Here is a 288,358-nt window from a genome sequence, read left to right on the forward strand (position 1 = left end):
GAGTGCCCTTTACCCAATCTTGTTGATTAGAAAATTGCTCAATTTTAGGGATAGTGCAGTGTTCATATGCTGCAAGCCTGTATTTGATTCTTCTAAGGCTTATAAAGTGATTGGGGTCATATGGTGCCCAATAAAAGCTTGTTTTTAGCTTGAGTTTCTCCCCTAGAATCTGGTCAGCATCCTTCCATGCTTCTTCCCTCTTATTGAAAATAAAGGGACCCAATTGATTTTTTATTTTTAGTTGTGCCTTTTTGCTTTTGCCAAAGAAATGCACCATATCTACATTACCAAATTGCCGAAAGTATTCTAAGGCAAATAATCTCATGGGGACATATTTGGGCAGTTGATAGGGGGCTAATTCACAGCCATAGACCCTGATTATGGTGTGGTTTTGGTAGAAATACCAGTCACCAATGTTGTACCTTTTGGAAAGTTGTAGAATCTTCTACATCTCATTAGTGAGTCTGGGGGGAGGATCTATTAACAACAAGCAGGTATCTGGATAGATAAACAGGTCAATGAACTCACAATATGTGTATGGGGAGTAATTATTATGATGGAATATTGATGACCAAAACATGACTGATCTCCTCTCCCCTCTTGCATCCAACTTTTTGAGGACAACTGGGAAAATCTCAGATTGATAATATAGCAGCAAATGATAGATGTATGAGGTGTATTTGAATACCCTTTCCCTTTCTAGGCTCATGAATTTCTCATGAATCTTATCAGCAATGTAGGTGGCATAATCATACTGGACAGCAGGGGCCTGTCCTGGAGTGAAGATAGACATCAAGGCAAAGATAGTACTGTCTACAATCTCACTTGTTCTGAATCCCAAGATGTAGGAGATCATATCTATGATCATTTTTCCCTCCTTAGTAAATGCAACATGGAGATAAGGAATTTTAAATTTGGAGTAACAGTTTGGGGGCATAAACAACTTAGCAATTCGGTCAATCTCTGCAGGGGGCAATTTTGATGCTTGATCTATCAGATTCTTCCCGGAAAGGGGGACCAATGGCTGAGTTGGTTTGAATTGCAACATCTCATTGATAGACTGAGGAGTAATGTAGAAGAGGACTTTACCAGCAGGGCTCATCACTGCCCTATGAACAGGACCATAATTAGAGCAGCAGTGATGGATGAGGTCAGGAAAAACATTTACTGAGGGAAAATAGTACATGGGCATGTTGGACTCCCATATTCTTAATGGATCAGTCTTGTTTCTGAGCTTATTCCTTATCTCACAAAAGGCTTGAAGATGAGGCTTCACTCCTTCCATATCGTCGATTTGATAATCTCTATCTGCCAGAGGAAGCCATTCTAGCTGTCTATGGGGTGCATTTAGTGGAGCAATGTAAAGGGCAACTGGGGCCTCAATGTTTCGACAATGATTACAGTTGGATTAGGCCTGTATTTGAGCAGAAAACAGAGTTCTGATAATGGTTTTCTGGGCAAGGAACTCACAGTTTCAAGTTCTGTGCAGAGCTGTCCTTGAGGAGTAAAACTTAATGAAATGAAGACTGTGCAAGGCTCTGCAATTAGTACACCGGAAAGAGAGAAAAATAGAGGGCTTTAGCAAACTATCCTTAGTGATCCTACGGGTGAACTAGAGCTGCGATTTGAGTTGGCGGTGGCAGTTTTATCAGGGGGGGCAAAGATGCCAGGTTTTGGCCGCAACTATAGTTATGTGGGGCAGTGAGAAAAAGGTTGCAGGTGCCAATATGTTTCAATGTATATTTTCAGGTGTATTTGGCTAATTTTGCAGAGAAATCATGAAAAACAGGGTTACTGGTGCTTTTTAGGGTAAATACTTGTTCACTTGGAGAAATGTTGTAGTGAATAGCTGCGGGCGGAGGCCGAACAGGTCGAATTGCAAGTCGAATAGGCCTTGGTGACTATTGGGCACGTTGAATGCGCACTGGTCGTAAGTGGCATGAAAAAGTTTGCAACGTTCATTTGCATAAAAAACAAACGAAAAATGACGTTTTTGCCCTTTTTAACACAAATTTGGGCTTTTGCGACATTTTGGCGCTTTTTTGTTATGACGTCAGCATGACGTCATCGGCGGGTCCCGAGTACGGCAGGGTGACGTGGAAGTTGACTGGGCCGACGACGTGGCACAGGACACGGTGGCGGGGTAGGGACGGAGGCAGATGTGGTGGCAATGACACAGGGCAACAATGGGTTGAAGCAAGAGTGACGTAAGAGGTGACGTGGCGCTGACGTCGGGGGCAGATAGACAAAAGGCAGTTTGTGGTTTTATCGGACCGCCTTCTATACGGGAGTGGTATTTGTCAGAGGGGCTCCGATACAATAAAAGGCGGACACCTGTCTTCTGTACGACGGCAAAACCGCTAGGGTATCGGAAGCTAACCATCGATCGTCGGGGCGGCTCCGAAATTGGTGAGAGCCGTCGGATGGGGAGGGCCCGATCCGACGGTGGACGGAACTGCGAGCTGCGGGTACGATAATCTACAGGGCCCACCGAATATTTAAATCATTTGTTTATATGGCGGGGTTCAAAACTTTGGGTTTGTGGGTTTTGTGGGTTATTTGCGCCAGAAGTGTTTAATGTTTAAATAAACATTTGAACACCCAATATTAACAAAGAGCGCAAAAGGGTAGAATAGTCAGGTTTTTAAGGGTAAAAGGGGAGTGGTTATTAATTTAACCAGAGGTTAAATTAACTCCGAGTTAGGACGCGGAAGGGTTAATAGTAGTCCTGGATGGACTATTATTCCCCTGAACTATATTTATATGGCTATACTGCCATAGGGTGGGATATTTAATACATTTTGGGATTTTATATAGTTTTTTGTAGAAGTAGGGACGGAGAAGTGGTTTCAGGGAGCTATATAATAGAATTAGGGGTTAATATGAGTTTATGGATTGAGAATGAATGGATGAATGCTAAGTCCATAGTATGAAAACTTAGAGATAGGAAGATGAAATGAGTGTAGAATGATTTTTACACAAGAAATGTGGCTTCTTTTCATTAAAGAAAGTCAAAGCTTGACTTAGTATTTTTATAAAAATGAAGTGATAACAGGACTGGTTGGGCAGATCCCAAGGTCCTTCAGGGGTGTTAGTAAGAAACTTTGGGGGGGGGGGGTGAAAGGGAGTCAGACATGCTTCCATCATTCTGCCATCCTACCACTACTTTGGCATTTCTTTCATTGATGAGACAAGCTATAACTAACAATACATCAGGTGATCAAAACCTTGCTTTCTGCAACCTCAAACTACCTACCCAGCCTAATACACCTAACATTTTTTCTTCCTTTTGAATGGGTGCACTTAGACTTGCAGACCCTGATTATCCTCTTTTCTTTTGACTGCCCTCCTATCTAAATCTACCCTTATCTCTTCCAAGGGCCCAGATTAAGCAGTTGGGCTCCTTAATTTCTCTACCTAGCTACTCATCTGCCAAGCTTGAACTGTTTGGACAGATATTCATTCTCTAGTCTAGAACAAGCAATTTAAACCATGGCATGGTCCAGATTGAACTGTTGGGCCATCCATCAAACTAGCGGTCGCATTTGAACTAGCCACTTTCCTGGTCTTTCTCTGGGGTTCATTTTTGTCATTTTTTCTGACCAATTTACTCTTTTTGCCCTTTGATATTTCTTTTAGGGCATACCCTCTTTTACAAAATATGGAACCTTTGCAGCATGAAAAAGATGAACATATTTGGCACTTCCACTGTCAATCATGAAAAATGAAACCCATTGGTATAGGAACCTAACAAGTTGGAGATATTATTAAAAGAAACAGAACAACAAGATAATGTATCAGCAGCTATTCCCATAGCAACGAAATCCATTGCAAGTACTTCAATAGCAGGAACTTCTATTGCAGCAATCATTACAGCAGAAACAAAATCCACTGATACAACAATTGATTTAGCGAAATATATGGGAGATTTATCGTTGAAGGACCAAGAGATTGAAAAGTTAAGAGCTCAACTTAACAATCTTCAGGACCAAAAAATCAAAACTGACAATGCTTACTTGGCAGAAATTCAGAAGAGTCATAGGTTGGCTTAGAGAATAGTGACCCTTGAAAATGAGTTTTCTATTGCTCAAACTATTGCATAAGCTAAAGAAAACATTTGGCTGGATAATAATGAATCCATAACTCAGTTATGGCCTTCAATAGAAATCATTTTCAAACAAGAACAATTATTGGAGAAATCAAAGGAAGTAGTAGCAAAAGTGAAGGAGGACCTGGGTCACAAACTAGGAGATGCAACAACAATAATCAGGATTTTAAATTCAAAAACAAAGGAAGAGCTTGAAGATTATGAGATTGAAGACAAGACTGAAACCATTCTGGAAGTTAGGAGGATACTTACCAAGAGGAATTTAATGTTGCAATTAGAAAACAAGTGTCATAATCTAGAAATTCAAATCAATAAGTTTCATAAAAAAATCAATGTACTACATCAAAAAGGACTTCCAGGTTTGTGAGGGATAGGAGACAAGTTGGTTACTCTTGAAGAATACCAGCGTAGATTGCATTCCATAGTTGTATATAAATCAAAATTTTCTTAAGATCAAAGGAACCATTACAGGAAAATGTTTTATTGAAGGATTGATTTTTGATTTACTAATACAGCATGAGATTAAACTCTTGTTCATAGTCAATCCCACCTTTTATAAATATGCTAAAGTGGATGAGACTTATAGGAAATTGATAAATTTTTCCATTCCTCATGAAGACAAATGGGAAAAAATATGTCAGCTCATTGATTGACAAAACAACAGATTTCCAGCGGCAAGCAACAAAATTTCAGCGACGAGATGCAAGTTTATAGGAGCAAAGGGAAATAATTAGGAAAAACAACAGAATAACATCTTTACAACCTTAGTCATCAGCATAAGCCTCAAATTTTGTGCAAGATGTTCAAGTAGTTCAAAATTTCTATTTTCTAGTTCTATTTTTGTAATTAGTTTCAAAAGATATTTTGTAAATAAATCTTGATTTTTAAATCAAGATATTTTGAAGAAAACTCTATAAATACTTTGTAGCTTGAAGTATGAAGGGTTGAACTCTTACGATAAACTAGTAAGTGGAACTGTAATTCTCTATTCTGATATTAATACAAGGATTTTGGAATCATCTTGAAGCAACTTGTGTTCCTGTGAGTATTTATGTTTTCTATTGTGTATCCATTTTGTTTATCTCTGCATATGTTTGAAATTAATGGGAAAATATAGGTAAGATAAGATTGAATATCAATCTATCTGAAAACCCCTGTGAGTTATGATCAATTACAAAGATTAGTTAATTGGAACTTTCAATTTTAATTAATTCCTCTACATCATTTAATTGTCACTTCCCTTTAGTTTTAAATATATTTTGTTTGGTTGTAAAAGGATTTTATACGCATCATCTGTATATGATTAGTTGAATACTTAGTTTGAAGATTTAATGAATCATATATTTTCTTAAGTTCAACCTTACATATCATTTCAAAGCTAAATTATGTTAAAGGTGAAGAATCAACCCTTTTAGTATATCATAAATAATTAAGAGTCTACATTTGTTTAGCAGTTTAAAGCATTGGTCATCCAAAAATTCAAATTTAAAAAACATTTTAGATTCTTTGGCACAATTCCTTAACCTAGAATTGTCTACAGATGTACAATAGGTATTATTGTTGTGCATATGTTGTATATGTTGTACATGTTGTATCAGTGATGTTATGCAGATGCGGTGTTGTGTATATATAGTGTGTACATGTTGTTTATGCAATGTTATTTACAAGGTGGTACAGATAGTTTTTTGTGAATGTTGCATATGCAGTGTTGGGTATAGATGGTGTTATGTACATGTTGGATATGCGGTGTTATGTACATATTGTACTGTGTGCATGATGGACATGCGGTGTTGTGTGCATATGGTGTTCTGCACATGTTGGATATGTGTTGTTGTGTACATAGGGTGTTATGTACATGTTGTATATGCAGTGTTATGTACATATGGTGTTGTGTGCATGTTGTACATATGGTGCTATGTACATATGGTGTTGTGTGCATGATTGTACAAGTGGTGTTGTGAGCATGTGGTGCCTGTTATCACCCCAATAAACTCTCCTAGGTTGTAGTTCAGAGATGCTCAAGAACATTAAAAACTCAACTTAATGTTGGAAATGGATGAATGGAAGGAATGATGCTTGTTCAAGCCAGATAACCACTTCTACTTTGCTTGACTCCAGACATGCATGAACACCCCCAAACTACAAGGCTTTAGACCACCAATTACTCACAGTTCAGAGATTGGGTGAATATGGAGAATACTGACCACACCAGCAGATGCCCAAGACCTTGTGATGGCCAGTTGCAACCAGCAAAGAGGTCTGCAAATATAGTTCCCTAATGCACAAACAAGATGACAGCTCTCTGTCACTAAGTGAAAAGAAACCTGAATAACATATTCACTGATACATGCAAGATTTTAACACAGAGGTAGGATGACAACTCCTCTAATGCTAAACATCAAGAGTTCAGGAAAACTGCATATCAGGCATAGCCTGGAACATAATAGAAATGGAAAGTGAGCAATTAACAGCAAAAGAAGCTTGTATTAGCTGAAAATGAAGACGAGACGCTACAAGTATCAAAGTAGTTACAGTCTCCAGAAGTTGAACCTTACATCAAAACAACAACCATCAACCCTAATTACATCTTGTTTTTGGGTATATATAGAGTTTGAATACAAAGGCACTCAGCCATTCTAAGTATGAGGAGGTCATAATTGACCACCAACCACTTTAACTACCTGATGGAGTCTCTGGTGCAATTTGCCTGCTTCAGTGAACAAATCTGATCTTCTCAGGTGCTCTATTGTCCTTCTCGGGCAGGTGGAGTTTTATATGGGATGAAGTTCCATAACTGTTGAATGCATTTACCTGCTCAGTTCTTTCCTTTTCCTTCTCGACCATGTTGTCCGTGGAATGTAGTTGTTGAGGAGGAAATGCATCTAGCACCGAAAATTGATTACCTTTTTCCTTTCGGGAGCATAGAATGGTTACAGTACGTGGATTGTACAGTGGGCGGAGTAGTCAGATGGTGGAGCAATATCGGTCATTGGATCGGGCGGATAGACGGCGGAGATGAGCTAACAGGGAGTACTGGGAGATATGGGAATGGAGTGGACGCAAGTCATTGGATCTCGGGCGAAAAGATCCAACTATCATTGGGTGTTGAAGATGTGTAGAGTTTATTGGGCGGGAAGAACGGTTTTGGCGGTGGGTGGTATTGATCGCACCGTCGTGGACCGTCGGGCTGTAAAGGTACAGGGGTGTGTGATTCCATTCAGACGATGACGTGCGGCACCAGGGAAAAATGAAAACCACTTTTTATCGCAAGTTATCGTGTTATCACTTCACAGGTGCGGGGGAAGCGATCGTCGTCCGATCATGGCGGAGATGATCGGACGGCGGGGGTTTGATCGCACGGGTCTTCGTCCGGTGCGACAAGGAACCGTTGGATCGAGGTGAAGAGTCAACGGCTGAGATTACGGGTGAAGGACTTGTGAAGTTGCGCGGTCATGTGAACACGGTTGTATAAGGGTTTAGGCTTTGCGCTCGGGCTTAAGAGCCAAAGGCTTTTATATGGTTTTTAACAACAAGCCCGGGAAATAGAAATGAAAGGAGGATGAGCGAGGTGGAAGGGGAGGGGTGGGATAGAGGAGAAGCATGAAGATGACTGGTGTGAATTCTCCTTTGAGTATGAACCATACAGCCAAGCTTGCATTTGACCCTCAAGATATCAATGTATGTGGCAGAGCTAACACTGGCTCCTTCTAGGGATGAGATCCTCCCTGTGAGGTCCCAAGAACTACAGATCATTGCCTTTCCTGTGAAAACAAGTTAGCAAAATTTCCTAGTGTTCCATTGGCCATGGAGTCTAATTGAGCTTACACTAAAAACCGATCAAATAACATATTTACAACTTTAAGGCCAAAAGACCCTAAATAACATAAGTTTTCAAAAACCACCCATTTACTGGGCCATCAAAAACTGTCTCCCCTCCCATACTTTGCAATATGAAGGTATTGTTCCCCTGGATCTGATAGATGATAAAAGGTCCTGTCCAAAAAGCATCAAACTTCCCATGGTTGCCTTTCTTTTCTTTCAGTGCATCCCACTTCAGAACCAAGTCTCCAACCTGAAAATTATCTATTTTGGTCCTCCTGTCAAAAGCATCCTTGATCTTCTTCTAATGTGTTGCAAACTTTTCAACCAGCTATTCTCTGATTTGGTGTACCTCTGCTAGATCAGTTATCCTTCTTGCCAGGTCTTCTTCCTCATTCTACTCTTCTTGTAGGAACTTTGCCACAAGGATAGTCAATTGTATTGGGAATATAGCTTAAGTGCCATATACCAACTTGAATGGAGAGTTCGCAATGGATTTCTTGGTGGTCACTCTGTCAGCCCACAGTGCATACTTGAGTTTAGAGTCCCAATTCTTTTTGTTGTCTTCCAATAGCTTTTTAATTATCCTTATTAGGCTTTTGTTGGAAGACTCTGCTAGACCATTGCCTTGAGGGTAATATGAGGTGGAATGAACCAATTTAATGCCCATTGAGTCACACATATCCACCAATTCTTTTTCCCTGAAGGCTGCTGCATTGTTTGTGACCAATTTATGTGGACAACCAAATCTAGTTAAGATATCCTCTGTTAAAAACCTCATAACCACATGATGATCAGCCTTTCTGGTAGGGATGGCTTCAATCCATTTAGTGAAGTAATCAGTGGCTACTAAGATCCATCTGTGCTGGCCACTGGAATGTGGATTGATTTCTCTGATGAAATCCAAGCCCCACTGCTGGATAGGGCCACTAGCATGTATAGGTTTCAAGGGCAGAGACTTCAATTGTTGTTTCCCTTCAAATCTTTGGCACCTGTCACATGATTTAACAAATGAAAAGGCATCAACAAACAAGGTGGGCCAATAGTACCCAGCTCTAAGGATTTTGCGGGCTGTAGTTTTCCAATAATGATGTCCTCCACATATGTTGGAATAAAACTGCTGCATCACTTCCATGGATTGTTCTTTGCCCAGACACCTCAAAAGAATTCCAGAGGGGTCCCTCCAGTAGAGCAAATTTTTATGAACGCAATATCTAGCTGCCCTGAACTTAATAGTTCTGGCCTGGCTTGAACTAAGGCCTGGAGGAATTTCTAGCTTCAGCAAACATTGAGCTATTGCATAGTACCAATCACAAGAAGCCAGATTTTCTGCCAATGACTGAATTTTCCCTGGTTCAGCTACTTCTTCTTCTGTCTGACCATTCTCTGAAGTTGTGCTTATGAGATTTCTGTCCAGCGTTCTGCAATTTTCTTCGGCCATCAGTCTGGCAAGCCCCTGTCCTCTGACCAATTTGGTGGGCTTCAGTTCTATGTTAAATTCAATCAGCTTTGCAATCCATTTAGCCCTTCTTCCATCAGCATCAGGCTGTGTTAGCACATCTTTTATTGAAGCAGAGGGTACATATGCAATTATCTTGGAATGCAGAATGTAAATTCTGAAAGCTTTCAAAGACTTGACAAGAGCATAAGCCTGTTTTTCAATGATATCATACTTCAGCTCAGCACCCCTTAATGCTTTGCTGAAAAATGCCACTGGATGCTCTGAACCTTCTTCATCTGCTTGCAATAAAACAGCTACAAGGGTGTCTTCTGAGGCAAATGAAAATATATGGAACTCCTTGCTGTAATCTGGACTGCTTAAAGTGGGAGCTTCCATAATAGCTTTCTTAATGGACTCAACTTACTTTCTTGCTGAATCAGTCCACTTGATCTCTGACCCCTTTCTTAACATGGAGATAATATGTTTTACAAGTTCTGCAAAATTTGGGATAAACCTCCTCACAAAAATTATTTTGCCCAGAAAGGACTGGATATCTTTCTTTGATCTCTGGACAAACAAAGTCTGTATTGCTTTTACTCTTTTTGGGTCAATTCAGACACCTGCAGCAGAAACAACATGTCCTAACAGCTTGCCTTCTTCTAAAGCAAACTGTGACTTTTTAGGATTGACTGAAATTCCAAACCTTCTACACTTCAGGAACACTTTCTTCAAATGCTGCAAATGGTCTTGATGGCTACTGGAGTACACTGTTATATCATCTAGGTAGATAAGGACAAACTTATCCTTCTCTCCCACAAATGCTATATCCATAGCTCTCTGAAAGGTGGCTCCAGCATTCATCAATCCAAAAGGCATCTTGGAATACATAAAAGTGCCCCAAGGAGTGGTGAATGCAGTCTTCTCTTGGTCATCTGGATGTACAGCAACCTAATTATACCCTAAAAATCCATCCAGGAAAGACATCACTTTGGCTCCTGAGACCTTTTGCAGCAAATGCTCCATCTTGGGTAGAGGATAGTTGTCTTTCTTAGAGCATTTATTTAAGTTTCTGAAATCAATGCAGAGCCTGATTTCTCCACTTTTCTTCCTCACCACTACCAAATTGGCTACCCATTTTGAATATCTGAGAGGGACTATGATTTTGGCAGCCAGTAACTTCTTTATTTCTTTTTCAATCAGAGGGAGGAGCAAAGGATTTATTGGTCTCAACTTCTGCTTAAAAGGGATGGTGTCTTTCTCTAAAGGAATTTTATCCTGGATGATCTTTTTGTCATATGTTTTCAAGTCACTATATTCCCAGGCAAAGACATCGGCAAATTGCTTCATTAAATTGCAGTATTCAGCACTCTGGACAACAGACAAATGTGTGGACAGATTTATATATCTTGGATGATCTGGATTCCCTATATTATGCTTACAGACTGCAGATTGATCTTCTTTTTGGGAAGCCTTGTAAGGCACATCATTTTGGTCAAACAGATTTTCTGGGGACCAGACCCTTAGGTATATAATTGCTAGGCAGTTGGACAATGCTATCTTTACCAATTTTGTTTCTAAGCTGGGATTGGGGATTTTCTTCCAAGGCTTCATTTTCTTGGTCAATTTGCATTTCAGAAAATTCATCAATGACTTGCAAAAACCTATTCACTTCATCATCATCTTCAAAAACTTTCCAATACTGGACATTATCAGGCAAGGATGGTCTGTATTTCATCTAGATTTCATAAACTAGTTTGGGAGGCATGGGAGGGATAAACATGCTAGCAGACATAGCAAGGGAATCAGCAAGCTGATTTTTTACTCTGGGGATATATGAGATACAAAAATTATCAAAAGAATCTTTGAGTCTCCATACCTCATCTCTGTATGCTTTCAGCCTTGAGTGCTTTGCTTGGTATGTTTTATTCACTTGTTGAATGATAAGATCAGCATCTCTAAACACCTTTATGTTCCTGATTCCTCTATCTTTAGCTACATTGAGACCCAATAGCAGAGCCTCATACTCTGCTATATTGTTCGTGACTTGAAAGGCTAGCTGAAAAGATAGATGTGTTCTTTCCTTTTTTAGAGATATCAGCACCACCCCCGCTCCTGCAGTCTCCCTAGAACATGCTCCATCAAAGAACATTTCCCAAACCTGACTTCCTTTCTCTCCCTCGGCCTGATTCACTGGCCTCTTGATATGCATTGAGGCCTTCTGGGATTCTTCAATTTGGAGAATACAAGCTCCAAAATCAGTGTCTACAGCATAAATGGGATGATTAGAAGGGTTCTTCTCATCACTAATGATGTAGGCCAGTTGTGCTTCTCTGTACAATCTTCTGCTTTCCCCTCCGAAGACTGGGACAATGGCATATGATAAGTCATTCTGTAATGTCTCACCTAGTCTCTTAATCCACCCTCTGGACAACAGCATGCCAAACTTGGGAGGGACATCTGCTACCACAATATCCATGATCATGCTCTTCATGGGCAACTGAGTGAGGGTAATGGCCAGGTCTTTGATTAATCCTAAGCATTTTACCTTTCTTGAATCAAATGAGAATAAGTCATGATATGGTCTAGTGATATCAAGGCCTAACTCTTCCATGACAGCTTTAGGCATCAAATTGTGGCTGGCCCCTGTGTCTAGCAGGCAATTGTGGAGGATTTTGTCATGAATGGTCAAGGAGACATAAAATGATGGGGAATTATCATCAGCAGGTTCGGTCATTGGGTTAAGTACAGCTACAGGCTTATCATCTTGCAAATTGACGTAGTCAGTGGAGGTTTGTGAGGCTTTCAGCTCAAGGGCATCAAGGATAGGCTTTCTAAAAACTTCACTCTTTACAAGTTCTATCAGAGGTACAAATATTTTTAACATCTAGACTTCTGACTCAAAACTAAATGGGAAGGGGACTTATCAGGACCTCTTACCTCTTGAGTTGGTGCCTTGAGGATGATTGGATCAGCTGCTGGTCTCTTCTGTCTAATATTTCGTTGCTCTGTTTGGACAGCAGCTCTTTGGGCAGGGTTCTTTTTGACATTGTTTGCTTTTGACCTCAGATTATATATTTGTTGTTCGCGAGTCTGCAGAACAGCCTCTCTGTCCCACTCTTGACTGGTTTGGTCTTGTAGTAATGATTCTTCATATGCAGCCAATGTCAAAAAGGTAGCACTACCTTTATCTTCCATGTAATGGATTTCATCCTCTTCTTCAAACTGCTCTTCCTCCATGACTACATTCTGGAAAGGAGCTTTAACCTTTTGTTTTTAATTTGCTTCTTTACCTATTTGAATGATTTGCAACTGTTCATTTGCTCTTCTGAATGGATTTTGATTTTTTGGAGCAAATGTGTTTTGAAACCTTGCTTTCCCAGAACTCTGCTCAACTTTCAGCTTAGATATCTCAACAACCAATGACTCTATCATCTTAGTCATTTTATCTAGTTTAGGTTCTGAAGATGAAGCAGAGGAAGAAGAAGCCTCACCTCTCTGCCTCCTTCTATCAGCATGACTTTTAAGCTTTTCTGCAGCCATAATATTTGATTCCACCTCCAGTGTTGCATCTTGCATATCAGCTAGAGTGGCACATCTTCTTTCTCTCAAAAGCAGGCAGAAATCCGAGTCAAAAGCATTAGCATAAGTGAGTTTGGCAGAGGTGGGGGTAGGCTTTACTTCAGCTGGTATCTTACTATACATACGGTTAAATCTTTTATTAAAATCAGGCAATGATTCCCCATTTTCCCTCTTTAGGTTTCCAAACTCTATATGGTAATAGAGAAGATATTTTCTATCCCCACATTGCTTCAGGAATGCATCATCCAATGCTTTAATGTCTGTTATGGACCTATGGGGCAATTCTCTGGACCAATTTCTAGCCTCTCCATCAAGGCTTTGGACAAACACTCTCATCCACACATCATCTTCACTGATATCTAGGTTATCAACATAACTATAAAAAGACTCAAGGTGTTCTTCAGCTGTTACTCCCTCTGTACCAGTGAACTTGGGCATATATTTCTGATATTCTCCTGCAGGCATGGCATTCAAAGGAACAAGCAAGACCAGGGGTCCATACCTAGCAGCTATGATTCTTTCCATCTTTGTGGGAGCTTGTTGGCCTTCCATGACTGGGATAGGTGGAAGGATACTGGCAGATTGAATGGTAGGAAGTAATGAAATAGATGATTGATGGACTATATGGGAGGATTTCTTTGGACTGAGATCCAAAGGGGAACTGACTGAACAAGGAGCTTTATGAATCTCTGAAGGTGTTTCTTTGCTAACAAAGCTAGGCTCCAAATCTTCAAACTGTATATCCTCAGCTATAACCTTCTCTTTCAGAGATGCACAAGGTTTCTTAGGCTTACCTAATCCTGATGCTCCTTTCTGTGATGTTTTCCCTCACTTAGCAATCTTCTCAGGGTCAGGCACTAGGTCAGCTGGTGATTTCTGAGGATTTCTCTAGGTATGCCTCACAAACTGAGCCATAACTATAATGTAGAGTCGCCACTAGGTTGGTTCTCCAGTAGAGTCACCAGATAGATTATTACAACTAGAAATGTATCCAGACTTTGTCTATCATCAAAGCTGGAACTGTGTCGTTCTCCCAGGGAAGCTGAGCTTCAATCTCCTCTCCCCGGCAATGGCGCCAATTGATGTTATCACCCCAAGAAACTCTCCTAGGTTGTAGTTCGGAGATACTCGGGAACATTACAAACTCAACTTAATGTTGGAAATGGATGAATGGAAGGAATGATGCTTGTTCAAGCCAGATAACCACTTCTACTTTGCTTGACTTTAGACATGCGTGAACACCCCCAGACTACAAGGCTTTAGACCACCAATTACTCATAGTTCAGAGATTGGGTGAATATGGAGAATATTGACCACACCAGCAGATGCCCAAGACCTTGTGATGGCCGAATGCAACCAGTAAAGAGGTCTGCAAATCTAGTTCCCTAATGCACAGATAGGATGACAACTCTCTATCACTAAGTGAAAAGAAACCTGAATAACACTTTCACTGATACATGCAAGATTTTAACACAGAGGTAGGATGACATCTCCTCTAATTCTAAACATCAAGATTTCAGGAAAATTGCATATCAGGCACATCCTGGAACAGAATAGAAATGGAAAGTGAGCAATTAATAGCTAAAGAAGCTTGTATTAGCTGAAAATGAAGACGAGACGCTGCAAGTATCAAAGTAGTTACAATCTCCAGAAGTTGAACCTTACATCAAAACAACAACCATCAACCCTGATTACATCTTGTTTCTGGGTATATATAGAGTTTGAATACAAAGGCACTCGGCCATTCTAAGTATGAGGAGGTCATAATTGACCACCAACCACTTTAACTGCCTGATGGAGTCTCTGGTGCAATTTGCCTGCTTCAGTGAATAAATCTGATCTTCTCAGGTGCTCTGTTGTCCTTCTCGGGCAGGTGGAGTGTTATATGGGATGAAGTCCCATAACTGTTGAATGCATTTACCTACTCGGCTCTGTCCTTTTCCTTCTCGACCATGTTGTCCGTGGAACGTAGTTGTTGAGGAGGAAATGCATCTGGTACCGAAAATTGATTACCTTTGTCCTTTCGGGAGCATAGAATGGTTACAGTACGTGGATTGTATAGTGGGCGAAGTAGTCGGATGGCGGAGCAATATCAGTCATTGGATCAGGCGGATAGACTACGGAGATGAGCCAATAGGGAGTACCGAGAGATATGGGAACGGAGTGGACACAGTCCGTTGGATCTCGGGTAGACAGATCCAACGGTCATCGGGTGTCGAAGATGTGTGGAGTTTATCGGGCGGGAAGAGCAGTTTCGGCGGTGGGCAGTATTGATCGCACCACCGTGGACCGTCAGGCGGTAAAGGTACAGGGGTACGCGATTCCATTCAAATGGTGACGCGTGGCGGTGGGGCAACACGAAAACCACTTTTTATCGCAAGTTATCGTGCTATCACTTCACAGGTGCGGGAGAAGCGATCGTCGTCCAATCACGGCAGAGATGATAAGACAACGAGGGTTTGATCGCACGGGTCTTCATCCGGTGAAACAGGGAACCGTTGGATCGAGGTGAAGAGTCAACGACTGAGATTACGGGTGAAGGACTTGTGAAGGTGCACGGTCGTGTGAACACAGTTGTATGAGGGTTTATGCTTTGCGCTCGGGCTTAAGAGCAAAAGGCTTTTATATGGTTTTTAACAACAAACCCGAGAAATAGAAATGAAAGGAGGATGAGCGAGGTGGAAGAGGAGGGGAGGATGAGCGAGGTGGAAGGGGAGGGGTGGGATAGAGGAGAAGCATGAAGATGACTGGTGCGAATTCTCCTTTGAGTATGAACCATACAGCCAAGCTTGCATTTGACCCTCAAGATATCAATGTATGTGGCAGAGCTAACAGTGCCATGTACATGTTGTACATATGGTGTTGTGTACATGCTATGCATATGGTGTTGTGTACATGTTATGCATATGGTGTTGTGTACATGTGGTGTCATGTACATGTCATACATGTGGTGTTGTGTACATCTGTCATTGTGTACACATTGTACAAGTGGTACAATGTACATGTGGCATTGTGTACACGTTGTGCAAGTGGTCTCGTGTACATGTGATATTGTGTACACATTGCGCAGGTGGTTTTGTGTATAGGTGGTACACTGTACATGTTGTACATGTGGTACTGATGTACATGTGGTATTAGGTGCATGCCATACATGTTGCGTTGTGTACATGCGGTACTATGTATGTGCATTCTGTAGTTGTGGCATTGTGACATGTGTATTCATTTTGTTGTACATTGTGTACGTATATGTATTGTTTTGTACATCGAATGTATTGTGTGGTGGTGTACATCGGATGTAGGCATATGTATTGTGTTGTGTTGTACATTGGGTATAGGTGTATGTGTTTTATGTCAAGTGTAGATGCATGTATTGGGTGGCGTTTTATGTCGTGTGTGCTTATATTTGTGTGATGCACACTATGTGTATGTGCACATAGTTGAGGAGAAGGCACTGGGTGCTTGTTGGGTGTGGAAACCGATCCAGAGTGCGTACAAAATAAAGACAAAGGCAGATGGTAAGGATTGATTAAAGGATAAGTATCAGCATTTTATTTCATTTTTATTATGCATGTGATTTATGGTTCTAGTCTATGCTGATTACATGTGATCTATGATTCTGGTTTGTGATGATTGCATGTGATTCATGATTTTGATCTATGATGGTTGTGTTTTGAGCTAACCTGATGTGATATGTTTATACATTATGATTTGGTCAAATATGCTAGTTTGACTTCTTGTGATAGGAAGCGAATAGAATTGCAAGTGTACCTTGTTGACAGGCCACCAATGGGGTATGATTTGAAGTTATTTCAATTTATTTTGAATCTAATGGAAACTATGTGCTTGGTACAAGAAAGAATGAAATGCCTAGTTGGGTGGTTGAAATCGACTGCAAGAATTAGCAGCAACAGTAAAAGGAATTGGAAAATGTAGCAATATGTTGGTAAAGCAATTAGGAGTGTGGGACATTAGTACCCAATAGTGTCCATTGATTTCCATGAGCATGTTATGACCGGTATGATGATTTTGAGGCAGGGATATGCCTTGGTTTTTGTATCTTCTGATGCAAGAAAGCCTTTCCAAGGGATGGATTGCCTAGGATGGGGGTGCCAATGAAACTTGGAAGGTGAGTGACTTCATGGAAGGGGGTGACCATATTGCTCGAGGGATTATGTAGCAAAGAAGGGAAGTGCAGGGATGAATTTGTTTTGGTCATTAGCATTGCCATATGGAATCAGATGCAGATTACGAGTGCACCTTGGAACAATGAGTTGGTAATTGTTCACTGAGAAGACAAGTGGCACAGGATTGTAGCATTGGACATTGGATGCAAATTTGACTTTGATAGTGGATTATGGACTTCCTGGGAAGGAGGTCAACCCTGGTATTACTTTGAGGGTGGAGGTGTGAACCTCTAGATTCCCTTGTTGCGGATGCAGGCATCGTATCATTTTATTTGTTGGTTGAGCAAATGTGCATATGTGTATATTATTGTAAATATTGTATTGAGTTGGTTTATAAATCTCCATAGACAATATGATTATTTGATGGGTGAAGCAAATGTGTATGTGTGTTTGTGTGGTTATTATTGTAAATATTGTAATGAGTTATGTTATAAAGCTCCAATAAATGGTATGTTTTTCATGTTTCAGTAGTGGTCATTGTAAATACCACAAAGCTCTGTGTTATAAAGCTACATGAGCAGTATTTTTTGTTTTCAGCAATCTTGTTGGTTATAGGTGTCATTGAACACCAAGGACGATGTTTCGCCAAGGGGGAGGGTTCTATAATAGACCTGGTGAAAATTCCATGGAAAAATTTTTGGTTGATGGGACACCTATTCCAAGATGAATGTTGAGCAAAGCATCCTAGTGTGGGTGTTCATTTAGTTATTAATGGCTAAGAAAATTGGCAATGGCAATAGCTAAGGATTGGAAACGAAAAATGGCATTTTGGCACATTTATTTATGAAAATAATGGAAATTAGGAGAAAAGGGAGGTGAAAGGTCATAGGCTACATGTGAGGAGGAAATTGAAGGAAAGGAATGGAAAATGAAGAAAATAGAGGCCTCATTAATAAAAAGGCTTATGAGGATTAGTGGGTAATCTTTTGATAGACTTTGGTCAGTTCAGTTTTGGAGCTCTCTCATTATTCTCTCTCTCTCATAGTCTTGGACACTTAGATTTTTCTTGGAGCACTCTTGGGGGGTGTGGATACTTGGAGTTTTGGAGCAAGAAGGCAAAGGAAGAGCAGGAAAACACAATAGGACATCAGGATCAGCAGCTACAACGTATTTTTCTTACAGATATCAAGTTGCATGTATGTTTTGCTAACTAGTTTTGGCATGCATGGCATATGCATGTGGTTTATTGGTCATGATATATCACTGGCATGGAGGATTGCCTGGATTGATAATGGATTTGCCTAGCCTTACCATTTCCTGGATAGCCATGGTGTTGTGGGTTCATTTGCTTTGTTTTCTAGTTGGTTCTCATGTTTCCTTAGTTAGGGTTGAGTTATTATTTCTTGGAGCCTTAGTTGGACAAACGCTTTAGAGCCCTATAACAACTTGGGTTGAGTTATTAGTCTTGGAGCCTTGGTTAGACAAACACTTTGGAGCCCTTGGTGGGTTGAGTTATTAGTCTTGGAGCTTTGGTTGGACAAACGCTCTAGAGCCCGGCAGCAATTGTGGGTTGAGTTACTAGTCCTTAAGCCTTGGTTAGAAAAAACGCTCTAGAGCCTTGGAAGGCTTGGATAGAGACTAATCTGGTGATGGTTTGGTGATGTCTAACCGTGAGGTGGAATCATTGTTTGATGGGTTGAGGTGGTTGACCTTTGGAAGCCCTTGATGGTTTTGGATTGATGTGTTCTGTGAGATCTCACATTCATGCTTGGAATATGGCACGAGGGTGAACGAATGAAGAGATATTTGGCTCAGCCATTCTACAATCGGGTGGAACGCGGAAGTCCCATGCTAGGTTTGGATTTTGCATTATCAATATGAGGTTATTTCTTCTTTTATTTCTATGAGTATATATTGGTTTATATGTGGATTATATGGATGTGATTTCCTTGGTATTTTTATTGCTATTATGTTGGTTATGTATATGTTTTATGACAGTAGCTATGTATGGCTCTCATTATGTATTTACTTGTAAATGAATGAACAATGTATCTATGACCTAATGGATGAAATGGCAGCCAATGTGTTGAGGCATCAATGCTTCATAGTGATTCCCAAATGAGTATGAGACCCCTATGTTTAGATCTGTTATTTACACCTATAGATTACATATTCGTGATATGTTCAACGAAATTATTGTTATGGCTAGTAGTAGTCCAGTAAAGGTATTATTCAATTAATTTCATTTGTATTGTCATCTCCTGGTTATCTTATTGTTTTGAGAGTTTCATTCAATTTTGGGCAGTGACCTGGGCTCTCGGCCTGAAAAAGTGGCTCAAATCTCAAGGATGCTAGCACAACAATGTGCAATTTAGTCCTTGGACACTGGCATGCCTTGTCATGAGAGCGTCCAGAGCCTCCTAGATGTTATCATTCCCATATCATGGGAGCGTCCGGGGGTCAAGTGATCTAAAATCTCAGTGGAACCTAGGGGCTGGTTGGCAGAAAGGTTGGGATGGTTCTTGAAGGTCCTAATATTGATGTTGCAGGTCTGTATGGTGTTTTTCTTTCAGTTCCACTTCCTTAACGTGACTTGGGAGGCTGAAACATATCATAGTGGCCTCTCGTCACATTTTTACCCCGATTGTCTGATTACTTGGGTAGATGTGGGAAGAGGGTGTTACAATAATGTTGGGTTTGAAAGAAGGATTTCAAATCCAAAAGAATAGGTGATCTAAAATCCCTGGTTTCATAGCCCTTGGGGTAATACCACTAGACAAAAATATCTAAAGCAATAGTTCAAAAAATCAAATTTGGAAACCCTAGATCTAGAGCACTTGAGATAAGGCTACTAGCTAAAAATCATGAGAGCAACAACTTAAAATCAAATCTATAAATAGTTTTGCAATCCTTAAGGCAATGTAATTGGCCAAAAGTTTCTACATCCACTAGTGAAAAAACTAAATTTGGAAACCCCGGATTAAACTAATGTTCAACCAAATGTTTTAATGACAAAATATGAGTTAACCATATCCAAATGTGAGGATTACATCATTCTCAACACTATCAAGAGGTGAGATGTCATGCCAAGTATATGGTTTATGCCACATTTGACCTACCTTAATTACTATTGTAATCTCACTATTATGCATGATGAAACATCCCACGTTGTTTAGTGGAATTGAACCCTAGTGAGAGGCTTACTATAACTACCCCCTCTTGACCAACGAGTGAAGCTATTGACATAAAATAAAATAGGTTGTGAATGAATAATCTTATATTGATGAAATATTAATATATTTATTCAATCATTTTAGAAGATGATGAAATAAATACAACTGCAAAGATAAAATGCAATTCCAAATACCTATGTTTATCAACCATTACTCATAATCACTCTATTATCTTTAATATAAATTGTTTCAATAAGAAGAGATGGGCATATTTCCCACTATTTCAAAATATTGATGTTTTTGTTTGTAAATTCACTTAAACATATTTATAAAGTAACTGCATATGTTATATTGAATATTAAACCATTCTAAACATTATCGCTAGGTGGGAAACTATATCACATTATATGGCTAATGCCACACTAGACCTACCTTAATGACCATCACAATCTCTCTATTTCATAAGATGAAACATACCATATTCTTGAGGGGAATTGAACCATGGTGTGAGGACTATCATTACCTCCACTTCGCTGACGAATGATGTTCTTTGTAGTTAATCAAAGGGGTTATGAATGAATAATATTATATAGATGAAATATAAATAACCTTATTTTCAATCATTGTAGATTATGTTTATCAATTTTGTAGTTACTAAACCGGGTTATGAAGGAATAATATTATATAGCTAAAATATAAATAACCTTGTGTTCAATCATTATAAATTATGTTTATCATGTGGATAAGTTGTAATACGGGTTTTTAGTGGCTAAGACATTTTTTGTTTCAAATAAGATGATGAATTACATAATACTATGGATATACAAATGAAACCATGAAGACCGCTACTTATGAGCAATTGCCTATTGTTACTCAATTGTATTTAATATAAATTATGTTAATCGAAAGAGATTGACATATTCCCCACTATTTCAAAATATGGATATTTTTTATTGTAAACTCGCAAAGATATATTTATGAAATAATTGTCTAAATAATAGGGCCCTATAGGTGAAATAGTGTTGGAAAAATGGTCATAGTACAAATAGGATATAACTATGAATTCATGCATTAAATGTGTACCTCAAGTGACCCGACTTATCTAGGTAAATCTATTTTTTTTGGATTATGTATCATAGTTCTACAATATTGGTTCAGTATAATCTTTAATCAAAAATCAATGTAAAGGAAAGAAAGAATTGTAATTATTTGGAACTCCTTAAATATTTGTAGAGTAGTGCAGGTTTGGGCATGAATCCCAATGACAAGATGAGGAGCACTACACAAGCTAAGTATATGTAGTTGAAAAATGTAACTATGCTCAGTCTTCATAATTATCTATGTATTTATATGATTTTATATTTATTGTAAAAAGTGAAAATGAACAAGAAAACTATTGTTAATCATGGGTTTCATGCTCTTTTATTTGTCTCTTACGTCAAAGCATGCATTTCATGCTTCTAGAGTTTGTCATGAGTCAAAAGAATTTGTCATATGTATTAGACCCTTGGGATATTTGTATCAAGAAAGCAATTTATTTTGAGTCAAGAAAGTTAACTTTTCCTCCAAGATCAAGTCGGCCCTACATGTGACAAGTTGGCCTTGATGTGGCTATTCGATCTCCTAGAAAAGGTATATATTGGAGGAAACTTCGACCTATTTATCCATCCAATGGTCATAAGTTTGATCTGCAATAAAAGAAGGAGAAAGAGTAGATCGAAGGACATGAAGTCAAGGAGAAAACCAAAGAGGAGGGGAAAGACTTGAAATTTGACCTTTTTCACTCACATGTCTGAGTTTTCTAGGGTTACTGAGCATATTCTAGGTCCAAAGTTGCGGGTCAAGATTGCAGACTTGAAGTAAAGGTCGAAACCTTGATTGAGGCAGAATTTTGAAGCATTAACTTTCATTGACTTTAAGAGACCCTGAATTGTTTGAAGGAGAATATTTTGGAAGGTTGACTTGGTTCTTGGAGAGAATCTTTGTCTTGGTCTAGATGTCTTGGATGTCTCATTTTGACTTGGTTCTATAAGAAGAAGAGAATTTTCACTGGGTTTTCCCCTAGGAGAGGAGTTTTTCCCTAGATGAAAGCCTACATATTGTGTTGTATTGTTCTTGTGATCTTCATGTTATTTATGGTTTGATAGTTGCTTGATGAAAAGAAGACATAAGAAGATAATATAATTCAAATATATCACAATTTATTATCAAAGCAAGAAAATATTTATGCCTTACAATTTTCTAACATATGTCAAGTTATATAGTAGTTGTATATTATTCTCATATATTAGGGCATTGTTTTGCTAATACCTTCAAATATGAAATCATGTCATATGTGAATGTGAATGGGTATGTATTATCATAAGTGATTTTCCTAGAATATCCATGTTGGAGGATTCATATATTCAACATTTTAGATCACTCTTCTTGAGCCTTCATTAAGATGTGATTGTGATCAGATCACATTTTTGTATAGCTTATAAATATATATTGAGGTTATGTTAAGGGTGGATCAAATTATTAATGTTATTAATGAAACCTTATGTGATCCCTATATTTAATCTATGGATGATGGGTGACCAGTTATAATTGAACATCCATCCATTATCTCTATTGAGCTTTTTTGGTTATATCTCAATCTCAAATGCTTCTGAAAGATGCATCTTTGTGTAGTGTTCTACTCTAATCATGATGTTCACCTCCTCAATGCATATGTGATGCACCGTGGTTTCAAAATGCTCCAAAGGGGTGAACTTAATCACCCAATTATGTCAAATATCCCACTATGTTTTCTAATTTATGGGCATCCACAAGAATCGTGGATACAATGCACTTCATATTGTTTAGGATTGATATTTTCTTTGAGAGATTTTAGTTCCCTTATAAGTGTTTGGGAGAATAAATTATCTTTATGTTTTTTCCTCTTCAAAATCTTCATGCTATTCTCAGTGACATCTTTTATACAAGTTACAAGGGATTTCTTTTAGGCTTGTGACTTTCCACTGTTAGGCATTGGTTTTATTCATACTATTTGGAATGTTTTTCTCGTTTTCTCATCTTTGTAGTCATCCTTCTCCAAAGCATTGGTTAGACATGTTTTTTCATGATCAATATGGTCCTCATCTACAATTTTAGCTACGCCAAATGTAGAGTATGTTAATCTTTTGCAAAAGATAGCGATGGGAAGTGCCTTGCAAGTATAACTTTGTATGTGTTTTCTTTTGATCTTGTAGCTAGAGAACCATCACCTTTCCTTATGAAACTAACTTCAAGGAATGGTAAACCACCATTTTTCTCCACTTCTTTGCTGAACTTTATATTCAGAGAAAGATTGTTTAATATTATGGAACTCTTAAAGGCTCTCTTGTCCATGTGGTCAAGTTAGATTTGTGTCACCTACAAGCTCTATCCACCACTTTGGTTTATTGCTAACAAATCAATGACTTTTTGCTAAAAAATCATGAATATATTTTTGCAAGAGGAGATATTGGAGAGCCTCTATGCCATTTGTCTACTCATATATATTGTTTTGAACGCTAAAAAAAACTTGATTTTAGGTATAACTCCCACCAATTTTGTGATCCCATCATTATTGATTTGTCTTATTCTCACAGCAATGTCACCTATGGGAATCTTTATGAACAAGTATTCTACATTGAAACTTACTACTATATGGTTTTCTTCTAACTTCCATTTTTTATCATTTCAACAAAATGCACAAAATCGCATATATAGAAGCAAGGTTTTCCCACAAATGTTTCTAGTTTATTCTCTAGATAAGCTACCAGAGCATTTGTATGGGAGTCAATAGTGTCAAAAATTGATCTAGGAAAGGTTCCCTCCTTGTGAATCTCAAGCTTGTATAGATTCTGGGCATAATTGTTTTCTTGGGAATTAACGTTGCTTTAGCTTTCAACACTTCTTACAACTTTGTTCATTGGATTTTTATCAACCTTCCTTTGGCTCTTAATATTGGTGAGATGATCCCCCTTCTTTTCCACATACTCTCCCATATGCATTATGACTATTGCATTGCCTTTGTCCACTTCAACCACAGTGATATCTAAATTATCATTTATTTTTTTTAGAGCGAGATGTTCTTTCTTTGAAATATCGCTCTTAGGAGGTTTTTCATTTCTCAAAGTTCTTAACACAATTATGTCTAATTTCGTTAGCCAATTCGAGAGGAATTTATTTGATTCCAACTTCAATATCGTAGATAATCCCTTCCATTGGTATATGCTCTTTGAAGCTATCACAAATCCAACACCAATTTGAAGAGAGACAAAGTGACAAAAGGAAAGCAAGGAAAGCAAGATAAGTGTAAGGGACTAGGCCTAAGGCACTCTCCCTCTAGCCAACCTATGCAAATTTTAGTAACACTAGCTTAGCCTTCTCATTTCCCTTTCGACCCATTGTTGGAAGACCTACACAAATCCCTCGAGATCATGATGAAACCTTTGAAAGGAAGCATTGAATCAATGAGAGTATACCATGAGAATGTAAACATTTAGAGTTAATATATTCTTCTAAGCATACATGTGCATTAATATCCTTGAGGAGAATCACAAATTTTTAAATCCAAAGAAAAGAAAATGACGGAGGTGTGATCAAGGAATGAAAGGCGAAGGGATTTTTATAACAATCTATATAATATATCCAAATGTTGACATTGGTTCAAAATTTATAGGGGCTTATGGGATGATGGCATGAGATTGCCTCAATTCCTATTACATTGAACAAGTATAGACACATATTAGAAGGAAAAGAAAAACTTTTAAATTCAATGGGGTACTTACAATGCCTACTAGATTAGTCCAAGTTTGAGCCTATTAAAAGGCCATTAGAATCAATATGAGATGGTTGTATTTACCAATGAATTGTGATAGTAATTTAGCAAGGGTAGAGAGACCCATGGTATTGTGGTTTTAGATTTAGAAGTGGAAAATGTTGGCACATGATGGACAAAACTTCACTAAACAAGGGAATACGCCCTAGTAATGAGAAATAATTGGGGAGATTTCACCAATAAAAATGTGCGCTAAAATTTCAATGATAACAAGATACAAACATAGAGACCCATGAGTAAGATATCAAAGTTAGGATAGGATCGGTTAGTCAACGATCAACATTTGTATCAAATAATAGTTGATGGGAAACTAGAGTCAAGTTCTAAAGGAGTGTGTGATGCTTACTGTAAAGTGAAACAAGCAACACTTTTCAAGAACCTACCACTCAAAGATCCAAGCTACAAGAAAGCATCCTTGATCCTTCCTTATACTCTTCTTAATCCTTAATAAAATATGGAATCATTGATCTGGATCCTGGGGGTAGTCCCCCAAGTTCTAAAAAATTGAAATGCCAAACAAAAATGACACAGTAAACAAAATCATCAAGAAACTTTTTATTAAAATAGAGAATAATTATAAAAGCTACATTGTGGTGGACAATCTGTCCTTTTGCAAAATGTGACTAGTTACTTGTAGCCTTTTTCTTTTAGTTACAATACCACAGGTAAATTCCATGGGTAGGTAAATAGCATGGGTGAATGAATATCATGGATGCATGCCACGTACAATACCCTGGGTGGATGAATACCATGGGTGGATGAACACCTAGGGTGTATGCCACTTTCCTTTCAAGTCATTCCTCCTCTCTTCAAAAGCAATGGTCCCCATTGCGTGAAGTTGCTTCTTGAGAAGCCTTTGTTGAATATGAAGAGCCACTGAAGAGAAGGGTTTTGTGTGGTTAACCCTTAACCGTGATGAAAGAAGATCATGTAATGCTTGTGACCACTTGTGACACTGACACTGTGCGGCCTAGCAAATGGACTTCGATGAAGCGTGGGTTTGTGGATGTCTCATAACCATGAAAAACGAAGATTCGGTGATAGAGATAACCTGTAATGTTTGTGATCAATTGTGATACTAACAGTGTGGGGCCTAGCAAATGGACTTAGATGACAAGGGTTTTGTGGGATTGACCCATAACCGTGGGTTTGTGGATGACCCAAATACCATGATGAATTAAGATCCAAGGACAGAGATACCATGTAATGTTGGTGGCCAACTGTGATGTTGACAATGTGTGGCCTAGAAATGGACTTCAGTGATAAGGGTTTTGTGTGGTTGACCCACAACCGTAATGAGATAGTTTTCTTGCCCGTCTTCCTCGTAGAAATCTAGTAGCTTATCTTTGTAGATTCTCACTATAACCTTGCCCACAATAACCCTTTCCAAATGATATGTGCCTGCAGAACAATTGTTGTATTGGAAATTTGATGGCTAAGAAGAATCGACATAATTCTCATTCCATCTAAAAGAAGGTAATATCAATGATGAGGTAGAGGTAGAAGATGGCCATGAATAGGACCTGGCACTTACTTCTCAGCTTGAGATGATGGTCTTTGCCAATCTCTGAAACTTTATAACATCATTGTCCCCTGCATATAATTTGAAGATGACGTCAGAATTGTGTGGCTTGATGAATATATGCTCAGTGGCATGTCAAAACAGTGTTGGAATGAAGGTTTTTGGAGCAATCTATGTAGCATTGCAGTCAATTATATCAAAATCGGTTTTCTTTTGCTTGATTGGTGTACTGGTATTGCTTGTAGCACTGGCAACGTTAGTGACCATCGCAGTTGCCTAAGAAGATATGTCTAACCTTATGAGATTCCTAGTGGCCAGAATTGCTTCAGGGACAAGATCATGTGAGACTCTGGTGAAAAGTGTCGGCACTGCAGATGTATCAACATCCTTGACTTCTTGTGGATTAAGAGGAGCTAGAAGTTAGTGTCTTGAGATACTCAGGATCGACTGTGGAAGTTCCCATGGAAGAGGAATTATCGCACCCTTGAAATTACAATGATCCATCCGTCCATGATACATCGCAGGGTTGCCATTTATGGAGGAAATGTCATCATGGATATCATAGATTGTGGTTCGGTGGGGTTGATGAGCCCATAATTTCTCTCAGATGTGGGGTAGTTCTTCAGGTCTTCATTCAACAAGGCGAACATGTAAGCCTAGAGAATACAGTTGGACTTCGTGGGAGTGCGCTGATTCTTCAAAATGTGTTGCAGAAGGTTTCTGTTGTAGGTCACAAAATTCTGAATGGAGGCCCTTATCTCATCAGGGTCCCCTTTCGAGGGCCCCACTCAAACTCCAAAATTTTGATTTCAAGATTTCCATGCCCTACCGCGTCCACCATGGCATACATCATGTTGTCGTAGTGCAGATGAGTGTTTGAGTTGTCCCTACCAGCGTTAGGAATAAAAAGAGTGTAATCATAAGAGATTTTCCCGATGTAAGCAGAAATTGAGTACGTGTTGACACAAAATAGAGCTCTTGTGATGGCTGACAAGTCCAGGTGCTCCCTGAGGGGCAAGGCTATATGGATGCTCTGTATTACAGGAACAATGTTTTATTTGACTTCAACATCGTCACTGGTACAGGCTTCATTGCCCTACAGACTTCATTGCCCACCCAGAGCCTCGTGACCTTTGTACCACTTAGATAAGATTGGAGGTTTTGCGTGACCCAAGAAATGGCCACCTGCATTTTGATGTGCCATGCCACATACTCGTTGGCTATGCCTGCTACTAACTCAAGATTTGAATTGGAAAACGTCTTCAGGATAGCTTGGTTCCAGTCATAGAGCCTTGATTTTTTCTCAAAGAAAAAATAACTTCTTTCATTGATATATAAAAGGAGTTACATATTCAAAGTTTTGATGTCCACAAGAACATAAATGCCAGGGAGATTCCCAGAGACAACTAACAAAAGCACCTTTTACAACTAGAGACGTATAAGAGATCTTACTCCAAAAAACAATGACAGAGAGAAGACAACCCCGTTAAGCCAATGTCGCTTCCAAAACAGAGGTTGTTCCAACTGAATAAAGGCTCAAAAAGACAGAGGACAGAAAAAGAGACGGAGGGGGAGCTATAAGGCGATCATAGAGCCTTGCTTTACTGATGTGAACGAGGGACATTTCAGTAGACTTGAGAAATACCTCCATGCCTGCAAGAATAACATGGGCAGGAATGAAGGCGTAGGGGGTTGGATGTTCACGGTAATTGACCTTGATAGGCACAAATTGCGCATCGCAAGATTTGCACATATTTTTCATCTGAACCTCGTATTGGATACCACTTGGTATCATGGAATCCTTCGTCATAGTGGCATCAATTTGGTTCACCGTGCACCTGCCTGATCCAATAAGAAGTTTGATACCCGACAAGAAGAAAGTATCTGTTGGGTGGAGTGCATGTACCAGAACGCTGAAATGTATCACTGATGTTAATATTACACGTAAAACACACAACATTATTCTTTAAATATGCGGTGCAGAGGGAGTAAATTTGGGTTGACCAAACTTCATGGGACACTGAGTAATTCAGTTTTTGAATCCTATGATTCAACTGATAGGAAAGCCATGGGAGCCCAGAAAATGAACACCATATCCATTCTGCAACAAATCCCTAATCACATAAATCAACAACACTGAATGTAGCGTAGCTCTGATTTCATAGTGCTTAATGGAACCTCGATTAGACCATGATCTCTCCACAAAATTAATAAACTTGCTACTAAGGGTTCTAGAATCAGAAAGAGAGCTTCGTAGGAGGCCAACAACCCATCTCAATAAACCCTGAAAATTCAAACATATGACCTTCAAAAACCCTTACGCACCTACTATATGAATCTTGGTTGCCATGATTCCTAACCCGCTCTAAAAGCACTGATCCAGATCTTGGGGGCAGTTCCCCAAATCTGTAAAATTGAAATGTCAGACAAAGATAATGACACACAGTAAACAAAATCACCAATTTTTTTTTTAATTAAAATAGAAAATAACTGTAAAAGCTACATTGTGGTGGATAATCTATCATTTTACAAAATACTACTTGTTACTCATAGCCTTTTTTATTAGTTACAATACCATGGTAAATTCCATGGGTGAATGAATATTATGGATGAATACCACTTACAATACAATGGATAAATACCATGGGTGGATGCCACTTTCCATTCAAATCACTCATGTAAAATCTCAATACCAATTTGAAAATAGAGTCGATATCAATAGGAAATAGCCCCCAAAACTTACTATGGGTGACCATGTCATAGCCTTGTAAATTAATACCATAGTTAAACCTAAGTTTTACAAGTGATTCATATTAAACAATCTAAGTTTTTTTTAGCAATTAACCACCTAATGTCAACAATTAGCATTCAAGTGCGAAGAAAGCCAAACATTTGGTTCATAAGAAATGATAGTTCAAAAGACACCAAAGGACATGCATGATGATTCAAGAGGAAAATTTATAGGATGTTAGGATTATAGGAGATTGAGACCCTGGACCAACTAAAAGGTATCAACATAATCAATGTGAGTTATGTTGTGTGGTGTAATGTCTATTTCTCTAAGCTTACCACACTTATGGTCATGAGATCCTAAGTGAATTAAGCTGTTATGAAGAAGAAGAAATTATTTTAACGTCCACGAGGCTAAAGATAGCCTATGGGACAGATTGCTTCTTCATCTACTTGATGTATTCGGCCCTTTTTTTGTGAAGCTTCACAATAAATGCTCCCATCTTCTCGACAAACCCCTCATTAAATAGATTATCCCAAGAGCTAGCTGTCAACGTATCTGCATAACTTTCCCTGTTGTCTTTGAAGGCCTCACATTCTAAAATGAAATGTTTTTTTGTTTCCACTTTTCCGGAAGAACAAAAAATGCATACCCTTTCCTCCCACACTTTCTTTGGCCTTTTCCAGCACCCTATTTCACAACGGAGTTGATGAGAATTAGTCCTTAACTGAGCAATAAGAATTTTGGCTCTCCAAGAAATATTGGCCTCTATGTATGCTTTTGGTTGATGATTATGAGTGGGATTAAACACTTCAATATAGTAATTTTTCTTTCTTCCTAGCTCCTTCTCCCAAGTACGTTTGTGGAACTTTTCCATAACAAAAGTTTTTATCTCTTCGCTGTTTATGGGGACGCGTTCAAGCAAATATCCCATTTACTAAACCATTGTTATTTTGTTGCATCCAAGTTTTTTTGCTCTTGCACAATCTATCATTAAAGACAACCTTAGGCCATCTACCCTCTTCCATTTGCTCAATTTTTTTTAAATACCTTATGACTCACACCATAGCAATTGCTTCAATAGGAACAGTCCCTGTTTCACTTAACAAGATATCATAAGGAACTGCACTTTTAATCTTAAATTTGTTTGTAATCAAACGCTTCTGAATTTTCTCAATTTGTCTCCACTACATGTCGGAAGTACTGCTAGCCCACAGTTCACAACCATATAGAATCACTAGAATCACTAGAAGCCCAAAAAGAGTTTGAGTGGTCTTCCAGTCCCATAACTCTGCCTCTCTACATCTATTTTGAAAAGCATAAAATGCTTTCCAACTCCCCAAAGTTCTTTTCTTTCTACAACCATTCCAGCTTAGATTTTTGTTGAAGTCAATTTCGAGGTATTTGTAATCCGCAACTTCTTCCAGAATGTTGCCTTCAAAGTAGAACTTATGCTGGTTATGTTTTCTTTTCTTAGAGAAGACCACTACTTTCGTTTTGCTGATATTGACTTGCATCCCCACACTTCTACAAAAATGCTCAAGGGATAGTAAGTGCTCTTGCAAACCAAGAGCCGATTTAGCAATCAGAATAAGGTCATCTGCATACAAAAGAAGCCTTATAACAAACTTGCACAAATAGATACCATCACCCCCTTGCGAATTTAACCACTCCTCAAGCTTGTCAATATATAAGCCAAAAAGGGTAGGAGACAGTGGGCAACCTTGCTTGACCCCGATATCGCTTCTAAAACTTTCAGAAATGCCTACTGAAGATCTAATTTTGACTTTCACCTCTTCATACAGCCTATGCACAGCTGCTCTCAAATGCTTAGGAACCCCAAGTTCCTCTATTCTTTGCCAAAGTTTATCCCTAGGAACCGAGTCAAACGCTTTTCTGAAATCAACAAAGCAACAAAAGACTTCTTCCTTCTTCTCCCAAACTTTTTCAATGATGTGCCTTAAAGTTATGCAATGATCAACTGTGGAATGCTTAGGTCTAAAACCTGCTTGCCCTTTAGCACGCTTATTTCTTTCTTCTGCCCACTTGCTAATTTTGTTTTCTAGCATGCTTCCAAATAGCTTTGCAAACAAAGGGTTTATCATGATGGTCCTATAATTGGAGGGATTAATGATGTCGCCGCTCTTGAAAAGAGGTATTGCCAGACTAGTTGTCCAATCTGTGGGGAGCCCTTGTTGTATGATGTTGTTGAAGATTTTTGTAATGTGAGGTGCAAGAATCTTTGAGCCCCACTTTAGATATTATGCTTAGAGTTCAGCTAAGTCTTTTGCTTTTCCAACACCCACCTTCTTGATACCCATCTCTACCTCTTGTACCGTGAAGAGTTTAGTATCAGTGTTGACCAAGGGGGGAGGGTCAACCTTGGGAACCTACTCATAGAGTTGTCTTGCATAGTCAAACCATTTAGAAGCTGTAATATTATTTCCAATTTGTATCTTTTTCGGTTGGAGCTCCTTCCAAAATAATTTGGTATTATTTTTCCCAAGGAAGATTAGTTCTTCCCTCCTTGAAACCATGAAATCAGCCTTTTTCTTGCTTAATAAATGCTTGTAAGATTTGAGCTTTATATTATCCTTGTTTGACTCTTTCTACATGAGTTAAAAATTTAACACTAAATATTATCATGTTTTATAACACCTTAATTTTCAATTAAATAAGAAACGCATACCAATGAATACAATGAAATGACATGATTGATTGTCTTTAATAGTTCAAAAGAAACCCAAAAACTCCCCACAAGTCAAATAAATAAATAGAGATAATTAAATTAAAAGAGTACGCATAAAAAATGAGCAAATTATGGTCCCTTATATACATTGCTCGGGTATGAACGACTCTAACCCAACATCCCACTAAATTGGTACATTCTATTTGTGGTTAACCAACAATCTTTGCGTCTATTGTGTGTATGAGCATGAAGCAAGGTTACGATCCTATGGTCTTAATAGTAGAGAATGCATCAATGATACGTATTTAAAAAAGTATAGATGTCGCTTATTCAATTCTTAAAAAAAAAAAAAAAGGTTGTAGACAAGTTTCATCTCTTGTGAATCTCTCTTGGTCATGGGATCATCTAATAAACCTCCAAATTTATCCAAAAAAATAATAATTTGTCTCAACTTCATCTCTAATAATATCTAAAATGCAAAGTTTTGACACCTCCTTCTATATTTCATAGCAGGGGGGAATGCATCTTCAAACACGCAGACATGTTCTCTATAGAGTACAGAGTGATGTCATTAAGTGCTCTTCCAAACATGAATCTACTATGAATATCATAGAAAAGTATTTTGATTGAAATGTCTAGATGTTGTGCACGCAAAGGTGTATTGTGATTTTTTGTGTATTATGAATGCTAAGCAATCCTCTCGTCTAAATCTTCCTACCTGGCCAATTTCTAAAATATTCTCATATGCACAATCAAATTATATTTCGAAGTAACAATTAACTTATAAGGGTTTGAGGTCCAAGCACACAATCATTGAGAATTTGAAACCTAATCCAAGTTCAAGTTGAATATAAAATAGTGATCAAGTAATATACAAATTCAAAGGCTCGGGATCTTGACCAATTACTAAGACCTAGCATAGACTATTCATAGTTCAAATTGAATATAAAACAATGATCAAGGGATATCAAATCCAATATAATCGACTTCAACGATTTTATGACCCTAGCTGACTAATATCTTAAGAACCCTGTAATAGAGCTATACTACATTATATGGAGATCAATCTAAGAATTCAACATAAGCAAATGATTTAGATGACCTTACATGGACATCAATCTAAGAATACAACATAAGCAAATGACTTAGATGACCTGATACGGAGATCAAACTAAGAATTCAACGTAAGCAAATTATTTAGATGACCAAGAAGCTGTATCTAGTTTTATCCTGATATATCATTTACTTGCACAAATCTAGGTTTGTATACTCAAGTAGAATGTTAAATAATAATAATAATAACTTTAAAATAAAATAAAATCAGCTTCTTTGAAGTATAGATTCCCACATTTTCAGGCTATAAAGATTGCAAAATTCTTGAATTCAGAAAAATTTCCACCAAGTCAATGGTACAACAACACGAGTAAAAGGTTTAATTACATCTTTTAGAGTTTCTGCACCTTTCAAAACTACCTAACAACTTGTTAGAGTTGCATATATTGTCCATTTGCAAACTGGAAGTTACAGCATATCTTATCGTATTTTATATAAATATTTGGTTTACACAATTGTACTCAATGAAATTGAAGGTCTATATGCTACAATTTCGAAATATTTTATCATATTTGAAAACTTTCAATGACTTGCAAACACACATACACACACATGCGCCTGTACATGTATACACACACTAAGCCCAAGGGGTTAACTCAATCTGTCACCAATGTTGCTGGGCTTTTAGCTAGTTTTGTGCCAGCGGCTGCCCAGTTCAAATCCTCTTGCGTGGTTCAAATCCTCTTGGGTGAGTCACAGTACGTAGACAAGTTTACTACGAATACCATACACAAAAATGAGAAATGATCACTTAGGTTTATATGTTTTCAAGAAGCACACAGATACACGTACTGACAACCATAAAACCTGCAATCCCAATCTCATGATATCCTAGCATTCAACTCTAACTCCATGACTAAAACTTGGATTGTCAAGAACTAACATGCTTGACTGCCTCAAGTTGTCAGATATTTCTTCTTGCACTGATGTGGAATGAAGCTCAAATGATACAATTCTCAAGTTGTCAGATATTTCTTCTTTCACTGATGTGGAATGAGGCTCAAATGATACAATTAAAAATTCAGTATTACAAGGTAGGAAACAATCCTAAATCAGTATTCATGAATTCCATTCACTTATTAATAAAAAAATGGTACAAACGTTACTGTCAGAGTATATCAATCTTGAAACCGCTCCCCCATAATGTTCCTGACTCATACATGCATTCACGAGAAAGCAGAACAAAAAAAACAAAACGAAAATCGCGTTTTATGAAACAATTATTATTATGGCTGACGATTACGAAGTGAATATGCACAACTTCGTCCATTTGCGATTGCACCATGTATTACTCTGGATGCCTCGGAAGGCTATTATTTGTACAATACAGGAGTAAAGAATTTAAATAAGAAAGAAGAAACTAATAGCAGTTGTATAAAGGACTCGCAAAAAATAAATTCACACGTCAGCGTGCCCTGTAGGTGCTCATGAGAACTGGAGAATAGAGGAGAATAATAATCAGCTTGCAACGATTTTATTTTGCAATCCCGCTATTGTAATGCCCCTACAGATTGGAACTCGCGCAATAGCCATTACCCCCTTTTGTCTTAAGCTGCATAAGCAAGTTCATGCAAAGAAATCAAGCCAGATGATGGGGCATGGTTCCTTTTTTATGTCATCTTCCTGCGTTTTCATAAAATAATAAACTAGAAAATAAATTTAAACCAATACACCAAATGAGATGTTGATTATACAAACTAGAATAACCTTTCAACAAATTTGAACTACAAAATAATGGTAAATAAACTTACCAAAAAATCATGTAAACTATCACTTCTATGGCAAAATCCCATGAAGTTAAGAAGGAAATTTGGCCAACAATTTATCTACATGAATAATAACATCATCAATATGGGGGCGGATAGCAGCTTGGGGTTGGAGCATCCATGTGACAAACTGACGCAATGAATCCGGGTAGGAAGGATTAGGGCCAGGAGGCCATTTTACTTGACCACTCATTGCTGCTAATTGCAAACTTCCACCAGAATCACCGAGGGCGTATTCAAATGGCGACACCCCATACCTGTAAACAGGCAGAACAATACATTGAATTTGAATGACCCCTAAAAATTAATATTAGCTAACACAAAGGCATAATCATAATTGCTTTAAGTCATCACGAGTATTTAGAACTTACTTTTAAACAATAAACATAGTGGATTGCAGAAATTAATGCAACAAATACAGTTCGTGTGTGACTAGGTAGGAACAAAAGAAAGGATATGTGTGTCAGAATAACAAGAAGAATTTCTTTAAAAACAACCATGAGGAGAATGATTTTATGCCAATAACTCTAATTACACATACTAGTTATATATTCAACACAAAGATACACACAGATAGAGCGCTCGGTAGAGATATAACATCAAAGGAAGAACTGTATTATAGCTGACAACAGCTAAATTCAAAATATGAATGCCTTGAGGGCTACGAAGAATAGACATCCATTTAATATCGTAAATCAAAAGAAGAAATGGAAAAACTTACCGAATCCACGAGGAAATTTTTTTATTCTAAAGGCAAATTTGTTATCCTTCTCATCCCACAAGCGTAACAACTTCCAGAAAATATCCAATCCAGAGGCCAATAGTATACCAGTCATTTTACCTATTGCAGAGTTTGTCCTATGGGGTTGGATGGTGGAAAAGTTCACATATAAGTTAATATTTACTGGCACTTTACAAAATCGTACATGAGATTTACATGTCATATGGTGTGCAGAAGGTAAAATTATACTACAGGAAGCAAAAGCTTGCTTTGAATTGACCTGTTGATGGGCTACAACCTAATTTGGGAGGGCAGCAGCCTAAATTAAATTGGCATTTCAACATCTCCAGTATCAGCATATGTTTTAGACATCTTGATGTTGTGAATACTGCAATCTTCACATGTGGCCATAGCCATCTCATATTGTGTCATTAATGCAGTTGGGTAAGCATTAATTATGGCCAAGACCATCATTTATTGTAATACTAGGTCATGCTTAAGTTAAACGTAGTCATCTTGGTACGTAGGCTCAATAACCCTCTTGGAGAGTGCACCCAACTTATGTGTGCCCATAACCTTATTTGTAAATTATACTTTTGGTCATTGAGGTAAGGCTCTCTAATACAAGCCTTTTAATCCTATAGGCACTACATCCTTGGTGTTCTCTTGTGGTTCGCATACTCTCTTTCATGTGCATTTGTGCATCTCATATATAGCTAACTTACAGTTGAGCATCTCTCTTTCTAGTGCATTTTTGCTTCAGCCCAGCACACTCCTTTAGTGCTGGCTTTTTCCCTTTTCACTATTAGTTTATGGGTTGGTGTTCTGGTTCCATTCAATCCTCTCTTTTTGTTCGTGATCTCAACACTTGATCCTATAGCTATGTTTAGCAAGACTAATATCAGAAAGATTTCATGCTCAACTTTACTGACAAAAGTAAACTGCCATTGTGAAATGTGCTCTGCATATTATCTATGTAAATGTACGATAGATTTAAAATAATTTACATGTATCAATGCTTGCGTATGTTATTACAAGTTTTGCACATGCTAAATTTATCATCTTAAAGCTACTATATAAATATGATAGAATGATGTATCCAATTGAATGGTAATTGGACTCATTGGAGTCTACCCATATTCATTGGTTTGAACCAACTAGTTCTCAAAATTAGACCAAGTCAAATCGAACCTAATTTGACTCAACCAGACTTGCTTTGAGCAAATGAAGCAGAGTTTGACTCCATCTAACATAGAAAACCTCAGTTTTCCCTAGTCAAACCCAACTGTTGATGTTTTGTAGCTCGAGCAAGTGCTTTTGCAAAAGCCTAAGTGTCTATGCATGCAGAAGTCCCCCAAGATCTCCTTAAAAATTTGCTCTTGTGTGAGAAGTTGCTAATGTAACTTAGCCTAAGTTAGACTTAGGAGAAGCACACAATTATTATGTTGGCTAATTGAACTAAAGAAAATATAGAAAAAGTGCTAATTGAGCTAAAGAAAATATGGAAAAAGTAATTTACTTTAGTCATCGTATTTTAATCTCAAGTTTCAACCCTTGATCTCAAGTGAGGCAAGATCTAATCTTGGTCATCAATAACTTTGGAGAATACGGTTAGGGATTTAACTCAACAAAATGTTATAAAAGCAAGGCTAAGGAGAGGGAGAAGACACACCATACAATAGCACAAGATTGAGAGAGGCATCTCAATGAGGAGTGTGATAATCTAAGTGTGCTAGGTCTAAGGAAGGAGCAACGTGGAGATTCAAATCAGCCAAGGAGGGCTTGATCAGTTGGATCAGATCCAGTCTTATAATTTCTCCACTAGGGACATTATCTTAGGACAAGAGCCCAAGTAGGTTCTGAATCAATTTAATGATGAACTGATTTGATTGGGGAGACTCTGTTGTGGCATTCTGATTGAGATTGGTATATTTTGTTTTTGTTGAATTTATTGTGTTAATGAACCTAGTTGTGCAATTAATCAGTAGATCTATAATCTGCTAGAAACTAAGTTTTGAGTGTTAGGTTTGCAAGGAAAACTAACGTGGTATCATAGTGTAAACTCTGAGAAAACTTATCTCAAAATCACAGGAAGCCGAGTTCATACAGGATTGCCAAGACCAAGCGAAGGAGGCAACACAACCAGCGTAGTGTTGAGAAATCCATTAGGTGGCAAATTAATTTGATTTCTCTTATTATGACATTAACTTGTGATGTTTCATTATTAGTTTTTCTTCTTTCAAGTTATCTTGTTCTTGTCATCAAGACTAATGCCAATCAATAAATAGGGGAGGACATGAGATGTAGGCACGCAGCCAAGGCAAAACCCCTTGGTAGGGGAAAACCGCGTCAAGAACTCTTCCATCAGTAGATTCAATACAAAGTTGAGATGACCAAGACACTTATAACTTAGACTAGAGACTCCTTCCATCCATCAAGTCAACCTTGTTCCATTATTCTTCAGTTCTAAGTCATGTATGTAGTATTTTGTTCTTGAGTGTGTACTCAACACATCTTTCTTGCAACAATATGATAACCCTTGACAGATTTTCTTCGGTCCTGTATGTGATAACACAGTCCTGTAATAGGCTTCGGTCCTGTAGAAGTGGCACACATATGGTAATATAGTTTTGCAACAAGGTCATGCTTCGGTCCTGTGTTAATAGCCCTGTCTTCAGTGCTGTAGAGATAGCACACATATGATCACAGTCTTGCAACAAAGTCATATCTTGGTCCTGTAATGATATCCTTGTCTTCAACCCTATAGAAGTTGCAACACGATCCTGTAATACATTTATGCCTCTGTCCTATGATGGTAGCCCAATCTTCGACTCTGTAATGATAGCCCAGCTATGTTGCATGGGTTCCCGAACCCGGGGGTGGGGTTCTTGAACCCGTCCCGGGTTCTGGTCCCCAAGTACCGGATTCGGGTTCGGGTGCTTCTGAGAAGAACCCATAAGAATCGGGTTCTTCTATGAAGAACCGGGTTTTTCATTAAAAAAAAATTGGGTTCTTTTGTCTTGATGGGTATGGAGAACCCTGATGATGGTACTTGAAACCCCAAAAATCAGGTTCTTTTGGGTTCATTTTAGTTTTTACTTTTTAATTTTTAATTAATTTAATGGGCTTCCCCTAATATTCTAGGTAGTTAGTTCTTCATCTTGCGAGAGGAGTTGGAGTACCTATGCCTTTATCCATTTAGTAAAGAGAAATATGTTGGGCTCAAAGAAGGCAGAGAACTTAGTGTATGTTCATAGCACACTTCGTCTAATATCTCAAAAAGACCCTGGATACAAGGAGGGTCCTTTCAAGAGATGGGACCAATACACAAACAATGCTACGTGTGTGGATGAGGAGATACAACCAGATGGCCTTATTGAGCTACCTCCAGCTGTTATGGATGAGCAAGAGACTCAAGATGAGAGTGATCCCTACCTGGAGAGCATGTTAACTGAAGATCTGAGTGATGTTGATGACATGGCTTGAGGAAGCCATTGTTCACTATTAGATATTTTTATTTTAGTATTTTAAAATTTCCCAGTTCTTGTTTGGAGATGCCTTAAGACAAATTTTCAATGTAGTATGACAATGGACATATATCATGATTCTTATTAATATGTAAACTCCAATTTGCACTTAATATCAGACTAGAAATTTTGAAATTTCATTGTGAATGTTGAATGTTCAATGATGTGCATGTTTAAATATTTAAAGTTTAAATCATAAATATTTTAGTTTTCTTGTTTAAAGTTGAAAAATATACAAATTCATATATATTATAATTTATAAAATATAATATTTATATTATATATATATATATACCCCCGACGAACCAATGCACCCTATTTCGAAAAATGACGTACCCGTCCCCGTCCCCGTACCCGTACCCGTCCCCGAACCCACGTTTCCTGGCAACATAGTAGCCCAGTAATGATTTCAGACTTCATATCTGTGTTAGCTTAGTAGTTTCGGCTTGTAGTCATATAATCCTCTCATCTGAATTCCTTACACCGTATTGTACCGAACTTATTCTCTGAAATTCTCCGAACTTGTATCTCTGCAATTTGAGCAAGGCTTACACACCTATATATAGTTGTTTCCCACTAAAAATAAGCCGACATGAGTTTAATTGAGAAGCTAACTTATAGAATATTGATTTGTAGGTTGACTGCAAGGTGACTTGGTGGAGGAGCCTTTTGACAAAATAAATTTGACTTTTGACTCAAGTACAATTATGAAGACCGGATCTAGTTACATTCTTCAACACGTAGCTCGGGCCAAGCAAAGGAGGCGAACACAACCAGGACAAGACCGGCCACAAGCAAAGCACGTGAGGATGGGTCACTACGCGAAGGTATAGACACAGAAAATGCTATCATAATGTCAGTTGAGCTAGTTCGCAGGGATTTAATGACGTTGATGACATTGTAGCCATAGCTGTAGGGGGGTGAAGAGGCACGGAAACTGACAAGGGAACTAAGCAGTGTTGAAGACGCTACTAGTAGCTACAGACTCAGCCAGCCACAAAGGGACAACACGGGCTAAGGAAGAGTATTGGGCCAAAGGTTGTTGTAGGGGAAATGAGGTTGCAGCAGCAGACAACAGTCAAGATGCCAGCCAAAGAATAGGTTTCGTAGCATGGGGAGTACACGGGACCAAGAGACAGGTGAATTGTGAGGTGTGCAGGCTAGCAGAGAGGCCAGACCGAGAGCAGAATAGGAGGTCCAAGTTGGGGATGTGTGGCACGTGCATCAAGCAACATAAGAGTGCATGAGTGCAGAGCCGTTGGGCAGGGGATCTACCATGATAGGCATGGATTGGCAGTTATAGGCAGCAATATGGTACAAAGGAAAGTACCAAGTATACCAGCAAGATTGGTGAAGGGCAACCCTCAGAGGGAGAGGGAGACTACCAATGGGGGGATTGGTAATAGATTAAGATTTTAGTAAATTTCTCAAAGGGCCAAAACAAATCCAGGAGGAAGATCTTTGCAGATCTATAAATCAATAGGTTTTTTGTGGGTGCTAGAATGACTTAGCACAGGGGTCACAAGAAGGAGCATAGCAGTGATAGAGAACAAGGAGCAAGAAGCTCTGAAGGTTGAGCATTTCAAAGGGAGTCAACCTTCAAGTTCAACAGGAAAGTAGTTAATAGATTCCTCCAAATTTGTTAAGAAGGTCTCTTTCTATAAGATGACCCTACAGGATGTTCAGAAATCAGAAGCAGGAAGCTTCTAAGAACCAGGCCAACAAGAGCAAGATTTCCAAGATGTTTCCAAACCAAATGGTAGGGAAGGCTTCCAATTTAGAGGGAGAAGCTCTGGCAGTGGATGCAGTTCCAGGATCAAGTCAATTCTAAGGGGCAGAAGTACCTCCCTTGCTAAGAGGGAGTGTTGATGTATTGTAGCTCAAGCAGGTACTTCTACACAGGCCTAAGTGTCTAGGTGTGCAGAAGTTAACAAGATCTCCTTAGACACTATAGAATTCCCTTCAGGAAAATGTTCAAAAGTTCAATAAATTTCTAAGTTTGTACTAGAGTTTTCAATGATGTCTTTTGTTGAACAATTGGATTACACATTATTTCGTTCGCACTTTTCACAAAAACTAGTTCATATAACACACACTAAGTAACTTTTATGAAACATAGAAGCGCTTCTTGACATCCATATCTGATTTATATTAAACTCAGAAAATTCATTCAAGCTTATACAAGTACGAGCAGTGAGGATAATAAGCATGAACAGCAAGAATATTCATCCAATACCCCAAGGAAATAGATCCTAGGAATTACATAGTACTTGTATTTAATTTGCAGCTGAGTTTACAAAAGAATGGAACAAGGAACCTGATCTTTGAGCTCAGTTTATCAGTGTCACCTTATCTTCAGCACTCAGCCATGATACTTTCAACAATACGGCCCAACAATGGTCTTTATATGGATGCCTATATGCTCATAATGGTAGATGGAGCTCGACCTTCAAGAAATACCCTCAAGCAGGTACCAAACTCGACCCAGAATAACTGTACAGCGTGGGATCTGACCCACTGATGTCTCAAATGATTATTTTGACTCCCAGATGCTCAGAAAATTCAATCAGCAAGAAGCATATGCACCAAATTTTATCTTTTGAGGGAAGCTCGTCCAGCTAGAAGCCACAACTCGGCCCCAAAAGTAGAAATGTGATGATTTAGCACACGAGCTCACAGAGAAGGTCCACGACCCCATTCTGTTAAAGAAAATCAACCCCTCCAAGTTCAGACTTCGTCCACCATAGGGAAATACGCCCATAAATGCATATGACAAATATCTCAGCCTCTTGACAAGAGCAGCTCGATTCCTTTAATACCAGTACTTATACAAATCGAAAGATTGGCAATAAGTTCCCTTTTCACAAGGCAAACTCATGCTTTGAGCTCTAGAACTTGTCCCTACTTCCTCCTTTACTCACAAACTTTATCTTAGAAGATTCAACCAGCAGAAATAAGAGGGAAACTCATTCTTCTCCAGCAGTGTTGATGGCTTCATATTTGGCTTGAGTCTTCTACCTAAAAGATGATAAATGAATTATAATAGATCAGAGATTCAACTAATAAAACCTCTTCTGGTTTAAATCTCCTGCAAATATCTTTCTCTTTCAATCCCAACGGTTAAATCTGTGTGATCTCACTCCTTGAACCAATTAGAGTGTATAGTTTCAACACTGAAACCAACTATAGCTGCTACGGTTCCCAAACCCTAAGCTTCTTCTCCAAAACTCTTTTCAAGAGCTCTTTTTTCAAAATCACATACAAATGGATGAGGAGTCTCCTCACTTTTCTCTTTTATAAATTTATGGCCACCTTTCTGCCATTTTACCATTTTTGCTTTCATAAAGTCACTTTATAATACTTTTCATTTTATAAAGTTAAAGTAACTTTTCACTTGCCTAGGAAATGTCCCCCTTTCACCCTTAGACTTTCATAATGTTTCCGTAAGCAAATTAAGTCCCCTTATTAATTTTTTCCCCGATTTGGCCTACAAGAACCATATTAGGCTAACAGAGTCCATCAAAAGCTCCCTAAGTGGTGAGGGACATTACTGTCCTCACCGCCCAAGATTACTTGCCCTCAAGCAATTTCAACTTAGGATGTTTAAGCACCTACTCACCTTCCCAGGTAGCATCTTCCACATGTAAATCCTTCCATTTTACTAGGTACTCCTTCACTATCCTACACCACAACTTCCTCTCCCTTGTTTCTAGGATTCTCTATGGAACCAAGATCAACTCTCCTTCCTCGTCCAATAGTGGGAGTTAGGTGGAAGTAACAACATGTTTCCCTAGGGCCTTTTTTAAGGCACAACATGAAAGACATCATGAAACTTACATCCTTCAAGAAGCTCATGCTCATAGGCCACTTCTCCTACTTGTCTCAAGATTTTGAATGGCCATAGAGCCAGGGTTTCAACTTTCCTCTCCTTTTGTTTTGATTGATGATTGTCTATGGGGCTGAAGACGAAGGTACACCATATCTCCCACTTCAAAGCTGCGCTCCACTCTGTGCCTATCTGCGTATAGTTTCTCCTGATTTTGAGCCATGTGTAAGTTGTCCTTAAGGACCTTTAAAATATCTTTCCTTTCATGAATCCAATCCTTGGTCAGAGGTGCCTGACTATCCCAAAATATCTAGTATGCAAATGATGGGGCATCATACACATATGATGCTTTGAAGGGAGTCATGCTGATGGACATGTGGAAAGTGGTGTTGTAGAAATGCTCTCCCAGGTGTAACCACTTTACCCATGCCTTTTGCTGATCAGTCACATAATTCCGGTGAAAACCCTCCAGCCATTTATCGACTATCCTTGTCAACCCATTAGTCTATGGGTGGTAGCTAGTGCTCAATGTTAGCTTGGTCCCCACATGTCTGAATAGCTCCTACCAGAAGTTGCCCATGAACCTACTATCTCTAGCATTGACAATGGTCTTCGGCAATCCATGTAATTTGAAGACCTCCCTAAAATATGGCTCGGCTACTTGCGATGCTAAATATTTTGACAGTATGGCAAAGAAATGAGAAAAAATTGTGAGTTGATCTACCACCACATATATACAATCTTTGCCATGTACCAGAGGTAGCCCCATGATAAAGTCCATGGAAACGCTCTCTCACTTCTGCTCCAGGATAGGGAGCGGCTGCAATAAACCTATTGGCTGAGTGTGTTTTGCTTTGTTTCGCTGGCAAGTGTTGCACTACTTCATGAACCTCAACATGTCCATCTTGAGGCCCTTCCAAGTGAACCTCTCAGTAATTTTTTTGTAGATCTTTACGTACCCTAGATGCCCCTCTAAGGGTGAGTTGTGAGCTGCTTGCATAATTCTCTCCTTAAGCTATGATTCTGGTACCAAATAGATTCAGTTTTTATAGTAAATGATATCATTCACAACCTAGTGTTTGTCATCATGAATCAACCCTTCTAGAATCTCACAAGCAAATTTATTCTTTGAATACTCCACAAGCATCAACGACTTCCAATCATCTACCATCTCTATGAGTGAGAAAGTGGGTGGCATCCTCGAGAGAGCATCAGCCATTATATCGTTTTTGCCTTCGACGTACTCTATCACGAAGTTGTATGCCTGCAATTTATTGATCCACTTTTGTTGCCTCTCACTCAGTTGTTTTTGTTCCATAAGGAACCTTAGGCTATTATGGTCTGTCTTTATCTTGAATCTGTTCCCCACCAGATAGTACCTAAATTTGGCCATGCATGCATGATGGCCAACATTTCTTTGTCATAGATCGAATAGTGTCGATCATAATCTTTGAGTTTGCAGCTCTCAAATGCTATGGGGTGATGATTTTGCATAAGGACTGCTCCTATTCTCCTCCCTAGAGCATCGCATTCCAGCACAAATGGTTGGCTGAAATATGGTAGTACAAGCACAGAGCACGTACTCATCACCTCCTTCATCCTCTCAAATGTTTTTTGTGCTTTCTCTAACTAGTTGAAGGCTCCCTTCTTAGTGAGTTCTATAAGAGGAGTTGTTAACTGTGAGAAACCCTTAACAGACTATCTGTAGTAACTACAGAGACCAAGGAAGTTATTCAATTCTGTAATGTTCTTTGGGGTGGGCCACTCAATGATTGCACGAATTTTCTCCTAGTGTACCTAAACCCCATCATGCACAGTCACATGCCCTAGGTAGAGCATCTTCATCATGCCAAAATCACACTTGGACTCCTTCGCATATAACTCCTTTTCCTCCAGAATCACCAATACCTTGTCCAAGTGCCTAAGATGATCTTCCCATGTCTTGTTGTAGATCAATATGTCATCAAAGAAAACCAACAAGTATTTCCGCAACTGTTTATTGAACACATGGTTCATGCATGATTGAAAAGTTGTGGGGGCGTTGATTAGCTCAAATGGCATAACCAAGAACTCATAGTGCCCATAGTGGCACCTAAATGCACTCTTTGGGATGTCCTGCTCCCAAACCCGAATCTGATGATAGCGAGAATGAAGATCAATCTTCGAAAATATTTGGCCCCTTTTAATTCATCCATTAGCTTATCAATCCTAGGGATAAGATATTAGTTCTTGATTGTCCTCTTATTAAGAGCCCAGTAGTCTATTCACATCTACAAGGTGTCGTCCTTCTTCTTAGTCATCACTACCGAAGAAGTGAATGACCTAGAGCTACATTGAATATGGCTCAACTTCAACAACTCCTTATGGCCTTCTCTATCTCATTTTTCTAGACCTCCGGATGTCGGTAAGTATTGGTTATCACTGCCTGCACATCCTCCTCCAATTCTATGACATGCTGAAAACCCTTATCTGGTGGTCTACCTAGAGGAATGCCAGCAAAAAATTTTGGTGTTTACGAAGCAATACCTAAATGTCATCCGAGTATTGTTGTGGTTGCTCTGGCTACTTGTTATCTGTAATAAGGCACTCTACTACCCACTCAACATCGCCTGACCTCAATACTGCTTCCATGTGATTGGATGATAGTAGCCTAGGAGGGTACTAATGCATGGCCCTCAAAACTACCCTTTTGCCATCTACTGGGTCTTTCAATTCCATCTCCATATTCCACTAGTCTGTAGCATACTTCTCGATGTAGTAAATGTTGATTTGTGGTAGCATCGAATGTGCTCTAACCATGAAAATTGGTGGAGAGAAGGCACATAAGATCTCCAAGACCTAGAAATGGTTTGGGGAAATTCCACCAGGTTGGAGAGATATTAAAATTATTAATATTTTTAATGGAGTTCCTAAGTCTAAACTTAGGAAAATTAGAATATTAATGGGTATTAATATAAAACTGGGTGAGAATGTTCTAAATGACATGGATCAAGCCAAATCTAATCTTAGTCGTTGATTAGAGACTTAATCTCGGTCGTTGAAGACTCAACAGGAAAAGCATAAGAGGAGGCTTGAGGATCAGTTAGAGATACACAAAGATTGATCAGTCAGTTCGATTTTCTGGAGCAAGGCTTGCTGAGAAAATTCGAACTAGTGGTCTGTTGCAGCGACGGGTAGTGAGTACATAGTAGAGAGGCAGGGATAGTGCCAGAGGGTCAGCGCAGTGATCGAAGAGGCTGATGCAGAGGCAGCGAGAGCTACTCAGAGGCAGCCAGAGCTACGTAGAGGTAGTTGATGACTACGCAGAGGCTGAGGGGCCTGCGTGGGTGACACAAAGGGCCAAAGAGTTGATGCAGAGAGCTAGGAGGTTGACGCAAAGGCTTTAGGAGCTGAGCTGAAGCTAGCAGGGCTGACACGGAGCCAAGAGGAAGCGTCGAAAGGATTTTCGTGGGGCAGACTAAAGCTGAGAAGCTGAATATCTGTCTTCGAGAAGAGGTATTACTGCTGTGTAACAATCTCTGTTGGGTGAGCCATTTCTGGCACCCTAATTGTACTCAAGAATTTGCATAATCATAAAACCCGCAAAATTGTTGCACCAGTTTTCCCCCATTGGGTTTTTCTGGGGACGATTGTCCAAAAATAATGGTGCCCCTTGTGTGTTTGTCTCAGTATTTCAGTTATTGATCTATATATGAGTTAAGGCTGCATTTGTGTTTATTTCAGTATTTATATTTATAAATAACTTGTTAATAGAATAAACAAGTAGGAGAAATAAACCAGATAATGCAGTAGGGATTTCTAATGTGTCAGACTTAGAAATTTCAACATGGTATTAGAGCGTTGCAAATCACAGGAGGACTGAAGGCATCAGCGATATCAGAAATTTGCAGCAGTAGCAGTTATCCCGAGAGACAAAGTTGTGCCTAAGCAGAAGGAAGTAGAGAAGAAGTGATGCAGAGGGTCTGCGTCATCATTTCAAGCCAAAGAGACGGCCAACGCAGAGGCAGAGAGAGGCAGAAGAGGCTCACGAAGAGCCACGTCATCCTACTTAGCCAAGTAGAATTGACGCAGTTGGCCAGAGGAGCGATTCAACATTTGTTGGGTTTGCACAGAGCTCGAAGGCTTAGTTTTTTCAGTTGTCGGGGCCTAGGGAGTTGTGGGTAGATTGTGGTTGGGAAGCTGGTGGGGTGTTGTTTCTGTCGAAGCAAAACAGTACCTAACAGGACAAAACCAAGATAGAGGGAGTCGCTACCTTGACGGATTTCTAGCCAAGAAATCCATATCTGAGTTACAACTGCAAGGAGGATTGGAGAGGAGCGGTTCGACATTTGGCGAGAAGATTTCCAGCAAGGAAATCAGGACTTAGAGGGAGATTTCTAGGAGGGAAGTCGAAATTCAGAGGAAGTCCAAAAAAGGAGCGGAAATGGCAATGAACGGACTCAGGGATCAAGACAGGTTGGATGAGGCTTCCAACTTTGTCATCTGGAAGGCCAGGATCCTGGATGTCCTCGATCAACATCACATCAAGGGCTTTGCCATGAGAACCATGGCTATCCCAGTCGACCCAGCTGATAATGAGAAGTATGAGGTGCAATGGCGAGGGCAAAGTGCATAATCCTTGACAGGGTCAAGGATCATGTTGTACCACATATTGTTGAAATGAACACAGCAAAGGAGATGTGGGATACTTTGACAACCTTGTATCAGGGCACTTTCGTGTAGTGTAAGCTACTATTGGAGAATCAGTTGTGGTCATATCAGATGCAAAAAGGGGAGCAAATAGATCTAATCCTCCTCAAATTGTAGGAGATTCGTGACCAACTTAATTCCATAGGGTCTACACCGGATCCAGAGTTCATGGTGAGGACCGCCCTAAATGCAGTCTCTGAGGAGTGGGAGACATTTGTCCAAGGCATTTTAGGCCGAGCTATTCTTCCAGGATGGGAAGAGATGTGGGCAGCTCTTCGCCAAGAAGAGATCAGACGATTGACCAAGGCGGGGAGTAGTGGCAAAGGAGGTCAAATCAAGAAAGAGGAGGAGGAGGATGTGGCTCTAGCATCTGCGAGACAGCAAGGGAAGAGGAAAAAGAAGGATATCTCCAAGGTGAAGCGCTTCCATTGTGGGGAGCTGGGACATTATGCATCCCAGTGTCCAAGGAAGAAGAACAAGGGAGAGGCTTCCGACTCCAAGGCAACTTTGATTAAAGCGGAGAAAGAAGTCGAGACTGATGACGACTATGCCATGAGTGCTCATGCACCTCTAGAGAAGAGGTGGGGAGACATAGAGTTGTAGTCAAGAGGACTACATACTAGGGGCAGGATCCTTGAGGTGCCCAAACTCTTGGATCATATCCGGCTACAGGAGCCCTTAACGACAGTAGCAGGATGACAGAGGTCGGGTGGAGCAAAGTGTAGTGGAGCAGCAAGGCAGTGCTTGGGTGCAGGAATCTGAGGCAGCGCAGTGGAGGTTGCAGCAGTGCGAGAGGCACAAAGGTGTATGCAGTAGTGCAGTGGCAGCAGAGGGAGCACAGGATAGCAACAGAGGCAGCTTCAGGCTTCCAGGCTGACCGGGATGTCAGTATTTGGGTAGATCAGTTACTTACTTCTCGGTAACTAAATTGCAGTGCAACTATTAGCAGTGGCTGTGCTAGGGGCAACATGGACAACATATTGAGAGGGAGATTCAGTACAGATGTAGCAGTGGAAGTGGTAGTGTCATGGGCAGCAGTACAGAAAGCAGCAATGCAGATGATGTGAGGCAGCAGGCCAAGCATCAACACAGGTACCGGTGCAAAAGGATCAGTGTGATGTTCAGTGGTGGAGTATTACCAGAGCACATTCCTCACTAAGAGGGAGTGTTGATTTGTGGTAGCATCGGATGTGCTCTAACCATGAAAATTGGTGGAGAGGCTAAGGCACATAAGATCTCCAAGACCCAGAAATGATTTGGGGAAATTCCACCCAGTTGGAGAGATATTAAAATTATTAATATTTTTAGTGGGGTTCCTAAGTCTAAACTCAGGAAAATTAGCATATTAATGGGTATTAATATAAAACTGGGTGAGAATGTTCTAAATGACATGGATCAAGCCAAATCTAATCTTAGTCGTTGATTATAGACTTAATCTCGGCCGTTAAAGACTCAACAGGAAAAGTATAAGAGGAGGCTTGAGGGTCAATTGGAGATACACCAAGATTGATCAGTCAGTTTGATTTTCTGGAGCGGGGCTTGCTGAGAAAATTCGAACTAGTGGTTTGTTGTAGCGAGGGGCAATGAGTACATAGCAGAGAGGCGGGAATAGTGCCAGAGGGTTAGCACAGAGACCGAGGAGGCTAACCCGGAGGCAGCAAAAGCTACATAGAGGCAGTTGAAGACTGCGCAAAGGTTGAGGGGCCTGCGTGGGTGACGCAGAGGACCAAAGAGCTGACGCAGAGAGCCAGGAGGTTGACGTAGAGGCTTTAGGAGCTGAGCTAAAGCTAGCAGGGCTGACGCAGAGCCAAGAGGAAGTGCCGGAAGGATTTTCATGGGGCAGACTAGAGCTGAGAAGCTGAATATCTGTCTCTGAGAAGAGGTATTACTGTCATGTAACAATCTCTATTGGGTGAGCCATTTCTTGGACCCTAGTTGTACTCAAGAATTTGCATAATCATAAAACCCGGAAAACTGCTGCACCGGTTTTCCTACATTAGGTTTTTCCAAGGACGATTGTCCAAAAATAACTGTGTCCCTTGTGAGTTTGTCTCAGTATTTTAGTTGTTGATCTATATATGAGTTAAGGCTACATTTGTGTTTATTTCAGTATTTATATTTATAATAACTTGTTAATGGAATAAACAAGTAGGAGAAATAAACCAGATAATGCAGTAGGGATTTCTAACGTGTCAGACTTCGAAATTTCAATAGTAAATCCACTGACAACCTAATAAGACATTGGTGTCTGATACATCCACCACGAAGAAGTCCTCAATCACTGTATAGTTCCCCATAATTAGGTGCAGCTTAGGGATGTATCTATTACAGTGCATCTGATGTTTTCCACAGTAGGAATCCCTCTCTGATCCACGATGTCCACACCTATTAAATTGTGGGAGGCCCAACTATCAATCAATATTGCCACCTTGTGCCCTACTAGAACCCCTCTGACTCTGAAAGTGTGATACCTAGGGAATCCTGACATGGATGCTATGGTAGGGACTTTTCCCTCTACATGTGAGGACTCGCTTGCAACTGTTTGGTGTATTTGTACCTGTACCTATCCCTTTACTTGTCCCTGCACTGGCTCCTCCTCTCCATCATCATTGTCGCTCTCCAAGTACACCTCAATATAGTGATTCTTGCCCACCCGATCCTTCCCTGCACATTTGTGCCCCTGTGGCAACAGCTCCTAACAGCTATGTTACCGCTCAAACTAGCAAGGGGTCCTAGAGGGGCATTTGTTAGGTCAAGAGCAACAATGAAGCTAAAGCCCATTGTCACCACAGCTAAAGCTTCCTACTCTTTACGGACTTTCACCAATGGGAGAAGACCCGATATATGGAGAATCACTTATGAAGGGTAAATGAACTAAGATGGATGTGAAGTGATCTCGGGGACCCTTTCCTAGGGGAGGCTCAAGAATGGGACTTGCTTGCTTCTTAAGCAAGGTACAAAGCTTTCTAGGAAAAGTGGATGAGGATTTAAGGGCTAGGTATAAGGAGTGTGAATTATAAATGAGCTTCCCAATCCCTAAAATCCTTATGGAACTTGGTTTCCCAAAAGGTTTTTGAAGAATTAATTTTGATGAGGTGTGGGACCACACGGGACCAAGTGAACCCAGGCTAGGTTAAGAAGAGGGAGTTTAGCAACCAATAATGAACTTGACCTAGACAAGGAGGAGAAGGGGATCAAAAAAATGATTCGCTTAAAGGTGCAAAATTATCCCTATAAGGAACTTGCCTAGGTAAAATTACCAGCGCAATAGAGGCCAAGAGATTGAAGTTTTTCAATGGCTGCTTTGTCGAGAAAGTGATGCCCTAGGAGTCCTAATGTGGCTAGACCTAGAATAAAGGAGAGGTGAAGAAAAATGGTTCTTTTAAGTGATCACCTTATGATAGACCAGTTCCTAATCCTTTAGGGAGATTGGAGTCAAGAAGAATATGAAAATGGACTTCGTTTCTAGGTCAAGGAGGCTTCAAGATCAACTTCGCTTGTCATTAGGGCAAAGGAGTGTGACCTTAAAAGCTTTTATACTTCATTTTTACAAGATGAGATGGCTCATCAAGATAAATTCAACCATAGAATTATCCCTAGGAAAATTTGTTCAACATACATGGACCATACATAAAGAGATGCTATATAGAAACATAATTCCACAATTTCGCAGTAAATGCATGCAACAATTAGCCCTAGTATAGAGAAAATTCCATCATCAATGCATGTGAAAAAGAAAAGAATAAATTTTAATTTTGTACTTACATGTAAGAGAATATATCCAACCATCAACAAATTCCTAATCAAGAAGCTCCAAGACAAGAAGAGATAATCCAAACATCAAAATTCATCCATGCTCCAAAATTTCAGAGGGAATAGCGAAAATCAGAAAATCTCTAGAGAGATACAAGTCCAAACCAAGTGATGATGAGAAATGAACTCTCATCATTTGTATTTATACACTCCTAATGAGTTCTATTTATCTACCTGAGCCTACTATTAGCCCCTAAAATAAAAAATAATGTGCAAATAACTAACTTTTGGTGACAAGCCCACCAAACTAGCTCATAAACAAAATAACAAGCCTCTCAAGAGGTCGAATAATCAATAATACATGTCGTTGGGCCCTCTAAGAAGCCTGATGAATTCCGTAAGTGCCATAATGATGAATAGGACTCCCAAAAGTAATGGACAAGGGATTGGCCCCTTGTTCTCCACATAATAAACCTATGGTGCACCCAATGGGTGTGAGGGCACACAAATGACGTCATGGGTCTCCAAGTAAGTCGAAGATGCCTGTAGGCCATCTATAAGGGCTCAAATGAAGGTGTAAGTGATGCCACATCAACATACAAGTCCCGAGTCATCTGCCAAGTGCATGGTACAACTTTGGTGTTGGCTGGGCAAAGATGAACCAAGGTGCATCTTCCCTGTCCAATAGGTGAATCTCGAGCAACCTCTGAACCATAGTTTTAAAAACCGCTCAGAAAAACCGGTAACCGGTCAAACCGGCCGGTTAGCTAGCTGGCCGGTCCGAACCGGCCTAAAAACCCGGTCAGACCCTTCATTTGCCCGATTTTTGGCCCTAACCGGTGAAAACCGGCCGGTTTAGGACAAAACCGGCCGGTTTTGTCCTAAACCGGCCGGTTTTAGGCACAACCACCATAAAGTTAAAAAAACATGTTTTTGACTGTGTTTGAGGGGTTTTGGGGGGGGACTAAGGGTGTTTCAACCCTAACAATGTTGGCAATTAATGGTAATGTTAAATTCTTAAAGTAAAAGTGACATTTCCTTTAATTTTCATTTTCATCCTTTTACTTAAATTTTTAACATTACCATGAAATGACTCAGGATGTTTGAGAGTGGTTTCGACCTCATTGGATTTCATATGGAGAAACTAGAATTTTAGATTTCACTCAAAATTCAGCAGACTTAATGGTTTTCAGGATTTCATGGTTTGGGGGTAAACAATAAATGCAATTAGAGCTCCAAATGATAAGAAAAACTCCTGATCTAGATCCCATTGTGTTGGACGATATTGATCCAACATCAGAATGGGTGGAGGAGACTGAAGAACCTGTGTTTGAGGCTGATTTTGATATCGACATGGCTTTGGCGGGGGATGAAGCAGATTATGTGGTGGCATCAGAACCAGGATCAATAGCGGCATCAAGGAAAGGCAAGGAACCAATGGAAGGCACTAGTCATGCAGGTCGACGAACTCGTGCTTCCATTAGGTCCACTTCTATTGTCATTGGTGGCATTGATACTGAGGTTGCAGATCAGGCTGAGGCATCCTCAGACTCTGAACCAGATGATGTCTATGTAGCTCCTGATGATGATCTTGTGTCTACTACTAGTAGTGGTAATGAACTTGATGATTGATCATGTGTATACTGTAGACTTGTAGTAGGCCAATGGCCTCATAGCTTGCAGCAATGTTTTTGGACTTTATAGGCCATTTAGAGCCTCATTTGTTATGTATTTTGCTATTTTGTTGATGATATGTATTGCACTCGGTGCCATTTTGATGTATTCACCTTTACATGGTATATAAATGAGCAAACTTTGCATATTTTGTCTCTATTGGCTTGGAATCATGGTTTTACATCTTAAAAATAGTTTTGTTTCATTAAAAATTAATTATTTAATGTATTTTTTTAAAATCGGTTCGTTTAGACCAAACCAGTGCCGGTTAGACCGGTTCCGGTTTTAAAAACATTGCTCTGAACATCTTTGGGGAGCCATGGAGTGTTGTCTACTGCTGTGGAGACCCATGGCTCTCAACACACACCCTACATGTGCCAATGTATCCCTCTGGAGGGTTAGGACCCTGTATAAGGAGACCAAAACCAAAATGGAGACCACCTGCAATCATGCATAAGATCCAATGTCTCCCCTAGCCTTCCAGTACAACTAATTATCAAGGAAATCGAGTAAAAGAGCTTACTAAACCACAGACAACAAGTGGACACTTCATAATGGCATGCCCTTCCATAGTGGGCTTTGGCATGTGCTAATGTCTCCAAGCTCCAAATGGGGTTAACCAAGTATCCTATTAGGTGGTTTCTACTTCTAAATGGGATAGTATGTCCAAGGTACATCCTTTAAAGGGTGGTGGCATGTGATAAAGAGATGAATGGAGTAGGGGATGAAAAGGGGCAGCCCTGGGCCACATGCTGGGGTACAAGGGTAGCTAATAAAAGGGAAGCCCACACTTGGGTATATAATGTATAGGAGGGAGCAATCGTGGTACATGAGGTGCCCCGGCCTTGATTTTTCCACCCTTCTTTATATGCCTTTTGTCTTTTATGATTTTTCTTTAATTAACTACTTGGGGCTCAAGGGATAAGAGAATGACGTGTGAAATATAGCAGTGGATACCCCCTTTAAGGTAGGGCAGTTCATTTCCCACCAGGGGTTGGAACTTGGGACAATGATGGGTTCTTGAATGATAAAGGAGGCTCATCTACAGCCTGTAGAAACCAGGGTGATGGCCATGATGATGGGGTAAAGCTCATGTATTCACTTTTGCCCACATGCTAAATGTGTTTGTCCTAGCCATATTTTTCATTTTGTGGTACATTTTCCTATTGAATGTGACAAATTATGCTTTTACTTTTCTTTTCAACTACATCAACCTCCTAGGCATCATTCTAGGCCCGACCCAAGGTGTAGGCAAGGGGAAGGGGAAGGCTAGCCCTATGTGGACCCAGTGGAGGTATGTGGACCCAGGTGGGAGAAATGATGAATGGGGTTATAATGAGTGGAAGGGAAGTGATATATATGGATGAGGGAGCGGGACCAGGCAACCAAAATGAAGGTTTCCCATGTAGTACCATCCCTAGAGCCCAAGGGTCAATAAAAGAGATCCCACGGGACTAGGGTCCAAGGTTAACATCCAAAGGAGGTCTAAGGGACAAAAGCACAGACCTAGCCCACTCTTTCCGCCAAATCCCCCCATTAATTCATGCCCAAAAGTGTCAATGATAAGCAAACTACAATACTCAATTACCAAATGACAAGACATACCTTTGGGTTCGGGAGGCCCAGCTTCAAACATACGATCATGACAGATGGGTGAGGGACCAAATGAATGGCTTAGGTGGTGAAGAAATGGCACAATGAGCTAGTTAGTGGCTGCAAGGGGTTGTTGGTTGCCAGTTGAGGACCATCTTGGAGAAAAAATTTCTCCTAGGGATATCACCCACAAAATGGTGGGTAACATCTGGCTCCAACTGGGACGTGATCCCTTGAAGAAGTGAACGAAGCTACTCAAACGGGAGGTCATGAGAACTCCAACGATCTCTCGGTTACCGTAGACCTGTTACCTGCACATATAATAGATGGAAAAAAAAACAGGCAGCAGCATACTTTCGCAACGACTCGTGATCGCACATGCTTGGATTAGACCTGTTATCTCTTAGAGGAAACCTGGCTGCAGGAAAACCTCTAAGGTAACCTCGAACCTCTTTGAGGTTGAAAATTGGCCTTTCAACCTGGAGAGGGATCTCTCCCTAAAAACTCAACTACTCAAGGTCACTGCAGTAGAAGGTCTGCAATTGAGTCCTATGCCCAATTTTATCGAGGAATGAATGAGTGTGGTTGGGATATGTGAAAAATACTACCATTGGTCATGGAGTCTAACCCAATCAGGTTCATACAAACAAAGTTTCGATGAGAAAAACACAAAAGCAGGGTAGTGATAATTCCTTTGACACTTTAAGGAATTTGGAAAGAAAATGAAGGAGATTAGTGCAATAGTTAAATGAGAACAATATTTACTAAATGCCTGAGAATAAAGAAAAATGAGCATAAACATATGAATCCCAATTTCTAACACTCAGTGTTTCAGACACGAGGAAATATAAAACGAAGAAAAGACAGACAGGGAATCATAACACGAGAATTTATGTAAACTGCTCATGAAGACTGATTTCATTAAAATATGCTCAAAAAACACAGGGATGATATATCTCAAATAAAATCCAACCATTTTTCCTTCTACAGTCTGTGCTTATATATTACAATAACTAAAACATGTTTGTAGTTCAAAAACAATAATTACAGTAATCCAGAAATAGAATAAATATCCTAGGTACATGCATTTGAAAATATCTTTCAAACATATCAAAAAGTCATAACAACTCGCTGAAAATTATGTTGAAAATGGGGCTAAGAAAGTGTATCATGATTGTGTTTCCCTCGCTATAGATCAGCCTTGTCATCCTCCAAAAATGGTTTTCGTTTTGTTGTCTTCTCGGTCATCCCTGCTTCAATATGCTAATACCGTCGTCGCCAGTCCTTTAGCTATCTAAACCAATGGTTTCACTGATAAGCCGACTATTAGCGCCCTTTTCCAAACTATTTCTTTTTAGAATGCGCTGACAATGGAAATGTCAGTGCTTTCTGTGCAAAATACATTGATAATGGAAATGCCAGCTCTCCTCTATGTTGCTTTGTATCTAAACACTAACAAGTGCATGATCAGTGATAGATCACCAAAAACTCACTTTAGCAGTGACTTGATCAAAAACCCAAAAGAATAGTCATCAACTTCCTAGCTGAGGGTGTTGGTCGCCTCCAAAAGAACATCCACCTTGTCCATTCTCTTCCTCTTACTCTGTTTGGTCTCCATAGGGATTTTCTTTTTAGTCTCCTTAGCCTTTGACCTTTTAGAACCTGTAATTTTCCCTTTGTTTATTATCAGGTCTTTTAATGGGACATTGTCCACATCTATCACTTCCTTTGCAAGGTGAAGATTTTGTTTTAATTTATTTTCAGCCTTAACTTATTTAATAATAATTATTTATTATATATAAAAACGTATAAGTGATGAATGTTACAATGAGGACCCGCATTTATATTCCTAAGCAGGTATCCTTTCATGAATGGACATGTCTTTTAGATATGCCTTTTCACTTAACTTAATGACTATTTAACCTAATTAAAATTTGATTATTTAATATTTATATTTATTTTATTTATTTACTTGTTATGAATTATGTTCATAACATAGCCCCTTCCTTCAGAAGCTTTGTCCTCAAAGCTATATTGTTGTCAATTTTCTTCACTTAGTGTCTGTTGTCTCGATGTATACAATCTAGTCATTGTTTCGTCATGTAGCTCATCAGTAATATTCCCTAGATTTTATTTTTTTCATTTTTTTTATAATAATGCTGTTTTTTTCTAAATAATAATATTTTTTTAAAAATAACTCTATTTTTTTTAATAATATTTTTTTAACTCTAAATTTCTTTTTTAGTTATATATATATATATAAAAAGTTATATATATAATATAATTACAATTATATAATTTTTTAATTATTAATTATATAATTAATATGTATAAATTTTAATATATATACAATATATATATATTTTTAATTACATGTGTAATTATATAATTAATTTTTTATAACTTACAGTCATAATGTAATGAATCAAATGACCAAAAGGGACGACGGAATGAAACGTTGCAGCGTTGAATAATTGGGGACCCGCGGACGGACGGAGGAGATTTTTTTATTCATGAAATTATAATTGGCATTGCCATCGACAACATGATTTACATTAGAGTTCAGTACGCTCCAACCTTGATATGGAATTTGCTGCTGCTGTAGATTCCAAACCTGGTTAACCCTGAAGGACGGATTATCAAAACCTTGCGGAGAAACAATCCCAACCTGCATTCCAGTCTCATTCAATGGACGAATATGAGAGCCATTGGCAATCGTCGTGGAATTGACTCTACCAGACTTCGGCGTGTGCTTTTCATTTGCCAATTTGCAAGACAACTGATGCCCATCGTCTATTGTCTTCATCAGCTCCTCCAAAACATGCTTTGCTTCCTCCACCATCTTGAAAATAAAGATAGCGTATCCCCTCGGCAGATCAATTTCTGAAGACTGGTAAACTTGCCAGAACCCAGTGGCTAATACTGTAACAGATAAGTCTATTCCAATTTGATCATTTGAATTGTTATCAAAATATGTTTTCCACTCAGCTTGAGTCTCCAGGGAATGTCTGAAATCATTCAGCATCCCTTCCATCTTTGATGTATATTTCGAAACAAAATAATGCTTCATCTTTGACAATGTGCTTCGCTCAAGAGTCTCATTTGTAGTTTTTGCGAATAACAGTCAGCAGCCTAGTTTTGACCTATAAAATTCACAATATAAATTTTTATCGCTGATATACTCTATAAAATTCACTGCCTTTCCAAGGATAGTCTCACTATCATCATCACTTAATTTTTTGAGGCCACTGATTTTTAAGTAAATTATCTAAAAACATAGCTAGGAATTCTGCACTTGTCCATTCCCCAACACGTTCGCTGAATATTATTCGAAATGCTTCCGTTAAAGCACTACCAAAAATAATATTATTCTGAAATGTATCGACAACATAATCCATGGAATTGTCATGCAATTCAATAATCTTTTCCATAAGCACCTGGTTTTGAGTTGCAACTATATCAATTTTGTCTGGACCATTGTTTAAAACCTCTTCCGCCGATTTCACTAAGGTTCTTCCTTGACTTATTATATGCTCTTTAAAAACATTTCCCACCAATTCCAAGCCGTTGGGTATTGTAGAGAACAGACTACAATGAGGACCTGCTTTATACTTGAGTTGGATGCCTCAGATGAGGCTTTACCAACGGTATGCATTTCATTAGTTGTCATGTGCTCCTCACCAGGTAGCACTGTCATCTCAAACCGGGCAATTGTCTCAATCTTTAACTGCAGTGTCTTATTTTGGCCTTGCAAAGCATTACCAGCATCAACCTCTTCTAATTCATACCAATCCACTTCATCATGTATTATATCTTCTTTTATAGATTCTACATGTTTAAGTGTTGTATTTTCAATGACTTCATCCTCTTTGACATTAATATCAGCTTCATTGGAATCATTATCATCATTCTGGTCAACATCTTCTTCTCTTGCTTCACCTTGTTCTGTTTCCTCACTGTCGCTATCATCTCCCTCTGCATAACTTTTCTTTAGACATGCTGAAACTTCTGCACATGATTTTTCTAATCACTGAAATGCTTCGAGTTTTACTAAATTGTTCAACGCATTCAGGATGTGAACGTAATGGCACAGTGTGGCGAACAACGTTCAAAGACTCACATCATTATATTGTGTGCCATGGCTTTGATACCACTAAAGCATAAAAGCTGATACTGAAGCAATAAAACTAATAGCTTGTAGACTTGAATGTAAAAATACACAAGAGGTATTTAATAATAATAATTTATTATATATAACAATGTATATGTTATGAAACCAGCTGAAGATTCCGCTGAAGATTCCACATGAGAGTGAGAATTTTATACAGAAGCATCCAAACTACTCAGGCGTTGAGGACAACATTTTTTTGAAGGAGGGGGGCATGTTAAGTCCCTATAATACTAGTGATTACCCATTACTATTGTAGTTGTATCCCTTATTAATATTGTTGTGCCCCTATTGTCCCCATATTGTTATTATTGTGCCCCATAGAATCCCTCTATTATTATTTTTGTGGCTTTATATTATTATTGTTAGGTCGGCTGGGTTATATTGTGACTCCTTAGACTCCTATATATAGAAAGGAGGTTTTGTCATTTGAATCATCCAATAATTGTTCATTTGTGTAATGTAAAGGAGGTTGCCCCCTCGAAGAGGCTGAATTCTAAGGCATTCAACTATCTTTTCTATCTTTTTGTGAGTTGGTTTCATAACAGTATAAGTGATGAATGTTACAATGAGGACCCGCATTTACATACCTAAGCAGGTGTCTTTTCGTGAATGGGCATGTCTTTTAGACATCCCTTTTCACTTAACTTAATGACTATTTAACCTAATTAATATTTGATTATTTTATATTTATATTATTTTATTTATTTACTTGTTATGATTATATTCATAACACCTGGTGTGGGGTCTTTTACCCCCTTGAATATTTGAAACAGAGAGGGTTCTTTTTCATCCTGGGGTTCAGTTTCAACTTCTTTTCCCTTGGTCTGCTCTGGTGGATGAGTTTCTGCAAGGGAACTCTCAGTGGGTGGCTCTTCAGTATGAGGGGGATTCACAAAATGAGGTAGATTTTCAGCGGGAGGGTTTTCAGCAATAGGCTAGGTTTTCTTCAATCTGTCACTTCTTCTAGCATAAACCTTAGGGATTGTAGGATCATAGGATGAGGAAATGTCTCTCTCCTTTCATATTTGAGCTTCAGTAGAGGTGCCCTGAGGAGAGGTTTTTGCCTAAGTTTTCGGACCCTGCTTAGTACCCTTTTGTCTCCCTCGTTTGGCCTTAGGGGGTTGGGGTTGAAACCCTCCCCAAAACAGGAAATGGCTCCAAGTCTTGCCAGCTTTGGCCAACTGATTCTCAATTAACAACTTAATTAAGGCCTTGTGGTAAATAAAATGAGGAGATGGGTCTGCCCTAGCTTGGAAGCGAGCAGTAATGTGCTTAAGACTGAAATGGCTCCAAGTCTTGCAAGCTTTGGCCAACTGATTCTCAATTAACAACTTAATTAAGGCCTTGTGGTAAATAAAATGAGGAGATGGGTCTGCCCTAGCTCGGAAACGAGCAGCCATGTGCTTAAGACTCTCCAATAAATAAAAACAAGCATTCATTCTTACTTGCCCTGCTAGATGAGCTAGGAAATGAAAATGGTAAAGATTTACCCGGTTAAAATGCCCTTCACACGTGAAGTATGACTGGGTAATGTGTAGCAGCCCATGCCATTTATCCTCCAGCCATGATCTCTGCACCCCTGCCTTCCAATTTATGTCCTTGAATTCAGCCTTCAGGAAAAATGGGACATCAATCCCAGCTAGAACGTGGCTTCTAAAGACCTTTTCCCCATCCGTAGGCAAGGTTGTAACTTCTGCGATTAATTCCTCTGTGACCAAGAACACAAGTCCTACCTCCATACATTGTCCGTCAAAACCCTGAGCGAATGCTCGAGCTACAGAATCATGGCAGTCGGTGCATAGGTGGAAAAATTCTTGTCACCCAGTCCGCTGGAATTGTTGTTGAATGTCTAGATAAATCTCTAGAAGGTCAGGACCTTTGGGGTCGTTTCCGTTAAGTTTGTCGCTCTTCCCCATCATCCCTACGATTTGGTGATTACACAAACCAAAAACGTGGATCGAACATTGTATCTCTGCCGATAAATTTGAAACAAACAGTGCTCCAACGCTCAAACTAACACAACTTTGCAAATGACAATGGTGAAAATAATATGCGGTAAAAACAATGAGATTTTTCAAGCAGAATCACTGATTGACAGGTAAAATGATTATTTTGACCCTTCGATAATTACAAGATTACACCATAGCTCTTCGGCGGCGGAAATTTCACTTTCAATACGTACCTTTCACCTCCAAGTAATTTGTGGCGTGACTGAGCAATAATTATTATATCGCTGATGTGGTATGTGTCAACGCGTTTTACAAAATTGAAATTGAAATTTTACTTTTGGCGCTGATATTCCCGCTATCAATGAATACCTGATAACGCTGACACTCCCGTTGTCAGCGTATCCCTGTTAACATTTTTTTGAAGCTAATACGCGCTAATAATCCCATTATCAACATTCTCCTGTTTATTACAAATTGTTTTTCGCTAACACTGAAATTGTCAGCGTTTACAGAAAAACTTTTCAAACTCAAACTAAAATGTGATAACAAGACCCATAAAATTGACTCAGAAATAAACTTTCAAATGCAGTTTTTAAATCTAAGTGCAGTGAATCTATCATGAGAAATATCATATGACATTAGTTTTAATGCAAAAATCAGCATGCAATTTATCCTATCCTAACATGCATATAGCGAGGACAATATTAAGTGTAATCATGAGGTCAGTGCAACCAACATATCATGATATCACTATACATATGCTTGCCAGTATGATTACTCATGAAACAAGACTCAAAGTGAATGCAGACATAATCACATGGAGGGTGAAGTGGGTGGGCGGTGGGAAAACATGATCTCCATTTGATGTAAAAGGAAGCTCTAAGAGCAGGGGGATAGGTCAAGCTAGAAATGCAGGGCTTTCCCTCTAAGTACACAATGATGAATGGAAAATCACTCTCAAGAACTCCTTATCAAAATCATTGCTTGTAATATCATGCTTTGAAGATATCACAAGGTTGTAATGAGAGGAGAGCAAGGGGTGAAAGAAAGGAGTGTCACAAATAGGTTGCTCAATGTGATGGTCACATAGGAGAGGCGAGGTCATGGAGTGATCAAAACCCTGAGGGTGTGTCCAAGAAGGTAAAGTATAATTAATGAGGAGCTTTTTTCAACACTATACTTGGAAGGGGGAAAGGGCTCACGATCACTTGAGATCATAGGACAAGGGGTGAGGGAATCGCTTGATGAAGACTCAAGATGATGAACAATAGAAATGGGATGACTCTAACTTGATATCTCTTAGGCCGACATGATGTGGAGGGTACAATTCATATTTGACTTGATACAAAACCTTTTTACATGATTCAAAAGCCCAAGAAGGGTCTCTTTGAATGTACAATGACTCTATAAACTCAATATTAATCCTAGGAGTCCACAATGGGGACTTTGATTAATATAATGATGACCTAAGCATGAAACCCATGCTTTAATAAGTCATTGTTACAATAATAAAAATTATTTTCTTTATTTGTTTGACAAGTACATTATTTAATGACTCAAGTACATTATTGAAGACCGAACATAGTTACATTTTCTAACACTCCCTCTTAACTAGGGAGGTATTCATAATGTACACATACAATAGAAGATCTCAAACTATATGAAAACATAAAGAACTTTTAGGCACTGCAGTGCCATGGACTAGATTCTTGACCAGGGCAATCTATCCAACCAGTCACTCGACAATTTAGGCACCGCAATGTCGTGGAGTAGATTCTTGACCAAGGCAATCTATCCAACCTGACACTCAATAATTTAGGCACCGCAATGCCATGGACTAAATTCCTAACCAAGGCAATCTATCCAAGTGGGACTAAGGTGGACTCAAGCTTTCAACCCCTCTAGGTACCATCAGGCTTACTTGCTAACCACCAACCCAAACATACAGGTGTGTATCCAAAACAGAGCTCAACAACCAACACCACCTTTTCAAATTTGAGATCCAGATTCCAGACATCAACATAGAGTGTCGACCTGATGTCTCCCTAGGCAGGGCTTCACTCGCAAAGCCTCAACAAACCTCTTCCATTTCCTTATCATCAATACAATCACCAATATCTACCAAACCCAGTAGGTTCCTTAGATATTCGAACTTCTTATTAGGAAGAGCCTTTGTCAGTGTATCTGCTACTTGTTCATCTGTCGGGACATGCTCTAACTTCACGATCCCATCTTGCACCAAGTTCCTAATAAAGTGGAACTTATTATTGATATGTTTCGTCCTTGAATACATATGTTACACGGGATCTCCAGACATCTTGATACAACTTCGATTGTCACAATTAATCACAGTAGGACCCATAGACTTCTCGACTAAATTTGTCAGAAGCTTCCTTAACCAAACAGCCTCTTTTCCTACTTCACATGCAGCCACATATGCTACCTTGGCACTACTCAATTGCAACAGGATCTTTCTTCCTGCTCATCCATGAGATCGTAGCAGCTCCGAGATTAAATCATTCTCCAGTAGTGCTCCTTCCATCGGTCTCACTGCCACCCCAACCAGATTCTGTGAAGCCAATTAGCTTGACTTCCTTACTATCATACTTTAGGCAGTAATGTATAGTGCCACGAAGATACCTCAATATATGTTTGGCAGCTATCCAGTGATCATGACGAGGCTCCAATTGCAACTGACTAAGAATGTTTACTGCAAAACATATATTTGGCCTAGTATTCACCAGATACATCAGGGAACCCACCAACTAACGATATGAGGTCGGATCCACGAGGCTAGAGTTAGATCTCCTCAACTTCTTGAGGTTGGTGATCATTGGAGTAGTCATCGGCTTGGAATCCATCATCCCAAATTTCTGCAATAACTTGATGATGTACTTTCCTTGCCCCAAATATATCTCCCCACATCTCTGCCATACCTCTAGACCTAGGTTATAGTGCATCAGTCCTAGATCCTTCATTTCAAATTCCGCTGCCAACATCTTCTTGCATTCTTAAATTCTTCGCTCTGCACTAGTGATGAATAGATCATCCACATATAGTAGAATAATGACAGGCTCATTATTCACGAACTTGATGTATAGATTCAGATTAGCAAAAATCTTCACAAACCGAATTCTAAGTAGATATGCATCCATTCTTGCATACCATGCCCTTGGTGGTTGCTTCAAACCAGTGTTGAAAATATCGGTATCGGCAAAATATCGGCGAGGGTCCAGAAAACATCTTATTGGCAATATCAACGAAATATCAGCAAAATATCGGCAAGCATAAAAAATGCATAATATATTAATTTTTTTTAGATTTTTAACATATAAAGCAATAACAACATGAAATAAACACATTGGCACATAAATATGAAGAAAGTGCTGATGTATATGATGTCAGATAGAAATGATACATCAAAGTCAATACCAAATCCTATTGATCCCTGATAATTGTCCAATCAAGGACTCATGTGAAGAACCAATACAAAATAACATCACATATATAAAAGTATCTCATCATCATGAGTTATATATAGCAAAACAAATAAAAATAGCAGTTATCTATCTGAAATCACTGCCCTCTCCCCCTTTTACGAGAAAACATGATGGATTGTTTACCAAGCCTGCCCCTAGTAGTAGAAGGCCCTGGCCCTGGCCCTAGCCCTGCCTCTGCACCTAATGTCAAATAATGAGTGTTAGGTATGGAGTTGTGCTCTCCTATATCTATACCAGATGGTGTTGATGTTGATGCTCCCACAGTGTCCTCCCTCCTCCTCCGAGTCCTCCTCTTGTTGCCCCTGTTCTAATGGATCATTTGGCTCTAACCATGAAGGTGACTCCTCCAAGATGGGCTCCTCAAACTCCACCCTCCACTGGGACAATACATCAATATTGTCTAAGGAAATGGCATCTAGATCCATTGTTGCTTCTATTTGCTTCACTCAAAGTCGGATATTGTAATGCACATACACTAAATCATTAAGGTGTGCGAACTCCAACCTGTAAGAGTGTCGAAAAAACTAATGAGTCTTGACTCTTGACTCTTGAAACTTGAAGGCCATAAATTAAAAATTAAAAATTACAGTAAGTGTAATTGCTCAACTGAAGGCTGGAGCTCAAAGTTATACCTGTTGTGCTTTTTTGCATGTATTTTTCTCAAATACACTCCAATTGCGCTCACACCCTGAAGAGCTACATGTTTGACTCAAGATTCTTATGGCCAATTTCTGCAAATTTGGTGCCTTGCACCATAGCTTTGCCACCAAATATCTACAACAAAATAAAAAACTAAAAAATTCAAAAACTTAAAACATAATTAAACTTTCAAATAAAAGTTACATAATTAAATTTTAAAAATCTAGAATTATAAGTAAAGAAATTCTAAATTGAAAATTCTAATTTCTAGTGAGTGATGACTTGTCACTTACGTGGCATGAGGAGGGTCCTTTCCCTAATAGCATCATCAAAGCCAAATAGGCCAACACAATCCCGATAAAAATGTATCTCGCGATTGATTTTGCTACAAAGCTCAGGATCATGTACCATCCTATGAATACAGGAATGGAGCACTCACATCACCTCACCATCAAAATCAAAGCCGCATTTGTATGAAAATGTGGGGTTGAGGAAGAGTGTTGTTACATGAATGGGTCGATGAAGCATCCCTGTCCCCGACTATCAATCACATCCCATAACATCATATGCCTACCAAGGTCGGCAAAACCCTTGTCTGCATAATAAGAACGAATGGCCTCCTTGGCCCTATCCATGACCTCATATAAATAAGCCATTGCAAGCTTTTCCCCATCTACCAATCTCAAAACCTTTACTATAGGTTCACTAACTGAGCATACTTCTTCTACTCCCTGCCAAAATGTGTCATAGTACACCATTTTTGCAATGGCTCTCCCGTCATGTCTCCTACTGTATCTACAATTACGCCACTCATCAGAAACAAACATTTGCTTCAACTCGAACTGACATCAAAGTAAGGACTGAAGAGTAATAAAGTTTGTGGCAAAACGTGTGATTGCAAGACGCTGCAACTCCTTGTTTCTAGTGAACCTCCTCATGATGCTAAGAACAAAAGCATGGTTATAAATAAACTTGGGGACGCTCCTAACCATATCAACGACCTCCTTGATGAAGCAGACTTTCCCCATATCCTCAAGCAGCAAATCGATACAATGTGTTGCACACGGAGTCTAGAACAATGTGTGATGCCTCTCCATAAGCATCTTGCCAGCAGACACATAATTAGCTACATTGTCTATTATGACTTGCACCACAATCTGCACACCAATTTCCCGAATGAACCCATCTAACAATTCACATATTGTTGTTGCATCTTTGATATGTGCTGATGCATCCACTGATTTAATAAACATGGTACCTTTAGGACAATGTACCAAGAAATTTAGAAGGGTCCTACCCTTCCTATCTGTCCAACCATCAGACATCACTGTGCATCCAGAAGCTTCGCATGTTTTTTTCAACTCCGCCAATCTAGATTTGATGTCCTGCTTTTCTACGGGAAGAATTGGTCCCCGCAACTCCTCATATGTAGCACTTTTGTACCATGGGCCCACAACAGCAATAGCATCACACATTGGCTGCCAAAATGGATTGGTTTTGGTGATGCTGAGAGGTAAGTCGCTCCAGAAAAGATACCTCCCCATGACTCTATCTACTTCTTGCTTCTCCTTTTTTCTAACAATTGATTTATGCCAGGTTGTGCTCCATGTCCTGTTCGTGGAACAAAAAATGATGACCTCGCACTAGCAGTAGCAGGTGATGCTGTGGAGCCCCTCCCACTACCCTCGGCGTCAAAATCAGAAGAAGATATCCCGAAAGATCTACTTGCATATTCAGCCTTGTTTCTTTCTGTCTCTTCCTTCTTTCTATCTTTTTCATCAATTGCTTCAAGATCTTTTTGTATAAGCTTCGAACTAGAAACTGTACAAATCCCAACATCATGTCCAGTGAGTCAGCCAGATGGTATTTCAATCGCGTAACTCCTCCTGTCATCCTGATCCCACACAATTTGTATGATAGATATGCCTGATTTGTCCCACCATCAGGCTCCCCATACTCCCAAAATGGGTCCAAGGCTTTTGGCATATTTGAATTATGTTGTGAGCTAACTCAAACCTAGGGCACCAGGAAAAAAATGGAATTTATAAGTAATAACCACCTCATTTTACAAAAATGATTTTTTTGCTACATTATTTGCTATGTGAATTCAATGAAAAATCATAAATGACAATAAGAGGGTGCATTTGAAAGTTTAAAAAAAATGGAGTTTGATGTCCAAATATGGAGAAAACCCTTGCATTTGCTCATGGGCATGAAAATCATAGCAAATGGAAAGAAAAAAAAACAAGCAAAATGTTTATAGGCAAATAGGCAAGCAAGAATAACCCTAAATCTATCAAAAAAATCAGATACATAGGGGTTTATTAGAACATACCTGTTCATGGAAGAAATGAAGATTGTCTCATTGTTCTTCAATCTTTGATCAACAAAATATTCGTTGTTGGTGGCGATAATGGCTATTCAACCCTCGAATCCTCCTTGACAGCAAGCACAATGCTCTCCCCTTCCTTCTCCAGCAATCAAAAAACAAAATGAGGAAAAAGAAAACGATTTTGGCCTTTTCTAGCCACGGCAGCGAATTTTTTTCATGCCCAGCGATTTTTTGGGTCGTAGCGCGATATTTTCCTGAAATATCACCGATATTTCAGAAATATCGCGATATTTCGACAATACTGTCTTCACTTCTTCAAACCATATAGGGCCTTCTTAAGTCTGCAAACATGAGAGTCCCTACTATTCACTTCAAATCCCTCAGGTTGTTCGATGTACACTTCATCAATAGTCCCATTTAGAAATGCAGTCTTAACATCCATTTGATAGATATTCCAACCCATTGTAGCAGCCAATGAAACCAACGATCTGATGGTAGTGTACCTTGTTGTAGGTGCAAAGGTTTCTTCATAGTTAATACCTTCTTTTTGAGAGAAACCCCTTGCGACAAACCTTGCTTTATACTTGTCTATACTTCCATCAACAACATGTTTGATCTTAGAGATCCACTTCAATGTGACAACCGATTTGTCACTAAGTCTAGGAACAATCTCCCAAACCCCATTCTTCATGATGGATTGATATTCTTCCTGCATAGCTTTCTTCCAAACCTCTTCATGCTTAGCTTCCTTGAATGTAGATGGTTCGGCTTCAATTAACTTTGTCATATATGCAGCATAGCCAGAATATCTCTTTGGTTTCTTAATTTCCCTGGAGGACCCTTTCGCAACTTCACGTTTTTCAGCATCTTCTAATGTAGCTTTCAACCAATTTGGCATCTTCCTTGTGGTTGGGACAACCACTGATTGAATAGGTTCACTTGGTCCTTCTTCATCATTTGTTGTAGAGTTCTCATGATGAACTTCTTCTTCTTCAAATACAGGAACTTCTTCATCATCAAAATCAATAGGAATATCCTTTGATTTCTTGTTAGCTTGATTTTCATCAAATATGACATCCTTGCTTACTTCAATGTGTCTTGCTTCCTTTATGTAAATTCTACATGCTTTGGAGGAAAGACTATAACCAACGAATATTCCCTTGATACTTGTCGAGTCCAACTTCTTTCTCGTCTTTCGGAATATGGATATCTGCTGGATTTCCAAAGATTCAGAGATGATCCAAACTCGGCTTCTTACCTGTGAATACTTCTTCGAGTGTAGTATTATCAAGACTCTTATGAGGACTTCTATTTTGAATGCACACGGCAGTCATCGCTACTCCACCCCATAAGAACTTCGGTAGATCTTGATCAATAAGCATAATTCGAATGCCTTCTTCAATTGACCTATTCCTCCTTTCAGCCAGTCCATTTTGTTCAGGATAATAGGGAACAATGAGCTCCCTCTTATTACCTACATCCTTACAATATGCAATCAACTCTTTAGAAGTGTATTCCCCACCATTGTCAAACCTCAGAGTCTTTATCTTTCTTTCGGTTAGGGTTTCCACTTCAGCCTTGAACTCCTTGAACTTATCAAACACTTCATCTTTAGTTTTGAGTAGGTAGATCCATGTCTTCCTCGAATGGTCATCAATGAATGTTACATAGTAAAGATGACCTCCAAGTGATTTTTCAAACATGGGCCCACACACATCGGATGGATGAGCTCTAATATTTCTTTAGACCTAGTTTCACTATTATAAAATGGCTTTCTAGTATGTTTCCCCAAAGAGCATCCCTTACACACACCTTCATGATCTAACTTCATATTAGGAATACCATGAACCAGTTGACTAAGAGTAGGGATGACCTTGTAATGAAGATGACCATACCTCCGATGCCATAGCTCAATGGGACTTATTTCCATATGAACCAAAGCTTGAGGAGATGGTGTAATGACTCGATAAAGACTTCCTTCACGAACTCCAATAACCCTAGCTTTATCAATGCTAGTCTTTTCCCCAAACCAATACTTTTCCATCAACAAAATAAATCCTTTCCCCTTTATCTTCTAAACAAGAAATAGAAAGTAAATTCTTTTTCAAACCTGGAACATAGAGAATGTTGTTGAGATGCAGCTTCGATCCATTATCCAGCTTCAATGATGTTGATCCCAGGCCTCTAACAACATAGCTTTTGTTGTCACCCAATTCCACTGCATGAGGGGATAACTCCTTTGATAGTGTATGAAGTTGCTTGCTTTCACCTATCATGTGCCTCGATGCTCCACGATTAATGATCCATGCATTGTCATCAATAAGAGAACCTATAAGGGTGGCCAAAAATCCTTGACTTTTGACCTTGTTGAACAAGTAGAAGATGACCTTCTTGATCTAGCTTCCACTATTTGTTGTAACCCAATATTATGTAGTTCACCATAGAGGGAGAATCCATGCCAACAAAGTGATTTTCGACTTCTCTTGACCTTAGCTTTGAAACCATGTTGGAAAATCAAAGATATTATATTAGGGTCTGATTCTCCTTTCTTGATAATTACTTGTGAGTGTGTTGGCTTCTTTCACTTCTTTATTATCTTATCTTTCATCAAGCGATTGTTGTTAAAATCGCAATAATATTGCGATATTATCGTTTTATCGCGATAATTTCCCACTGCCAATATTATCACGAGTAATATCCGAAATTATCGGCAGTTTTTTTTATACCCGATTTTTTCTATTTTTATCGCGGGCAATCGGGGCAGCGAGGTTTTATAAGGGATGCTAAATGTTCGAAATGCAATTTTTTTTGAAAGAAACAAATAATTTTTTAGTGGGGCAGCTTAATGATCAAGTCTAGGCCCTAATATTGATATGCTATTCATGGTAATGTTAAATTCTTTACTTAAATTTTTAACATTACCATGAAATGACTTAGGATGTTTTAGAGTGGTTCCAGCCTCATTGGATTTCATATGGAGAAAGTAGAATTTTAGATTTCATTCAAAATCTAACAGACTCATCAGTTTTTCAGGATTTTAGGATTGGGAGATTGTAATGTTTCCAGGTGACACCACCTGCCCGGGCTACCCTTGCCACCAGTAGAGGACGTGGTCTACCTCCTATAGCTCCTACTTCTAGTTCTTCAGCTTCTAGAGCATAGCAGACTCCACTGCCAACTCCACCAGCACCAACATCAGCATCTACATCTAGAGGGAAAGGGAAAGCTGTGGCATTTTCTCGCAAGAGGGACAGAGGAAATCAATAGGATTAGACTTTCGTTATTTTCTTCATTTTATTGTATATGACATTATGACATGATGAGATACATTATTATATTTTTTGTTGATATTTTGAGGCTGAGTTGGGACTCAAGAGTCAGGACTTACTATTCAGGACGTGATTCAATGTTATGTGTGATTTTAGCATTAGAAATGATATTAAACATCTTATATATTAGTTCTTCTATCATATTTATGTGTCAATGTATTTATTTTATGTTGTAGATGGTTTAGATATTAAAAAAATTGAAAAAAAATGAATATTTTTGTACCAAACGATTTTTTCCTCGTGCCGATATTATCCCGATAACGATTAATGCAACATTGATTATGTGTGTATAAAGATCACAAAACAAGAGACACAAAATATAGGCACATGTCAGGGTAAAACCCCCTTCGAGGAAAACCCAGTCAAGATAATTCTTCCTTTCAATAGTATTCTTTGAGACTCTTTACTCTAGAACAAGGCCAGACTTTCCCTCCACACCATGTCAGCCTTCCAACAACATGCAGCTTCTAGCAACATGGAAATCTTAGGAGACTTCGATCTCCCAACCCAAACCACGACACAAAGAGAGGGAGGCACCAAAATCTCAATTTTCTTCCTCTCTATAGACTTCCCCAAACTCACACTTATTTCGACCTCCTGACAACGGACTTTGCACTTCTCCAACTCTTCTTGAGATATCGAACTTGCTTGAGAGTGAATACTCTAAATGACTTCGACCTCCTTGTATATATAGGCTTCTTGTGGGTAGAATGAGGGTCCTTAGGCCAACTTGATCTCTCTTAGGCCGACATGATGTGGAGGGTACATACTTCATATTTGACTTGATACAAAACCTTTTTACATGTTTCAAAAGCCCAAGAATGGTCTCTTTGAATGTACAATGACTCGATAAACTCAATATCAGTCCTAGGAGTCCATAATGGGGACTTTTACTAATATAATGATGACCCAAGCATGAAACCCATTCTTTAATAAGTCATTGTTACAATAATAAAAATTCTTTTCTTTATTCTTTTGACAAGTACATTATATAATGACTCAAGTACATTATTGAAGACCGAACATAGTTACATTTTCTAACAATAAAGTACCTTGATAGATGCTTGCTTCACCCTACAAGCATTAACTTTAAAGCTTAATGAAGAACTAGGGCTTCGTTCTTACAAAGGAGTCGCCAATAATGATATGTCAATATGTCGTATAGGGAACACACGTTTTGTGTCCTCGGCAACGGCACCAAGATGTTCCGCTCAAACTAGCAGGGGATCCTAAAGGATCATTTGCTAGGTCAAGAGCAACAATGAAGCTAAAGCCCACTGTCATCACAGCAAAAGCTTCCTACTCTTTATGGATATTCACTAATGGGAGGAGACTTGATATATGAAGAATCACTTATGAAGGATAGATGAAGTAAGATGGATGTGAAGTGATTTCGGGGACCTTTTCCTAGGGGAGGCTCAAGAATGGGACTTTCTTGCTTCTTATGCAAGGTTCAAATCTTTCTAGGAAAATGGGATGAGGACTTGAGGGCTAAGTATAAGGAGCGTGAATTGTAAAGGAGCTTCCCAATCCCTAAAATCCTTATGGAACTTGGTTTCCCAAGTGGTTTTTGAAGAATTAATTTTGATGAGGTATGGGGCCACACGGGAACAAGGGGACCCAGGCTAGGTCAAGAGGAGGGAGTTTAGCAACTAGTGATGAACTTGACCTAGACAAGGAGGAGAAGGGGATCAAAGAAATGATTTTCACTTAAAGGTGCAAAATGATCCCTATGAGGAACTAGCCTAGGGAAACTTATGGAAAAAACCAATCTCGAGGCTAGGGCTTGGGATATCTCACAACCCCACCATCGGAATTTCCTCAAATTTAGAGGAGGCCCGGGAGACACACCAGCGCAGTATAGGCCAAGAGATCATAGTTTTCCTATGGGTGGTTTGTCAAGAAAGTGATGCCCTAGGAGCCCTAATGTGGCTAGACCTAGAATAAAGAAGGAGAGGTGAAGAAAAATGGTTCTTTTATGTGATCACCTTATGGGAGACTACTGCCTAATCCTTTGTGGAGATTGGAGTCAAAAAGAATATGAAAATGGACTTCCTTTCTAGGTCAAGGAGGCTTCAAGATCAACTTCCTTTCTCATTAGGGCAAAGGAGAGTGACCTTAAAAGATTTTATATTTCGTTTTTGCAAGATGAGACCATTTATTAAGATAAATTCAACCATAGAATTATCCCTAGGAAAATTCGTTCAACATACATGACCCATACAGAGAGAGATGCTATATAGAAACATAATTCCACAATTTCGCAGTAAATACATGGAGCAATTAGCCCTAGTATAGCGAAAATCTGATCATCAATGCATGTGACAAAGAAAGAATAGCATAAAATTTTGTACTTACATGTAAGAGAATATATCCAACCATCAACAAATTGTTAATCAAGAAGCTCAGGGACAAGAAGAGATAATCCAAACATAAAAATTCATCCATGCTCCAAAATTTCGTCCACCAAGAAGGAATAGCAAAAATCTCTAGAGAGATAGAAGTACACCTCAATATAGTGATTCTTGCCCACCTTATCCTTCCCTGCACATTCGTGCCCCTGAGCCAATGGCTCCTGACAACTATGTTACCACTCAAACTAGTAGGCGGTCCTAGAGGGGCATTTGCTAGGTCAAGAGCAACAATGAAGCTAAAGCCCATTGTCACCACAGCTAAAGCTTCCTACTCTTTATGGACTTTCACCAATGGGAGGAGACCTAATATATGGAGAATCACTTATGAAGGATAAAGGTCAAGAGCAACAATGAAGCTAAAGCCCATTGTCACCACAGCTAAAGCTTCCTACTCTTTATGGACTTTCACCAATGGGAGGAGACCTAATATATGGAGAATCACTTATGAAGGATAAATGAACTAAGATGGATGTGAAGTTATCTCGGGGATCCTTTCCTAGGGGAGGCTCAAGAATGGGACTTGCTTGCTTCTTAAGCAAGGTACAAAGCTTTCTAGGAAAAGGGGATGAGGATTTGATGGCTAGGTATAAAGAGTGTGAATTGTAAAGGAGCATCCAATCCCTAAAATCCTTATGGAACTTGGTTTCCCAAAAGGTTTTGAATAATTAATTTTGATGAGGTATGGGACCACACGAGACCAAGTGGATCCAGGCTAGGTTAAGAGGAGGGAGTTTAGCAACCAATGATGAACTTGACCTAGACGAGGAGAAAGGGATCAAAGAAATGATTTTCACTTAAAGGTGCAAAATGATCCCTATGAGGAACTTGCCTTGGTAAACTTACCAGCGCAATAGAGGCCAAGAGATCGAAGTTTTTCTATGGGTGGTTTGTCAGGAAAGTGATGCCCTAGGAGCCCTAATGTGGCTAGACCTAGAATAAAGGAGGAGAGGTGAAGAAAAATGGTTCTTTTAAGTGATCACCTTATGATAGATTAGTGCCTAATCCTTTGGGGAGATTGGAGTCAAGAAGAATATGAAAATGGACTTCGTTTCTAGGTCAAGAAGGCTTCAAGATCAACTTCGCTTGTCATTAGGGCAAAGGAGAGTGACCTTAAAAGCTTTTATACTTCGTTTTTGCAAGATGAGATGGCTTATCAAGATAAATTCAACCATAGAATTATCCCTAGGAAAATTTGTTCAACATACATGGCCCATACATAGAGAGATGCTATATAGAAACATAATTCCACAATTTCGCAGTAAATGCATGCAGCAATTAGCCCTAGTATAGTGAAAATCCCATCATCAATGCATGTGAAAAAAGAAAGAATAACATTAAATTTTGTACTTACATGTAAGAGAATATATCCAACCATCAACAAATTGCTAATCAAGAAGCTCCAAGACAAGAAGAGATAATCCAAACATCAAAATTCATCCATGCTCCAAAATTTTGTCCACCAAGAAGGAATAGCGAAAATCTCTAGAGAGATACAAGTCCAAACCAAGTGATGATGAGAAATGAACTCTCATCATTTGTATTTATACACTCCTAATGAGTTCAATTTAGCTACTTGAGCCTACATTAGCCCCTAAAATAAAAATAATGTGCAAATAACTAACTTTTGGTGACAAGCCCACCAAACTAGCTCATAAACAAAATAACAAGCCTCTCAAGAGGTCGAATGATCAATAATACATGTCATTGGGCCCTCTAAGAAGCCCGATGAAGTCCATAAGTGCCATAATGATGGATAGGACTCCGAAAAGTAGTGGACAAAGAGTTTGCCCCTTGTTCTCCACATAATAAACTTGTGGTGCTCCCAATGGGTGTGAGGATACCATTATCGAGAAGTGCATCTACGGCTTCCTGGATCAATTTTGTTTGATAAATAACAAATGACTCAGATCCACTTCTTGCTAATAAATTTGTAAACCTTCTAGAGCCCAAACTTCCATTTCTCCTATTCGTTGCCCCCCTCGTTTGGATTTTCCTCTAAGAGGTTGTTGTGTAACCCGTGCATAAGGTCCACTCGAACGTGCATGTATTTTCTCATCAACTTGATGACTCAATTTCGACATATAAGCTTTTCCTATTGTAACAGGTTGTTCAAAAACATCTCCTGTTCTTCAAGTGATGCCACATCACATACAAGTCTTGGGTCATGTGCCAAGTGCATGGTACAACTGTGGGGTTGGCAACAAAGATGAACTGAGGTGCATCTTCCTCATCCAATAGGTGAATCTTGAGCAACCTTTGAACATCTCTCGGGATCCATGGAGTGTTCTCTACTGCTCTGCAGGCCCGTGATTCTCAACACACACCCTACATGTGCCACTGTAGCCATCTAGAGGGTTAGTATCCCATATATGGAGACCAAACCCAAAATGGAGACCCCTTGCAATACTGCATATGATCTAATGCGTCCCCTAGCCTTCCAGCGCAACAAGTCAAGGAAATCGAGTAAAAGATCTTGCTAAACCAAGGACAACAAGTGGGCACTTCATAATGGCATGCCCTTCCATAGTGGGCTTTGGCATGTGCTAATGTCTCCAAGCTCCAAATGGGATTAACCTGTTAGAATATTCCGACACATAAGAAATAATTAAGTATAACTTGGTCTAGTGTATAGTTAGGTAAAGTGTGTTTCTTTAGTATGTACTTTTTGTAACTTACAATCTGACTGTCACGATATGTTCTAGACATTAAGTGATCTGACGACTCATTCTCTCCTCGTTATTACCGACACTTGATCCGTGGCTTAACATTCGATTGGTCCATGATCTCTATTTAAAGAGCATGGAGGGTCATTTGTTAGGTGACCGTTCATGAGAGAAGCTTATGTGCATTGTCGTTCTTTTACATCAATAAATTGCCTGAAGTGGTCGTGTTGGCTCAGGTCGTGGATTATTTCCCTCTTTGAGGGTTTTAACCACGTCAAGAATATCGGTGTACTAATCTGTGATCTGTTTGTGAGCGGTGTCATTTGGTGTTCTATCTAAGGAACTTACTCTGTAAATTCCTACATGCAATTGTATCGGCTCTAATACCGACACTTGATCTGTGGCTTAACACCCGATTGGTCCATGATCTCTATTTAAAGAGCATGGAGGGTCATTTGTTAGGTGACCATTCATGAGAGAAGCTTATGTAAATTTTCTTTCTTTTACATTAATAAATTGCCTGAAGTGGCTGCGTTGGCTCAGGTCGTGCACTGTTTCCCTCTTTGAGGGTTTTAACCACGTCAAGAATACTGGTGTACTGATCTGTGATCTGTTTGTGAGCGGTGTCCTTTGGTGTTCTATTTAAGGAACTTACCCTGTAAATTCCTACATGGTATCAGAGCTATTCGAGGGTTGCATCCGTTGGTGATCCAAATCCGAAGCCGGTACAACTACATCCAACTATCATTTCCTAGATCTATTGTTTCTGACCACTTTCGGGCCGAGAGGACTGCTCTATTGTGTTAGGAGCATTTGTTCCAGTGAGGAACCCCTTTCGTTTCACACGAAAAGGTTTCTGGGAGCCCTAGATACGTCATTTTTTAGATCTAGAGGTATACAGTCTTTATTTGCAATTATAGTTATTTATCTCTCTGTTTATTTCGGTTTATAGTCCTCTATAAAAAAAATTATTACCAAATCTATACCTTTCATTTCTGCGTATACTATTTGCCCCGCGACTCTTTGAGATCTGGGCAAACTAGAAACAGAAAGAAAAGATTTTTCTCATGTGCATACACTTTTCCGCCACGCCTTAGTGTGATCTTCGGAAAATTAGAAACATTCAGGAATATATCTAGTTTCCGGCCAAATCTAACTTTAAGCCTTAAGGCTTGGATACTCTTGCTTGTTCGTTTGCTTTGTGTGGTTGTTTTTTTTGTTTTGTAGGAAAAAAAGGGTGTTTCAAGTAAGCATGCACCCCAAAGCTTCAATAAGCAAAAAAAAAAAAACCTCTTCCTCCTTTCCAACAATTACTAACATTTTAAACTAGCTCACTTGGTCTAAAGTTACTTTATGAGAATAGAAATCTTGGGTTCAAATCTTTTTTTTTGTTGAGTTATTTTTTCAAAAACAACATGTAACTTATGTTTTAAAGTTACTTTATGTAAAAGTGTTCTCACCCATTATAAAAAGTGAGTCACTTATAATTCTAAAGTTACTTTATCTTTTATTTAAGTTACAATTTAGTAGATAGTTCATAAAGTACCATTGTAAAAGTGACTTTCACTTATTTATAAAAGTGGGTCAGATAAAGTAATTTTTTTTTTAAAGTGACCTAATTAGATTAAGTTTGGAAGAGGGGGGGGCGGGGGGGGATTTTTTTTAAATATAACATTATCATCACTTCCAAACATTCACGTGGTTCGTTGGCATCTTCAACAACTTTTCTTTAAAAAGCCATAACTTCTTCATCTGGAAGTTGTTTTCAGAGCTGTTTTTTTTAATCTGCTTAATTTTTCGAGATTTTTCCATTTGAACACTTAGTTTCAACGTATACAGCTTCAGTTTCTTTTAAAATGGAAAATCCATGCCTAATTATTCTTGACAGCACCAACTACTTCCAATGGCTATCCTACATGGTGGATTTACTTAGAAGTAAAGATCTTTATAGAATAGCATCAGGGCAAGAGTCTAGATTCTAAACCTCAAGATAAAGATAAACAAGCCAAATGGGAAAACAAGCAAGATCAAGCACGTGGATTGATAGGTATGTCTATTTCTCCGGACCTTAGATTCCATATTGCAAAAATTGATACCCCCAATGAAGGAATGAAAAAGCTCAATAATGTTTTTGGAATTAAAAATGAAATTAGAGCCCACCACCTCGAAAATGAGTTGCTTACGTTGGACCCCAATAATTTTTCTTCCATTGAAGATTTTTTGTCCAAGTTCAAGACGCTTAGGCTTCTCTTGGAAGGTGTTAAGGTTAAGAAAGAATATGGTAGTCTTATCGATTCAATTCTTACTAACTTAGGATCAGCCTACTTTGTGTTTGTTTCCACCTTCCATTATACTAGAGAAGCCTTTATTTCTTAAGGACAAGCCTACAAGTCCCCCTCTTTTGATGTCTTTTGTGATTCTTTAATAAGAGAGCAAGAAAAACTCTTACATCTTGGTCTTCTTAATACTGGAAACTCTTCTAAGAAAGCCTTAGCAGCCCAGCAGCAACCAAGTTCAAAGAATCCTAAGAAGCAGCATCCTAAAAAGAATGGTCCTAAACCAAACAAGGGTCCTAAGCAATTTCAGTCTCACAATGAAAAATCAACTCAACAAAATGATAAGGCAACTAAAAACAAAGGGAAGAAGACTGATAGACATTGCAACTTTTGTAATCGTGATGGCCACTTAAAATCCAAATGATTTAAGAAGATGGAAGCTTTGGAAGCAGCAATGAAGAAGCATAACATCCATTTGGAGCACTCTTCAACTTCAACTTCATCTTCCGGAATAGCACTTTCTGCATGTGGTTGTCAAGCATCTCGGTCTGGTTATGCACTAAATGTATCTTCTTCTTCTCATTCTCCTGTGGCTCATTGATTCTGGAGCTTCTTATCACATGGCCAAAAACAAAGCCATATTTTTTTCTTTCAATGATTGTAACACCAAAAATATATATGTTGGTGATGATAGATCTCTTAATGTTGTAGAGACTGGAATTATTCATCTAGACAATGGTCAATTTAATGATGTGTTATGCGTTCCTAACTTATCCTGCAACCTTCTATCTGTATATCAAATAACTCATTCGGTTGAAGGTAAAACCATTGAATTTTCACCTCATTATGTTGTAATTAAGGACCTAAGAGATCCTAGACAGATTTTAGCTACTGGAATTGTTGATGATTCTACAAGGTTGTATAAGTTTAACAACTTTAGGTCATCAACTCTTCCTTCGGTATTTGTTGCTCATAATGATGAAGTGAGCAAACTTTGGCATGAGCGATTTGGTCACTTAAACTATCGCTCCCTTCAAAATCTATGTCAAGAATATTGATCTACTGATCTATGATCTATTTGTGAGCGGTGTCCTTTGGTGTTCTATCTAAGAAACTTACCCTATAAATTCCCACATAACCAAGTATCCTATTAGGTGATTTCTACTTCTAAAGGGGACAGTATGTCTAAGATACATCCTTTAAAGGGTGGTGGCGTTGTGATAAAGAGATGAATGGAGTAGGGGATGAAAAGGGGCAGCGTTAAGCCACATGTTAGGCTACAACGGTAGCTAATAAAAGGGAAGCCCACACTTGGGTATATAATGTATAGGAGGGAGCAATCGTAATGCATGGGGTGCCCTGAGTATGATTTTTCCACCTTCTTTCTATTCCTTTTGTCTTTTATGACTTTTCTTTAATTGATTGATTGGGGCTCAAGGAATAAGAGCATGATGTGTGAGATATAGCAGTGGATACCCCCTTTAAAGTAAGGCAGTTCATTGCCCACCAGGGGTTGGGACAATCACGGGTTCCTGAATGATAAAAGAGGCTCATCTAGGCCATGTAGGAACCAGGGTAATGGGCATGATGATGGGGTAGAGTTCATGTATTCGTTTTTGCCCACGTGCTAAATGTGTTTGTCCTGGCCATCTTTTTCATTTTGTGGTACATTTTCCTGTTGAATGTGGGCAATTATGCTTTTACTTTTCTTTTCAGCAACATCAATCTCTGGGGCATCATTCTAGGCCCAACCCAAGGTGTGGGCAAAAGGGAAGGGGAAGGCTAGCCATATGTAGACCTAGTGGAGGTATGTGGACCCAGGTGGGAGAAATGATGAATGGGGTTATAATGAGTGGAAGGTGAGTGGTATATAGGGATGAGGGAGCAGAACCACACAACCAAAATCAGGGTTTCCCATGTAGTACCATCCCTAAAGCCCAAGGGTCAGTAAAAGAGATCCCACGAAACTAGGGTCTCAAGGTTAACATCCAAAAGAGGTCTAGGGAACAAGAGCACAGACCTAGCCCACTCTTTCTGTTGAATTCCCTCATTAATCCATGCCTAGAAGTGTCCATGATAAGCAAACTACAATACTCAAATACCAAATGACAAGACATACCTTTGGGTCCCACCTTCAAATATACGATCATGACAAATGGGTGAGGGACAACATGGGTGGCTCAGGTGGCAAAGATATGGCACAATGAGCTAGTTGGTGGCTGCAAGGGGCTGCTCGCTACTGGCTGAGGACCAGCTTGGAGAAAAAATTTCTCCTAGGGATATCACCCACAAAATGATTGGGACATTTGAAATAAAATACAAAAGATGGTCGGGACATTTGGTTAGTGTTACCTAAACAGATGTGCCTAGTAGGAAACTAGACTTCATTTCCCAATGGACAGGGCACCAATAAAAAAATTTAAGCTCAGGTGGCATCACGGCAATTTTTCCCCTTTCTCTATATCTTCTCTTTCTTCTTCTACGCAAATTTCGTACCTCCACAGGGTAATTGTAATAAATGACACTAGCATGATGAATTTGTCTAATAGCTTAGATCCTTGGGACCTGGTTACTAAAGAAGTCACTTTACAGTATTTTTCTCACTTGATTAATTATTTTCGCTTTTCAGCAATAAATAAGTTAATAACTAATTGAGTATTTTCACCCATAACCTTCAAAGTTAGAGTGTCTTAATAGTTGGGCCTTGAGTGTGTTTTATAAGTCTAGGGTCAATGTATATTACCATGCTAGGCATTTCAAAGAATCTCCAATAATTGCGTTAGGTATTTTTAGGATTTTTTAATAATTAAAAAAATTTAAGCATGATGGAAATTTTTTAATTAAATTTGTATGTAATAATTAAAAAGTGACAATAGGAAATTGTAATATTTCTAATGGAAAATTTACAATAGGTACCCAAACATGTACTAAACGACAGCGATAATATTTTTAACCAAGCAAATCTTCTAATCAATTTAGAGCACACTAATAACCTTTTCAAGCAAATGTTTCCAAAAATATCAGTGAATTTCTCGGCTCCCCTTTTTCTAACAGTTAGTGTACAAAATCTGGAAAATACACTTCAAGGAAACACAATTTGTCAAACAATTTGGCACAAAAATCTGAAGAGGCAAATTCTGATTTTTATTGAAACAGTTTCCAGAGGATACAATTTGGAGAGAAACACCTGAAAATGCCACTTCAAATCTGAGAAAAAAATATGAGCATTTACATTGAAGAACTCGGCCCTCTCAAATGTTCAGCTGCTATAAGAATAAATTTTCGGCCCTATGGAGCTTCTGAGTCTTACTTGGGAGCAGATGATAAGATTATAGTGCCACTCCACCTGGAACATGCATAACCCAACATTACTTGTCTTGGTGATGCTCTGAAACCAACTTGACCTACCCAGATCAACTGCTATAGGCATAAAAACAATTCAACCTCTGATAAAGAAGTTGCTTCAGGCATATAAAATGCAATCCCAAGAAAACTGCTGCTTTAAACACACATGCAGCCACCCTTAGCCTAAAATTCGATCCCTTCTCTGTTTATGATTGGCACCAGTGTTCTTCAAGCAAACTCCAGTCGGCTCCCTTGGAAAATAATGCTCGGAACTCTGAATATTTAGCTACTCCCTTACAGATAATGAAGGAAGGAAATGAGAGGCTCAAAAAACCCTTGGAACAATAGGTCTGTTACAATAATGTGGCTCAAGAAGGCATTGATTCTGAGGCTAATTTACCAGTCTCACAATAGCATTCAGCCTCTCTATATCATGCAACAATTTTGGCTTGAAACTATTGCTGGAACACACCATAATTCGACCTTTGAGACCACTGCTGGAACATCAAATAATTTTGGCCTTTGATCACTACTGAGATGATTAATTTGGCCCTTCTCTCTGTGTATAATTGGCCCTCCAAACCTTGTGCTTGGCCCACCTAGAAACACAATTGCACTCGGCCTCTTGGTGTAGGAAGAATAGTCCTGCAAACTGAATCACAATGCCAATAATCTCCTACGATATAAATCTCATTAGATCTTCAGTAGATGAATCAAACAACCGAACCAATAAACACCAATGGAAGATCTGAAATAATCTTCCCTAAAGGATAACTAGGGTGGCACTCGAAGTCCATCGAAATTAGCTTGAGTTTTGCTTGAAACTCTTGAACTCGCTTGAGCTCCTTTCATTTTGTCAATGAGATAAATATAAATAGAATGATTTGCAATTGAGTCCATCCTCCATTTATAGTTCTCCATTTGTCAATGAGATAGATAGGCAGTATTGGGGTGCACCCTCAGGAGAATGGATAGCAGATCTCATTGTGTGTTATGGCAAGTGCAGGGCAGTTTTGCATGCACCAGATTTATTCATGCTATATTGAGTCTATATATTGATTGCATACAGGTGTTGAAGAATGTAACTAGGTTCGGTCTTCATAATTGTACTTGAGTCAAAATGAAATATATTTGTCAAAAGAAAGCAGAAGAAATTTTATTATTAATTTAATTGACTTGTTAAAGCATAGGCTTCATGCTTCGGTCAATTGACTTAGGTCAAGCCTCCATTGTAGGCTTTAGGATTATTTATTTAAGTCAAAGTCAATTTTTGTTTGGTCAAAGAATCCTCCATCAAAGTCTCCTTGATGTCAGCCTCAAAAAGCGAATTCGGTACAGATATAAAGGAAAGGTTCACAGCAAGAGCATCTGGCAGGCGGGGTGTTAGTAGTTGGGCCAAGCGAAACAACAACGGATATGAGTGAACCTTCCCCGAGCCCCCTATGGGGAATGCACTACACGAGCTTCTTTCTTATATGATTTGATCATCATCAAGTCGGCTTCCCTCAATGAACTCATGTCGGCCTAACCTTATAAAGACACTTCTCTTCATGAACTCGTGTCAGCTCATTTATGATGGACAAACAACTATATATATAAGCATAAGGACTTCGCTCAAATGACAAGAAGACAAGTTCGGCTTTTAGAGAGAAATTTTCAGTACTATTACAGTGAGACAGTTCAGATCTTTTCTAGAGAACATGTTCATAGAATTTAGGTGAAGGCACAGTATAATGAAGATATAACTTCGCTATAAATTGCAGAGATGATTTCGGTGCTACCACAATGACAAGGTCTTGTTTTGAATCTACTGAAGGAAGAATTCTTGATTGGGTTTTCCCTTAGAGTGGGGTTTTGCCCTGGCTGCGTGCCTACAATTTGTGTCCTCTTCTATTTGTTGATTGGCATTAGTCTTGATGATAACGAAAAAATAAATTGAATGAAAGAATAATAATAATAAACCATCACAAGATAATGTCATAATAAGAGAAATCAATTAACTTGCCACCTCCTTGGATTTCTCAACATGGTATCAAAGGTATGGTGAAAGAAGGTTGAAAATCACCCTATTAGCGAGAAGCTTTTGGAATTGAAGAAAAGTCATTGTTTGAGATCGAATTCATTGTCAAGAGTAGATTGCATCCAAGACAAACAAAGGTCTAAGGCCTCCTTAGTTAAATAATTTGAGGGAACCTTTACTACAGATAGAGGTTCATCATTTAAGGATTGAGCAATAGTTCATCATTATCACCATCATACTACTAGAATAGCAGCATTCCTCCTACACTTGAAGAACAGTTTGAAGTTCAAATGAATTCTATGAAGTGATCCAAGTCTGGTCTAAAATTCTGAGCACTATTATCCAAGATCTAAAAGCATTCGTTTGAAGACTATGAAAGGAACCAGCTTAAAGAAAGCACTCTTTGAGGATCTGAGATACGAGCACAAGGAACCAACTTAAAGAAATCAAGTAAGTATTGTCATTGCAATTAGTCTAACGAACTATATAATCAGAGGTATGTAAACACAAGATACGTATATTCATAAGCTTTTTGATTTTTAATATCTCTAATCTTAAATGATTCATATAATCCTTGTTAATAGCTAGTCTAGGGTAAAAACGGTAATCCTTAAATAACATACGAAAATCTCATTTCGAGGATTTACAAGTATTCTAGGATGTCAAGTAAAAGTCCTAATGTTGATTGAAAGAATGAATAACTTGATCTTCAATATCATAGGATTCCATCATCCATGAAGATCTAACTTGAGAAATTAAATCATGTTCTTGGCATCACATGTTTTGCTTGAAAGTATGTATTACAAGTATAAAAGATCATGGTTTAATACAAGGAGAACACTTCAAGAAATCCTTACAAGTTTTGTTAAGAAACAAGAGGTATGTTTTGAATTACAAGTTTTGCTCTTTCCATATTCATTCTTGATAAACTATTACTAACATCTTTTTGTCTAGCTTCCTTGAATCTTAAAGATTCTTGATTGGGTGATTCATCATTAGATAAATCTACCCTCCTCATATCTCTGATTACTCTCATGGAACCCTAGAAAGGTTCATTGTGAAAACCCTAACTTAAGGGTATGTCAATGATTATGTGTGAAACCCTAATCTGCTTAGGGTTATTGTTGAGAGACAATATCTGATGTATTGATGAAGTCTAAAGTAATCGACTGAAGCTTGAATGATGTCTTGTTTGGGGTTTTGGTATGGTTATGGAAACCCTAACATGTTAGGGTTGAATGATAATGTCTAAAATCCTGAACATTTGAAGTATTGGTAATTTAGGGTTTGCTATATTTTGCATTGAAACCCTAGATCATTAGGGGTTTGGTATAGTGTATAAGCAAGACCCTTATAATGTCTTAGAAATGAAATCCTTGGCATATGTGTGTTTGGCCAATCAAACCCTAGTTTGATCAAGTTTGTTATATGTCTAACTCTTATTGATATTTGTAAAGTGGGTTTGACTAACACATGATATGAAATGCCTATGAAGTCCTAGATGTATGAGTTGACTTGTTTGTCGATGGTCATGAGTCCTAGGGTTTGGAACTAAGCCCTAGTCGAAGTTTGTTTCTCTAGGATGATAATATTTGTGAATTCTAGGGTTTTGAGAGTTAAACCTTAGTAGAAGTGAAAAATATTTGATGTATGATGACAATGTGATAATTTGAGATTTGTGTAAGATTGTTGAAATCTGAGTTTTAGTTATGATTGATGAGAAAATCTAGGGTTTGCAACAAACCCTAGTGGAAGCTAGTCATGTTGTTGATTGAGCTGTGATTGGTTTTGATTGTTAAATATCATGTATGAAATCTAGGGTTTGTATGAAACCCTAGTGGGAAGTCTAACATATGAATTTTGAAAGTTGTTAGATACATTGTAGATTTATATTTGTTTGAGTTGTTTCTAGGTTTTGCTATATGTTGTGGTAGGGTATGTCATACCTTTCGAAGAAACATTGAAACTCTAGATGTAATGAAAGTTGTTATGAAATAAGCTTTGATGAAGTAGTCTAGGGTTTATGACAAAGTCCCTAGCAAGATGTTGAAGAGTATGTGTCTCTTGTTTGTAAGTTTGGGCATCTGATATATAAAGTTGAATGCTTCTATGATTTTGATATGGTTAACTTCATGCTTCTATAGATTTGGTTGTACTTGTTATCTAAGTTGTGCAGATACGTGGTCTTCAAGATAGTGAAGATGTTCGTAAAGAAAAGTTGATGTGATAAACATGATGTGAATGGTGATGGTAATGATAACTCTGATAAGAAGGATGGAAGCCACGGAAGATTCTTCGATGTCGTAAAGAAGAAGTAAAACTCCCTGAGTTAACAGGGAGCCTGGATGAAATATCCCTAGGTTAAGAGGGAGCTTGACTGAAAGAAATCTCCCTAGATTGAGAGGGAGCACGGATGAAAGGAATCTCCCTAGTTGAAAGGGAGGGCATATCATAGTCATGATGAACACCTTGATAGAAGAAATTGGAGAGTATATATTTCGAAGGGCTACTAAGATAAGAAAAGCCAAATCGATTTATGAAATATGTTGTTGCATGAGAAGTAGGAAAGGAAACTGCACGGTTGAGAAATCTTTTGTCAAGATTCATTGGGAAAGCTCTAAGTCCTACTGTAGAAAGTTGAGAAGCAACATCCAGTTGTCTAAAAGACCCTGGAAGTTTGTATTTATGTACATTTGAAAGTCTGTTACTGATTGGGGTTGTGTTTGTACAAGTAAATCTCTTGAAAGTTTGACAGCATGTTTTCACATGCTTAAGTGTTGTTGATCATTTTGGGAGAGATTTGTCATCGATCTGTTCGATCGGGAAGGAATTATTACGATCAAGAAGTTGAGGCTTTGTGAGTAAGACATTGCCTGGGAGGACATCTGGCCGGCACTTTGTGTTGATGTCTAGTTCCCGAAGTAGGGAGGGTGGCATTGGTCATGGAGCTCTGACCTTGGATACACATCTAGATCCCTGGGTTGATGGTTAGTAAGTAAGCATGGTAGTACCTAGAGAGGTTGAAAGCTTTAGTCCATATTAGTCCCACTCGGATAGATTTCCCTGGTCAGGAATCTAGTCCATGGCATTGTGGTGCCTAAACTGTTGAGAGAACTTGGATAGATTTCCCTAGTCAGGAATCTATTCCATGGCATTGCGGTGCCTAAACTTCATAGATTATGTGTTTTGAGATCTTCCATGTACCTCTATGGTTATATGTAAATATGAATACCTCCCTCGTTAAGAGGGAGTGTTGAAGAATGTAACTAGGTTCAGTCTTCATAATTGTACTTGAGTCAAAATGAAATATATTTGTCAAAAGAAAGCAAAAGAAATTTTATTATTAATTTAATTGACTTGTTAAAGCATGGGTTTCATGCTTGGGTCAATTGTCATAGGTCAAGCCTCCATTGTAGGCTTTAGGATTATTTATTTAAGTCAAAGTCAATTCTTGTTTGGTCAAAGACTCCTCCATCAAAGTCTCCCTGTTGTCGACCTCAAAAAGAATCATCATCAAGTCGGCTTCCCTCGATGAACTCCTATTGGCCTAACCTCATAAAGACACTTCTCTTCATGAACTCATGTCGGCTCATTTATGATGGACAAGCATATATATATAAGCATAAGGACTCTGCTCAAATGACAAGAAGAAAAGTCGGATTTCAGAGAGAAATTTTTGATACTATTATAGTGAGACAGATCGGATCTTTTCCAAAAAATGGGTTCATAGAATTTCGGTGAAGGCACAGTATAATGAAGATATAACTTTGCTATAAATTGCAGAGATGATTTCGGTGCTACCACAGTGACAAGGTCTAGGTGCAGTGGCAAGGTTTCGGTGCTACCACAATGACAAGGTCTAGGTGCAGTGACAAGGTTTTGGTGCTACCATAGTGACAAGGTCTCGGTGTAGTGACAACATCTAGGAGCTATCATAGTGAGATGATTTTCGGTGCTACCACAGTGACAAGGTCTCAGTGCAATGACAAAGACTCGTGCTATCACATTGAGATGGTTTCGTTGCTATCATAGTGATAAGAATTTGGTACTATCACAGTGACAAGGACTCGGTGCTCACATCGTGACATGGATGACAAACTGAAGAAGATCAAACAAGGATGACTTGATGGAGGGGGTCTCTAGTCTAGGTTGTGAGGGTCTTGGTTATCTCAACTTGTTTTGAATCTACTTAAGGAAGAATTCTTGATCGGGTTTTCCCCTAGAGAGGGGTTTTTCCCTAGCTCCGTGCCTACATCTTGTGTCCTCTTCTATTTGTTGATTGACATTAGTCTTGATGATAATGAAAAGATAAATTGAATGAAAGAATAATAATAATAAACCATCACAAGATAATGTCATAATAAGAGAAATCAATTAACTTGCCACCTCCTTGGATTTCTCAACAACAAGGACCAGAGATGTGGGATAAGTGGATTGTAGTAGTTGTTAGGACTATGCCGCAGCAGATCTAGTTATGGGATACATGGATTCAGTTGGCTTAATTTGCCTCATTTCTCAATAAAATATTATTTTGTCGCCATTCTCAATAAAATAATAATTTTCCTCCATTCTCCAATAAAATATTATTTAGCCGCTATTCTCCATTAAATTAATTATTTGCCTCCCTTCTCCAATAGAATATTATTTTGTCGCCATTTTCCATTAAAAATAATAATTTATGCCTATTTCCCACAAAATAATATGTTTTCCCTTTTTATTCAATATTACCAAAAATTGTCAAAATCTCCTTAGTGATTGTTGCATTCACAAAATTGGAAACGTTATAGTTCTCCCGGCCAAAAATTGCTTGTCCTCAAGCAATATCCATTTGTTGTTGCTCCACACGCTGGCCTAGTTAATGCTAGGGTCCCAATGTGCCATTTAACCACTCCTCGTTGTTGCGCCACCATCACATGAACAAATCCTATGACACCAAGGTCCCAAACCATCCTGATCCCTGTGAAGCCCCCCATGTCATCAACGAATCACTAAAACCCAATAGAAGATCTGAATGATCTTCCCCTATAGAAACTATCTCACCCATAAGGGTAGTTGAACTGCCAAGTCCTGTGATGCCCGAATCCCATGCTAGTCTCAAAAGTGTGCCACCATGCTAATGTTGCGCCACTCTGACAATGACAGACTACCCATCATGCGCAAATTGTATCCTCCTCCCCTGGAACCTGACGGCGAAATATCTGTGAAGGCCAATGTCTACCCATCCATTCTCAATCTCAATCCTGAGTAGCAATAGGAAAAATATGCCTCGCCATACAATGGAGGCCTCAGGCATCCCCCATGTGTCAAACCCCTAGTGAACTAGATCACCCTCTACCATGATCATGCTCATCACGGAATGGAGTGACCTATCACCAACTAAATCCTTGGATCCCATAACTAGATCTACTATGACATATTCCTGACAACTACTAGACAGGTGGGATAGGTGGGATAGGCCTACCATACCACACAGTGAGATTTGGTATCCCGCCTCGTGATGGCGCACCTTGATACTACCTCGAGTCTAAACATTCGCCTGTAAGCAAGGTCCACCATCCGATGTACCTGCTCCTGTGACACCTCAAAATGTCATGTCCAAAATGTGTCATGCATCTCCCTAAGTGTGAGCTCAAGGGTGGAGCACATGCTACCTTTGTCGCAGATCGGGCCAAACCCCAAGCCTGCATCTACCAACTCACGCCCTAACCCTATGCCACAGCTGGGAAGTCTCTCTCCTGGTGCACTGAGTCCCAGCTAATTGTCTCAGGCGAGCCGCCTGCGTGACCTGCAGCTCAAGCTAAGAGTGTCAAGGGGCAGCAGCCAAATCCTTGTTGGTTGCTTACTTTTTAACATTTCTAAAGGGTGGTTACCACCGGAAGCTTATGACCCTTAACGAACTGCGACCAATAGCAGCAGTTCAAGCAAAGCAAGCAGATTGATGTGCAGAGATACAGATCCATAACTAGTTCAAGTTCAAATTGGAACACGCTACTATGATTGATATACAAAACCCGTTCCCAAGCGAGATGGATAGCCAGCAGGACCACTGCATCAATTGATTGATGTTCACTGATTGATGTGAAACCTGCCCACCAAGCGCTCCAAGCACTCCCACCTGTAAACAACTTGGCTGGGATCAATTGGCTGGGAATAGCTCACCCACTTGCCCTAGCTCACCTACCCTAGAAAACCTAGGACTAGCTCACCTACTTTGCTAGGATCCTGCTCACTTGGCCTATGCTCACCTGGGACTACGGATGTTACCTGGGCGAATGTTACCTGGGATGGTAGGAAGGAAAGTTGTTACCCGGGATGGGAATATGTTACCTGGGACGGGAGCTGGGGTCCTGCCCAAACATTATGACACAAGGCACAACAGGCAGGTGGGTGGTGCTATTTACACGGAGCTGCTTATGACGTGATTAGACCGTGCGACCTCTTGAGAAGATTTCCTTTATAAAAGATTGATCCCGCCTTGCCCGATGCGAACAAGCGACTACGTACCTTAGCGCGGGTGGAAAAAAAGCTATTGTCCGTTACCAACTTACCAACAAGCAAGCCAAGCAATCCAACAAGCCTACGATGCTCACTTGGATAATACTACTTAGCTGGGAATAATACTACTTAGCCGGGAATGACCAAGAGATGTTCATTTGTGCCCTCATTGATCCTGGGTGATCAACGTGTATGCTCTTGTTTAGTTGTTGGAGGGCTTGGTTTTTCATACGGCAAGCACCCACTAGGGATATTTGTACTATTTTCGTATATAATATGAATATGCATAACATTTCCACTTTCTTTAAGACACTTCATCCTCGAAGCCTTGTAATTTTTTCTAACCCTAACCCCTACTCTAGTTCATTTTACTAGGGCATAACAAGAAAAATTTACATACACAAGTAACAACTTCAAATATTCAATATTAGCACTAGTTTACATATAGCATTTTATAATATCATTAAGCAGTTATGCATCCAATCATTAAAACACGAAAATATCAGTAAAACAACCATGAAACCATGAGACAAGAGACACTGAAATTAGGCCCGAGGCCAAGGAAAAACCCACAAGGGGAAAAGTTAAAAACCAGAAAATTCTTCCTTATGAGAGAGAGAGAGAGGAGAGAGTTTCATCAATACACCAGAAATAGCCATAGCAAGATAATATCCAAACCAATAACCAAGAACAAGAGAGATCCCAAACAAGATTGCCAAGCCTTTGCTTCCTTTAGATTTTGGCCTCATTCCACTCCCAACTTCGTTGGATCAAAGCTCAATGAGAGATAGATCGATGTCCCAAATGAAGAGGATACCTCTCCTTTATATAGATTTCCAAAGGGGGTCGAATGGGTGCCACTTGGAGCCCAGCCAACCTAAAAATTAATTATGAGGTCGACTTGTAGATTTAGGAGGGAAAATAAAACTTCAAATTTCAATTTTCATTTTCTTTTCTTCGTTTTATTTTCATTGATGGAAATGTCGACCATGGATACAATTTTCAACACTCCCTCTTAGCCAGGGAGGTATTTTAACTCTCTTTCATCATAAGGAAAGCAGATAGCATCACAATCCAATTTCAATGCTCCCTCTCAGCTAGGGAGATATTCTTTCGGTTGTTTCATTTCGGTTGAACAAGGATGTCTCGATCCACAATGGAAGATAGGGGACATCAATTTACCACAACCAAGTCCATGGCAGTCACATTTGACCTTGGTAAAGATCACACACACCCTACTGGTCTCCAGGTCAAGCTCCACCCTTTCACTTTTTATTCCTTCCATGAAGTCGAAGAAATTAAAGATATACTCATTCCCAAGACATCTCAAGCTTCCATAGCCATTTCACACCTAATTTCAGCAACTATTGTCCACCCTGCCCCTCACCCAGGTCGTGCAGTAAATATTCTTCAACATCCCTTATTTGAAATCAAAAGAAAGTTGAAGTTATAAAAAAAAACCCGCAAACATGTCTCAATATAAGGAAAGATGATAGTTGCATTATCATCTCATCTCATCTCAGAAGAATGATCCACACTGATAATAGGGTCGATCGATTTACTGCAATCAAGTCCATGGCAGTCATAAATGACCTTGGTAAATATCACAGACCCTATTTCCATTGACTGATCCTCAGCGATCAAGTGGTAGATCACTTGCATCCAATACTTAGGGAGAACAATTTAACTTAAACCAAGTCCATGGCAGTCGCTCCGAATTTGGTGGCACCTAAGTCTCCTCATCGACTGGCCAGATGGGTGGCAATCCTAAAAAGCTTAGCCATCTCAATATGGCCCTTGGTTAATAATGACACGAAGGTGACTTGCAGGTAGGATGCATACTAGGGTATTCACTCAACCAAGCCCCATGGATTTAAGGAGTACCCTCACACTTAGGAGCCTCGTTGCCCATTCCCCCTTCACCAAGTCCATGGCTAGTTGAAAGAATGGGGAAGAGCATATGCTCGGTGTTCTCGATCAATAGTGTTCCTTCTCAGGGAGGGATAAATTCTCTTGCACTCCAAGTTGCTCTTTGAAGGATAACAACTTCGCTTTCAGCAAAGGCTTGGTGAGAATGTCTGCAACCTACTCATCTATCAAGATGTATTGGAACCTCACTGCTCCTCCTTGTACCATATCTCTAATATAGTGGTATTTGATCTCGATGTGTTTTGACCTATCATTAAACACTGGATTCTTTGAAAGTCTGATCCCACTTAGATTGTCACAGTATATCACAGTCGTATTTACAAGGAGCTTCCGCAGCCTCACAGCTAACCATACTAGCTGCAATATACTTTGCCTTGGTTCATTATAGCAGAGTTCAAGCTAAAACAGCACCTTGATCAGCCCAATCACATAATCATCAGCAACCAGCTCAACAGCAGAAAAGTAGACATGGCAGACTCCAAACATTCCAGCAAACAAGATACATCTATACATTTAGCTTCAGTTGGGGCTTCGCATGGAAGCAAACAGTCCAATAGATAACAAGTGGCTTCTCACAGAAGAAAACATCAACAACCACGATCGAATCCAACAGACAATAAGTGACTTCTTATAGAAGCATACATCAGCAACCAACTTCACAAGTCAGCTACATTTCCAGCTTCAATTGTGTAGTAGGCAACAGGATTATCCATGTCGTTTAGACCAATATAGCACCTAGAATACATCTAGTTCAAATAGAATCAATAATGCGAATCAGAGGGATACATCAACAGTATAGTTTCGTAGCTTCTTCAAATTTTCATCAACTTTTCATGGACTCACAGTCCATTATGCCAAGATCAAGTTTATGCCAAAAAATCACCTCCCTCTTACACTAGGCATAGAGGTCCTCAACTTTTGTTGGAAGCGTGTCATGAGCACATAGCATGCTCATCTCCAGCAAATTCGGATCAACATTGCTCTTCAAACTTCTAGCCATCTTCATCTTGGAAGTCGTGACAAACTTCATTTCTTCATGAATCAAAAACAATGGCTGATCTTATCTACTCCCTCTGAGTCCAAAAACTCATCCAATCATGGGTCTTCCTGTCTTTGTTCTTCCATCCTTCTTCATCTGCTACCACAACCCTCGCAGTATTCATTATGCACCTGCAATTCTCACTAGGAAGCCATGGAAGAACAAATACAACCAAGCAAGATATACAGAGACAAGAGACTCATAATGAAACAATAAAATAATCAAGGAAGTACTTATCTCTTGAGAGTGTATCAACTCCCTCTTGACCATAGTCTTCATGGGTCTAGTCAATCTCGTTCAACTCATCAAGGATCCCAAGTCCAAATTATAAATCCACATCAAAAATTCACATCATCAAGGACATCAAAGATTCCATATCATTAGTGATGATATATAAGAAAATAAAAGAAATTCAAGATAGCTATCTTTTGAGAACATAACAGCTCTCTCTTAATTTTTAGCCTTCTTGTATTCAACCTGCAAATCATACTCATCATCAAGATGTCAGATCTTCTAGAAGCTAGGGTTTCTTCTTTCAAGCGGAAGCAATCATCCCTTTTGTCTTGATAATTCTTCAAGATTGGTCTAGAGTGTACAAACCCTAGACATTCATATTGTATCCAATAGTCCTAGGGTTTTGTCCTAGGTTTTCCTCATATATGTTCTTAATGTCCACATCGGTCCTAGGGTTTTGTCCTCAAACCCTTGCTAGGGTTTTCAAAACAATCCAAGACTTCCAGTATTATAATGTCACAGACAACAATAGATGGCATCAATGACCTTTATTCTGAGGGAATATGGCACATTCCATGGCAACAAATGATAGTGAAGGCTTCTCATTTTAAGATATACTAGACTTGCAACTTTGATCATTTCTTAAAGTCTTTCAACAAAACTTGACAAAGTTTAGAAACAATAACATTCTATCCTCAAACATTAGCAAGGCATCAAATCTTATAACCCTAGCAATCATCCATTATACTATGGTGAGTACAATCATATGCAATTTCATGACCCACAGGGCTATATGATAGCAATAGGATCAAGATTCTTAGTAATGAACTTCCTCGTGAATGACAAAGGAGTCAAGACCTTCCCACAAGAGAAAAATTGGCCCAATATCTCTTGCCACAAAAACTCTAAAATTCTAACGCATCACTGACTACTTTATGCAAGAAACCTTGCTTACTGCAAGAGATGCAAATGCACTATGGGACAATAACAAAGACCTTACAAAAAAATGTCCAACATCAAGCTTACATCCATTCAAAGATACAACATATTCCCTAGAGTGCTTTCACAAGAAACCACTTCAACCCAAAACTTAAAAGCATATACACAATCTGTGATTCAAAGTGACAGGCTCAACATAACTAAGTGACCATACTACGGCTCGGATCACTGATGAAATTATGCCACGAAACGTTTTAATTTTTGTCCCCATATATAGACCTAAAATCGGCCTTTTGGCAATGTTGGATCATATATAAGATGTAAATGCTATAACATTGATCTCTATCTTTCATAAGTGTTGTGATATACCCTCCATAAAATTATATAAATAAGAGTCGGCATCCTACTTCTGGTTGGCTCCCTTGCAGTGACATTTTACCTATGAATAGGACCTTAAAATGAGTTGAAGAATTTGACTCTCAGGGAATAGCCTTGTATCTATTCTCCTTAACTTAGTTACTGAGAAGGACTTGCATTGATCACTCTTGTATGCAAGGATTGTCTAATTCACATTGCATTCTAATAAGTGCCCTAGGATCGTAAATTTTCATAGGTGACTTCAGATCCACAACAGAGATAAACAGAAATCTCGCATAAATGATGTGATGCAAAAGGAGATCGGATGACAAAAATATGATACGTGTCTTAGAGTTGGTATTCCATAATCAGAAGATAGGCGTTATACAGAAGTTCACATATCATACAGAGACCAGAGCCTCAAAGATGCTCACATGAACTAGGACTAGAATCAAGGGGTTCAATCTTTCATGTTTTGGAAAAACTCTAATGGGCTCAGAGTTGTAGCTTGGATTAAACTTGAACTCGGCCCTTCATTACGAATAGAACTTGAATCATTTCAAAGACCCTCGAATCATGTAGACTTCAATTTTGCCACAGATGGCTCCAACCATAGTACAGGGATCAAAAGGCCATAAAGTTCGGACCCATAAAAGATATATTACCATCGTAACTTGAATGCCACAGAGGATATGTGCTTGCATCACAAAGAGAGATATATGTTACTCTGAAACTTGCGTTCAACAAAGAATATAATTCTCAAATAACTCGCATTATCACAGAGATAATATTCCTCAAATAGCTTGCATTTATTTAACATATCTTCTTCAGAAACCTTCGTATCTTTGCCTTAGAACCTTCATATCTCCACCTCAGATCAGTCATCCAAATTTTCTTCCATAGTGAGAGAAGTTTTCGAGTGAATCATAGGTGATCCATCCTTGTCTTGATTACAAACTTTGTTCTTCAAGGAAATGCTTTAGAGGTAAAATATATGAGGTAGAACCTTAGAGGTGGAACACTGGTTCTCGGCCCTATACTTAGAGATTAACTTCAGGGATATCAGCGCATACACTGCCACAAAACTCACATTTATTGTCACAGAGCTTGCATATAGTCCAAGATATATATATATATATATACATATCACAAACTCTAATGTCATAGAACTCGCATAGGATAACATTGATACAAAATTAACATATTTTCCACAGATAAATAATGTTACATAACTCAGATTTGGCCTTTTTCAAGACTAGGTTTTCTAGATCCATAGAGGTTCGCCCTACCAGCCCATAATTCACCCTTCTTCAAGAAAATCAGTTGCTCTTTGATGATAGTTCTTCAATGCCACCCCAGCTCTGATTCCATGTTGATTTTACTAGGGCATAACAAGAACAATTTACACACACATATAACAACTTCAAAAATTCAATATTAGCATTAGTTTACATATAGCATTTTACAATATCATTAAGAAGTTAGACATTCAACCATTAAAACATGAAAAGATTAGTAAAACATAACCATGAAACCATGAGACAAGAGACACAAAAATTAGGCCTAAGGCCACAACAAAACCCACAAGGGAAAAACCTTCAAAAATCTTCCTTAAGAGAAAAAGAGAGAGAGAGAGTTTCATCAATACATCAGAAATAGCCATAGCAGGATAATAGCCAAACCAGTAACCAAGAACAAGAGAGATCCCAAACAAGATGCCAAGCCTTTCATTCCTTTAGATTTCGGCCTCCTACTTCTATTCCCAACTTCGCTGGATTAGAGCTCAATCAAAGATAGATCAATGTCCCAAATGAGGAGGATACCTCTCCTTTATATAGATTTCTAAAGGGAGTCGAATGGGTGCCTCTTTGGAACGAACAAGGTTCGTTCTTCAAGTTAAATACTCCATAAGACTTGGAATATAAAGATCTCCATTGAGATACAAGAATATATATTAAAATGTATGAATGAGAATATGATACAAATGAGAGTGAGGGCCTGCTTATATACCCTAGGTAGGTACCTCTTCATGGAAGGTCATGTCCCATTTAGAAATGCCTCTTCAATACTAATTACTAATAAACTAATCATTTATACAATTATCATCATTATTTATATTTATATTATTTTTATATATATTTTATTCATAACATTGCCTTCCTCGGCAAAAATCTTTGTCCTCAAAGCTTGTTGATGAAAAGGCTTGATCTCGTTTTCAGTTTTGAATATCTTCTCGTCTCGAAACTGTCATCTTCGTTGATACAAGTTGATATGATCCTTGGAGTGATATATAAAATTGTTGCACGGAGAAAGGATTTGACCATCCTAAATTAATATTCTATGGGATCTTGCGGTGACTGGAAACTTGTGATGAATTGTTATCACATAAGTGGATTGCACTCACATTAGTATTCTTTGGAACATGAGTTTGTTGTTTCTGTTCTAAATACATAGCTTGATTGGCTTGTCTACTCTCGTGATTCGGATGTTGATAAGGAATTCTAGTGATCTGATTTTCCCTTATCTTGTTTGCGTCGTTTTCTTGATTTATTTGAAGTACATGATTTCCTTTAGCTATGGAAGTTGCATGGTTAATTTATGGATCTTCAATTGAATCTTTTGTTGTTGGAACTGCAACTTCTGAGTACATCTTTACTTCAACTAGTTTGTCCTCTTCTTGATTTGTGATATTGACTGAATCGGTATTTGTTCCCTTATCTTCAACCTGTACTATTACGACTGGAGACATCAATACTTCTTGAGTAAGTTGTTCTAACTTGTCTTTTAATGACTTCTCGTCCTTTTTAAGATTCTTGATTTGTGTTAGTAATTTTTCGCTATGTTCTTTAAGCCGAGAAACTTCTTCATTTTTGTCAGTGGTGATCTTATCAACTTCTCTTTCCATATTTTGTAGTACTTTTTTACCTTCTTGAAAAGTTACTTTTGAAATATCTTGTATGCCTTCTGGTGTTACTGAATTTGGCTTTAATGTAACATCTTGTAGTTTTATTTTTCTCTTTTTAAATGAAAATGTCAAAAACTTCTTTTTCGTATTCAGGATGAAGAAACCTAGGGTTGCCATCCAGGGTGAACCTAAAATAATGTCACCTTGATCGCTCCATAGGTTTTGAACTGAGAATTGTGATATGAATTTATAATCTCCAATGTTTAATTGTAAATTGGTTACTTCATATTTTTTGTTGTCATAACAGTCTAAATTTTCGATTATATTTGACTCGGGAATCACTAATTGGTTTGTAATTTTAGGTTTTCTATAAAAAAAATCTTCGAATAGTGAGATAGCGATAGTAACATCTTTTACCGCAATAAACCCTTTAATTCTAAATAGCACTAAGGCATAGTTCTATTTAGTTTCTGGGAATCTTCCAGCCTTCATTTCCATATTAGGCCCCATTTTGCTTCTTTGGGATGAACTTAGTTTTTTAAAAGTAACCCCTTCTTTATAATAAAATATTATTTTCTCTTTAATAAACCTTCAAAACTTTATTCCTTCAAACTAGTATTGAATCCTTTACTAATCCTCCTTTTATGTTTTTTGACTTGGAATTTCCCTTCGCTCTTCTTACTTCAACTTTCTTTTTCCTTCAAAACTTCTTTTATAGACCTTAACCTCTATTTATATGCGAAGTTTATTCCTTTTTTCTTTACTAACCTTTTTTTTTCTCCCTTTACTAAGTCACTTTTATTTTATAATGAAGGGCATTTAATATTAATTTTCCAAATTTTCACAAATACTTTTTACTAAGTCTTATCCTTCTTCAAATTATTTGTTTATAATGCTTCCTCTTCAACCCCTCTTAAAATAACTTTCATTTTATAGCTTCAAACCAAAGCATATAAATTAGTATCTTTCTATCAATTGTAGTGCCCTATTCTCCCTGTCACGTTTCCCACTTAATTGGCAGTGGTTTTGTTATGTACAATTGATAGATGGGTTGAACAGATATACAAACACAGCGGATTGAATTAAAGTGTATGTTTGTTGAATGGAATTACCTACTGTAATTTATAAAACAGCGAATGGGTCTATATAGTGGCAGTGGTATATCTGACCCGACAACCCACACCCAATACAAAACAAGACACACGATGTTGTGACCTTCAACCTGCAACAGTATCCCGCGCTTTACCAGATAGACTTAGCCTTCCTCTTCTTTCTTGGCTCGCTTGGAGAGCGAGCTCACTTCCTGACACTCAGCTCAATCTTCTTCTCCTTCGCTCATTCTACGCCTTGGTTATGTGATGCGAAGTGTGTGTTGTCGATGTCATGCAGCGATTACAAATGGGGGATGGTGGTTGAGGAAGAATAAGGCTAGGGGTGGGAAATTGACCCGTAGTGGTTGCATGCAGCAGAACGTTCAGGCAGAATGGTAGTCGGACGCAGGGCACGATAGGAGAATAGTCCTTGTTTAATTTATTCAAGCCACAATAAATCCATACAACCTGTCCAATGGCACTATATTGCACGATAATTATTTTTTTTGTCGATTTGTTGGTAAAACATAGGCTACAGCGGCATTCAAAAGTTGTGGCGGCAATGCCAACCGTGGTAGTCGATGGGTCAGTCAATTGCTTGTCGCGGTTGGCTACGTGAAGGTAAATGATGGTTGCGGCTGTTGGAGGAGAGGTCGACCGATTTTGATAATCTTTTTATATATTATTTTTTTTAATTTAATTTTTTATATATATTTGTTTTTAATTTATTTATTTTGTCTTTCAGTATGTTTTTCCACCTTTTTTCACTATTTTTTCTTTATAATTTTTTTTCTCCTTTTTTATGATTTTGTTTTTCTATAATTTGTTGTTGTTTTTGTCGACACCTAATCTTTGGGATTAGGTAAATCCATATAAATTGTAGGAATTTACAGGGTAAGTTCCTCAGACAGAACACCAAAGGACACTGCTCACAAACAGATCACAGATCAATACACCAGTATTGTTGACATGGTTAAAACCCTCAAAAAGGAAAACAGTCCACGGCCTGAGCCAACACGGCCACTTCAGGCAATTTATTAATAAAAGAATGAAAATTTACATAAGCTTCTTTCATTAACGATTACCCTACAAATGACCCTCCATGCTCTTAAATAGAGATCATGGACCAATCGGGTGTTAAGCCACGGATCAAGTGTCGGTAATACCGAGGAGAGAATGAACCGTCGGATCACGACATATCGTGACCGTCGGATTATAAGTTAAAAAAGTACATAGTGAAAAAACACACTTTACCTAACTCTACACTAGACCAAGTTATACTTAACTATTTCCTATGTGTCAGAATGTCCTAACATCCCCCCTTAAGAACAACTTGGGATAGGATTGAAGGATGTACAAATATGACACAATAGGAGAAGGAAGGAGGCATTAGAGCCTACCCCCCCTAGTGACAACTTCCTGAACTCCAACCATAAATCGAAGTCTAGTAAACTTCGCCTCTGTGAGAGCCTTTGTAAAGATGTCTGCAACTTGATCATCTGTTGAACAATATTGCACTTCAAGAACATGGTCATGAATGAGCTTTCTGATGAAGCGCATGTGCAGTTCAATGTGTTTGTTGCGCTGATGTTGGATTGGATCTTTGCATAGTTGAATGGCACTTTGATTATCACACAAAAGTGTAGTCGGATGCTGCTGCTGAAAGCCAAACTCTGATAGGATCTGACAAAGCCACAAGGTTTCCTTACTAGCTTCTACAACACCACGATACTATGCTTCTGCTGAAGAAAAGAGAAATGGCACTTTGTTTCTTGCAAGCCCATGTAATAGGTCCTGAACCAAGAGTGAACACATAACCTGCAGTAGACTTCCGATCATCAGGGTCACAATCGCAATTGGAATCAATGAAACCAACCAATAGAGGAGATGCTTTGGCACTGTAATGAATCCCAAACTGAACTGTACCTCGAACATAACGAAGTATTCTTTTCGCTTCTTTCCAATGACTTTCATGTGGGTTTTGCATAAACCGAGCAATAAGGCCAACAGCAAAGGAAAGGTCAGGACGAGTATGGGTCAAATACAAAACTTTTCCTACAGTTGACGGTATAAGGTAGCATCAACTTTAGGTGAAGTACAAGTGACTGAAAGTTTGGTTCCAAACTAAAAGGGAGAAGGGGCTGGCTTACAATCTTCCATGTGAAAATGGCGTAGAAGATCACAGGCATACTTGGACTAGGAAAGGAAAATACCTTCCTTGGATTGCAAGACTTGAAGACCAAGAAAATAATGCAAGTGTCCTAAGTCTGTCATTTCAAACTTCTTTTTAAGGCTGGACTTCACATTGTTTATAAGGTTGGGATCACTACCAGTAAGGATAAGATCATCAACATAAAGAACAAGAATGATAATGGACTTGCCCACTTTCTTGGTGTAGATAGTATTGTCAGAATGACACCTAGAAAAGCCAGTTTCTAAAAGAAAGCTATCCATTTTGGCGTACCAAGCTCGAGGGGCTTGCTTGAGACCATAAAGGGATTTCTTACGCCGATATACAAGGCTGGAGTCTGTTTGTATAAAGCCAATAGGTTGTTCCATATAGATTTCTTCATGCAAGTCTCCATGCAAGAAGGCAGATTTAACATCCATCTGATGGACTTCCCATTTGAAAGAGGCAGCAGGGGAAAGAACAAGGCAGATAGAGTTCATTTTGGCAACAGGGGAGAAGGTTTCAGTATAGTCAACGCCTTCACCTTGTGAAAAACCCTTAGTAACAAGACGAGCTTTATGTTTATCAACTTTTCCATCTGGTCCATACTTGGTTTTGTAAACCCATTTGCATCTAACAAGTTTTCGTCCCTTTGGTAGAGGAACAAGATCCCATGTATCATTTGCCAATAATGAACAATATTCTTCATTCATAGCTGCGTCGCAATCTGGATGGCCTAAAGCTTCTTCAAAGGTGTCAGGATCATAATTCGCTAAAGCTTGAGCCAGTAAAGAAGAGGCTCTATCAAACTGAGAACGTGTACGTCGTTGATCTGTAGGATCACCAGCAAGAGCGCCTGCTGCATCCCGAGTAGCACAGACCCATTTTGAAAGCTGAGGAGCTGAAGAAGGATCTTGAGAAGGTGGGGGAGGATTGTCATCCTCGCTTTCATCATCTGAAGAAGAAATATTTTCAAAAGTAGAAGAGATAGAGAGAGGTGGCACATCTGCCGAACTAGGCTCGTAGGCCGATATATTTTCAGCAAACTTTACATCTCTTCTAATGATAACATTTTTGGACTTAAGTGGAATAAGTCTAAATCCTTTGACATCTTTAGAATATCCAACAAAAATACATTTTTCACTCTTGGGTTCTAAAGCTTTATGTTTCTCATTTGGAATATGGGCCCATGCTTCACTTCCAAAAACACGAAAGTGACTTACATTTGGTTTAATTGAGCTCCATGCTTCTTCTGGAGTGATATTTTTTAAAACCTTTGTTTGCACAGTTAATTGCTTCTGCCCAAAAATTAATACTAAGTCCTTTAGATTGAAGCATACAATTAGCCATTTCCTTTAAGGTGCGATTCTTCCTTTCAGCTACACCATTTTGTTGTGGAGTATATGGAACAGTATGTGGCATTTGAATTCCATTCTCAGTGCAAAAGTTGATGAATTTGTTGTTAACATATTCTCCGCCATTATCAGATCTTAGCTTAAGAATTTGATGTCCAAATTGTTTTTCAACAAAGGCCTTAAAGGCCAAGAACATGTTAAATACTTCACTCTTGAGTTTTAAGAAGTATACCCAAGTGCGTCTGGAGAAATCATCAATGAAAGTTAAGAAATACTTGTAGCCAGAGAATGAAAGAATTCGAAGTGGACCACATAAATCACTATGCACAAGCTGTAAAGGGGCTGAGGCGTGTAAGAGGCACATTTTTCAAAACTATCCCGATGATGTTTTCCGAGTACACATCCAAAACAAACACCATCTCTGCAAGATACCATGGGAAGACCTGTCACCATATTTTCTTTACATAGACTCTGAAGGGAGCGATAGTTTAAGTGACCAAATCGCTCATGCCAAAGTTTGCTCACTTCATCATTATGAGCAACAAATACCGAGGGAAGATTTGATGACCCAAAGTTGTTAAACTTATACAACCTTGTAGAATCATCAGCGATGCCAGTAGCTAAAATCTGTCTAGGATCTCTTAGGTCCTTAATTACAACATCGTGAGGTGAAAATTCAACGATTTTACCTTCACCTGAATGAGTTATCTGATATACAGCTAGAAGGTTGCAGGATAAGGTTGGAACACATAATACATCATTAAATTGACCATTGTCTATATGAACAGTTTTAGTCCCTATAACACTAAGAGATCTATCATCACCAACATATATATTTTTGGTGTTACAATCATTTAAAGAAGAAAACATGGCTTTGTTTTTGGCCATGTGATAAGAAGCTTCGGAATCAATGAGCCACTCATGAGAATTAGAAGAAGAAGATACATTTAGTGCATATCTAGACCGAGATGTTTGACAACCACACGCAGAAAATGCTATTCCTGAAGATGAAGTTGAAGTTGAAGAGTGCTCCAAATGGATGTTATGCTTCTTCATCGCTGCTTCCAAGGCTTCCATATTCTTAAAGCATTTGGATTCTAAGTGGCCATCTCGATTACAAAAGTGGCAATGTCTATCAGTCTTCTTCCCTTTGTTTTTATTTGCCTTATCATTTTGTTGAAATGATTTTTCATTTTGAGCCTGAAATTGCTTAGGACCCTTGTTTGGTTTAGGACCATTCTTTTTAGGATACGACTTCTTAAGATTCTTTGAATTTGGTTGCTGCTGGGCGGCTAAGGCTTTCTTAGAAGAGTTTCCAAGATTAAAAAGACCAAGGTGTAAGAGATTTTATTGTTCTCTTATTAAAGAATCACAAAAGGAATCAAAGGAAGGGGACTTGTAGTCTTGCCCTTGAGAAATGAAGGTTTCTCTTGTAGAATGGAAGGTGGAAACAAACACAAAGTAGGCTGGTCCCAACTTAGTAAGAATGGAATAGATAAGGTTACCATCTTTTTTCTTAACCTTAACACCTTCCAAGATAAGTCTAAGGGTCTTGAACTTGGACAAAAAATCTTCAATGGAAAAAAGATTATTGAGGCCCAAAGTAAGCAACTCATTTTCGAGTTAATGGGCTCTAAGTTCATTTTTAATTCCAAAAACTTTAGTGATCTGTTTCATTGCTTCATTAGGAGTATCAAGTTCTGCGATATGGAATCTAATCGGTTTGGTTTCTTGGCCTGAGGCTATTATGTAAAGACCTTTACTTCTAAGTAAATCCACAATGTAGGACCACCATTGGAAGTAGCTGGTGCTGTCAAGAATAACTTGGCATGGACTTTCCATTTTAACAGAAACTGAAGCTATAGATGCTGAAACTAAATTTTCCAATGGAAAGATCTCGAAAAATTACGCTGATTCAAAAAAAAACGGCTCTGAAAACAGCTTCCTAATGAAGAAGTTATGACTTTTTGAAGAAAAGTTGTTGAAGATGTCGACGAAGTGCGGGAATGTGCGGAAATGAATAATAATGTTATATTTAAAAAAAATCCGCCCCCTTTCCAAACTTAATCTAATTAGCTCAACAAAGAGAAAGACTTGAACTCAAGACCTCTATTCTCATAAAGTAACTTTGGATGAAGTGAGCTAGTTTAAAAGGTTAGTATTTTTTGGAAAAGAGGAAGGGTTTTTTTTTTTTAATCACCAAAGCTTTGGGGTGCGTGCTTACTTGAGAAAGCTCTTTTTTGCCTACAAAACAAAAACCACAAAACCCAAAACAGACATACAAAAAAAAAACAAACAAACCTTATCGCTTAATGTTAGCTTTACCCAAAAACTAATAATTTTCCTCAATGTTTTGATTTTCCGAGATCACACTAAGGCGCGGCAGAAAAGAGCATACGCATGAGAAAAAAAATATTACTTTTTGTTTCTGATTTGCCCAGATCACACAGAGTCGTCGGGGCAAAGAGCATATGCAGAAATGAAAGGTGTAGATCCGGTAATAGAAACAAAGAGATAAATAAACCGAAATAAACAAAGAGAAAAAAACTAGAAACTGCAAATAAACACTGTATACCTCAAGATCTTAAAAATGACATAGCTAGGGCTACTGGAAATCTTTTCACGTGAAATGAAAGGTGTTCCTCACTGGAACAGATGCTCCTACCACAATAGAGCAGTCCCCTCGGCCCGAAAGCAGTCAGAAACAGTAGATCTAGGAAACAGCAGTCGGATGCAGTTCTACCGGCTTCAGATTTGGATCACCAACGGATGCGGCCCTCAAATAGCTCTGTTACCATGTAGGAATTTACAGGGTACATTCCTCAGACAGAACACCAAAGGACACCGCTCACAAACAGATCACAGATCAATACACTAGTATTGTTGACTTGGTTAAAACCCTCAAAGAGGGAAACAGTCCATGCCCTAAGCCAACGCGGCCACTTCATGCAATTTATTAATAAAAGAATGAAAATTTACATAAGCTTATCTCATTAACGGTTACCCTACAAATGGCCCTCCATGCTCTTTAAATAGAGATCATGGACCAATCGGGTGTTAGGCCACGAATCAAGTGTCAGTAATACCAAGGAGAGAATGCACTGTCGAATCACTACATATCGTGACCGTTGGATTGTAAGTTACAAAAGTACATAGTGAAGAAACACACTTTACCTAACTCTACACTAGACCAAGTTATACTTAACTATTTCCTATGTGTCAAAACATCCTAACATAAATATTGTAAATAGAAAATAAGGAGAATTAGAATATAAAGAGACACTGGGAGATGAAACCCAATAGTCTCTCCCTCCATGTATATATCTACGATCAATCTTAATGCAAGGACACAATTCGATTTGAGGAGTTACCTCCTGTTCTAACATGGAGCTAGCCCCTTTTTTTGGCTTCCTTTCTACCCTTGTAATGCCCTCTTGCCTCTATTCTGCATATTTTGTAGAACTGCCTCTATTTTATTGTAGAACTGACACCTCTACCTTCCATACCTCTCCAAAGCGTGTTGAAAATAGCAACAAGAAATGCTAAAAATAGAAGTGCTAGAAATAGCATTTCGGGATACATTCCAATTTTAGTTAGTCCCTAAACTAAAATTGAGAATTAAAATTCGAATTTGATCTTAGCAACTGTTTGTAAAATAATTAATTAATTCATCTTGAGTTAAATAGTTGTAGGAAATCAAACATGAAGTCTATGTGAAGACATGCAATAGTTTCTCCATTGATTGAGGAAGTTATCCCTTGATTAAAGGAGATCAGGATGAGTTGTACTTTGAGTTGTAATTAGTTAGCTCAGTTATCTGAGTTAAGTCCAGTTATATTAGTTCCAACAGTTTGTGGAACTGATTGTGAGTTCCGTTAGTTAATGCATGCATGCATATAATTGTTGCACTTCAAATAACTGAATATTCTCTCATAAATAACTCATGCATGTCAGTTCAGTCAAAGACCCAGTTGAAATCAGATGATGGGACAGTGTACTATCAGTTGCAAGAAAATTCCACGGAGGATATCTCTTGCATGCAGAAGGAATTCATTCCTTGGAGATTGCGCAGTTACTTTTGAGTTTGATGAATGTGTGATGAGGCCAATTCACACAGGTGGCAGCATTGGACCCCAAGAGAAACTACGCAAGGAAATAGGAGGCTTGGAGGGCTGAGGGAAGGCATATGTTGTGTCTATTCAGTCTGTGAGCTATATTGAGGGATTGTATTGAGAGCTGGATAGCTTGTGAGCTAAAACTTTGTGTAATCTGGACATATTTCCACTTGTATGATAATACAGAGATCGGGGTTTTTAGCTGAGGCTTTCCCCAGAGTATTCTTCTGTGTTCATGTGTGATTGATTTCTCATTCTCAGTTATATGTGTTCTATTTGATCTTGCTCAAAATCGATTAAGCTTCCGCAAGTTTGTTGTAGAAGTAGATCTTGTATTTTGCTCATAATCTGTTGATCTACAGTGGGAAATTCTACAAAGCGAGCCCAACGACCAAGCTCGACATACAACATACCAAGTCTACAGAGGAGCCCACGACGACCATTGTATGCACACTACGCTTCCCTCCTCTCACCTCCATTCGCGTTCCTCCTCACACCTCCATTCTGCGTATCCCTACAATAGTCTCGCCTCATATCTCTTGGATTGTGAATTTACAATGACTGACTTGTAAAATGAAGCAGTGAAATTTCATGGTAAGAAGCATTGAAGCAAAGAATTGAAATGACTGTGTGGCTGCGTTGAAGCTTTGTGTTAATGCGTGACATGGTAACTGTGGTATGATTGGTTGAGGAAATGTGGTGCAGTGGTTGGGTGTGTTCGAGCTCAAGAGCGATAGCTGACAATGTTAAAACCTGCGCAGCGTGTCTATGATGCATGGTGCAGCCTTGGAGCAGTGTTGTGTTGAGAGGTGAAATGGTGCGGTGAGCGAAGCCAACTTGTGCATTAACCAATTCTCAAAGACTGGATTAGTGCCTCCATGCAGGACCGAATGGTATGTCGACTCCTTTTTAAAGACTGTGTGTACATGTTTACTGAGTTGTGATATATATTTCACGATACTCCTTTTTTTGAAGACTGGTCGATATATATTGCATGACATAGGCAATGTGAAATTGTTGTATGGTGAATGTATTGGTTGGTCTCTTGCGTGGCTGGGTCAACAAAGAATGGGGTAAGGTTTTGGAAGAAGTGCCCACAGTAAGTTCCGTTGCTATGTGAGCTTGAAATCCTAGCAATGGAGGAAGGGCGCAGCAAGGTTCGAGAAGGCGACAGCTACAGCAGGGAGGACGTATGATCCACAGTTGGCAAGGCACAGAGCGGTGTGTCAGGGTAGGGAGGGCACCTGGGGGGGAGTTGTCACGAGGACAAAAAGCATTGGGAATGGTGCAAAGGAGAAACAGGGATTTAGGGACTTGGGAGGATGGAGGCAGGGTTTAGTCTTTTGGTTTTTGTTCACCGTTGCATTGCCAACAGTAAGAGTCTACACGCGCCCACTGAAAGGAAACTGCATTATGGGATCTGGGGTTATTTACAATCAATGAACAACAGAAGGCAACATGGTCAACCATCAGGATGTTGTTGAGTTGGACCCCGAACCTAGGGATATCCTGTCGGTATGGGGTTTGGAGGTCGCAGATCCGAACATTAAGAAGTATATTCGTCCAACTGGACTTCCAAACGGGAAGAGATGTGGCTCAGGTGAGGGATGGAGACAGGGGAAAACTTTAGGGCTTCTGGAGGAAAGCCTTTGTCTGACTAAACAGGAGAGTTGGGGATCAAAAAAGGAGCTAGAAGGGAGGCAGGGGGAATTACTTCTGGTGACAGACTGTGCAGACGGAAAAGTGGGCGTCTTCCAAGTAAGTAACCAGCTCTCTAGCCCGCTCAAAGATTTTTACTCGGGAGGGTTAGAAGACATTGTTATCAGTTGTGGGTTTAAGGGGCAGGAAGGGTTGAAATATTTCCTTGTGGAAGATTTGGGACTGGCAGAAGTCGTAAGAGGGTTTCGGTTGGATAGCACAGTCGCATGCAGAAGCCCTTTGCATGTACGAAGAGGAGAAACCCTCAGACAAGATGTGAGCTCATACTTGGAGTTTCCAGGGTTAAATGGACAGGGGAAGACTCTGAATGGTGTTCGGAAGACGTTGGAGGTAGGGAGGGGAGAAATCTGTGACCAACAGGGGGTTTCTTTTGACCCTCCCATATCAGCGGACCGGGAAGTTTTTATAGGGACAGAGGGTTGTTTAGAAGCAAGAGAGACACCACATCCGGTGGGAGAGGAAGGTCAGGCAGGTGAAGGAGGTCTAAACAACCTCAGAAACACTTGGTCGGAGGGGCGTTCAAAGCCACTCCAGGAAGTAGCTATCAATGCGGAGGAGATCTCACCGGGGTTTGGGGAAGGGGGTGGCACAGGAAGACAGGGGAGAAGCGGAAGAAAAATAAGTTAATAAGGAAGAAAGAGATAACCGCAAATCTGGTTCTAGGAGTCGATCTCCAGATCGACGAAGCTATGGAGGCAGCTGAGTTAACTTTGGTCGGTAGGGAAAAGGGGAAAAGTATTCAGCAAATTACATTCAAGAATGGATAGTTAAAAGTTGGCAGGAGGCGCCAGACAAAACCTATGAGGTATCAACCCTAGCTAAGGGTTGGTTCATGATCAAATTTGTCAGAAAGGAAGCACTGGAATGGGTGTTGGAAAGAAACTGGAGTTTTGGGAAAAATCCAATCTTTTCAAAAGGTGGAACCCTTTATTTGATGCTCAGAGAGAGAAGGTGGATGAAATCCTGGTATGGGTAAGACTTCCAAGCCTTCCTCCTTTTTTCTGGGTTGATTCAGTGTTCAGGGAAATCGGGAATAACTTGGGACGATTCTTGGAAGTTGATATGTTGTTTGTGCACACTGGTGAAAAAGGACTAGCCAGAATACTGGTAAGTCTAAATCCCAGGGAAGGGTTGGCAGAGGAAATCAATCTCAAATACAAGGATTTCTCTTATACTCAGATGATTGACTACGAACAGCTGCCATTTCGTTGCCATCGGTGTCATAAATATGGACACTTGGCAAGAGAATGCCCTCTGGGGTTTAGAAGAAGAAGAAGGCAAAGAAAGGAGGGGGGAACGGAAGAATACCAAGGGGTGGAGGAACAGAAAAAGGAAATTCAGGTCACAGAGGGGGAAAGGATGGAAGAGGACAAGATGCAAGAGGATGCTAAGGAAACAGTGGAAATGCAGGTTGAGGAGAGACCAGGCCGAGAGCAAGAGCTTCAAGGGGAGACAATTCAGACAGAGACAAAGGAGGGAGAAGGATTGGTTTCAGCTCACCAGCCGAAGGGTACAGCTCTAGAACCTATCCCTTCTTTTAATACATCCTTGTTGTCTTTTCTCAATTCTATGTCAAAGCCTGGTCCTTCCATGCTGTTGAACTCAGAAAATCTTCATGTTAAAAATGTAAATGAAACACTGGATAGTATCATCACTTCCATCCCTGAGATTCTTCTGAACCGTAGTCCTGGGTCAAGTGTCGAGACTTCTAGTATGCCATGTGCCTTTTCAGTGAAGCCCCATTATAACCTCAAACCTCGTGAAAAGAAAATTATCCCTTGGGATGCGGTGGGGGGGCTGGGGTCACAACCTATATCGATTGGACCTCGAAAATCCAGAGGAAGGAAGACAAACATTTCAAAGGCTCAGCTAAGAGCAAAGATCGACATAGCCGATGGGAAACAACTATCCATTTCAGGGGTGCTTAGAGCAGCGCAAAACCCCTCCCTTGTATCTAAATGATCATTTTGTCCTTCAACTGTAGAGGGTTAGCTAGTACCCCTAAAAAACTTGGCCTTGAAGGCTCTTATAAATTCCTATAATCCGGATGTGCTTCTGTTGCAAGAAACCCTGGGATCAGGTGAGGAGATTAGTAGAGCTTTACACAAAATGTTTGCCGGGATGGGCATTTCAGTCACTAGATGCTAAAGGCAGATCTGGGGGTTTGGCTACAGGAGTGAAAGAAGGAAGGTTGAAGGTTTTCTCCACATGGAGAGTTGATCAGGCTCTAGGCATAGAGGTTTACTCTTTGGAGCTTTGCACCAATCTCTTAATTCTAAACATTTATGGGCCCTGTTAGGACAGGGCGATTTATTGGAACAATTTGTTCTCAAAACCATTTATGGAGAACCCAAATTTGGTTATGGGGGGGTTTGAACTTCTCGTTGGGCCTCTCAGAAACCTAGGGACCTTCTGTTGTGGGAGTAGTTCTCATTGGCAAGGAGAATTATCCTAAGTGGTCTCAAAAGATAAAACACACCCTCATTTTCAATGAGTTGTGGAAAGGGGTTTGTGAAGGAGAAGGAGACAATGCACCTACAAAGCCCACTTCAGATAAGGAGCTTGCCATTTGGGAAAACAAGAACAACAAGGCCTATTCCTTGATTGCAGTGTCAGTAAATGAAGAGGTGAGTCATCATATTTCTCCATTTTCAAATGTTTTTGAAGCCTTAAAGAAGTTGAAGGAATTGTATGACTCACACTCTGAACTTGAAGTTGTTCAATTGATGATTAAGTTGTTCAACCTTGAATTGAAAAATGATGACCCTCTTGCCTTAGCATCAGAAGTAAGATCAATTATGCATGATATAAAAAGCCACTGGTGTTGAGATAGAGATTCCTCTTATACCTAATGTCAAGGCACTATATCCCACTTATTCACATTATCTTAAGTCATTGGAAGAAAGTGGAAATCTTAAGGAGATTACCTTTGACTCCCTTGAAAAGAAGTTTGCTGAGAGAGAGAAGGCTTTTGGGAAGAAGACAGCTCCTCAATCTACTGAAGAAGTTATATGCCTTGCACAAAAGGAGAAGAATCATGCACAAGATTCTTCTAGAGGAAGAGATGGCTGCAAAGGAAGAGGAAGAAGGTACTTTAGAGGCAGGGGGGCAGACAGTTCCAAGGACAAAAGTCTAATCTTCATTGCATACATTGCAATAGAGATGGACATGATGCATCCACATGTAAGTTGCCTTGGGACAAAATTGAGCAGGAAAGAAATGAAGTGAAAGGTAAAATCAATGACAAAGGGAAAGGTAAAGCCCCTGAATCCGCTCATTATGTTGTGGCTCATTGCAACATTGGAGTAACTGAAGACTTATTTAATGCTTCACTTGCTTCATGGAAAGATAATTGGTTGTTTGATTCAGGAGCAACTTGCCACATGACTTTCAGGAGAGATTTTTTTGAAAAATTCACTGACAATGTTGACAGAGCAGTATACTTTGCAGACAAGTCAAAACTCAAGCCATCACGGCTTGGCACCATCAGGCTGAAACTGCCTGGTCTTCCAGACTTTCTTCTACATGATGTTCTATACCTCCCAGAGCTTTAGAGAAACTTCTTATCGTTGATCCACATCTGCCAGTAAGGACACTCCATTCATATATTTGATGGAAAGGTCGAGGTCAAAAAAGCATCAGATCACTCACTTGTCATGACGGGGATAGAAGAAGAAAGACTTCTGAAGTTGCAAGGTACCTTTGCTCGTGCACAAAACTTTTCATACAATTCTCACTATGATGAAGGTACATTTCCATCAAGTCTTTTATGGCATGCTAGATTTGGACACTTGAACTATGACAGCCTTCGTTTGTTGAAGAAAAATGGTGTTACTAGTTTGCCTACAATTCCTAGGAAACTTAAGCAATGTGATGCTTGTATTTTAGGAAAGCACAGCAAACAGTCTTTTCATGATTCTCATTCCAGAGCACATAGAAAACTTGAACTCATTCATTCAGATTTATGTGGCCCAATGCTTGTTCCTTCTGCAAATGGTAATAAATATATGATGACAGTTATTGATGACTACACCGGAATGTGTTGGGTTTATTTATTAAAGAAAAAATCTGATGAATTTCAAACATTCAAGTACTTTCATGCATGGATTGAAAATGATGCACAATCTCTTATTGGCTCTATTTGCACTGATAATTGAAAAGAATACACTTCAAATGAATTTGAAAACTATCATTGCCAGCATGGGATCAAACATCAAACAATTGTGCCTTATAATCCCCAACAAAACGGAGTAGCTGAAAGAATGAACAAGACAATCTTAAATATGGTATGTTCCATGATGTTTTTCAAGAATGTTAAACTGATGTTTTGGGTTGATGCAGTTCTATGTGTTGTGTATATAAAGAATAGGTGTCCATCTAATGCTATCAAAAACAAGACTCCCTATGAAATGTGGTATGGCCACATTCCTTCGGTAAGGCATCTCAGGGTTTTTGGTTCCACCTGTTATGCCTTGATACCTAAGGAACAGAGAAACAAACTCAGTGCAAGGAGTCGCAAGTGTATCTTCTTGGGGTATTCAAATACCTCCAAAGCATATTGTCTCTATGATGAAGTGAACAAGAAGTTTATAATATCTAGAGATGTGATATTTCTTGAATCTTCCAAGACTGACAATGTTCTTGAGCGGCAACTTGATCACTTGGATAGATTCGTACATGCAAAATCTTTTCAAGAGTTTGATAATCAGATTCCACATCCTGAAGGGGGGATTCCTATACTGGATCAATCTGTGGGATCTTCTTCTGAAGCATTATCTCCCCCACAAGAAGCTCCAGCCACTAATGACACTTTGAGTGATGTGATTGACAGAACTGGGAGACTAAATCTTGATTCAACCCCAACTCAGTCAACTGAGCAGCCTAGACCATCTCAGAAAAATCCTCCAAAATGGTTGACAAAGACACTTGAAAGTGTTCGTCCTGATGAGGTTGGAAAGACGGGAACAAGAATCTCAACCAGACATAATGGAGGCGATGTAGACAATTCTAATTCACCTATTGATATGGATTTTCTTATGAATGTGAACTGAATTTGTCTATAGATTTTGAACCAATTTCTTCAAAGAAACCGCTTCTCATGATGAATGGAAAGAAGCGATGCAGAAAGAATGTGATGCCTTGATAAAGAATGGCACCTAGACGCTGGTTGATCCTCCATTGGGAACCAAACCAATAGGTTGCAAGTGGGTCTACAAGAACAAGTATAAAGTTGATGGCTCACTTGACAAGCATAAAGCCAGGCTTCTGGCAAAAGGTTTTGCAAAGCAGGAAGGGGTCGATTATGAGAAGACTTTTTCCCCCACAGCAAAATGGGCTACCATCGGGACACTCTTTGCCTTGGCAGCACAGAATGGTTGGAAAGTCCATCGAATGGATGTAAAAACTACTTTCTTGAATGGAGATCTGAAAGAGAATGTTTTTATGTCCCAACCAAAAAGATTTGTTGTGAAGGGTCAGGAATATAAAGTATGCAAGCTTGTAAAATCCTTGTATGGCTTCAAGAAAGGTCCGCGAGCCTAGTACGATAAGTTAACTAAGCGTCTTCTGAAACTCAACTTTAAACATTATGATCTTGATGATGCAACTTTGTTTGTCAAAAAAGTTAGCAAAACAGTTGTATACCTTGTGGTGTATCTTTTGATGACAAGGAACAATGAGAGCTATATTGCATCCATAAAGAAGGAATTGAGGAAAGGTTTTGAAATGGCAAACTTGGGCTATGCTCACTACTATCTTGGTATTGAAGTAACTCAAGATCCGAAGTTTATATTCCTCTCTCGGAAGAAGTACATTGGAGATCTGTTGAACAGGTTTGGCATGACTAAGTGCAATCATTTAACCACTCCAATGGAACAGAATTTAAAGCTCACATCCACTGAAGGAAAAGAATTTGAGGATGCAACAAAGTATAGACAGCTCGTAGGAAGTCTCAACTACCTGACTCGTAGGAAGTCTCAACTACCTGACTCGTAGGAAGTCTCAACTACCTGACTACTTCCAGACCAGACATTTCATTTGTTATTGGAATCCTCTCCAGGTTTATGCAAAAGCCTTGTGAGGGACACTGGTCTGGTACAAAAAGAGTTATAAAGTACTTGAAAGGAACTCAATACTTTGGAATTACGTATACACAAGTGGGCGACTTCAGCTTGATTGGATACTCTGATTCAGACTTCGATGGAGATAAATAAACTGGGGTATCTACTTCAGGTTATGTTATGACTCTTGCATCAGGAGTTGTCTCCTGGAGGTCACACAAACAATCAGTTCCAACGAATACCACAACTGAGGCAAAATATTTGGCAGCAGCTGAAGCAACAAAGGAAATTGTGTGGCTAAGGGAAATTCTAGAAGATTTGCAGGATAAACAAGTACATTCAACTCCTCTCATGATTGACAACACTTCTGCAATAAAGTTGGTCAAGAACACAAAGTTTCATGATCGAACGAAACACATCAATACAAAATACCATCTAATTCGACATCATGTTGAGGCCAAGACAATCCACCTACACCATTGTTCCACAAATGAGCAGATTGCAGACATCTTCACCAAAGTGCTTGGAAGAGAAAAGTTTAAAAGATTCAGAATGATGCTTGGACTCACCAACATCCCTTCAAATTAAGGGGGGGAATGTTGACACCTAATCAGTGAGATTAGGTAAATCCATGTAAATATTGTAAATAGAAAATCATAAGAATTAGAAGATGAAGAGACACTGGGGGATGAAACCCAAGAGTCTCTCCCTCCATGTATATATCTATGATCAATCTTAATGGAAGGACACAATTCGATTTGAGGAGTTACATCCTAGTCTAACAATTTTTATTTTTATTTTTATTTTTAATATTTTTTTCTTTTATACTTATTTAACTCTTTTTGTTTTTTTTTAAATATATCTTCAAATTTTTTTCCTTAATGGCGAAGGGCCTAAATTCAAAAATGGAGAACCTCCAAAAGTTGTAGCAAAACGCTTCAAAGGCAACAAAGTTGACGAATTTCGACACCCAAACACCTAGATTGGAGAACGCGGCTTTGTGCAGCGATTAAGCAGCCAAAGGATCGAATAGCTTTGATACCATTGTAACAAACAAAGTTCCTATACTCATAGGAATGCTCTGATACCAAATGGAACGAACAAAGTTCGTTCTTCAAGTTAAATACTCCAGAAGACTTGGAATATAAAGATATCCATTGAGATACAAGAATATATATTAAAATTTATGAATGAGAATATGATACAAATGAGAGTGAGGGTTGTGAAAACTCGTTGTCTTGAATTTTACTGCAGAGACTGATATTATTTCTTCTATTTTTTAAATTGATTAAACAAATTATTTTCAATTTTTGACGGCAAATATCAAAACATATACACTGCAACCTACACAAATAAAAATTCGCAAAAAATAAATGCAAGGAAAAATACTAGCACATATATAACCACAATGACATAGTTATTTTTGGACAATCGTCCCCAAAAAAACCCAATGTGGGAAAACCGGTGCAGCAGATGAGGGTTTCTTTTATTAATCTTCAACAATAATTTTTGTACAAGATACGGATAGCCAAAATAGAGGAAGAATCACTAAGATAAATTTACTAATGAATTTCTCATACTCCACAACATTTTTCTGACACCAAAGAGGACCTTTTTCCCTTTCGCTGGCCTTACTACATCATCCCCTGCGTAGTGCCTACGTCACTCCTCTGCACCGATGAACTTCGTCCCTCCTCTGTGTTGCCCCTGCCATATTTGTCCTACACTCTCAGACTATTGTTGATTACCTCTCTCTCCCACCTGCAACTCACTATCCGACTCAATTTTCCCTTGCCAAACTTTAGCCACTGAGAAAATCGATCTGCTTGAGCAACTGAGTATCTGCCCTAGCGTGTCTTTCCATTTACCCATCGACTTCTTACAATCTTCTGTTGGAGAACCAACGGCTAAAGATTAAATCATAATCGATGGCCAGATTAATTCCCTATAGAATCTAGATTCGTGTGAGTTTCTAGATGATTCTCACCACATCTTAATTAATATTGATTAATTAACCATATTCCCTAAGTTTAGACTTAGGAAATAATTAAAAAATTGGTTAATAATCTAATTAAGACACTTCTGGGTTGAATTTCCAAAAATGATTTCTAGGTTTTGGAGAATACATGTATTCTAGCCTCTCCACCAAATTTTGTTGCTAGAACACATCCGATGCTACAAAAACTAACACTCCCTCTTATTGAGGAAAGTGTTCTAGCGTTGCAACCCACTGAAGCAACACTCTATCTTTGCACCATCTCCTGTCACACTACTGATGCCTGGATACTGCTGCCCACCAACTACTGCGCAACTCTGATAAGCGTTGCATCTATGCTGTTGCTAGCCCTGTTAAACTGATGCCAACTACTGCTTCTGCAGTGCAACTCCCTATAAACTGTTGCTACTGAGAATCCATCAATTTCTGCTACTGAAACAGGTTCTCCACCATAACCATTTGTTCTCTAAACTTGAGGAACTTAGCTCTCCCTAGAGCTTTTGTGAGTATGTCAGCTACCTGATTTCCTATGGGGACATATTGCAATTGGACTGTCCCACATTGAACACAACCTCTGATGAAATGACATCTGCTATCAATGTGCTTCGAGCTGTTATGAAATACTGGATTCTTAGAGAGTTTTATACAACTCTAATTATCACAGTAAATAATAGTCGCATCCATTTTCTTCTTGAACAAGCTCACTAACAGTTTCCTTAGCCATATGGCTTCGCACATAGCCGTGCTGGCCGCCATATATTCTGTTTTTGTTGAGCTCAGTGCTATGGACTTCTGCTTCCTGGTACACTAAGAGACCATCCCAAATCCAACGTTGAAGCAGTACCCGAAGGTACTTTTCCTGTCCACTGAACTACCTGCCCAATCTACGTCTGTGAATCCGCTCAATCTGACATCATCTCCCCAAGTATATTTCAACCCAAGTTCAAATATTCCACACACATATCTAAGAATGTGCCTAGTTGTTGCCCGATGTACCATTTTCGGTTCCACCATGAACTGACTAAGGGTATTGACAGCGAAACAAATGCCTGCCCTAGTGTTGACCAAATACATGAGTGACCGAATTAGTTGTCTGTACAAGGTGGGGTTGACTTCCTTGTCCCCTGATGTATCTATCTTTTTCCAGTTGGTAATCATGGGTGTTGCCATGGGTCTGCAATCCTGCATTCTAAATCTCTTCAGAAATTTTGTAGCATATCTCCCTTGCCCAAGGAAGATCTCCCCATTCTTTTGCCATACTTCCAACCCTAGAAAATAGTGCATCAACCCCATATCCTTCATGTCGAATTCTACTACAAGGTTCCTTTTGTAGTCCTTTATGAGCCCTGATGATCTTGTCAAAAACAGATCATCTACATATAAAACTAGAATGAGAGGCTCATTCTCCACCATCAGATAGTAGAGATTGGGATCTACATCACTCTTGATGAATTCCAACTGCTACAAGAAATTGCCAATCTGACCGTACCGTGCCCTAGATGCCTGCTTGAGCCCATACAGGGTTTTCTTCAATCTGCATACACGAGTGCGCTTCTCATGAGTTTTGAAGCCTTCAGGCTACTCTATGTACACCTCTTCTTCTATCACCCCGTTCAAGAATGTTGTCTTGACGTCCATCTAGTGAATTTCCCATCCCATCTGCATTGCTAGGGATATGACGAATCTTATAGAGGTATATCTAGCAACTGGGGCAAAGGTCTCCTCACTATCTATTCCTTCTTTCTGTGCATACCCCTTTACCACGAACCTAGCCTTATAATTCTCTACACTGCCATCTGCAGCGCACTTGATCTTGTAGATCCATTTGGAAGTCACAACTGATTTATCTTCTGGTCTAGGCACCACCTTCCAAACATCATTCGTCATCATAGAACTGTACTCTTTTACCATGGCATCCACCCACACCTGATGTTGTGCGGCTTCCTGAAAACTGGAGGGTTCTGCAACCTGAGCCACCAAGGCCTAGTATCTATCAGGCTACCTGCATTGCCTCTTGTCGGTTCTAAGAGCTTCGACAAACTCTTCTACGTCCTTCAAGGTCTGACGCACTTCCCTACTAGTCCTACCACTAGTGGTGGGAGGATTAATTTGTTCCTCCACCTGTTCCTATTGCTCTGTCTACTAAGAACTTCCTGGATCTCCTACTACTGAGGAGATGCTGGTACTAGTCACTATACTCTAATCATGTCACTGTCCCCCCTGCTTGTTCTACCTGTGGTCCCTGTTGTTGCTGGACTAACAAAACATCTGGTGACTAATCTCCTGCAAGCATCTCTCGAGATCTTTTGAAAGCTTTGTCTTCCATGAACTTTACGTCTCGCCTCACTACAATCTTCCTTCTGCCAGGAATGTAGATTCTGTATGCCTTTGAGGTCTCACTATATCGTACGAGATACCCCTTCTCTGTAGTCTGATCCAACTTACTGCACTTCTCATATGGAATGTGACAATAGGCCACATTCCCAAATATCCTCAAATTACTTACCTCAGGTTTCTTCCTGGTGAAGACTCCCTCTGGCGTTTTCTTCCCCAAAGCTCTGTGAGGTGTCCTGTTTTGAATCTACACCGATGTGTTGCATGCCTCTACCCATAGAAATCTAGACAAATACTAATCATACAACATGGCCTTTGCTGCCCCAACTATAATTATGTTCTTCCATTTCGCTTCTCCATTCCGCTGTGGATTGTAGGGAGTTTTCCACTCTCTTTTGATACCTTCCCTTGCGCAAAAATCTGTGAAGTCTTTATCCGTGTATTCTCCACCATTATCTTAACATAGTACCTTGATCTTTTGCCCTGTCATGTTTTCTACGAGAGCCTTGAACTCTCGAAACCAATCAAAGACCTCATCCTTGGTCTTTAAGTAGATCTAGGTTTTTCTAGAATGGTCATCAATAAAGGTGACAAAATACTTGCCACCGCTAAGAGCTTTGGTGGACAGGGCCCTAAATATCTGAGTGTATCAATCCCAACACGCCATTGGCTCTGTTGTCACTTCTGGGAAATGTTGCTTTTGTGTACTTCCCAAGTACACATCCTCGGCATAGATCATCGTGCTCGGTGCTGAGAGCTGGAACTCCTGTTACAGTCTCTCTGAGCATCCTAAGTGCTCCATGGTGCAAGTGTCCCATCCTCCTGTGCCATAGTTCGTTCAACTCCTTCCTATTGTTGTTATCACTGCCTATCAGTGCCATTGGAGAATCGATCTGCAATCTATATAGCCTGTTGCTTCGAGCTCCAATCTGTCTCACCTTCTTCCAGCTGGGATGCTTGACATATACTTTCTTTCCCACAAAGTATACATCGTACCCCTTGTCCTACAACTGGGATACTGAAATTAGGTTCATACCCAATCCTGGCACATGCAATACATTAGTGGCGCTAGTGTTGGTTCCTGCTTCCGTCTGAAAATCTATGGTGCCTCTCCCTATTGGAGTACACTTAGTTATGTTGCCCATAGTGATCTAGAAGTCATGTGAGCTGAAGCTCCACTATCAATATACCAAACACCCGCTGATGCCGATCCTGACAGAGACGCAAACTCATCTTCCAATCTGGAAGATAATTCTGAGGCTTCTTCACTATCCATAATTTCTTGTGTTATTTTTCCTTCCCAACGTTGAATTCTCAACTGCAAAATACATGTCATACTCTGCGTGGAAACTATTGCGCTGCTCCCTCTGCCTCTGACAAATCTGGCTCCAAAAAATTTCATTCCCTGTTGACTCACTTAGAGAATTAATTTTCCACGGAAATTTGCCCACCTAGCCAATGGATTGTGCAGCCTCTCTAGGGTTTCAAACTGTTGCCTGCGCAGTGCTTTCAAAATCCTTCTTCCATCTGCAATCGAGCTCTTTCTGCTTTACCTGAACTCTGATACCATGTGAAAATTCCTTATCTTGAATTTTACTACAGCCACTGATATTATTTCTTCTATTTGTTAAATTGATTAAACAAATTATTTGCAGTTTTCTATGGAAAATATGAAACATATACACTGTGTTGACCTCTACTGGTCAACTACCCATGCAGTACCCCCCCCCTTTCTTAGCAGAAAGGGGCAGCACCTGATCGACATATCCGTGCCATCCAGCAGTCATCAGTAGCTTGATCAATCTAATTGTAAACCTAGTCTGCATGTATTAATTGTAAATAATCTTAGCAGATATGAGTCGTGTATGTGAATTGCCTAGGTGGACCTAACTTTCTAGTGGTAATCTACGTCCCGGAAGGTTTTTCGTCTCACCGATCCATGGATCGGCAGAGTTTTCCTTCAAACCTGACCCCAAAGCCGGGATGGATTTTGTCATTGGAATTTTAGGAGAATCCTAGTGTGTTGGTCTGCTAGATTATAGTTGTGTCGCAGAACTGGGTGATTTGTGAGGGTCTATGTCAAAGGGGTTTTCTCCCTTAAGATGTAAATTGTAAAAGTCATGAAATGTGTCTTGAGGGTCGAAAAATGTTTTGAATCCCCTCATGAGTCCTAAGTCCTAGGTCCTAGGTGATGTTTCCGAAGGCTTAGTTCGATGATCCATTTTAAAATGAATTAAGAAATTAAAAAATGAATAAAAATAATAAAATAATAAAAGAAATAAAAATTAAAAAATGAAATAAATAAAAAAATAATAAAAAAATTAAAAAATAAAGCAAAAACCCTAACTAATAAAATAATAATATTTTAAGTGAATGAATGCAAAATATTATTTTTAATAAAAGAAGACTTTGGGGTCCATATCTTGCTGGTGTTACTCTCTTAAAATGCTGTGAGATTGTTTTAGTTTCTGCATATTTTATTTTCAATCATTGATAATAGTTTTTGTAAGAGTATTGTGAGCACAGGTATCTTGTTCACTTGCTAGGGTTTGGGTGTTGTTAGGGTTTCTGAAGTAATGACAGGTATCTCCATTACTCTCTTAGATCTAGCAGCATTTTTGCCCTCTTTACTGATGGTTGTTTTGAGCTGTGCAGAAAGCATTTTCTGAAGGAATTTTGTGGGCGTTCGGGGAAGTTCTCGGCTGAACCAGCCAGCTCCCGCAAGCATTTTTTGCTGAGCCCAGTTGGATTTGATCCTGGGTCTATCATTCAGTTTTATTTTTCTGATCTGCATGAGAGATTTTCTGAAGTTTTTCACAATGACAATCTGAAATTTCCGTTCTTTGAAATTTTCCTGTGCTCATTGCTGAATCTGGCTATTAAGGGGCCAAAAATCTGTACATTAATCGGTTGTTCTAGGGTTTCGATTTTTGCTTTATGCAGTTGTTATTAGAGTTTAGGGTTTTTAGGTTAGTTTCTGGCATATATTATTAGGCTTTCTTTTCTTTTCTTTTTTGCAGGTACAGGGTTAGCTCTTCGGTAGCAAGGGTTTTGCAGAGGCTGCAAGAAAAGGGTTCTCTCTGTGTATACACAAGGAATCATTTCCATCTGCCGTCAAACAAAACTGCTGAATGCATTAAAGGAAAAGCACGTGAGGGCATTGATCTATACTGATTAAATCCTTTGACGTTTCGAAATCATCTGAACCGTGGGCGTATCCCCTTTATTCTTCTGCCCTCAGAGATCAGCTGCCATATGCGTTTTCAGAAATCGCATATTTTTGTGAACTGAAGCACAGTCGTATTTCTGGGGTCTCATATACGATAGTATATTGCAGGAGATAGCGTGAGTGAAACACGCAGATGGGTCAAGCAATCCACGAGTGGTGAGGCGTGACTGCGTGAACAGTTTCCATCCACTCCGTCAGATTCATTAATGTTATATGATGATTTTTGGATGGACGCTACTTATTTTTGTGTTGTATGGATGCAGATTCTGGGTTCTCACATTCCTGCAAGCAGCAACGTGTCCCCAAGTAGAGCCAGATGTTGACCTCTACTGGTCAACTACCCATGCAGTACCCCCCCCCTTTCTTGGCAGAAAGGGGCAGCACCTGATCGACATATCCGTGCCATCCAGCAGTCATCAGCAGCTTGATCAATCTAATTGTAAACCCAGTCTGCATGTATTAATTGTAAATAATCTTAGCAGATATGAGTCGTGTATGTGAATTGCCTAGGTGGACCTAACTTTCTAGTGGTAATCTACGTCCCGGAAGGTTTTTCGTCTCACCGATCCAAGGATCGGCAGAGTTTTCCTTCAAACCTGACCCCAAAGCCGGGATGGATTTTGTCATTGGAATTTTAGGAGAATCCTAGTGTGTTGGTCTGCTAGATTATAGTTGTGTCGCAGAACTGGGTGATTTGTGAGGGTCTATGTCAAAGGGGTTTTCTCCCTTAAGATGTAAATTGTAAAAGTCATGAAATGTGTCTTGAGGGTCGAAAAATGTTTTGAATCCCCTCATGAGTCCCCTAAGTCCTAGGTCCTAGGTGATGTTTCCGAAGGCTTAGTTCGATGATCCATTTTAAAATGAATTAAAAAATTAAAAAATGAATAAAAATAATAAAATAATAAAAGAAATAAAGATTAAAAAATGAAATAAATAAAAAAATAATAAAAAAATTAAAAAATAAAGCAAAAACCCTAACTAATAAAATAATAATATTTTAAGTGAATGAATGCAAAATATTATTTTTAATAAATCGACGGATGAGATCAAGAGATGTCTTGATCCTCATCAACGGTCGAGATCATTTCGACATGGATCACTCGAACTAGCCGTTGGGATCATTTCCTTTAAATAGGGTGCTAGGGGTCATTTCAGGTTCATCTGATCTGTGAGTCTAAGACTGAAGAAGCTCTCTTGTAAATCTGTTTCTGGTTAATAAAAAAAGACTTTGGGGTCCATATCTTGCTGGTGTTACTCTCTTAAAACGCTGTGAGATTGTTTTAGTTTCTGCATATTTTATTTTCAGTCATTGATAATAGTTTTTTTAAGAGTATTGTGAGCACAGGTATCTTGTTCACTTGCTAGGGTTTGGGTGCTGTTAGGGTTTCTGAAGTAATGACAGGTATCTCCATTACTCTCTGAGATCTAGCAGCATTTTTGCCCTCTTTACTGATGGTTGTTTTGAGCTGTGCAGAAAGCATTTTCTGAAGGAATTTTGTGGGCGTTCGGGGAAGTTCTCGGCTGAACCAGCCAGCTCCCGCAAGCATTTTTTGCTGAGCCCAGTTGGATTTGATCCTGGGTCTATCATTCAGTTTTATTTTTCTGATCTGCATGAGAGATTTTCTGAAGTTTTTCACAATGACAATCTGAAATTTTCGTTCATTGAAATTTTCCTGTGCTCCTGAATCTGGTTGTTAAGGGGCCAAAAATCTGTACATTAATCGGTTGTTCTAGGGTTTCGATTTTTGCTTTATGCAGTTGTTATTAGAGTTTAGGGTTTTTAGGTTAGTTTCTGGCATATATTATTAGGCTTTCTTTTCTTTTCTTTTTTTGCAGGTACAGGGTTAGCTCTTCGGTAGCAAGGGTTTTGCAGAGGCTGCAAGAAAAGGGTTCTCTCTGCGTATACACAAGGAATCATTTCCATTTGCCGTCAAACAAAACTGCTGAATGCATTAAAGGAAAAGCACGTGAGGGCATTGATCTATACTGATTAAATCCTTTGACGTTTCGAAATCATGTGAACCGTGGGCATATCCCCTTTATTCTTCTGCCCTCAGAGATCAGCTGCCATATGCGTTTTCAGAAATCGCATATTTTTGTGAACTGAAGCACAGTCGTATTTCTGGGGTCTCATGCATGATCCTGCCTCAGCGTGATCCTGTGTTGAATGTCTTGGCAAAATTTCATATACGATAGTATATTGCAGGAGATAGCGTGAGTGAAACACGCGGATGGGTCAAGCAATCCACGAGTGGTGAGGCGTGACTGCGTGAACAGTTTCCATCCACCGCCGTCAGATTCATTGAGTCTGCGTTACCAGTCATCGAGGTTTGCAGTGTTTTCCAACTGCGGCTCAGGCTTTTATCGCAGAAACCTTCGACATCGGATCCATCCACGTATTGTTTACCAGATTGCCGCCATCACCTGTAAATTACTCCGCCGCAGGAATCGCAGTAAGAGTTCATTTTTGCTGGGCGCATTCACGAGTTTTGGCGTAAGATTATCCGCCATAGTTACCGTCAGCTCAGTGCGTCTAAACTCCAATAACCAGTGCTCAGTTGAAAATCGAAAGCCCAGCTTAAATCGACTTTTATTTTTCCTCCTGCCGCCATCAAAAGAGAAGCGCGTGCATCAGTTAGGCGAGATAACCCTGCAAAATCGATTTTAAATTCTTCGTGGCCGCCGACAGGTAAAACCGATTCATTTTTCTTCTGCCCTCCTCCGTCTAGCTGTGCTCTCGATTTCTTATTCTGCGTTTCATTCTCTGACGGGGTCGGGATCTTCATTCTAACGCAGAGGGTAAGCATTAAATCAAAGTCTTCAGGGCGGTATTCTCATTATAGTTTCGTTTTTGTTAAATCGTATTTCCTTTTTTTAGTCTTTGATGTATATATATATAGAAAAGGGTTAGCGTAGAATGTAATATAGATTTTAATTTAATTTTTAGTTTAGTTTAGGTTTTATCTTATTTGGGTTTTAATTTAGTTTTTGTTTATATGAAAAATAAATGGACTTAGGCTCTGTTAAGTTAATTTTATTTTTTAGATTTTAATGTTTTAGATTAAACTTAATTAGATTTTAATTTTTGTTTTATTTTGGGTTTCAAAATATAAAAAATAGTAAAAAGATTTTATTTAATTAATTTAGGTTTAATTTTATTTTTAATATAGTTTAGTTTTCATTTTTAGATTTTATTTAAAAAAAAAAAAAAAAAAAATTGGAAAATTTTCTTCGTCAGATCCATTCATTTTCGGAAATTGTCATATCTTTCATGCTGAGATCTAAAATTTTCAAGTCGAGATGCGAATATGATATCTGGTTAATAATTCATGATTCTCGTGGTGGTTTAAGGCTTTCATCTTTTCAAAATTTTCAGTTGCTGGATATCGTTTTGGTCATTTTAAGAGCATTGTGATTTAGCTGATGACAAATGATTGCTGTTCACGGTTTATGTTTCTATATCATCTAACAAGTAATCGTTTTAATAACAATCTCTTAAGGCACTGGTCTGCTAAATTAATCAAATTCATCTAGTGCTTATCTTATCGTGTCTCGTGTCTCCCAACCAACTGGTCGGCAGTTGGTCTCATCATCTCACAGGGTCTACCCCCCTTAGCCGCGGGAGACAGGCTTAAACGGAGGGATCGGGGATCAAAGTGATAGCCCCCGGTCTGAGCGTTGTCGTGTCAATCCGCGCGACAACACACTGCAGCCTACAAAATAAAATTCTGCGGAAAATAAATGCAAGGAAAAATACTAGCACATATATAGCCACAATGACAGTTATTTTTGGACAATCGTCCCCGGAAAAACCCAATGTAGGAAAACCGGTGCAGCAGATGAGGATTTCTTTCATTAATCTTCAGCAATAATTTTTGTACAAGATACAGATAGCCAAAATAGAGAAAGAATCACTGAGATAAATTTACTGATGAATTTCTCACACTCCACGGCGTTTTTCTAACTCCGAAGAGGACTTTCTACCCTTTCGTTGGCCTTACTGCGTCACCCCCTACGCAATGACTGCATAGTGCCTGTGTCACTCCTCTGCACTGATGAACTACGTCCCTCCTCTATGCTGCCCCTTCCAGATTTTTCTTGCACTCTCAGACTATTGTTGATGCCCTCTCTCTCCCACCTGCAACTCACTCTCTGACTCGATTTTCTCTTTTCAAACTTCAGCCATTGAGAAAATCGATTTGCTTGAGCGGCTGAGTATCTGCCCTAGTGTGTCTTTCCATCTACCCATCGACTTCTTCTTATAATCTTCTGTTGGAGTACCAACGGCCAAGATTAAATCATAATCGATGGCACAGATTAATTCCCTATCGATCCATGCGAGTTTTTAGATGATTCTCACATCTTAATTAATATTGATTAATTAGCCATATTCCCTAAGTTTAGACTTGGGAAATAATTAAAAAATTGGTTAATAATTTAATTAAGACACTTTTGGGTGGAATTGCCAGAAACGATTTTTGGGTTCTGGAGAATACATTTATTCTAGCCTTTCCACGAAATTTCGTGGCTAGAACACATCTGATGCTAGAAAAACTAACAAAGGCCTACTTATATACCTTAGGCAGGTACCTCTTCATGGAAGGTCTACGTCCCATTTAGACATGCCTCTTTGGTACTAATTACTAATAAAATAATCATTATTACAATTATCGTCATTATTTTTATTTATATTATTTTTCTATATATTTTATTCATAACACCCTTGGGGCCCAACCGACCTAAAAATTAATTGTGAGGCCGACTTGTAGATTTAGGAGGGCAAATATAAATTCAAATTTCAATTTTCATTTTCTTTTCTTCTTTTTATTTTCATTGATGGAAATGTCGACCATGGCTACAATGTTCAAGCTTCAACAGCTCTTTCCTTAATATCTCTCATAAATAATCTTCAAAACCTTAGGGCCATAATGGATTGCCCTAATTTTCATTAATTTTTTCATGGCACTCCAACACAAAGAGAATGCATGTGTGCATCAACAACTACACACACATTTCTCAGCAAATCCGTACCTCAGGCTGATGTCATAATTAGGGTTAGGGTTATTCGCATTATAGTTGTCATTGACTCATGCGATCTCAATGAAGGAAATGGCTGCCTTTGTGTTGGCGACAAAGAAGGATGCCACCATAAAAAGGATCCCAAGTGGATCTGCCACAAAAAAGTGCTGATATTTTGTAGTGCTTCAACTACTTTGTATGTGTCATCTTGTTTGGTCAAGCAATAGAGCTCTAAGAGAATCTCCAAGTAGTTGTTGAATATGAAAATGCCTTGAAAAATGGTAAGGATGAGTGAAGAGAGCAAGCACATGTGCACACTGCACCTCAGCAATGAATTCATCGCTCTCCTTCATACTAACAATTAAACTCCTTGCGTTGACAGCTCCACATGCCTCCCAGCTCCGCATGACCTTGCCTCTGCACAGTCCACATCTCCACGAGGCTCATAGCTTTGCACATAGACTTCCACATAACTTTTTTACTTAGACACATCAAGTCTCTCACCCATTCTTTATGCAGACTGTGGAGCAACAAGCTCATCTTTTTTGTCCGTACCTTAGCATGACTAATAACTCTGCATACATACACTTGTCCTTAGCCATTTTTGAAGACTTCAATGGACTTTCTCAATGCATTACAGCTTCTAAAAACTGGTTTTTAAACATGGAAATTTAAAAGCATTCTTGAGCACAAAATCAACCAGAGAAATTAATACAAAGCCATTTTGATTCTTCAAGGATCCATTCAGGTCACTAGAGATTTTAAAATTCCCATTTCTGAAATTTGTACCCACTTTTGGAATCTTATGTTGTACCTGTATTTTGTGCAACATAGGTTTTCTTACTAGTTGGACCCTGAAAGTGTCCGGTCTGTTGTAGTGAAAGTTTTTTTATTTGCTTCTTCCGTCTTAGTTTTGGTGAAAGCAATTTCTACTTTTCAGTGTTACCCATTCTTATTAGAACTAATATGAAGACATCTACACATTGACAACATAGTAAATGAACCATTAACAGAATCTCATTTCAAGATTTCATTTGTCTGAAACAATTATAAAATATAAGGAGTTTCCATCCAAAGCACAACTTACTTTCAGTAAAAGTAGAATCATTTTACATGTAATAGCATTTGAAATATAAATGAGGCTAACATGATAATGACTTTCCAATAGAAGGGCCAAAACAAATCAACAAAGAGCTTAGAAGTTAGAACCACTTTTATTAAGGGAGGTACAGCATACATGATTGCATAGAGTGTGCATCCAAGTGACCAAATATCTGTCCTTTCATCAATATCTGAATTGCTTGGACAGTCCCATAGTTCAGGAGCTCGATAAGGAGCTGAGCAATGTTCAGCTGCCCATTCCTGCATACCATACGTTATAAACACATGTGAACAAGTGATAACAGAAAGGCCAGTCAGTTAGGCTTGAGAACTAAGCCAAGTATCATGCATGTTGATAATTCTATGAGCAAAATACAGAACACGTCAGAAATTTTTGAAACCGTAGAAAAGGAAAATAAGACTTATTTGTGTTGAGAAAGGATTTCACCCATGTTCACAGGTTTAAATAATGTGTATGCCCCATTACTTAAATAAATAGGAGAGAAGAAATAACCACAACAAGAACTGCAGAAGAATGTCATGAAGCTCTTATTAAACAAATAGCATATATATATATATATATATACAGCTGGATGTGCGTAGGCATAAACTCCAACCAAATTCCACGTCAAATTGTTGTTTAAACTGATCCATATATACGCTGATTTTTTTTCTGTTTCGTGGAGATTTGGCATGTGCGTTGAACCTTTGACTGTTAGCTTTGTGTGTCCTTTAATTTAGGATGTCGTATAAGCTTCTGAATTTGCCTTATGCGTAGACAAGGAAAGAGAAGTGGGGTCCATTTCCCACTCATTTAGTTTACCTTTGCACCTATATTCCATCATATGTCATTAAATCAAAATTTGAAACTTTTGGCCATACGTATATCTCATGAGCTCATCGTGGGCCCATTTGACTTGGTTATTTGGCACTTTGACTTTGACTTAACTCTTGTTTGGAGGGCCCCACATACTTGCCACATCACCTTTAGCTTCATTGGAATTGCTGTCACTTGGACTTTCTTTGACTTTGGAAAATTTTATAATTTTTTCTAATTATTGACTTTTTTGAATTTTTTCTTATTTTTTGCCCCTAACTTTTGAAAAAGTGGTTTTCGAGGGACTATATGTCGTTTTTTGACCCTCAAAGTAGGTCCTAGAATAGTGCAGGGCCTCTGAGGATGAATTCCGAGTAGTTACATGCCCGAGACATTTCTAAAGATGATCTAGCATGGTAATATACATTGACCCTAGACACTAAGATGGACTTAAGACATGATCTTCAAGCCATCACCCCGGCTTTGGAGTAATGCAATGAGTGAAAAAACCTTGAAAATTATTTGCCACTGAAAAGTAAGAATATTTAACCAAGTAAAAAAACACTCCAAGGTGTACTCGCTTGTTGATCGAGTCTCAACATCCTAGGTTTGTAACATAGCTTTATTCATCATGCTAGAGACATTTATACAATATCCCCGTAGGGATGCGGAATCTAAGTACAATATAGAAAAAGATGAGGAGAAGAAGATAGAGTTAAAAAACTCTGATGATATATGAACTCTGATGGCACATGAAGCCCCAGAAATATCCTCAGGCATGGAGTTGTCAAAAAAAATTCAAGTGGAACTTCAGAGGTCAACAACTATCTTCTCCCAAAGCTCGCACGTTCAATGAACCTTTTCCATTGAATGAGCCACCTTCCCTCACTTCAAACCTTCCTTAGATACATATCTATCACAACTAAGCCATACTAGAACTCTTCCCATTGGTGAAAATCCGAGAAGAGAAGGGTACTTAGGCTATGATGACAGCGGGCCTCTGTCCCAAGTGTTGTTGTACCTTCTAGCTTTTTCCTATTCACTAGGCCCGCTAGTTGTGCAACAACATTTTTGGCGTCATTGCCGGGGACAAAGTGAGTCTATCTTGATGAAATATTTACTTCTTCCCTAATGACAAAATAGATCATTATTTGGAGACTCCATTGGAAGAACGAATTACTATTTTTTCATTGGACTTCAAAGTCAATGCTTGTAGGGTGAAGTCGGCATCTCTCAAGGCACCCTGGCATCTCCTATATAATTGACATGTGCAACCTAATAGGATGTCTTTCTTTGATGAAATCCCTGCCTTCGATGTCATTGGCATCCCTGGACACCCTAATCATGTCACCTAGACTATCATACGTGGGGGGCCAAATTTGATGGTGATCCGCTTTCTGCAATTAATCATGTGGCAAGATTTGTTGCATATGCCTCAAAGGTTGAGGTGGTTCATCATGATGTCCTTATAATGTTGTTCATGAGATCCCTCTATGGTCATCATTCATGGTTATATAATTGCAAGCCTAGGAGCATCTCGTCAATTGAAGCCTTCTTTGATAACTTTCTCGAGCATTTCCAAGCATTAGATATTCAAGAAGAAGCCTTCATTGAGCATAAGGAGGACCTTGGGAAAGATGACCCCACTACCCCCTTGGACATTGACATTAGTGATTACTTGCATATTGAGGAAGGGAAGTGGGAGATTGATGACCATCACTTTGATAAAGACCCTATTTATGATACTGATGATGATACTAATACGACCTTTGTCTTGCTTTATTCCTCATATCAAAATGAGGTAACCGTTTCCCAGCCATACGTTGGAATGGTGGGCCCATGATGGTTTTCCCTTTTCAATATAGTCCTCATGATGAGTATCATAATTGATCTTCCTTTCCAGGTGTCCCCTTTTCCTTCCCATCATAATCTTATGGTAACCATGAAGCATGACATCTCTAAGAAGGATGATGAGGAGGATGATATGCTTGAGGTGGCCCTTCATCAGAGGTTCATGGGCTTGATTGTAGATATCTCTATCTTTTGGCTTTAAGTGAGGATCCAATGGTGCAAGTTGCATTCCTTTTCCCTTTCTTCATCCATGATCTATCATATATGGTCACTTTATTTTACCACCTCTAGCCATTGTGATCCTACATATGACTTTTCCCATCTTTGCTTTGGGATTTATTGCACAAGTAATCATAGGGGCGGGTGTTCTCATACTGATCTACTAATATGTTCGTTGCATTGTCTTTATGATTGCACTTAGCATTTGCACAATGTAGCCATCCATGTTAGAGTAGGATGCATTGCATATTGATTTTGCATAGCATTAGAAATCATATCATGTTCTCATGCTAGGTTAGGTGCATTTAGATTAGACTTTCATTTTAAAGTAGATTTTATTTCCTGTTTGAATTTATGAGCTAACGAAAGCATGGCCAACCAAAGTACACCACAGACACATGCTTCCTTCGCTTGTCTACAGTCCCAAGAGATTGTTGGTGTTCTCATGACCTCCCCGTTTGAGTACATAGGAAGTGCACTCTACTGAGAACTCATATCCCAGTTGAAGCCAAATGTTACCCACAACCTGTGGGTGACCCCTATAGGAGAAATTTTCTCCTAGTTGTGTCTTCAGCCGACAGCGAGCAACCCCTTGCAGCCACCTAATAGCAATGGTGTGCTACTATTCCCTGCCACCTAAGCCAGCCATTGGGTATCCTCGCTCATCTGTTATGATCGTATGTTTGAAGCATTGAAGAATATAACTAGGTTCAGTCTTCATAATTGTATTTAAGTCATAATGTAATTTATTTATCAAAAGAAAGAAAAATGAATTATATTATTATTAAAATTGACTTATTAAAGCAAGGGTTTCATGCTTGGGTCAATTGTTTTTAAGTCAATGCCTCCATTGAAGGATTCTAGGGTTTATGTCAAGTGTCCTTGTCCATGTCATATTGCAAGAAACCCTTCTTGGGAATTATTTGTCAAGAAAGAAATTTATTTTATATTAAAATAAGTCTTCTAGGCCTCCTCCTCTACCAAGTCGGCCTCAAAACTGGACAAGTTAGCCTAAAACTAGGCAGCAAGATCGTTATATAAAGGCATCAACTTGACCTCATTTGTCACTCACTCACAACAAGTTCGATCTGCAGTTTCTGGGCTAAGAAAAAGTGTGAATTTCAAGGAAGAAGGACAAGAAGGATAGCGAAGAAGGAGGTCTCTCTCAAGCATAAAAAATCGAAATTTTCTCTCTTTCCCACACGTGTGAAGTTGTGCAGTTGTTGGAAGGGGGCTGAAATTCTACAGTAACTAGAAGACCGAAATTCTACTACTGGGGGTCGAAATTCTGCAATTGGGAAGTCAAAAACCTGGATTGTTGCTAGGCTGAGGCTGCTGGATAAGAAGAGTCTACTATATCATCTTGGAAGGTTGACTTGGTGAAGGAGGAAGGTCTGTTGGTCTAAGGTCTTGGTCCATCTCAATTTGAATTACTGAAGGAAGAGTTTTTCACTGGGCTTTTCACCTATATATGGGTTTTAGCCCTGGCTGAGTGCCTATATCTAGTGTCCTTGATCTTTGTATGTTGGTTTTGATAAATGGTTGACGAACTAAGATAAGAAGGAACATAAGAAAGATAATAAGATTTCAAAAACATCACAAGTAATTATCAACTAAAGAAAAAAAATTTGCCTTTCTAATTTTCTAACATGGTATCAAAGCTAAGGTGAAGAAGAAGGAAAAAGACAGGTCAAAGATATATTGAGGAAAGAAAAATCAAGGAAAGTTCATAAAAAGGGATCATATTGAGTCACAAACTTACTATCTACAAGAACTATGACAAACTCAATGAAAGGAGAAAACAAACTAGAAGGAACCTCCAACTACAAGGCCTGGAAAAAGAGGATAGACCTCATTTTCGAGCAGAACAAAGTTTTGAATCTAGTGCAAGAAAAATCAAGAAGCCTACAGATGACTCAAGAAGTACAGAAAGCAAAGTTTAGAGAAACAGAAATATTAGCTATGAACCCTATAGTGGATGGAGTTAAGGATAATCTAATTCCATACATATCCAACATAAATTCAGCCCAAGAAATGTATGAGGCTCTCTCCAATTAATTCACAATCAAGAACATTGGTCAAATAGAAAGCCTCAAGAATGAACTTAAAATTGTTAAGATGACAAATGATGATACTGTGTCATCGTATTTCATAAGAATATCTAGAATCAGAGATGAACTTCAAGCAACAGATGAAGTTGTCCCAAAAAAGGAGCTCGTAATTACTGCCCTTCTACGACTACCAAAACCTTGGAGTGCCTTTGCATCAAGACTTAACAGTTGGAAGGATACTCCAACATTTGAACAAATGTGGAATGCATGTAGTCAAGAAGAAGCCAGAATATCATTAGTAAACAACAAAGAGGATGAAGAAGAAAACACCTTGAATGCCTATTCTGCTCATCACAAGAAGGGAACTTTCAAGAAGTTCAAAGGACCAAAGAAGAAAATGGACCTATCCAAAGTCTAATGTTACAATTGTCACAAGATGGGTCACTACAAAAGTCATTGTCCAAAAAGTCCAAGGAATAAGAAGAGAGAAAGAGAATATGTGAATGTTGTTGATGAAGGTCCTCCAAAGAAGAACAAGGCTGAAAAATCCAAGATCAAAGATCTATTAGCTAAGGATTTTTCGGGAATACTATCCCTCACATATCCTTCTATCTTAAAGTTTTCCTTTAGGTTTTGTTTTTATAAGTCTAACATGTCATGTTAGAACATCTTTATTTTAAAATTTTGATAAGTTGTAGGTATCCCTCAAAGATTGGATTAAGAGGGAGCCTTCACCAATTTACCAAAAGATAAGTATTGTATTCATTGTCTCCTATCTTATATTTGGCTTCATTCTCATATCAAAATATGTTTGTATTGTAAGCTAATAGCCTTTTTCTTTATATTTTTCTTGGTTAGGAAAGCCTATTGAATGCTCAAAAGTTATGAAGTCTTCAAAGGACAAACTTGAACCATGGAAGAAGTTTTGCTACAAAGAAAGCCCTTCAAGGATTGATGTCCTACAAGGTTTGTTAAGAAACAACTCAAAGGTATGCCCTAGACTATAAAGTTTGTTATAAAATTCTCTTCATAAAAGGATATATCCATTCTATTTTAAATTTGCTTTAAATTACTGACATCGTTATGTCTAGGGTTTTGAATCACAAAGATTCTTGTTAGGGTGATTAATCATTAGATTGAATCTACCCTCATGATATTATTTGATCACTTTTGTGTAACCCTAAACTTTAGGGTTCACTACAAAACCCTAGCCTCTTGTTGCTAAGGGTATGTCAAATATTGATTATGAAACCCTAGTCTACTTAGGGCTGTTATTCTTTTAATGTTTTGGTATTGTTATGATAGAAACCCTAGTTCTTTAGGGTTTGTTGTTAATGTCTAAGTTATGTATTGAAACCCTAGATCTTTAGAATTTGGTGAAATAGGATTTATGAGCAAAACCATTTCTAATAGTAAGATTCTAGGGATGAAATCTTAGGTGTGTATTCGTTTGTTTGATCAAAACCCTAGTCTTGTCAAAATTTTAGTTATTTCTAGCTCCAAATCTTGGCTCAAGGGGATGAGAGCATGATGTGTAAGAGCTTTGTTGAAGAAGTTCAACAGGGACAAGTTACATGGTCGAAGTTGAACGAAGTGGTTATGGTTTTGACAAGATCACAAGCAAAATTGATGGTGGACCAAGTGGAAGAACCTTAGGTGACAAGTGAATCTAGCAGGGATGTCGAGGTAGTTTTCATGGACAAAGTATTGGACAAGATGGAGGAATTTGCTTTGAAGATGGCTTCATGGGAGGCTGAAAATGATGAATTTAGAGAGAAGTTCACAAGGTTGGAAGAGGAGCATGAGAACCTCAAGTTTCGATACGAGTATACTGAATGGCAGTGTATGCAAACAGAGAAGGAAATCAAGAACATTGGTACTGCAAGAGATCAAGGATTGGAGGAAATCTTGAAGTTGCAGAAAGCTCTTGACGATGCTCGAAATGAGATAGTTGTTTTGAAGAAAGCAGTTGGGCAGGGACCGATTGGAGGAGTTGCTCATGTGAAAGTCAAGGAACCTGATTCTTATGATGGGATGAGGAGTGCCAAAGCACTTGGCAATTTCTTATGGGATATGGAGCAATACTTAGAGCGCTTGGGCATACCTGATGATGAAGCCAAGGTCAAAGTAGTTGCTCAATTCCTCACTAAGGATGCTAAGATGTGGTGGAGATGGAAGTTGGATTAGATTGCCAATGGTGATGTTGATGACATCTCTACTTGGGACGATATGAAGAAGGCTTTGCAAACTCATTTTAGCCCACAAGATGAGACTTGGGATGCAAGGACGAAGATTAAGTACATTAAGCAAACAGGAAGTCTATAGACAGATCAATGGGAATTCTCGAGTGCGATCTTGGAACTACCTGATATGGCGGAAAAGGACAAGGTGTTCAATTTCATCATAGGATTGAAACCTTGGGCACGCAATGAGGTGAAGAGGCAAAAGATCAAGACTCTAGAAGAAGCATTTGCTGTAGTTGATCGTTTGGTAGAACATTATGATGAAGGGACCGAAGAGAGAAAGAAGAAGTCAGATAAACAGAAGAAGTCTACAAAGGAGGAGCATTCGAAATCAAATGACAAGTCGAAGATGAAGAAGCCTCTGAAATGTTGGTTGTGCGGAGAGAACCACACGGTGAAGAATTGTCCTTCAAGACCGATGGTGGCTGCAGCAACACAAGTCGATGTGAAGAAGAAGAAGGAGGAACCAGCAGTTGGGGTGATGAATATTTTAGGAGCTTCGGTTGCTACGAAAGCTATCCCATGACGGGATCCTGAGAGGAACAAGTTGGAGTAATATAAAGATTGGGCAAGGCACTTTACTCACGATGGTGGACAGTGGTGTGACTCATAACTTCATTAGGGAGGAAGCTGCAAGGAGAGTTGGGTTGAAGTTTTCACCAACTCAAGCTCGACTTAAAGCAGTGAATTCTCCACTAGATACGGTCATCGGTATGGCAGAGAATGTGGATGTGAACATTGGTGAGTGGTCTGGAAGATCGACTTCACAATTGTGCGGATGGATGATTATGAAGCAGTATTGGGTATGGAATTTATGAAGCAGTATGAGGCTATGATGGTGCCACATATGAAGAAGTTGTACATTTACGATGGACGGGAGGATGATCCTATAGGGGTACCAACCGTGGCAGCTATGACAGCTGGGTGTAAGTTGACAACGATGAATGTGGAGGACATCAAGCGGGATGAAGAACTCTATAAGAGGTTGTCTTCTACAGAGGCAAAACTTATAGAGCAGTCACAAGTTATTAGAGCATTGTCCGATAGTATCTTGGACTTGACAGGTAGACTAGAGGCAGTGGAAGAGAATGGAGATGTAGACTCGAGATTCAGGAGGAAAGTCAAGAACCATACATGCAAAGATAGGAGGAGGAAGATCCAGACAGGTCGATTGAGCTATGTTGAGGATGAGGGAGAGCCTTTGGCCTCCACCTCCTCCCTCTCTTCTTAGACTGACATGGGGATGAGGCTCATTGTTTGCTACTCATGGCAGTGAGTCCTCTATACTTATGAGCAGACATTTGGGGGCAAGATGGACACGATTGATAGCAAGATGCTAAGATTGGTCATGATGATGTAGGGAGCATGCGTTCTTGTGGAGGCAATGTTACAGTTGGATTAGCTACCCAACTAGTCACCATCACAGGGGAATCCAGCACATGATTTTCTTGCAGAGTTTGGCATATTTATAGCATGGAGCAGGTCAAGGGTGGAGCTATCTGGGTGCCCACACTTATGGATAAGTCTTAGTGATGGAGGTTGCTAAGATGGTGTTGTCGAGGACGACAACATTTTTAGAGTGGTGGAGGATGTCAGGCCCACAAGTTGAGTCGAGCGCATTCATGTGCGATGAGCCGTATTGACCAACTCATTTATGTGCGACGACACGAGGGCGACATTCAGTTAAAGGAGACCAAGTTGTAGCAGGTGCGCCCATGTGCGACGGGCCCCGTACTACACAACTCAAGTTGATGTGCAACGTGGAGAGCGCGCTGGACGAGCGCTCAGTTAAAGGCGACAAGCAGGTGGGTGCCCATAGCGAACAGGCAAGACCAACGAGCACCTAGTGAGACGTGCGGAGGTCGTGCGACAACGGAGGGCCACACGAGCACCGGGTGACCCACGATAGAGGGGTGCGATGTGTTGCCAAAAGTGCGACGAGGAGGCCGAGTTTATACGATCAGCTGGGTGTGCGATGAAGGGTGGCCGAAGTGTTAAAGTTGGGTAGGCCGACTTGATATTTGTGATGCGACCGACCCACACTTGCGCGACCCTTGGGCGAAACATAGCGTGTTGACATGGGTATTAATAGAAGTGCATGTGGAGCACTTGGAGGCATTAAGCATCAACACATTCAACAAGGAACACGCAGAACGTACAAGACAACAGGCAGACAGGTGCAGAGTAGGGTCAAAGCTAGCCGAAAGGAAGCTTGGGGTTTCTTAGGCGAACCGCAGGGCGACGGACGTGTTGCAGGGCGGACGGGCGAAGAACAGACTGACGGACGGGCAAACACAAATCGGCAAGTGGCAGAGTTGCAGGCGGGCAGGCGGACTACGACGTGCAGCAGACTCAACTCGGCAGGGCGACCCGACTTGAGGGTGTCGCAGGGTGTGGAAGTGCAGACCCTACCTGGCGAGTGACCCAACCAGGCAGGCAACCCAACCCGACAGGCAACCCGACCCGACGGGCAACCCGACTCGGTGGGCGACCCAACCCGTAGGCGACCCGAGTTGCAGAACGGATGTGCGCAGGTTCGACCCGTGTTGGGGTGACATGCGAACAGGAACTCAACCCGAAGTTGGAGTTGAAGTGTTGGGCAAAAGGAAAATGAAGAAGGGTGCAAAAACAAAGGTCGGGGTAACTCATGTACCACAGTGGCTCCCTCCTACATTCACACACCCAAGGTGTGGGCCTCCATCATAGCTACCCTTGCACCATGGCATGTGGCTTGGAGTCTTCCCTTTGTCCCCACTCTGTTCCATCATCATTTCACATGAAACCTACTTCTTAAGGGGTGTATGTTGAACATGTCATTCCCTCAGAGGTTGAAACCACCTAATAGGGTCCTTCATTAACCTCTTTTGCCAATGGAGGTAACAACTGTGCATGTATAAAGCCCCAAATTTGGAAAGGAAACCCACTATGAAGTGTCTACTTCTGCCCTTGATTAGCGAGCTTATTTACTCAATTGCACTAATGAATTATTGTATTGGAAGGTGAGGAGACGCATTGGATCTTCTACAGGATAACAGGTGGGTTTTCATCTTGGACATGGCCTCCCTATACGTGATCCAAGCCCACCATAGGATCACAATGGAATTTGTAGGGTGAGCGATGAGAGCCATGGACCTCCATCCATGCAGAGCATTGATTGCCACGCCATGGGCTTCTTCAACATCACTACTTGCTTGCTCGTGCCCCAATTATTCAAAGACGATAATGCACTTGGACCATGTTTCCCAACTAGCTACACATTGCACCCGACACTTGGCAGTTGATCCAAGGCCCTGAGGAGGTTATTGTCTTTCCTAGGGAGGCATGGGAGGCCATGTGTCATCTTCTAGCCCTCATTGATGGAGCATCGACTTGAGCTTGAGCCACTTGGAGACCCATGAGACCCATTTGCAGCCCACATAGGGGTTTGGAGATGTTTTGCAGCACTTGGATGGCATCCCCCTCTTCTTAATCATTTTTGAGGCCCTCACTCTCATCCTTAGCACACAAGGCCTCAATGCTACCCCTCTAGGCATCCACATCATCCTTGTGTGGGCTTAAGAGGACTAATTTGAAGGGTTTTGTATATTATTTGATTTGGTTTTGTGTATTATTTTGTATCATACTTACATGCTCTTTGCACTAATTTTGTCTTAGTTTTGCAGGCCATAGTTGCAGTTTTGACACAAGTGCCTTGAGGAAAGACTATTGAACTCTAACTAATTTTCTTGTAGGACCTCTCAAGCATCCAAGCTTTATTTCAAAGAAGTCGTGGACACTAGAAGGAGCTGCAAATAAGGATAGGTTGTGGGCCTTTGTAGAGATTGTAATTTTCAGATTTTAGCAAGTCTTCATTGGCCCTTGAGGTTGCTATTATTGGAGGGACATTATAGTTATTTCTAGCTCCAAATCTTGTATTATTTCCCTTCATCTTTGGGCAGCCCTCTAAGAGGCTTTAACTCCATTGTAATATCATAATAAAAGATCTTCTCTTGTGGGAGCTTGGGTTTTACCCAAGGCATCCTTCCTCCTCTTTTAGAAGGGGATTTGTGTAGGTGAATTAATTTTGCATTTTTTCCAACTTTCCTTTTTAGATCATTTTGCCTGATTTAAAATTAACACAACCACACCATCACATTTCAATTTCTAAGTTAAAGTTTGCTACAAGTTTCACTTGATACTTTGCATTTCATTATTGCTTTGAAGTACAAGTTGACATTTTGTTTTAGAGCAACTCATTTCTTACATGCAAGTATTTGGAGTTATGTGGCAAGTTTAATTTAGTTGCTTATCAATTTGCTTTCTTTGGGATACAATTGGCTCGCTATAGGATCATTTGTTATTTTGCTCACTTACTTTCCAAGCATACTTTACATGCAAGCATTGTAGTCTTGGCTCCATATCATTTAAATCTTGCTTAAGTTTATTGTTTATTGGCATATCATTCACTTGGAGCAAAGGCACGAAACCACATAATCTACATTTAATAAAAGGTTGTATTTCACGACATTCCGTTAGTTAAAGATGAGATTAAAGAATGGAATGGCGTGAGGGAATGAATGGCGGCCTGAATCAAAATTTTGTTTGTTTTGGTGATTGAGAAACAGAAACTACCATCATCGTTGACGTCAGGAAGGTTATCTTACCCACAACATCTTCGGCAGATTAATAGGTTGTCCAGTAGGTTGTCCAATCTACGTAAGGATGATGTTAAAGAAAATTGTTTCTCTTACAAAATTAAATACATCTATTTCATAATTTTAAATTCAAGTCTCCTTACAAAGTGTAATATTAAAAAAATAAAATTGATTTTAAGATAAAAGAGACTATTTCTATTTATAATAGAATTTACAATTTCATTTTCTTATGAAGCTTATGTTTATGTGTCTTGAACAATTTTGAAGTTATATCATTGTGAGCATCTCCCATTTACTTGAGGCAATTCCTCTTTTGCAAAGCAAACTTGCATCACGTTAATCCAATTTCAAGCTAATTTCCTTTTCCAATTGAAGTTACATTTGCAATTTACTTTGAGCACTATCTCATTTCCATTATATTGAAGCATTGCAAATATCCCTTGAGAAAACTTACTTGCATAGCATTTAGACATATTAGCGTAGTTTGAATTTTAACTCAATTAACTATTGATTTCTGGTAGCATCGAATGTGCTCTAAGTCTCAAATTTTGCATGGAGGCTTAGACACATGCATTCTCCAATACCCAAAAATCGTTTTGGGAAATTCCACCCGAAGACAGTTTTATTAAAATAATTAATTATTTTTAATGGAACCCTAAGTCTAAACTTAGGAAATTATAATAATTAATGGGTATTAATCTAAACTGTGGGTGTAACTTCTAGAAGAAGGTGGAGATCAAATCAATATGATCCTAGCCACTGATTAGAATCTCATCTGGGTCGCTAATTGATCAACAAGAAGATTATAAGAGAAGGCTTGATGGGCACTTGGAGAATACACACAGAGAGGAGATCAGAGGTTCGATTTTCTGAAGCAGAGCAGCTGCTGGAGAGATTTTCGATAGTGATCTTTTGCAGTGAGGGGCAGGGATAGTATCCGAAGGGAAATCTTTCCCAGTCAAAGAATACTCAACAGAGAAGGCAGAGAGAGATCCAGCAGTGTCAGCGCAGAGTTAGAGAGGTTGACGTAGGGCCACACAAAGGCAGCGCAGAAGCTAAGAGAGAATCTGAAAATCAGCTAAAGGAATCGATTGCAGAAGCCAGAAGCTGGGGTGTGAGACCGGGACGTGAGAATTGAATTTCCTAAGCAGCAGATTGATCAATCAGGAAGAGTGACGCAGGTCCTAGACAGTGTGACATTGGGATGACGCAAACACTGCACAGAGGCAGCTCGGGGTTGTTCATTCAAGGGCTAGATCAACCAGGATTTCCAGTGATAGTGTGAGGTAATCTCACAAATCTCTCTGTCAATGATATTCTCTGTAACTGGACTGCCGGGAATGTATCCAAAAGTTGTATTCAGAAATTACTACTGCATAATAATACCCTCAAAGTTGTTGCACCGGTTTTCCCGCATTAGGTTTTTCCAGGGACATTTGTCCAAAAACAACTGTCACTTGTGTGGTATCTTTTTCATGTTCAATTTCTTGTTTCGGCATATTATTTTAAATAGCGAATGTTGCAGTTGTATTTACTTCAATATTTACCGTAGAACACAGTAATAACTTGTATGGATTAACAAGTATGAGAAGTAACATCAGTCGCTGCAGTAGGGATTCCAGGTTTAGGAATTTTCACATTAACCTCCAAGCATAAGCTTGGTTGATAAATATCATAAGGGAAAAGACTTTCTTGGAAAATTCTTCCAATTGGTACGAAGGTAAAGAGTGTGCGACCCTGTAGTTATGAAGGTGGCTTGTCCCGTTGTAGGAACAAAGGCAGATGTTGACTCGTAAGAGTGGGGGGAAGGGTATCGTTAACGTCACCATCGTGTCCTCAACCCTTATTTCTTATAGTCACCCCAATTTTAACCCTTTGGCAAGAGTTCAAAAGGAAGATCTCTCACCTAGAGTAGGCATTTAGCTTAAAATTAACCAAGATAATTGCATCTAACATTAATTAAGTGCATCTCATATTAATTCACTTTACTTTTCAAGTTATTCATGATGAAAATACCTTGAATTGATTATTTTGTAATATCTCATTAGACAAGTACTATATCTTTCATTTTGCAAGTGAAGTTTTAGCTTGTTTCATTTGCAAGTTATTTTATATTGCTTCTTTACATGTTTTAGAATCGTGAATGTTTATACTTTGAAAGCATTTCTTTGAGAGTAATTTTAAATCTTGCAAGTGATATCATCTTTTTCTAACATCTATTTGATTGACAGGATTACTTGTGTTTCACTTTGAAACATTTCATTTCTAGAGCAAGCATTATTTATTTTGAAGCAATATTGAAGGAACTGGTTTTATATGCTCATCTTTTATTTATATGTTGAGAGTTATTGAAGTACATTTCATTTCATATTGCTCATTATATTTGCTCATAATCTCAAGTAATTCAAAGTAACCTTGATGTCTCCTAAAAACCTCACATCACCTTTTAACTTAGCTTTTCATTTAGGGGCCACCTCCCTTAGCTTACTAGGGAGAGAGCTTAAACAGAGAGAGTTGGGAATAGGTGACTGCCCCATCTCTTGATTTTGCCACCACCCACACCTTGTGGGGCTAAGGGCTTTTTTCACTAACTTAGGTGTGTGTGCAAGGCGGCAACAATAGCTCCAACACATCGGGATTGATGAGCAAGTTGTTGACATCCTCACAAAACCCCTAGGGAAGGCCAAGTTCATAACCTTCTAAAAGAGTCTTGGAGTCGTGGAAGGACCCTCCCATGAGGGTCCCGCTTGAGTTGGATACTGAGCTCTAGGAGCTCTTGGGGACCTTGCATACTTCTTGGAGCTATGAGCGACTATAGGGTGAGTGGTTCACCTTCCCCTATAGGTGCGTTATGTACAGGGTGAGCGGTTCACCTTCCCCTGTGATACCCCATGAATATATGTGAGAGCATAGGGTGAGTGGTTCACCTTCCCCTACGATTGATGACACGTGTGTAGGGTGGGTGGTTCACCTTCCCCTACGATTGATGATATATGCATAGGATGAGTGGTTCACCTTCTCCTATGGCATATGAGCAGGTTGAGGTTTCACCTTCTCCTGCGGATGCCCCAACATAAATCCTACCCATGTAGTCCAGGACTCCTGAGAAGTACCTCTCATCTAGTCAATGAGTAGGGAAAAGAGGATAGGGACCATAGCACTACATATGGACGCATCGTGTACTATTGTACTCCCTATATCTAGGATGCATGATGTTCAATAACTTGATCACTCAGGAGCAAGTCAAATTGTGGTTCTACCCATGGTTATGTGGACTGACTTTTGTCAGCGGAGAGTGGCAAGGTCTTGTAACTCATTCTCGATCGATTCTTCTTATAATCGTTATTAGTGTTCAGCAAAGCTGAGACAAGATGCAGAGATTGTTCATGATGATAGGATGGCATGATGATGGATGGATTGGAAAGTGGAATTCTCAGTAGTTGAGAGGGAGTATTAAAGTTTGCAACTAGGGCCAAATTCCACTTTGGCCAGCACATTTGATGGAGATGATTATTGCATTGAATTCTTCTTTTCGAGAAAACCAAAATCGACCTAAAGATCACTAAATTTGGACAAAGAGAAATGTGTTTTTGAAGTGAAGCCCACACGTGGAAATTGTCAAAGTCAACGACACCATCATGTAGGCTCATGAAGCCCAAGAGACATGTCCTTTGACCCACATCAACTCATATAAATAAGAGTGTCCTCCAACCTCATTTGGCACCTCATCAACTCAACATATCTTCTTTCCCCTCATTCCATTGGTTTGTACAGCGCAATAACTGGAGGGGAAAATTCGCAGGGCCGAAATCTGATGTTGTCTGCAACTTTGACAAACGTTGACTTTAACTTTCTAGGCTGAATTTTAGTTCGATATTTTGGGCATCTTTCTATTTGGGCAGGCTGCACTATTTGGCATAGAAACCGAGGATTTTGGGGCTATTTGAAAACTTGAAAGCAAGGCTGACAATAGGTTTGACCGCAGCAAGAAGTGCAGACTTTTCCAAGTTTGACTGAGTGTTTTGGGACTGTTTTGAGCTGACTTTGACCAGCAAGAGAGGTTGAGTTCCTCTCTCCTTTGACCGAGCTGTTTTGGAGAAGTTTGACCAGACTTTGACTGTTGTTGATTTTCTGGTTAGGGATGATTTGACCATTGTTAACTGAGCAGAATTGCAAATTTGACAAGGTTGTTTTGGACAGTGATTTGGCAAGTCAATTTTGACTTTGACTTTGTATTATTGTACTTTCCCTCTCTGTTGAACATTTGATATTTATAGTAAGAAGAATTGATCAAGGGTTTTTCCCATCTTGGGGTTTTCCCCTGGAATTAGCCAAATATTGGGGTTCTCTTGTCTTGGTTTGTCTTCTGTGTTTATTGTTTATGTTCTATCTATAGTTACTGTCAATGTGATTAATGGTTCATGTGATTGCTATTGGAAAATAAGTGGAAATTATCATTGGGCTAATAAAAGGACATTGAAGTAATTGTTGCAAGCATGGAACATACCATTGTTATCTAAAATTAACACCGAGATTTCAGGAGGCCGAATTTGTCTCTGGTTGACCAAGCTTGACCTGGGTATGTTTGTGGTCAGTGTGACTTTGTTTTTTTACTAGAAGATCAAATTGTATCTCTTGTTGAATTGAATGATTTCTCTAAGAAAAGGTTGTGTAATATTCCTAATTAGCCATGGCTAATTGGAATATTCAATTTTGCTCAATTTTTCCTTCTATAGTTATTTATCAATAAAAAGCTGAGGAAAGGGGGGCATAACTCACTTTTTGAATAAAGTCACTCCCTAGTAGCACAACGTTGTAACTTAAAAAGGGAGCCAAGGGGGCCAAAAGGACCACATAGAGAAGGGTGCCCACGTAGACACTTGGAGGGACTACGCAGACGGAGAGGAGCACATGGCAAGAGAAAGGCTATGTTGGAGGAGGTGGACCTTAAGGTTTTGAGAGAGGCCAATGCTATAAAGGAGAGAGGAGCCTCCTCATTTTGGCATTCGATTATGTTGCATTTGAGCTAATCACTTCGACTTAGAGCACGTTGGCTGTTTAGCCTGTCTGCAGCACTGTTTAGTGCATCGAGTGTCTCCGTTCGGAGATCTCACCCTTAGCCCCAAGGGACTTCGAGTGCTTGCTCGGGCAAGGTAGCTTCATCAGTCTTTTGCAGGAGGATCGATCTTTGGAGTTGAGGAGGAACTGGGCATTTTGATGACTGCGCAGTCTTGAGAGAGGAGGACGTCGTCTCTTTTGGTAGGAGCTCCGGTTTGGGTTTACGTGGAGGATTTGAGCTTGGAGATTGAGCAAGGGACCAGTCCCTGCATATTGGAGGATTTGGCAGAGTCTCGGTCAAAGTTTTGGAGGATTCTCTTCAGTGGCAGCGCAAAGCCTTGAGGGATAACGTAGATCCTCAAGGGGGTGATTCTCGAGGGTCAGCTATTTTAGAAAAGCTATCTGGGCTTCCCTGGGTTTATTGAGCAGAGGCTGGTTCCAGAGTTTCAGCATTTTCTGAGGAGGCGCATAGCCCCAAATCCTCACTTGATTCCAGCAGTAGCAGCAGCACATCAATTCTCCGGCAGCTTGGACGCAGTTCAGAGAGAGGCCATTTCCTTACCATTCTGAGTGTATTTCTTCACTTGCCTTGTGCAAGTCGAGGTGCTATCTTTCTGATCACCTCTTGTACTCTTTCCATCACTTAGTATAATAAAATGGCTTATCATTTCTCTTCGCATTCCTTGAGTATCTGCTTATATTCCATGTATACATTATTGTATGTTGCACTAATGTTATTTTTATCTCTTTGAGCTTCCCAGCTACTTTACCACTTGTGTGTTTTTCTCCTCTACTCTTAGACAAAGTCTGGAAGGGGCCAGGTAGCCTCCAGATCTCGTCCTCTTTTCAGAGGCGACATATCTGGTAAACGCTCTCCCAGTCCATCTCTGGTTGGAGTTTACTTGTGTTTGAGGGATATCCCTGAAGAGGGATATTACAGTGGTATCAGAGCATAGATCTAGCTCAGCCTGTGGAGCTAGCAGTCTATGACACCGAGGGAGAAGCCCTACATCTATTACAGAGGTAGGAAATACAGAGATATTGAGCATAGGTTGGAGAACACCTACAGAGAGGGAGACTGTGTTCGGGTGGTGGACACAGAACAGGAGGACTCTGTGGTGGACGCAGAGTAGGAGGATCCGATGGCAGATGAGGACAGGAAGAGGTTTGCGGACATGCTCCTCAAATCAGTGCAGGATCTATCAAGGCAGATCGAGGTGATGGGGCAGAGATTCACGGCAGTGGAGGCTAGACAGCGTGAGAACACACAGGTTTTCCAGGTTGGTGAGGGATCGGGTACATCCCACCATTTGCCAGAGCAGGGTGCCACTCAACGTGATACTACTCAGCAGATGGCCTCAAATGCCCCTACACGCTCTACCATGCCCACGCTATACCATGCCTATGGGCAAGAGTTTAGGGATGCTCTCTCATTCAGAGAATTTGTTCAGCTCCAGCGGGATAGTAGACCCTGCAACCATCATAGAGGATACTGGCATTATCATGATGGGGACACCCCGCAAAGCTAGTAGATTCCACTTGCCTACGTTTGATGGTTCATCAAACAGTTCGGCAAGGTCTTGGGTGGAGAAGCTGGACATCTATTTCCAGCTTAACCAGATGTTGGAGACAGAGGCCATCACATTTGGATGGTGAGGCCCAGGACTGGTGGTTCCATGGGATGGTTACACTCGGACACTCCACAGTGACGACATATGCCGAGTTCACCAGGAGAATGATAGAGAGGTTTGACCAGAGGGACCTGGAACAGCACTTTGTGGAGCTGACGAGGCTCAAACAGACCGGGAGCCCAAAGACCTACACTGCAGATTTCTTGAGGGTTTCAGTGATGGTGCCAGATCTATCCGCGGCATGGAGGATCTACATGTTTGTTGAGGGGTTAGCAGAGCCACTTCGGGGTCTAGTCAGATCCACTAGACCAGCCACACTACAGGGTGCTATTAGCAGGACCCGGGACTTACAGGATGCCTTACCCAGGACCTGGACACCTTACCCCCAAAAACAGGCTTTCCAGCCTAAGGGGAAGGATGTGAGGATTCCGCCTCCAAAGGGGAATCCAGGACGAGCACAGATTGATGATGATACCAGGACGGAGCTGAAGAAGAAGCGGTTGTGCTTTACCTGTCAGGAGTCGTGGGCACCAGGACATAGATGTGCTGCTGGCAAAGCACATTTTATTGAGGTCTTCTCCGAGAGCAGTGGGGAAGAGGATGAGGAGGATGATGTGGAGGAAGGAGATAGTCATGCCGCAGGGGATCCTTTGCCACCTCCACCACCACCAGCAGGTGGTGCAGCTTTTCAACCTATCGGAGGGGCCCTTGCAGCATTGCGAGGAGTTCCCAAGTATTTGACGTTGCGCGTACATGGGACAGTACGTGGCCAACGAGTATCAGTTTTGGTTGACAATGGAGCAACCCACAACTTCATCGATGCACAGATGGTTGAGCGGAGATGTATACGGACAGAGAGCTTCGATGGATTTTCAGTTTTGGTCCCAGGAGATCAGACCATGGTGTGTGCTCATTATGTCCCAGAGTTATCAATGACGATGGGCACCTACACACTAACTGACCACTTTTTTGTGGTCAACATTCCGGACACCAACATGATACTGGGTGTTCAGTGGCTTATCACTCTATGGAAGGTCACGACAGATTGGAAGGCCTTAGAGATGGAGTGGGATGATGAGAAGACAGGGAGGCATGAGAAGATACAGGGACAACACACATATCCGCCTCAGACTGTTTCGGCTCATCGGATGGAGGCAGTCTTCCAGAAGGGAGACGTAGAGTGGGCAGTGGAGCTGCGTGCATCAGAGGCAGGGACTACAGGGCAGACGGTGCACCCAGAGATACAGTCCATCCTTAACCAGTATGCCACAGTGTTTGGGGAGATTCCATCGGGACAGCCACCGGACCGGGGGTTTGAGCACACCATTGAGCTTGAGCAGGGCATACAGGCAGTGATTACTACCCCCTATAGGCATCCCAAGGCCTATCGAGATGAGATTGAGCAAGCCATTCAGGAGTTGTTGGCTCTTGGGCACATTCGGCCGAGCACGAGTCCTTTTGCTTCTTCCGTGGTGTTGGTGAAGAAGAAGGGCAGCACATTGAGGATGTGCATTGACTACAGGGCCCTAAACAAGAAGACACTGAAGAACAGGTACCCCATACCCAGGATCGATGGGTTGATGGATGAGTTGAGAGGAGCACAGTTGTTCTCAAAGATTGATTTGAGATCTGTGTACCATCAGATTCACGTGAGGGAGCAGGACATTCCCAAGACCGCCTTCAGGTGTCACTATGGGCACTTTGAGTTTTTGGTGATGCCCTTCGGGCTAACTAACGCCCTAGCTACATTCCAGTCCTGCATGGATCACATCTTTCGCAGTCACTTAAGGAAGTTTGTGTTAGTGTTCTTTGATGATATCCTCATTTACAGCAGGACTTGGGAGGAGCATCTCCAACACATTGAGACAGTGTTGCGCATCTTGGAGGAGCAGCAGTTCTATGCCAAGCTCTCCAAGTGTGAGTTTGGGTTGACAGAGATGTTGTACTTGGGACACATCATAGGGGTGGACGGAGTGAGAGTCCACGAGGAGAAGATCAAGGCCATCAGAGATTGGTCGGAGCCGAGGAACGTGACAGAACTTCGGGGATTCATTGGCATTTGTACTTACTACCGAAAGTTCGTCAAGAGTTTCTCACAACTTGCTGCACCCCTGACAGATCTGACGAGGAAGGCGGCATTCAATTGGTCAGACACAGCGCAGCGAACCTTTGACAGGCTCAAGGAGGTTATGAGCAGCTACCCAGTGCTTGCATTGCCAGATTTTTCGCAGCCATTTGTTTTGGAGTGTGATGCGTCGGGAGAGGGGATCGGCGCAGTGTTGATGCAAGGAGGTCACCCTATAGCCTTTGAGAGCCGGAAGCTCCTTCCGCACAATTGTTTGTATTCAATATACGACAAGGAGATGCTGGCCATTATGCATGCATTGGCCAAGTTCCGGCAGTATTTAGTGGGTAACAAGTTCAGGGTGAGGACTGATCACAATAGCCTCAGGTTCTTTTTGGAGCAGAAACAACTACAGGAGAGGCAGCAGAAGTGGATCAGTAAGATCCAAGCGTATGACTTTGACATTGAGTATGTCAAGGGTAAGAACAACGTGGTAGCAGATGCCCTTTCACGTAGACCAGCCATGTTGTCTCTTATGAGCTTGGACACAGACTGGAGGGCTCGACTCTTAGTAGAGTACTCCAAGGACAGATTTGCATGTGAGGTTCTGGATGGGCAGGTGGCGGATGACAAGTACAGGGTGGTCAATGAGATCATCTACTACAGGGACCGGATCTTCTTGACTAAGGGATCTCAGCTCAAGAAGAAGATACTTCAGGCATCACATGATTCACCATTGGCCGGCCATCAGGGGTTTACCAAAACCTACAGGGCCATTAGAGAGAGGTTCTCATGGAAGGGCCTCAAGGAGGACGTACTCCAGCATATCCGGGAGTGCGATATTTTCCAGAGGAACAAGGGGGAGATGAGCCATCCCGTAGGATTATTGCAGCGTCTTCCCATTCCGGAGGGAAAATGGGAGTGTATTTCGATGGACTTCATCACAGGGTTGCCCATGGTACAGGGCAAGGATTGTATCTTTGTCGTCATTGATCGACTGAAAAATCCGCACATTTTTTCACCATATCCACACTACACAGTAACGCAGGTGACCGAGCTGTTCTTCAGAGAGGTCTTCAGGCTACATGGTCTTCCTAAGACCATCATCAATGACAAGGACAGCTGTTTCATGGGCGGGGTTTGGCAGGAGCTTTTCCAGTTGGTGGGGACGGAGTTGACACCGAGTAACAGTTATCACCCACAGATGGATGGACAGACAGAGATAGTTAACAAGTGGCTAGAGGGCTACTTGCGTAACTATGTCAGTGGACAGCAGCGAGCATGGCTGAAGTGGCTGCATCTGGGGGAGTACTGCTACAACACTACACATCACATGTCCATTGGTACGTCACCATTTTATGCCTTGTATGGATATCATCCTTTATCATTTGCTGACGTGGTGTTTGGTGCTAGCAAGGCTCCGAGAGCCAAGATTTGGATCCAAGAGAGTCAGGATATTCTCCGAGCTCTCAAGGATAATATGGCTATAGCGCAAAACCAGCAGAAGCTGTATGCTGACAGCGGTCGAGTGGAGAGGCAGTTTGAAGTAGGGGACTTGGTCTACCTACGATTACAGCCATACCGACAGTCGTCACTGAAGCAGAAGGGGGCTGAGAAGCTCAAGCCCCGCTTTTATGGGCCATACAGGGTGATACGCAGGATTGGACAGGTTGCGTATGAGTTGGAGCTGCCCCAAGGCAACAAGATTCATAACGTTTTTCATGTATCATGCCTAAAGAAGGCATTGGGGCAGCAGGTGACAATGACAGATGAGCTACCACCCACGGATGATGAGGGGCATTTGGTGTTGCAGCCAGAGGCTATTATTAGAGGCAGCTGCGGAGCAGGACGGTCTTGGAATTCTTGGTAAGGTGGAAGAATTTACCAGATGAGGATGCCACTTGGGAGAGTGAGAAAATTTTGCAGCATCCATCACTTCAGTTGCTTGAGGACAAGCAACATTTTGCCGGGGAAGACTGTAATATTCCTAATTAGCCATGGCTAATTGGAATATTCGATTTTGCTCAATTTTGCCTTCTCTAGTTATTTATAAATAAAAAAGTGAGGAAAGGGGGACATAACTCACTTTTTGAATAAAGTCACTCCCTAGTAGCACAACGTTGTAACTTAAAAGGAGAGCCAAGGGGGCCAAAAGGACCACGTAGAGAAGGGGGCCCGCATAGACACTTGGAGGGACTGCGCAGATGGAGAGGAGCACGTGGCAAGAGAGAGGCTACGTTGGAGGAGGTGGGCCTTAGGGTTTTGAGAGAGGCCAACACTATAAAGGAGAGAGGAGCCTCCTCATTTTGGCATTCGATTATGTTGCATTTGAGCTAGTCACTTCGACTTAGAGCACGTTGGCTGTTTAGCCTGTCTGTAGCACTATTTAGTGCATCGAGTGTCTCCGTTCAAAGATCTCACCCTTAGCCCCGGGGGACTTCGAGTGCCTACTTGGGCAAGGTAGCTTCATCAGTCTTTTGCAGGAGGATCAATCTTTGGAGTTGAGGAGGAACTGGGCATTTTGATGACTGCGCAGTCTTGAGAGAGGAGGACGCAGTCTCTTTTGGTAGGAGCTCCGGTTTGGGTTTATGTGGAGGATTTGAGCTTGTAGATTGAGCAAGGGATCAGTCCCTGCATATTGGAGGATTTTGGCAGAGTCTCGGGCAGAGTTTTGGAAGATTCTCTTCAGTGGTAGTGCAAAGCCTTGAGGGATAGCATAGATCCTCAAGGGGGTGATTTTTGGGGGTCAGCTATTTTAGAAAAGCTTTCTGGGCTTTTCTGGGTTTAACGAGCAGAGGCTGATTCCAGAGTTTCAGCGTTTTCTGAGGAGGGGAACAACCCCAAATCCTCACTTGATTCCAGCAGTAGCAGCGACACAACAGTTCTCCGGCAGCTTGGACGTAGTTCAGAGAGAGGCCATTTCCTTACCATTCTGAGTGTATTTCTTCACTTGCCTTGTGCAAGTCGAGGTGCTATCTTTCTGATCGCCTCTTGTACTCTTTCCATTACTCAGTGAAATGGCTTATCATTTCTCTCCGCATTCCTTGAGTATCTGCTTATATTCCATGTATACATTATTGTATGTTGCACTATTGTTATTTTTATCTCTTTGAGCTTCCCGGCTACTATACCACTTGTGTGTTTTTCTCCTATACTCTTAGACAGAGTCTGGAAAGGGCCAGGTAGCCTCCAGATCTCGTCCTCTTTTCAGAGGCGACATATCTGGTACACGCCCTCCCAGTCCATCTCTGGTTGGAGTTTGCTTGTGTTTGAGGGATATCCCTGAAGAGTAATATTACAGGTTGCTAGGTTTTACCCCATGTGGATTTTCCTAGGGTAAATATTTGTGTCTCTTGTGTTTGGCTTATCTCTTTATGATCCTACTGTCATGATTTGTTCTACTATTGAGATCTTTTGTGTAATTGCTTAAGGATGAATCTGAATACAAAAGGATTTAACTAAGAAATCATTAGAAGTAATTATCAGATTAGGTCTGGAAAAATCAACATGGTTTCAAAGCAAGGTTTATGGAGCAACCATTAAAAGTGTAACCAAGGATGGTCAAGACAAGTCATGATCAGGATGGTTTTGGTTCTGTATAAAGTTCAAGATGATAAAAGATTGTTTTGGGAAATCCAAGACTTTGATTGTGTCCTAGAAGAGAGACAAAATCTTTTTGCTAGACAAGGAAGATACTCTACTTAGTCTCTGATCAATTTGCAAAGAATTTAAGTTCTGTTTATAGGGCCAAAAAAGTCTGGAAAAACCTCAATACTAATTGCAGAAGACCAAAAGGCCTTAGTATGATAGCAACAAAACTTGTCAAGTTTATCTGTCAAAATATAAAGCACAATAACTACGGTTACATTAACTATCATGCCTGAACACCTGGGTTATTGGATGAGCTTATGAAGCTTAGCAATAGTTTTCTAGAGCCATTGATTCTTCAATCTTCATATTGTTACAGCCAGACCATTTTACATTGATGATTGATGTGTTTGCATTAGTATCATAAGCAGAAAAGAAAATTTCTTCTAAAGTGAGTGGCAAAAATTTTTGAGATCACAAATCTAATGCTGATGAGGTTCCTATGAAAAGGTTTAGACTGCTAGCATTCCTGTGCAGAAAGCATATAATAACATTTGGTTCCTCCACATCAAGTTTTGGAAGGATCCAGTCAGAGTGACCAGGATGAGGATCAAAATTTATCTAAAGACCCTTTGCAAGATTGATCTGTGTATTTTTGCATGCATTGGGAGGATGGCTATAATCCATTTGTGATGAAGGGTTCCTGGAAGAGAAACCTTCATCCCATGAGAAAATTTCTCATAATATTTCAGATTTTTAAAAGGGTTTAGTAAAGAGGGAACCAAGGCTAGCCTTTGTTGGCCACACATTTAGGACCATGTTTGGCAGCAGAGAAATTGTGGTCAAGACCTCTTTCAAGGCTATTGAAGAGCATAAACTGGTTGTAGATGTGTTGTGGCTACAAATTTGATAGACTGATTAAGGCAGAGCTGAAACAATATGGAAACTAATAATGGCACTAACAAGTTCTTGACTGAAGAATTCAGATAGCGAATGCAAGAATCGGTGGAGGCCAAGAGCCTCTTTTCTATGAGCAGAAACAAGCATAATCTTATGAATACCATCCAAGACATTGGTTATATAGACATTGCTTGGGCTATTAAGAGCTATGATATGAGAAGATGTGTTGGTCTGATAGACAAGGTCAAGACTCCACAGAATTGATCGTTGACTCCATTGTTATTCGCATTGCTCGGCAATAGACCATTGTTCTATAATTAATCGTTGATTGAAGTGTAGCTACATGTGCAAGTATACAGAGCAGTTAAATGTGGGTTTGATAAAGGCACAAGAGCTTACAACTTTGTGTTTGATCTGATGATTATGGGTCTGATTTAATAAGGTGCGAGTACATTGCGTGAAAATCATACTGATATGATTCAGTGCATGCGTAGATGAGCAGATATGTCTCAAAGTTTGTTGATCTAAATGTGTAAGACCCAGTGCATGGTTGATCTGGAATAAAGTCTAAATCTGGGAACCTTGAATGTTGTTGACTGATTGTCCTAAATGGTTCCATACTGGAAGGAGTCAAAAAATGTGTAACTAGGTTCGGTCTTCATAAATATGAAATGTACTTTTGATTCTTGTAAATTGTAAAATGAAAGAAAATTATTATTATTACTATTGGAGCATGGATTTCATGCTCAAGGTCTTTTATTTTATAGGTTAAGCACCCACTCAGTGCTTCTAGGGTTTGTCCTAGGTCAAGAAGTCAAAAAAGCCATTTTCATAAGTTGAAGACCCCTTCGAGCACATTGTAATTTGTAAAGAATTTTATTTTTGTCATTAAAAGTGTCAAAATACCCTCCAAGACCAAGTTGGCCTAGCAACTGGCAAGTCGACCTAAAAGGAAGAGCCATGTCCACCTTGAAGAGCCTATATATAGGAGGAAACTTGACCTCCTTGAGACACATTCATCCATCACTCATTCTAGCAAAGGAGGGAGAAGAAGGAAGAGGACGAAGAAGGCTTTTGTTTGGGCTATTTCTCTCTCACATGTGCAAAGGAGGACTAGGATTTCTGCAGCAGATCTAGGGTTTTCATCTACAAGTTTGATCTTGGAGAAAAGAAGGCAAGAAGGTCAAGCGAAGGTCACCAGAGGTCATCCTCAAGCTCCAGCAGTTAGAGAAAGGCAATAGGAGGTCTAAGGAAGCCTTGGAAGGCCAAACGAGGCTCACACATGTGGCAGCAGCAACTACAATAAGGCTGAAAATTTCAGGTCTACAGTGGATGCAAAATTTTGCAACAGAAGGTCAAAGAAGAGCTACTGGAAGAGATTTGACTGGGTTTGACTGGATCAAGGTTAACACATCATCCGAAGAGGTTGGTCTTGGTCTTGGAGGGTATTGGTTTCAATCTTCAGGTCTTAGAATTCATCAATTAAAGAATTTATAAGGAAGAGAAGAGATTTGCATGTTTTCCTCTCAAGTGGAAAGGTCTTGGCAACAACTACAACTGAGAAGCATCCAAAATACTACAACAACTGCAACTGAGAAGCATCCAAAATACTGAAACATTTATGTTCAGTATGAGGCATTTGTCTCCCTAGTCTCTGGCTGCTACTAGCATTTGCACTATGATTAAATAATTTGCATTGTTGTTGACTCTGCTATTGAGCCACCTGCTATGCTGCCAACACTGCACTGCGCTCCTCTACATCTAACTACCACTAGTCTGCCACTATCACTCTGGTTCTGATTGCATCAACTGCCACTGATCTATCCTGCTACTGAAGACTGTGGGCCCTGCCCAAACTCTATAACTCTTTGGAGCTACAACTCCAAGTCACCCCACCTCACTCTTGGAGGTATGGCTACCAACATCGCAAAGTCTTCCTCCAACCTAGAGGACAACTTGTTGATTTCAACTAATGCTTCTTGTTGGTCCTGCTTCTCTGACTTGTCCTTCTTCCTAAGAGGAACTGCGTGTTGTAGTGACTGAGCTCACCACATTTGAAGCACTTGACCTTTGACAAGTCCTTCCTTCTTTGTTCCCCTTGCCCCTAACTGGGACAGTTTGATGTGAGGGCCACATTTTCCTCCTCCTCCTTCACCACCTTTGATCTGTTGTTATTGTTGCCACTGATGGAGCTCTTTAACAGAGCTCGCCTCAACTCCTCCTGCTGCAAGTCTGACCGCAGCCTGTCCCATTCTAGTAGTTTGTCTCTGCCCAATATACTTTGGACAAAAACTCACCACTCCTCAGAGACATTGTTCAGTGCCAATCTCACTAGCTTTGTTGGTTGAGGCGTTGCCCTAACACTGCAAGCTGGTCTCGGACTAAATCCTGGTGAGGAAGGGATCTTAGCCTTCCCCCTTCTGCATCCTGATGCATCTCATCTTTTCTATTAGGAACATCTTCCATTGCTTGGAAGTGCCCTGATATAGTGTGGACAAAGCATCCCACATCTCTTTGGTAGTATCCGTGCCAATTATGTGTGAGACTATATGGTCCCGGACTCCATCCGGAATCAACCGCTTTGCCTTCATCATTTCCTTCCTGTATTCTTTTAGCTGATCTGCATCCTGGGGAACTGCCACAACACTGTCTATGTAGAGCTTCAAGCCATATTCATCCAACAGGAAGGACATCTTGGCCTTCTAGATGACATAGTTGGAGGAACCCTCCAACCTATCCTGATCTCTAAGTCCTGTGGCCATCTCTGATCTGTCGAAAAATCCCTCTTTCCCTTTGCTTGGTTGTTGCTCTGCTACTCACACTCCCTTCTGGAATGCGTATATTTGCTAGCTGCTACTGCTAATTTGCAACTGGAAAATCGAACTTCTAAGACTCGAAGTTCCCGGAGAGAAATTTTCCCTCTGTTGTGTGTGCTTTTCTCTTCCACCTGTCACTGATTCTGCAACTACAAACTGCTGCAAAAACCCTCTACGTCCAACCAAGGAATCTGGTCAGTGAAAATCTGAGTTGTTGCTTCTCCCTCTGACTATTGGAATCACTAACTCAGGCAACTTGATTTTTTTGCAACTCTACAACTGAAAATCGAATTTTTGCCCCAGTAATTTGGTCTGCCTATCAATGAACTGCGTAGCCTCTAGGAATTTCAACCTATTGCTCCCTCTGAGCAGCAAAATTCTTTCCTTCGCTTCTGAGCTTCCCAGTTGATCAATCACGCTCTGATACCATGTGAAAATTCCAAAACTGGAATCCTATTGCAGCAACTAGAATTTATTTTTCTAATTGTTAATTATTTTAACAATTTATCTGCTACGGAAAATATCAAATAAATCACACTGCAACCTTCACAAATAAAATACTACAGAAATAATAGCGCTGGAAACTGAGAAAATACTAGCACATACACATACAAAAAAGGACACAGTTACTTTTGGACAATTGTCCCTGGAAAAACCCAACTTGGTAAAACCGGTGTTGCAGTGAGGGTTTTTATTATTATGCCGCAGTGAAATTCTGAGTAGAATCTATGGATGCCCAACTGCCAACCCAATCAACAAGTATCTGAAAGAAATAATTAGAAAGAAAATTCTCTTACACCACAAGCAATCCCGGCACTGGCTTCTACAGAAAAATTGGTCGTACAAACCCCAACGTAGGCCCTCTGCGCTGCCTCTCACATGTGTGGCTCGAATCTGCCTCTGAGCAAGCCGTTTAACCTACCTCTGCTGCTTCTACGTGGATCACTTATGTCACTTGATGTTACCTCTCCGGATATGGAAACTTCCTCTGGATCATTGTCCATGCCCTCACTGTCTCGGCTTCAATCTCTGGCTCTCCAGCAACTATTGTTGCTCTCTAGAAATCGATCTGCCAAGGAAATCGAACTTCTGGTGTCTTCTCCAAGTACCCTTCGACTTCTTATAATCCTCTATTGGGACTCCAACGGTGAAGATTAAATCTTAATCAAGGGCTAGGATCATCTTGAAATCGATCTGTGTGAGTTTCTAAATGATTCGCACCTTGACTTAATTAATTCTAATTCATTAACCATATTCCTTAAATATTCAAAAAATCGTTAAGACATCTCTAGGTGGAATTTCCAGAAACGATTTCTGCGTTTTGGAGATCTCATATATTCTAGCCTCTCCACCAAATTTCATGGCTATAATACATTCGATGCTACAAAAACTAACAGAAAGCAGTGTTTCACTTATCATGATATCATCAGAATTAGCACGATAATATCACCAAAACCTACCTTGGCAATAATATTGCCAATTTGCCAATATATATCACGATAAATTTGAGTTTTGAAACTATCATGATAATTTGCATATTTATCAAAAGACGATGGAAATTATCACCCAGTTCCTGTATAATCCGGTTTAAGTCACAATTTTCAATTTTAAAACCTCATTTTGTAAAAATTGCTAAGGGGGATTGAGCTCTAAGGCTATTGTGACCCTTTTCCATCAAGCAAACAAGGGGAAATATCTCTTTTGTTGCCAACAACTAAGCATTTGTGGAGCAGGGATCTTATGCCTTCATTTTCTTTGTGTTCAAGATTTAGTATAGAGTTTGCAGTGTCCATTAGATATATCTCTTCTTTCCCTTTACGAATGGAGGATTTAACATTTGAATTTTGTATAGCTATGGTACCTTGATTTTAGTATTCTTCAAGTCTTCTGCATTTGGATTCTAAATTTCCCCCATTTTTTTGTCCCGTAAGTTAACAAATTTAATCAGTGCTCTACACGTTTCAAAATGCCAAAGCCACTCTACCCAATGTGGGAGTATGGTCTCCCTTACGATGGCCATAATAGAATGAGGTTTAATTGCAAGTTATGTAGCATGGAAATGCTTGGCAAGATTAGCTGCATAAAATAATAATTTGCCAAAATCTCAGGGAATGAAGTGGACATTTTCCCAGCATCTACCCCAAAAATTGTCCACATTGCGAATCAATCCATTTTTTATATGAATGGGAATAGAGATCAAAGGGGAAAATGATGCTTGAGCTTGCAAATAGATTTGCAAGCATCTCAGGAGTGGGGCAAGCCAATACTTGGGCTCAAATTCTACAATGCCCAGCCCCTAAGCGTCATCACCTTCCTTTGTGGTGAGACTAGTGCCTAGAAGGCAACCTTCTATTCAGTCAATAGTGAAAACAAAGGAGAAGGAGGAGGGCAACAAATTGTGGTAGGATGTTTTCTAAGGAGTGACATAACATTCAACATTGCCAACAACTCATTCTACCATTCCATGTTTAAAGTTGTTGTTGGTAGTACAAGGTACAAGGGTTTCCCTTCCTATAACGACTTGAGAGCATAAAGAAATTGGGATAGCTTAAGGAATAATAAGAGGTCATCGGATGCACTGTCGTGTCAGACAGTAGGACAGATGAGAAGGTGTTAAAATTGGCAACTAGGGCCAAACTCCATGTGGGTCATCTTATTAATGGCAGCTAATATTTTTCTTGGATCCCTCTCATCGAGAGGTGTAGGATTGATCTAAAGATCATCCGATTCCGATAAGTATTCATGGAGTTATGAATTTATTTGTGTTATAAGACAATTCGTCAAAGTCAGCCAACAACCAAATAAACCCCACTTGTGCTCAACGTTTTAGTATAAAAAGAGGTGACTTGCAAGTCATTTGTAGACACACTTCTTGTGATCTCTTCCTCTCCACTTGTCTTTGGGTTTTGATGAGAGGAGAGATCCTAAGAGACAACGCTGCCCTAATGGAGAAAGCCCTAACGCTACCCTATGGAGAAGCCCTAACATAACCTATGAAGAGGTATACGCAGTCAAGAAGGGCAGCAATGTAAGCCCTCAACGCAGCCTAGAAAAGGGTCTCTACCCTAAATGGATGCCCTAGAACCTTAACGCAGTCTATGGATTGCCCTAACCGCAGCAAGAGAGGGAGGCTCTAAGACAGCATGGAGGAGGCCTGAGTTCCTCAATGGAGGCCGAGTTAATTGCTGGAGCAGTAGCTTGTTTTTGGGACAGCAATGATATAGTGCTGCAATATTCAAGGGGCAGCTGTAAGATGTTGGGACAACAATGATATAGTGCTGCAATATTCAAGGGACAACTGTAAGATGATGGGACAACAATGATATAATGCTGCAATGATCAAAGGGACAGCTGCAAGATGATGGGACAGCAATGATATAGTGCTGCAATATTCAAGGGACAGCTGTAAGATGATGGGACAACAATGATATAATGCTGCAATGATCAAAGGGACAGCTGCAAGATGATGGGACAGCAATGATATAATGCTGCAATGAACAAAGGGACAACTGCAAGATGATGGGACCACAATGATATAGTGCTGCAATATTCAAGGGGCAGCTGTAAGATGATGGGACAGCAATGATATAATGTTGCAATGATCAAAGGTACAACTGCAAGATGATGGGACAGCAATGATATAGTGATGCAATATTCAAGGGACAGCTGCAAGATGATGGGACAGCAATGATATAATGCTGCAATGATCAAAGGAAGAGCTGCAAGATAATGGGACAGCAATGATATAACGCTGCAATGATTAAAGGGACAGTTGTAAGATGTTGGGACAACCATATGATGAGACAAAACAATAATGGGACAGCAGTATGGTACTTGGTGCAACGAGTACATGAAGCAAGCAATAGTACAAGAAGCATGCAAGGTACAGCAAGCAAGCACATAGGACAGTATGGCAACATGGTGCAGCAATGTCACATGATGCAGTACAGTGATGGGTACAGTCATGATTGATGAAGCATGATGAGATGCAACATAGTGATGATGGGTGCAGCTGATGCATCATGGTGAGGTGCAGCATGATGACGAGATGCAGCACAATGATAGGTGAAGGAGTCACCTTGGAGAATCAATTGAAGCAGCATGTCTTCAACTGATCTCATATATCATCTTCTTAAAGATGACCTATGCTCTTATTTAGATAAGTCAAAGTGTTGACTTATGTTGTAAATGTACTATCTATCTCTCTCTCTCTCTGCTGAACTATTGAAGATCATATAAGAAGAATTGACGAAGGGTTCTCCACATTAGGGTTTATCCCTAGCTAGCGCCACATCTTGTGTCCTCTTGTCTTGGCTTGTCTCTGTGATTTATATTTATATTCTATCTGCAGTTTACTTTAATGCTAATGTGATTGATAATCTCGAAAAGATATTGAGATAACTGTGAAAATTGAAATAAATTGCTCTACCATAGAACATACCTAAAAAATAACATGGTATCAAAGCTGAGGTGAAGACAAAGCCCAAGCAAGAGTGAAAGAGCAATCATTGAAGACAGTTGGGAAAGGACAAAAGGATCAATAGATTCCTCATCCCTCTTCTAATTCACCAAGGGTGAAGTCGCAGCAGAGAATATTATCAGAATGGCACATCGGAAGTTTTTGATGGCCTACCTAAAGATCACTTCAAAGGGAAGTCTCGGTCTAAGGAAAGGCAGATGCCTTGGTTGTAATATGTTCGGCCATTATGCGAAGGAGTGTCTGAGGTAGGGACACATCACTTGATGATGATAACAATCATTCCAGGGACATCTTCAATGATCAGAGGAATGAAAGGTAATGCAAGTCATCAAGGAAACGGCGGACTCTTCAGAGAAAGCAAGGAACCCCAGGTATGAAGAATCAAATGTTGTTTCTAATAAGATAAAGAAGCGTTATCTTGTATGGGCCCTCTCCTTCAGATTCTTTGGGAATCTAGCTTATTGATTGTAGTGCTTCAAGGCACCTCATCGGATAGAAAGGTGCTCTCTCGAATCTGGTAGAGATGGAAACAAACGTGGAATTATACTTGGAGTCGATGCCACCTATCCCAGAAAGGGTGTAGGAAATGTCACCCCTCAATTGAATGATGGTAACTCGATTCATTTACAAAATCTCTTTTATGTACTTGATCGCAAGAAGAACATGGTGTCCATTTCGGCAATGGAAGTCAAAGGTTTCAGGGTGGCATTCATCGATGGAAAGGTACGTGTTTGAAAATAGAATTTTCAAAGATGCTTTTACTCATGGGTTCAGGGTTGGCAATTTGTATCAAGTTGCAGGATGGTCCATTGGGGACCATGTCAATTGACATATCTCATCTATAACACCGGAGGTCTACTTATGGGGCCCTACCGGATGTGAGCCAGATGGTGACAGGGATGCCTGAATTCAAGAAGAGCATGAAGATACATGTCTGAGATGTTCCGAAGGAAAATCCTACAAAGGGACCATTCCCCTCATGTAGCAGGTCCACAGGTTTGGAACAACCCGAGGAGTTTGAGATTCATGATCAAGAATCTCATGTATAAAGGTGGAAGAAAGCCCTCTAGGGCTTGAAGCAAATCTCCCCGGGTTTGATATGAGAGGATTGATAGCTATCAGATGAAGCTGAGATTCACTAAGAGTGAAGTCGTTCCAAACCATTGTTTGAAGGTTGTGGATGATAGACCTCTCATACCGGCACCTTCTAAGAACGATTTATTTCTGATAGGTGCAGACCCTCTCCCTTGCAGAAGTAAGAGGGAGTTGGATTCCGGATGTGGAATGGTAAACTGCAAGCCCATAACTACCTCGAGGATCTTAACTTTCAGAAGTTATATGGTGATGATGCCGGACCAGATTTGGGAAATGCCTCTGAGTTTCATAAACTCATTTCCACTGATGTTCTTGGTGAACTTCCGTCCGGATATATGTTTTGCAGTTAGCATGGTGAGCTCATATTTGGTTGAGCCTCACTAGATTGGAGCCAAGAATCTTCTGAGGTATCTTCGGGCACAATCTCTCATGGATTGAGATACACTACCGGAAATATGAAGCTGCATGATTATTCGAATGTTGACTGGGCAGGCAGTGTGGAGGATCACTAGAGCATTTCTCAGTGCTAGTTCTCTTTGGATTCTGCTTCGTTATCATGGATGAGCAGGAAGCAGAAGTCGTTTTCTATAAGCACCATCGAGACCGAAAGTTGGATTCCGAATGTGGAATGGTAAACTGCAAGCCCATAACTACCTCGAGGATCTTAACTTTTAGAAGTTATATGGTGATGATGCCGGACTGGATTTGGGAAATGCCTCTGAGTTTCATAAACTCATTTCCATTGATGTTCTTGGTGAACTTCCGTCCGGATATATGTTTTGCAGTTAGCATGGTGAGCTCATATTTGGTTGAGCCTCACTGGATTAGAGCCAAGAATCTTCTAAGGTATCTTCGGCACAATCTCTCATGGATTGAGATACACTACCGGAAATATGAAGCTGCATGATTATTCGAATGTTGACAGGGCAGGCAGTGTGGAGGGACCACTAGAGCACTTCTCAGTGATGGTTCTCCTTGGATTCTGCTTCGATATCATGAATGAGCAGGAAGCAGAAGTCGGTTGCTATAAGCACCGTCGAGACCGAATACATAGCTAAGCATATGATCTCGTGTGAAGCTACCTGGTTGTGGAAGCTCTTCAGTGAACTGTTTGTACACATGATGAATACCACTGTGATTCTCTGTGACAACCAGGGGGGGATTAGATTGTTGAGGAATACTCTATTCGATGAATGCTCCAGCAGGTAGACATCAAATATTACCTTATCTGGGATATGGTAATTCGACGAGCAAGGAGGCTCCATCGCATTGAGACTGATGTACAGGTCGCAGACATTTTGACGAAGGCCTGGGAAAGGTCAAATTCTTGACATTCCGAGAATGACTTGGTATTGTTCAGAGACCCTCTTATGAGGGTCGAGTATGATGTATACATTGAGCTCTGGGAGCTCCAGGGGGGCGCGGGGTACTTCTTGGAGCAACATGCGACCACAGAGCGACTCACCCTCCCCTGGTGGTGCGCTATGTACAGGGTGAAAGGTTCAACCTTCCCCTGTGACACCCCGTGGCGACTATGGGACAGGATGATTAGTTCTCCTGTGGGCCAGGATGATTAGTTCTCCCATGGCGACTGTGGGACAGGATGATTAGTTCTCCTGTGGACAGGATGATTAGTTCTCCTGTCGAGGCATCCTACCCATGCAGTCTGGGACTCATGGGAAGTACCTCTCATCTGATCAATGAGTAGGGAAATGGGGTTAGGGACCATTAGTAGTACTATCGATGGATGCATCGTTGTATCTACCGTACTTCCTGTGCTAAGATGACCTCCATTGATCTGAGATCAATGAAACTGATCTGGGATCAGTATGAGTGGTTTGAGCCACTCTCTTGTGATATTGATCTGGGATCAATGAAACTGACTTCGAGTCAGTAAGAGTGGTATGACACACTCTCCTCATATGAAACTGACTTCGGATCAGTAGAGAATGGTATGAGACATTCTCGATCAATTCTTCTTCTTCATGGTTCAGTAGAGCAGAGTAGAGCCGAGTAGTGCAAGGCACTGATGGCAGAGATAGTACATTCGGACAGATGGATCAGCGAATGGAGTTCTCCCTAGTTGAGAGGGAGTGTTAAAATTGGCAACTAGGGCCAAACTCCATGTGGGTCATCTTATTAATGGCAGCTGATATTTTTCTTGGATCTCTCTCATCGAGAGGTGTAGGATTGATCTAAAGATCATCTGATTCCGATAAGTATTCATGGAGTTATGAATTTATTTGTGTTATAAAACAATTCGTCAAGGTCGGCCAGCAACCAAATAAACCCACTTGTGCTCAACATTTTAGTATAAAAAGAGGTGGCTTGCAAGTCATTTGTAGACACACTTCTTGTGATCTCTTCCTCTCCACTTGTTTTTGGGTTTTGGTGGGAAGAGAGATCCTAAGAGACAACTCTACCCTAATGGAGAAAGCCCTAACGCTGCCCTATGGAGACGCCCTAATGCTGCCCTATGGAGAGGTATACGCAGTCAAGAAGGGCAGCAATGTAAGCCCTCAACGCGGCCTAGAAAAGGGTCTCTACCCTAAATGGATTCCCTAGAACCTTAACGTAGTCTATGAATTGCCCTAACCTCAGCAAGAGAGGGAGGCTCTAAGATAGCATGGAGGAGGCCTAAGTTCCTCAATGGAAGCCGAGTTAATTGTTGGAGCAGTAGCTTGTTTTTGGGACAGCAATTGTATAGTTCTGCAATATTCAAGGGGCAGCTGTAAGATGTTGGGGCAGCAACAATATAGTGCTGCAATATTCAAGGGACAGCTGTAAGATGATGGGACAGCAATGATCAAAGGGACAGCTGCAAGATGATGGGGCAGCAATGATATAGTGCTGCAATATTCAAGGGACAGTTGTAAGATGATGGGACAACAATGACATAATGTTGCAATGATCAAAGGGACAGCTGCAAGATGATGGGACAGTAATGATATAGTGTTGCAATATTCAAGGGACAGCTGCAAGATGATGGGACAACAATGATATAATGCTGCAATGATCAAAGGGACAGATGCAAGATGATGGGACAGCCATGATATAGTGCTGCAATATTCAAGGGACAGCTGCAAGATGATGGGACAGCGATGATATGATGTTGCAATGATCAAAGGGGCAGTTGCAAGATAATGGGACAAAAATGATATAATGCTGCAATGATCAAAGGGACAGTTGTAAAATGTTGGGACAACCATATGATGAGACAAAACAATAATGGGACAGCAGTATGGTACTTGGTGCAGCAAGTACACGAAGCAAGCAACAGTACAGCAAGCATGCAAGGTACAGCAAGCAAGCACATAGGACAGTATGGCAACATGGTGCAGCAATGGCACATAATGCACTACAGTGATGGGTACAGTCATGATTGATGAAGCATGATGAGATGTAGCATAGTGATGACGGGTGCAGCATGGTGCAACACGGTGAGGTGTAGCATGATGACGAGATGCAGCACAATGATAGGTGGAGTCACCTTGGAGAATCAGTTGAAGCATCATGTCTTCAACTGATCTCATGTATCATCTTCTTAGAGATGATCTATGCTCTTATCTAGATAAGTCAAAGTGTTGATTTCTGTTGTAAATGTACTATCTATCTCTCTCTCTCTGTGCTGAACTATTGAAGATCATATAAGAAGAATTGACGAAGGGTTTCCCCACATTGGGGTTTGTCCTTGGCTAGCACCACATCTTGTGTCCTCTTGTCTTGGCTTGTCTTTTGCGATTTATATTTATGTTCTATCTGCAGTTTACTTTAATGTTGATGTGATTGCTAATCTGGAAAAGATATTGAGCTAACTATGAAAATTGAAATAAATTGCTCTAGCATAGAACATACCTAAAAATAACAGAAGGGCAAGTCCATTCTCAATTTCTCGGTACAATGTTTATCAAATCTATTTATGCATCAACATTTGGTTATGATATAGCAAACCAAGGCAAGATCGTTAGAATGTCAAGTAAGAGACAAGTAAAATTTGTTTCAAACTTTCAAATTTCAATGCCTTTCCTTTTTATCTATTTGTTACTCAATGGAAATATAATTTGTTGTTTTTCCTTTCCATTTATTTGTTGTAGATGTTTGGTGGGAAAACTATGGTAGAACAGTCCCAGAGTTGCAAAAACTTGCCATTCAAGTGTTGAGTCAAGCTTGTAACTCTTTAGTGTGTAAGCACAACTAAAGTGTTATTGAAAAGGTACACTACAAGAACTACAACAGGTTAGAAGTGTTCAAATTTAAATTTTAACTTTTTATAATTTCAGTAATTTAATTTATGCCCATGGGACATCATCCTCTAATTACAAAATGGCCATCATACATGTTATATGTCGATGACATGGCCTATGTATACTACAATCTCAAGTTGTGGGTGAGGTCGACAAACAAAGTACCTGACATGGATGTCATTTCATTGGATGCACTTGACGCGTGAGTTTGTGGAGGGTAGAGACCAAGAATCCTATCGTGGATGAGGCACCCAAGTGGTTGGAGCATATTATTGATGAGTTGGAGGAATAGGTACCAAAGGATGTTCCAATTACAGGAGAGACGGATTTGGAGTAGGAGGACATTGAAAGTGTGCTACAAACAATGCCACCACCTCCACAGCGACATGCAACTAGGGAAAGAGGCATAAGACATCCCACTTCAGCTTCCACCTTATAACCCAGAGTTGCACCTTCCACCTCAGGCTCAGCCTCAACACATCCACCTACTACGTCTAGAGGAAAAATGTTTGTAGTGACCTTTGCTCGTAAAAAGGGTAGATGGAATTGTTGATATCTTAGTGCATCATGATTAGTCGTGCATCCCTGAAACCTTTGCCTTCCATTTCTGAGATGGACACCAGGTTCTTCTTGCGATTAGGTACATAAAAGAGATTCTTGTAAATGAATAGAGTTACACTCATTCAATTGAGGGGTAACATTCCCTAAACTCTTTCTGGGATAGGTGGCATCAACTCCAAGTATAATCCCATGATTGTTTCCATCTCTACCAAATTCGAGAGACCACCCTTCTATTCGATGAGGTGCCTTGAAGCACTATGATCAATAAGCCAGATTCCCAAAGAATCTGAAGGAAAGGGCCAATACAAGATAACGCTTCTTTATCTTATCAGAAACAACATTTGATTCTTCATACTTGGGGTTCCTTGCTTTCTCTAAAGAGTCGGTCGTTTCCTTGATGACCTGCATTACCTGTCATTCCTCTGATCATTGAAGATGTCCCTGGAATGATTGTTATCATCATCAAGTGATGTGTCCCTACCTCAGACACTCCTTCGCATAATGGCTGAACTTATTACAACCAAGGCATATGCCTTTCCTTCCACCCTTAGATCTAGACTTCCCACTGAAGTGATCTTTAGGTAGACCATCAGAAACTTCTGTTGCGCCATTCTGATAATATTCTCTGCTTCGACTTCACCCTTGGTGAATTTGAAGAGGGATGAGGAATCCATTGATCCTTTTTTTTCCCAACTGTCTTCGATGATTGATCTTTCACTCTTGCTTGGGCATTGCCTTCACCTTAGCTCTGATACCATGTTAATTTTAGGTATGTTCTATGCTTAGAGCAATTTATTTCAATTTTCACAGTTAACTCAATATCTTTTCCAGATTAGCAATCACATCAGCGTTAAAGTAAACTGCAGATAGAACATAAACATAAATCGCAGAAGACAAGCCAAGACAAGAGGACACAAGATGTGGCACTAGCCAGGGACAAACCCCAATGTGGGGAAACCCTTGATCAATTCTTCTTATATGTTCTTCAATAGTTCAGCAGAGAGAGAGATAGTACATTTACAACAGAAGTCGACACTTTGACTTATCTAAATAAGAGCATAGATCATCTCTAAGAAGATGATACATGAGATCAGTTGAAGACATGCTGCTTCAACTAATTTTCCAAGGTGACTCATTCACCTATCGTTGTGTTGCATTTCGTCATCATGTTGCACCTCACCGCGGTGCACCCATCATCACTATGTTGCATCTCATCACGCTTCATTAATCATGACTGTACCCATCATTGTATTGCATTATGTGCCATTGCTGCACCATGTTGCCATACTGACCTATGTGTTGGATGCATCTTGCTTGCTTGTTGTCCTTAGCATGCTTGTTGTTGCATGCTAGTTGTCCCTTGCATGCTAGCTGTAACATTGCATGCTTGGTGTATTTGCTGCTAAGTACCATACAACTGTCCTAATGTTAGTTAGTTGTCCCTTGCATGTTGCTCTCCTTTGAAGACAAATGCTCTGGCAGTTCCGGCAGTTCCCGGCAATTCCCGGCAATTCCGGCTATTCCAGCTATTCCTAGCAGTTCCAGCAGTTCTGGGTTTTCTTGGTAGTTCCAACTATTCCCAGCAGTTCCAGCTATTCCCGACAGTTCTGGCAATTCCGACTATTCCCGGTAGTTCTGGCAATTCCTACTTTTCCCAGCTTTTCCTGGCAGTTCCGGTAGTTCCAACTTTTTCCGGCAATTCCTAGCAGTTCCAGTAGTTCCTGCTTTTCCCGGCTTTTCTGGCTATTCCCGACAGTTCCCAACAGTTCCAGCAATTCCGGCTATTCCCGGCAGTTCCAGCTACTACCCTATGGATTAGGGCAGTGTTATCCCTTAGGATCTCTCCTCCTACTAAAACCCAAAAACAAGTAGAGAGGAAGACATCCCAAGTGTGTTGAAATGACTTGAAGGCCACCTCTATTTATACTAAAACATTGAGCACAAGTGTGGTTTATTTGGTTGCTGACCGACCTTGACGAATTGTCCCATAACACAAATAAATTCATATCTCCATGAATACTTATCGGAATCGGATGATCTTTAGATCAATCCTACACCTCTCGATGAGAGGGATCCAAGAAAAATATCAGCTTCCATTAATAAGATGACCCACATGGAGTTTGGCCCTAGTTACCAATTTTAACATGATGTGATTTTCCATTATCCTATTAGGACTTATGACTCAGGGCAAATATCATTTTCAATATCAAGTTTAATGTACCACTTGACATCTTGTGCCTTTTAAATTGCAGTTTCATTTTCATATTTATGTGAAAATCTCTTTGTTTGCTGTCGATGTCTCTTAGAAGTTTAAAAATTTGAAAAAAAAAATGATTACTTTTGTAAGTTTCCTGATAATTGCCGATATTTCCCCCAGTATTGCTGTTAATTTAAATTTCGAACCCCCAGAGATAAATCCCAATAACGTTAAATGTAACATTGCTTGAGAAAAGACCTTGAGATCTGACCTTGATAGATCAGACCTTAAGAGCAGATCTTGGCATAAGGATAGATCCGACCTTGCCCAAGAATGGAGTTTAGGGGTTTGGCCTTTAAGCATTTAGGGTTTGGGCCCTGGGGAGATATTTTCATTAAAAATTTGATATCTGGGGAGATTGGTGAGTCAAAAAAGCACTACAAGTTCTAGGATCTGTTTCATTTTCCACAGTATCTGTTTCATGGGCTGAGGATCTGTTTCCTTTTCCAAGGGATCCAATTCCATGATGGATCCTTGAGAGATCCAGACAGATCCACAGATCCTACACATAGGAGTGGCAGATCAATAACATAGATTCTGAACCATTATTGTTGTCTTTAGCATTGCATTTGGTCTAAACTTTTGTATGTTCTTTGGAAGATTCATTGTAAGTATATTTTGAATGTTTAGAGAGTCCATAAAGTCTTCTTGGGAACTTGCTTGTCTTCACAAGTCAGAGCTGAAGGGTATTTGCTGAGAAAACATGCTTAGGATTACTCTACTACAGCTCAGTCTGACCTTATTGCAGTGTTGGCTACATTCAGGTAAATGATTCCTCCTTTGTATAGGTACTTGTATCTATCTGTATTATATAAGAACCTTTTTAAATAAAAAGAAAACAATGTCTTTAAAGCAGGGGCTGAACCAGAAGCCATCTGCAAATTTTGAATAAACAGAAAAGTAAATATAAATTTTGCCTTTGCCTATTGGAACAAAGAAAGAAATTATTCATACCAAAAAACAAAATTGAATATATATTTCTTGAATATCATCAGGATTGATGCCACAATCAAATCCTTAAGTGATATTTTTAACCATCAAAGTCATCCATGCTTCAACAGACACAATGACACTTTATTCCATTTATTGCACCACCCTGAGGAGAAATTGAAGAGAACAGTAACAAGCTTGCTATAACGGTATTATTTTTAACAGATGATGTTACCTGGACTTTCAGAGCTTCAGAACGAGATCGGACTTCCTTTTTGGCAGGAGCAGCACTGCCAAAGTCCATTAAAACTGCAAGTGGTGGTTGACTCTTTCTCCACTTAATCAGAACATTTCCTGGCTTCACATCATTATGTGCATATGGAGGTTCAAAGCTATGCATATGCTTCAAGCCTGCACACAACTGGTTTTACATAGGAAATTTAATAGTGCTTCTAGGTAGCCATCCAATTCCAACCACAGTTCTGACTGTATTGTATATTAGTTTCTCAGAACAAAAGTAAAAGGTCATTTTCCAGGCATAGCTTACACATCCTCCAAAGCATTTGAATTACAGGTAGAACTTAAAATCAAAAATCAGAAATGAATATGATTCATTGGACAATCATTACTTTCATTCTTTAGCTACATACAAGCACAAAATAATCCTCAAAATGTTCTGGTCAAGGCAAATAGAGTCAGAATGCAAAACTAAACTGTGCAAAGGCACAACTTTTCAGTGCCTAAAATAAACATTTATTCATTTCTTCTTTATCCTGGACTGGTGTGACACATTATTGCAGGGAACCAATACCAGGGGTAGTGATGGATTTCCATGACTGCTGTATCTTGGAGTGCTCGAGCGAAACCAACTTTAGACTGGATAAGAGATAATAACAAAATAAAACAATAAATATAAGAAAGAATTACTCAATTAAATTAGAACAAAATCAGGTGAGAAGACCCTCCTATCCTTTTTCCTTTCTTTCATCTCAAACAAACTTATGTATTTTAAGTTGGCCATCATTTGTTGCAACCACCTGAAATAGATATGATTAGTTAGATTTATGCTAAATGACAGAATAGATGTTTGTGTGCATAAGGTCGTAGGAACTTACGTCTTCCCAATGCCATAACCCAACAAAAAGGTTACTTCAAAATTCATCCCATAATAGACCAAAATAGAGTTCTTTGACCATCCCTTTGGTACCCACTAGTAATTTACTAGTTACTATCTTCTAAAGTTATTGATCTTCCATCTTTGGGTTTCTGTAATATCCCTTTCAGAGGATTTCTCGTTGACTTCCTAAAGACCCCTTGGACTATAGAGTTCAGGCTCATTGTGTATTCCAGCGAGTAACACTAAAGTCCCTAGCAGTAACCCTTCTACCCAAGAGTGGCAACACTTCACTAGGAGATTGATGATGCCTACCAAGTGTGAAAATTCTATCACTGCAACAACCGATTTATTTTACCTACTTATTTCCCGATAAGTTATTTACGAAAATCCTTCAGTAAACATTAAAATAAATTCTGCTGCAGATATCACATCATAATACAGAAATAAACACATGCACAAGAATTAACACATCGACACAAATATTTTGGAGAATCAGTCCCCAGAAAAACCCAATGTGGGAAAACCGGTGCAGCAAGGGAGGATTTTATCATTCAGCAATTCTTCAGTACAACTAGGGTCAAACTGGCTTAACCAACAAAGAGAAAATTCTTCAGCACTTCGACCAGTCTCAGCGTCAGCGTAGCTAACCTCTACGTAGCTCCCAGACCCTCTGTGTCAGCCCCTGCCTCTCTACGTCAACACTGGGCCTCTGCGTCACCCACGCAGGCCCTCCAGTGACTGTGCAGTCTGCAGCCTCTGCATCTGCCTCTCCAACCTCTGCAATGTTCCCGTGGTGCTGTTCCCGACTCTCTGTTGTGTACTTGCTGCCTCCTGCTGCTCTCCAAACCACTAGTTCGAATTTCTCAGCTAACCCCACTACAAAAATCGAACTGACTGGTCTCCCTCGGTATGTTTTCCAACTGACCCTCAAGCCTCCTCTTATACTTTTCCTGTTGGTCCTTCAACGGTCGAGATTAAATCTCTAATCAACGGCTAAGATTAGATTTGTCTTGATCCATGACTTTTGGAACCTTCTAACCCAGTTTTATATTAATACTCATTAATATTTTATTTTTCCTAAGTTTAGACTTAGGAACTTCATTAAAACTATTAATTATTTTAATATCTCCCAAACCGGTTAGAATCTGCCCAAACCATTTCTGGGTCTTGGAGATCTCATGTGCTTTAGCCTCTCCACCAATTTTCATGGCTAGAGCACATCCGATGCTACTCCAAATCAACACTCCCTCTTAGCGAGGACTGTGCTCTAGTAGTACTCCACGCTGAGCATTACTCTGATCATACAGCATTAGTACCTGTGTTGATACTAAGCCTCCCTGCCCAACATCCTCTGCACTGTTGCATCCTGTACTGCTGCCCATGGCTCTATCACTGCCACTGCTACATCTGTACTGCAGCTCCCTCTGCATCCGTGCTGCTGCTGGTCCATCTTCCCAACACTGCATCTGCACTGCAAACTCCTCGTCATGTTGCATCGTGCTACTGCACTACAACATCATACCCATTTCTGCTACTGAAATCGATTCTTTATAATCCCCATCTTCTCCCTGAAATAATCAAACTTGGTTCTTCCAAGGGCCTTGGTAAGGATGTTTGCCACCTGTTCTCATGTAGGAGTGTAGCTCAACTATACAGTGCCTCGTTGGACATAGTCTCTGACAAAGTGACATTGGATATCAATATACTTTGACTGATCGTGAAACACTGGATTCTCAGAGAGCTTGATGCAACTCTGATTATCACACATGATCCTGGTCACCTCCATCTTTCTTCTGAATAGGTTCACAAACAGTTTTCTAAGCCATACGACCTCGCACGAAGCTGTGCTTGCGGCCATATATTTTGCCTCAGTTGAGCTCAAAGCCACGGATTTTTGTTTCCTACTGCACCAGGAGGTCAATCCTGATCCAATGTTGAAACAGTACCCAAAGGTACTTTTCCGATCCACTGAACTTCCTGCCCAATTTGCATCAGTAAACCCACTCAATCTGATATCCTTACCAGTGTTGCAGGAAACGTCCCCCCCACCCGGATCAAAACCCCAATCCACGATCCGTACGGATGTGTGGGGGAAGCGTCGTCCAAAACGCGTTTCGGAGAAACCGAAACGTGTTTAGAGCTAATAAACACGCTTCCTAGAAATTTCAGGAAGCGTGTGCTCGAACACGTTTTGGTTTTTCCTAAACGCATTTCGGACAGCGCTTCAGCCGTATGAAGTGTCAAGCTTCGGAGTATGAAGCGTACGGATCGCGAGCTTCCTCCATGTTTTTTTTTGTATGAATTTTTTGAGTGATTCTAGGATGATGATGATCATGTTGAGATGCCACCCCCAACTGGTCCCTTGGTTCCTAGGTTCCATGGTTCAACACCAACAGCAGGGGGTTCGTCTTCATCGGTTTCAGTGCCACAACTTCCACAGGCACCATCTTCTTCATTGCCACCACATGGAGGGCCGCTGCCACGTTCTCTTTGTGGTGGAAGGAGGAGAGATTAGACAGTTTCTCACTTGCTAGATAAATCATAATATGCTCTATGTTTTATGTTTTATAATATACTTAAAAATTTGATGTATGTTTGTAATTGCTAGAATATAGATGGTTGATGCTCGAATAATTAATCATTGATGTACATACTACATACTAGTAACTACAATGGAATGACGGATGCCATATCTATCTTGATTTATGCAAAAATATGTATGTTTTCATGTCTTCTACAACTAATTTGGTATTTGGAATGTTTGCTTTGAATATAAATGCAAAAAAATATAAAATATATATATATAGCAGACGCTTCGCTTCCTAGATTTTTGGAAAATGATGCTTCCGCGTCCCCGCTTCCAAAAAAGTCCCTGTTTCATTCCCGCTTCGTGCAACATTAATCCTTACCCCTGGTGTACAAGAGTCCATAATCGACTGTTCCCTGTAAATACCTGAGAACATGTTTGGTTGTTGCCCAATGCGCCCTCTTCGGCTCCAACATGAACTGGCTGAGAGTGTTGACAGCGTAGCAAATGTTTGGCCTGCTATTGACCAGATACATCAAGGACCCTATGAGCTACCTGTATAAGGTGGGATCAACATCTTTGTCTTCTGATGCATCAATCTTCTTCCAATTGGTTATCATTGGAGTAGCCATGAGACTACAGTCCTCCATCCTGAATCTCTTCAGGATTTCTGTAGCATATCTCCCTTGCCCAAGGAAGATCTCCCCATTTTGCTGCCAAACTTCCAACCCCATGAAATAATGCATTTGTCCCAAATCCTTCATATCAAACTCCGTGGCTAGATTCTTCTTGCAGTACCCTATGAGCCTGGATGATCCTATTAGAAAGAGATCATCCACATATAATACTAAGATTAGATGCTCATTCTCTAAACCAGATAGTAGAGATTTGGATCTGCGTCACTCTTGACAAATCCCATTTTCTACAAGTAGCCATCGATTCGCCCATACCATACTCTAGGTGCCTGTTTCATCCCATACAAGGCTTTCTTCAATCTGCATACATGAGACTTCTCATGTGTCTCAAAGCCCTCTAGTTGTTCAATGTATACCTCTTCTATCACATCGTTCAGAAATGTCGTTTTGACATCCATCTGGTGAATCTCCCACCCCATCTATGCTGCAAGAGATATCACGGTTCTAATAGATGTACACCTGGCTACTGGGGCGAAGGTCTCTTCGTAGTCAATTCCTTCCTTCTGAGCATACCCTTAGCCACAAACCTGGCTTTATATTTCTCAACACTGTCGTCTACAGTGTATTTAATCTTGTCAGTCCATCTCGAACCTACCATTGATCTGTCTTGAGGCCTTGGCACTACCTCCCAGACATCATTCACCATTATGGAGTTGTACTCCTCTACCAACGCATCCAACGAAACCTGATGTTGTTGCCTCCTGAAAACTGGCAGGCTCCCCATTCTGAGCTACTAATGCCTGATATCTATCTGGTTGTTTTCGCTCCCTATTTGGCGCACCGAAGAAGTCCTCTACATCTCGTAATATATGGCGAAGTTCCCTGCTCGTTCTTCCTCTGCCAGCAGGTGCTTCTATTAGCTCCTCCTCATCCTGTGATTCTTCCCGACCCAAGGAAGAATTCTTTTCTTCCGTTGGTTGAAGAGGTTTGACCAATGGTTCCTCTTTTGACTGTTCCTTGGAAGGCATTTTGATTTCTCAAGATTTTCTGAAAGCCCTATCTTCCATGAACTTCACATCTCGTCGAACTACTACCTCCCTGCTCCCTGGAAGATAGATTCTGTATGCCTTAGCATTCTCATTATATCCCACTAGATATCCTTTCTCTGTAGTTTGTCCAGCTTCTTCCTCTTTCCCTTGAGTATGCGGCAATATGCTAAGCTCCCAAATATCCTGAAATGACTGACTTCAAGCGTCTTCACTGTGAAGACTTTCTCTGGAGTAATCTTGCCCAATGCCCGATGAGGAGTTCTATTCTAAACATAGACTACTGCGTCGCATGCTTCTGCCCACAGGAATTTTGGCATATCCTGATCATATATCATGGCCCTAGCTGCTTCTACAATAGTCTTGTTCTTTCTTTCTTCTACTCCATTCTGCTCCGGATTGTAAGGAGTTGTCCACTCTCTTCTGATGCCCTCCTTAGTGCAAAAGTCAATGAAGTCCTTATCGACATACTCTCCACCATTATCTGAGCGCAAAACTTTTATTTTCTTCCCAGACAGATTCTCCACCAGAGCCTTGAACTCTTTGAATCGACAGAAAACCTCATCCTTGGTTTTCAGAAAATAAATCCAAGTTTTCCTTGAGTGGTCATCAATGAAGGTAAGGAAGTACTCGGCAACACTAAGAGCTTTAGTGTGTTAGGATATTCTGACACATAGGAAATAGTTAAGTATAACTTGGTCTAGTGTAGAGTTAGGTAAAGTGTGTTTCTTTACTATGTTCTTTTGTAACTTGCAATCCGTCGGTCACGATATGTTCTAGACATGAAGTGATCCGACGGTTCATTCTCTCCTCGGTATTACCGACACTTGATTCGTGGCTTAACACCCGATTGGTCCATGATCTCTATTTAAAGAGCATGGAAGGTCATTTGTAGGTTAACTGTTCATGAGAGAAGCTTATGTAGATTTTCATTCTGTTATTAATAAATTGCCTTAAGTGGCCGCGTTGGCTCAGGCCGTGGACTGTTTCCCTCTTTGAGGGTTTTAACCACGTCAACAATACTGGTGTATTGATCTGTGATCTGTTTGTGAGTGGTGTCCTTTGGTGTTCTGTCTGAGGAACTTACCCTGTAAATTCCTACATGGTATCGGAGCTATTTGAGGGCCACATCCGTTGGTGATCCAAATCGAAGCCGGTAGAACTGCATCTGACTATCGTTTCCTAGATCTATTGTTACTGACTGCTTTCAGGCCGAGAAGACTGCTCTATTGTGTTAGGAGCATCTATTCCAATGAGGAACACCTTTCGTTTGACGCGAAAAGGTTTCCGGTAGCCCTAGCTACGCCATTTTTAAAATCTGGAGGTATACATTGTTTATTTGCAGTTTTTAGTTATTTTCTCTCTGTTTATTTTGGTTTCTTTAGCTCCTTTTTTTATTACCGGATCTATACCTTTCATTTCTGCGTATGGTCTTTGCCCCGCGACTCTGTGCGATCTGGGCAAATGAGAAACAGAAATGAAGGATTTTTCTCATGTGTATGCTCTTTTCCGCCGCGCCTTAATGTGATTTCGAAAAATCAGAAACATTGAGGAAAATATTTAGTTTCCGGCTAAAGCTAACTTCAAGCCATAAGGTTTGTTTTTTTTGTATGTCCATGTTGGGTTTTGTGTTTTTTGTTTTGTATGCAAAAAGAGCTTTGTCAAGTAAGCACGCACCCCAAAGTTTCAGTGTACTAACCTTTTAATCTAGCTCACTTGGTCCAAAGCTACTTTATGAGAGTAAAGGTCTTGAGTTCAAGTCTTTCTTTTTGTTGAGCTAATTAGATTAAGTTTGGAAAGGGGGCGGATTTTTTTTAAATATAACATTATCATTCATTTCCGCACATTCCCGCACTTCGTCGGCATCTTCAACAACTTTTCTTCAAAAAGCCATAACTTCTTCATCCGGAAGCCGTTTTCAGAGCCGTTTTTTTTTAATCAGCCTAATTTTTCGAGATCTTTCCATTAAAACACTTAGTTTCAGCATCTATAGCTTCAGTTTCTGTTAAAATGGAAAGTCCATGCCAAGTTATTCTTGATAGCACCAACTACTTCCAATGGTGGTCCTACATTGTGGATTTACTTAGAAGTAAAGGTCTTTACAGAATAGCCTCAGGCCAAAAAACCAAACCGAAAGATGAAGATAAGGCAGCCAAATGGGAAAATAGGCAAGATCAAGCACGTGGGTTGATAGGGATGTCTATTTCTCCAGACCTTAGATTCCATATCGCAGAACTTGATACTCCTAATGAAGCAACAAAACAGATCACTAAAGTTTTTGGAATTAAAAATGAACTTAGCGCCCATCAACTCGAAAATGAGCTGCTTACATTGGATTCCAATAATTTTTCTTCCATTGAAGATTTTTTGTCCAAGTTCAAGACCCTTAGACTTCTCTTGGAAGGTGTTAAGGTTAAGAAAGGAGATGGTAACCTTATCTATTCCATTCTTACTAAGTTGGGACCAACCTACTCTGTGTTTGTTTCCACCTTCCATTCTACAAGAGAAGTCTTCATTTCTCAAGGACAAGACTACAAGTCCCCTTCCTTTGATGCCTTTTGTGATTCTTTAATAAGAGAACAAGAAAAACTCTTACATCTTGGTCTTCTTAATCTTGTAAACTCTTCTAAGAAAGCCTTATCCGCTCAGCAGCAACCAAATTCAAAGAATCCTAAGAAGTTGTATCCTAAAAAGAATGGTCCTAAACCAAACAAGGGTCCTAAGCAATTTCAATCTCAAAATGAAAAATCATTTCAACAAAATGATAAGGCAAATAAAAACAAAGAGAAGAAGACTGATAGACATTGCCACTTTTGTAATCGAGATGGCCACTTAGAATCCAAATGCTTTAAGAAGATGGAAGCCTTGGAAGCAGCAATGAAGAAGCATAACATCCATTTGGAGCACTCTCCAACTTCAACTTCATCTTCAGGAATAACATTTTCTGCATGTGGTTGTCAAGCATCTCGGTCTGGCTATGCACTAAATGTATCTTCTTCTTCTCATTCTCATGAGTGGCTCATTGATTCTGGAGCTTCTTATCACATGGCCAAAAACAAAGCCATGTTTTCTTCTTTAAATGATTGTAACACCAAAAATATATATGTTGCTGATGATAGATCTCTTAGTGTTGTAGGAACTGAAACTGTTCATATAGACAATGGCCAATTTAATGATGTATTATGTGTTCCAACCTTATCCTGCAACCTTCAATCTGTATATCAAATAACTCATGCAGGTGAAGGTAAAATCATTGAATGTTCACCTCACGATGTTGTAATTAAAGACCTAAGAGATCCTAAACAGATTTTAGCTACTGGCATTGCTGATGATTCTACAAGGTTGTATAAGTTTAACAACTTGGGGTCATCAAATCTTCCCTCGGTATTTGTTGCTCATAACGATGAAGTGAGCAAACTTTGGCATGAGTGATTTGGTCACTTAAACTATCGCTCCCTTCAGAATCTATGTAAAGAAAATATGGTGACAGGTCTTCCAATGGTATCTTGTAGAGATGGTGTTTGTTCCGAATGTGTACTCGGAAAACATCATCGGGATAGGTTTGAAAAACGTGCCTCTTGGCACGCCTCAACCCCTTTACAGCTTGTGCATAGTGATTTATGTGGTCCACTTCCAGTTGTTTCATTCTCTAGCTACAAGTATTTCTTAACTTTCATTGATGATTGCTCCAGACGCACTTGGGTATACTTCTTAAAACTCAAGAGTGAAGTATTTAACATGTTCTTGGTCTTTAAGGCCTTTGTTGAAAAACAATCTGGACATCAAATTCTTAAGCTAAGATCTAATAATGGCGGAGAATATGTTAACAACAAATTCATCAACTTTTGCACTGAGAATGGAATTCAAATGCAACATACTGTTCCACATACTCCACAACAAAATGGTGCAACATACTGTTCCATATACTCCACAACAAAATGGTGTAGTTGAAAGGAAGAATCGCACCTTAAAGGAAATGGCTAATTGTATGCTTCAATCTAAAGGACTTAGTCTTAATTTTTGGGTAGAAGCAATTAACTGTGCAAATTACATAATAAATCGCACTCCTACTAAGGTTTTAAAGAATATCACTCCAAAAGAAGCATGGAGCTCAACTAAACCAGATGTAAGTCACTTTCGTGTTTTTGGAAGTGAAGCATGGGCCCATATTCCAGATGAGAAACATAAAGCTTTAGAACCTAAGAGTGAAAAATTTATTTTTGTTGGATATTCTGAAGATGTCAAAGGATACAAACTTATTCCACTTAAGTCCAAAAATGTTATCATTAAAAGAAGTGTAAAGTTTGCTGAAAATATATCGGCCTACGAGCCTAGTTCGGCGGATGTGCCACCTCTCTCTATCCCTTCTACTTCTGAAAATATTTCTTCTTCAGATGATGACAGCGAGGATGACAATCCTCCCCCAACTTCTCATGATCCTCCTTCAGCTCCTCAGCTTCCAAAATGGGTCTGTGCTACTCGGGATGCAGCAGGTGCTCTTGTCGGTGATCCTACAGATTAGCGTCGCACACGTTCTTAGTTCGATAGAGCCTCTTCTTTACTGGCTCAAGCTTCAGGGAATTATGATCCTGACACCTTTGCAGAAGCTTCAGGCCATCCAGATTGGGACGCAGCTATGAATGAAGAATATTGTTCATTATTAGCAAATGATACATGGGATCTTGTTCCTCTTCCAAAGGGACGAAAACTTGTTAGATGCAAATGAGTTTACAGAACCAAGTATGGCCCAGATGGAAAAGTTAATAAACATAAATCTCGTCTTGTTGCTAAGGGTTTTTCACAAGTTGAAGGCATTGACTATACTGAAACCTTCTCCCCTGTTGCCAAAATGAACTTTATCCGCCTTGTTCTTTCCCTTGCTGCCTCTTTCAAATGGGAAGTCCATTAGATGGATGTTAAATCTGCCTTCTTGCATGGAGACTTGCATGAAGAAATCTATATGGAACAACCTATTGGCTTTATACAAACAGACTCCAACCTTGTATATCGGCTTAAGAAATCCCTTTATGGTCTCAAGCAAGCCCCTCGAGCTTGGTACGCCAAAATGGATAGCTTTCTTTTAGAAACTGGCTTTTCTAGGTGTCATTCTAACAATACTGTCTACACCAAGAAAGTGGGCAAGTCCCTTATCATTCTTGTTCTTTATGTTGATGATCTTATCCTTACTGGTAGTGATCCCAACCTTACAAACCATGTGAAGTCCAGCCTTAAAAATAAGTTTGAAATGACAAACTTAGGACACTTGCATTATTTTATTGGTCTTCAAGTCTTACAATCCAAGGAAGGTATTTCCCTCTCCCAGTCCAAGTATGCCTGTGATCTTCTACGCCATTTTCACATGGAAGACTGTAAGCCAGCCCCTTCTCCCTTTCAGTCTGGAGCCAAACTTTCAGTCACTTGTACTTCCCCTGAAGTTGATGCTACCTTATACCGTCAACTTGTAGGGAAACTTTTGTATCTGACCCATACTCGTCCTGACCTTTCCTTTGTTGTTGGCCTTATTGCTCGGTTTATGCAAAACCCACATGAAAGTCATTAGAAAGCAGCTAAAAGAATAATTCGTTATGTTCGAGGTACAATTCAATTTGGGATATATTATAGTGCATAAGCATCTCCTCTATTGGTTGGTTTCACTGATTCCGATTGGGCTGGTGACCCTGATGATCGGAAGTCTATTGCAGGTTATGTGTTCACTCTTGGTTCAGGACCTATTACATGGGCTTGCAAGAAACAAAGTGCCATTTCTCTTTCTTCAGCAGAAGCAGAATATTGTGGTGCCGTAGAAGCTAGTAAGGAGGCTCTGTGGCTTCGTCAAATCCTGTCAGAGTTTGGCTTTCAGCAGCAGCATCCAACTACACTTTGATGTGATAATCAAAGTGCCATTCAACTATGCAGAGATCCAGTCCAACATCAGCGCAGCAAACACATTGAACTGCACATGCACTTCATCAGAAAGCTCATTCATGACCATGTTCTTGAAGTGCAATATTGTTCAACAGATGATCAAGTTGCAGACATCTTTACAAAGGCTTTCACAGAGGCGATGTTTACTAAACTTCAATTTATGGTTGGAGTTCTAGAAGTTGTCACTAAGGGGGGATAGGTTCTAGTGCCTCCTTCCTTCTCCTATTGTGTCATGTTCGTACATCCTTCAATCCTATCCCAAGTTGTTATTAAGGGGGGATGTTAGGATATTCCGACACATAGGAAATAGTTAAGTATAACTTAGTCTAGTGTAGAGTTAGGTGAAGTGTGTTTCTTTACTATGTACTTTTGTAACTTACAATCCGACGGTCACGATATGTTCTAGACATGAAGTGATCCGACGGTTCATTCTTTCCCCGGTATTACCGACACTTGATTCGTGGCTTAACACTCTTGGCCCTGTTTTTACTTCTAGGAAATGTTGCCTTAGCATACTTTCCTAGAGCACATCCTCTGCAAACATCATCTTGTTCCGTACTAAGATCTGAACTCCTGTTACAGTGCTCCTGAGAATTCTCAGAGCCCCATGGTGCAAATGTCCCATTCTTCTGTGCCATAGTTCGTTCAAATCCTTGTCTCCATGACTGCCTATTAGTGCCATTGGTGATTCTAGTTGTAGTCTGTACAACCTGTTACTTTTGATCCCGATCTGCACTTTCTTTTTCCAGCTCGGGTGTTTGACGTATACTTTCTCCTTGATGAAGAAAACGTCATAGCCTTTGCCTTGAAGTTGCGACATGGAAAGTAAGTTCATCCCCAATCCTAGTACATGCAGCACATTGGTAGCACGGAATCGCTCTCCCGTTTCTGTTTGAAAAACTATGGTACCCCTCCCTATTGGAGTACATTTTTCCTTGTTCCCCATGGTGATTTAAAAGTTCATCTTCTCCTCCCGATAATCTGAGAAACATTCCCGGATTCCCGTCATATGCCAAGAGGCCCCACTATCTATATACCATACCTCTGATGATGCAGATCTAGAGAAATCGAAATCACTTTCTCTTGTGCAATTTTTTGAAAATCTGTGCGAGTCTCCTGACATAGATGCCTCTACATCATGGCCTCGACCCATAATTGATTTTCCCTTCCTATTTTTGATTACTTGCTCTGATACCATGTGAAAATTCTATCACTGCAACAACTGATTTATTTTAGCTACTTATTTCCCGATAAGTTATCTATGAAAATCCTTTAGTAAACATTAAAATAAATTATGTTGCAGATATCACATCATAATACAGAAACAAACAAATGCACAATAATTAACACATCGACACAAATATTTTGGACAATCAGTTCCCAGAAAAACCCAATGTGTGAAAACTGGTGCAGTAAGGGAGGATTTTATTATTCAACAATTTTTCAGTACAACTGGGTGCCAAACTGGCTTACCCAACAAAGAGAAAATTCTTCGCACTTCCCCCAGTCTCAACGTCAACGTGGCTGACCTCTGCGTAGTTCCCAGACCCTCTGCGTCAACCCTTGCCTCTCTGCATCAGCATTGGGCCTCTCTATGTCACCCACGCAGGCCCTCCAGTGACTACGCAATCTGCAACCTCTGCATCTGCCTCTCCAACCTTTGTGTTGTTCCCTTAGTGTTGTTCCCGACTCTCTGTTCCATACTTGCTGCCTCCTACTGCTCTCCAGACCACTAGTTCAATTTTCTTAGCTAACCCCGCTCCAGAAATCGAATCACTGGTATCTCTCAGTCTGTTTTCCAACTGACCCTCAAGCCTCCTCTTATACTTTTCTTGTTGGTCCTTCAACAGCCGAGATTAAATCTCTAATCAACGGCTAAGATTAGATTTGGCTTGACCCATGACTTTTGGAACCTTCTAACCTAGTTTTATATTAACACCCATTAATATTTTATTTTTCCTAAGTTTAGACTTAGGAACTCCATTAAAAATATTAATTATTTTAATATCTCCCAAACCATTTCTAGGTCTTGAAGATCTCATGTGCTTTAGCCTCTCCACCAATTTTGCACATCCGATGCTATCCCAAATCAACACCAAGATGAAACAAGACAAAAGGCATAACTTCCAAGCATCGTGATTCATTACCTAATTCAACTCATGATCCCTAACTGCATGTCAAATACATTGGGCATAAACAATAAATATGAAGTAGTGGACATATATAACTCGTGTGTCAGGCACCATAATCATCAAATGAGTGAGCTGAGCATGATGTAAGAGGCATCTGTAGGCAACTGTCTATGGAGAATCTTTGAATGTCATCATTGGGACCACTGTGAATCATTGAAGAAAAATCTCCTCTAACCACCCCTAAAAGTGATGGGGTAACACTGTTCAATTACTTTTGAATTTCAGATGAATGTTATTTCACGTTGTGCAACTGTTGACCGACCTGTGGTATACTATTTAACTTATAATTCTTAGGATTTTGTATGCTGTCTCAAATCAGGAACAAATATCCTTTGTAAACATATGCATATCGATATAATTGCAAATGCATTAAAAATTTATAGCGTTCAGCGAAAATCTGCTAGATATACTTTAGAAATATATTAACAGTGATTCACTTGTTCAAGAGATAAGTTAAATACCATGATAAGCATACTGTATGAGTAGTATGAAGTTCTATGAACTACCTGTTTAAATATATGAAGAACTATGCCAGGGGGGTAGTACTCGTTCTTTGCCTTCATGCTTTGAGCATTGTCCAGCAAAGTCCCATTCAAGTAGGCAGGAAACAGCAAATAAGCTTCTTGGTTCCAAGTTCCTTCCTGTGGTCCCTGAATTATAACATAATGAGTAACTACCAGATACAAGAAACAGAAACTAAAAACTCTTTCATTACGATATGCATGTCCCTAAAGTTGGAATACTGTTGAAAACCATCTAATACTACCTTCAAATGGTCTACCATACAACCATTGCATGAGACTGACTAAAAATGTATTAACAATATTTTGTAAGTCTGTGCACAAAGATTCTAAATTTTGACAAACCAGCAACGCCTTGACAAAAGATGCTACCTAACCAACACTTTACAAACATAGCATGAAATGAAATAATTTCTTTATAGAACCTTGTATTTCATAGACCTTTTAAATCCTGCAAATTTCAAAAAAAAAAGGGTGCTGACATCTTCTCTATATATAGCAAACAAGTTTTCTAACGTCTTTGCACAATTCAAGAGCAATCTATAATTGTTAGAAACAGTGTTTCGCATACTTAAACAAGATATAGTTTTACTACTAACTAAACAACAATGACCTGCCTATGACACCCAGCAAGTTGCATATGAACAAAATCATCCAAGATGTGGCATGGAGTCATGGACTGTTGGTGGAAGAAAGTTTCAGAAATTTACAAGGCAAAAAGCTCCATTGATAGAACTTAATAGCAGGTCATGAATATCCTCTTAGAAAGAAACACAAGAATCAGGGATGTTTTGGCTCTGGCTTAGAACATGCCTGTATTCTTAAAACATCTTAGTTAAATAAGGCAGAAAACAGCAAAATGGACAGACCAGAATCAAGGAATTGCAAATGCTAATGACAACCAAAATTTCACAGTAAAAGCTGTTCCAGAGTCTTTCCGTTATAATTTATTCTCTCATATTTATCTCTTGTTGGGTATAACACTCCAATATAATTAAATTAAATAAATATATTCTAAAAGTCACATTATTACAAGTGACTAATAAATGGCTAGACATAAACTAATTAAATAAGGTAGTTGGGTCATTCGAGTAGTACAACCACCTAGAAAATGATATAAAAGGGGACTATCCTTAACATATCATTTGACTTCATTGTAACAAAAGCATATATTTACATCAACCATTTTTTAATCACGTCTTCAACTTTCTTATGTGCCTAAAAATCAACATGATACCAAAGCAAACGGATTCATGCTAATGTTTCGAGTTCAAGTTGATTCAAGTCTTTGTATCATTGAGATAAAAAACAAACTGAAGGTTTTGAATTCTGTGCAAAAGGAGATATTTGATTTCCAAGTTGTTTGATTTTGAAGTAAAAACGAGAAGTAAATGAAACAACAGAGAGATAATGTGGCATTAACTGTTCTTGCAAATTACGGATGACAGTTGTTGCATATGACTTAAACGTAAGAGTCTCTATATGGTCGGTAAGTGACACCTGGCACATGAGCCTCGTCAAAAGAACAGGGAAGATGTCATTACATGATTGACCAAGAAAATACAGTAGAAAGCAGAGGCCGTTAGCTTGAGCCTGTGACAGCAAGAGGTCTGGTAGCAGCTTGATATATGCAAGCATAAACAGGTTACAGAGCCAACCTAACACGAAAGGGAGAAGATCCATGCAAGGAAGAGATGAACACTCACAGTGAGTACCAGAGATACAGATCACATACTTAAGGTTGTCCGGAAGAAGAGGTAGTCGACATATAAATGTCTAAGGCAATTGCACAACCAGATACCTCGTCACAATACTCATGGACTTATGGAAAATATAGCTTAGATACAAAGATTATGGAAGCCCTAGCAAAAGTTCAGAGGGGCTGTATATGAATCCCTTCATAATTTCATTTGACAGAAGAAGAGACTACATGCATACCTGGAGATTTATGTTTCTGGGTTTTATTATAATCTTTTTGATAGTGCACATAAACAATAAACCTCATCACAAAGAACTGTCATAGAAATAGAGCAACAGACTTCTTCAAAATCTAGACAAGGATTTTTTAGGCACTCTTTGGAGATATACAGAAATTTTTAATTCCCAGAAGAAGATGGGGCAGATATATGGGTTTTACTTTTTCCTCCGTTCCCAAAATCTCACAAATAATTTCGCAAAAAAAAAAAAAAAATCTTTGTTATTTCCAGAAAGTTCATTTTCCATAAGATTTATGGGGAAATAACAGAGATATTACTATAACTTTGTAAAGTAATTTTCAGATGCGATAGATATATACAGCAGTTTACTTGGCAATGTTTTATTTTGGCTTGAAACAGAGTGTTATTGGCAGAAATACTATTAAGATATTTTTTTATTAGTTTATTAGATCTACAATCTCTCTCTGAAGACAGGGACAAAAATGTTTATCTCATTGAAACAAAGGAGAAGACAGTCAAAAACTAAAGGTGATTTTTTTATTCGGAGTGGTCTGATTTCCAAGACAAAGCAGAATCAGAACAGTTTAACTCGGCATGGATTGTTATCCAGGTAATTGAGTAAATTAGGAATTGCACTGATTCAAGGTCTCACAAATTCGTGGAATTTGGGAACTCAGGAATTCAGAGACTTGCACTTGCTCAGGAGTTTGGGAATTCAGTCAGTGAATTTGCGGATTCAGGAACACTACCCTTATGAGGGTGATGAGACAGCTTGATGGAGTACCCGCATGACTTTGAGCTGTGGAGGAGTGAGGTTTCTTAAGAATAATTTTTGATTTTATGTTTTTGTTGTAATATTTTAGTGTTGAAGATGATGCAGGAACAGGGGGGATTATCTATGATCCTGAGGGAAGCAAGGAATCAGATTTTGCATGGGGATTGGAAGTCAACCACCAACAACAAAGCAGAGATGATGGCACCCTATCAATGACTGTGCATGCTTAAAGAAAGAGGAACCATTGTCGTAATGCTCATAGAGGACTCATCAAAGCCTTTGCTACACAAAGGATACCTGGAAATGTTGCAATGGCCAGAATGATTCAATGGTCCTTGGACCTTGCTAATGATCTGGGCACAATTGATTTCTTTCAAGTCCAAAGAAGGCAAAATGAAATTGTCAACCACCAAGCCAACTATGGTGTCCACATGAGAGAGGCTATATTGTAATCAACAAAGGGGAGACATTACCCAAAGTTATTCCATTACAAACATCAAACACACCTCAATGCTCCACCCATCAATCAGGTGTAAAGGCATACAAGCAGGCAAGGCTAGAGTAATAAATCCCAAACCCTACAGCTGCAGATACCCATCGGGCCATCGGCGATTGTAAGTGCTGTGTGGAATGTATGGATATCTGCATGTGGGTTTCTCATAGAGTCGAGGCTCAAAGATTCTGGGGACTTTGTTTTAGGGTCCTGGCTTTGTGGTTTAGACTGTTGTTCAGGTGTGTGGTGGCTCCAAGGTTGTGGTTTGAGCAGCTTGCACTACAAGATCCACTTAGAGCAAGCAGTGTTTAAACTTTAAACTTTAAAGCGGCATATCTCTGTGCAGGAAAAGAGAAGGCCCATTGCCATTTTGCCCTCTAAAATTTAGCTCTGGTATAGCAAGTCATCAAACCTGTGGTAGAGAGATGACAGAGATCCAAAATTTCATGGTGGACACAGAAAGGAAGCAGAGTAGATGGGAAGATGACTAGCAAGTGTTGTGTAATGTTCCTAACTAGGAAATAATAGTGAATATCAAATACATGCACTAAGCTACAACAAAATTAAAACTCTGATAACACAATCACAATCAGTGCACTCAGAAAATACTAAAATAGAGCCAAAGATCTGAGCCATGGCATTAATCTGAAAAATGTAAGTACATCAGTGGTAGACATGGAACCTGGCCTTGCTACTGCAAGCTATGGCAAAACCTAGGTGTCAATACAATGGCTCCAAGTGCCAGAAAAGTCCCCAGGAGGAACTGTGCACTGTCTGGTAACAACTGCTGCTACTGGCTGAAGTCGACCCTGTATTTGAGCCCTCAAAAGTGCTCAGAAAATTCGCCCAAATTATCTGGAGCCTCCTCTCAATAAACCCACAAAAACCCGGAAAAGGTTTGGACTAAATCCAACATGCCAGGGTGACCCCAAGAAATGTGTGTGGCTCAATCTGGCTGGCAAAAAACGCGGTAGGACTAAGTCTGCTGAAGAATGGCTTAAATCTCTGTCGAAAATTCACCTCCAATCCCTGCAATTCCCTGCTCAATTTTCCCTTGTTTCTCCAAGTCCAACTCCTCCACAAAACTGTTGTCTCCTATGACTGCGCAGAGATTACCCAGTGAAGCCTGCGCAGACCCTGAATGAGGAAAATTCGGCCCTCCTAATAGCAACACTCTCAGCACTGTAAAATGCCAAAGGAACTCGCCTTCCTTGTCGAAGGATTTCTAAAAAATATCTTCCCCAAACTCCCTTGTTTGCTGGCTCTTCTCAGCCCCACGAATTTCTCTACTGCGCACTAGGTGAAGCATGCACCAACTGAAGTAAATCCTGAGAAATGGCTGTTCAAATGCCCTACTCACTTCCAAATTCTCTCCTAGGGTGACACTTGAAGTTCACCGAAGAAAAAGGTGGAATTTCCCCTCGGAAATCCCTTGTGCTCAAAAGCACAGGTTAACTTGGCTAAATAGCCCAAGCAACTCAAGTTGCAGGTGTCAAATTATCAAAGATAGCAAAAATGAGGCCCTTCTCCTCCTTTTATAGTTGCCACTCCCTTCTCTCCTTGTGGGCTCCACCAATTCGAACTCCATTCTCTCCCTCCTCCCTAGCTTGATTTTCCTAAGGGGTTCGAATTCCCCCCTTGAGTGGCCCCCACATCCCACTACCAAATTAACTTTTCCTTTTTCTCTAATGTCTGTGGCCTCCTTTTCTCAAAAAATTAAGTGGGGACTCCCTCAACCCACTTTTCCTAAGTTTTACATGCCAAAATTGCACAAAGTGAAGTTTAGTTAGCAAAAATATTTAACGGGGACATTACAGTCCTCCCCACCCAAAGCTTGCTTGTCCTCAAGCAACTGTAATGTTGGATGTTGTATTACCTGCTCTCCCTCCCATGTGGCATCCTCTTCTAGTAGGTCCTTCCACCTGACAAGAAACTCCCTGATGGTCTTGTTCCTGAGCTTCCTCTCTCTCACCTCCAAAATAGCCTTCGGCACCAAAACCAAGTGTCCCTCATCATCCAAAGGTGACAACTTTGTGGCAGTTGTCACCTATTGTCCCAAGGCCTTTTTTAGGCAAGACACATGGAACACATTGTGTACTTTGCTCCCTGGTGGGAGCTCCAGCTCATAAGCTACCTCTCCAACCCGCCTAGTCACTCTGCACAGCCCATAAAAGTTAAAATGTGGTTTGAGCTTCTCATCTCCCTTATGCTTCTATGTAAAGTGTTTGTACAGTTGGAGACACTGAAAGACTAAGTCCCCAACCTCAAAATGTCTCTCAACCTATGTTGCACGAAACTTCTCGTAACTGAAACTTCGAAACTCGGTCGAAACTCAACTGAAACTTGACCATCATGTAATCATCTGTGATAGTTAATATAGACTTGGTTTTCGTTCTAGATTGTCATCTATGGGTCTTATTCCCTTTTTACTTACAAGATAATGTGTTATTCACTTATTTATAACTTTTTTTTAATATATATACATATATGACGTTTCAATCGGCGTTTCGGCTGACGTTTCCATTTTTGGGATGTGAAGTTTCTAAACATACCCGTTTCAGAAACTCTGAAACGTTTCGGCATTTCGTGCAACTTAGTTCTCAACCCAGTGCCTATCTGCATACATCTTCTATTGGTTTTGTGTTGTCTGTAAATTGTCCTTGACAGCCCTCAGGATCTCCTAACTCTCTTGCATCCAATCCTTTGCCCCAGGGGCCCGGTTGTCTCCAAAAACCAAGTCAGCAAAAGATAATGCATCATAACCATAAAGGGCACGGAAAGGTGACATACCAATGGACATGTGGTGAGTGGTGTTGTAGCAATACTCCCCAAGGTGTAGCCACTTCACCCGTGCGCACTGTTACCCGATCACGTAATTCCACAAGTACCCCTCCAGCCATTTATTCATGATCTTCATCTGCCCATCTGTCTAGGGGTGGTAGCTAGTGCTGGGAGTGAGCTCAATGCCCACCAATCTAAACAACTCCTGCTAAAATGCCCCCATAAACCTGCTATCCCGATCACTGATGATGGTCTTGGGAAGACCATGCAGCCTAAATACCTCTCTGAAGAAAAGCTCAGCTACCTGTGAAGTTGAGGACCTGGATGGAATAGCAAAGAAATGAGCAAACTTGGTCAACCTGTTCACCACCACGAAGATGCAATCACGCCCCTGTGCAACTGGAAGACCTATGATAAAATCCATGAAAACACTCTCCCACTTCCTCTCCGGAATTGGAAGAGGCTATAATAGGCCAATCGGATGTGCCTGCTCCCCCTCGTTCCTCTAGCAAACATCACACCCTGTACATGCCTCAGAACATCCTCCTTGAGGCCTCTCCAAGTGAAGCGCTCCCTGGTAGTCCGATATGTTTTGAAAAACCCTTGATGCTCAGCTAAGGGTGAATCATGAGCCGCCTGCAGGATCTTCTTCCGCAACTGTGAGCCCAACACCAAGTAGATCATGTCTTTGTAGTAAATCACCTCATTCATCACTCTATACCTGTCATCCCTAGGAATTCCATCCAAGATCTCACATGCCTATCAATATTTGGAGTACTCTACTAATAAATGCGCCTTCCAATCTTAAGTGATCTCCATTAACGAGAGTGTTGCAGGCCTCCTAGATAATGCATCAGCCCCTACATTCTGCATGCCCTTGACATACTCTATATCAAAATCGTACACTTGCATCTTATTGACCCACTTTTGTTGCCTCTCATTCAGCTTTCTCTACTCCAAGAAGAATCGAAGATTGTTGTGATCAGTCTCCACCCTAAACCTGTTTCCCACCAAATACTGTCGAAATTTGGCCAAAGCATGCATAATGGCCAACATCTCCTTGTCATATATGGAATACAACCTCTCATGACTTTGTAGCTTCTGGCTTTCAAATGCAATCAGGTGGCCTCCCTGCATCAAAACTGCCCCAAGGCCCTCTCCAGATGCATCGAACTCCAAGACAAAGGGTTGCGAAAAATCAGGTAAGGCCAAGACTGGGAAACTACTCATCACCCTCTTGAGGTGCTCAAAAGACCCCTGTGCCACGTCTGTCCACACAAACACCCCTTTCTTCGTCAAGTTTGTGAGGGGTGCTGCCACCTAAGAAATCCTCTTCACAAACCACCTGTAGTAGGTACAAATACCCAGGAAACCCACAACTCCGTCACATTCCTAGGCATAAGCCGATCCAGAATGACCCTAATCTTCTCCTAATGTACACGCACCCTATCCTCACCTATCATATGGCCAAGATACAACATCTATGTTAATCCAAACTCACACTTGGACATATTAGTATTGATTTGTGGTAGCATCGGATGAGCTCTAGCATGAAAACTAGTGGAGAGGCTAAAGCACATGAGATCTCCAAAACCCAGAAATCGTTTGGAGAAATTCTACCCAGATGAGGAGATATTGAAATAATTAATATTTTTAATGGGGTCCTAAGTATAAACTTAGGAAAATTAAAATATTAATGTGTATTAATATAATTTTGGGTTAGAAGGTTCCAAGAGATGAGGATCAAGCCAAATCTAATCTTAGTTGTTGATTAGGGACTTAATCTCGGTTGTTGAAGACTCAACAAGAAAAGTATAAGAGGAGGCTTGAGGGTCAATTGGAGACACACCAAATTGATCAGTCAATTCGATTTTCTGGAGCAAGGTTTGCTAAGAGAATCAAAATAGTGATCTGTTGCAGCGAGGGGCAGTTCAACATGAGGCCGAGAATACATAGCAGAGAGGCAGAGATAGTGCCAGAGAGACAGCGCAGAGCCTGGGAAGGTTGATGCAGAGGCAACTGGGACTGACGCAGAGGCTGAGGAGGCCAGCGTGGGTGACGCAGAGAGCCAAGAGGCTGACACAGAGGCATCAGTAGCTGCGCAGAGGCTAGCAGAGCTGGCGTAGGGCCAAGAGGTAGCGCAGGAGATTTTTTGTGGGGCAGACTGGAGCTGAGAGGGTGACGCAGTCCCTAGTAGAGTGACACAGAGCAATGGAGAAGCTTGGAGCAACTTTCGTTGTCCAGCTAAGGAGTTGTCGTAGTTGCTGTGGGATCAATCATCCGGTGACTGATCAGCCGGAATATCTGTCTCCAAGGAGAGGTACTTCTGCCAAGGGCATTCTTTGTTGGGTGAGCCATTTTTGGCACCCTAGTTGTATTCAGAAACTGCATAATAATAAAACCCTCATATCTGTTGCACCGGTTTTCCCGCATTGGGTTTTTCCGGGGGCGATTCTCCAAAAATAGCGGCGCCCCTTGTGTGATTTTCTCAGTTATTTCAGTTGTTGATCTGTATATGTGTGAAGGCCACATTTGTGTTTATTTCGGTATTTATATTAATAAATAACTTGTTAATGGAATGAACAAGTAGGAGACAATAAACCAAATAATGCAGTAGGGATTTCTAATGTGTCAGACTTAGAAATTTCCACATGGTATTAGAGCGTTGCAGATCACAAGAGGATTGAAGGCACCAGCAGAAATCTAAAATTTGCAGCAGTAGCATTTGTCCCAAGAGACAGCGTTGTTCCAGAGCAGAAAAAGCTAGAGAGGATGTGACACAGAGCCTGCGTCATCATTTCGAGCCAGGAAGAGGGTCAACGCAGAGGCAAATCAGACCTATGCAGTCCCCAGTCATCTTTCTCAGCCAGGAAGGATCGACGTTGTGGCCAGGAGGAGCAGATTCAACCTTTGTCGGGATTGCGCAGAGCCTGAAGGGCTCAATTTCTTTAGTTGTCGGGGCTTGGAGAGTTGTGTGCAGATTGTGATTTAAGGAGCTAGTAGGGTGTTGTTTCTGTCAGTGCAGACTGCAGAACAGTACCTAAGGAGACGGAACCAAGGTAGAGGGAGTCACTACCTTGACGGATTTCTAGCCAAGAAATCCAGATCCGAGTTGCAGTTGCAAGGAGGATTGGAGAGGAGCGGTTCGACAGTTGGCCAAAGGATTTCCAGGAGGGAAATCAAGACTTAGAGGGAGATTTCCAGGAGGGAAGTCGAATCTCAGAGGGAGTCCAGAAGAGGAGCTGAAATGGCAGTGAATGGACTGAGGGATCAGGACAGGTTGGACGGGGCTTCCAACTTTGTCATCTGGAAGGCTAGGATCCTAGCAGTCCTGGATCGACATCGCATCAAGGACTTTGCCTTGAGAACCGTGGCTATCCCAGTCGACCCAGCTGAGAATGAGAAGTATGAGGATGCAATGGCGAGGGCGAAGTGCATGATCCTAGACGGGGTCAAAGATCATGTCATACCACATATTGCTGAAAAGAACACAGCAAAGGAGATGTGGGATACTTTGACGACCTTGTATCAGGGCACTTTCGTGCAGCGAAAGATGCTATTGGAGAATCAGTTGCGGTCGTATCAGATGCAGAAGGGAGAGCAGATAGATCCATTCCTTCTTAGGTTGCAGGAGATTCGCGACCAACTTACTTCCGTGGGGTCTACACCAGATCCAAAATTTATGGTCAGGACTGCCCTGAATGCAATCTCTGAGGAGTGGGAGACATTTGTCCAAAGTATTTTGGGCAAGGCTACTCTTCCCGATTGGGAGGAGATGTGGGCAACTCTTCGCCAGGAAGAGATCAGGAGGATGACTAAGGCGAGGAGTAGTGGCAAGGGAGGTCGAATCAAGAAAGAGGAGGAGGATGCGGCTCTAGCATCTGCGGGACAGCAAGGGAAGAGGAAGAAGAAGGACATCTCCAAGGTGAAGTGCTTCCACTGTGGGGAGCTATGACATTACGCGTCCTAGTGTCCCAAGAAGAAAAACAAGGGAGAGGCTTCTGATTCTAAGGTAGCTCCAGCTAAGGCAGAGAAGAGGTCGAGATTGATGACGATTGTGGCATGAGTGCTCATGTGCCTCTAAAGAAGAGGTGGGGAGACATCGAATTGTAGTCAGGAGGACTACATACTAGGGGCAAGATCCTTGAGAGGCCCAAACTCTTGGATCATATCCGGCTACTGGAGCCCTTAATGACAGTAGCATGATGACAGGGGAGCAAAGTGTAGTGGAGCAACAAAGCAGTGCTTGGGTGCAGAAATTTGAGGCAGTGTAGTGGAAGTTGCAGCAGTGCGAGAGGCACAGAGGTATATGCAACAGCGCAGTGGCAGCAAAGGGAGCATAGGACAGAAGCAAAGGCAGCTTCAGTTTCACGAGGCTTCCAGGCTAACTGGGATGTCAGTATTTGGGAGAAGTCAATTACCTACTTCTCGGTAACACTAAGTTGCAGTGCAACAATTAGCAGTGGCAGTGGTAGGGGCAGCATGGGCAGCATATTGAGATGGAGCTGCAGTACAGATGTAGCAATGGAAGTGGTAGTGTCATGGGCAACAGTACAGGAAGCAGCAATGCAGATGATGTGAGGCAGCAAGCCAAGCATCAGCACAGGTACTGGTGCGGAGGATCAGTGCGATGTTTCCAAGGTGAAGCATTACTAGAGCACATTCCTCGCTAAGAGGGAGTGTTGATTTGTGGTAACTCCGAATGTGCTCTAGCCATGATAATTGGTGGAGAGGCTCAAGCACATGAGGTCTCCAAAACCCAAAAATCATTTGGAGAAATTCTACCCAAATGAGGAGATATTAAAATAATTAATATTTTTAATTGGGTCCTAGGTATAAACTTAGGAAAATTAAAATATTAATGTGTATTAATATAATTTTGGGTTAGAAGGTTCCAAGAGACGAGGATCAAGCCAAATCTAATCTTAACCGTTGATTAGGGACTTAATTTCGACCGTTGAAGACTCAACAAGAAAAGTATAAGAGGCTTGAGGGTCAGTTGGAGACACACCAAATTGATCAGTCAGTTCAATTTTCTGGAGCAGTGTTTGCTGAGAGAATCGAACCAGTGATTTGTTGTAGCAAGGGGCAGTTCAGCACGAGGTCGAGAATACATAGCAGAGAGGCAGAGATCGTGCCAGAGAGACAGTGCAGATCCTGGGAAGGCTTACGCAAAGGCAGTTGCGACTGACGCAGAAGTTGAGGAGGCCAGCATGGGTGACGCAGAGGGCTAGAGAGCTGATGCAAAGAGCCAAGAGGCTAACACAGAGGCATCAGTAGTTGCGCAGAGGCTAGCAGAGCTGACGCAGGGCCAAGAGGTAGCGCTGGAGATTTTTCGTGGGGTAGACTGGCACTGAGAGGGTAACGCAGTCCCTAGCAGAGTGAAGTAGAGCAGTGGAGAAGCTTGGAGCAGCTTTCGTTGTCCAGCTAAGGAGTTGGCATAGTTGCTATGGGATTGATCATCCGGTGACTAATGAGCCAGAATATCTGTCTCTGAGGAGAGGTACTTCTGCCGAGGGAATTCTCTGTTGGGTGAGCCATTTCTGGCACCCTAGTTGTATTCAGAAACTACATAATAATGAAACCCTCATATCTGCTGCACCGGTTTTCCTGCATTGGGTTTTTCCAAGGACGATTGTCCAAAAATAGCGGTGTCCCTTGTGTGATTGTCTCAATTATTTCAGTTGTTGATCTGTATATGTGTGAAGGCCGCATTTGTGTTTATTTTGGTATTTATATTAATAAATAACTTGTTAATGGAATGAACAAGTAGGAGACAATAAACCAGATAATGCAGTAGGGATTTCTAATGTGTCAGACTTAGAAATTTCCACAATTAGTGTATAATTGTTGCTCCTCTAGGATGTGTAGCACCTCCTCCAAGTGTCGCAGGTGTTTCTCCCAAGTCCTTTTGTAAAGTAGAATGTCATCAAAGAACACCATCACAAATCTGCGCAACTGCTTGCGGAACACATGGTTCAAGCAAAAGATTGGAAAGTCGCCAGTGCATTGGTTAGCCCAAAGGGCATCACCAAGAACTCAAAGTGCCCATAGTGGCATTAGAATGCCATCTTCAAGATATCTTGCTCTCTCACTCGAATCTTATGGTAACTTGAACGCAAGTCTATCTTAGAGAAGTATTTAGCCCCTCTAAGCTCATCCATCATCTCATTAATGCATGGAATCGGGTACCAGTTCTTCAGTGTCTTCATGTTTAGGACCCTGTAGTCAATGCACATGCAAAGTGTCAAATCCTTTTTCTTCACCAGCACACTAAAGAAGCAAAGCGACTGGATCTAGGCCTAGTGTGCCCCAACGCCAACAATTCCTGAATATCCCTCTCAATCTCATCCCGGTATGGCTTGGGATGCCTATAGGGAGTGGTAATCACTGCATGCACCCCCTCCGCCAACTCTATGGTGTGCTCAAAGCCTTTATCTGGTGGACGCATGGAAGAATGTTTCTGAACATTGCCTGATGCTTCTCTAATGGTGCCAAAATATCTAGGTCTGGTTGTTGCTCCTGCTTCCCCGACTCTGAAAAACATAACCCTATTACCCCGACTCTGAAAATCAGCCTCCATCCTGTGAGCTGACATGAACTGTGGTGGGTAGGAATGCATGCCTCTCAGTATTACTAGCTTCTCATTTGGCCCCACGAACTCCATCTCCAGTTTCTTCCAATCAGTAGTGACACACCCAAAAAGTATAGCCACTAGACACCCATCACCACATTGGTGTCCAGCACATCAACGACAAAGAAATGATGTGTCACGGAGTAGTTCCCCATGGTCAGGGTCAAACTGGAAACATATCTCGTGTACAACATAATCCTGTCTCCTCGCAACAACACTAAGAACCCGTCAAAAGCCTCTGTGTGTATACCTCTACACTCCACCATCTGCACATCAATGAAATTATGGGTAGCCCCACTGTCCACCAATATCGACACTCGTTTCCCTTGCACTGTGCCCCTGGTCCTCAATGTCAAATACTTCAAAGCTCCCCGAAGCGATAACTCCTCCAGTGGTTAGTGGTGGGCCTCCTCCAAGAGGGGGCGGTGGTCCTCCTCCTCCCATAACCTATGGCCCACAATCTCCTCCATCTAACTCCTGCTTACCCTCATCCTTCGACTCACTGTCTGAGAAAACCTCTATGTAATGGGCCTTTCCCTTGATGCACTTGTGCTCTGGTGCCCATGGTTGCTGGCACACGAAGCATAGCTTCCTCCTCTCAATGTCTCTCCTAGTCTCGTCATCCAACAATCCTCGCCCCATCCACTCCCTTTGAGGGTTGAATTAATTGTAATATCTGATTTAAAAAAATATTTTAGTACATGGTCCCTCAAACACCATGGCTAAAATATTTGAGGGTGGAAAAAATATTAATCCCCTCTAGTGTCAATTAATTAATTTTCCTAGCTAAATTAAATCAAAACCCTAAGCCAAAAAATTAATTAATTTTGAATCAAATAATTATAGAGAAATTAATTTCTCTCCAAGTGGAAAATTCGTGGGTCAAAGAGAAGTCAAACTTTGGAGGTCCCCCAAATGGATATTTTAAGAAAATGTGAGCCCTTGGACCTTTGGTTAAGTCAAAGTCAAATTTTTGAGGAAATTAATCCAAAATATTAACTTTTGGATTAATTAAAAGTGGGTTTTAAGAAAAATTCGATTTTTTCCTCAAAATTAAAAATTCAACGGTGGATATTAAAAGATGATCAAATTATTTTTGACGGTCGAGATTAGTTTGATAGGAATCAAGCCAACTAGCTGTTATTTTCCACTTCGAGGGATTTCACTATAAATAAAAGTCATTTTGCTTCTATTGAATATATTTGGATGATGTAAATTTTTTAAGCTGGTATTGAGCTATTGCTCTGCTGGGAACATTTCTATATCATAACAAAAAGACTTTGGGGTTCAGTTCATGGTGTTCTTCTTCCATTGATCTGTAGTATGTGCTAGTTATGTGTTATCCCATATTGTGCTAAAAAAAATTATGAATTGTTATTTCATTTGTCAATGATAAGAGGATTCTATTGGTAAAATTTGTATCTTAGGTGATCTAATTCACCATATAATCTAATAGTTCTACTTGAGAAAAATTATAAAGATTTGCCGGTACACTGGTCCTTGGGCTCCAAGTTCACAGACTGTGGGAAAGAGCTGACTATGTTTGGGCTCTAGGATTTTTGTATGGTATTTTAATTTTGCGAGAGGGCTTTTGGCCAGTATTCAAAAAAAATCAAAAAATATATTCATCCACTCAGGGTTGCGGGGGAGCACCCCCACCCTCACGATCTCGCTCCCAATTCGCACTCCAAGCAAGAGCGACTTGAGAGCGGGTCGGCAGCGCGCTCTCAGCAAAAAAAACGCTCCCTGGCTTTTCAGGAGTGTTTAGTGTTTTTTGCAAATCTTTTTTGTGCAGTAATATTCCAAATGCAATTTTTTTTCAAAGAAACAAATAAGTTTTGAGTGGGGTAGCCTAATGATCAAGCCTATGGCCCTAGTATTGATATGTGATTCATGGTAATGCTAAATTCTTAAAATAAAAGTGACATTCTCCTTAATCTTCATTTTCATCCTTTTACTTAAATTTTTAACATTACCATGAAATGACTCAGGATGTTTGAGAGTGGTTCCCACCTCATTGGATTTCATATGGAGAAAGTAGAATTTTATATTTCATTCAAAATCCAGCGGACTTGTTATCTCAAAATCAGGCCCTGATAGGCTGCTGGTCAGGTTGACTCTAAGTAACTATTTCAAACCTACTTTAGGCTGAGGCTTAGCCTCCTCAACCTGAGAGGGCTCTCTCTTGATGGATTAATGATTTTGATTAAAGATAAGATGGCTAACTCTTATAGAACAACTGTGAAAAATATGAATGGTGGAAACACATTAAACAACTATCCATTGGGCTTATGGAGTCAACAACACCTCAATATAACAATGAACTCAACCTTACATGGAAGTCAGAGCATTCAGCATTTAAACATTCAGAACATAAACTCATATGGGACCACACAGTTTATAAATGTATACAGGAAGTCAGAGCACATTCAGTGAATTCTGAGTGATTATACATCCATACCACTGTAAGAATTAAGAAAAGGACAACATCATATATTCTGAACATAAAAAATCCTTCATGAATCCTGAGAAGTAAAGTCAAGCATGTATTACTGAAAATGAGTCTTACATAGGCCAAATACAAGCTTTTGCATAAAATTTCCAACCCCTTGTACATCAGCTCTTCTGCTATATATAGAGCTCTTTACACAACTTAGATTCCTCTTCTAGAATGAGGAAAATTCGAATTCTACCTGACCTGACACCTAATGACACTCAAAACTAACTATTAAATGCAAATGACACCTAACTAGCAGTCGTAGAGACCTAATACAACTAGGAGTGTAACTCCTTATCATGACTACAACAACCTTATCTAAGCATTAAACACTCCTTTTGACACATAAAACTCCATGAAGTCGAATTTGATGAAGCCCATAACCTTCCAGTTGGCCCTTGATGACTCATCCTTTTGTTGTTCCTAGAAACTAGGACACTGTCCCTTGCTCTGTTCTGGCTGAAAAATAGGTCTTGGGACAGAGCTCATAACTTCTCATAAACAATGTATTTGGAAAAACTGAAGGAGGCTTTTGTGAACCAATACATGCTTAACAAAAACCTCTCTTGGTTTTTTGAAACACCTTTCCTACCGTCCAGAATATTTCTTTGAAAAACAGGTGTCAAACAGAGAAATATGCCTGTGAAAAACTTGCACCTACAGCAGTTTCGTAGCGCAAGTTTGATCATTCATTTCTCTCAAATCATAATGGATTTGAAGAAAGTGGAAGAGGTTTTTGTATTTCAGTATCTTATGAATGAAAACCTCTTTCACATTTTAGAGATAAGCTTTCAAATGCTCAGAAACGCTTCTAGAAGTTGACTAGTAAAAACAGGGAAACAAAACTCCTCCTTTTTAGAGTTTCATTCTTATGCTCCTCTTCGAATCCTTCTGCTGACCATGCTGTCTCTTTAATCATATGAAATGCATTAAATCAACCATGAAATCTGATCCCACACTTGAATTAAGACAAATAGCTCCTTTAATGCTGCCTGAAGCATCATCTAGCTATGAAACAATTTCCACTTTTATAACATGTAGCTTAGAATTCAATAAAAATGTCCTCCTACTTGTTTTGCCCTTGCTGAATGTTGACACTTTGTAATTGATCTTTTGCAGAGATTCCCCTTTGAAAATATTTCCCTTTGTCTCTCAAAATTGGTCCACTAATTCATAATATGCTCCTACAGCAGTTTCGTAGCACGCTACGAAACTGCTGATCATTAGGCATCACTTACAGCAGTTTCGTAGCACGCTACGAAATTGCTGTGTAATTACAAAAACATAGCTTTGAACCAAAATTTTTCATTTTGAGCCTTTTGCTATCTTCAAATGTCTCTTTTCATGTGCCTTGAAGCTTTTCAAACTGAATATATATATATATATAGACCCCATTCTTCAAGGTATGTATGCAATATGTAACCTTGGCATTTGTGAAAGAATCTTCAAGTAACAAGGAAGAAGAGATGTATGCCAATCATTGGCAATGAAGACAACATCCTCCTCATAAGGTCTACTAAATGTTCACTATTTTGCTCTGATTTAAAGATTGTTCAGCTGTTGCCACATCTACACAAGGCAGAATGCGGTCAAGGGCGGTATTTTCTATTGAAGGTGCTTCAGTGTGAACATTTTTCCCATTCTTTCCATATGCCTCCACAAAATACCAATCAGGAATCTCTGTTGTGCCAATCAGGAACCATCCTTTTCTTTGATATGCTCCCAAGAGTAATTACTTTTAGCTGTCTCTGCAATCTTAGCCAAATGATCATGGGTAAAAGTAATGTCGCATGGGTTGCTTGGATTGATAATAACCATTGCCACTGTGTTGTTGTCTGCAATTGTATGAATCCCTGTGTAATGCATCAAACTAAATTGAGAAATTTTGGCATTAGTATTCTTAAGTGATAACAGGACTTATCAGTTTTTTAGGATTTCAGGATTGGGGGGATTGCAATGTTTCCATTGGATTTTGTCATGTATTAGGGTATGGAACTCGTATTTAATCAAGAGCACCAATCCCTCTATGTACCTTGATGTTAGTGACACTGGTTGTCGAACTCCTCTATCATGACCCTCCTAAAAATGTATGCATCACTCAAACAAAATCTTGACTTGACATGCTATGCTTTTTCTATCTTATGTTAACGCTTAGAGGGTGATATTAATGACAAACATCCCTATACAGATCTAGAGGTAATGACAAAGATACCTCTGGATATTAATGCTTAGAGGGTGATATTAATGACAAAGATCCTGATTTTCCAACAAGACTAAAAATTAGACATTTCTCATGGCGGCAAGAGGCCCAAGCATTAGCAATAAATAACAGATTTACTTGTCTTTTCTAGTTTCTAGTAGTTTTTATAACTATTGACTCTTTCATATTTATTATGACATTTTTTGTAAACAATATATGACAATTTAAGTTTGAAGTTGGCAATTATAACTCATTAGTAATGAATTATGAATATGATGCTTCGTGAAAGTTGAAAGTTGTTTCATTTCATTTCATTTTATAACATTTCATTTCATGTTAGATATTATTTGTTGTAATGGTTACACTTAGCTTACAAGTACAACTTTGGTGATGAATGATGATAAATGTTATATATTGAATTTTGAAATCTTGAAATTTCAAGATTGATGAAGCATGAGACTCAAAATGTTGTATGTTACCATGTTACTAACTTGTGGACGTCGTTGATGAAGATTATAACTTCTAGATGATTGTTGTTATATGGTTCAATCTATTTTTTATGTTTTTTATATCTAATTCATCATTCTACATTCTTTTGTTGACATATATGCATCAAAATATAAAAAATATATATATAGTATATAAAAAACGCTCCTGGAATCGCTCCGAAACTGGGAGCTTCTAAAAATGTCACTCCCGCTCCCAAGTAACCTTGCATCCACTGCTATTACTCAAAAATTATTTCTCCGAAATTTTTAATTTGCAAATTTTGTACATTTGTAAATTATTTCTAGCTCATTTGTTTTGCAACACTTGAGGTTTCATTTTTTGGAGTTCTATATTTTTGTATATATTTGCGGCTTTTGGAATTCTTTGATTTATTTGTGTAGGTGGTCTTCAGATTGATCAAGATGATTTTTGGTAGGGTTTTGAGGCAGATCTAGGCCTAGGAAGGCAAGATCTAACCTCAATTAAATTTCAGGCTCAGCATCCAGCAATTTTGCTGAAATTTTTTGGCAAATTTTTTGTTTTGCAGGGGTTTCGAATTTTTTTAGGCCTTCTAGGAATGGTCGTCTGCCTTTCAAGCCTAGCCATCACCTTTTAGGACCCTTGGCCTCCCTTTAAGGCAGTCGTCCAGCCTCTTGGAGGCCTTGACCCCCTCTTTTACCCCTGTTGCAGCCCTTTTAGGGCTTTTTCCCTTAGCGGCATCCCTTTAGGGTAGGCTGCAGCCCTTGGAGGGATTGCAGTTGGCCTTTAGGGGCCTCCTCCCTTAAGCCACAGGCCTTTTAGGCCATTTTCCAGGTAGCCGTAGGCGTTAGAGGCCTTGCAGCCCTAGGTTGCAGACCTATGAGGGCTTTAGCCCTAGCCGCTAGCCCTATTCAGCATTTTCTCTCCATCATTGGGTTTCTTGTGGGGTTTTACAGTCATCTTAGCCAAGTTGTGGGGTTTTGAAACAGTTTTTTAAGCTAAACTTTTGTGGTTGCAAGCTTGAGGCATCATTGAAAATTATTTGGCATTGGTTTATGGTAATTTGAATCAAAAAATTTGAGTTTATTTGGCTAACACTTGGTTTTGCAGATTAACTAGCCTCTTGAGCTAGCGTTTCAAGAGCCAAAGTAGCCAAACAAGGCCTCAAACAGCCATAAGTTCCCTTGTTGCAAGTCAGAAGAGGGTTGATCCAATTATTTTCAGCTGACAATTTGTGTTGCAGGTCATTGGCCCAAGTCTCAAGTCATTTGAAAGACAACTAGTCACCAAACTAGGCCATTAGGCCTAAGGGTTTGCTCTCTTCCCTCACATTTTCTTTGTTGTTTTGTTCTTCAGTTCTGAATCATTTTGTTACAGCAGTGTATTCAGTGCTAAAACACTCTAAATTAAAGCCTATATTCATTAATCAATCACATAAGACATTGAAAAATAACCTCAAGACACTAAATATCAATTTTGAGGTCATATTGATTGCATGCAAGTGGATTTTGTGAACTGTTTGATAAATTTTCAGATCTGATTCATATGCTACAGCCATCTACATTTAGCCTACAGCGGTAATTAAGTTCCTAACAATGGAATAATAACCCATTGGCAATCATATTCCATCAGTATACTATCACTTGTATTCATTGGGATTGCATTTCTTGGCATAATTCATCATTTTCTAAAGGCTGTGATATTAATTTAAGGTCTGATATTAAAAGTGTTGAAACTCATCCAATTTCATTTGGCTATTGTTCCTTGAATCTTGTGGAGATTGGATAAGTGTTTAATTGTGAGATTTGGACGATTTTCCTACTGCTGCAATCTTATGTTTATTGGTTGATCTATAGTCTTCTTTTGCACCATTAGCATCTATTTGCACTTTTGCACAAGTGCTTTAATTGAATTGATAAGTGTTTGGCTAATTGTGCTAAGCGACATTGTGGATAAATGCTCTGAATTTTCTTATTGCCATTATTGTCATTGGATAAATGGATTTATTGTTCATGGTTAAATTGAATATCTATTGTGATAAGCCATCTAATTCCTTCTCTCATATATCTAATTGGAATATTGGTGATTTTTATAATCTTGAAGAAGCATTGATCACTTAAGCAATTGTCTATTGGTTATATTGGCTACATCTTCTGGCACCGTTGAGTTTAAGCACTCTCTCTTGTGGTTGGGATTATCATTCATATATTTTTTAAGTACTCTATTGTTATAATCGAAGATCATTTGTAATTAAGTACTTAAGTAATTAAGTGATCTCACCTTAAGAGCACGCATCCATCTCTTGAACTTGCATACTAGGATTAGTATTTTGCATTAATTAATTTACATCCAAGATTATGTGTGATCGATACAGAATAGGACCATAGCACCTCTTTAGTGGTTAACACGGTGACCTTGCAGTCGTCAGAGCCACAGTCTCTGTAGCGTTGGAGGCATCAAGTGGTTAGAACCTAAGGGGAGGTATCTTTGATCAAGCCTTTGCTTGTTTCCCCTTGGCTTCTCTCTCACAACCTACTCTAGAGACTAGCTTCAAAACAGTGAAGAGGAGGGATACATTTAGAGTAGGCATCTAACTAAAATAAACCAAGATTCAGCATCTCACCTAGATTTTAGGATTTGCATCTCATTTAGGATAGTGAAGCATCCTTAAGCAGTGACTGTTCATCTAGTCATTTGGTATATAATTGATATAAAGCAAGTAGTGGACTCCATTAAGGCACTAATCTCCCACAAAAATCTAATATAATCCTTAAGACTTGTTAAATCAACCTAGTGGTTAGGTCATTTAGTTATGTCTCCAAGACTTGTTGGTTGCCAACAAGTCTTGTGTCTTCACACTTCACAGGGACTACCCCCTATAGCTTGTTGTAGGGAGACAGCTAGAACAGAGAGGGCGGGGATCAAAGTGACGGCCACTGTCCTGAGCGTTGTTGCATCTTGCCTGTACAATTTGGGCGACAACACCTCCCTTGTTGAGCTAACATCCAACCACAAAACAACGGAAGAACAGCCACTAAGGTGGCAATGGTGGCTGATCTCATTGTTTCCCTAGAGCTAGAGTTCCTAGTGAGCCTTCACACAAGGTTGCTAGATTTGCGGTAACAGTGTGCTTGGTTACATGGAATAAAATAAAGTAAATAAAATATATATATATAACCCTGAGGTTTGTTGGAAAATGACACCCTCAATGCTCCCGATCACGAAAATGCTCCCACACCACTCCGCACTATGGCAACATTGGTATGTTTATTGCAATTGTAAAAAGGAGAGCATGGGGACACCAAGAATAAAAACTATTATCTTATTTTATTTTTTTAAAGGTGGTAGCTCAGACAAGTACTTCTACATTGGCGATGTAACTTGTGTCTAGCATGTAGAAGGGTCTGAAAGACACTCTAGACATTAACTTTATTTTTATAAAGTTCAAGTAACTTTTATTCTATAATGACTAAAAAGTGACTTAAGTTGTGTCAACGAGAGATTAAGGCGTGATCATTGATCTCAAGTGATCAAGATTAGATCTTGACCATTAATCACTTTGGAGATAGGATTTTGGTCATTGTAAAGTTATAAAAGGAGATCTAAGAGGACAAGGCACACAACACTTGACGGGTGAGGGTTTGAGGCTGAGGAGAAGAGAAAATAAATTCCAGGAGAGAGAGAAATCACAGGGCAGAAGGACGGCCGAATTCGTCTTGCTGCGCGGCATCCCTAGGCAGCCATTTGAAGGAGCTGTACAGCTGCACAATTCCCAAGGCAGCTGAGCGCATTTGCTTAGGCCATACAAGTGTGCACAAGTATAGGTTTGGGATCAGATCTGCTGCATGCAGATTGAGGCTGTTCAGGGGCTGCTTATTGAAGTGGAACATTTCCAAGGAGGCCCTACACCTGAGGGAGAAAGCTGGGCTAAATTCTGTGGCACAATTTCCGAGATTTCTGAACTAGTACAGGTTCATTAATTGCTGTAATAAATTTTCAGAATTCTTCTCTGTGGACTGAGATAATAAAATCACCTGTTTGCTAGTTTTTCCCTTCAGGGTTTCCAAGGTAAAATATTCGTGTCAAATTTTGTGAATGGTTCAGCTTTCGCTGTGCATTTTAAAGTTAGTAAGCTCAGTTTATTTCTATTCATAAAAATCAGATCTGGAATTTTTTCTCTTTTCCATGCATGCATCTAGGTATAAATTATTTTTATTGGATTTAGAAATCAGATCTGGGCTTAAGAAAACTAACATATTTCTAGTAGAATCTTAATTTTGCAAAACAATTTCTAAGTTAAAGATATTAGACATTAGTTTTTTGAATTTTGGAATTTGAACAATATGTTACCTTTGCAATTTAACACTGCGCTATATGTTTAATGAGGCCCTTGGATTTTAGCATGATTCAAAATTCATATATGTTTAATGATAGCATTGGATTCTATCATGATTCATAATGTCTAATGAGGGCATGGGATTTGATCTCAGAGTCACTACCTTCTTTTATATTCTGAAAATTTTGAAATATATAAATGAAGAAGCTTGATTGTGAATTTTATTTGAATTTCATCCAAAAATCGCAATTTCATTATTGCCGAATTTGAACATGAACATAAACCATGTGACAGAAGCTACAGTTGGATAGGAAACCTTTGACATATAGAGGGGAAGGCTGAGTCCAGACGATTGGTCCAAAACTTCATTGCACGAATGTCTAGATCTAACATTTATATTACTCTTTCCTTTGTTTTATTTTAATGCAAACGTTGCAATGGATGTAAGCATCTATGTCACATAGCCCAGTAAGCATCGTATACATTTTAATAAAACTCTCTCTCTCTCTCTCTTTGTATGTTTGAAGAGTGGAGAAAAAATACCTAAAATAGTGATAAAAAGCAGACCTTGACAATCACTTTGGAAGTGACAATAAATATAAGGGGAATGTTTTTCTTATGTCTAATAAGTTTTGGTCGCAGTCAACCCTCTTGCTAGGTGCAATTTTTATATGTAGAATCGTCATAGTGAAACATCAACACAATTATCTAAATCACTTTGATTTACATGTCATAATAAAAGAGAGAAAATATCCAATGGCCTTGTAAATATTTACACCAAAACATTTGACATGCCCTACAGAAAGAATTGTGAGCATGATTAAAAGCACTCAACTAAGAGAATTGTAACACCTTAGTATGCCAATAACTTTATTCCCGGCATGATGTTTGATGCTGCTAACAACTTTAAGTATCATTACTCACACAATTTCAAGGAGAATAGTGCAGAAAACATGATCAAATATTCAAAATTCTACTCATACACCAAAGAATTTCACTAAATGCAGTTTAAAACTTTAAAAAACTAAAAAAATTATGCAACTTAATTCAAGTTCACTCATCGAAAGAACTTAAATAAAAACAGGTGCTGAAAACTCTACCTTCACAGCAATAATAGAGTGATCAAGAAGAGGAAGTAGATTGGGATGACTGAAAAGAGATGAGACATGTATCTCCTGTTTCACTAACTGTAATTGCTCATCAGTTTGGGTCAATACCTTCTTCAAAGCATAGATTCCATCCTCTGCAACCACAATAAAACTTTAATTCACATTCAAATGGTAGTACTTAAATATTATACATACTATAAGAAAAGATTTTATTCAAGCACAGGACCATGGTGTGTCAAGGCTAAGCTTTTTCAATCCTTATTCAGTGATACCTTATGAGAGCCAGGAATACAGCATATGCAGAGGTATACTAGCCATGATACTCAACCTAATATTATTTACATCAAGGATTTTAAAGGGGAACACCTGAAACTGAAAAGTAAGGTTTTAAGGTTTTTTATAATGGTCTCTCACGTTATGTTTTTAGTCCTTTCATTAAAGTACATCTTAGATTGCTTGATTATTCCTGCATCAATGATAAGTTCACAAAAGAATCTCAGAAATCAGATTGTCCATAAACAAAAAATCAAAGGTTAGACGCTCAAGCAAGTAAACAGATATAATTATGCCAATCGTAGAAGGAGGCTGGCCATTGTCATCCTAGGCAAAGCCCCATCGCAAGATAGGGGGATTTGCATCAACAAACCATACTATGTCCTACATATATAGGAGGCTCCAAGGGCTTAGGCCCCTTTGATATGGCAAGAGCCAACATCAAGCAAATCTTGTCATTGTGCAGTGGATGTCAGGGCCAACTCTAGTTGCACTTGCACTTCTCACACACTTGTTGACCTACACAATGGTGAGGCCTACTATGCTGAAAATTGTCAGCTCAGGGATGAATTTCCTTAAATAAAAACTCATTTCTGACAATTTTGGAGTGACATTCTAAAATTAGAAAGTCATGTCTAGCATCTCAAGTTTGATTTTCCAAAAATAGTAAATCACCTTGCATCAATTGGTAATCAATTATAGTTGCTGGAAAAACACTTAACTTATCATTAATCAATCTTAATAGTTCAATTTCAACTTAATCATCAATATTATTATTATTATTATTAATATTATCCTTTATGATACAATGATATTATCAAAAGGAAATTCAAGTCCCTTTCCTCAGCTTTGGCGGAACAAACTGACAAAACTAAACACCATGTTTGTCTAGAAGATTCTCGCGTTATTGCCAAGATCGACCACTTTCATCACTGTAAGTTTAGGGAAGTTATCGAAATTGAAAATAGGTCTATAACGCTGAATAGGGATGATGGGTGGAAATTAGTAGTTGTTGGATCCCATCTCTTTTTCCCTAGGTTTGTGCCCTCCCCTTCTCCTTTCTTTCTTAGTGTCGTTTTCCCTTCCTTTAGGTTGATTCCTATGTGTTTTCTTTTCTTTATTTCCATTTTTCAGTGTTCCCTTGATTTCTTGCTTTTCCCTTTCTTTCTTTTTCAAGTCTAAGTCATGGTTATATTATTATCTTTTATTTATTTATTTTGGATATTAACATGAAGTTTAAGTAATAAGATTAGGTCAAAACTATAATACTATCATTTATTTATTTATTATTTTTTGAAATTAGTACTAATATATCAAATTATTATTATTAAGTCAAAGAAGTAATATTAAATCAATTTTGATATTACATTAAGATATTAAGAACATATTATTAGTTATAAGTCTAAGTCACGGTTATAATATTATCATTTGTTTATTTATTTTGGATATTAATAAGATTAGGTCAAAAGCATAATAACATCATTTATTGATTTATTATTTTTTGAAATTAGTACTAATATATCAAATTATTATTATCAAGTCAAAAAAGTAATATTAAATCAATTTTGATATTATATTAAGATATTAAGAACATATTATTAGTTATATATATTTTTTAGGGTTAGATTTAGAAATTTCTTTTTTGGAATTATTATTTTTATTTCAAAGTATTAGGTCAAAGTAATAATTTCAAATCTAAATAATAATTTTTAAAATTAGGTCAAAATAAAAATAACATATTTTTATTGACTAGATTTAATATTTTATTTTAATTTCTTAACATCTATTTTGACCATTTTATTGTTTCCTTCATTGTTCATTTCTCTTACCATTTTGCATCTCTACAGTATATATAATGGTTGTGTTGGATCAGTACTTTCATCCAAGTCCTAATGATGAACCATACTTAGTGGTTCGAAATGCGTCGACAACAAAAATTGAGATGTGATTTACCTGATGTATTCTCTCATAACACTCAATCACTTCGCACCTCTCTCCTTGATGACTCATATAACACTACGTTACTCTCTCTCTTACACTCTCATTAAAGGCATGTCATTAATGGTTCCTCTTACACTCTCATCAATGCATATGTTACACTCTCCCCATTTAAGTCATATGTTTCTCTCCTAAATGATGACACTCCTTAATGGCATAAGTTACACTTATCTAAGGCATGTGTTACCTCTCCATAATGGCATAAGTTATTCTTCCCAAAAAGGCATGCCTTGCACCTACCTCATGGCATGCGAGTTGTACCTCCTTTATGGCATGAATTCGTTGCACCTCCTATAAAAATGTGTCTCATATCATCTCACCTTACTACTTGTGTGTTGTTAAAGAAGAATTAGAACTTGAGAGAGAGAGTTGGAGCAACTTGAAGAAGATTGTGAGAGAGAGACTTGGAGAGTAAGAGAAAGACTTGGTGAGCCAAGGTTGATTCAGTGTTTCAGTGTTGATTCAGTTGAAGGGTAGGTTGATTCAGCATTTTCATTTGCTGCTGCTATCAGTGATCTTTATGCTTCAGCTTGTTCAGATTTGGGTGAACTTACTCATTCTCTTGATCTCTCATTGTACTTTGTATCTATGTTGAACAATTGATGTCTAATAGAAAAAGTGTGGGGTTTTTCCCTAGTCATTGGATCTAAATTCTCTGTGTCTCATTTTGTTCTTCGCTATCTTCTATTGTGCATTTGGTTTATGTTCTATCTACAATTGCTTAATTGATAATGCAGCAGAAAGATAGCCAAGAACAAAGGCATGTGTTACCTCTCCATAATGGCATAAGTTATTCTTCCCAAAAAGGCACGTGTTGCACCTACCTCATGGCATGCGAGTTGTACCTCCTTTATGGCATGAACTCGTTGCACCTACTATAAATGTGTCTCATATCATCTCACCGTACTACTTGTGCATTGTGAAAGAAGAATTAGAACTTGAGAGAGAGATTTGGAGAGACTTGAAGAAGATTGTGAGAGAGAGACTTGGAGAGTAAGAGAAAGACTTGATGAGCCAAGGTTGATTCGGTGTTTCAATGTTGACTCAGTTGAAGGGAAGGTTGATTCAGCATTTGCATTTGTTGCTGTTACCAGTGATCTTTATGCTTCAGCTTGTTCAGATTTGGGTGAACTTACTCATTCTCTTGATCTCTCATTGTACTTTGTATCTATGTTGAATAATTGATATCTAATAGAAGAAGTGTGGGGTTTTTCCCTAGTCATTGGATCTAAATTCTCTGTGTCTCATTTTGTTCTTGGCTATCTTCTATTGTGCATTTGGTTTATGTTCTATCTACAATTGCTTAATTGATAATGCAAAAGAAAGAAGTTTTGTAATAAGTAATTGTTATAGCATAGAACATCATAATTTCAACATGGTATTGAAGCTTTAGTGAAGACAAGCCCAAGAAGATAAGAGCTATCACTCATTTGAAGAGATCTTGTGGCTGAAATTTATTTGACTTGATCAAGATGTCTTCTTCTTACTTCAAGAACGAAGAGAAGTTGAATGATGCTTCGAATTTTGGTCCATGGAAGGCAATATTGGACATTGCTCTTGAAGAACATGATGTACTGGAATATGTGGAAGGCAAGGTAGTAGAACCACAAGAAAATTTAAATGTTGTTGTCAAGACCAGATACAAGAAGGGAGAAGTCAAGGCTAACAAGATTATCGTTGATTCTCTTAGAGACCATCTCATCACCTATGTCTCCAAGTTAAAGAAATATTAGGAAATGTATGAAAAACTAATTGGAATGTATGAAGTAAACAACTTGAGTCAAATCCTTGCTTTGAAGAATCAACTCAAGGACATTAAGATGAACAAGAGGAGAGATCATTCAAGCATACTTTATGAGGATATCTAAAATCAAGGATCAACAGCCAACTGTTGATGAAATTGTATCTGATAAAGAGCTAGTGTTAATTACGCTTGGAGGTCTTTCTCCAACTTGGGAAACTTTTATTACCACCATCAGCAACAATGATAAGTGTCCCACATTTGATGAGCTCTTGGGAAAGTGCAATCAAGAAGAGGCCAGAACGATTGTCAAATGAAGAATTCCCAAACATGAGGAGGGAGAACCTATTGCCTTTGTTGTCCAAGACAAGAAGCAGAAAGGAAAAAGAGGTCAACACTTTTCAAGAAAGTCTGCTCCCAGATCCAACAGTTCCTATAAATGAAACATGGACTTATCAAAAGTTCAGTGCTACAATTGCCATAAGCATGGCCACTATGCTCGTGATTGTCCAAAAAATATAAGTGCACCAAGATCCAACTACAACAATTGTAGCAACAACTTTAGATCTGATTATAGAAAAAGAAGAGAAGCTTATGTTGTTCGTAAAGAAAGCTATTGTTCTTCCAAGATTTCAAGGAACTCAAGGTATGATAATAATGTAGTTGAAATGAAATCACAGTATTTTCTCGTTTCTGCTCTTTCTAGTTCCTCTCCTACAGATTCTTGTGATAGTTGGTCGATTGATAGTAGTGCTTCAAGACACTTTACTAGTTATAAATAAGTTCTATCAAATCTAGTTGAGAGAGAAACGGATCTGAAAATTATACTTGGAAATAATTCTACCTATCCTATAAAGGGATCTGGTTTTGTTTCTTTTCATTTGGATCAAGGTAAAATTATATCTCTTCAAGAAGTTTTGTATGTGCCTAGTTTGAAAAAGAATCTTGTATCTATATTTGCATTAGAAGACAAAAGAATGAAATTTGTTTTCATAAATGGAAAAGTTCTCACTTGCCCAATGAGATCTAGCATGAGAGATGTCTTCACACTGGGATCAAGATTTGAAGGTCTTTATAAAATCAATGGAAGACCAATCCATGCACAAACTGATGATAGTAATCATCAATGTGAACTATGGCACCAAAGGTTCACTCATCTACACTATAAAGTTTTGCCTCATGTGAGAAAGATGGTTTATGGAATGCCTGAGATTAGAGTGGATCATGATGGAGTTTTCCAAGGGTGTGCAAGTGGAAAACATGTAAATGGACCATTCCCTTCAATCAAAAGCAAAGCCAGTCAGGTACTTCCCCTTATACATTCTGATTTATGTGGACTTATGCTTGTAACTTCTCTTGGTGGCTACTTGTATTATATAATCTTTGTAGATGATTTTTCTCGCAAGACATGGATTTTGTTTTTTGAAAAACAAAGGTCAACCATCTGGCATGTTCAAAGACTTCAAGGTTTTGGTAGAAAAGCAAAAAGGAAAGCAGATCAAAATCTTCAGATCTGACAATGGAGGAGAGTTCACTTCAAATGATTTCAATGACTTCTGCAAAAAAGTTGGAATCAGGAAAGAGACCATCGTACCATATAACCCAGAAGAAAATGGTGTGGCTGAAAGAAAGAACAAAACTATCATGGAAGCAGTCAAAGTTATGTTGCATGATCAAAAGCTACCAAAATGTCTATGAGGAGAAGCTGCTAACATTGTTGTCTATGTCCAAAATAGATCTCCACACCGAGCCTTACACAACAAGACTCTTGAAGAAGTCTTCACTGGTGAAAAGCCCGATGTTGGGCACTAAGGGATCTTTGGTTGCTTTGTCTACTTTCATGTGCCAAAGGAAAAGAGGACCAAGCTGGAAGTTTCTGGTAAGAAAGGTATATTTGTTGGTTATTGTGAAAATTCTAAAGATTACAAAATATACATGCCTAGTCAAAGAACTATAGAGTTTAGCAAGGATGTAACATTTGATGAAGATGCAACTCTTCGAAAAGCCAGAAACACTCCTCCTGCTAATGTTGAAAGACAGGACGATGCCCTGGATAAACAAGAAGATCCTGGGCCTAAGCCTGGTCTTGTTGATGAACTCATGGATCCCACTGACCCCTTGGATCCTCCGCCATGTGATCCTCCTGCTAGAAAGGTACCATTATGGATTTGTGTCACTTTACAGGATGTTGATAGACATGTTGCCCCGAGAGGAACCTTTAGAGAAAGCAAGTAACCATGTCAGTTCCAAGGATATGTTGTAGCCATGAGCAACATTATACAGGCTGAACCATACACATCTGAAGCAGCAGTGAAAGATCAAGTATGGAAAGATGCAATGGCCAAAGAATATGAGTCCATCATACATAATGATGTATGGGAATTAGTTCCAAGACCCAAAGGTAAGTCTGTTGTGACTTCTAGATGGTTGTACAAAATTAAACATGTTGCGGATGGAAGTATTGAATAATATAAAGCTAGATTTGTGGCTAGAGGTTTCTCTCAAAATGAGGGAGTAGACTATGATGATATTTTTGCACCTGTTGTCCGATATACTACCATCCGATCTATTGTGGCTCTAGTTGCTAACCAAGGATGGACACTTCATCAAATAGATGTGAAAACTACTTTTATGCATGGCTTCCTCAAAGAAGAAGTATTTGTGGAGCAACCACAAAGCTTTGAAGAACATGATAGAAAAACTCATGTGTGTAGATTGAAGAAAGCCCTCTATGGATTGAAGCAAGCCCCAAGAGCTTGATATGCCTGCATTGATAGCTTCGTGATGAAGCTTGGTTTTACCAGAAGCAACGCTGATCCAAATCTCTACTTCAAAATGGTCCAAGGTATGCCTTTGATTTTGGTATTATATGTTGATCACTTATTCTTGACAGGTGGAGAACCTCTTATCCTCCAGTGTCACAGGGAGTTAGCTTCTGAGTTTGAAATGAAAGATCTTCATTTGATGCACTACTTTCTGGGCCTAGAGGTATGGTAGAGACTCAGTGAGATTTTCCTTTCTCAAGGAAGCTATTGGAAAGATTTGGTATGATAGAATGTAAGTCCATGAATAGACCAATGGAAATTAATTTCAAGAAGATATGTGGTGAAGTTGCAGGACCAGATTTGGCAAATCCTTTTGAGTATCAACAACTAATTGGGGCACTAATGTTCTTAGTAAACACTCGACTGCACATATCTTTTGCAGTCTATACTCTAAGCCAATATATGATTGAACCATCATATGCACACTAGATTGTTGCAAAGCATGTGCTGAGATACCTGCATGGGACCATCAATCTTGGATTGAGATATACTGTCGAAGATGTGAGACTACATAGATACTCTAATGTTGATTGGGTTGGTAACTTTGCTGACAGAAAGAGCACATTTGGATGCTACTTTAGTTTGGGATCTTCCATGCTATCTTGGATGAGCAAAAAACAGAATTTTGTAGCCCTTAGCACGGTGGAATCTGAGTACAATGTTGCTAGCATGGCTAGCTATGAAGCAGCATGGATGAGGAAGCTCTTTGGAGAGTTGTTTGAGCATGTATTAGATACAACAGTAATATATAGTGATAATAAGAGTGGGATTCGACTTGCAGAAAATCTTGTGTTCCATGACAAGTCCAAGCACATTGAGATTAGATATCACTATATCTGGGATATGGTGCAGAGAGGAGCAGTGAGACTCCATCATATTGCGACTAATGATCAGATAGTTGACATACTTACCAAGCCTTTGGTGAAAGGGAAGTTCTTGGAATTCAAAGAGCAACTTGGACTGACGGATGTGAGCCTTCCTAGAGGGGCGGTCATGGATGATAAAGAACATTGAGTTATACTCTTCCCTCTTGTCTGAGCTCACAGATTGGGAATGGAGCCAAGAGAGATCTTGGGGTTGAGGGAACTCTTCACTGTAGGTTGTGTGCAATCCTTGTCATGTGTTGACAAGTGGTAACCCCCCCTACCATCAAGTTTGGTACTTGCCAAGAGTATACCCTAGTATGCATCCTACCCACAAGCTGGGCTTGTTGGGATTAACACCCATTTGGCCAATGGGTGTGGTGAAGCTTGGTTGTGTGCAATCCTTGTCATGTGTTGACAAGTGGTAACCCCCCCAAGCAGAGATGAGACTTGATTATTGTCATGTGTTGACAATATATGTGGATGCAGGTGTTCTACCACTTGACTCTTGAGGTGAGACTTGGTTGTGTGTGATCCCTATCATGTGTTAACAAGTGGTAATCCCCCCAAGTCTATATCAAGGTCGGAAAATCAGTGGATATAGGGTGATGGATGAATCTCCCCTATGATATGATTCTTCTTCATTAGATTGATACATAATTGTTCCAAAGCATGGAAAAACAGAGATGAGCAAAGAAAGCAGAGATCTTTGTTGTAGAAAGAAATTCCTCCCTAGCTGAGTGGGAGTGTTGAAAATTGGTAGCTTGAAGATGAATTTCCTTAAATAAAATATCATTTCTGACAATTCTAGAGTGACTTTCTAAAATTAGAAAGTCATGTCTAGCATCTCCAATATGACTTTCCAAAAATAGTAAACCACCTTGCATCAATTGGTAATCAAGCATAGTTGATGGAAAATCACTTAATATATCATTAATCAATCCTAATAGTTCAATTTCGACTTAATCATCAATATTATTATTATTATTATCTTTTAGAATACTACGATATTAACAAAAGGAAATTCAAGTTCCCTTTCCTTCATGACTTTCAATCACTTCGCACCTCTCTCCTTGACGACTCACATAGCACTACATTACTCTCTCTCTCTCTCTCTTAATGGATATGTTACACTCTCTCTTACACACTCATTAAAGGCATGTCATGAAAGATTCCTCTTACACTCTCATCAATGCATATGTTACACTCTCCTCATTTAAATCATACGTTTCTCTCCTAAATGATGGCACTCCTTAATGGCATAAGTTACACTTCTCTAAGGCATGTGTTGCCTCTCCATAATGGCATAAGTTACTCTTCCCAAAAAGGTATGTGTTGCACCTACCTCATGGCATGCGAGTTATACCTCCTTTATGGCATGAATTCGTAGCACCTCCTATACATGTGTCTATATCATCTCACCTTACTACTTGTACATTGTGAACAAAGAATTCGAACTTAAGAGAGAGAGTTGGAGAGATTTAAAGAAGATTGTGAGAGAGAGACTTGGAGAGTAAGAGTAGGACTTGGAGATCCAAGGTTGTTTCAGTGTTTCAGTGTGATTTAGTTGAAGGGAAGGTTGATTCAGTGTTTGCCTCTCTTGCTGCTACCAGTGATTTTTATGCTTCAGCGTCTTCAGATTTGGGTGAACTTACTCAGTCACTTGATCTCTCAATGTACTTTGTATCTCTGCTGAACAATTGATATCTAATAGAAAAAGAATCTGGTTGGGTTTTTCCTTTGTGGGGTTTTTCCCTAGTCATTGGACCAAAATTCTCTGTCTCTTTTTGTTCTTGGTTGTCTTCTATCGTGCATTTGGTTTATGTTCTATCTACAATTGCTTAATTGGTATTGCAATAGAAATAATTTTTGTAATAAGTAATTATTACAACATAGAACATCAAAATTTCAACATACTATGATGGGAACTTGTAAAACCAAGTCATCTTGGTAAGCCAACTTAGCCACTATTGAGAAATCAAGGGTGGCTAGATTAGGTGATTTCTCTTACTTTGATAATTGTTTGTGATGTGTTTTTGCTTAACTTAATTAGCTTCTTCTTTTTCTTGATTATATTTGGTGTTCTTTTCATCAAAAAGCTACCAAACCATAAAGAATAATAAGAGAAGAGGACATAAGATGTAGGCAATCAGCCAAGGCCAAAACCTCTCCAATTGAGAGGAAAACCCATAAGAATTCTTCTCTTCTTCAATTGATGAAGCCGATGAGATAGCTCAGTTGGTTGAGTTCTTGTGTCACAAAGTCAAATCTCCTCGACACCCTTGGAGTTAGGCCTTGCTAGTTTGGCCGACAAGTAGATCCCTTCGGGTTGATCTACCTGGATTTTCCCGTGGATATAGCGGCAACTCAGTTGTCTGTGAACCACATTCAAAAAATTTCAATTGACGAATTCCAAGACCTATGACCCTTGATCAAGACCCTCCAAGACCAAGTCAACCTTCTTGACAAGTTTTCCTTCTAGTAATTTCTCAGCTACTTCTGCAATTTCAACCTCAAGCAAATTCTTCTGCAACTTTGACCCCCAGTAGAATCTACTGCAACTTCAACCCCCAAAAGAATCTTCTGCAACTTTGACCTCCAGTAGATTCTTCTGCACAAAACCTATCCTTTTGCACCTGTGGAGATTATGATAGTTTCTTCCTCCTTTCCTCTTCGCTTGAGTTGATTCTCTTTCTTAGAGAACTCGGTTTGCAAGGTGTAATTCTTGATGCCCTAACTTTACTTTTGCAACTCAGCCTTTACCGTTGCAATAGGTGCCCTAATTCCTTAGCACGTGTGGAGAGTAATAACCCGAAACAAATCCAGAAATCTCGCTTTTCTTTCCTTCTCTTTGTCCTTCTTTCTTCGCACTTCTTTCTCTTTCTTGATCGAACTTGTGAGAAGTGAGTGAGTGTCATAAGTGAGGTCGAAGTCTCCCTTATATATAGGTTTCCCACTAGGTCGAATTGCTCCTTTTAGGCCGACTTGATCTTTGCATCATGACGAGGTCTTGGAGGCTCTTTTGACTTTATTTTGACAATATGTAACATGCCCAAGAAGGGTCTTTCACACATGACAATGACTTCTCTTGACTTGTAGACTTAATGACAAGCCCTAGAAGCTCTCAATGGGAGCTTGACCTATAAAAAAAATTCCTTGAGCATGAAACACATGCCTCAGAGCTAACAATAATAAATTTATTCTTCTCATTACCTCAAATACATAAAATCATGAATACAGATATCATTATGAAGATCGAACCTAGTTACATATTTCAACACTCCCTCTTAACTAAGGAGGTATTCATAATCCATACAAGGTACTTGGACATTCTCAATCTGAAGAATTCTCATAAGAAGAGTCGGATTGGTAATCCATCTCTTTGCATCAAACCAACCAGCATTGTCACATAAAAAGGCCTTGACTAACAACTCTATCTCTCCATAAGATCAAAGCACATTGTTGGCAAGACCAATGACTGATAAACACCATCATCATTGTCTCTCAAGGCACATACTCCACCCGGGTGTTCACAGGGTATGTCCTTCTAGGAATATTCTTATCTTGGATTCCCAATCCTCAAAGAATATTGGTCCTCTTCGACTACTCTTATCTTGGATGCCCTACCTCATCCTCATAGAGTATCGAATGCCAGATGCTTACCCAATCCTCCATTCTTCCTTCACAATATAAAGACAAGAATGATGTGTCTATCTCTCCCTCTTAACCAGGGAGGATTTACCCATTCCTTCAAAGGAATGTACCCATGCTCCCTCTTATCTAGGGACTTGTCCAAGCTCCCTCTTAATCAAGGACTTGATTCCAACAATAGCTAGTTGTTCTTTGGTGGAGATCATGGTACCATCAACTGCTTGTAGCGCTCCTCCTTTCGATGGCATGAATTTCATTTTCATCATTATGGAGCCTTCATCTTTTCTTTGTAGGGCATTGGCCATCCATCACTTTCCTTTACGAACCATGTTAGTCATGTCATCCTTTTCTTTATCGGAAAGTGATCTTCTAGTCCACATCTGCCTTTTCTTCATATAGCTACATTTTCCAAGTCATGTTTCCTTTAGGATCTTTCATCCAACCACGTGAGTGCTAATTTTAGGTGACGTCTACAACTCTCTTTCGATAGCCCTGTATCAACCTATCCAGATGTTGTTCAAAAATCAAAAATGAACATCAACTTAAAGTTACCTTTTGTGATGGCCTTTGATCATGACATCTTGCTTGCTTGCAACATCAACATTTTGCACATTTATAAACACATCTCCAAGACTTCCAATGTCAAGGGTCTCCTTTCTTTACAGACCTTGTCAAGGTCTTCATACCTTCTATGGAGATGTCATGTCTAATTCTTCTGGTCATCGGATGTTGATTTCCTTTTCTTATGTGACCATAGTTGCATCTTTCACAGTCGCTTCTTTATTTCTTCACATATTCCCCTAGGAACTTTCATCCATGGTTCCTTCATTTCTATCAACTACCCCATATTCTATATGAGGACATGTTATGTTGATTTCATCTTGTCAATATGTGAATCGTGCCTTCATTCATCTTTCCAGAGGAAGAGATCCCTTTTCTTTGATCATGTTCATGAGGTAGAGCATTTACCCAAGTTGCCTGCAGCTATATGATGACATGACTTAATCTATTAAACATATACATACCTTGTTTCTCCTTTTGGTCATCTAGACTTCCACTGACAGCTTTCTTTCCTTGATTGAAAGTACTTCAACCATCTTGACATGTTGCACTCCTTTGTCACCATACCATCATCCTTCTAAACAATGGATTCCACAAGGTGAAATAATCAACGAGACACTTTCTTCTTCCAAGAGAGGTGAACCTTCTAATGAAGATTCCAACAGAGGATCTTTGATTATCCTCATCCTACAAATGCTCCTTCCTAATGATGATGCATGATGATTTCTTTTTACCATGCTATATGACTTTGTTTCAACCATATAAAGTATCTATCAATGTGATTACCAAGAGATTTTTCCTTTTTATGATAACTGCTACATCCATGTAGATTTCTACTTTAGCTATCTTTCAAGCTTCTATAAGGATGTCACGAGCTCTTGCTTCAATCGTATGCTTCTAATATGATGTCATCTCCTAATATGATGCATCCTATCATTCTTATAATGCTTTCTACCATGATAGCTATCTTTCATGAAAACTGAAAAAGAACACAGTGAAGGATTATCTTAGTCGTAGTAGAGATCTCTCACTTCCTCCTTTGATTTCTTCTTCTCAGGTTCTTCCACTTCTTCGGTGATATGGGCTTCATTCCTTTTCTTGTTGTCCTTCTTGAGTTTAGGACAATTTCTCTTGTAGTTCCCATATTCCTGACATCCATAGCATTGGATCTTTGACATATCGATCTTCTTCTTTTTCTGAGGACCAAACTTCCCAAACTTTCCTTTTCTCTTAGCCATGGCAACAAATGCTTGAACTTATTCGCTTGGTCCTACATCACTTTTTGCTTTTAACCTGGTTTCTTCAATCTTACACAATGACCAGAGTTCACTAAATGGGGTGGCTTCCTTCTTTCCATAGATGCTTGATATGAAGTTGCCCCATTCATCAGGTAGTGCATTGAGCACCACGGTGGTCATTTCTTTATCAAACATTATTTCCCCCAACTCTTGCAGTTGGTCTCGTATTTTTGACACTCTCATAAAGTATGAGGCTATTCCTTCTTCCTTTGATATCTTCATCTTGTAGAGCTCGGTTCTCAATGATATTACTTCTCCTGCAGTACTTACGGAGAATAATTCTACCAGTTTATCATAGATGTCTTTTGACTTTTCCAATTTCGCTACATATGGAATGAGAGAATCCTTGATTGATCTATACGAATTCTTTGAGCCCTTATTTCCCCCTTCATGTATTTTGCTAGAGCTTGAGCTTCTTCTTTTGGCAATTCAATAATTAAACCCTTAACATGATCAATGACTTCATTTTCTATGAGGATCAAATTTGTCCTCTTTTTCCATGCAAGATAGTTTGTTGACCCAACCAATTTGTTGCTTTCCTTGCAAAATGAAGTCATTAGCAGATTTAGACATAAATATAGAGATACTTACTTTTCAAGTGAAGATGCTTCTTGATGGTGATATCTTCAACTTGATGCCTTTCTTGATAATGTGGATGATAGAAGATGTCTTCCTTCAAAAGTGATCCTTCAAAGAGAGGGAGATCACCTTGATTCTTTGATGATGATGATAACGCCTCTTCTTGCTTCCCTTGGATGTAGAGACTTCAAGATGCTTCAATGTGTAGTCCTTCTTTGAGTGGAGGTAGGGTCCTTGAGATCTTCTTTGTGTGAGCTTCTTAAGAATGCTTCAAGTGTAGAACCTTTCTTCAGATGAGCTAGGGTTTTGAGGTCTTCTTCTCTTTGAGATGTGATGATCCTTGAAATATGATGAATGGTCCTCCTTGATGATCCTTAGATTGTTTTGGTCCTTAAGTATCCCTTCTTGATGGTTTGATGTCCTCTTTGATACCTTGACCTTTCTTGATACTCCTTTTGATGGTCCTTCTTCAAGCTGTCTTTCCTTGATGTAGTCACCTTAGCTCTGATACCATGTTGAAAAATCTATGGCAGCGAGATTAGCTAATTTCTCTTACTTTGATAACTGGTTGTGATGTGTTTTTACTTAACTTATTAGCTTCTTCTTTTCTTGATTATATTTGGTGTCTTTTCATCAAACAGCTACCAAAACATAAAGAACAATAAGACAAGAGGACACAGGATGTAGGCAATCAGCCAAGGCCGAAACCTCTCCACTTGAGAGGAAAACCCACAAGAATTCTTCTTTTCTTATAGAACTTCAATAGACAAATTCCAAGACCTGTGACCATTGATCAAGACCCTCCAAGACCAAGTCAAATCCTTCTTTCTTGACGAGCTTTCCTTCTAACGATTTCTCAGCAACTTCTGCAATTTCGACCTCCAGCAAATTCTTCTGCAACTTTGACCCCCCGCAGAATCTACTGCAACTTCGACCCCCCAACAAAATCTTTTGCATCTTTGACCTCAAATAGATTCTTCTACAGAAACCCTAGCCTTGGCATGTGTGGAGATTATGATAGTTTCTTCCTCCTTTCCTCTTCGCTTGAGTTGATTCTCTCTCCTAGAGAACTCGGCTTGCAAGGTGTACTTCTTGATGCCCTAACTTGACTTCTACAACTTAGCCTTTACTGCTACAATAGGTGCCTTAATTCCTTCACAGAGTAATAGCCCAAAACAAATCCAGAAATCTCGCTTTTCTTTCCTTCTCTTCGTCCTTCCTTTCTTCGCACTTCTTTCTCTTTCTTGATCGAACTTGTGAGAAGTGAGTGAGTGTCATAAGTGAGGTCGAAGTCTCCCTTATATATAGGTTTTCCACTAGGTCGAATTGCTCCTTTTAGGCCGACTTGATCTTTGCATCACGACGAGGTCTTGGAGGGTCTTTTGACTTTATTTTGACTCAAATAAATTTCTTTTACAATATGTAACATGCCCAAGAAGGGTCTTTCATACATGACAATGGCTTCTCTTGACTTGTAGACTTAATGACAAGCCCTAGAGGCTCTCAATGGGAGCTTGACCTATTAAATAAATTTCCTTAAGCATGAAACCCATGCCTCAATAATTACAATAATAAATTTATTTCTCATTACATCAAATACATAAAATCATGAATACATATGTCATTATGAAGATTGAACCTAGTTACATATTTCAACAGCCACGAGAGCCATATGAACCAAGCCAATCGGGTGGCACCATGCTCATTATGCACAAAATTGCATGCCAGTACTCAAGGCTCAAGCAACTACTGTAAATGTTCCATCTTGAGCTACACTTTATGCATATGTGTTGCGATCTACATTGACAGGTTGGTGCATATCAATGCACCATCATAATAAGAAAAGTTGTGTGACGAGGCATTCGCATTAAACAAGACATCTTTTCTAATCTTTCAAAGCCAACAGATGAACCCAACTCTAATTAGCATCCCATGCAAATTGGACATCAATGGCCCAAGGCAAGAAGTCACCTAACAAGGCAACCTACCATGAATTGGAGGACAAGGGATATTGTTGATGTAGGATTCAACCAAATCCCACTCAACCTTGGAGAGAGGGCAAACCCATAGGAGGTGCTTCAAGATTTTGGTAATTCCACAATGGGGACAGCATTTGTTGGACAAACCCAGGTACTTTAATCTCTTATCTAACAACTGACCTCACACAACTAGACAACAAGCAAAGAATGCTTTTTCGGGTTGACTTTCGAACATTGTGAAGTCTAAATAACCAAGTTATTTTTTTGTACTTTAGCCTCTAGAATTTGTTCAGTCAACTTTCAAGGAAGGACTTGGAGTAGAACCACTTGTAACACATGGCCAACTTCTATCAGGGAAAACCATGGCCTTTTCCTAGTGCCAGTATCACCACCAAGCTCAAGGCATTGGGAAATCAATCTTTGACACCAAATTATTTGGAATGAGTAGTTAGATGTTATCGAAGATTTATCAAGATTGGCTAACGCAAATTTCCTCCTCACTTTAGCCCACAAGAGCCAAGATTTGGAGGGACGATCCTCATTTGCAAATCAAATGCCGCACCTAAAGAGCTTTAAGGCTGAGAACCAAGAGGACTCTACGAATGGCTCCCCCCAAAAAGAATCAAATCCAACCACTAAAGGCAATGATCACCAAATGGTAGACCAAAGAGATGCCTCATGTTAGTTTTTTTAGCATCGGATGTGTTCTAGCCTTGAAATTTAGTGGAGAAGCTAGAATACATGAAATTTCCAAAACCCATAAATTGTTTCTAGAAATTCCGCCTAGAAATGACTTAATTAGATTATTAACCAGTTTTTAAAAATTTCCTAAGTCTAAACTTAGGGAATATGGTTAATTGATTAGTATTAATTAAGTCAAGGTGAGAATCATCTAGAAACTCACACGGATCGATCCAGAGATGATCATAGCCATCGATTATGTTTTAATCTTGGTCGTTGGTGCTTCAACAGAGAATTATAAGACGAGGTTGATGCGGTGATGGAGAAATCACTTGAGATACTTGAGCAATTCAATTTCCGAGTAGATCGATTTTCAGAGTAACAGTAGTCAGTGTCCAGAGAGAGAGAGCCAGAGATCAAAGCAGTGAGAGAGGGGCAGAGACAGTGAGGTTGGAGGAGGCATTCTAGATCCAGCGAGTGCATTTGTAGAGAGGCATAAGAGCGACAGAGAAGCTGACGCAGGGGCAACGCGGCAGTCTCTAGAGGAAAGATCGATTTGTTGAGAGGGAGAGACGCCTTCAGTTCCAAAGGCTGGGAAGGAGTCCCAGAGTGTCGGAGAAGCATTTTTCCAGCCAACAAAGGGCAGAACAACTTCACCAAAGACCATCAAGAGGCTTGACGTCAAGCAAGCTGCGCAGAGCAGCGCAGGGGCTGACGCAGAGGGTCAAAGGGCCGAGTTTCTGAAGGCAAGCTGTGCCAGGGATTGCCTATGGGATGAGGAAATTCCTCACTAGATTTTTGCTATTATTTTTCTCTGTAGGATTGCTAGATTTCGGCATCCAATTGTACTTGAAATTTCTCACTGCTACATAATAATAAAGCCCTCAGTCGTTGCACCGGTTTTCCCAAGTTGGGTTTTTCCAGGGACTTTTGTCCAAAAATAATTGTGTTAAATTTTATGTGTGTGCTAGCATTTCTCAACTTCCAGCGTTTTATTTTTCCGCGGAATTTTATTTGTGAAGGTTGTAGTGTATTTATTTTGATATTTGTCATAGTAAATAAATTGTTAATTAATTAACAATTAGGAGAAATAATATTAGTTGTTGCATTCAGATTCCAGTTTGGAATTTTCACATGGTATCAAAGCACATTGGATCAACCGGAGAGCTCAGAGGCGAAAAGAGAAGGAATTTCGCTGCTCGTTGTGGGCAACAGGCCCAAATTCCGAAGGGCAATGCAGTCATTCTACCAGGAGGCCGAGTTACTTGTGGAGGTTCGATTTTTTTGAGTGGGGCAGAAAAATTTGATCACCAGATCGATTGATTCCAGAGGCAGAGGGAGCAGCTTATATTTTTCGTTGGGCAGATATCTCTAGCTGGACGCAATGGTTTTTGCAACTGTTTGCTAGAGCAGAGCCAGCGTCGGGGTGGAAGAGAGAAGAGCACACACAGAGGGAAAATTGTCCTCATGGAACTTCTAGTCTTAAGAAGTTTGATTTTTCCTTGCAGATCGGCAGTCGTTGTGACCAGATCTTCTTACTCTAGAAGGGAGTGCGAGTAGCAAAGCAGCAGCCAAGCAGAAGGAAAGAGGAAGTTTTTGACAGTTAGTTGAGATGGCCACTACTGGGCTTCATGATTAGGACAGGTTGGATGGAGATTCCAATTGCATCATCTAGAAGGCAAGGATGTCCTTCCTTCTAGATGAATATGGCCTAAAAGCCCATATTGATGCAGTGGTGGCAGTTCCCACAGATGCAGATCAGCTGAAAGAGTATAGGAAGAAGATGGCGCAGGCGAAGCGGTTGATCCTGGATGGAGTCCGAGACCATATAGTCTCACATATAGTTGGCAAAGATACTTCCAAGCAGATGTGGGATGCTCTCACCACGTTATATCAAGGTATTTCCAAGTAGCGGAAGATGTACCTCGAGGAGAAGCTGAGGCTCATCTGGGTGCAGAAAGGGGAAGGCATAGACCCCTTCTTCACTAGGATTTAGGAGGTCCGAGACCAGTTGTCAATTGTTGGGGCAGTGCCTCAACCCACAGAGCTAGTGAGATTGGCACTCAACAGTGTCTCTAAGGGCTGGCAGGTCATTCTCCAAAGTATATTGGGCAGAGACAAGTTACCAGAGTGGGACAGGATGTGGGCTGACTTGCAATAGGAGGAATTCAGGCAAGCTCTTCTAAAGAGCTCCATTAGTGGCAGCAGCAGCAAACAGAAGCAAGTGAAGGAGGAGGAGAATGTGGGCCTCGCATCTAAGGGTCCTAGTCAAGGACAAGGAGAACAGAGGAAGAAGAAGAAGGACTTGTCGAAGGTCAAGTGCTTAAGATGTGGTGAGCTTGGTCCCCAGTTTCCTCTCAAGAAGAAGGGCAAGGAGGAGAAGCAGGACCAGCAGGCAACTTCAACAGAAATCAATAAGTTGTCCTCCAGGCTGGAGGAAGACGTCGCCATGTTTACTGATATACCACGAAGAGTGGGGTGGGGAGATTTGGTGTTGTAGCCCTAGAGAGCTACAAATGGGCAGGATCCTTGAGGAGTCCACCTGCTAGATCAATACCTTGCTACGGGGGCCCACAGTATTCAATAGCAGGATGGATCAGTGACAGTTGATGCAGTTAGATGCCCAAGTGACAGTGCAAAGACTAGTAGCAGTTAGATTATGGGGAGCGCAGTGCGGAGTTGGCAGTAGTGCAGAGTTGGCAACAATGCAGTTGGCATAGTGCAGAGTCAACAGCAACGCAAAATCTTCAGTGGACAGTGCAGAGGCTAGTAGCAACTAGAGACTCGGATGACAGATGCATTATACTGATCACAATTGATTCTGTATTTTGGATGCTTTTCAATTGCAGCAACAATAGATGAGGGGGAGTTGCAGTGCAAATGCAGTGTTGGCAGCAGTATGACAGTGTCAGCAGCAGCACAGATGCAGTGTATATCAGAGTTGCGCAGTGGTTGGTGGGCAGTATAGCCAGACATCAGCAGCATGACGAGAGATGATGCAAAGATAGGGTGTTGTGGCAGGGTGTGCAACACTAGAACACATTCCTCACTAAGAGGGAGCGTTAGTTTTTGCAGCATCGGATGTCTTCTAGCCTTGAAATTTGGTGGAGAGGCTAGAATACATGAGATCTCCAAAACCTAGAAATCGTTTCTGGAAATTCCGCCTAGATGCCTTAATTAAATTATTAACCAGTTTTTAAATATCTCCTAAGTCTAAACTTAGGGAAGATGGTTCATTAATCAGTGTTAATTAATTCAAGGTGAGAATCATCTAGAAACTCACATGGATCGATCCAGAGATGATCCTAGCCATCGATTATGTTTTAATCTTGGTCGTTGGTGCTCCAACAGAGGATTATAAGAGGAGGACGATGCGGTGATGGAGAAATCACTTGAGATACTTGAGCAGTTCGATTTCTATGCAGATCGATTTCTAGAGTAGCAGCAATCAGTTACCGGAGAGAGAGTCGGAGATTGAAGCAATGAGAGAGGAGCAAAGACAGTAAGGTTGGAGGAGGCATTCTAGATCCAGCAAGTGCATTTGTAGCGAGGTAAAAGAGCCACAGAGAGGCTGACGCAGGGGCAACACAGCAATCTCTAGAGGCAAGATCGATTTGTTGAGAGGGAGAGATGTCTTCAGTTCCAGAGGCCGGGTATCCTAGAGTGTCGGAGAAGCATTCTTCCAGCCAGCAAAGGGTAGAACGACTTCATCAGAGACTAGTCAGAAGCTTGAAGTCAAGCAGGTTGTAAGGAGCAACGCAGAGGTTGACGCAGAGGGTCAAAGGTTCGAGTTTCTGAAGGCAAGTTGTGTCGGGGATTGCCTGTGGGGTGAGGAAATTCCTCACTAGATTTTTGCCAGTATTTTTCTCTGTAGGATTGCCAAATTTCGACATCCAATTGTACTCAGAATTTCTCACTGCTGCATAATAATAAAACCCTCAGTTGCTGCACTGGTTTTCCCAAGTTGGGTTTTTCTGGGGACTTTTGTCCAAAAATAATTGTGTTAAATTTTATGTGGTGTGCTAGCATTTCTCAGCTTCCAGCATTTTATTTTTCCGCAGAATTTTATTTGTGAAGGTTGTAGTGTATTTATTTCGATATTTGTCATAGTAGAGAAATTGTTAATTAATTCACAATTAGGAGAAATAATATTAGTTGCTGCAATAGGACTCCAATTTGGAATTTTCACACCTCCTTCCAAGAGAGGAAGGGTTTTATGGTGTCCCATGCCTTCCAAATGTTTTGAAAGTATAAAGTATTAGAACTCTTAACATGAGAAGGAATGAGCAAAAGAGTTTGTATTAGAGCTCTTAAGATGAGAAGTACGCATAAGATATTGTAGGTAAACTCCCTACCATGCACACCTTCCAAGTGGCAAACCCTACTAAATTGATTAACTTATAAGGACCTATTAAAGATTCCTTACCCTCCATAACTCTAATCACCCATTTGGCACAAAGTGCTTGTGCTTGAATTCTAGTTCTAATAATACCCAAATCACCAAACTCTCATGGAGTGTAATAAAGTTTCCAATTTACTCAATAAAACCCGTTCCCTTTGTCAAATTTGGCCCGGTGAAAATTCCTAAAGGACCTTTTCTAAATGTTAATATGTTGCTTTGGAGGCAACCTAACAACAAGATTAATATATATCAATCATTGCTAGGAATTTGGTTCAAATTTGGAACTTGGCCACCATCAAAGGGCTTAGTGATCAATTTGTCTATCTTTTTCTCTACCCATTGCACAAACACTTCCCAAAGGTCCCAAAGGGACTCCTAGAAAGCAAATGGTATGCCCAAAAAATTGAAGACTTGGCCCAAATGAATGCATGACCGATTTTGGGAGGCCAACTAGGTCAACATAGACCAACGACTTTGACTATAGCAGTGCATTTTATCCCATTGAATGCTCAATCCCGAGGCTACACAAAAGGTGTCCAAACACTCTATTGTTTGAACTAAGGAAGTTTGGTATTTTGAGATTGTCCAAGGAGTCTTCAACAAAATGACCAATGAAAATTGTTCAGTGTCTTCTAGTAAAGGAATCCCACAATTTACACCCAAACTCATTATATAGCCAAGTAAATAGCCAAGAGCTTCAACCACCAACACACAGAGGGTTGGGGCTAAGGGGCACTCCAATCTAGAGAGCCTAAAAATCATGACTTCCTTGAAGAACATCTATTAGTGGCAAGACAAGCTCGGGCATCTACAAAGAGGGTTTCAACACTATTGATAAAGTGTGAACCAAACCCTAGAGCATAGAGCAATGCCAAAAAATGAGGGCAACTCTACTTGGTCGTAGGCCTTCTTAAGATATTTTTTTATGAACAAGGCATCATGAACGATCAACCCAGCCCACTCCAAGCCCTCCCATGCTACAGTAATATTTTCTAAAATATATCTCCCTAAATAAATCAACTATGTTCAAGGAGAACAATCTTGGGGATAATGTACTTAATACACAAAGCCAAGGCTTAGGCTAGAAGTTTAAATGATATGTTCGACAAAGTGATGGGTCTCCAATTTGTAACAATCTCTAAGTCCCCTACTCTAGAAATGAATTTGATAAGCCCCCAATTAATCCCCACACCCAAAGATAACCTACAAAGGACTTCATGATAAACATGCAACAAATCCAAGTCAACAAACTCCCAAGTGGCCTTGTAAAACTTGAAGGGGATTCTATCAAGGCCAAGGACCTTGTCATTAGCCATCTCATGAAAGGTTGTAGAAAGATCATCTGGAGACAATGCAAGTAATAGTCTCCTCGCCTCTTCAATAAGTTTACAAGAAACCAAATCAAGGCACTTATGGGTAGCTTCCTGCCTCTCTGCATAGAAGCCTTGGATTTGGAACACCTTTATAATGCTCTACAAATTCCCTTTTAGATTCTTCCCAATTGAAGGTCCAACCCATGGAGGTTCTTAGGGCCAAAATATTCTCACTAGCTTCCTAAGTGGCAACTTGGAAAGAGCCTTAAAGAAAGCTTTAGTAGGTTATCCAAATGTTGCGACAATTGAGCCATGCTCGCAACTAAGCACTTCTTGTCGAACAACGCAATCCATCCAAAGCATACAGCGCACCCTTGCAATACGAACTTGCTTCTCTCCATCATAAGGGGACCATTACAACTACTCCATGAGACCCTCAAGCTCGCTAAGCATTGCAATGTTGCAATTATGACTAATATAAGCAATTTGTTTGCCATATTTGTGTAGAGAGGCAACAATTCTAGAGATAACATCATTCCACCATATTATCCAACCAAAATCCCTATGTGACATAAGAATCAAGTCTTATATTCATCCTTGGGTCATGCCTAGCATTAGGTTAATCCTTTAGGGGTTGGCTTCTCATTAATATCCATGTAGGATCTGTGCCTTTTGGATGCTTCAGGGCAAGCTCCATGTCTAATACCCAAAAAATCTCCCCTTGGGAGGGAAGCTAACTATTGTTGGTCAAATTCTTTAGGCTTCTCATATTTATTATGTCTCTTGCCAGTTCCCCAATGGGCCCCAATTTCTATGGCTTGAGCAGATTTTGGGGGCATACTTATGGTCTAAGTATGGGGGACAGAGGGTTCTTTCATTGGTTCCATGGGATGTGCTTACCATGCCCAAGGATGAGGAGGGCCTTGGTTTGATTGACATTGTCACTTGGGGCAGTATACTTGCCCCCAAGTGGGTTGTGCAGTGTCTTGAAGGTTCAGCACCTTGGTAGGTCTTTTTCTGGCATCGAGTCTATTCATAATACATGTAGAGACGGGTCTTTGATTTATGTGATATTATCTCTTCATTCTATTTATTTCAGGTGTCAGCCTCACTCGCCTTCAAGAGCATATATGGTCAGATTCGAAAACTATTGCAAGTATATTCCATTGGCATTGGGAGGACAACAGGGAAAGTTGGGATTTAGCTTGCAGTCCTGACTCCTATTTGGAGCTACAGGGTCCAGGGTACTTCTGTTGCGGAGCTGCCTTGTTATCAAGCTCACACGCTGAGCAAGAAGGGCATTTTCTTAGGGAAAGACGGGTGGCATTCTAATTTTTGCCTCTCACTCCTGGAAAAAGTGGTATTCTCTTGCTTAGGAAAATGGTCTCCTTGCCCCTGGGGCTTGACCTTTTTTTCTAGCTGAGAGGCCTTATTCCAAAGTCTAAGTTATTTAAAATGACTATTACGATGCTTGGACTATTTTGGATGATTGGGGGTGGAACTTTGATTGGCCACTTCTGCAATATGAATCCTGACAACTGTACTCAATGTTTCACTAGAGGCATCCGTTATCCTTGATCCTTATTGCACATTAGCTGTCTAATGATCCGAACTTCGAAGGATGGATGGGTGCATAGATGTTAAATTTGGACAACTAGGTCCAAACTCCATGTTCTGATGCTCAGATTAAGAGGCTAATATTTTTGTTGGATTCCTCTTTCTGAGAGGTGTAAAATCCATATAAAAATAGTCTTAATCCGATGAGCAGAACTTATATTGTGAATTTATTATTCTTAATAAATTATATGTGCAAGGTCAGCCAGTTTTGTAATGTAGGCTCACATGCCCAACAGATGTGTCACACACCCCTCATTGATGGATATATATACAGGAAAAGTTGGAGAGAATTTAATCATAACTCAACTCACATCTTCCTCTCTCATCTTAGAGAGTACGCTACCTGGAGGACGAATTTCAGCCACATGTGGGAAGGACGAAGAGGACAGACCGTACGGATTTTCTGCTGCTAGGGTTTCGCAGAAAGTTTGACCAGCGTTGACTTTGGTCAACGCTTGGTCCAATCAAGCTGAAAATTGGTGGAAAGTTCGATTTTTGAAGGCCGTACTATCTGGCACAAAAATCGAGGTCAAAGGGTTGACCGTTTTGCTGCTGCGTTGACTTTTCAGGACAGCGTTGACTTTTTGTAGAATTGACTTGGGTTGACTCATCTACTAGTTGGAGGGATCTTGTGACACATCTGGGCTGGCTGACCAAAGGAGACTTTGTTGGTTGAAGCATCCTGTTGACCGCCGAAACGAATACTCACATTTTTTCTGTTTCTGATTTGTCTTCTGTAAGATCTGCTTATATGTTCTATCTGCATTTTGCTTAACTACTTGTATGATTGCTGTGAGAAAAGTGAAATTGCTCTTAGCATAGAACATCTACAAAACTTTACATGGTATCAGAGCTGAGGTGAAGACAAACTCTATCTATAGCAATCATCATCGAAGGAAATGGATTCCACTAAGCTTGAATTCAGGGAGAATGACAAGCTGACTAGAAGTGATGACTTCCATGCCTGGAAGATGTTATTAGATCTCAAATTGGAAGATCATGATCTCCTAGATCATGTGACAGGGAAGATTCAAGACCCCCCATCAAATGCCTCTGCTGCTGTTAGATCCAAGTATAAGAAGGGAGAAATCAGAGCAAAGCTGCTGATCAGGGAATCCATAAATAAGAGTCTGGTTGCCTACATATCTGAACTAGGCACATCCAAGGAGATGTATGACAAGCTGATACTTATGTTCCGAGTAAACAATGTGAACCAAGTACTATTCCTCAAGAACAAGTTGAAGAATATGAAGAAGGGTCGAGACGAGTCTATTCAAACTTTCTTTATGAAGTTGACCGAAACCAGGAACAATCTGCTAGCTATTGGGGAGACAATAGCTGATCATGAGATGGTTCTCACCGCACTTGGAGGACTTTCATATGAATGGCAAGTATTCACAACTACCATTCTCAACAATAATACCATCCCTAACTTTGATGAGCTTCTGTCTAGATGTATGCAAGAAGAAACAAGGATGAAGGAATTTGATAATGAAAGAAATGCTGCCTATGTTGCTCATTCCCGAAAGAAGAATTCTCCCGATAGTGATGACAACAACAACAACCGAAGGAATGGGAATCGAAGAAATGACAAATCCAAAGGAAAGAGGAAGGTTCACTTTGAAGGAAACAATCCACCTTCTAAAAGGACCAGAAATACCAGGTATGAGGAGTCTAATGTTGTTGATAAAAGAAATGAGTATATTCTAATATCTGCTCTCTCAGCTGCATCTCCGCCCGACACTATGGATGTCTGGCTAATCGATAGTGGTGCCTCAAGACACATCACCGGATTCAAGGAAGCACTTTCTGACATGGTTGAAAGGGATACTAATCTAGAAATTATCCTTGGGGATAATGCCTCTTATCCTGTGAAAGGGACCGGGACTGTGACCCTCCACTTGTCTCAAGGACAAGTCCTCCGTCTACAAGATGTACTCTATGTACCCAAATTGAAGAAGAACCTTGTGTCTGTATCTGCCATGGAAGACAAAGGATTCAATGTAACTTTCTCTGATGGAAAGGTACTCATGTGGAAGAAGAGCTTCAAGGAAGCTATCTCAATTGGTTTTAGAGTTGGTACACTCTACCATGTTGGAGGGAGTCCGTTGGGAGCTATGACTTGTGATACTATCCGTCAAACCGAACTATGGCACCGAAGATTTGGACACCTTCATTACAAGGCTCTTCCCGAAGCAAGGAAGGTGGTGACAGGGATGCCTGATTTTGGAAATAATCATGAAGGTGTATGTAAGGGTTGTGCTGAAGGAAAACATACAAGGGGACCTTTCCCCTCAAGTGTCACAAAGACATCTGAGATATTGCAACTGGTCCATTCTGATCTTTCCGGTATGTTGCCTGTAACATCCCTGGGGGGATATTCTTACTATATGACATTTACTGATGACTTCTCTCGCAAAACCTGGATATACTTCTTGAAGAAGAAGGATGAGGCTTTCATGTGGTTCCGTACCTTCAAAGCCTTGGTGGAAAATATGACCGGAAAGAAGATCAAAATTTTGAGGACTGACAATGGCACTGAATATGAGTCAAATGAGTTCAAAGACTTTTGCAGAGAAGCTGGCATTAAGAGGGAGTCTACCACTGCATATACTCCCGAGCAGAATGGTGTTGCTGAACGCAAGAATAGGACTATTGTGGAAGCTGCCCGTGCCATGCTATGTGACCAGGGTCTACCAAAGTTTCTGTGGGGAGAAGCTGCAAATACTGCTGTGTACATTCAAAACCGATGCCCTCATTCCGCTTTGGACTCCAAAACTCCCGAAGAGGTTTTCTCTGGTAAGAAACCTGATGTCTCACATTTTATAATTTTTGGATGTCCTGTCTATTTTCATGTGCCGAAAGAAAAGAGAAGTAAGCTGGATGCTACTGGAAAGAAAGGAATGTTTGTGGGCTACAGTGAGACTTCTAAGGCATATAGAGTCTATGTACCTGGTCAAAGGGAAGTAGAGATAAGCCATGATGTCACTTTTGACGAAGATGCTTCCCTGAAGAAAGTAGTAGATCTTCCTAGATCTGAAGAAAATCATGAAGAAAGACCTGGAAATCTGGAAGAACCCCAGGATGAGACTATGCCTGATGTTGAAGGGCCTATGGACCCTATTGATCCTTCCCCTTCTCTAGGAAAGAGGCCATCATGGCTTAGGGACACCCTCGAAGATGCTAAGGGTCATGCTGCCCCAAGGGGGACATTCCGAGAAAGCAAGAAGCCGTGTAGATACCAAGGGTATCTAGCTGCCATGAGTTCTATTATAAATCTGAACCTGGATCTTTTGAGGAAGCCATCAAGCATCAAGTCTGGAAGGATGCTATGCATGAAGAATATGAGGCTATTATGAAGAATGATGTCTGGGATGTGGTCCCGAGACCGAAGGACAAATCTGTTGTCACCTCTAAATGGCTCTACAAGATTAAACATGGACCTGATGGGAGTGCTGAAATGTTTAAGGCAAGATTTGTTGCCCGTGGCTTCTCTCAAAAGGAAGGAATTGACTATGACGATATATTTGCACCTGTGGCACGATATACCACCATCCGATCCATCATAGCCCTTGCTGCTACGCAAGGATGGAGTCTTCATCAGATGGATGTCAAGACCGCTTTTCTGCATGGTGCAATAAAGGAAGAGGTGTATGTAGAACAACCTCTGGGATTTGAAGTTCAAGATCGAGACACTTATGTCTGCAGGTTGAAGAAAGCCCTCTATGGATTAAAGCAAGCACCCAGAGCTTGGTATGAGAGGATGGATAGTTACTTGATGAAGCTGGGCTTCACTCGAAGCAATGCTGATCCAAACCTTTACTTTAAGGTTGTGGAAGGAAAGCCTCTCATTCTAGTGCTGTATGTGGACGACCTCTTCCTGACAGGTGATGACCCTCTCATTCATCAATGTAAGAGGGAGCTTGCTGCTGAGTTCGAGATGAAAGACCTAGGACTGATGCACTATTTCCTAGGCCTGGAGGTCTGGCAGAGACCTGGAGAGATTTTCCTTTCTCAAGGAAAATATATTGTGAAGCTTCTGGAAAGATTTGGGATGGTGGACTGTAAGTCCGTGTCGACACCAATGGAACTCAACTTTAAGAAGTTGAGTGGCAGCGCTGCAGGGCCTATCTTGGCCAATCCTACTGAGTATCGTCAACTCATAGGAGCTTTGATGTTCTTAGTGAACACTCGTCCGGACATATGTTTTGCAGTGAATACTTTGAGTCAACAGATGGTTGAGCCTCATCATTTTCACTGGGTTGGTGCCAAGAATCTTTTGAGATATCTTCGGGGCACGATAAACCATGGGCTGAGATACACTGCCGGGAGTGTGATACTCCGTGGATATACTGATGCCGATTGGGCTGGCAGTGTGGTGGATCGTAAGAGCACATCTGGATGCTGTTTCAATCTTGGTTCTGCTTCGATCTCATGGATGAGCAGGAAGCAGAAGTCGGTGGCTTTGAGCACCACGGAGGCCGAATACATTGCTGCTAGTATGGCCTGTTGTGAAGCAGTTTGGTTGAGGAAGCTCTTTAGTGAGCTGTTCCAACATGTGCTAGATACCACTGTGATACTCTGTGATAATCAGAGTGGGATTCGTATGACTGAGAATCCTGTGTTCCACGACCGATCCAAGCATATTGATATCAGGTACCACTTTATCCGGGATATGGTACAGCGAGGCGCCGTAAGGCTCGATCATATAGGAACTGATGAGCAGGTCGCGGATATTCTCACTAAGCCCCTGGGGAAGGTCAAGTTCCTAACCTTCCGTGAGAGTCTTGGTGTCGTGGAAAGACCCTATGATGTGGGTCCTGTTGGACGATGAGCTCTGGGAGCTCTGGGGGGCTTTGGGGATAGCTTCTCGGAGCTATAAGCACTCATAATGCTTTTGCCCCACCCTTGTGATTATTGAGCTGGTTCGCCACTCATTTATCTGTGCCCCGTATGCATCTTACCCATTGAGTTCAGGGCTCATGGGAAGTACCTCTCATTTGGCCAATGAGGTGTGGAAAAGTTAGAGACTATTAGCAAAGACTGATGGACGCATCAGAGATTGCCGTACTCTCTATCTAGGATGGCATGGTCCAACCACTTGATCTGGGATCAAGCTTTGTGAGGTCTGGGACCTCTGGACTGACTATGTCAGTCGGGGAATGATGTCTTTGTGACTGACCCACTTCTGTTCTGAAATAAAGAAGCCAGCAAAGCAAGTTTCGGCGGGATGACTCACGATGTTGATTGCACTAATAAATGGAGTTCTCCCTAGTTGAGAGGGAGTGTTAAATTTGGACAACTAGGTCCAAACTCCATGTTCTGATGCTCAGATTAAGAGGCTAATATTTTTGTTGGATTCCTCTTTCTGAGAGGTGTAAAATCCATATAAAAATAGTCTTAATCCGATGAGCAGAACTTATATTGTGAATTTATTATTCTTAATAAATTATATGTGCAAGGTCAGCCAGTTTTGTAATGTAGGCTCACATGCCCAACAGATGTGTCACACACCCCTCATTGATGGATATATATACAGGAAAAGTTGGAGAGAATTTAATCATAACTCAACTCACATCTTCCTCTCTCATCTTATAGAGAGTACGCTACCTAGAGGACGAATTTCAGCCACATGTGGGAAGGACGAAGAGGACAGACCGTACGGATTTTCTGCTGCTAGGGTTTCTGCTGCTAGGGTTTCGCAGAAAGTTTGACCAGCGTTGACTTTGGTCAACGCTTGGTCCAATCAAGCTGAAAATTGGTGGAAAGTTCGATTTTTGAAGGCCGTACTATCTGGCACAAAAATCGAGGTCAAAGGGTTGACCGTTTTGCCCCTGCGTTGACTTTTCAGGACAGCGTTGACTTTTTGTAGAATTGACTTGGGTTGACTCATCTACTAGTTGGAGGGATCTTGTGACACATCTGGGCTGGCTGACCAAAGGAGACTTTGTTGGTTGAAGCATCCTGTTGACCGCCGAAACGAATACTCACATTTTTTCTGTTTCTGATTTGTCTTCTGTAAGATCTGCTTATATGTTCTATCTGCATTTTGCTTAACTACTTGTATGATTGCTGTGAGAAAAGTGAAATTGCTCTTAGCATAGAACATCTACAAAACTTTACAATAGACTTCACGGTGTCTGCTCTGTTCAGCTTTCTGCTGAGGAACTTTTCTTGGTGAGTATCTACCAAGGGATTCCATCCAATGCCCAATTGGCAAAGAGTGGATTTTTCCGATGACCTTTGTCATGTCTACCATTGCTCGGAAACAATGAAGCATATTTTCTGGGAGTTTCAGTTTGCCAAACATTGCTGGAATTATGTTGATGATTAGTATTCAATAATGCTTCTGGGCAGGATTCACTAGCATTCAACATTGTTTGGAGATTGTCATTCTCTAGTTTGTACTGCATTCTGTGGGATATGTCATTGCTTGTGGATCACGACCTTATTCATTCTATGGAAAATCAGATGTAAGTATGTTTTTTATCATGAGGCCACCCCTTTGTCAACCTTTTGTTCTATTGGAGGGATGAGGTACACGATCAGCTCTTGGCTAAGGGCACTTCGTTTGTCAAAGATGCCTAATCTTTGGATCAAACAGACTATTCTGATTTGATTCGGCTTTAGTAGCTTTAAGGAAGAGATTGTTATGTCCAATGTATATAACCTTCCACTTTTTGTACTGCTGTTTAAAAAAACTGTAAATATATGACGTACTTTTCAATTCACCACCAAATGCAGCATGTTTAGTTCCATAACAGAACCAGTTTCTGGGTGCTCTGCACTTGTAAAGTCTACAGGGATCATATTTTCCTTAATTATTAATAAGAAACTTGGTCGCTAGGACAATTTTATTAAAAAAAGCGCGGGCAGCTTAAGCAGCCACCACGATCTGTTTGTCATGGGTGGACCCATAATAAAACTGCCCTAGATCAAGTTGCCATTTGGGCTTAGTCGTACAAAAGTACTAGCTGTCAATGACATCGACAACATTTTTTACAAAAACATTGCTCAAAGAATCCAGGCTAATCCAGAGACTATCACAAGAACCCAATTCCCCAGATTATTGTTAACAGAAACTTCAGCAACAAATCTGAACAAAAAGTGAGCTCGAGTCACTCGTTATAATATTACACAGAATAAGTGACCTGAAATGTGGCATGTTTAGTTCCATAAAAGAGCCAGGTTCCATAAAAAAAATTGAGCAAATGGAATAGAGTAGATGGGCTAATGTTGTCTTTAATGATAGATTGTGAAAGAGAAAAAAAACTTGGATGCAGCAAAATAACAAATGGTTTAGTAAATGGTGTATTTGCTTGAACCCGTGTCCCATAAACAGCAGAGAGATAAAAGCGCGATAAAAGCTTTTGTTATGGAAAAGTTCCAAAAGCGTACTTGGGATGCTAGGAAGAAAGAAAATTACTATATTGAATTGTTTAATCTCACTCATAGTCATCAACCAAAAGCATAAGCATACATAGAGGTCAATATCTCTTGGAGAGGCAAAATTCTTATTGCTCAGTTAAGGACTAATTCTCATCAACTCTGTTATAAAACAGGGCGCTGGAAAAGGCCAAAGGAAGTGTGGGAGGAAAGTGTATGCATTTTTTTGTTCTTCCGGAAAAGTGGAAACAGAAAAACATTTCATTTTAGAATGTGAGGCCTTCGAAGACAACAGGGAAAGTTATGCAGGTACACTGGCAGCTAGCTCTTGGGATAATCTATTTAGCAAGGGGTTTGTCGAGAAGCTGGAGCAGTTATTTTGAAGCTTCACAGAAAAAAGGCTGAATAGAAAAAGGGCCTAATACATCAAGCAGATAAAGAAACAATCTGTCCCATAGGCTATCTTTAGCCTCGTGGACGTTAAAATAATTTATTTCCTTCTTTCCATAAAGTTTAAAGAGATAGTAGATTCCTTAATTATTAATATGAAACTTGGCTGTAATACAGAGAATTTTCTTTAAAAAAAAAAACAAACAGCTTAAGCAGCCACCACGATCTGCTTGTCATGGGTTGACCCAGTGAGAAAAATGCCCTAGATCATAAATGTAAAGTTGCCACTTGAGCTTAGCCGTACAAAAGGGACAGCTGTTATTGGCATCGTCAACAATCTTTATACAAACACCGTTCAAAAAATTCAGGGTAATCCTGAAACTATCATAAATACCCATTCCCACAGATTGTTGTAATAACAGAAACTTCAGCAACAACTCCGAACAGGAAGTGAGCTTGAATCACTGATTATAATATTACACAGAATAATTGACCCTACTTTTTAGCATTCAAAAATTAATTACTGGGACATCACACTGTATCCTTGGATTTAAACCATGTCCTTAAATATAGGTACACATGCCCAAACTCTTATGGTGGTGTCTGTATAACCTTTAATTTTAGCAGATCCAGAAGAATTCGAAGGCAAATTAAAGCTGATTCGTGAAATTTACCGAGACTGACCAGAGAAGTGAGACGTGTCTTTAGGCTTCTTGCCAGGGCTGAGGCCGGACTGCTCTTTAACCAAATAAACGTAAGCAAACCCTCCCTCTCCGAGTTGCCTTATTATTTTGAACCTTCTTTCGTTGATCCACACGTCCCCTCCACCATTGACAGCATCGTACAAAAGATTAAAGCCAGAAAATGTGCACCCCATGGCTGAATTGGTCCGGAAATTGAGAATTGTCCGCAGATCTACTTATGTCGTCGCCTCGACGACGCTAGATCTCGCCATACAAATCTACTAGTTGCTGCTATCACACTGTCTGATGTGGTTGCTACAAATACCATGACAAATTTTACGCTTGCCCGAACCTTACGATTACAGATCTTTGTCTATAGCCCTCACTACCTATGCCTTTGGGTATTGTGGGCATTTCGAATGCTTACGTGGCCATTTTACGTGGAGATTTTGAGTGCTTACGTAGGCATTCTACGTGGATACTTTGACTACGTAAGTGGCCATCCCACTTGGATAATATAGAAGTGAATTTTTTTTAGTACCGATGATTCCCCTGTAGATTTCAAAGCATTTATCATTTATTAAGAAGTGGGATGTTGCGTTTGATGATGGTGCGTTATTATGTATAAAATTATTTAATGGTGCAATGAAAATATAATTAAATATGTCTAGTTTTATTAGCGCAATAAGTTGATGATGGCTTTCTCACTAATGTGATTTAGGTTCAAATTTTATGGGGGTGATTGTGTTTTGTGTTAAGAGGAGGAGTACATATTAAAAAATTTAGTCAATTAAAAGTTGGTGTGGTTTAGGTTTGGTTCAATTCTCGATGGTTTTGACGATTTCGATGTAATTTTTAGGTGACTTTGACTGTATAAATGTCCCTGTCTCAACTCCTCAACCCACAAGTCAAGCCTGGAAATTCAGACAACTTGACAATAATTAAATATAAATAAATTTATAATAATTAATATATATTTTTAATAAATATTTAAATATATATTGAAAAATAATATTTTTTATTAATTTAATATATCATTTAGTAATATTTAAAATTATATTTTTTAAATTAACTTTTATTATAAAACATATAAATTTAAATTTATTTTTGTTTAAATTTTTTAATATTAAAATAGAAATATAACAAATTTGTTTTTTATATAAAAATTAAATTTATTATTAAACTCATAATTCTTATATATATATTTATAAATTTAAATCATAATAAGTAAGGGTCATTTACATAATTATATGTATTAATAAAGTCTTGGTTTATAAATCTAAATCCTAATAAGTATGGATCATTTAAATAATTATGATTAAACAGTGGTATGTATTAATAAAGCCTTGGCTGAGTGGTAAAGTAAGTATGTTTTTTCAAAAAATTTAAAGATGTGCTTAAGCTCTTGAGGATCATTCCATTATGTATTGAAGTTATTATTCTTACATAAGTAACATCTATATAAAGTGGGGTGAAGGTGAGTGGGGTGAAGGCGAGCCTTGGTCAATGGGGAGAGTAGATTTCCTCAAGTGGCAGATTTTCAAGGCGTGATTTTGAGGATTATAATTCCACTACATTCCATTGTAATATTCCTATGATGGGAAAATCATGACATTATGTTAATTGGATGCATTCCAAAATATTAAAAAAAATACACAATTGCATAAATAGACCTATAAGGTAAATTACGTCAACTATAAAATATATACACAATACAAACATTGTATAGTAGTGATTACTTCTGGGGAATTTTCTACTTAGTAATAGAGTCACCATTTGTAAAACCACCTGTGAGTTGAGAGTCATAGTGTGATGAGATCATTGTAGGTTCATAGCTTGAGTGGTTGGATGGATTGTTTGTTCTCCACTCCATGCAAGTGCAATTCCCACAAGTGACATGTTGGACTATTGTGATAAGGCTAGAACGATAGACACCCCTTAGGATAGAGGTCCATTATGATGTGCCTCAAGACACCTCAGCCCTTATTAAGTCACAAGTTATTGTTATTTCTGACTTGTGTATTGTTGGATATACTCATGAGTTATAGTGACAACCCATAGATTTGATCCTAAATCTAGACTAAATCACTCCAATGAGTTATTGATTCCCATGGTTTAAAAAAACATGCAATTATTAATTACAAACCCTTACTAACCAAGAAAAGTCAAAAGAAACAACAACCTTGGCATAGAACAATAACAAGATATCCAATTCACAAGCAAATATTATTGCCCATTATTTTCAGAGTTCCTCGCTAACACCAATTTAACCAAGAATAGTTTCTTCTCTACAAAATGTTTCTCCGTGAAAATTTGAATAACTAAACTCCTTCATGATTGATTAATTGATAAAGAATATATACCCATTTACACAACAATGTTAATAGTAATCTACAAATCCATATACACCATCAAATTTATAGGTATAAATCTTTAACCAAATATATATACTATAATTAAAGGACATGCCCCTTAGTTTAGATTAAGACTCTATAAAGATGATTAAAAAAAAATAACCATTACAAATTCTCTATATTTGATCTAAAAAGTTAAATCACCAATTATAAATGATAATTAAATCTCATCTTACTCCCAAGCACAAATGCCTCCAACCTCAAACTATTGGATGAGTCACCTAAACTAGCATAGATCCATCTTAATTCTAAATCTACCAAACCTCAGAGGAATCAAACTTCCCAAGATGCAAACCACTTTTTGAGTGCAAAACTTGAAGAAAGGTTTATACCTCAAGAGATTTGATTCCTCATATCTTGGTAGATCTAAGATGGGTGTTTTTTAATTTGTTAATGTAAATATTATTTTATATTTTTAAATGTAACTTTAAGTGGCAACAACTCCCTCAAATATTTTATTCATATTTACTCAAGGTGTACATTGCAATATGAAATAATTACATATCTCGCTCATACCCGAACTTAAAAATATAAAAGGTTTTTTTTTTTTATTTCAATTAAAATTATGTTACTTGACATGGAAAATTAAATATTTTGTTAGGCCCCTATACTACTAGTGTAACCCCTTATTATTATTAGTACAACCCACTTATTATATTGATGTACCCATGTAGTGCCCATATTGTTACTATTGTGCCACATAGAAGCTCACTATTGTTATTATTGTGCCCTTACATTATTATTGTTATGTCGGCTCTAATTATGTTATGACCCCTTAGACTCCTATATATAGAAAGGAGGTATTTTCATTTGTATCATCCAAGAATTGTTCATTTATGTAATGTAAAGGAGGTTGCCCCCTCGAAGAGGCTAAATTCTAAGGCGTTGATCTATCTTTTCTATCTTTTCTTGAGCGGGTTTCATAACATTTGGTATCAGAGCTTTGGATTCTAGGATTTCGCTGCTCCAAACAGGTCATCGTGCCATTTTCGCTATAACCTTTTTTTTAGTGATGTTTCAGAAGCTTAAAAAAAAACCCATTTGAGAAGAAATCGCGTTGAATCTCGGGTCTGAATTTCAGAGCTTTTCGCACTATATTTCCGAGATATGATCTGAGGAAGTTGGTCTTTTTGCATACTCCTGAATTACAGTCCAAACAGGTGACCTGGGGAAAATCGTCATAACTTTCTCTCTAAGCATCGGATTGAAATTTTGTAAGAAGGTACAGAAAGAGAACGGACTGTAGTTTCTTGTGTATCTTTTTCAGATCCAAAGGTCGAAACAGTGACTCGTGGCACGTCGTACAAGTTCACTCTACTGAACTAGTCTATAATCAAGTCATCTTGGGAGATTGTGCATAACTCTTCCTTGGAGAATCCAATTTGGATCAGATTGGTGACATTGGAAAGAGGACACAGAGGGCTACTACAAGTCACAATTTCAGAACTTAAAGATCTGAAAGTACAGAGTTACAGTCATTTCAAGATCGAGCTCCTAAAATAAAATATAAAAAAAGCAAGATGAGGAAGTTTGATGGCAAGGATCCGGTAAGTTGGATACTTCAAATGGAGCAATATTTTGATCTACATGGTGTACCACTGCTTCAAAAGGTATGTATTGCATCTTCATATTTAGAACTGGATCAATTTTTATGATATGAAGGGCTTTGTTCTTGTAAACAACTTGTTACGTGGTCAATTTTCATGGAGGAAATGATAGCACATTATGAGGATACAAAGAGCAACACCACAACAATTGGAAAGAGTAAAAGGGCTTTGTGACATATTGGAAAGCAAAATTATGGAAACCAGGAAGCATACCCCTCACAACTATAAAGATGGAAGTGTTGTTTCTCCCAGCCTTCCACAACCTACAAGGGTTACACCACAACAATTGGAAGAAAAAAGAGAAAAAGGGCTTTGTTACAATTGTGATTGCAAATGCACTAAAGGTCATAAGTGTGCTGAGAAGAAATTATTTTACATAGAATATGAAGAGGAGGAAGAAAATGATCAAGAAACATCAAAAGAAGAGGATATACGCCAGGACCCCACCCCAGAGAAAGAAGAAATGAATCAGACCATATCTTGTAAAGCATTGGCAAGAATTACCACTCCTCAAACTCTCAAGATAGAAGGACATATCAAGAAGAAAAAGGTGCAAGAAGTGAAAGATCACATCGAGAAAGAAGAAATGAATCCAACCATATCTTGTAATTCATTGGTAGAAATTACCACTCCTCAAACTATCAATATAGAAGGACATATCAAGAAGAAAAAGGTTCAAGCAGAGAAAGATCACATCGAGCATCAACAACAAGTTCTCTAACTTTTAAAGGATAACGCCACTTCAGTGCAAAATCAAACGAAAAAACGGGTAGATCAACATCGTAGTAAAAAATGTTTTGATGTAGGTGATTGGGTATTTTTACTGCTACATCTCAAGCAAGCTATTTATGAGAAGGAAACGTTGGCAATACTACATGCACTTAAAAAATGGCGACCTTACCGAATGGGAAGACTCTTCAAGGATGAGGATGTGGAAGCATTGTTTTGTGTTATTTCTATATCCAACCATATTGGATAAACGAAGCAAGGGATGAATGGAAGAAGGACGAAGAAGTATGGCCACTTATTCAAAAGTTGCAAAAGATCCCAATTCAAACAATATTGCCGGAAATTGAAGAGGAAGGAAAAATCATATTGGAACCTGGAGCAGTCACAGAAACAAGAACCCGATAGCTACGAAATCGATCAATTTCAGAGTATCTCATCAAGTGGAAGAACTTACCCACTGAAGATTCCACATGGGAGGACAAGAATTTTATACAGAAGCTTCAAGAACTACTCAAGCGTTGAGGACAATGCTTTTTGAAGGAGAGGGGCATGTTAGGCCCCTATACTACTAGTGTAACCCCTTATTGTTATTAGTACAACCCACTTATTATATTGATGTACCCATGTAGTGCCCATATTGTTACTATTGTGCCACATAGAAGCCCACTATTGTTATTATTGTGCCCTTACATTATTATTGTTATGTCGACTCTGATTATGTTATGACCCCTTAGACTCCTATATATAGAAAGGAGGTATTTTCATTTGTATCATCCAAGAATTGTTCATTTATGTAATGTAAAGGAGTTTGCCCCCTCGAAGAGCCTAAATTCTAAGGCGTGGATCTCTCTTTTCTATCATTTTGTACATTGTCAAGAAATATTAATTAACACAAAAATCAATGTACATTGTCAATATTTTGTTGTGCTTACACTGAAATAAATGCACACTATTAATCCAATCCTTTTGAAATTAATATACCATCATACATCTAATTACATCAAATCAGAAATCAACATATACACTGAAATCAATGCATCTAATGCAAGGAATCAAATAGGATTAGAAAACAACATCTACACTGAAATCAATGCATTTAATGCAAGTAATCAAATAGGATTAAAAATCAACATCTACACTCAAATCAATGCATCTAGTGCAAGTAAGAAAATAAGATTAGAAACCAACATCTACACTGAAATCAATGCATCTAGTGCAAGGAATCAAATATGATTAGAAATCACCATCTACACTAAAATCAATGCATTTAGTGCAAGCAATCAAATAAGATTAGAAATCATCTACATTGAAATCAATGCATCTAGTGCAAGCAATCAAATATAATTAGAAATAAACATCTACATTGAAATTAATCCATCTAGTGCAAGAAATCAAATAGGATTAGAAATCACCATCTACACTGAAATCAATGCATTTAGTGCAAGCAATCAAATAGGATTAGAAATCACCATCTACATTGAAATCAATGCATTTAGTGCAAGCAATCAAATAGGATTAGAAATCATTTACATTAAAATCAATGCATCTAGTGCAAGTACTCAAATATCATTAGAAAACAGCATCTACACTAAAATCAATGCATTTAGTGCAAGCAATCAAATAGGATTAGAAATCACCATCTACACTGAAATTAATGCATCTAGTGCAATAAATCTTCTTCCCTCTCTCCCCCCTCCATCTCTCCTTCTTTGTCTCTTTATCTCACCCCCCCAAACACAAATGCTCTCTCACTCCGTATCTATCAATTTCTTTGTCCCTCCCTCCATGTCTCCATCTCTCTCTCCTTTCTCTTCACCTTCCATCTATATCTCTATCTCCCTCGATCTCTATATATCACCCCCAAAACATACACTTTCTTTCTCCAATATATCTATTTATCACTCCCGCCTCCTCCCCTCTCTCTCTCTCTCTCTCTCTCTCTTCCCCTTCTCTCCCTCTCCCTCGCTTCTATCTTTCTTCACTCCTCTTGTCCTCTCTCCCTCTCTCTCCCTCTCCATCTCCATCTCTCTTTCCCTACCTCTCTCCACTCTCTCACATCCTCCCTCTCTCTCTCTCTCTTCACCTTCCAACTCTATTACTATATGCTTCTCTCTCTCCTTCCCTCCATCTCTCCTTCTTTGTCTCTTTATCTCACCCCCAAACATACACACTCTCTCTCCATCTCTCCCTTGTCACTCCCTCTCTCTCTCCACTTCTCACTCTCTATGTCTTTCTTCTTCCCTCCCTCTCCCCCTCCAACTCCATATCTCTATTCCTCCCCCTATCATCCTATTTCCCCCCCTCTCTCCTCCTCTCTGTCAAGTCCTCTCTCTCATTCTTACTCTCTCTCCCTTTCTCTCCCACCTTCCTCTTTCTCCCCCCATCTCTCTCTCTCTCCCTTTCGCTCCTACCTTCTTCTTTCTTCCCCCATCTCTCTCTCTCTCTCCCTTTCGCTCCTATCTTCATATTTCTTCCCCCATCTCTCTCTCTCTCTCCCTTTCGCTCCTATCTTCATCTTTCTTACCCCATCTCTCTCTCTCCCCTACAATCCTATCTCTTCCCCCATCTCTCTCTCTCTCTCCTACCTTCCTCTTTCTTCCCCCATCTTTCTCTCTCTCTCTCCCTTTATCTCCTACCTTCCTCTTTCTTCCCCCATCTCTCTCTATCTCTCTCTCCCCTACAATCCTATCTCTCCCCCCATCACTCTCTTCCTCTCTCTCATCCTTCCTCTCTCTCCCTTTCTATCATGCCTCCTTCTATCCCCCCCCATGCTCTCTCTCTCTCTCTCTCTCTCTCTCTCTCTCTCTCTCTTTGCCCTCCAATCCTCTCTCTCTCTATCCAACTATGTTACTATATCCCTCCCTTTCTCTTTATCTCTCCTTCTCTCCCCCTTGCCTCCATCTCTCCTTCTATGTCTCTTTATCTCACCCATAAACATACACACTCTCTCTCCATCTCTCCCTTGTCACTCTCTCTCTCTCCACTTCTCACTCTCTATGTATTTCTTCTTCCCTCCCTCTCTCCCCCTCCAAATCCATTTCTCTATCCCTCCCTCTCTCTTCCTTTCTCTCCTACCCCCCTTTCTCTCCCCCATCTCTCTCTCTCTCTCTCTCTTCCCTCCAATCCTCTCACTATCTCCCTCCCTCTCTCCTCCTCTCTCTCAAGTCCTCTCTCTCATCCTTCCTCTCTCTTCCTTTCTCTCCTACCTCCCTCTCTCTTCCCCCATCTCTCTCTCTCTCTCTGCCCTCCAATCCTCTCACTATGTCCCTCCCTCTCTCCTTCTCTCTCTCCCACCTCCATCTTTACGTCTCCCTCTCTTACTCTTCTCTACCTCTCTCACTCCTCTCCCTCTCTCTCTCTTCATTCCTCCTCTCCCCTCTCCTTCAGTTTATCTCCATCTCCCCCTTGTCACTCCCCATATTTCTCCACCTCTAGCACTCTATGTCTTTGTTCTTCCCTCCCATATATATCTAGAGTCAATATATATATCATGATATATTATGATGTGTTAATAATTATGAAGGATGGAAGACGACGACGATGGCACAGCGGTGGAGCTCTGCGGGTTTTGATGGCGGGACTGGATTACTACCACTTGTTTGCTCTGTAAGTTGTGGTCACTGATCTTAAGGCTTCTTGCTGCTTGTAGTCGATTTATCTAACCTTTTGGAACTAGGTGGTGTGCTTCTATTTTTGTCTATTTTCCCTAGGAAGTGGCCGACGGTTCTTTGTGCGGGGACCAACAAACCCTCCTTACTTTATTCATTACCTTCGCAGTTTCAAGAAGGGTTTATTCCTTGTGGTTTGGTTTTACATCGGCAGGGGAAGCGTTTTATGTAGATGTCACGAGGGTTAAGGCGGGTGATTACGGTCCCTAAGGGTTTGTTTTTTAGCAGTAGTTTAAAGATCTGGTTTTCCATCCTTTGTCTTTTTCAATAATTTCACAGTTGCAAGAAGGGCATCCTAGTGGGTTCATTTGCAACGGCGGGGGAAATGGTTTATGGACCCAAAGGTTATGGGCTATTGATGTTGTTAAGAAGGTTTAGCCGGTAGGTTACGGTCTCTGTGGGTTAGTTTTTTCGGAAGAAGGTTTTAACGAGCTGTGTTATCTGTGGTATTTCCCGGGGGAAAAATTCCTCACCCCGGTCAACAAGGGTCCTCATTCTTCGTATTTCTTGGAACAGTGTGTGGAGTAACCTTGGCAGTTGGCACTCAGATGGATGAGCAACTATTAGGCTATTCAACTGATTCTCTGACCGCAGAAGACATTTGGGTCAACTTCACCCATCTGGTTCCTATTGTTATTGAGTTGGTGGTAGCCAGTTTACCAGTCACGAGGGTGGAAGAGGTTACTATGCTAATGAACGACATGGACGTTACCATACAGGACCTGGACAACCCACAACCACTAATTGTTGTGACGGAAGGTATTTTTAGCCTGAGAGAGGGCTCGGAGGCCCCTTTTCTCTCCATCCCTTCACCTTCAGAACTCCGTGCTTGGTCTCAGGCGTATCTGATGGGTGAAAACCCTCAAGGTGGTGTTGGTTCCTCGGCAGAAGGGGTTAGTGGGTTGCGGCCTCTTTCTCAAGGATTGACACCAGAATAGTTGGGGCTACTTGGGTTTGCCCCCTTTTATCTGACCTTCCAACCAGTGGGATCTGCCCCACCCTCAGGATTTTTCAATGGCATAGCTAGGCTAGAACAAGGCATGGAGGCTATCAGATCCTCAGACTCAGAAGACAACGGCCAAGCGGAGGGCGAACAGGCTGCCCATACACCGCCGCGGCAAGTAAAAAAAATCCAGGAACTCGAAAACCAAAGAAAGGGACAGGCGCCTGGTCTTTGGGGAGGGCATCACTATGGCCCAAGCTGCCCTAACTGAGAGCATTGTGCTCATTGGCAGGGTTCAGGGTAGGAATTACACGCCTATGCGATTGAGGAAGTGGACCGCGGAGATTTGGGGCAACCTTCTGATGCAACTCCCTGGCATACTTTCTCTGTCCCGTGGTTGGTTTGCCTTGATCTTTTCCCACCCTGATCAGGTAGATTGGGTTCTGACTCGTTACTGGCACATCGAGATGACCCTTGTGCTGCTGAAAAGATGGTTGTCGATGTTCGACCCGGAAAAGGAGAATCTTGGCACTGGTCTGATTTGGGTTCGCTTGCCTACCCTCCCATTGCAGTTTTGGGCTGATGAGATCTTCAAGGTGATTGGATATGACTTAGGAGTTTATTTGGATCATGACAGGACTTATCAAGACACGGGATGTTTGGCTATGGCTCGCATTCTAGTGTATCTAGACACCAAAGAGGGCCTAGTGGAGAGCTATCTGCTCCAGATGGGTGACATTACTCGTCGGCAAATCTTGGACTACAAAGGCATTCCCTTTCACTGCTGGAAATGTCATGAGGTGGGGCACCTTTACAAATATTGTCCCAGAGTAACCGAGTTGAGCTAGAATCTGGCCAAATCGTTGGTTTCGACTTATACTCAAACTTTGGAGTCAGAGTTCCCTCCTCCAGGGGACACTCATGAGTCTACTATGCCTATTCAGCAAGAGTCACAGCAGCCTGTCTCTCATCAGAACTCCATGGTCTCAGAGCCTCCTCCAACTAGCTTTTTTTCCAGGGACTCGGCCTTCGCAGGTACTCCTCCTCCTCTAACCCTAGTTTATCTCATGATGTTTTGGGTTCTGTTAATTTTTCTACATCTATGTGTATATCTGGGTCGTTTTCGGAGGTTAGCAAGTTGTGCTCCCCAGTTTTTCATGTTCCCTCGACCCCTCCTTCCCTCCCAACCTCCATCCCCCATACCTCTGTTGAGCGGTCTGTCCCTTTTCATGGAGGCAGTCTGTCTTCTAGCAAGTCACATCATTACTTCCTTCGTTCACTCCATACTGCTCCTTCGATGGCCTTCAGTTTGGATATTGATCCTCCCCCTCCCATAACCCATAAACCCACTCGCGGACAACAATCTAAAATCTCTAAAGCCATCAAAAGGGCAGGTGTTGAAGTGGCTTCAGGGGTACAATCCCCAATTGACTGGGTTCTTAGAGCAAAGGGCAACCCACACATTGTTCCCCCATGATTTGTCTCTCTTTCAATTGCAGGGGTTTAGCCAACCCAGACAAAAAATTGGCTCTCAAGAGACTTTGTCTTTCCGAAATATTGGATGTTATTTTTTTGCAAGAAACGTTGGGCGAAGGAAGCCAGGTTAATCGGTTGTTATTAAGTTTTCTCCTAGATTGGGAATTTCACTTTCTGGATGTTAGGGGTCGCTCTGGCGACTGTGCCTTGGGATTCAATAAATGCTCCACTAAAATTCTCAATGTTTGGGGGGGGGGGGTTCTTAGGGTTGATATAGTCTTGATGGAGCTCAACAGGCCACTCAGGCTTATCAATATTTATGGTCCATGTCAAAACAGGGAATCATATTGGAACAGGATTATGGGGACTGAGTTCATGCACCATGAGAACATAATCATAGGTGGAGACCTAAATTTCTCCCTTGGGTTAGCTAAATTGTGGGGTTCCTAGGGTCAATGTGACCACCTCATGGCTTTCTTTGAAAATATGTTGGACTCCCATGATTTACTAAATATTGATCCTCGTAAGATCAAGCCAACTTGGAGGAACTGAAGAACAGGGGCAAAGGCGCTAGTAAGAAGGCTGGACCGTTTTTTTATCAAGGCTCCTCTCCTAGAAAGTTTGAATATGTTTTGTCAATGGGTGGGCTCAGGCGGGATCTCGGATCACTCTCCCATCTTTTTGGAGTTCAGGGATAATAATTTTAAACCATCGATGCCCTTCAAATTCAACTCTTCATGGCTCCTAGATGTGAGCTTCCAGAAATTAGTAGCTGATTCTTGGATTCATTGTTCCCCGAATGAACCCTCCCTTCATGTGGTAGATTTTGCCAAAAATTTAGTTGGTTTAAATCCAAAAACAATTATCTGGGCTAAAGGAGAAATGGAGGAAAGAGGAGGAAGACCTACTGGGATTTAATTGGCTCTCAAAGAATTCAAAGCCTTGGCACCAAGCAGCAAGGCATCAGCTGATTCAAGGGCTCAGGTAGCTCATCTTGAATCGGAAAGAATCAAGCTTCTACGTTCGCAAGAAGAGCACTGGAGGCTAAAGAGTAGAGTGCTCTGGTTACAAGCTGGAGATGAAAACTCAAATTTTTTTCAACAATATGCAAGGGGCCAGAAGTCAATCAATACAATGTGGGAGCTTCAAGACCATGAGGGCAGAAAAGCAAACTCCTTTGAGTAGCTGGCTGACATGGGGGTTAGACATTTCTCCAACATATACAAAGCCCCAATAGGTATAACTCTGCCAAGCATCATCCGTACAGCTGAATCTTTGCCCAGGTTTGTAGAACCGGATGAGGTGGAAACTTTAAATTCCCCAGTTACTAGAGGTGAATTAGAAGCAGTGTTGAAGTGCTTTAAAAAGGACAAGAGCTCAAGTCCGGATGGGTGGCCGATTGAATTCTACAGCTCCTTCTTTGAGCTTATTGGAGATGATCTTCTTCAGACTATAGAGGAGTGTAGAAGAACAGGCAGAATGTATGATGCTTTTAATGTGACTTTCCTGGCTCTCATTCCCAAATCAGACAACCCTTCCTATTTTGATGATTACCGGCCCATCTCCCTCTGTAATAGTATCTACAAAATCATCTCTAAAACTATTACTCTTCGTATCAAACCTATCCTTTCCCAGATGATCTCCAAGGAACAATTTGCTTTCCTCAGTCAGCGCCAAATCCATGAAGCCATTGGGATGGCCCAGGAAGCCCTCCATTCAATCAAAAAGCTACATAAAAAGTCCATTATTCTTAAAATTGATCTTTCCAAAGCCTTTGATCATGCCTGTTGGTCATATCTCCGTTTTACTCTCACTCATATCAGCTTTCCCCATGCCTTCATCTCTTGGATTATGTGATGTCTCTCTTCGGTCTCTTATAGTATCCTCATCAATGGTGCTGCCTCCGGTTTTTTTCATGCGGAGCGCAGACTTAGACAAGGTTTCCCTCTTTCTCTCCTACTCTTCCTTCTCATTATGGAAGGGTGTAGTAGGCTGATTAAAAAAGGAAGGGAGGAAGCTAATATGGGGGTGTCTGGGGGTGTCCGGATCTCTGATATGTCAACACTAACCCATCTTTTATTTGTAGATGATGTTCTGATTTTTTTAAATGGATCCTTTCGTGACTCATATGCTTTCAAGACCATTCTATCTCTCTTTTGCAAAGCTACAGGAATGGAGCCTAATTTTGAAAAGTCCACAATTATCATTGTGACTTGTCAGCTGCATGAATCAAGATTTGCTAGCCAACAATTTGCCTATGTGAGGCAAGATCTGGATGTTGGACTAAAATATTTGGGTTTCAGATTGAAACAAAATGGTTATCGTATAGATGATTGAGCCTGGCTCATTGCAAAGATTGAAAGTAGAATCAACATCTGGCAACAACGTTGGGTTTCTAGAGCAGGTTGGCTCACCCTGCTCAAATTGGTACTGGAAGCAATCCCGGTTTATTGGATGTCGTTGGCCTGGATCCCCAAAGGAATTCTAAAAAGGATTCAACAAATTTGTTGTCGTTTTCTCTGGAGAGGCCAGAACACAGGGCGAACATTTGCTTGGGTTCGCTAGGACCGAATTGGAAAACCTAAAAAATTGGGGGGCTGGGGTATAAAAAACCTTCAGCTATTTGCAGAGGCACTTGCTGCAAAAATGGGTTGGCACCTCATAAATTCTAGAATCCTATGGCAGGAGGTAATTTACTACAAATACATCCATCCGCTTACTGTCTTGGAATGGATCCGCAACCCCACCAATTCGTCGTCTGGTGCCTCTATCATATGGAAAGAAATTACTCAGTCTTTCCCCTTCATTAAGAGAGGATTGGCATGGAAAATTGGGAAAGGGGATCAAGTGAGAATTGGCTTGGATGCTTGGAGCGGCTGTGGGAATGCTCATATTCTTCCACGACAACTCTGTAATCATCTCCATGGCACAGGCATTACCCATATTGCGTAGATTGCAAACATAGATCAGGACTGGTGGCAGCAACAGAGTTGGTTGGACCACAGGGAGCTCAACATCCCAGCTCGATGGAGCGAGGACTGGCAGCGCTTTATTGGGGCACTTGAGGAGGCCAATGTGAGGATCAATGATCAACAAGATGTCCTTATTTGGGCCCCTGACCCCCATGGCAGATACTCCCCAAAAGCAGGTTATGCGACTTCCATGGCTGCCAGAGAAAATGGCAATATCTGTTGGTGGTGGCGCCACCTATGGAAATTAAAAGCCCCGCCAAAATCCAAACTATTTATGTGGTGAATTCTCATGGAGAAGGTCCCTATTGAACTTAATCTAATGCGTAGGGCGTCCCATGGTCCCTCCAGATGTTGCTTTTGCAAAAAACGTGAGGAAGATACAAACCACTTATTTCTCACCTACCCTATGACGACTTTCTTCTGGTCAAGGATCACTACTTCCCTGAATTTGCAGACTGTTTGGTCTGGGCATAATGTAGGCAAGGCTTGGCTCAGATGGTGGACAAAAGTGCAAAGTCATAAAGACAAGAATCTTCCACTGATTATTTGTTGGGGTATATGGATTAACAAGAACAAAACTATTTTTATGGATGCCACGATAAATTGGGAAACCTCCTGTTCAATGCTGATGGCTATTTTTAACTTGATCCCGGATGACCCTGTCAGCAAGCCCCCCAGTTCATCGTCCCGGAACTTATTGATTCTAGTCTTCTCTAGGGTTACTTTGATGACTCGGCTCAGGCTAATGGCTGTGGAGGGGGTGATTCTGCATATCGACGACCTAGTGTCCGACATAATACAAGTTGGCCTGGGCAGGGGTACCAACAACTATGTTGAACTCAACAATCTTAAATACCTCCTTTTATTTGCAAGAGAACTAAATTGCCAAAAGATTCATATTTTTGGGGACTCACAACTCACTATAAACTGGATAAAAGATGTATATCATTGTCACTTGCACACACTCAGAGACACTCTGGCTAATATCATTACTCTAAAGTCTCAATTCGATTATTTTGCATGCTCACACATATATAGGGAAAGGAATGAGATCATTGATCGTCTTTCCAAAGCGGTCGCGTATTTAAACAAAGGACAATGGCAGATTCGGGAATTCAGGGAGGGTGCTTTCTAACGTTTTTCCCACCAACTGTTCATGGAGATGAATGGCCTCAACACTGAATGATCCCTTTGATCATTCCATTTTTGGATCTTTGGCTCTATGTATATAATCTTACTATTATGACCTGTTGTTTTTACTTTATGGGACTGAACTCAGCTTTATCCCGTTTTTTATGGATTATCTAGACTTCTTTGAAGTTTATTATCAGTAACATCATGGATGTATTTTTGAAAATTTTAACTCTATTACTTGAATCGCTCCTCAGTGATTGCATCTCATACATGCAGCATTATACAACATGTAATTTTCTAATTTTATTAATGAAAATTACGCCTTCTTCCATGGAAAAAAAATCATGATATATTATAATATAACAAATTTAATGCTGTATTAATCCAAAGTTATTAAATTTAATAATATTATTATTATAATATATTAATATGAATATTAGATTTAATAATAATCTTTTAATATTAATATTAGGGTTATTAATGTTTTTTTGCATGGTATTAATAATAATTTGGTCCACAAGCTTTGTATATAATTAGATGTTGATTTCTAATCATATTTGATATATTTTTATTTATTTACGATACCATACCTCTTTTATAAATATGGTATTTGGTCCGTGATATTAATTATAATTTGTCCCATGGTATTCACCTAAATAAAACCTATTTTTTGATATTTTGTAAATATAAAGAGGTTTATGGAGTAAATATAAGAAGAGGTTTTATTTATTTACCATACCTCTCATTTATTTATATTTTATTTATTTACTTAAATTGGACCGACATTAGATTAAAAATGTTAAATGTTCAACCTTACATGTTAAATTTAAGTTTACGTTTACATGTTTACGTGAGATCTACCCATACCCCAGATTAAAAATGTTAAATGTTAAAAATTACATGTTAAATTTATGTGAACAGCCCCAACAAATAAACTTGGAAACTTTATGTAATAATATTGTTGCAATGTGGTGTGAATATTTGTTTTCCTTATACCGCTAATATATATTACTTAGAGCTAACCCATTACTTCCGTTTGCACAACCATTCTATCATAGCTTATTTTCCATGTTAATATCTAACATATTTTGTTGTGTTAATGACTGAGAATGAACACCAATCGTGTTAATGATTGAGAACTAACACCAATCAAGTTGGTGCCATGAATATAAAACGAATTTTGTTTTGTTAATGAATTTTTAATTGTTTATTTATATGGTTATGTAAGTTATTGTTCAAGTAGACATTATTTAGATTATATATATATTTTTTATTATTATTTTTTTCGATTTTTTATAGTTTTTTTTTTGGCTGACATTAGTGAAATTTCAACTGGACGGATGCACTTACACATCTACCCCATACTAGGTTGTAGAATGCGCCTCTTGGCGCAATAAAAATGATGATGATGATAATGGTGAAGAATATTTCAAATTAAAAATGAAATAAAAAATTAAATATGAAAAATATGATTTTTTATATTTTTTTATTTGGTCAAAATAAGTTAAGAAGATTATGAGATTTCATTTACCTCTTGTTTATATATATATATATATATATATATAATGATTGGTCCTGAAGATGAACCTCATTAGTAGGTTCAAAATATTGACCAGAAAATTATTCTATGTGATTAATCTGAAATATAATCTCAATCAAAAAATTTAAAGAATTCTAAATGATTTTTTTACCTTCTTAAAATTCGGCAGATCACCACTACCACCATCATTATATATATATATATATGATTGGTCCTGAAGTGCTTCTCTTAATGATTGGTCCTGAAGATGAACCTCATTAGTAGGTTCAAAATATTGACCAGAAAATTATTCTATGTGATTAATCTGAAATATAATCTCAATCAAAAAATTTAAAGAATTCTAAATGATTTTTTTACCTTCTTAAAATTCGGCAGATCACCACTACCACCATCATTATATATATATATATATATCTATATATATATATATATATATACCACCATCATTATATATATATATATATATATATATATATATATATATATATATATATAATGATGGTGGTATATATATATATATATATATAGATATATATATATATATATAATGATGGTGGTAGTGGTGATCTGCCGAATTTTAAGAAGGTAAAAAAATCATTTAGAATTCTTTAAATTTTTTGATTGAGATTATATATATATATATATATATATATATATATATATATATAATGATGGTGGTAGTGGTGATCTGCCGAATTTTAAGAAGGTAAAAAAATAATTTAGAATTCTTTAAATTTTTTGATTGAGATTATATTTCAGATTAATCACATAGAATAATTTTCTGGTCAATATTTTGAACCTACTAATGAGGTTCATCTTCAGGACCAATCATTAAGAGAAGCACTCCATTATCATCATAGTTTTGTTGAATTAAAAGGTCAAGGGGGGATTTTTTGTGACAAATATTTTGAAATTTTAATCTAATTTGAGTATACGTTGGACAATCTAAGAGAGTAATTTTCATCTTCAACCCTCTTAGTGTCACAAAGGTGACACTCTTTCTTCCCATGCTGTTTTGAGAATCGACCAATGCCCAATTTCGTTATGGATCTCATCATAATTTGTTCTTATTTTGGCAATGCTTATTTTCTTCTTTACACTAGTCAAGACAGAGAGATACTTTCAACTTTCAAAATTTGGGTTGATCACCTCCTTATAATATCTTAGTTTCCCTTTTCTCTCAAACTATTTATTACCCCATGACTTCTCCTTAAATTATGATGTAGTAATATTTTTTTAATATTATTCTTATTTTGCAAAACTATATCCTCCTTTACCCCCCAACGATATAGTTAAGACTGGGCATCCTTATGCCATCCCCACTTGACATGAAGGTCGTTTTGGCGAGAGTTAGAAGCAATTTAATAATTGAATTTAGTGCAAATATTTTAAGTTAATTTTTTCCATAAATTTAATTGAAATAATATTGAAAGAAAAAAATTAATGAAGGGTGGAAAGCATATTTAGTCTTAAAAATCATTGTAAATTAGTGAACTTGTAATTACCAAAAAAAAAAAAACTCCTATTTGAAACTCTCACTACTCCTCGTATCTCATATGGATGTGAAGTTTTGGGTTGCAACATCTCTAGTGAAAAAGTATTTTATATTTTATAATTTAAAATTAAAGTAATACACCCTAACATATCCTCCTCATAGAAGCTAACTTTCCCCCATTAAGAGTACGGCTATGACTAGGTAAATAATTTACATTTACAAGAAAACTAACATGAAAACCAAGAGGCTTTGGAAGATTGCTTTAAACTATAATCGAAAACACTTACAACTGGAAAATAGATGACATTAACGTAGTAAGTATCATTTAAATAATTGGAAAATAAAGGAGGATGTTACTTTGCGATATATTGATACCTTTTTTTTCGCTGAAGCAAGAGACTGTCCTTCTATTCCATTAAGCCAAAAATAAAGCTACAATATATACAGAAAAACTTGACCTAGTCAAGGACTTCGGAAAAAATCGGGAAGCCAAGGGCAATCTGCCCAGGAGAAGGCTTACCACACTAACTAAAGGATAAAGAACCCCTCCACAAAAACCTTCGGTTAATTGTTAATTCTTAGTCGGACTCCACGACCCAACCATCTTTACCGCTAATAGTGGGAAAGTACAAGCGGCCCCACAAAAGTACCCGCCAAAATCTGACCGTCGAAACCATTAATAGAAATGGTTGTCTCGGGGAAAAATCAGGAAGCCAAGTTGCTCGAGCATTAAGGCGCGATGAAGGGTGGTTTTACGTAACCCACCCTCGCCACGTGTTGAGATACTAGTGGGATCGCTCTCAACAATCCCAAACCAATTACTGTACAAAAGCTCTGCGATCAACTGGAAATCGTTTAAAGCCTGGTTTTTCATTCCGTAAGAGGACTGTCGGCGAATTTCCATCACTGGAAAGATCTAATCAGTCTTCCCTCGAAGCCTAACTTTGGGACTAGTAACAGAAACCTCCACCAACTTAAAATTAAACACCATGTTGCAAATCAAAGGGGAGAAGAGACTGGTTACCTTACGCCAAAGGAAAATATAACCGCTCAGAGTTTGCCCTTCTACCAGATTCCAACCGAAGAACAATGTTTGAACTAGCATAAAAAGCTTCAATCTGTGTCTTTCCCTCTGACCCAATGTCTGAAAATTTCTCTGTCCTCTGTCGCTTGTTCATTGTAGAGAGCCTTTAGTCTGCTCTGAGGCGACTCCTGCCACTTCATCTCGATCCTACTTTCAGTGTTAACCATGCCTTGGTTGGCTAGTAAATCCGCTAGTTTATTGGCTTTGCGACGAACATGATTGAAGCTTACAGTTCGAAGACTTCGGAGATGATTTTGAATTCTTTGGTACACTTGAATTAGTTTCCAGTGTTTTGAGACCCTTTCTGGCGCTGCTCCACAACTGATTCTCTTTACCGCATTTATTGAGATCTCTAAGTCTGCTTCGATAATGACATTTGAGCTGTGATTTAGATGGAGAAGCTCTAGACAATGTTCCAATGCCATTAATTTAGCCATGCTGTTGGTGGCTAAGCCATAAATGGCAGTGGAAGGTAAATATTATAGTTCCTTCTTCATCTCTTAACACCCCTCCATAACTTGTTGTTCCAGGGTTGCTTTTGGAAGCACCATCAATATTGCATTTCAGATAACCTTTCGGTGGAGGATGCCAGAGCTCCTTTTCCATTTCCAAATCTCTTTCCTTTCTGTTAAGTCCTTGGTGAAAGATCTCATGTATGCCTAGTTGCCTGAGAGTTCTCAATTCATTCACCGTGGGAGGATTTTGGGGATGACCGCGCATCGTGGTGGAAATTGTCTCCTTAATCTGTTTCAAGATCAGATCCATTAGGCGAAGAGGAGTGGTTTTTTCATCCTTGAAAATTCTTTTATTCCTTTCTTTCCAAACATTCCAGATAAGGAAGCTTGGCGTAAAGGTCCAGGCCAAATTAAGGATCTCATACTCCGAAAAGTTTTTCCTCCACCTATTTAGGATATTAATGATGCTACCTTTATCTCTATCTGTCTATTGAAACACGTTGTCAAAAGAATCCCACAACTAGGTGGTGTAGGTACAACTGTTAAGAATATGTTCCAATGTCTCCTCTTGAGCTTCACATAACTGATATCTAGAAGGCCCAGAAACCCCTCTTTTCCGAATATTATCCCAAGTTAGAATTTTCTTGTGATGAACTAACCACATGAAAAGTTTGATCTTCATCCACCCTTGGTGGCTCCAGAGTTGATGCCAGGATTTCGCCAAAACATAGGGATCTAGGTTTAGGAGAATTCTTTTTGCTTCCTTGATATTAAAGGTGCCTTCTTTATTGAGGCCCCATCTTAGCTGATCCTGCCCCTTTGTTACCAAGATCTTCCTTTGTTTCAACATGCTCATGAGTTCCTCTGCGTTTGTTTTTATGGGGTTGTCCTCTCTGCAGTCAATTTTCCTCTAGTTTCGCCATTTCCCCGAGTCTCGAGGAAGATTCCAGAAGTCTTTAACTTTTATTAATCCTTGGGAATCTGTTTCTTGCTTGAGGCTTATAAAGCCCTCTCTTATCAGCGTTGGTTCTTGTTGCCATTTATATTCCCAGAAGAGAGCTAGATTTCCTTCTCTAATTTCCCAGAAGCTGTTGTTTTGTACTAGGCTTCTGTTCTCCCAGGATTTGTTCCAGATGTGAGAGCCTTTTATGTGTCCAGACATTCTTATAAGGTCACTTGTTTGCCAAGAGCTTGCATATTTTTCTTTCCATAATTTGGCCCATTGAGCCTCTCGTTCTTTAACCCATCTCCACCATAACTTGGCTCCTAAAACATTACTTAGAATTTCCTGATCATCTAAGCTAAGACCTCTGTGACATTTGGGTTTACAGATTTTTTCCCAAGAAACGAGGGCCCATTTCTTTCTTGTTTCCTCCTTGCCCCAAAGGAAGTCTCTTTGGATGTTCCTAAATTGTTGTAAGACTCCTTTGGGAGCAGGAAGGGCTGATAAGAAGAAAACAGGGATAGATTGTAGAACGACCTTTGTCAGAATCAACCTCCTAGCTATGTTCAACGATCTGAAAGTCCATTTTTTTACTTTGTCACGCATCTTGTTGAGCACCGGTTCCCAAATACTTTTATGCAATGGTTTGGCTGTCAGGGGAATTCCCAAATACTTTGAAGGGAGGGAATCTCTTTGAAAGCCCATAATTTTGGAGATATTTCTTTGAATTGCAATGTTAGTATTTAAGAAAAAAAATTGATTTGGAGAGATTGACTTCCATACCTGTAGCCAAGGCAAAGTTATTTAGGATTTGTTTGTATGTTGAAGCTTCTTTGACTGTGGGGATACCCTGCAGCATGGTGTCATCCACAAATTGTTGGTGAGTCATTGCTTGACCATTCTCCATTAATTGGAGGCCCTTAATCTTTCTTGAGACTTTGGCTTGATTAATGGATCTGCCCAGACCTTCCATCATGAGGATAAAGAGAAAGGGAGTGGGTCTCCCTACCTGAGGCCTCTGGAAGGAATAAAGATCTATCAGGGTGAGCCATTCACCAGAATTGAAAAACTGGAAGAAGTGACCAGAGCCATAACCCATCTGACCCAGTTGTGATCAAATCCAAAAGTAGTAAGGACCTTCTTGATGTAAATCCAGTTCACCTTGTCATACGCTTTTACAATATCTAATTGCATGATCATACCAGCCTGCCTTTTGCTGGTAAGCATATGAACCACCTCGTGGGTTTGAATAACGTTGTTTAGGATTTGTCTTCCTTCCACATAACCAGATTGTTCCCCTGAAATTAAAGCCGGAAGAAGAGGTTTGAGTCTGCTAGGCAAAATCTTGGAAATAATTTTGTAAACAACATTGCATAAAGCAATGGGTCTAAACTTATCAGGAGTCAGGGTTGAGTCCTGTTTGGGGATCAGAGAGATGAAGGAGGTGTTGAGGGCTTTTAGAATGGTCCTATTTCTTCTGGAGTCCTCTACAACATTCAGAATATCCTGTTTGACAACATTCCAGCAGGCCTTGAAAAAGTCCACATTAAAACCATCTGGACCTGGAGCTTTGCCATTCTGCATATCTTTGATAACCTCACTGACTTCTTCTTCGGATACTGGTTTATTTAGGTTAAAATTATCCTCTCTAGACACTATTTTAGGGATATATTTTGTAATTTCCTTAATGCATTGTTCTCTGTCTAGATTATTTTCGTTTGTGATGCCTTTGAAATGTTGTACTAGCACAACTTTGATATTCTTATGAGAGGTCTGAAGCTACCCATTCTCATTTAATATTGAAGAGATTCTATTGTGCGCTCTATTGGCCATGGTAGATCTATGGAAAATTTTGGTGTTTCGTTCACCTTCTTTGAGCCATTGAACTCTAGATTTTTGTCTCCAAAATATTCCCTCTTGTTTGCATAAATTCTCCCATTCTTGATTGTGTTTATCAGCTTGTTCACTTTTGACTTTATCAAAACCATCTATGATCAACGCTTGGTTTAGTTCCTGTAGTTTAATTTCCACTGATTTTTTATCTACATAAATATTTCCAAATTCCCTCTTGTTCCAATCTTTGAGTTTGAGTTTTATGTGCTTTAGTCTTTTATGGAGGTGGAACATTTTGGTGCCATGGATCTGCAAATCTTCTGACCACCATTTTTCAATGTTGCTGGTGAAATCTGGGTGGGAGAGCCAGATGTTCTCAAATCTGAAGGGTCTATTCCTGGGAGAATCGATCCATTTGATCTCTAATTGAATTGTCCAATGATAAGAGCCTCCATACGGGAGCACATTGGCAGTCATTTCTTTATTAGTGAGCATCAGCTCCTCTGAAATCAAAAATCTATCTAACTTGGAGGCAACATGGGCATCTCCTCCTCTTTCGTTATTCCAAGTAAAAAGATTGTTGTGCATTTAAGAGTCAACCAGTTTCATATCTTCTATGAATGATTGGAACACTATCGAATCTTTGATTAGCAACCTGGTCCCTCCTTTTTTTCTAAAAGAGATTTTATCATGTTGAAATCTCCTCCCATGACCCAAGGGATTTCATTATGTCTACTTCTGAGATCAACCAGGGAATCCAGAAATTTGAGTTTCTCATCTGTTCATTGAGGCCCATAAACATTCGTAACCAGGAAGGTGTTCGACATCCCCACTGGATTGATGATAACTGAAAGATAATTTCTTGATGCCTCCACATCTATTATGCTGACTTTTTGGGGGTTCCATAGAGTGAGAATACCCCCAGCTTTGTCCTCTGCTTTAACTTCTAGAAACTCAAATCTGATAAGCCATTTGCTATGGATTTGTTTTAATTTTTGAATGGAGCATTTTGTTTCTTGAATGAAGAATATATCCGGCAATACTTGCTTCATTCTGTTACTTAGCATTCTTTGTTTTATTTTACTTCCTAGACCTCTGATATTCCAAGACATGAACGTCATAATTAAAGATTTGTAAAGGAGTAACTGGTTAGATCTTTCATCTTACTGGAATCTATCATTAGTTTTCGACACTCCATCAGGAGCTCATTCTACTTTTTCCTGCCCCTCTTCTTTCCTGGATTTCTAGTAGCTAATCCTGGAGTTGATTTCATTGTTTTCACCCCTCTGTGCTCCTGTTTGTGAATGTTTTTACCTTTATCTAGCCCTTTTTCTTGCGTTTTCCATAAAAACAACCGTTGTATCCTGTTGCATTCTTCTTGAGGTAGTGAATCTAATCCTCCTTTGGTTCCTTGCGTCAGGAAACCTTCCAGATCTAGGTGTTCTTTGTCAAGTATTTCTTGTAGTTCATGATCTTCCAGATCTATTTCACTTTGGGTCATTTCCATTTATGTTTCACTTATCATCACTTCTTTTTGAGAATCACTCTCTTGGGATTGTTTATTTTCCTCTTCTTTTTCATTTTTATTAGAACCTTCCTTCTGATTTTGGTTTTCTCTTGTGTTTTCTTCATTCTCTTCCAACACTTGGAACTTGTTCTGACTGGCCTTCTACCCCTCGTTATATTTTTGCTTCAACCCCCTTTTTCCCCCTCTTCCTTTACTTGCCACTTTCTAGAAGCTTTCTATATCCTTCGTTGCATTAAGTTTATCTTTGTTGTCTGCTTTACTGAGAGGGAAGTCCCTAAATAGATGTCCATGTTCATGGCACCTACGGCATCTGAAAGGGATATGCTCATAGTCCACTGTCTGCACCCACCCCTCATCAAAAACTTCCAGGATAACTTCATCTGGAAGCACTCCTGAGAGATCCATTTCCACACATATTCTTGCAAAGGAGGTGTATTTTCCTCTTCTTATGGCTTCAGAAGCTTTGACAAAACGCCCTAGTTTATTGCCAATGGCAGCTAGTGATTCAGTTTGCCAATAATCAAGAGGTAGAGAATAGAGCCTTACCCATACTGGAACCGAAGAGAAAGTCTCCCGCTCTAGGATAGAGTTCATCCTCCATGGCCTCATATAGAGACCAGCTGCTGCAAAGAAGTAGGGTCCTCCTTCGAATATTCTGTCTTTGTCTTCGATGTTTAAGAACACCACCGTGAAAAATCCTTTTGATCCAAGATGTAGGTCAATGCTTCCTTTAGGTTTCCAGTGATACTTGATCCACGTCTGTAAAGCTTTTTTAGTGGGCCATAGTCCCATGAATTTACAGATAATGGCGTAGGTCCCCATGTGTTCCTTGTGTGCTTGAAAAGCAGGATCATTTAATATTACACTAGGGGAGATTTCTGCTTTTGGTTTGCATGGTCCTTTTTGTTTTTTGTCTCTTGAACCCTGACTTTTGTCTTCTTCCTCTTTGTCCTTTGTGCAGCTGTTTTCCTTGGTTTTGGTCCCATCTACTTCCTTTTCATTATCCTCATTCCTTTCATTCGTACAACCTTTTCTATTCCCTATCAATGATTTACTTCTGCTGGCAACTGCATCTTTGTAGGAGGGAGTTGAGCTCCCCCCTCTGCTGCTCTCCATTGGAGACGAATTCTGCTGATTTCTGTAACCCTATCCGCTCTGCTTCGGCTCTCCCGCATTTTTCTTTAAATCCCTCTTCCAGTTGAAATGTGTTATCATCACGATATATTGATACCTTTAAAAATATTATCACACATGAATTTAATAAGAAATTTTGGTGAAACAAATAAATATAGGAAAATAAAAAATTAAGATTTTTTATTTTTTATTAGGCTAACTTTTATATTACAAATTCAAAGAAAAACAATACAATTCCATGGCTAGTGGTTTGACGCTAGGCAAACGAAGTAAGTAGCATAATAATAATTCATTAATAAGAAAGACAATACCAAAAGTCTAGTAATATTATACTAAGTAGTTGAGTCTGTAACTATCTAATCAAACAAAACTGGGGCTCACAATGAGGCAAGCATTCCCAAAGTATCTCTAAAAATACAAAAATATCACAAAGAAGACCATTCTTAACTTGTGGGAGTGTCCACCTAGGTGGGAGCTAGAACTTGCTTCTCATCCTCAATGTTGTTAAATTCAAGGTTGGAAAGCCTATCATCTAGGACAACAATCTTGGTATCCAAGTATTTCCTCATGTGGCTTGTTATGCCCCATAAATGCCTTCACCATTAGATTTTTGATTTGCAAATATAGGTCATTTTTATGCATAAGTTGGTTTAGTGGGTCTGAGTATTCCTTGTGTCGGGAACCCGTTGACCCACATTTTCCACCACTTCCGTGTCAAATTATAAACTTACATGTGATCCTAGATTCTCACTCATTCAATTTGATTTTGTCCCGAACTTATCATAAAAGTGTAATCCCAGTAACAACTAGTAGAGGCCTCCACATCAATCTAGACCCTGGTGTGGGGAGAAAGCTCTATGTTGTTGTTTATCTGATTAAAACTTGAGCACCCACGTTGTGACATATAGACTAGTACAGGGAGTGAAGGAGGGAACAAATCGTAGTGAAAGGGGAGTAATAAAGAAGGCAACTCAAACCAACTGCCTGATAGAGGAACAAGCAAATATAGAGAGGAAGAAGAATCAAATGGAGATAATAATTAGAACTGGAGACGGAGAATATGGGAGGTTAAGGATATAAGCCAAATGACAATAAAGCAGAGACAAGCAGCAAAAAAAGTGGTGGATATGAAATGGTGAGGGAAAAAACCACTCCAAACCATTGAAAAAGAAGCAAAAACGAAAGGGAAAGTTGAAAGTTGGTGGACAACTTACCCATAATAAATGCCATGGGAGGATTTACCATTGTTGGTAGGTACAACGCACAATCCAAACACCTAAAATTGTATCATAATCCACATAACTAATGCCAAATAGCACACCTACATCCATCGCCATAATTTTTAAACCTGTTGAGGATCATTAAAGTGCGTAATGTGTTGGGGCGGGTGGTTGATACAACTTGCCTTGAGAATAATCCATGACCAGATGACACTCTTGGCCTTTAATTCTTCCATTTTTCCTAGCTTCGTGAGTAGTCACAAAGGGTTGGGTGACACTTGGAGGATGGTTGTTATGTGTTAGCTCGGTGGTCACCCTATGTGGGGAGGAGGGGTGATTCGATTGAGCTAGATGGAGGCATCACTTCTTTATATGAGGGGATATTTTCATGCCATCGAATATCTAGAGGATCCTAGTCACAAGATAACCCTACCTTAGCCAATAAATATGCCATTTTAACCCCGTGCACTTGATTTGGATTAGAATAATAGTAAGGATTTGGAGAAAGAGATACCTGACCCTATCCAGCCTATCTATTGTTTGACAACTTTTTGAAACTTTGGATGCAGGGGAACCATTAAGAATAGCTTTGATCATTTGAATTATTAGCTCATATTCTTCGTGGATTAGAAGAAGGGGGTATTATTCTTATACAACAACTTGAATCCCATGCTCCAAGGCATATAATTCTATAGCATTATTAGAATAAAAAAAATATAGATCTTGCATAAATATGGAAATTTTTCACTAGTCCTTTTTTAACACACCATCGAAACTTGCTAGCATTGGATTTCCTTTAAATGCTCCATCCAAGTTTAGTTTTGTGAAACCAAAGGGGAGGGGGGCCGGTAATCTGAAATGCTTATAGACAGAGAGTGATGGGAAGTAGGGTGAGAGATAAATGAGGTGAGTAAATCAAGGGAATGGAGGACGCTAGATTCCATAATATTTCCTTTCCATCCCTATTCAGTCTAGGGAGTAAGAGGGACTATTTCATTTATAACATTTTTTATTATATCCTATACATAGTATTTAGAGGATTTCAATGCCTTGAAGTTTATATGGTTCCTCTCCTTCTAAGATTTCTAGAGGAGAAATATTCGTAGGAGCTGCCATGTTTGGTTGATGAATGGATGCTTAATAACATTGCTTCTCTGATTTGTTATGGTGGTTTGAATATCCCTTTATTGTGATCATACTGAGAAAATATAGCAATACTTTTGTTCCATTGAGTTGAGACTTACGGGCATGAGTTGAATATGTTCTCTACAATTTCTAATTCTCGTGCACAAAGATTACAAATGGATGGTCCTTAGGAACCTTGTCTTTGAAGCTTGTCCCAGGTGAGATTTTTTTTTGTGAATCATAAGCCAAAGGAACATGGATACTTTGGGCCAAATATTATAGTTCTATACCTTCTTTTAAACCATTTAAGAGGGGATATCACCAAAAATTACCAAGACATTGTAGGCCTCCTTCAAGTTGAAGACTCTTGTTGGTTTATGTCCCCGAAGAAATTATCTTCTCCCTCTCATATTTTTCTCATTCTCAAATTCATTTCTTACTCGAATGCCTCCCACATACAACCCTCTTCAATATAATGCCAAAAAGTTTTGGGTTTTCAACTTCTCCATCATTGTGGCTTATTCAAGGTGGCTCGGTATCGAGAGACTGAGACTTTACACGATGAAGACATATGATTTTTAGGATGAATAAGTTCCACTTTATACTTGAATTTGTGAAGTTGTTGCCATGAATTCTCCCCAAACATAGATGATTAATTGTTTTGGACTTCCCATAAATAATGGTTTTGATTAAGTGACAATTCCCCTATGTTGCATTCTAAATATGAGAAACAACAATGTTTCTGTCCATTTGTATAATATTGTTTTCATCAATATTAGTAGGAGTTATCATGGGTGGTTGGGAAGAATGGTTGTTATCTCCCTCACCGAGGTTCAATTCAATATGAGTGACATGGTGAAGAGAAATATTGTTGTAATGGTTATGTGCCTATGAATATTGTTGTATTGACCCTCACTCTTGCCCTCAGGCTAAGAGAGAGAGGATGATTTCCCTTGAAAAATAATTATTTTCATCAATATTAGGAGCATTTTTTTGTCTCCACAAACATCCCTAAAGCTCACTAGGACTCTAAATCCACCTCCACGAGTCTTTCCCTTTAGTGATTTACTAAGAAGGTTTTGATCCCAAAGGCCCTTCGTTCCCTTCCATATTAGCCATTAGAATTTATCCTAGGCTATAAGGGTCCAATTTCTTTATTTTTTCCCACCTTTACAAAGGAAGGAACACTAAAAATTGTGTTATTTTATAATAGCTTTAGGGGCTGATAGAGATTAAAAATAGGTAAAGAGGCACTGATTAAAGGATAAATTTAAGGAGGACAACTCAATCTGTTATTTTAAGAGAATGAAATGTCTAACTTTCGAGTTTATTCTCAAGTTTAAACATCAAGTCTTCCTCGAAGGCATGATGAAGACCGTTTTCAACTAGGGGAGAACCAAGATATTTGGAAGGAAGGGAGCCCCTTTGTTATCCCAATATATGGGATATATGAATCTAGACAACCAAAAGAGTATTGAAGAAAAAGATTTGAGAATTTCCATGGTTGATAATACTAGTGTTAGAGGTTGCCATAGAGGTCTCAAGAATGATTTTGATGACATAAGCTTCCTGAAAAATGGTGACTTCCATGAGGAGGGCTTCATCCCCAAACTATTGATGTGAAGAAGTAAGAGTTGCCATGAATCCTTCGACCCTTTAGGCTACCACTTTTCACTTCATATTTAAGAGATTTTCCAAGTCCTTCAACCATAATAATGAAGAGAAATGAGAAATGGGATCCCCTTAGAAAATACCACATGTAGGGTTAAATGTGGAGGATGGGGATTTGTTGATAAGGATGGAGAAGAAAGCTTGCGTTATTTGCAACATGACCCAAGGAATCCATTTTTCAATGAACCAAAGGCGAAGATAATATGATATATGTGTTGCTACTTGATATTTTCAAAGGATTTTGAGAGATCAAGTTCGATACGAATACATGCTTTTCTATAATTTTCAAGGAATGGATCAAATTGTGTGCAAGAATTATACTATCCGTGATTTGTGTCCCTCAACATAGTTTGTTTGCTATTTGGAGATTAATAGAGGGAGAAGAGATTTAATCGTGTTAGAAACCTTTGATATGATTTGTAGATTACATTACACAAAGATATTGGTTGAATTTTTTCTAGTTCTAGGCCATACTCCTCTTTCAAGACTAGGGTGAGGAAGGTTGCATTGAGGGAAAGTAGGACTAAAGATGTTTGTGTGGAGCTTTCCACCAGTTCCCATACCTCTTGTTGGACTATTGGCCATCGTGCTTGAACAAAAATCTATTATGAAACCATCCAAACCTAGAGCCTTTACTTTTGGCATATCCATAATGGCCTATTCCACGTCGAGAAGGGATATTTCCCTAAGTAAAGTTTCATTGTTCTTTCTAGTGACCAAGCAAAGGATATGACAAGTTATTTCTGAATAGTTCGGCATCAGTCACTTTGAGGTTCAAATATAAGAGATTTGTAAAAGGACATCAAATATTTTTCAATGTACTCATTATTTTCTAGTTTGTTTCCTTGAGGATCTTTGATACAACAAATACAATTACGGATCCAATATTGTATTTTTGAGCAATGGAAGAACTTGATGTTTTTCTCTCCCTCCTTCAACCATCAAATTCTTAATTTTTTTTCCACCAAAAAACTTCCTCTTGCATTTTTCTTTTGGCCATTTGAGATTGAAAACATGTTTCTCATTCTATCGACTCATTTGCTCGCCCCTCGCAGTGATCTAATTAGTAGTTGATCCTTTTGATTAGTAATGTTAAATTGGCCTTTAAAAATGTCCCTAAACACCTATTTATTCCATCATTTCAAACATTTTTTTAAATATTTCAACATGTTGTGGAATCTATACACGATTGTTCCATTGTGGACTAGAGCCTCATCCCACCATTCATCAATGTTCAAAAAGGTCGGATGTCGAATCCAAAAGGCTTCAATGTGAAATGGTTATTTTTAAGACCACCTTTCCATTCCATTATTAAACAAACAAGTTAGTGATCAAATCCTGAACTAGACAAAATTAAGGCTTCTAAAGAGAGACATGTGATCATAAGATATTCATAAATGAGGAAATGATCAAGTTTGGAAGTTATTTGATGACTACCCACTCATTTGTTTTTCCAAGGAAAATAACCATTGATGGTTTCAAGTCCACCAATGCTAACTCCTTAATTGTGTCTTTGAATGTGTACAAGTATTGTCCTTGTCTTCTTAGTCCTCCCTACTTTTCATCTAGGGATTTCATCATGTTAAAATCTACCCCTAGAATCCAATAATCCCCTCATATATCTTTATGTATTGTTCATGATTCTTTTATGAAGTTTAGATCTTATGTCAACATGTCAAATCCACTATCTATCAAGATATAACCCTTTTCAACAAATCCATGTGGTGGGCTCCAGTATTGTAGCAATAATGCTACAACTCCTGGAACTCCCTTCTTTAATTTTATCAACCCGGTAGTTCGTAACAAACTTGGAAGCGACGGTGCTGTATGCACAAGTACTAGCTCTTGCCGCAGTTGTCACTTGGTCAGCTGGCACAAGTCCGCTAGGGGCTTAAGCCAACTTCTATGAGCTCTTAGAAGAAGCTTTTTAACTGATGGACGAAAGCTAACTCAAAGGAAGCTAATCTACTTGCGGAAAGAAACTGAAAGCCAAAAAGAAATGCAAACCCTAATTCTACCAGCTAGTCCTACTGATGCAAAGATGGGAATGCAAACTACTGAAAGAGATGCCATTACTTCTTTGAAGGTAAGATGCATGTGTCTAGACTAATTCTACCTGAAGAAAACATCTTTTTGTATATTTGTTTAAGTTGTTGGAATTATCATGCATGTGCTTCTAACTATTTTTTACTGTGCAGAGGTGGATCAAGGAGGAGAAATGCTTGGGAAAGGTTGGGAATGTTCAGAGAGGGTCTAAGGGGTCCCTAACACCCTTCCAGAGAGTCTCACAAAGTTTGGCTGCCAAGAAACCGTGTTTATGAGCTTCTACAGGAAGTCTGCAGGGGTTCTACAGGATGTTCAGGATTTCTACAGGATGTTCAGGATTTCTACAGGATGTTCTGTAATTCTTCTACAGGATGTTTTGAAATGGGATTTTGGAGCATGGATGGAGGGAAAAAGATGGAGGAATGAGTATGGAGGTGAAATAGGGGTGTGAAGAGGTCTAGGACTTGGTGGATGAGGCTAAGGAGCGATTGGATTTGTTCAAGGATGGAGGAAGCGATGATGCACAAGAATGTAGGAATTAGGGCAAGGTGGGGAAAGTATGGCAAATGAAGGGTACGAATCATGGACTAAGGGTTGGAGCAGATTATCTGATGGATTATGGGTAGATAGGGAAGGATAACAGGTGCTCTGCAAGTTATGTTTCCAACTGAACCAACAAAGACATGCAAGAAAGCAAAGATCTAGTTATGCTACCCTAATATGATCTAGCTAACAGTAAAAAGAATGGACAACAGCTTTATTTGCAAGGAAACCATGTATATTAACTGTGCAATGAAGCATGCAAAGATCTGAACATGTAACCAACTTCTGCAAATGAAAACCAAACACTAGTGATTGCATGGCAAAGCAAAGTCAGTGCTTTTGTGGGCAGCAAAGTCATCCTAGTCACAACTCCTGATCCCACTAAGGGAGAGGTGAAACCACAGATGTTTGTTGGCCCTTTTCTTGAAGCTTTTTCTGTTAACAACCTATCAACTAAATCTGAGCATGAAAAGCTATTTTACACATAAAAAACAAACTAAATAACAAAACAAGAGTTAGATCTAAATAGCAGATTTTATTCTAAGAATGCAGCAAAAACACATAAAGATAACCAAAGGAGGTATTGGGCGCTTGAGATGGGCCCAACCCCAAGAGATACAGCCTCCTAAGAGAGATTTAGAGCTGGTGCAAAGCTGGATTCATCTTTATTGATCAAGAAATGAAGAGTTACATCAAAACTGTCCACAAGGAGAACTTGAAAATGAGCTGACAGCAAAACTAATCTATTGCCTATAAATCGAACTACAAAATGACTACAACAAGACTATGAAATGACTAACTACCAGCTACAAAATGAATAACCACTAGCTAACCAAAATGAGGCCCTAAGCCTTCTTATTTATACAAATTGAGGACCCCAACAGTCCTCCTAAACTTTAGGGACTCGACTGCCCAAGACTTGTAGTTAACAGCAGTCCCACTTGACTTGCTTGGCTGCCCTTGTGCTGATTGATTTGGTGGCCCTTGAACTCCGAGCTGATGGTGGAGAATTCGAGTTAAGGGCCCATAAATGAAGGGGACACCTTCCTACAAATCCTCTCCCTTGTTCTCCCACGAATTTGGCTGCCAAGTGCTCATTAAGACCTTCAATTTTGTCTCCAAATTGACCAAAAAGGCTACACAAAGCACACATTAGACTTGTTGGCATAATGTCTAACCTAATTCACTCTATTAGCATAAATATAATTAAAAACATGCAATAAACTAATGAGAATGGTGGATTAAGTCAAATTAGGAGGTTGAATGAGCCCAAATAATTATCCATTTTTGGGGCTCATCACCATGCAGTTGAAATTGGGTTGTAAGAGTTTTGTAAGTGGAGAAGAAATTGAGTAGGATAACTCCAAAAGGGTTCAAAAAGATAGCAAGAGCTCCATAGGATTCTTGAGTACTCAAGCCCATGGCTTGGAAACCTTTCCAAACTTTGGTGGCTATTTTTGAAAGCATGTCACTATAAAGTTTTATTTCCTATATCATGACATTCATAAGTTGTTTTTTGATGACTTTTCTCCTTAGAAGCCTCTAATATTCCATGGTATGACTATCATTGGGGAGGGTGAGGCAAGGGGAGGAGGACGGAAGGGTAGGAAGGAATATATTGTTAGATATATTCTTCTAGAGGTTAACAACATTTCACCTAAATCCTGAAGAAATTTCTTATTGCTTTTTGTGCCCCACTTTTTGTCCTCCTTGCTTGATTTATTGTTGTCTTTTGGAGGGATTTCTTTTACCAAAAGAGAGGAGGTTTTGGGGTTCCTACCATTTATTTATTGCACTTTTTCCCCTAAGATTTAATGTAAGCCTTTGATACAATTTTCACTTATTGGTTTGGAATCATCTAAGGGCCTTTTTCTTTCCAAGCTTGAGTGATGGTGGCCAGGTCTAATTCATCGAGTCCATATTTGATTCCTCCTCATCTTCTGACATCTCCTGATCTAGATTGGATTATCATATTTTTTCATCCGTTTCAATGCTTTTAGAGTGGAGAAAGAGGAGGAATCACCTCATGTGACCATTTTTACAAGCAAGGTGTTGGGAGCGGGATCCCCCAAGGATAGTTTTGGGGCTAAAAGCCCATGTTTTGGTCAAATTTTGTAATAAACTTGTAAAGACTCCGCATTTTGTGGTCGCGGAGTGCGAAGGTGTCATGAGTAATAAAGGGTTGTCCGCCCTTAGTTTTGTAAAGTAAAGTCGATTGTAAAAGATCTACCCATGGTCCGCAAACCATGGGATTGTATAAAAAGAGCTAAGCTCTAAGTAGTTTGAGAGTCATATCATGTAAGAGAGTCGTAGCTCTGAAGTAAGAAGTCTAAGTTTCAGGTCGTAGCATAGGTAGAGGCTCTGCAACTGAGTGCGTAGAGGCCTAGGGTGGAAGTCCGCAGCTAAGTGCGTGGACCCCTATAGCTGTGTGCACAGGGTGGATAGAGTCTGTAATCGCTTAAAGATATCAATAAAGAGAAGTATTCTGCAATTTCTGAGTCTTTGTTCTGATTAATGCATCTTGTCATTTTATGTATGAATTTCCTTTATAATGCTTATATGATGCGCGAATGAATGCAATTACATTGGAAAACTGAACGCAATTAAGGATATCTGTTTACGTGGTGCTAACTATAATTGTTTAATAAGACGAGTAAGACACTTAGACTAGTTTGGGAATCTGCATGGTATGTTGCCATAGCAACGTGAAAGTACCTGAGCCACAGGTTAGGGCTACGCGAAGGTCAATCGTACCTTTTCGTGGAGGTATTGAAGGGCGGAATAGAGGGCTCGCCCTAGAGCGAAGTGACCTGCGTGAAGGCAGGAATAAAAGGAATAAACTGACATCACGACCATCTCAGGGTGCGGAAACTTGGTTCCAACATCCCCCCATACTACTTCGGGTGAGACTTCGGTCCACGCTCCACGGGCGGATGCTGAAAGGGCCAGTAGTGTAGGTATTTGTTTGGATAATTAATGTTTAACTTGGGTCAGGCCCTAACAAGCCAACAAATGGTTCTGTTGCTGGGACCGGAATTTTCATAAGAGATGTGTGATGTCGTATCACTAGAATCCAACTAAGAGAGATCGGGGACTGGTTAGATAGGAAGATCCATGAATTTGCGGCGCAGGAGAACAGAAGTCTGCGACTGACAAAGGAACAATGGCTAGACAGGTACCTATATACAGAAATACACGAAATCTTTTTCTACTCCTTTCCGGTTGAGCTATACGAGTGGATCACGAAGCTAGCAGACAACCAAGGAAGGTGGAAACTTGACGGTCCTATTGTTTGGGCCCTAGAGCTAGTATGAAGGTTGGGAGCATCTAAGGATAAGCTTGTTCGCACTGTCGATCATTGGCTCGATCACGTCATAGGAGGATTTGTAATTGAATTCGCGGTCTATACCTCAATCAACTACAGTGAGGCGGAGCGACGTTTTCAAAGGACCGCGAGGTAAGTACGTGAAATCTTTGAATACCTGGATTAAAATGTTATTGTGTGAAAAACGGGTTATGCAGCTACCTTAATGTTTGGAGCTACATGAAGTGGAAAAACTTACAGGAACGAAGGGAGAAAGGGTCCTGAATATAGTCCATTGATTTCACCTCCGCGAGGTGACGAAGAGGGAATAGCGCAAGTTTCTCTGCAAAGTGTTATTCAGTTAATAAGACAAGGATTCCTGCGACTACCACCTCCACCCACACCACCTCCAACTTCACCTCCATCGCCTGCGACTTCACCCGTACCACCTCCGCCTCCACCACAGTTCAGTATGGCAAACTAAGTAAAGTTGCCTTTGTTCAAAGGCTTGGGAAATGAGGACCCAAACCAATTCTGGTTCGTTGTAAAAGTTGTATGGGAAGCTCAAGGCGTTACAGATGATAACATGAAGAAGGCAACCCTGGTTAGTGCTCTACAGGATCGCGCGCTAACCTGGTACATCAAGTACTCTAATGATAACCCGAATGCTGGAGTGGCAGACATCTAGAACGTGCTGAACAAAGAATTCAATAGGCCTAAATTTGAAGCACAGTCTATTGTGGGGTTCAAGGAAATCGCAATGCAACTAGGTGAGACACCTTGGGAATTAGATCAGAGGTTGAAGTGTAAAATCTGCGAAGCTAACATGAACTTGACAGACAGGCAACATCGCAAGTGGTTTGTGGCTTCACTACTACCACACTTAAGGGTTGCGCTGTCACAATAGAAGATAACGACTCAGGCGGAGGCCTTGGAGATTGCAATGAGACTGCATGAAACCCCGATGCAAGATCCAAATATGGGGGTTTAATATATCCATGTGTAGTTGAAAAATCTTTGCCTTGAGATGCAAAGTTTGAAGTAGGACAGAACAGTTCGACCAAAGGTGTGTGAAGAGGTATGGTGTCTGAAATGCAAGAGTCAGGGGCATGACAAAGACCATTGTCCAGTATTTGTGAAATATATTGAAAGAAGAGTACCAATGCCTTTGAGGCCGAAAGCTCAAGCATGACCGAGTGTGGGGCCTGCATTATGGTGCGCCATCTGTCAGGTAGCAGGAAAACATGCCACGGATAACTGTCATTTGCTGCAGAAGTTTGTATAGACACCGCAATAACTGTTCTGCAACTTTTGTAGGTCGGTAGGGCATTATGAGCGTAATTGTAGAAGCTATGAGTTGATGATGGATAGAACACCCGCCTATATGGTTCAGGAAGAAATGTGGCCCCCTGACCATAAAGCGGGGATGGTGCGAACGGGCTTTCAGGGGCACGAATGAGGCTGAGGAAGAGGAGGATGACCTGGCAGAGGTTGGCGACAATTGATCTACTACAATTACGGAGGACCAAGACATTATGCCCGTGATTGCACTAACCCAACACGTCCGTCGTGCAAGTATTGCACTCTGTTTGATCATGAAATGGAAGACTGTCCTACGTTGATAGCTAGGATACGTGACAAAGGGGTGCTACCACCTTCGCCAACTCAGAACTTGTAGATGATGAGGTTTGAGTCGCGTGAAGAGGATCCAGACGTGAATATAGTGCTCCGAAGTGGAATCACAACAGGAGATGACAAGGGGAAACAACCCGAAGACAGTACATGGGTTCGCAAAGCTACGACGAAAAAGGTTGAGTTCGATTTGGAGCACGCAGTGAAACATTCATGGAAGCTAAGAAGAGCTTTGCTGAGGCCTCCACCTCAGGGAGCAAGGATAATCATGATCAGGAGATGGACCCTTTTATGCTTACAACTTTCCTGGAGACCTATATGAAGTTACTGCACGATAGTAAGGTTGTGAAGGGGTTACAAGAGCTCATAAATAGATGCGCCAGAAACGCTCCGGGTGAGCCGCATGTAGTACTAAAGATTAGTAAACATAAAATAAGGATGGGATGAGAAATTGGACTAACCACACAGATAGGAGAGTATGAAATGGATCAGGTTATTTTGGACCTGGGATCAGATGTGAATGTCCTATCGACGTAGACTTGGGAACGGACGGGGAGACCCGCGCTGCAATGGTCTCCAATTCAGCTAAGGATCATGAACCAACAAAAGATCATCCCCATGGGGCGAATGCAGGGGGTGACTGTGGATATTGAAGATGCGAGCGCGCTGACTAACTTTGAAGTGATAAAAATTGTGGATGACAACAACCCCTATCTTGCGCTCCTGGGAATTGATTGGGCTACTGATATGAACGGGATAATCAAAATAAAGAAGCGGAAGAGGATATTTGAGAAGAAATCACTTCGCGTAACAATACCCCTACATCTTGCTAAAGGATCGCGCTATACTGAACCAGTCCGCGATTATGAGAGCGATGATGATCTGGAATGTATCTATAAGATAACAATGCAAGGCCAAGATTGGGTGAATCCCATCGCGGATGGACGAATTACATGGGATCGCGAGAGTTCATGCACCTCGGACTCTGATGAAGAACTATAGCGCTGGAAGAATAGGCTACATGAGGTGACTACACTAAGTTGCAACATGATGACTCGGTCGTTGCGCTGTGTGTGATAAGAGGTGATAAATCTACCTACTTATGATGGCCTGAATGATGTAGATATTTTTCTAGATGCATTTGAGAGGGAGGTACCAGAAAAGAAGTGCTTCCAGGTGTTGGACTGGGCACTATGCGCTACGCCCGCAAGGTGGTGGGGTACGCACAAGGGAAGCTTTGATGATTGGCGCGAATGTAGGAGAATGATGAGAACTTGCTTTGGGAAGCCGAAAATGTGAATGACAGACAAGTATGATGGGTAGGATGATCCGCACACACACTTTTCGAAATGGGCTTAGGCTTATGGAGAGAAGCCCCAACCTGAATGGGTGCACTTGTTCTATCACACCCTGGATGTCGTCCTGATGAACTGGTATGTAGAAACAAAGTTCCGCCATGGTACATGTGAATGGGATATTCTGCGCGAAGGATTCATAATGACATTCAGTTTTGAAGATGAGTTTTATTGTATTGATGAGGCACTATAAGAGGTGAAAGTCGCAATCTTTAGGATATCGCAGGATCCTTTAGACCTGATTTGGCCTGAGTGGGCTACTCAGCTAAGTCACACGCTAGAATGCTATAATGTAACCGTTGAAGAAGAGGATGAGGATCCATGAAAGATTAACATCCCAGAAATAGAGGGTCATCGTGAGGTTGAAGGTCTGCACGTTAAGAATCTTGATATAACCACACCGTTGAAAACGAAATAGGTAAACATTGGTATAGAGGCAGAGCCCAAATTCATGAAGATTGGATATTACTAGGACGACACGATGGTGGATAAGGTTGTTGAATTGCTCTGCGAATACCAAGATTTATTCCCTACCAAGTTTACAGATCTAAAAGGGATAATTGAGGATCTAGGTGTTATGAAGATCACGTTGAAGCCCGACGCAAAGCCAGTTAAGCAAAGGCCTTACAGTCTCAATCCAAAGTATAAGGAAAAGGTCCGCTTAGAGCTAGAAAACATTCTCACGGCAGGCATCATTGAGCCTATGGAAGAATCTGATTGGGTAATCCCAATGGTGGTACAAGAGAAGAAACAAAAGGATGAAATAAGGATATGTGTGGATCTCAGAAAGCTGAATGACGCTTGCATACATGATCCTTTCCCGACTCCGTTCACTGATGAAGTGTTGGACAATGTAGGTGGTCAGGAAGCATATTCCTTCACTGATGGGTTCTCCGGGTACCACCATATCAAAATCGCACCGGAAGATAGGAGTAAGACAACCTTTGCGACTAAGTGGGGTTTTTTCCAGTACACTTTAATGCCGTTTGGATTGAAGAATTCACCTGCGATTTTCTCGTGCGTAGTCGTTGCTGTGTTCAAGGACTTTCTTCATAAGTTCTTGGAAGGATACTTTAATGATTGGACTGTGTTTGGGCTAGTGAAACGCCAAGTAGCAAGCTTGCGCCTAATGCTGAATAACTGTCAAAGATACCAGATCACGCTCAATCTGAAGAAGTGCTTGTTTTATGTTCCCTTTGGGACCCTGCTGAGTCATGTGGTTTGCAGATAGGGACTGATGGTAGACCCCATGAATATCGCGGTGATACTGAACTTGGAGGTGCCAAGAAGTGTGAAACAACTGTGCGCTACCTTAGGACATATGGGATATTACAGAAAGTTTATCAAAGGCTATGCCCAAATCACCGTGCCTATGGAAAAGTTGTTGAAGAAGGATGTCACATTCTGCTGGAACGAGGGTTGTAAGAAGAGCTTGGATGTATTGAAAGAAAAGATGGTCATCGTGTCGATTTTAGTCTTCCCGGATTGGAAGAAGGAGTTCCATGTACATGTCGACGTGTCATGTATAGCGCTGGGAGCAGTACTAACATAGGCTGGTGGAGAGGACTTGGACCATCCTATAGCGTTCGCAAGTAGAAGGTTATCCAAGGTAGAAAAGAACTATTCCACCACCAAGCACGAAGGGTTAGCTATGGTATACGCACTCCAGAAGTTTAGGCACTACTTGTTGGGAGGCCATTTTAAGATGTATATAGATCACTCCGCACTGAAGTACCTGGTCAATAAGCCTGTGTTGGGGGGGAGAATCTACAAGTGGCTCTTATTGTTCCAGGAGTATGATTTTGAAGTTATTGTGAAGCCTGGACGACTGAACGCAAGACCAGACCATCTGTCACACATCGAAACAGGGAAGAACCCACTAATTTGGAGGAGGGATTGCCTGACGCGCAGCTATTTGCAGTGCGTGTCACGGATGGTCATTTTGAGGATATAATACACTTCCTAATGACAGGAACTACCCCAGAAGGATACACTGTCTAACAGAAGAAGGAATTAGTGGTGCGTGTGGCAAATTTCTCTGTCATTACTGGGCATCTATATAAAATGGGGTCTGATGAGATATTGTGATGATATGTACCCGAGTTTGAAAGAAGCAACATCCTCATGGATGCTCATGGGGGCGTCGTGGGAGGACATTATGCAGGGAGAGCGACCGCGCAGAAGATTCTACGCGCAGGGTTGTGGTGGCCAACCCTCCATCAGGACTCAAAAGCGTATTGCAAGGCGTGTGATGTGTGTCAAAGGACTGGCAGGCCATCGCGAAGGGATGAGATGCCTTTGAATCCATAGATGACATTGCAACCCTTTGAGAAATGGGCGATAGATTTTGTGGGACCCATTCAGCCCCAAGGAAAGACAGGAGTAAGGTACATTATCACCGCGATGGAGTATTTGACTCATTGGGCAAAAGCATAGCCTGTGAAGGATTACACATGTGTGAATGCTGCAAAGTTCCTCTTTGAACATGTACTGACGCGATTTGGCTGTCCAAAAATCTTGATGAGTGATCGTGGTACGCACTTTCTGAATGAGACGATCAGTTTGCTAACGGAGGAATTTCAGGTATATCACTAGAAGAGCATGCCTTATCACCCATAGGCCAATGGGACGGTGGAAACATTCAATAAAGTGTTGACCAAGTTTTGCAATGCTCAATGAAGTGATTGGGACCTACGCATACCTGTAGTACTATGGGCTTATCGGACGACATGCAAGAAGTTGACTGGACAAACTCCCTTTAGACTGGTCTATGGTGTTGAAGCGGTAATGTCTATGGAATATATTGTGCCTAGTCTACCATATCAGCGCTCACAGGTATGACAGATCATGGAGCCTTAGAGGAAAGGCTCGCACAACTGGATGAGCTTGAGGAAGAGAGATTTCTAGCTGGATTTCACCAACAGGTCCAAAAGTAGCACGAAAAAGCATGGCATGATCGACACATTAAGCTGTGCACCTTTAAGGTAAATGACCTGGTTTTGTTATATGACAATAAGTTTGATAAACTTCTAGGGAAATTCAGAATGCATTGGTTGGGGCCCTATGTCATTACGGAAATTACTGAGAGAGGAGCGGTACAGCTAGTCAAATTGAATGGAGAGCCCTTCCCAGAGAAGGTGAATGGAAGTCGCTTGAAGCCATACACCGGTGGTTTGGCCATGTGACTAGATGAAGGTAGCACAGTCTTAGCCAGGTAGCTGAAAGGAGGCGCGAGAATATAAACTACATTTCCCGAGTTGGGGAGCTGCGCGATTAGAGGATTTTGCGAAGCAAGGAAGTGTCACAGGGTTCGCGGCAATGTGAAGGGAGCTGCGCTACCCAGGGAGAAATCACGCAGGTTGGTTGGAAAGTGACCGTTAAAGTCGTTGTTCATGATTTGATGGTAGAAATGAGGCCAAATGGAGCGAGCGACCGACATTTATGATGAAATTTATGCTCAGACCTTTGAAAATTTACCGCCAATCCGGCATTAATGAACCGAATTTGCGGGGAACAGTCAGATTTGAATTCAAAATGCCCTATAAATTACAAGTGGCTGTCCAACAAAAAACACTTGGAATTTTGAGAATTGAGTTGTTGAGCTTTCAGACACTCATGAACTGAGAATTATTGGAGGCTTTAAAAGATACTCCAGCATTTGCAAACTTACCAGAGACGTTGTGGGTACTGTTGGAAAGCGTTATTTCGGCACCCGCAGAAACTATAAATACTGAAGAAATAACATAGGAGTCAATGCCGAAATGGAGATAGAGGTAGAGGAAGCTGCTCTAGCAGTGGCCAAAGTATTGGCAGAGGTCCCTAAATCGCTGAGGACATCGAGACCAAAGCTGACCCCAACCAAGGAAACTGTGAAGGACAAGAAGGGAAAGCAGCCTGCCACACCAGTGCGCACATCTCCAAGGAGAAACCCACCAAAACCCACCACACAGGAGAAAGGCAAGGCCGTAAATTTGGAGTCGGAGGAGGAAGAAATTGAAGACATCCCGATGGACGATGAGGATGTGAAATTTGAAGTGGAGGAGTTTGAAGCCCAGGGTGCGGACTCTATTACTCAGTTGTCAGAGTATGTCCCTCCGCGCAAGACTAAGACCAAGGTACCAAAGGACATCAGTGAGAGAAAGACTCCCCTACAAACCCCTCTACTGTTGAACGAAATTGTTTTCGACAGACCACGCTAGGGTTTTCGTATATAGGAGAGAATTCGGCCATGCTATTTGGTGGAAAAGGTGGCGAGAAGGCTCTCGCAGAATCCATGAAAGAAAAATTTAAACTTGTGAAGAAGCTGTGTGGGTATGCTATATCTGGCATCTGCGACCCTGCTATGAAGGTAGCCACGCAGATCCTCGCAGGGAAAGTGATGAGAAAATTTCGCGCTGATGAGGTGTCGGCGCCTGTCATCGCGTTAGCAGCACAGTGCGCTAAAGGAGTCTAGTTCAATTGGTCGGACAACCTTCGTGGGGAGTTCCTGGCGAACTGTCGTGAAGAACAGGAGCTCAGCAAGACGTTCCACTACGTGTGGCTCTTGCTGTCAATTGTGCTGGTAGCGTGGGAGCTACCAGAGGACAACCAATTCCCTTCGGTTGCGCCAGACCTCCCAAAAGAAGTAAAGTATGCTTCGTTGTGGGCGAAAAAGGATGCATAGCAAGTTAAGGACAACAAGATCTTCTGGATCATGATGGAGATGAACTGTGCGCGAAGACCTCCAGTGTGACAGTGCTGCCTGATGGAGCACTGACCATGGAGAGTGAGGCTGACAGACCCACTGTCAGCGCCCTAAAGGGAGTAGGGTTTAACCTGGCAGCATTCCCGTGTGAAGCTCTCCACCTCTTATAGGATGGAGTGATTGCAAAGCTGAGGGCTCGTGAGCACCACACTCTCTAGGTGATCAGTGAATAGCGGATCAACAACGAGCAGATGGCACTACAAAGAAATGTTTCCATCGTCGCTGAGACCGAGGCGACCAATCAGAGCAAGTGCATTATGTAGGTCATCGAGGAAGCATGTTGAATGGTCCCAGAGTTGGCCATTCCAGAGGAGGATCCAATCGAGGTTCACATCTGTAAGCTGGCCACAGGGGTGCGCGACAATCGTACTGAGATGGCGCGGGTTCAGTTGGAGTTGAACCTACAAATTGCAGAGTTACGGTTGAGGGTCCAACCTTCCACTCTTCCAGAAGTGAAGGAACAACGAGCGACCGTTGTCATATAAGCAGTAGCGGTGATGGATAGTGCAGTAGCAGACTGCACGTAATTGTTTGAGTAGTCATTTGAGGTCTTGACCAGCTTGCAGGAGGACCCCAATGTAAAGTGGCTAGAGATGGAAGCGCATGAGCTACAACAACGCTATGATGAGGTTAAGGGCACTACGTGAACTGTCGTGCTGACACAAAGACTAGCCAAGCTGCAGGAGGTCAAGTAGCTGAAGGAACAGATGGACGCAGCTTTGCATAAGGAAGTAGTGTTGAAGGCAAGAATAAAGCCTTGGCTGGATGAGGCTTACGCAATGACAGGATCTATCAAAGGCAAGATTGCGACTCTGTAAGCGACGTAGCAAAAGCTTCAGGCCGATAGCGCAGGAGCAATGATTGAGCAGACAGTGGAAGACGTGAAGTAGGCAGTCGCACAGTGCACGACTAAGGTTGAGGTCATATGAGTTGAGCTGGAAGGGCTTCACGCAAAGATCTCTGTGCCTACCGGGTGACTCTAGGGCGAGTCACGATGTTTGTGTTGGGGGCCTGTTGGGAGCAGGATCCCCCAAGGATAATTTTGGGGCTAAAAGCCCATGTTTTGGTGAAATTTTGTAATAAACTTGTAAAGACTCCGCATTTAGTGGTCGCGGAGCATGAAGCTGTCATAAGTCATAAAGGGTTGTCCGCCCTTACTTTTGAAAAGTAAAGTCGGCTGTAAAAGATCTACCCATGGTCCGCGGACCATGGGATTGTATAAAAAAAAGCTAAGCTCTAAGTACTTTGAGAGTCATATCATGTAAGAAAGTCGTAGCTCTGAAGTAAGAAGTCTAAGTTTCGGGTCGTAGCGTAGGTAGAGGCTTTCCAGTTGAGTGTGTAGAGGCCTAGGGTGGAAGTCTGTAGCTGAGTGCATGGACCCCTGCAGTTGTGTGCAGAGGGTGGATAGAGTCTATAATCGCTTAAAGATATCAATAAAGAGAAGTATTCTGTAATTTCCGAGTCTTAGTTCCGATTAATGCATCTTGTCATTTTATATATGAATTTCCTTTATAATGCTTATATGATGCGCGAATGAATACAATTACATTGGAAAACTGAATGCAATTAAGGATATCTGTTTACGTGGTGCTAACTGTAATTGTTTAATAAGACGAGTAAGACACTTAGACTAGTTTGGGAATCTACACGGTATGCTGCCATAGCAGCGTGAAAGTACTTGAGTTGCAGGTTAGGGCCGTGCGAAGGTTAATCGTACCTTTTCACGGAGGTATTGAAGGGTGGAATAGAGGACTTGCCCTAGAGCAAAGCGACTTGCACGAAGGCAAGAATGAAAGCAATAAACTGACATCACGATCGTCTCAAGGTGCGGAAACTTGGTTCCAACATCCCCCATACTGCTTTGGGTGAGACTTCGGTCCACGCTCCGTGGGCTTATGCCGAAAGGGCCAGTAGAGTAGGGATTTGTTTAGCTAATTAATGCTGAACCTGGGTCAGGCCCTAACAAGCCAACACAAGACCTAGTTTGGCAAATTGGGGTATGACACTTTTTTGGAGCAGAGCAGTTTGAGGCATTAAATGACATTTTTATGGGGTAAAACTTTGCTATACTTTAGTGTCGCACCTTTTTACCCTATTCTACACAAACAAAATTTTCCAACAACGTAATAATCGCCTCAATCATAGTCTGTATGTAAAAGTTGTGCCACTCGAAAGTTGGCATTCCTATTTTGACCACCATAATTTGAGAGGATGCCACATTAGCTCCCGTTACTAAGGAAAATGGAATAGCCACGTGATCATGATGAAGGGGACTCTAAAAGATTCAATTTGTAACTCTAGTTAGGAGTTGAAGGAGTCAAACCTAACTACCAGTAGGCTATCTATTTGTGTTATAACCAAACCATTAGGAGGAAAGTGGGTCCCATTCTTTTTTAATGCATTTTGTTCTATAGATGAGCAAAGTAGCTGAGAGGGATATGGAGAGAGCACACAAAGAGGATTTGTGCACTTTAGTAGCCCATAGGCTATATGCCTTTCTTATTTATATTTTCAATCATTTTGTATTTAGATAAAGAGAACATAAACCTCACCTTCCAGTTGGGTTTTCCCCTGAAAGGGTTTCCCAGGATATATCTTGTGTCAATTATGGTTCGCAAGTTTTTATTTAATTGTTCTCTATTTTTTGCATAATTATAATTTCCTTGCATGTGCATTAAACAATAATTTACATATACATAAATCTAAAGATAAATAAACCTCATAGTGTAGATTTCAGATTTATATTTATAATTTTGTTAGATATGTTGGCAAAAATTGTCTAGTGGAATATCCACAAAAATTTACAGATCATATTGGTACCATAGCAGGTTTTCTTTGGGTATACTGTGGAGATTTGAAGGGAAACTAGATTAGCTAAACTAAAAGTCATGAAAACCCTAGTCATGGTCGAAAAAATTGTGAATAACCCTCCTAATCCTACAAAGAAGACATTTTCACAGCTAGAATCAGAAGTTGTAGACATATATTGTAATGTCAATCTCCTATTGGTGGCCTTGACCAAAAAGCTCGAGTTATTCAGAGAAGATGATGGTTCTAACATAGAGGTTTCGTGATAGGGGAGATCAGGAAGTTGGGAAGAAACCAAGAAGTAGTTGAAGAAAGAACCCAAAAACAGATAAACCTAGATCGAGTGTCATGAACCATTCATTATCCCTTTTCAAAATATAATAAAATGTTGATATCAAGATATATCAAGGTGATATTGATGGTATAAAGCCAAATCATTTGTTGTAGCATTTAAAATTTTATTTCAGTGTTCATCATACAGAGGAAGAACATAAGTTTTCATTTGCGCAACTGAAATTAGAAGTTTGTGCCTTGACCTGGTGGTAAAGCCACATAGAGACCTTGAAGTTGGAGGGAGATCATATGGTGACTAAGTGGGAGGAATTTAAAATCCCTATAAAATCACAACTTTACCCTTTCAATTATGTAGAGGACTAGTGGATTCGATGGCACTACTTAAAGCAAAATGAGAGGTACAGTGTACAAGAATACACCCAAGAATTTAGAAAGATAACGACAATGCTAGGTATCTCCCCAAAGAACCTAGATATACTCCTTAAGTATTTGGGGGTTCAAATAGCCATTTGCAGAATCAAGTGATGTTGCTCAAGCCCATATCAGTGGATGATGCTTGTGTATAGGCACAATACTTGGAAAACATAGGCTAGAAGAAAGTGAAATCAAGTGGATTGAAGTAGAAGGAGCACCAGGACGTTTTAATGAGGGGAAGAAGAAGTGGAAAAAGGGAAAAAGGTAAAAATATGACAGCCATAACACACCAACACAAAGATCCCAACAATCATTTCAACCACTCTAATATAGATGGTCATATAGAGGAGAAGTGTTGGAAGTTTCATCCATAGCTTAACCCGCAGAACGAAAAGAAAGATAATAAGAAGAAGAATCTCATGGAGGAGGTGAATCTGAGTGATTATCAATAACAAGTATTGCATGGCAACTTAGTCCCAATCACAATAGTTAGAAAATATACAATGAATAGTTAAGCATAATATACACGAGTGAAGGTCCATGGTGTCTTTGATAGACGGTAATCAGGTGCTTTGTTAAGGCACTCCTTGATGCGAAGTCACCGGTTCAATTCCCCACCCGATTAAGGTGATATATTGGACATGATGAAGATGTAGTCCTGCCAACCTTACAATCTAATATATATATATAAATTTAATATATATATATATATATATATATATACACATGAGTGAAGAGTGTTCTTTCTTAGAAGACAACTAAAATAAGAAAAACATCATTTACTCATAGAATATGTAAATGAGGATTGAACAATCTATCCCAAAAGAAAAAGGAGATTTTAAATCTTCTAAAGAACAAATTCATATGAGCATTTATCAATTATAAATTAGGCATCGACTCTACATAATATCTTCATACAATCTCATATACATATTAGTTATTATCGTTATGCAACAACTAGTAAAAGGTAAAATAAGGGGCGGGGAGGGGGAGGGGTTTTGTACAACCTCGATGGAAAGTTGGTTCAAAGGTATGCATGGGGATTGGGACAATGAATAACAACCATGTAGCAATGCATGGTCTGCTCCAAGGCCTGATATTTGTTAAATTAATGCAAGTGCCAAACATTAACACACTGGGAACTCACTCATCATCATCCAACACCTTTGCAAAGGAACCATACCAAGAGACAAACACCTAGAGAATATTTTGAAGTGAATCAAAGGACCTTTGGAATCCTTTCCTCAAAAAAAGTAATTTCACATTTTAAGAAGCCAAAACGAGGAAGTTGACAGGTGTGCAAATATTGTGTGCGAGGTCAAGGCAAGTAAATTAGATATAAATGGAGAGTTAGGGTGGTAAACCCTCCCCTAATCTCAAAATATCAATCAATTATTGTGAAAGACCCATGGCCTATATAAAAATCTCAAGATTTACAAGACTTGTGAACATCGGACTAATGTTAGCAAAGGAAAGTATATTAAAAAAAGGGATGGTGGCTTGACAGATGTCGTGGCACCCCATGTGAACTTGTAACATGCAGTTGACATGTAACAACCCTGGTTAAAAATTCATGTAAAAAAACATAACACCAAGGTCATGGGACATGTATTCCAAGCTGAATGTTGGGCAATACATCCTAGTGTGGGTGTTCATTTCGGTTATTATGGCTAAGGAAATGGCAAGGTAATGGCAAGGTAATGGAAAGGCTTTGGAAAGGCAAAATGACATTTTCAGGCAATTTATTTATGAAAATAATGGAAGTTATGAGAAAGGAAGGTGAAAGGCCACATGTTTTATGTGAGGAGGAAAATGAAGGAAAATAATGGAAAATTGAAGAAAATAGAGGCCTCATAGATAAAGAGGCCGCAAAGGATTAGTTCATAGGTTTTTGGTCAGTTCAGTTTTGGAGTTAGCTCTCTATTCTCTCTCTCACACACTCTTGGACACTTAGAGTTTTCTTGGAACACTTCAACATTGGATCAAGAAGGGAAAAGAAGGAAAAAATGAAGCAAAGATAAAGTAAGGAAGAGTAGGATCAAGTAGTTATAGAGGGTTCACTTGCACGTATCAATTTTCGTGTGTGATTTCCTTGCTAGATGTGGAATGCATGGTTATGCATGTGTGTTCTTAGTTCTTTTGCTATCATGGGCATGAGTTTTTCGAAGTGTGACAGTGTTGTTTAGCCTTGCCTTTCCACTTTCGGATAGCCATGTTGTGATGGGTTCTCATGTTTTTTGTTGAGCTGGATTGCCGAACGGATTCGAAGCTGAGTGAGGTGGATATCTGAAAGGAAGAACACATGGCCTAGTGATCCTTGAACCAAATTATGGATTGCAGTAAATCCGTTGGCTTAGTAACCCTTGAACCAGACTATGGGTTGCAATAAAGCGAGGTATTGTGTGCCTCTGTGGGCCTAGGAATCCTCAACCGGTAAATGGCAGGATATACGGTAAATCCTAGAGGTGGTTTCCCTTGATCCGGCCTAGGAATCCTTGTCGGTGAATGGTGGGATATACAGTAAAGTCTGGAGGGTGGTGTCTTGATAATGGCCTAGTGATCCCTAGATCAGATTGTGGATTATAGTAAAGACTATAGACTAGGAGACAGGAAAATTACTCATGGTGTAGGTGGAGAAATTTGGTGGCATGCATGCTTGTTTATGGCCTAGCGATCCGCTGGGGATTGCGATAAAGCTTGGTATTGTATGTTTATTGTTTTGGCCTAGTGATCCGGTGAGGATTGCAGTAAAGCCTGGTATTATATATTTATTGTTTCAGCCTAATGATCTAGTGAGGATTGTGGTAAATCCTAGTTCTATTGATGAGGGTGATGTCGGGTAGCCTCAAGAATCCCTGGTTGAGTTTTCGTTATGTGTCCCACATTCATGCTTGGAATATGGCACGGGGGTGATTGGCTGAAGAAAGATTTGGTTCAACCAATCTATGGTCGGGTGGTTTGTGGAAATCACATACCTGGTTGACTTATGAATTCATTAATAAGAGTTCCTTCTCCTTGGTATTTCATTTGTAAATGTATTGGTTCATATGTGATATTTATGGTTGTTGTATCCTTGTTATTTTTGTTAGTTATATTTTGGTTATGAACATGATTTATGACAATGATTATGTATGGCTCTCATCATGTTTTGATTTGTAAATGAATGTACAATGAATAATGACCAAATAGATGATAATATAGCTATTGTGACAAGGCATCAATGCTTCTTAGCGATTCTCCGATAAGTATGAGACACCTATGCTCATATATGTTGTTATGACCCATAGAATGCATATTTGTGACATGCTTGACGAAATGCCTATCATGGCTAGTAGGGGTCCAATCAAGTCTTTGTTCAAGTATTTGCATTTGTATCATTGCTTCGATGTTACTTTTCATTCCTGAAAGTTTAATGGAGTTTTGGATAGTGGCCTAAGTCCTGGCCCTGAAAAAGTGGCACAGAATTAGGGGTCGCAGTCTCAAAACTAGCTGAAAAACACCCTAGTCGCTTGCATGCCCATGCTGTGAGAGCGAATGGAGGGCCCTAGTCGCATGCATTACCTGTCATAGGAGTGATTGAGGCTCTGGGGCAGTGAAGTGTCAAGTTGTTGCACAGGTTGATCACCTGGAAGGGTTGGTTGGCTCCTGTAGGTTTTGTGGTATGTGCATAAGGTCACATGGTGTGTGTTGTGTTGGTTCCACTTCCTTAACTGTACATGGGGATTTGAATCATATTATAGTAGCCTCTCATCACATGTTTACCCCAGAGGATTGGTTAACATGGGTAAATGTGGGAGGAGGGTGTTACAGAGTGGTATCAGAGCATGGTTCAACTCTTGGACTGCATGGGCAGAATGTGTTTGTCATGCATACATATCGGCTGCATATGTGCTCTTTATGCTTATGTTTTATAGATTTGTTGTGTATGCACGGTGGTGGTCATTGTTGTCGTT

At 39.9% G+C, this 288,358-nt stretch overlaps 2 protein-coding genes across 4 annotated transcripts; one reads left to right on the forward strand and one right to left on the reverse strand.

The window, feature by feature from the left end:
• Positions 1-34,196: 34,196 nt before the first annotated feature.
• Positions 34,197-238,673, reverse strand: PK3 (serine/threonine protein kinase 3). 3 transcript variants are annotated; one of them, XM_089447815.1, is made up of 7 exons: positions 238,296-238,673; positions 206,046-206,188; positions 182,810-182,944; positions 169,097-169,282; positions 127,558-127,682; positions 34,900-35,171; positions 34,197-34,700 (listed from the first exon to the last, which is right to left on the reverse strand). In XM_089447815.1, the coding sequence occupies exons 1-6, from the start codon at positions 238,486-238,488 to the stop codon at positions 34,946-34,948; spliced, it is 1,008 nt and encodes a 335-aa protein (XP_089303941.1). In that variant the 5' UTR covers positions 238,489-238,673; the 3' UTR covers positions 34,197-34,700; positions 34,900-34,945. The 3 variants fall into 3 exon arrangements, with proteins under 3 accessions (XP_089303941.1, XP_089303939.1, XP_089303940.1); XM_089447813.1 differs by having other exon boundaries at positions 182,810-182,953; XM_089447814.1 differs by having other exon boundaries at positions 34,197-34,771; positions 182,810-182,953.
• A 9,230-nt stretch (positions 238,674-247,903) lies between these two features.
• On the forward strand, positions 247,904-248,503 carry LOC149145350 (uncharacterized). Its single transcript, XM_089452422.1, has one exon. It carries the CDS (start codon positions 247,904-247,906, stop codon positions 248,501-248,503), a length of 600 nt encoding a protein of 199 aa, XP_089308548.1.
• Positions 248,504-288,358: the final 39,855 nt, after the last annotated feature.

The sequence above is a fragment of the Pinus tabuliformis genome, chromosome X (genome assembly GCF_031772625.1).
Source record: "Pinus tabuliformis cultivar Carrire ecotype Pingquan chromosome X, CPIR1, whole genome shotgun sequence".
NCBI lineage: Eukaryota > Viridiplantae > Streptophyta > Pinopsida > Pinales > Pinaceae > Pinus > Pinus tabuliformis.

What these genes read in the sequence shown, in the direction of transcription:
- LOC149145350 (XM_089452422.1), top strand. Translation starts at nt 247,904, where the DNA reads ATGGCCCAAGCTGCCCTAACTGAGAGCATTGTGCTCATTGGCAGGGTT.
- PK3 (XM_089447813.1), bottom strand. Translation starts at nt 238,488, where the DNA reads ATGGGGTGCACATTTTCTGGCTTTAATCTTTTGTACGATGCTGTCAAT. An exon ending in AGACACGTCTCACTTCTCTG is followed by an intron (nt 206,189 to 238,295) that starts GTCAGTCTCGGT and finishes TTGTGGTTGCAG; the next exon opens with AGGATGGAATCTATGCTTTG. An exon ending in ACTCTATTATTGCTGTGAAG is followed by an intron (nt 182,954 to 206,045) that starts GTAGAGTTTTCA and finishes GTTATAATTCAG; the next exon opens with GGACCACAGGAAGGAACTTG.